The 243,793-nt window shown below is 37.7% G+C and overlaps 5 protein-coding genes and 1 pseudogene across 12 annotated transcripts in view; 2 read left to right on the top strand and 4 right to left on the bottom strand.

The window, feature by feature from the left end:
• Window positions 1-266: 266 nt before the first annotated feature.
• On the bottom strand, window positions 267-7,191 carry ZAR1L (zygote arrest 1 like; the record flags this gene model as incomplete). Its single annotated transcript, XM_082675863.1, has 4 exons — window positions 6,399-7,191; window positions 5,804-5,896; window positions 3,929-4,003; window positions 267-410 (listed from the first exon to the last, which is right to left on the bottom strand). Exons 1-4 carry the CDS (start codon window positions 7,134-7,136, stop codon window positions 267-269), a joined length of 1,050 nt encoding a protein of 349 aa, XP_082531989.1. The 5' UTR covers window positions 7,137-7,191.
• A 2,662-nt stretch (window positions 7,192-9,853) lies between these two features.
• On the top strand, window positions 9,854-62,381 carry BRCA2 (BRCA2 DNA repair associated; the record flags this gene model as incomplete). Its single annotated transcript, XM_082675396.1, has 26 exons — window positions 9,854-9,930; window positions 12,483-12,728; window positions 17,997-18,105; window positions 18,747-18,796; window positions 18,889-18,929; window positions 19,139-19,250; window positions 20,034-20,083; window positions 20,347-20,458; window positions 21,260-22,372; window positions 23,799-28,772; window positions 30,839-30,934; window positions 33,808-33,877; window positions 41,242-41,651; window positions 42,131-42,312; window positions 43,060-43,247; window positions 44,865-45,035; window positions 45,530-45,884; window positions 47,607-47,762; window positions 47,866-48,010; window positions 50,064-50,185; window positions 52,685-52,883; window positions 53,111-53,274; window positions 53,366-53,504; window positions 58,591-58,835; window positions 60,710-60,856; window positions 61,740-62,381. The coding sequence occupies exons 1-26, from the start codon at window positions 9,864-9,866 to the stop codon at window positions 62,379-62,381; spliced, it is 10,305 nt and encodes a 3,434-aa protein (XP_082531522.1). The 5' UTR covers window positions 9,854-9,863.
• Window positions 52,815-87,715, bottom strand: N4BP2L1 (NEDD4 binding protein 2 like 1). Of its 5 annotated transcripts, XR_014298043.1 has the most exons (6): window positions 87,475-87,715; window positions 69,830-69,957; window positions 67,346-67,414; window positions 66,294-66,344; window positions 61,933-62,025; window positions 52,815-52,857 (listed from the first exon to the last, which is right to left on the bottom strand). XR_014298043.1 is itself a non-coding variant. In XM_082675400.1 (5 exons), exons 1-4 carry the CDS (start codon window positions 87,648-87,650, stop codon window positions 66,301-66,303), a joined length of 417 nt encoding a protein of 138 aa, XP_082531526.1. In that variant the 5' UTR covers window positions 87,651-87,715; the 3' UTR covers window positions 61,747-61,885; window positions 66,294-66,300. The 5 variants fall into 5 exon arrangements, 4 of the variants coding, with proteins under 4 accessions (XP_082531526.1, XP_082531523.1, XP_082531524.1 ...); XM_082675400.1 differs by lacking the exons at window positions 52,815-52,857; window positions 61,933-62,025 and adding an exon at window positions 61,747-61,885; XM_082675397.1 differs by lacking the exons at window positions 52,815-52,857; window positions 61,933-62,025; window positions 67,346-67,414 and adding exons at window positions 67,464-67,540; window positions 69,432-69,520 and having other exon boundaries at window positions 63,271-66,344.
• Window positions 87,716-93,048: 5,333 nt separating this feature from the next.
• On the bottom strand, window positions 93,049-154,802 carry N4BP2L2 (NEDD4 binding protein 2 like 2). 3 transcript variants are annotated; one of them, XM_082675807.1, is made up of 11 exons: window positions 154,658-154,802; window positions 151,742-152,997; window positions 145,728-145,852; window positions 141,920-142,008; window positions 141,461-141,537; window positions 138,687-138,830; window positions 136,160-136,261; window positions 99,363-101,122; window positions 96,832-96,917; window positions 95,470-95,515; window positions 93,049-93,223 (listed from the first exon to the last, which is right to left on the bottom strand). In XM_082675807.1, the coding sequence occupies exons 2-10, from the start codon at window positions 152,995-152,997 to the stop codon at window positions 95,492-95,494; spliced, it is 3,663 nt and encodes a 1,220-aa protein (XP_082531933.1). In that variant the 5' UTR covers window positions 154,658-154,802; the 3' UTR covers window positions 93,049-93,223; window positions 95,470-95,491. The 3 variants fall into 3 exon arrangements, with proteins under 3 accessions (XP_082531933.1, XP_082531934.1, XP_082531935.1); XM_082675808.1 differs by lacking the exon at window positions 136,160-136,261; XM_082675809.1 differs by lacking the exon at window positions 136,160-136,261 and having other exon boundaries at window positions 145,778-145,852; window positions 152,883-152,997.
• Window positions 154,803-188,863: 34,061 nt separating this feature from the next.
• The window catches only part of PDS5B (PDS5 cohesin associated factor B), a 194,202-nt gene continuing 139,272 nt past the window's right edge, over window positions 188,864-243,793 (top strand). The window contains exon 1 of the mRNA XM_082675608.1: window positions 188,864-188,976. The gene's annotated coding sequence lies outside the window, so the exon portion shown is untranslated. The remainder of the gene's footprint in view (window positions 188,977-243,793) is intronic.
• Window positions 218,968-219,720, bottom strand: LOC309836175 (small ribosomal subunit protein eS6-like; annotated as a pseudogene). Its single transcript has one exon. The product of its transcript is annotated as a small ribosomal subunit protein eS6-like (transcript).

The raw sequence follows: 243,793 nt of genomic DNA, 5'->3' as shown, positions 1-243,793 counted from the left end.
GTTCCATTCATATTAGTGATAGGATCTACCATTCTCCCAATGTTTTAGTGATGTTTTTACCCCGGATCACCAATTAATGTGTCTTCATGGTCTATTTTACATGCATTTATTTTATTCTATTCACATCGACAATTGTCATACCACCTACAAAAAGTACAAAAGCCTAAACCATTTTCCAATACCAGGTCAGAGCCAAGGTGCAAAAGAGGAACTATACGGTAAATTACAAGAAGAGTTCAGGTGTCCCGTATGAAGCATGCTGCCTGTCACATGATGCATTTAAAGCTGTAAATATTGCCACAGGAGAATCTCTTGTCTTTGCAGCGGCCACACAGCTCCTGCCGATGAGGCCTCCTTAGATCGATGTGTCTTTTCTTTTGAAGACAGGAACAACGAGACTTTGAACAGGTCTTTTGAAAAGAAGCAACAGTTTGGGGACTAAATGATCAAATTAGTTCTTCAAATGTAGTCTTCAAATGAAAATACTTTTCCCCACCAGCCCTATCCCTGATATCTTTCTCCTCCTTTGAATCCTATGAGAAGTCCAAGACCAAGTTGTACAAAACCACTCACAGCCCACTAAATGTCATGCATTTTTCAAAATGAATGATCAGACGATATTTAAGAGAACATTGATGAGCCAGTCCAGAAGATACAAGAGAAAAGGTTTAAAAGTTAGAGTTTTGTAGAGTCTCTTCATTATACAGGTTTCTACATTTGTAGCCAGGTGGGAGTGAGCAGTGGGTATTAAGTGATTTGATTACCTAGACTGGAACATTTAAAAAATACTAGAGCAGTGATTCTCAACCAGTAGTATTTTACCTACCAGCAGACATTTGGAAATACCTGGAGAGATTTTTGCTTGTCACAACTGGAGGGAGGGGTGTTCTAGAGGAAGCTAAATATTTTCCTTCCAGTCATGCCTAATCTCTGCTGGAATTTGAGGAATTTTTAACCATTATCCTATTCTGTCTTCTGATAAATAAAAAACACACCCCATGGAGAGTGGTATACTACCCTGGTCCACCTTCCCAACCCTGCTAATCTTTGAAAATTTATAATCACTGCTCAATTTTCTGCATATGTTCATAGCCAAAAAGAATAAGTAAAGCTTTACCTTTTATATTGTGAAAAAGGCAGTTTTATTTTCCATATGAGTGTCTCAGATATGATTTATCAAATGTTGTACTGCACTTACATCTTCCACTCTCCCGTTGATGAGTATGCATCCTTAAGAAAATTCTAATAGCAATACTCACATGTTGTTTACTCTAGGTACTGCTCCAAGCACTTTATATAAATTCACTTAATCCTCATATCACCTTTATAAGGAAGAAAAGGCTTAATTCAAAACAAATTTTTTTAGTTAAAAAAAAAAATCAGGATTTAGTCTAAAGGTAGGTTTCTGGTTTTAGTAATGGTGGATTAGGTAGTTTTGACCAAATCTCCTACTTAGGACAACAAGAAAAGCTGAGCAGAGAAGAAAATAATTAAAAACAAGAACTACTTGAAGGCACTGGAGAGATACCAAAGTATCAGAGGAGGAAGCCCAGAAATAGAGATGAGCCTGACATTTGGGACTATTTTCTCTCTAAAGGTAATTCTGTAAGAGGTGAAAGACAACAGGAAGCTGAAAATGAGTTTAACAAGTTGATGAGGCTGAGGGATAATCTTAAATATGTCAAAGTAGGAGAGACCTGGTAAACAATTCAGGTTTTGTGCTGGGACCCTGAAGGGCCCTGAAAGGCTACACCCTAAGAATAAGAATGAACCCAAAATTGACCAGCCTTCAACTGCTGAAGCCCAGTTTCAAAACTTGGTGAACTCCTATGATTGGAAAATAGTAATCTGAAATTGCTAGTGTCCCCATCTGCCCAACAGAAGCAGACAAGTCTTCTGTGAAAAACAATACTATCCTAGGCCTCAAATTATCACTATAATTTTTCATATACAATATATAGCACTCAAAAGTAACCAGGTATATAAGGAGACAGAACAACATACTCGAAAACCAAGGAACGTGAAGAGGATAGCAACAGAACCATAGAGGATCAAATTAATGGAGTTTTATGGTACGGATTTTAAGAAAATGATGCTTAATATGTTCAAAGAGACTGATATTTCCAACAAAGAACTGGACGTCACTTAAAAAGACATAAAAATTCTAGTACTGAAAAACACAGTAACTGAAATCTATAACTGAATAGGTAGGTTTGACAGCAGATTGGAAAGAGCAGAAGGAAAAATTAGAGAAATGGAAGATAGTTTAGTAGTTGCTATCCAAATGGAAGCAAAGAGAGACAAAAGCTTAGGAAATACAGAAAAGAGCATAAAAGAGATAAGGGATATGGTGAAAGGTCTAATATGAGTAATTAGAAGAAAGAGAGAATGGAGGTAGAAGTAATATTTTAAAGATAATGGTTGATAATTTTCCAAGAGTGATAAAAGTCTTCAAGCTACAGATTCAAGAAACACTATGAATTGTAAGCAGGATAAATACAAAGAAACTACAATTGGGCATAAATTGTAAAACTGTTGAAAACCAAAGCAGAGAGAAATATCTTAAAAGCAAACAGACTTAAGAAGGTGAGAAAGTGAGATATATTACTTCAAAGGAGCTGCAATAAGACCAATAGCCAACTTTACAGAAACAATGAAGGTCAGCTCCTTAAGGGGCAGAAAGAAACTACTGCCAACCTAAAAATTTTATATTCAGCAAAAATATCCTTTAGAAAAGCTATCTAGACAAAATAAAATGTGTCACCTTCAGATCTGCATTACAGGAAATATTAAAATGTGTTCTTCAGGTATAAGGAAAGTGGTCCCAGATACAAAAAGGACCTGAGAGCAGCAGAAAGGGTAAATATGTAGCTAAAGCTAAATTAATTATGACTATAACAAATAATGTCTTTTAAAGTTTAAAAATAACATACAACAATAGCAGCAAAGAAGTTTGGATGAAGTGATAAGGAATTAGTGTGACCTAAGGTCACTGCATTGTCAAGGAGAGGTGAGATTGACTTATCAACGTCTACATAAGTTGTTAAAGAATCATGCTGTATGATGAACATTAAAGAAGAACATTAAAGAATGAATAACTGCCAAGATAATGGGGGAGGTTTTAAAAAATCAATTCAAGTGAACACAAGAAAAAGGAGTATAATAGTAAGAAAATATATTTAAATCCAAAGTAATTATAGTAAACAGACTAAATGAGAATGTCAGACTAGAAAATCTAAAGATAAATAATTTATAAACGATTAGACTAGTTTTTTAAGTTATTTATTTCTTAGTAGTATAAAAATGTTAAGTAAGTGAAGGATTTAGGATAAAAAAAATTCTTGATTATGAAAATCAACTATGTCACACTTTTCTGAAAAGCTTCAAAAGATACCTCCTGCAAGCTGTTTTATGTAAGAGCTCATCGAATTCTGTGACATCCTAGACCTTGGGGACACCATGGAATCTGATCACAACTCTAATACTATCTGTCCAACCTTGGGCAAGTTATTTTCTTATTGAACTTTAGCTTTCTGGTCTGTATCATGGGAATAACATCTACCTCAAAGGTTAGATTACAGGAGATAATGAAAAGCACTTGGCCTCAAGTTTGGCACATAGTAAAAGCTTAATAAAGGTTACCTGTTAAATTATTACATGCAGACTATACACAGGGTGTTTGAGGAAAAACACACCACATACATAAACACACCACATAAGGCAACTTAAGAGTAAATCTTCCCCTTCCCCCCGCCAAAAACGTAGAATTAATGTTTTTTCTAAAATATTATAAAAATTCAAACATACAGAAAACCTAACACTCCTGTACAGATATCTAAGTCTATCAAATCCTAACATTTTGCCACAGAAGCTTCATGCTTAAGAATAAAAACATTATAGATACGATGGAAATATTCTATTTGCTTACCTGGCATTGGATTGCTTCTACTCGATAAGGGTTGAAACTCTTTTGGCATTTGCAACAGAGTTGTTTGAAATAAACCTAAAGAGAAATTTGTCTTTTATACAAGTTTATAGGTACTCTAGGCTCCCAGATCTTAATTTAAGTAATCCATTCCTTCACCTTGCAGCTTGCTTTTGCCCAACCTCTATGCTGAAGTCTTAAGCTCTTCTAGTGCTATCAGTCACTTTTTCTTATTATTTGAACCTCATTTTCCTTACCTGTAAAATTGAGACAATACCACTTCCTTTTTCTATAATTCTGACAACTACCCAATAATGTACACAAAGTACCACAGTAAAAGTCTTCAGTGAGAAGTAGCTATGATAACTTTATTCATTGTGCAGGCAGAACCCTTGACTTGCTCCTTCTGTCCTGGTCTATTTGCCCCTACTTTTTCATTTTTTTCAGTATTTCTCAATTTGAAATTTAAATTACTTATAGTTACCCACCAACACACGTGGTTTCCAGGCTTTGTGCATTTTCTTGTGCACTTTCTCTCCCTTCCTCACTTGGTGAACTCCTATTTATAAACCTTTAAAATCCTGCTTGGACATCAGGATGCCTTCCCTCTGACAGGGTTAATCGTCCCCCTCCTATATCATTTCTGTACCACTTCCATGCCACGGGTGCCAATGCATATACCACCAAATCTCATTTTGTCTGTGTCATTCCTATCAAATTTCTCCAGGATGAGTTCTATGTCTCGTTCTTTTTTTCCTAGTGTCACCAGTGTTTGAATTAAACCCACTGTTTCTTTTCTGGCAAGAGAAGGAAAGTAATTTTAGTTTAGTTTAAAAATCTATTCGCCTCCAGGTTCTAGTAAATGGCTAGGGTTAAAAACAACAACAACAAAAAAAAAAAACAACCAAGTTTTCATTCAGGTGGTAGCATGCCTCCTTACCCTCTCCCTCTACAGTCCTTAAGAAGGAAAAGCAGTATCTAAAATGCAACAGCACAGGGGCCTCAAACTCAAATGCTTGTAGAGGTGAATGAGAGACACGAGATGCAGACTGCTGTGAAATAAAGGCCACATGCCCAGTGAAAGGAGACAGAAGCTGCTCAAGTCCAGCCTACTGCTCTCAAACTGAGAGCGTTTAATGACCAGAGTCTGATGGTTCAGGAAAATCTGGAAATGCAAAATGTGGAATCTTTCCCAGCCTAAATATGTTGACAACTAATTCAAATTAAGGCGGGGAGCCTAAATAACCAAGTCTCTCAAGGTTAACTTTACAATAAATTATTTCTCTCATTGCCCCACCTTGTGGACAGACAGTGGAAATTTTCTAGAGCTAAGGCCCAAACTTGTTACAATATACCAACTAAAAAATGATTATAGGGCTTCCCTGGTGGCGCAGTGGTTGAGAGTCTGCCTGCCGATGCAGGGGACATGGGTTCGTGCCCCGGTCCGGGAAGATCCCACATGCCGCGGAGTGGCTGGGCCCGTGAACCATGGCCCCTGAGCCTGTGCGTTCGGAGCCTGTACTCCACAACGGGAGAGGTCAGAACAGTGAGAGGCCCGCATACAAAAAAAAAAAAAAAAGATTATAGCAAGTCCCAATGTATACAAGAGCAAGAGTTCATTTAAATAACCTGACATTTTGTCTGGTGCAACTACCAAACCAAATATAACACCAGGGTTCAGGAACTCAAGAGCTCTTGTGGACAGCCCAATTCAGTTCAATCCAAACATTTACTGAACACCTGTTATGTGCCTGGCACAGAGGCTGCCAAGATGACCGAGACAGCATTCTAGTCATGCTCCATTAGGAAACATGTTCTTCCTCCATGCAGCACCTGTGCCCGCCCATGCTCTCCCTTGTCCCACTCACTTTTACTTACCTTATTAGTTCCAGAAATGCACCACACATAAGCACTCTCCCATCTGGTCTTACAATCTTTACAGTGAAAATAGCCATATTTTGGTTCTAAAAACTGCAAATAAGGAGGAAAAGTCCTTTACTATCTTGGGGTGGTGGGGAGGGGGGGTGCGGATAAAAAGCCAGATCCTTCTATCCTTGTGGCTTTGTATAAGAAACAACAAGAAGCCTCCTTAATCTCATTCATAGCTATTCTCAAGGTCACTACGTGAACTCAGCTCTCAAGGATTGATTACTCTGGGACGCTTCTAGCTGCTCTCACGCTTTTCCAATCTATTTTCCCCAAGGCCATTAGCACCACCTGCACAAAATGAAGATCTGATCACAGATTTCACAAACCTGAAACCCTTCTTTGTCTCATTTCCAATAGCTATGGTTCCCAAACTTTGGGCTTTCATAGGCTTAAAGTTGGCACCCCATTTTACCAAAAAATTAAACACACACACATACACATGAGACATGTAAAATATATGTTTGCAGAGAAGATTCTGCTCTCGTTGCACCAGAAATGGAAAAAAAGGAAAGAGAGGGCTGAGGTGAGGGAAAAGAAAGCTCACCTGGAAGCTGGGCTTCCGGAGCGGCTCGCTGGCGTCTCCCTGAGCTTGCTTGCTCTTCCTTTCCCGAGGACTTGAGGCATCTTCCTCCCCCAACTCTTCCTGTTGCCGGAGTTCCTCCCGCTGGTTCTCTTCCGACCTTGGTGTTGGTGGCGGCAGCGGCGGCGGCTGGCTGGCCTCGGGAGGACCCGAAAGCGCCTTCCTCTCCTCGTCTTCCCCATCCTTCTGCAGCCGCACCAGGCCCCTGCGGCCCATCACTGGCGAATAGACTTCCCAGGCTGACAGGGGCGCCTTGTACCCCGTGCTGCCCCAGGGGGAGCGGCTGTGCAAGGTGCGAGGCCCCAGTGAGCATTGCACGGACTTGTCCACCCGGGGGTTCACCTGCACGCCCACCTCCTTGGTGTCGGCCTTGCACAGACGCAGGCTCAGGCTGGGGTTCATCTGGGAGAGAATGGCCTTAAGCTGGGCCCTCTTGCAAGGGTCCACGCAGTAGTCGGAGGCGTTGGAGGGCACCAGCAGCCCCGGCCTGGCCAGGAAAGCGGGGGGACCGTTGTTGTGCCTCCAGTCGGGCTGTTTGTGCTCAGAAAGTCCAGGCTGGCCCAAAGACAGCGTGTTCCCATAGCCCGGGTACAAGCTGTAGGGCACACGGACCAAGCGCTCCATCCGGCCGCAGTGCGCCCAGGCGCAGCGTAATATCCTGGGGCAGTTTGTTTGTGTCCTTGTTTTGCCTTCCACCTTCATCCGCTCCCTCTTTCTCCAGATCAGGTTGGTTCAGGTTCTTCCCAAGCTTCTCCATTTATTTCTGATTCTGATGGGTGCTGCTTCCTATTACCCTAATTGCAGGAGGGAAGGGGATCTCCCTACCTACTGAGGTCTAATTGCCACCTCATCCCTAATTGCTTTTTTCTGTCTCTTCAATTCACTGCTCCTGAATCTTTTTTCAAAGCTGTTTTTCATTTACCTTCTTATTCACACACGTTTTAATTAGCAATTCATTAATTCACTATTCCCACAGTGACTTACCATTTTAGAGACCCTGTTTTAAAAGATACTGTACATCCAATACGAGCAGTAAATTATTTGAGCTGCCACACTATAAGAGTGAGTATAAGGAAGAAAGTATATTATGGCAGAGCTAAAGAACGTAAAAAACCTGGTACTACAGGAGCAAGGAGCATAAAGTTATGGGCAGAGTGTGGGGAGGGGGGGAGGGGGAGGAACAGGGTATATAGTGAAAAAGTATATTTCAGAGGGTTGTATGACATACCAACAGTTCTCAATAGTCTACTCTAGTGGACCCGCCCCCCAAAAAAGGTGAAAAGCAGCAAATTGTTCAGATTTAGAGGTTAAATGCAGACAATCACAGGATAGTTAAGTATCTGAAGTTACACAGATTTGAACTGAAACCTGGGCCTTGTTTATCACTCAACTTACTTAACTAGATAACTCAGATTCCCCATCTGACAATACTAACCAATTTATAGGATTATTGTAAGATTAAACGTGATATCCTTTATAAAGCAGAATAACTCATAGATGTTCATTAAGTGTTAGCTGCTATTGGGTAAGGATCCCAGGCCCATGTTTCTTTGCTATTTAGGCCTAGATGATCATAAGCTTTGGTATCTATCTGTATTGGTAAGGCTTCCTACTACAGCAAAGGATTACGATCAAACTAAAATGACACCTCAGGTACCAAGTAGAGGCCACTCTTTTTCAAATCCACGGTTGCTTCCACTGTTCACTGCTCAAGAGCCTTCGGAAAGCAGCAAGGTCCATGAGCCCCTCTCACCTCCAGAATCCAGCTGAAGGCTTCCTAGGTACTACAATAAACCTGAATAAAGCCTTGTGCTAGGCATATCACAGACCTCGTGAATGATGAGACTGCTGTCTTTCAGGGCAGTTTGGAGGGGAAGTTAGGCACAAAACAGTTGTTTGGTACCCTAGGAACGTCAGGGATACTACGGAAGCCTGCAGAGGGAAGTGCCTAACACTGCAGGAGGCCTGAGGTGGGTTTCACAATTTTTCAAGCAGGGAAACAGGCTCAGAGATTTTGAAATACTGCTGCCTAAGAGCAACACGCGGACTAGACCCAACGTCCTCTGGCTTCAAATCTCGGCCTCTTCCACTCCTTAGGGCGCACTCAGCCGGGAAGGGAGTTATCCACAGCCACGGACCACTCTGGGGTTTTCTAACGTCTGCCCACTTTGGGGGACGCCCGCTTTTAGGACCAAACAGGGACTTTTCACAGACCCCAGGCCGCATTCGAGGGGGACCACCCAAACGTGACATGGAGCGAAGGGGGAGGAGGCGGCGAGTATACATAGGGCGTGGTGCCTCCAAGCAGCGCGGCCTAGTAGTCTGAAGGCTCAGGAGAAGAGAACGGACACCTCAGCTCCCTCTTTAGCGGCTCGGAACTGACTGTCAGGCAGCCAAACAAGTATTCGCTTCGGCCACAACTAGAGGCGGCGGAGACGCGGCCCGAGTCTGACTTCCGGGTGGCGCGCGCGCGCTGCGTGCAGCGTCATGGCGTCATCGCGTGACGTATCCCGTGAGCGGGCTTTTGGAGTGAGAGTCTGAAACCGCTGGGCGGAGGTGGGACTGTTACGGCTCCGCGCCGTGTGTGTTGTCTGGGTCGGTGGGTCGCGGCGAAACGGAACCTGCGGGGTCAGATTTCTGATCTGAGTGCCGGCGCACGTTTTGTCAGCCTACTCTGGACAAAAACAGCTGCACCTCTGAAGGCGGTTAGTATTCGCAAGGGTGGAGACGGGCGGCGGGGAGTGCCTCCGGTGCCCGGGTGGGAGCCGGGCCTCGGGCCCTCACTGGTCCCTGCCCACCCCGCACCGACGGGGAGAAGGGACCCGCTCCTCGGGGCTCGAGGGCGCCCCTTCCCCGGGACTCCATTGCCCAGCTTTGGACGCCGCTTGTCCCAGACGTCTCAAGCTGAAGTTTCCTTAATTGGAATCACGATGAAGTTACTTTCACGGAATATTGCTATCTTGGAAAATGTCCTAGGGCCTGTGGCCCACTGTACCTGCCTCACTTAGTCCCCGGGTAACTGATGTGTTAACGAAGATTTACTGATTGGGAATTGTCAAACGGTGTTGATCTAATAGCCCTCGCTAACTGCGCAGCCACTAGCCACACGTGACTAGTTAATTTAATAAAGAGTAAATAATATTAAACATTCTGTTCTTGAGTCAGACTTGCCACATTTCAAATGCTGAATGTGGCCAATGGCTACTCTATTGGACGGCACAGATATACAATGCTCTTTTCATCGCTGTGAGTTCGATTCTTTTCCCGAGTGGGACCGAGGTAAATAAGCATTGTAACTTTAGGCAGGTTTAGCCGCTTCCGCTTTTACCTCAGAGTCACTTAAGAAAGACTGCATCCCTGTGAAGTGTATTTTGGTGTTCTCTTTTGCAGACTCCGTTACCAAACGTTGGAATAATATTGTAGATAAAAATGCCGATTGGATGCAAAGAGAGGCCAACGTTTTTTGAAATTTTTAAGACGCGATGCAACAAAGCAGGTATTGACAGATTTTATATAAATTGATCGTTTACATTGAGAAAAATGTTTTCAGAAAAATGTGTAATTATGCATGCTTGCTGAAAAAAATTCAGTACTTCATGTTTTTGTTTTCACTATAAACTGTGCTTTATAGAGTCATAAATCAGGAAAATAATCATTTACGGTTAAACAAATGATAAATATAGAACCTGTAGTGGATAAAGAGGAGACTGACCCCTTGATTAGCAGAATTGTTTTTAAAGCAGAGAACTTCTAGCAAATCAGAAGCACTGGTAACGTTATAGCAGAAGTTGTCAAACTTTTTGGTCTCAGTTCTCCTTACACTCTTAAAATGATTGAGGACCAAGAGCCTTTGTTTATGTAGGTTACCACATTAGAGATTAAAACTAAGAACTTAAAAAAATATTAATTTAATTAATAAAAATAAACCCATTGCATATTAACATGAATAACATGTTTATGAAAAATAACTATTTTACAAGAAAAATGTGAGAAGAGTGACATTATTTTAAAATTTTGCAGTTCTCTTTACTATCTGGCTCAATAGAAGATAGCTGGATTCTCATACTCATTTCTGCATTTAATCTGTTACAATATGTTGTTTTGATAGAAGTACATGAAGAAAACCCAACCTCACACAGCAATGTAATTAGAAAAAGAAGTATTTTAGTAGTCTTCACTTAACTGTGGCTATTTTTCTTTGGTACTACTCGAAAACTTAAGACAAGTGGTAGTTTCTTAAAAGTTGCAATGTGGAATCCGAAACCATGTAATGAATTTTTCATACTCTTCTTACATTAAATTCAATTAGTCTTTCTTGTACCTTGAATAAATCTTTTATCCATGTTGTAACATCATGCGTGGATTATTTGAAAAATATTAATGATATTCCATATATTGACACATTGCATTAGACATTATTAAAAAATCACATTGGAGGGCTTCCCTGGTGATGCAGTGGTTAAGAATCCTTCTGGCAATGCAGGGGACACGGGTTTGAGCCCTGGTCCCGGAAGATCCCACATGCTGCAGAGTAACTAAGCCCGTGTGTCACACTACTGAGCCTGTGCTCTAGAGCCCACGACCCCACAGCTACTGAGCGAATGAGCCTCAACTACTGAAGCCCATGCACCTAGAGCCCGGGTTCCGCAACAAGAGAAGCCACCGCAATGAGAAGCCCTTGCACCGCAACGAAGAGTAGCCCCCGCTCGCCGCAACTAGAGAAAGCCCAACGCGCAGCAATGAAGACCCAATGCAGCCAAAAGATAAATAAATAAAATAAAATAAATAAAAATCACATTGGTTACCTCACTGATCTCATCAGAAAAGTCTTTTAAGATTGGGAAGACATCAAGCTCACAGAGGCTGATAGAGTTTTTAACAAAATTCTAATTCTCATTTGAAAGCTCACATATTACCGTTGGCAACAAACTGTTGTTTTCCCTGCAGTAACAGGCCCACTTCATTCATTTTCGAGAAAATGTCTACCAAATCACCCAACTCAGAATAACTTAGTCGTTCTTTCTTGTGAAAATGGCTTTCCATGAAAAGTGCTAATTCAGCTCACAACTCATCACGAGTGCTTTTTCTAAACAACTCTTGTGCTTAAATATGCAGAAATGCTTTATGAATGCTTCCATTTTTGTCACGGAGAATATTAAAAATATGTGCCCAAGGGTTAGGCTTTAATAAAACTAACTTTTGCTGCCTAGTTAAGGACACTTTAAGTTAAACTTGCTTTTTGTTTCTTTGGCCGCACCACGCGGCATGTGGGATCTTAGTTCCCCGACCAGGAATGGAACCCGTGCCCCCGCATTAGGAGCATGGAGTTTTAACCACTGGACCGCCAGGGAAGTCCCGCTTTTTTGTTTGTGTTTTTGTGTTTTTACAAGTGCATGGTGACGAAGAATACAGTGACTCCTAGTGCAGTTTGTGGCCACTGCCTTGACTCAGGCAAAGCTGTCATCAGTTTTACCCACCAGTGGTGTAAATGTCAATGTTGGGAAAAAGGCAAATGATGGCTAATATTATTATGAAAATAGTTTTGACCTTATGGACCTCTTGAAATGGTCTTAGTGACCTTCGCCTCAAGTGGTCCACAGACCACACTTAGAGAACCACTACTTTAAGGATAGATCACAGGAGAAATTTTGTCTTTCTCTTTAACAGAGAATCTATTCCATTCAATTTGTGAGTCTGCATGTCTCTTGTACCTATAGATTTATCACAGCCACTTATGTAGTATTGATAATTACTTTAATTGTATCTGTGGAATGCGTTCTTACTATGGATGATTTTTGTTTCTGAGTCGTGAATATGAAAGAAAACTTTAGAAGAGCTAATATAGGTAATAATCTCCTTGTAAGTTTTGTAAACTTTTGTTATACCTTACTACAGATTGATAAGAGAACAGATTAATGATCCTGTTTAATTAGTATTCCTTAAAAGTAATCCACAGTCAAAATCTCAAGCAATTGTAATCTTTACTGGCTCATGGATTTTATTGTGTCACTGATTAAAACCCAGGTGGGATTTTAATTTTTCTTACAGATTTAGGACCAATAAGCCTTAATTGGTTTGAAGAACTTTCTTCAGAAGCTCCACCCTATAATTCTGAACCTTTGGAAGAATCAGAATATAAAATCAGCAGTTATGAAACAAACCCATTTAAAACACCACAGAGGAAACCTTATCATCAGTTGGCTTCAACTCCAATAATATTCAAAGAGCGAGGTCTAACTCTGCCACTGTACCAATCTCCTTTAAATGAATTAGATAAATTCAGATTAGATTCAGGTAAGTAATATGATGTGGTTGACTAGAAAAAACATGAACTAGTAATTCAGACAAATTACTGTTAAAAATCCCAGCTCTGTTGTTACCTATGTCATGTTGGTCAGCTCAACCTCTGGCCACACTTTCCCCACCTGAAAAGTGGAAATGTGAAAATACTACCAAGGTTTGGATTAAATAAAATAATGTAGGTCCTTGATAAATGTTTCTTTTCCTCCTTCCTTTGATTAATATATCCTGCCCACTGAGATTTGCTAAATTATGTCATTCCTATACAAAAAAACCTAGGGCTTGTTTTGATGTTAAACTAAACTGTATTTCTGCAGGCTATCACAGAGGACAGATTCTTTTTAACAGTTGCTATAAGTGTCTTTTGATTCGGTAGCACTTTCTCAGGCCTGTGTGCCAGATGTTTGCAACTTATCATGTAATAAGATGATATATTCATTTAAATATTTATTACCTGCTTGATTTAAGTAACATACTCTTCCTTTCTTTGGAGTATTACTCTCTAGTAAGAGGAATTAACAGTACACAGATTAAATACAGTTTAGGGTTGAATGTGGTACATGCCAAAAGAACAAAAAGTATAATGAGAGTTAAGAAGAAAGAAAGCATAAATAATACTGAGGGCAATTAGGGAATATTCAGTTGAATTAAACCTTGAAGAATAGATGAGATTCAGAAATTTGAAGATGGAGTAGAGTGAGCGTGTTCTAGGCAGAGGGAAAAACATGAGGAAGAATATGTAGTTTGTGAAGTTAATAGCAAGGAATTCAGCCTGTTTGGAGTGTTGCGTGTTTGAAAGGGACCAATAAACAGCCTAAGGCTAAAAAAAGCAGATTAGAGACAGACATTGAATGCCAGGCTAAAGAAATTGAATTTATTTGATAGGTTGTTGAGCAGAGAAGTCACATGCAAATTTAATCATGCTACTTCCTGCTTCAAACCTTTGATTACCTCCCTTTGCCCTCATGATAAAATCCAGACTCCTTAATATGATTTACAAGGTCCTTTATAATCTGTTCTCTCATTAACTCTTGCCTCATCCTGCCATAATTCCCCTCCCACCCACCCTCAATTTTCCATTCATTTGTACTGAATTTCTTTCTGAAACCACCATGCTCTGTGGCTCTTTACACTGTTACCTCTGCCCAGTACTTACTTACTTCTTATGCTTTGTCTAGCTAACTGACACTCATCTTTCAGATCTTGACTTATTTCTCTGCTTCTGGGAAGTATTGCCTCTTGCACTCCTTTAGCTTCCAGTGAAGGAGACTTAACATAAGCGATTATCCTCTGATTAGTGCTATGAAATAGGAAACTCATGGTATTAGAAAATGCACATATAAAAGGGGATGTAGGTAATGAGCAAAGATTTTCTTAAACATTATTGGATACCTAATGGCATACGTAGTGAGTATTCAGTAAGTATTTGTAGAATAAATTAATGTTTATTTTGCTTAGAAAGCCTAAAAATCTGGCAGCAGTCTTTGGAGATGTGTTTTTCAAAACATGAGGCATGGACCATTAGACTCTCCTGAAGTGCTGATTGAAAAGGAAGATTCCAGGCACTTTTCTGAATCTATTAAATTAGAATCTCTGGGAATGGTGGTCATGAATGTACATTTTAAACTAATTGGGTGATTCTTATAGGAAGAGAAGACTGCAGGCAGGGAGATCAATTAGGAGACACATAGTGGTCCAGGTGATGGGAGCAGGTACCTGAATTAGAGTAATGGTAGTGAAAGTGGATATAGGAGGCAGAAACTACAGGACCCTGCAATAGCCTAGATATGGAAAATTCAAAAGAAAGGATCAAATCACAGGTGTAGGGCAGGACTAAGAATGTAGTGGTGGCATTTGTAGAAATTGTAAGCACTGGGGGAAAAGCAGGTTTGAGAGGGAAAAGGTTTGAAAGGATGAAAAAAAAGTAGGTTGAGGTTTGGATTGCAGTTTGAGAAAGTATTGGGATGTGAAGGTGGAGATGTCCTGAGAGCTTTTGGGAATACAAGACTGAAACTAAAGAAAGAATACAGGTGGGAGAGAAAGCTATAGGAATCAACTATCTGTTTGGAAAGTGAGGAAGTCATCAGATATGGTGAGAAAATTGATTATGATGAGGCCTAGGATAGAACCTTAGGGAATATTTAACAAATGAAACGTAGAAGAGGACACAGAAAAGGGAATCATCCATTCAACAAATATTCCATGCTTGCTTTTTGCCTGGCAGCTTGCTTGGCATTAAGGATACAAACATGAATAAGATGGCTTTTGACTTCTGGAACTCAGTCATTTAGGGGAGAAAATATATAAATATACTGGTTGGTATATGTTATAATAGGAGCATGTATAAAGTATGATGTTATAGATATAGTAAAGGTAACAGCCATCTGTCTTAGTTGGTCAGGAAAAGCTCTGTAAACCAGTTTATACTGAATCTACTGAATCTTGAAAGACATACCTAGAGTTGGCGGTTTATTGTCTAATTGTAACCTGCTGGGATTGGTCTTTCTATAACCAAGGAAGGATAGGAATGAATTAATAAGGTCACTGTGGACTCACGGCAGAGGACTTAGCTTTTTTAAGGTTGCATAAATAATTCTGTTGACTTGAGACCTTTTGAGACCTTTTGCTTTTAAGTTTACTTTAAATTGAGTATTGAAATGTAAGAGTAGGACTTAAACTGTTTTTAAACGTACTTAGTTCAGTTCTAACATCTAATATATTATTTTTAAATTATCCATTAAATTCCATGAGGCAGTGTGCTGTTTCTTCTCAGCAGTCTTTCCTCTTGCATAAGATTCCATGAGTTTATCTTAACCATCGTTCGTCTTATTTATGAGCTCCTCAAGTTATTTGGGAAATATTTATTGGGGTATGAACTTCATTTTGCCTGGTTCATTTATTTATTTACTTTTCATTTCTTACAGTTTCTATTCTTTTGCACTTCTTTTTATTGCTGAGCCAATATCAATACTTTATTATTAACTAAAGTCCTGTGTTTACACTAGGGTTCATTCTTTGTACAGTTCTGTGGATTTTGGCAAACGTGCAATGTCATGTACCCACCATTACAGCATCATACAGAATAGTTTCACTGCCCTGAAAATCCCCTGTGCTCCACCTATTCACCCTTCCTTCCTTCCCCCTAAACCCCTGGCAACCACTGATCTTTTTACTGTCTATAGTTTTGTCTTTTCCAGAATGTCATATAGTTGCTTCCTTCACTTAGCAATGTAAGGCTCCTCCATGTCTTTTCGTGGCTTGATAGCTCATTTCTTTTTATCATTGAATAATGCTCTTTTATGTGGATGTACCAGTTTGTTTATCCATTTACCTATTGAAGGACACCTTGGTTGCTTCCAAGTTTCAGCAATGATGAATAAAGCTGCTATAAACATTCATGTGCAGGATTTTGTGTGGACCTGAGTTTTCAATTCATTTGGGTAAACAGCTAGGAGTACAATTGCTGGATCTCATCCTAGAAGTATGTTTAGTTTTGTAAGAACTGCAAACTGTCCTCCAAAGTGGCCACACCATCTTGCATTCCCATCCACAGTGAATGAGAGCTTCTCTCACTCCACATCCTCATCAGCATTTGGTGTTGTCTGTATTTTAGGTTCTAATCTAAATACACCATTCTAACGGGTGTGTAGTGGTATCTCATTGTTTGCCTTCTTTTTTAAGTCCATGTTTTTGTTTGTTCTGATTAGGACTTTATTTTAAGAAAGATCCTTAATCTTTCTTAAAACAAAGAAAGGGGAAAAGGTGAAATTTCAAAATAGGTTTAGTTACTTTTCAGTATCTTTAACTAAAAGTCTCTTAGAGAAGGAGATTGGATATCTTGTTGAAGAAGGGTTTGCAATTTACACGTACATTTGGCTTATGTGTATTGCCTGTTTCTTGAGAAAGGAGAATATAACACAGTGTTTGGGTAGGCTGCTACAAATAGTTTTCAGCTTGGTCTTTTCTTTGTTTCAGTAACACTAATGCAGCTTATTTTCCCCAAAACTTCTCTAAGTTAGAGATTATAGGAACAATTAAAGCGATTATTTTTGTTTTTTATTATTAATTTTTATTGAGTATAGTTGCTTTACAGTGTTGTGTTAGTTTCTTGCTATAAAGCAATTACTTTTAAAAGCAATTTTTTAAGAGTAATAGTAAGCGCCTCAAGTGCCAAATTTGTGATACAGAAAATAGGAATATTGAAAAACTATAAATTGGATTTGATAGAGCCACATATAGCTTTAGAAACATTATTGTCTTAGAAAGTAGATGTGTTCAGTAGGAACAGACACAAGTATTATGTGTCACTCTCTACAACCCACTTTTCTTATCATTGCTAATTCATTCAGCCAGTATTTGTGGAGTGTCTATAATGTATCAGGCATTATTGTAGTTTCTAAGGATACAGTGATAAGTAAAACAAGTCCTCTACTTCAAGGAGCACACAGTCTAATAGGGGAAACAGGAACAGTGTATGATAAACTACTCTGTGGGGAACACATCAGAGGGGCGGTCAGTCTCACCTTAGGGACCAGTAAAGATTTCTGGAGGAGGAACTTTCAAAATGGAAACCTGAAAGAGAATCTAGGTCAAGAGAAATAAAAAGAGGTAGAAAGAAACAGTTTGTACAAAGGCCTAGAGTGAAAGAGAACATCCTTGCAGAATATGCACATGGATGGACATGGCTAAAATTAGGTTGTGAAAGAATGTCATTGTAAAAATTAAATCAGATTGTGAAAGGCCTTGTTACTAGGGAGTTTTGTTATGGAGTTTGAACTCAATCTTGAAAACAAGATCTTGAGAGGTTTTCAGCAGAAGAGTCATATGGTCAGGCTTTGTACTTTGGTATGTTTTCAGTAAATGTCTTTTCCTTTACTCTCACCTGTCAAGATACCATAGTACTGTGTGTAACTGAATGACAAGTCATGCCACATTTATTTTGTATTCCACTTGTGTACATTTCAAACAGTTTTCCCTACTATACTATGAACTCCCTGTGGTTAAAGCTCTGTCTTGAATTGTATTACTCAAACTGTCTTGGGCTTGTTGTATGCGTCACATGGTTGTTGAATGGGGGCAGACATCCTTTGAGACATCCCTTTTTGAGAGGAGTGAGCAAACTGAGAAACCAGTTCAGACTGAATTCCCCATGTATTCTCCTTCCCAATGTAGATGAGGCTTTCTGTTTTTAAATACTTCCAGAGAATAAAAATTCACAATCTAGAACATACACATCCTCACTGAATTATTGCACTGTTTCAGGAAAGGACATTGCTAGTGGTAAACATAAAAGTTGTTGCACGACGAAGGTGAAAATGAATCAAGTAAATGATGTTACCAGCCCACCTCCAAATTCTTCTCTTAGTGAAAGGTATGATGAAGTCATTATATTAAAATATTTAAATGAAACGTTTTCCTACATGTGATGTTTGTTATATACAGATGCATCTAATTTTCATGGTAATATTTTGCTGTAGAGCCTGGTAGAGGATCTTCTATTTTAAAATAATTTCCTTTTAGATTGAGTCCTTCAATACAATAATTTTTACATTACAAACATTTACTTTGTTTTTCTTATAACATTGAATTCACTATTTTCCTGTGTATCCATGGAATTTTTAAGTAACAAAAATATTATTGATGAAAAGCAATGCCTTTGAAATATCCTGTTTAAAATAATTTATGTACTTTGAATCTTTGGAGAGAATATGATGCTGTTATAGAGTCACTATATAATTTTTAAATTCAAAATATACAATTCCTAACATCTAAAATTTGTGAGTACTTTATACATTACTTTCAATGGGGATTTTAAACATAAGTTAGTGGTTACTTAATTCTTCATGAGATATTTACTTTTTAAAAAGTAATCTAAAAATATTACAAACTAGTATAATTCTAATAATTGATATGACTGAGAGTCTTTTTAAAATACGATTAGTATTTTGTTTCTTTTTGCTATTTTTGTTCTCTTTTGAAATAATCTGAGGGATTTGTTTTGTTTTGTTTTAGTCCTGTTATTCTACGATGTACACATGTAACACCACAAAGAGAAAAGTCAGGTATGATTAAAAACAAGGCTTTTTATTTTTCAAATACTCTAAATTTTAATAAAAATAAAGCTTAGTAATTTTGTCCCTTGTTTTATCCCCAGTGATATGTGGAAGTTTATTTCATACACCAAAGCTCATGAAGGTAAATATTCTGCCTAGTTTATTTTTACTATGTAGTAATTGAGAATTTGAGAGCAGTGTCATAAGTTTGCCCTCAGATTTACAGGTCTGTACTTGAGATTGATTCACATAGGCATTCAGTAAACGAAAAATGAAAAAAATAAGTGAATGAAAAAATATTCTTAATTATCAGTGCACTTCTGTGAAATAAACTATTTTCTTTATTTTCAGGGTCAGACACCAAAACGTATTTCCGAAAGTTTAGGAGCCGAGGTGGATCCTGATATGTCTTGGTCAAGTTCTTTGGCCACACCACCAACACTTAGTTCTACTGTGCTCATAGGTAATACTAGCAAATATGTATTATATAAGATGATGTTGATAAATTATCATCTGTAATGCTTCTGTCCAAAGAAAAATATGAAAAGATGATTAGATAGTAATCAGATTAGATAATACTGTTTTTGATAGGTGTGTTGGTAGTTCAGAATAATTTTATTGTGTTTAGGGTAGATTGAAATAAATCTCAAGTGCATTAAATGATATTTTAGAGGAATCAAATTAATTTATACACAAACCAGGATTTTTTTTTTTATTCTAGGAAAAATACATTCCATGTTGATTCCTCTTTAGCTGGGCATTTAATTTTCTTCTTTTCTTGCTGAGATGAAATAATATAGGTAAAGCATGTTGAAAAGTTAGAAGTGTTTAACGTATGATATGCCTTTCAACTATATTGTTATCTGAAAAAATACTAAAGTCTACAAGCTTTTGCTTTTAAGTCATGACCTGACAGCTTCATCTGATTTTCCAAGCCTTTGTGGACCGTATTACCTTCAAGTATTACCTTGTGGACACTATTACCTTCAAGTCAGGATCAGCAAACCATAGTTTCTTACCACTTTATCAGTGGTACTAAGGAATTGTGAGCACAGCTTACCCACTGTGTTGATTGACCTTTCTATAATTACTATACTTCGATCAATTAATTTTGTTTCAAATGTGTCATTTAATCCAATAGTGCATGTTTCTTTTGATGTCTGACCAAAAAATACATAAGTTTTACATGAACTTTAATGTACGACATATGATACAGTATAGGTAAATTGAACTTTTTTTCTTACAGTCAGAGATGAAGAAGCATCTGCAACTGTATTTCCTAATGATAGTACTGCTGTAAGTAAATATGACAAATTGATTATGCTGTTGCAATTGCATATAATTTCAGAATGCCTTGAAAAATTATTTATCTTCCATTTTTCGTTCTCTAATTTATGATTTATCTAAGCCTTTGAGGAAGTCTCTAAACCTGTTTCTATATGTGATTTTCTTTGACTTACTATGAAACTTTGCTGTCTCTCTGTTTAAGAATAAGTTGAATATACTATATGCATAGTGAGAGTTTTTATACTAGTGATTTAAAAACATAACTTTTGCAGATTTCGAAAAGCTATTCTTCTAACCATGATGAAAGTCTGAAGAAAAATATTACGTTTATCCCTTCTGGGCCAGACAGTGAAAACAAAAATCAAACAGAAGCTAAAACTCATGGTAAGTCCTTCTGTTTAATTGAACTACTGTTTTCAACTGACATCATTGAAATATTGCTCCTATTTTCTTGAAAAGAAAACACATTGCTTCTCCTTTCATGATTACTGAAGGTATTGAGAATAGAAACTAACTTGATTTAGATGAAAATGTTTAAACATCATACTAGGACAATACTATTCAAAGATGCTGTTGTGACACAAAAACAAAAGAAAACCCATAACTCAAAACTCACAGAGATGCAGATTAAGACTTAATGATTAACTAAATGTGAGAACCTTATATTCTAATTAGAAAGTAAGTATGGTTGCAGATATACCTAAAGTTACCTAATCAGGTCATTGGAATATTGCATATTCTTAGTATTTGTGTATATCTGTATAAATGTATAGGATTGTATATCTGTGTGTGTGTGTATGTATGTATAAAATGAGACTTTATTGCCGGTTGTAGGGCCACAAAATTTGGAACTTCTAGTTTGATAAATCTTAGAATATTAAATTGTGTATATATAGTAAAATTGAGTGAGTTTCAGTTGTGTAGAGCTGGTAAAGAAAGGTTATTAGGGATTGAGTATGAATAAAAGGCTTTGAATACACTGGAATCAGTCTTGACCAGAAGAACAGGGCAAGGTTGGTGCCTCCCTACCCAAAAAATACCTAGTACTCAGGACAACCCTTTAAATGCTAAATTATGTGTTATTCAGTGTATACTATTTCTATGAAAAAGGTTTGAGAATAGTATAAATTATATGGTTGTGTTATAAAATGTTATTAATAATGCTTCTGCTTTATATTTTAACAGGATTGGAGAAAATGTTAGAGGATTCATTTGGTAAAGTAAATAGCAGCAAAGACCATTTTGAAAAGTCAATGCCATACGTCCTAGAAGATGAAGTATGTGAAACAGTTGCAGATATCTCTGAAGAAGATAGTTTTCCAGTATGTGTTTCTAAATATAAAACAAATCTCCAAAAAATAAAAACTGGCAAGACTAGGAAAAATATTTTCAATGAAACAAAAACTGATGAATATGAAGAAGCTAAAATACAAATGACAGAAAATAAACATTCGTTTGTACCCGAAATGGAGCCAAATGACAGTGATCCATTAGATTCAAATGTAATAAATCAGAAACCCCCTGGGAATGGAACTGACAAAATCTCCAGGGAAATTGTACCATCTTCAGCCTCTGAATGGTCTCACCTAACCCTCTCGGGTCTAAATGGAACCCAGATGGAGAAAACATCCCTACTGCATATTTCTTCTTCTGACCAAAATAATTCAGAAGACATCATAGGTACAGAGAAAGAACGTACCAACTTCATTACTTTAGAAAATTCTTTGCTGCATATTTCAAGCATATCAAAAACAGCGAAGATATTAAATGAGGAAACAGTGGTAAAAAAGAGAGATGAAGGGCAGTGTCTTGAGTCTCGTGAAGATTCCACTGTTGTGGGAAAGCAAGCACTATCTGATTCTTCTCTAATAGCTTCTCCACTTCAGGGTATCAAGAAGTCTGTATTCAGGATAAGAGAATCACCTGAAAAGACTTTCAGAGCAGATTTCTCAAGCAATATGACCGATGCAAACTTTAAAAAAGAACCAGAAGCCTCTAAAAGTGGATCGGAAGTACAAACTGTTTGCTCACAGAAAGAGGATTCTTTACATACAAGTTCAGTTGATAATGGCAGCTGGCCAGCCACTACCAAACATACTTCTGTAGCTTTGAAGAACGCAGGTTTGATATCCAGTTTGAAAAAGAAAACAAAAAAGTTCATTTATGCTATATGTGATGAAACATCTTATCAAGGACTGAAAATGCAGAAAGACCAAGAATCAGAACTAACTAACTCTTCAGTCCAATTTGAAGCAAAGCCTTTGGAAGCACCACATACATTTACAAATGTTGATTCAGGTACCTCTGTGTGTGTGTGTGTGTGTGTGTGTGTGTGTGTGTGAATAGTGTGTCTAGTTTTATGGATGGTGACAAGTTTCTTATTTGAATATGTGAATCTCTTTCTTCAACCTTTTTAAAAAACACTTTCTGCTTTCATTCTGCAGTTTTTTCTTCTGTAGTGCTTTGGCGTTTTTTTTAAATCTGTATTTTATATTCAGTATCAGGCATTGTTGTTTAGGCCTTTGATTACCAATGTTCAGAATCATTTCATTCAAACTTGTTGGATTAATTTGCATAGTATATATATAATCATAACTCTTGAGACAGAGCATGTGATTCATAAACATCAAGAGCTTGGCTACTTAATTTCTGCTTTAATTTTCAGTATTATATGCAAGTTGGACAATTCTATAAATATGTTGTGCTATTTAATATGTATTTTCTTTAAAGCATGTAAAAAATAGAAAAAAGCTAACTGCCAGCTAAGTTTAATGTAAGGCAGTCATAAAATAGTGACTTTTTTGTTGTTATTACATAGTTTTTTTCAATATTTAGAGATTGCTTAGAGTTATTACTATATCTCTGGGTGTCAGGAATGTGCACAATGAAACTCATTTTTTATTTGAGCAACAGTTTATTTACCAGTAACTATATTGTATGTTAAAAAGGTGATTTTATCTCCCTGTGTGAAGATTTGAGTGGGTGGTAGTATCTCAGTGAACAATAGGTTTGGTGGAACTGGAGTAGAGAACACTTTGAGATTTAGGTTAATTTCCAGAGAAAAATGTTTGATATTGTATATACCAGAGATAAAACCAATGAAACAGCTAATATGTAGTAGTGGTTAGTGATTAAATGAAATGAGATTAACAATTTTGACTTGTTAGTAGGAAATTCAGAGGGTCAATAAAATTAACGAAACAGAGCAGTTTAACCCATTTGCCTGACATTGGGTAGTATTTCAGGCCTTTCATGTGAAGAACCTTTTTTAAAAAGTTCATTTTGGGTTTGTTTTTTTTTTTTTCAATGTGAAAGACTGAATTAACCAAAGGAAATGGTTAGTTTTCTAATTCCTTTTCTTTGCCTTGCTTTTCTAACTCCTATTACATCAATATTAGCAAAGAATTTTTTCTAATTTTATTTTCCAATAAAATTACTTTGAGTTTTACTTATGGCAGCTAGCTGCTTTCTTGAACTACTTACTAATTTTAATTGAGTTGATAAATACTATTAAAAAAACCTAGGTCCTATATATCTTTAGTTGGGAAATGTAATAAATTCAAAATAGAGAATATTTAGAATTCTTTTAAACCTGACATTCACTTCTTGCTTTTCATGTAATTCTTGTTTTAGACACTACCTTTTTAACTTAGTGGAAAATATTTAGTGAATGTGATTGATGGAACTGCAATTTCATCTTGTCACTTTGTGTCTTTATGCTTAGGTTTATTGCATTCTTCTGTTAAAAAAAACTGTTTACAGAATGATTCTGAAGAACCGGCTTTGTCTGTAACCAGCTCTTTTGGGACAATTATGAGAAAATGTTCTAATAATGAAAGCAGTTCTAATAATAATAAAACAATATCTCAGGATCTTGATTATAAAGAAGCAAAAATTAATAAGGAAAAACTGCAGTCATTTATAACCACAGAAACTGGTTATGTGTCATGCTTGCAGGAAAAGCACTGTGAAGATGATCCAAAAAGCCAGAGAGTTTCAGATATAAAGGAAAAAGTATTGCCTGCAGTATTTCAGCCTGCATTGCCACATTCAGAGGAATGTAATGATATTCTCTTCCAATCCCAGGAAAGCTTTTTACATGGCCATGATAATACCACCATTTTAACTCGTAGCTCCAAGGATCTTCTGTCAAATCCAGTTGTGATTTCTAGAGGAAAAGAATCATATAAAATGTCAGAGAAAATAAAATCTGAGAATTGTGAAGCTGGTTTTGAATTAACCAAAAGTATTTCCATGGAAAAGAATCAAGAAACATGTGTTGTAAATGAAAATTCTAAAAAAGCTGAGCTGTTGTCACCTGAAAAATACATAACAGAAGCATCACCTTCTATGAAGGTACAGTTCAACCAAAATACAAATCTCACAGTAATCCAAAAAGACCAAGAAGAAACTACTTTAATTTCAAAAATAACTGTCCCTCCAAACTCTGAAGAACTTTTCCCAGACAAAGAGAATAATTTTGTCTTTCAAACAACTACTGAAAGGAATATTCCTGTTTTAGGAAACATTAAGGAAGTTCATGAGGCAGACCTCAGTTGTTTAAGAGAAGCTGTTCCCGAGAACTCTGCCATAGTAGCATGTACAGACATAGATGACGGACAAGCAGCCAAAGTGTCGATTACAAAAGATTTTGGTTCATCAGATGTAGTCTGTGATCTTGCAGAGAAGAATAGAAATAGTGTAAAGCAACCACCAAAAATGACTCTAGGTCAAGATTCAAAGTCAGATGTCTCGTTGGATATAGATATGAAATCAAACAGAAATAATGATTGCATGGGCAAATGGGCAGGACTCTCAGATTCGATTTCAAGTCACAATTTTGGACGTGGCTTCAGAACAGCTTCTAATAAAGAAATAAAGCTGTCTGAACACAACATTAAGAAAAGTAAAATGCTCTTCAAAGATATTGAAGAACATTATCCTACTAGCTTAGCCTGTGTTGAAATTGTAAATACCGTATCATTAGAAAATCAAAAGAAAGGAAGCAGACCTCATGAACTTGATTCACAGTCAGTTAATACTGTATCTGGGTATGTGCAGAGTAGTGCAGTTGTTTCTGATAGTGGAAATAGTCACACAACTCCTCTAGTTTTATCTTTAAAGGGAGACTTTAACTCAAACCATAATTTAACACCTAGCCAGAAGGCAGAAATTACAGAACTTTCTACTATATTGGAAGAATCAGGAAGTCAGTTTGAATTTACACAGTTTAGAAAACCAAGCCACATGTTACAGAGTAATCCATTTGAAATGCCTGAAAACCAGATAACTGTCTTGAATACCACTTCTGAGGAATGGAAAGATATTGATCTTCATCTCACAATTAATGCCCCATCTCTCAGTCAGGTGGGTAGCAGCAAGAAATGTAAAGGTATAGTTGGAGGTAAGCAAAAGTTGGCTTGCTTCTCAACAACAAACTGTAACAAAAGTGCTTCTGGTTATTTAACAGATAAAAACGAAGTGGAGTTTAGGGGCTTTTATTCTGCTCGTGGTGCAAAACTGAATGTTTCTAGTGAATCATTGCAGAAAGCCATGAAACTGTTCGGTGACATTGAGAATGTTAGTGAGGAAACTCCTGCTGAAGTAGATCCAGGAAGTTTCTCTTCAAGTCAGTGTAATGATTCTGATGTTTCGATGTTTACGGTAGAAAATTACAGCAATGATAAAAATTTAAGTGAGAAAAATAATGAATGCCAACTAACGCTACAAAATAACATTGAAATGACTACTGGCATTTTTGTCAAAGAATATACTGAAGACTACAGGAGAAATACTGAAAATGAAGATAACAAATATACTGGTTTTGTTTGTAACTTAGAATCTGATGGCAATGCTTCAAGTAAAAATGATACAGTTTATATTCGTAAAGATGAAAATGGCTTGCCATGTATTGATCAACAAAACATACATCTAAAATTATCTAGCCAGTTTATGAAGGAGGGAAACATTCAAATTAAAGGTTTGTCAGATTTAACTTGTTTGGAAGTTGTGAAAGCTGAAGAAACATTTAATGTTAATATGTCAAATAAAAAAGAGTCAGCCGCTAACAAGATGAGGCAAAATATAAAAGATTTTGATGTTTTTGATTTGTCCTTTCAGACTGCAAGTGGGAAAAACATCAGAGTCTCTAAAGAGTCTTTAAATAAAGTTGTAAATTTCTTTGATGAAAAATCTGCAGAAGAACTGAATAACTTTTCAGATTCCTCAAATTCTGAATTACTTTCTGGCATAAATATCAACAAAATAGACATTTCAAGTCATGAGGAAACAGATATGGTCAAAAACAAAATATTGAAAGGAGGCGACCCAGTTGGTATTAAAAATCAAGTACTGACTCTCCAGCAGAGACCTGAATGTGAAATCAAAAAGATCATAGAACCAACCATGTTGGGTTTTCATACAGCTAGTGGGAAAAAAGTAAAAATTGCGAAGGAATCTTTGGACAAAGTGAAAAATCTTTTTGATGAAAAAAAGCAAAATAATAGTGAAATCACTAATTTCAGCCATCAAGGGGCAAAGACGCTAAAGGACAGAGAGCTATGTAAAGAAGGGCTTGAATTAGCATGTGAGACAGTTGAAATAACTGCCCCAAAGCATGAAGAAATGCAGTATTCTCTAGAGGAGAAAAGGCTTGTTTCTAAGGAGACAGGCATGCCACCCAGGTTCTTAAGTGATCATTTATACAGACAAAGTGAAAATCTCAAGATATCAAATAGTATCTCTCTGAGAGTTAAAGTACATGAAAATATAGAAGAAGAAACAAGAAAAAGTCCTATAACTTGTTATACAGATCAGTCCACTTGTTCAGCCATTGAAAATTCAGCTTTAGCCTTTTACACAGGACGTGGTAGAAAAATTTCTGTGAGTCAGGCTTCACTATTTGAAGCCAAAAAATGGCTTAGAGAAGGAGAATTGAATAATCAACTAGAAAAAATAAATTCTGCCAAGGTTATATGTTTAAAGGAATATCCTGGAGATTGTGTAGGAAATCCTTCATGTGGAAATAGTTCAAACAGTATCATAACTGAAAATGACAAAAATCTCTCTGAAAAACAAGATTCAACTTCCTTAAGTAACAGCATGTCTAACAGCTATTCATATCATTCTGATTTTTCTCATTCCAATGAGTTATTTAATAAGTCAGAGTATCTCTCAAAAAATAAAAGTCATAATTCTGATATTGAGTCAGTAGTGAGGAATGTCAAAGATAGAAAAAACACTAGTTTTTCTGAAATAATATCCACTGTAAGAGAAGCAAACATAAACCCACAAGCTGTAGACAAAGATAGTTGTGTTCAGAAACTTGTCACAGACTCTTCACCATGCAAAAATACAAACACAGCTGTTGAAGTGGCCATATCTGATTCAAATAATTTTGAGACAGAGCAACCTGCACTCAGTATAGCAAGTGATAAAATAGCCTTTGTTTCTCATGAAACAAAAGTGAGAGAGAGGTTTACAGACAACTGCAGGAAGGTAACTAAGCAAAACACTGAGAGTGAATCAGGCACTGGCCGAACAAAGATTGTGACACATTCTCATAAGGCATTGGGTGATTCAGAGGATATTATTTTTCCTAACTCTCCAGATAGTGAAGAGCATAGTATGCATTCACACGAGGTTTTTCCTGACATTAAAAGTGAACACCTTTTACAACATGACCAAAGTATATCTGGATTGGAGAAAGTTTCTAAAACACCACTTTGTCATATTAATTTGAAAACTTCTGATAAGTGTAAATTTAACATGGGAAAATGTCCCAAGTCAGTCTCTTCTATAAATGTTTGTGGGATTTTTAGCACAGCAAGTGGAAAATCTGTACAAGTATCAGATGCTGCCTTACAAAAGGCAAGACAGGTATTTTCTAAGACAGAAGATAGTGCTAAGCAACTCTTTCCCCAAGTATCATTTAAAAGTAATGAAGAACATTCAAACAAGTTTGCAAGAGAAGAAAATACTGTGATACATACCCCCCAAAATTTACTATCATCTGCTTTCTCTGGATTTAGTACAGCAAGTGGAAAACAGGTTCCAGTTTCTGAGAGTGCCTTTTGCAAAGTTACGGGAATGTTCGAGGAATTTGATTTAATTGGAACTGAATGTAGTCTTCAGCATTCACCTCCATCTAGACAAGATGTATCAAGGATACTTACTCTTTCTTGTATTGATAAGAGAACCTCAGAACACTCTGTAAGCTCCAAAACGGGAAAAGCCTATAATGAAGAGTTTAAATTATCAAACAACTATAACATTGAAAGTGGTTCTTCAGAAAATAATCAAGCTATTAAAGCTTCTCCATATCTCTCTCAGTTTAAGCAAGACAAACAGTTGATGTCAGGAACCAATGTATCACACATTGATAACATTCGTCTTTTGGGTAAAGAACAAACTTTACCTAAAAATATAAAAATGGAAATTGGGAAAACTGAAACTTTTCCTGATTTTCCTATGAAAACAAATACAGAAGTTTGTTCTCCTAACTCCAAAGATCCAGAAAAGTATTTTGAAACAGAAGCAGTAGAGATTGCCAAAGCCTTTATGGAAGATGATGAGCTGACAGATTCTGAACTTCTAAGCCACGCCAAACACTCTCATTTTACATGCCAAAAAAACAAGGAAACGGTTTTGATAAATTCAGGAATTGGAAAAAGAAGAGGAGATGCACTTGTCACAGTTGGTAAGTGTCTGTTATTTCCTGTTGGTTTCCCAATCACTTTTTAAATTAAATCCTTAATAATTCTGATATGCTAGGTTGTAGCAATTAGGATATTATACACTGAATATATTTTCTTCAGACTTTTATGTGTAGTTTGGGAGAATGCGATTTCACTCGTGATATCACTGAGTCTGTGTACCAAGAAGTCATTGGCTGAGTCCTGTTTACATACATACACATAGAGAGGGGGAGAGAGCACAGAGGTTCAGACTCTGGGTCTTAAGAACTTTAAAAGTTAGTTTCTAATTATAGGTGTTGCTTAGCTTTTTTTTTTTTTTTTCATCCAGGAAGTGTTCTAAAATCAGTTACCATTAGCAAATAGTATTCTGGTCTTAATGCCATTTGGAGTATGTTCTAATTTCTCTTTTAAATGTAGTATAACAACTTAGTTCAATTATTAGGTTAATTGGATGTTTGATTTTTTTTTTTTTCTGTTAGTATCTCTGTCTAGGAGTAATCTTAAATAATTGAATCTGTTGATTAGTTACAATTAAAGTAAATAAAAACTAACTCTCCAACTTTTAAGTGGATGATCTTAAATACCTAGCTACTGTTTAAAAACTCTAGACTGGTAGAGTAGTTGAGTTACCACAACTTTTCTTGTCCAGTCCATTCACATTACGGAGAAAGACACTGAAGCCTGTGAGTTCATTCTTCCACTTGGTGCATTTTGCCTTTAAGTCATCCTGGTGGACAAGTCTTATCCAGGTCACATTCTTTACCAAGTTTATGTTATGGGCAAAGTAGTAAGTTTATAATACTTACCTTAAACTGTTGCTGTTCTCTAGTGCAAAATTCTGAGGTGCAGATGCTTAACGATATTCATAATTCTTTCATGGAAAATAATGGCTTTATTTATAGGACCCCGTTTTGTTCATGTGTGTACTAAAGTGGGTTGGCCTTATGCTTAGGAATAAAAACAACTCAGACTTCTACTAAATGTTCTCAACAACATCACTGTTTCATTTCCCTCACTTCTGTTAGATATCAATATATATAGTTTAATCAGCTTCTGGTTACTTGAATAGTACAGGTTCTTGTCAAGCAATTAAGTCACTTTATAATCTAACACTTGATACAGACTTGCATGGACATTTTTGTTTATTAAATCCTTCAAGTTTACTTTCTTTAATAAAACGTCAATTCCTAATAGCCTGTGGCTTTGTGGTTTATCTCCACCTTGACTCTGTATGCAATTCAGGTTTCCAATAAAACTTGATTTATACTTTTAAAAAAGCATCAAAGAGCAAAGTATCTGTTAACACATTATCTCAGGATGACATGGAAATGCATAACAAATTATGGTTTAAGTTTACTCTCAGCCTTTGTAGAGTTTTTAAATAAGAAGTACATATTGGCTTCCCTGGTGGCACAGTGGTTGAGAGTCCGCTTGCTGATGCAAGGGACACGGGTTCGTGCCCTGGTCCGGGAAGATCCCACATGCCGCAGAGTGGCTGGGCCTGTGAGCCATGGCCGCTGAGCCTGGGCCTCTGGAGCCTGTGCTCCGCAACAGGAGAGGCCACAACAGTGAGAGGCCTGTGTATCGCAAAAAATAAATAAATAAATAAAAAAGAAGTACATATTACTTTTGGTAATACTTGAATGTAATTTTGGTAATTTAAAATCTTTTCTCCTACTCACTGACTCTAATTCAAGGACCTATATCATAAATTCCTTCTTGAGTGTAATGCAAAAAAAAAAAAAAAGTTTACTTGAAGAAATTTTGTTTGTCCTTATTGCCAGTAAACCTAGGGTTACTAAGTGGCAGCTTATTAAAAAATAGCTTATCTGTGATATCTGGTAACACCTGTTTATCCCTGGACCCTATTAAATAGTGGTATTTTAAATGGTCAAAAAATAATAGAAATTAAATTGATGTTGAAAATTTTCTCTTTCAAAATAGAATTTTCACTAGTTAGCATATTGTAAGAGTCAGTACTTTAGTTTTTAAAAAATGGACTATAGGCTTTTTAAAAAAAAATTTGATATTATTTGTTTTAAAAACATGTATGGAAATTTCCTTTTAGGAGAACCCCCAATCAAAAGAAACTTGTTGAATGAATTTGACAGGATAATAGAAAATCAAGGAAAATACTTAAAGGCTTCAAAAAGCACTCCAGATGGTAAAATTTGCTTTTTATCCATATCTTTTTCTATAGTTACTATACTTAGTATTCTTTAAGTTATTTTTCTTTGGGTATGCAGGTAATTGGGCATGCCTTTACAGTGTGGTTTGTTAAAGCTTACATCTTGCCTTGTTTTGTTATGTGAGCTTTTCCTTCATAATACCTAGTATAATGTGGAGGTTCTCCATAATTGAGAAATGTGAAATGATAACAAAATAATGACTTTTAAAATAAAAAGCTGTAAGAATTTAGTAAGAACTTAGTAAAATACTTTAAGCTCAGGTTCTAGAATCTAGTTGATTTCATAATATTTACATGAATCAGTTATTTAATTGAAAAACAGTGACTTTCAAATTATGTTATTTCTTATACATTTATTAGATGGGATTCTTCAGCAAGGAAGAGCTTTCCCTTAACAACTGGGGATGAACTCTATAGTTCCTCCTAAAAAGGCAGGGTAAATATTGAATTCTTTCCCTTTACTTACCAATTTTCAGAGTAAAGAGTAGTTGGTGTAGTAATCACTACTAATGGTAGTACGGAATTTTTTTCTTAGTTGAGTAAAACTGATTTCTTAGATTTTTATTTATAATGTATATATAAAGTTTAAAAGAACACATAAGTAATGTATTTCTTTACAAAAGAAAACATTTTTTAATGCTCAAATCATTTCAAATTTGAAAGTGGAAACCTTTTCAAGTATTTCCTAAGAGTTTTTTTTTTTTAATATGCTTTAATTAACCTTTGAACACTTTCTTGCTTTTTATTTTCACAAAAAGATTTCTTAGGGAGTCGTTGTAATTCCCTGCCCCAGTTCTAGAATCCTTAGAATCTACAAAGATCCTTCCAGTGGTTAATATTTTTTAAAAAACAAAATTTGAATGCTAACTATGCTCATAGCTGCTGGTGTATTTTTTATTAATGCTGCATTCTTGGTTTCTAATAACATTAACATATTTACTTATTTGCTTTATCTTCCAGCCATGGTTCTCAAACTTTTTGATCTCAAGATCTCTTTATATTCTTAAAAATGATTGAGGATCCCAAAGAGCATTTGGTTGTGTGGATTATATCTATTTATATTTACCATATTCAACATTAAAACTGAGAAATTTTAATATTTATAAATATTAAATATTGTGCATTGGTCAGTTTGAAAATATTAGCTCAGAGTTATGCAGCTCTTCCAAACGTTGACACATTTTATTACACAATGTTAAACAATTACTTTTGTTAATGTCACCACTGATCTAATCTGAAAATTTAGTATTGGGAAATTGTCAAGCTAACAGCCAGATACAAGCGTTCCAAAATTGTCATTTTGTTTAAAAGCTTGAATTTTACAATTCAGTTTGTTTGGCAGCAAATACTCTCACTTGTTTTTTTGTAGTGATAAGCTCATTTCATTCATTTTTGAAGAAATATCTGCTGCATACCCAAGTCTGAAAGATTGTGATTTGTTGGTTATTCTTTCAAGTAAAAATGGAATTCTTTGGGACAAAAATGATTAGTGCAGTTCACATACAGTGCATTTCCTCAAGACAATTATTGCACTAAAGTATGCAGCAGGACATACCAGCAGTGCTAATGTCAACACAGTGAGAAAGATATATATAACTTCTTCTCCTCCTCCTTCTTTTCCTTTTTCAACTTCTTCTTCTCCTTCTTCTTCTTCTTATTATATGATTATTATTACAATAGTTTGACAGCTTGGATCCCCTTTAAGGGTTGTGGGTTCCTCCCACCCAGGGTTCCATGGATCACTTTGAGAATCACTGTCTTACAGTATATGTATAATAGCTTCAAGTTTACAATACCAGTGTTAATAAATACCAATAATAAAACTACTAAGGGAAATTTAAGAATTCTTTGCAGTTTTTGTCCTAAGAATATATATCATTAAAAATGTGTAGTCAAAGTTCTGTGTTCAAATGCCACTCAAAATAATTATTTTGTTTGCAGTTAACAATTTAATAATTAGGTTAGATTCATTAGTTTTCAGTTTTAGGGTTTGCTTTTTCTTTTTTAATTTTATATTTGAATAAATAGAATGTTTACATAGTTCATTCATCAAAACTACAAAAAGGTTTACTTGGAGAAGCCTGATTTCCATCGCCATCTCCTCTACACTGTTCACCACCTTCCTCACTATCTTGGTAACTATTTTAAATGGTTTTTGGTCTGTCCTTTTAGGGTTTCTTTTTGTGAAAATAAGTAAATATGTGTATATATGTTCTCATTACGTTTCTTTCTTACTCAAAAGGTATCAGTATGCATATGGTTTTGTACCTTCTTTGTTTGTTGTTTACTTTAGAATTTATCTGGAGATCATGCCTTAATAAGTATCAAGAGATCGTCCTCGTTCTTTCTTGTGGTTGTATAGTACTTGATCATGTCGCTGTATCAGTGTATTCTGGTTTATTCAACCAATCCCGTCCCTACTAATGGACTAGTTTTGAAGATTTAAGAAGTACAAGTTACCTGCTGAGAATGAATAATATCTACAGTTTAGCTTGTCAACCTTCATAAAACTTTTAAATATTATATTTGCATTGGCAATTCACTAACACATTTGAGTTATGATTAACATCAGCTGACTAAATTTATACTGATTTCTTATATATGTTTGCACTGTGAGTTATTTGGTATTCATCATTATCAATTTGTGAATCAAATTTTTGATGGTTATTAACTAAGCATTCATTATATGCATTGAAAAATTTTAAATGTATAATTTTCTCACATTTTTGTGTAAATATTTACAATAATGTGTAATGAACATAGGAAATAAAATCTCCCATTAGATTTTCATTAATACATAATGTAAAAGACATTTCATTAATACATAATGTAAAATAATATTTTTCTAGGCACAATGAAAGATAGAAGATTGTTTATGCATCACATTTCTTTAGAGCCAGTTACCTGTGGACCCTCTTGGTAAGACATGTTTAATTTTTTTGTTTTAATTCTACTAATATAGTATAGGAAAAATGTGGGGTTTTTAAATAAATATTTCTAGAAATGCTGGCTCTAACATACAGTACAGACATTAACACTTCCCCTTTTTGAAAGCCTGCATCAGGATTAAATAATTCTGTACTTTGGTAGTACTTTATAGTGCTGTGTATATTATTATGTCATTTTTAATAACTTTGTAAAGTAGAAAAACAGATTTATTGCAATTTTGTGGATAAGGTACTGAGGTTGAGAGAGATTACGGAAATTACTCAAAACCAATTAATAAAGGTGGCCTATATTATATCTCAATTATATTAGTGGAAGTGAAAGAAAAATTAAAGATGGCATATGTTGAAAATATGCTTTTATCTCTCCTCCCTCTCAAAACCCTATTAGTTACTAAGAGGATTTTTTTTAATGTATAAATCTGTAAGTACAGTGTTGTTTCAGAAGAAACAACAAAATTTTAGAAGCTAAAAATCATAAATGATTTAGAAAGACATAGAAAGCTAAAACCTGACATTAGAGCAAGCAGAGAAGCTATTCAGTTTCCCCTAAAGAACCTGAGAAAGACTCAAATTGGCAGCAACATGTAATTCTGAAGGTGAGGTAGAAAATAGGAAGATTAGTTGAAAATCTGTTTAAGAGACATCTACATCCCCTCCCCCACGCAGGCAGGCAATTATCCCTTTTCTGTCAAAAGACCAGAAGGTCATTCTCTGGAGAAGATGAATTGGAGGGATTCTGAATTGGGGATGGGGTTGGGGGAAGATTCTGAAAAGAGAGATAAAGTAAAAATCTGGATGTCGAGTAGTGAGACTCCCTAGCCTCCTTCCCACACTTGGCTCCCAGAGGCTGGCAGCCAGGCCTCTAGGCGGAAGACTAGACGATTGTTTCTGTGGGTAACAGGAATAGAAAAGACTAAAAATACTGACAGTTGTGGTTACTTAAGTTAAACCGCATACCAGATCACCAGACAGTGAAGCCAACAACTGACAAGCCCACCAGCACACAGCTTCCAGTCAGTTCTTCAGTGCTTCACACTTAAATGAGAATAGATAATCAAGGATCACTAGTCATTGGAAGAAAGCCTCTGGGAAAGATAGTATCCAAAGTACAAAAACCAAAGGACAGAAAAGGAACTTAGAGGAAATAGACCATGCAACAAGAAGAAAACTTCAAAAAAAGTACTAATATTTTCAGGAAAGAGAACATATTGCATCTGTAAAATAAGAACAAGTTGCTATAAGAAGAGCTCTTGGAAATTAAAAATATGATGGCACAAATAAATTAACTCAGTAGAAGAAATAGAAGATAAAAGTTATGAAAACTCCCAGAATATAGTGCAAAAAAGAAGAGGAGATGAAAAAAGAATGAAAGGTAATTTTAAGTCAGTCCTGTGGCTCTAACATCTGAAGATTTGGACTTTGAGAAAGAAGTAACAGAGGAGAAATACAAGTTTTCAAAGAAATAATTTAAGATATTTTATCAGTACAGAAGGACATGAGTTTCCTTGATTAAAAGGACCCTCTGAGTAGGCACATGAATAAAAATGACCTGTACTAAAGTATATCCTTGTGAAATTTTAGAAAATCAGGTTTCAAATGAAGTTTCCAGAGTCATAATGGTATGAGTCCTCTCATCATTAACAGTGGAAGCTAGAAGGTTATAGATTACAGAGCAATGCCTTTAAAATTCTGAAAGAAAATGATTTTCAACCTAGAATTCTACCACTGACCAAAATATCAAATAAGTGTGAGGACAGACATTTTTCAGATGTAAAGTATCAAAAGGTTTGTCTCCCACACACTTTTCTCAGGGAGCTAACTAAAGTCCATAAATCAGAAGGAGGAAGATATAGGATTTAAGAAACAGGAATTCAACATAGGAGAAGGTAAAGGGAATCATCAGGATTATACAGAAGGGGGAGATCCCAGAATTACAGCTGTGTGGCTAAACCTAGACAGGTACCCAGACCATTTTGGTAGAATAAAGCCCTGGGAGAGTTTGCCTACCAGAAAAAGATTAAAGCAGAACCTGAAGTATTTTAATGTATTAAGAAACTTCTTGGTAAAGATGGTGAATTGAGCATACTCACCTACTTTAATTGCCTCTCAAATTTTTACCAAAACAACCATGAAGGAATTCATACATACACATATACACACACACGTCCCCTCCCCAAAGACAGGGAGAATGGGAGAGGAGAGACCACAGTGACTACATTGTTCAAAGCATACATACAGGAGAAAACTGATTTGAAAGTGGTAGTGGGGAGAGGAGAGAACCCACCATTTTACACTAAAGAAGCCTCAGAAGCTCAGGAACTGGTGAATCTTCAGAATTGGGTGGTGAGGGACTTCTCTTGTGGCACAGTGGTTAAGAATCTGCCTGCCAGTGCAGGGGACATGGGTTTGAGCCCTGGTCTGGGAAGATCCTACATGGCGTGGAACAGCTATGCCCATGCGCCACAACTACCGAGCTTGCACTCTGGAGCCCGCAAGCTACAACTACTGAAGCCTGCGCTCCTAGAGCCCATGCTCCACAACAATAGAAGTCACTACAATGAGAAGCCTGTGCACTGCAATGAAGAGTAGCCCCTGCTCGCTGCAACTAGAGAAAGCCCGCACACAGCAGCAAAGACCCAACACAGCCAAAAATAAATAAATTAAGAAAAAAAAGAAAGAAAAAATAATTGGGTGGTGGAGAAGGAGCCAAAATAAGGGTATATATGTTGAGAATCTATTTAAGATGCCGTCAAATCCCCTCCTTCACTCCATGAAGCTGGGCACTACCTCTTATGCAGTCTAACAAAAGACTAGAGGTTAACTGTCCAGGGAGGGTACAATACAGGGTTTCTTTATTGAACACACTAGGCACAGTGGAAGGCAGGAGTAATATACTGAAGGCAAGGGGATCAGGTTAATGTGTGCACACTGAATGTTGGGGGGCTCTCCTCCCCAGGTCTTCTTCCCCCACTCAGCTTCCAGAATGCTGGTAGCTAAGTTTTCACTATTAGAAGCTTCCAGTTAATCTACAGTGTTGCTTACAATCAGTAACGGTGTACCAAAGGCTTCCAAACAGCTCTGTGATCCCCGATGCTTAAATATGAACAGACAACCAAAGATTACCGAACATCACAAAAATCAAAAATGAAATAACCAAAAATCAAACTAATGAAAATAACTTAGAAGAAACACTATTCAAGGAGCAGAATGAAAAGAGAATTATATGTATAAAGCTGAGAGTTTGGGTGTGAATGAATGATAGGTACATAGAAAAGCAGCAGAGTTTTAAAAAAATAATAACCCAATGGAAAGCAAAAGTTGTAAAGATAGGAATTACAATGAGAATGTACTACATATTAATACCACATATACTTTTTACTAATATAACACACTCAGCTGTAAAAAGTATTTAGTCATAATATAAATGTAAAATATTGACAGAATCGAATATGTAACTTGGGAAGATGAGGAAAGGAGAGAGAGAAAGAGTGTTTGGTAAAGTCGAAGTGGTCTTGTGGGAGCTAAATCTCCATTCTCCATGGTGGCTCTTCAATATAAAAAAGCCCAGAAGAAGCAGTTACTGAGGTGTCACTTATAGATAATGGATGTGAATATCACAGAAGCATCTCAAATTGTAGACAGCAGTTGTAAAATCTTTTCTAATGGTAAATTTTTAAGCCCAAACATATGGTTTAAATTGCATTAATGTTATCTTTTCAAAAATAACTACTTGTGACGTTGAAAAAGTCATTGACCTGTATTCTGGAATATATTTTTCAGCAGGCTACTAATATACATGTTTTGAATGTAGAAATCCAGGTGATTTTTAAAATTTTCATTTTCAAAAGTAGGTTGTAATATTAAAAATAAAGTAAATGCTTACTTATCTACATATTACCTTAATTTACTCATATGATGGGAAAATAGTTTTATGCATTTAACAAACAGGTATTAAGCACCTTTTCGAAGTATCTAATTTATACTGTGTTGATAGATGAAAAGATATGTAAGTCCAAGTCAGATTGCTTGTCTTGGAGCCAGGCATGAAAAGAATTATTGTGCTATAAATACTAAAATGAATATAATAAAGTGATGTGAGAGCACAGAAAAATTGGCAGCTTAATTATGTGACAAAAGTTTAATAGGAAAAGTACTTTAGATGGAATGTAAAGAATGCTGGTTAAAGAGGGCATTCCAAATCTGGAAACAGTAAGAAGTTGTGTGACTTTCATCATGGGATTTGTCAGGCTGGGGGTGGGCTGAGGACGAGGAAACACAAAGAAATGGAGAGAGTAGGACCAAGAAGGAAGCCTCCTGTATGTCATTTCTGACAAGTCGAAACCTGGATAGGCGATACTTTGTCTTTGGAAGTTTAAGAAGAGACGTGACGTAACCAGATTCGTGTTTTAGAAACAGACCAGAGAGAAAAGGTTGCAAGGAGATTAGTAAGGAACTAAAGGCCTTAGTTTAGTTAGTACATGGTGGTAGAGAGCAGAGAGTGAGTGGAAGACAGATTCAAGATTTGGCAAGAGAGTCATTAACTGAGAGTGGCAAAATATCTCCATGTGGATTCAAATAGAGGTCTTGATCATAACTTGCAAAGCAAACTCCTCATTTTCACAATATTTTTCATATTTAAAAACATTGGAGTGAAAAATCAGTGAAAGTAAGTTTTGGAGTACACAGGTTTATTCATTCCTGTGCACTTGATCTCATCTAGGTCTATTCAAGAAAACCAGTCCAGCCATTGTCCCGTCTCTCTCCTGCATTGATCATTTTTCCACCTTACTGGATTAGTCCCATCAGTGTAGGTAGTTGCTATAAATCTCCCATCTTGAAAAGAAAAGCCTTTCTTGACTCCTCTTATCCCACCAGTCCATTTCTATGCCCCACTTAAAGCACATCTTATGAGAATTGTCTCAACTCACTTTCTCTACTTCATCTCTTCCCTTTCTCTCCTGAGCCCATCCCAGTCTTTCATCACTACCCACTACCCCTCATCAAGATTACCAGTTACCATTTTCTTTACTCTGGCTTCTGGGACATCTGTCTTACGTCTCCTCCTATCCCACTGGCTGTTCTTTCTTACTCTCCTTTGCTAATTCTTCCCCTAACTGCTAAAGGTTAAATACCTGCATGGTTCAGCTCCAGATGGCTTCTCTTCCTGCCCTTCCTCCCTAGTATCTCATCCACTCATGACTCTGTATACCATCTATTTGGTGACAGCTCCAAAATTAATATCTTTAGCCCAGCTTTCTTCCCTGAACAACATATTTATTCATTCAGCTACCTACTTGACATTTTTATTTGGGTGACTTACAGATATCTTAAATGTAACATCTCCAAAGCTGATATTCTTTCCCCTTACTTGTTTTCCTATAAATGTAAAAGTCTAACAACTCTGCTTTCAAAATATATGCCAAATCCAATCACTTCTCACCATTTCCACCCTTAACACCTGGTTCAAGTCACCATAAAACTGTCTACATTATTTCAACAGAACTGGTCTTCCTGCTTCCTACTTTGCCTCCCCCCACCTCCCTATACACAGTGAATTTTCAGCAAAGAAGCCAGAGGGATCCTTTTAAGTATAAGGCAGATTATGTCATTTCTGGACTCAAAAACTGTTCCATGACTTCCCATCTCATAGTACAAGCCAGAAGTCCTTACCATGGTACGCAGGTTCTTTGTGATCTGGCCTTTTTGCTACCTTTCCAGTCTCACCTGCTAACTTTCCCCTTGCCTACTCTGCTCCAGGCACACTTGTGTCTAGCCCAGTACGTGATGTCTACTCTGCCTGTAGCAGTCTTCTCCCAAATCTCTTCATGGCTTTCCCTCTCACTTCCTTTAGGTCTCTGTATAAATGTCACCTTGTCAATAATGTTTTCCTTACCAGCCTATATAAAATATCGTTTATTTATTTCTGCTGGACACACTTCCTGTCCCCCTTACCATGCTTTAATTTTCTCCATAGCATATATAATACCAATTGACATATTTACTTGTTTGTCTGTTTCCCCCCACTAGAATGTAGACTCTATTAATTTGTTTTATTTGTCACTATATCCCCCAGCCAGAACACTGCCTGGAAAGTAGTAGGAACACATTAAATACTTGCTGGATAGATGAATGGATAACTAAATAAGTTGTAGGGTAACTTCAAGTTCCATGGGCTTAGGGTTGGGTAAAAGGAAGTATGGGGTTTTCAACAAAATATCGAGGAAGAACATGTACGCTAGGGAAGGTGGTAAGTTTAGTTTGGGACATGCTTAGTTTGAGATGAGTGTGGAACATCAAGATAGGGATGTCTGGTACTAGATGCAGTTCAAAGTATAAGAATAACACCTGGGGAGTGTCGGGCATAAAGATACAGATTGATATTTTTATTGTTAGATGGTAATTTAAGCAATGTAAATGACTCATATCACCCAGGGGAAGTGTCTAGGGAAGAAATCCAACTTTGGAGGCAGGAAGATTTTTAAGAGAAAGAAGAAAAAAACAGTTAAAAAAGAAAAGGAAAGAAAGAAAAAGAGGGACAATCGTGGTGTAAATATTCGCGGTGAGAATTTTAAAAAGGAACAAGTTGTGAAAACTGTTAGAGGTCAAGCAGAATGAGTTTACACATGAAGCTTTTTTTAATTTTGGTATTGGGAGGTCATTAGCAACTTTATTGAGAAAAGTTTCTGTAGAATAGTGGGGAAAATGAGAGTTCAGAGAGTGGAAAGTGAGGAAGTGAAAATAGCTAGTTTAGATTACCTACGGAGGAAGGTTGGCCATGAGGGGTACGTAACAGTATCCGCTTGAAAGGGAGATAAGGTTGAGAAAAAAGTCAAGAGTGGGCAAGGCTTTCTGAATGAAAAAGGTGTAACAGATGATAGAGAAAGGAAGGAGATGGAATATCATTGCAAGAGTGGGGCTCCCGAGGAGACTGGGATACTAGATGGGGTCAAGAATACAGGTGAAGAGGTTACCATGAGAAGAGGACGGGTAGACAGATGTCTGGCGAAGGAGGTAAGTGAGGAGCTGTGATAGACCTGGAAGAGACAGATGGGGGAATCCAGGTTTGACACATTCTCTTCTCTCATGTTTGTAGGTGGTAAAGTCAAAGGCTGGGAGTCAGTGTGTGAGAGATAGTTACAGACTTGGAGAGTGTGGTATTGTTTTGGAGGGCAACCATGATGAAATGCAGAACGGTTACCAGAATAGGATTGCCATGTAGCAATTGAGGGTCTACGAAAAAAAAATACATATTCCAAAACATTTATATATATATATATATATATATGTACATTTACTGGTAAATAATCAAGCTTAAATATTTTCTCCCCATTGTAGCACAAGTACGGAAAGGCGAGAAATGCAGAATCCAAATTTCACTGCATCTGGTCAAGAATTTCTATCTAAATCTCATTTTTCTGAACACCCAACCTTGGAAAAGTCTTCAAGCAGTTTATCAGTTTCAGGGCAGCCACTTTGTAAGGTTCCTGCCCCAAGAAATGAAAAAAGGAGACACTCGACAACTACAGGCAAACCAATGAAAGTCTTTGTCCCACCTTTTAAAACTAAATCGCATGTTCACAGAGATGAACAGTGTGTTAACAGGAATACTAATTTCGAGGAAAACAAACAAAAACAAAAAAACATAGATGAACATGGCTCTGGTGATCGTGAAAATAATGTTAATGACAGTGAAATTCATCAAACAACAGCTATGCTTTTCACAAAGGGTGAAGAAGAACCTTTAGGTATTGTGTGAAAATTTGTGTTGATGTATTTTTGCCTTTCAGATATATATATTTCTTATGTTAAATAACACCTTGAGGATTTTTGCCCCTTTTATGATGATTACTAATTTCAAAACCTTTTGTATTGCTTTAGATATTTCTGTCCAAAGATTAAGTTTAAATTACTCTAATGTTTTCTTTCAAAGGTAGCTAACTGTAGACATTCTTCTTAAAAAAAAAAAAAAAAGCTATTAGACATGCAGTCTAGGACAGCTATTATTGGATTATGATTTTTATCAGGCTACTAATTTTCTTCCAAATTCGAAATAAAAATAATCTATTTCTGTTCTTTTAGAAACATTTATCAAGTAGAAACTTTTTTTCATCCCTTAAGATTTAAAGTTAGAGCAAATTGATATATATCATTTTATAAAACAAGGGTTGTGCTTTTAAATTTTATATTCAATTTTACTTTTTGTTAATTATTTATTCTTTAATAGATTTAATTACAAATCTTCAGACTGCCAGAGATATACAGGATATGCGAATTAAAAAGAAACAAAGGCAACGTATTTTTCCACAGCCAGGCAGTCTGTATCTTGCAAAAACATCCACTATGCCTAGAATCTCTCTGAAAGTAGCAGTAGAAAGCCGAGTCCCCACTGCATGTTCTCATAAACAGGTATGCTTTTGTCTATAATGCTAATTAATAGCTTTTATAGCAATGTGTAACTTTATTTCATTAACTGGCATCTTCAAATTGTTTAAAGAAAACAAATTGATGCAGAAATGGATGAGTAAAATCATCTTGCTTCCTAATCAGCCTGCAGTGGCAACCTCCTCCTCTGCTGTGTTATCCTAAAGTGATCAGTGCTTCAAAATTACAATTTCTCTTTCGCCTTCAAAATGTATTCATTTTATTACTATAAGTGCTCTCAGCTGGGTGTTAAAGTAGTCTCATTGAATTTAAAGTGTGAATGACTCATAACCCTGAACCTGCTAAGAGCCATTTACATTTTTAAAAGGATTCTTATTAAGCCAGTACTATCTAGTTGGAATTTGGAGCAATGGAGAGGTGAGAGTCTGGGCCTCTTCTGAGTTTTTTAACTTAAGAGGTTTTCTTAAACATTAAATTACTTTTTTATCCCCACAACGACTTCCTATGGCAGATGTAGCAGGAGGCATGTACATAAGGGGAATGGGAAAGGTGCAGCAGACTCTTGAATGTATAGGTCATTTATATTATGTAAAAATTTTTTGACTTCCAGTAAGTAAGTTACATATTTTTATAGTGAATATTTTCATATTTAAATGAAAAACTTTGGGTAGATTCAGTTTGGGTGTGTTATAATTTTTTTTTCTGTGAAACATTCTTTTGTTTGATGTTTCTTACTCATTATCAAGTTTTTCTATCATTTATTTTGTGCAGCTATATAGGTACGGTGTTTCTAAACATTGTGTAAAAATTAACAGCAAAAATGCAGAGTCTTTTCAGTTTCACACTCAGGATTATTTTGGTAAGGAAAGTTTATGGGCTGGAAAGGGAATACAGTTGGCTGATGGTGGATGGCTCATACCCTCCAATGATGGAATGGCTGGAAAAGAAGAATTTTATAGGTACTCTCTGCAAAAAGAAATTTTGTATTAACTAACTTTTGTATGTTCCATCATCTCTCTCTTCCTCACAAGTCCCTTTTTATCTTTCCTTATCTCTCCTGAACTTAAAAATTTGGCTAGAAATCAGAAGTTTATACATTGAATCATTTTAAGTACATGTGGTTCACTTGATATTCTGTTGAAATCTTTTGAAAAGTGAATTTTGGTTTGTCTTAGGATTTAGTGAATTGGTTTTTCTTAAATTAGGACATTATAGCTTTTATAAAATAAAAACTGATAAGAAAGGTTAAGTGTGAGTTGGCCTTATTGTAAACCCACACACATGTGTATACTTGTGTGGATATTCTCTTTCATTGTGTATTTCAGTAAATATAAAATATAAAAAATAAAGTTAAACAGAAATACTTAAATATCAGTAATACCAAGTGACTAGAAAACTCCAGTGCCCTAAAAAATCAACAGTTTAGGAACTATATATCCTCTTAGGATTCTAGTGTTTATACAAACATAATTTTAAATGTTTGCTATCAGGGAGGTATTACCTCATGCCAATGACAAGAGATAGGAAACCTTTCTCCTGTGCCCTTATTTTTGAGATCTCAGTATATCTTTTTAAGTTTATAGTTTTGAGAAAAGTGTTAAAATATTTTTTTCTTAAATTTTTGTTATGTTTTTGGAGTATTTTAAAACACGAATGTTATTTACATCTTGGTACTTGTCCCACATAACAAATATCAGCTGTTGATTCTAGTTGGAAAAGTAACAGCTGTATCACTTAATTGTATTAGGTAAACTGCATAGTGTAGAGGTTGAGTGATTACTCTGTAATCAGGTGGGCATGGTTCAAACTGCATTGTTGAGGCTCAAGCTGTGTTTTTGATCATTCAACAAATATTTATTGAGAACCTACTATGTGTCTGATACTATCTTGGGTACTAGGGATAGCAAAACAAAAAAATCTCTGCCCTAATAAATCATATATTCTAGTTTGGGACAGGGAAAGAAAATTTTAAAAGGGAATAAGTAAATGGTATAATATATTAAAAAGTGATAAATACTTTGAAGATAAAGCTGGAAAAAGGGGGTAAGAGAGAGTTAGGTGAGGAGAGGTATACAATTTTTTAAATAGAGTAAGAAGGCAATGTGTAAGGGTACTGATGCTAGTGGTTGGTAGATAGGAGGGTGGAAGTTTATGGAAGTTCTCTTTTAATTACTTCTGTTTATGTAGTGCTGAGAGTGAGAATGGGAAAGGAGGAGGAGTTGTAGATTTGAGCAGATATCAAGAAGAGAACCAGGACTAGAGAAGGAAGTTCTTAGGTGATTTCTAAAAACAATCTCTTTGATAAGAAATACATAATCTAAAATATAATTATTTTACAGTAAGGATCTCATTTTCCAGTTGAAATAATTGTATTGACTAACATGTTAAGTGAAATTTTTATTAGCATATTTTGATACATGTCATTTTCTAAAATTATAATACTTATTACGTTAACTCATAACAACTTATTGAATGATCTTGTACAATTTAGTTTTTGTGCAAAGAATAGTCGGGGTTATTGAATTCAGTATCATCTTACCTGGTTTTTATTATTTCTTCTACTTTTATTTGTTCAGAGCTCTGTGTGACACCCCAGGTGTGGATCCAAAGCTTATTTCTAGAGTTTGGGTCTATAATCATTATAGATGGATTATATGGAAACTGGCAGCTATGGAATTTGCCTTTCCTAAAGAATTTGCTAATAGATGCCTAAACCCAGAAAGGGTACTTCTTCAACTCAAATACAGGCAAGTTTAAAGCTCTATATTAAGTAATCATATATTGTATGGGTCAGACTTCTGTGCTGTCTGTGACTTGCACATCAGAGCCAGTTGTTGGTGACAGCTGCCATCCCACACTGCTGTTCAGTTGTATAGCGCAGTTCTCTTGTCACCCTCCAGCCCCCACTTAAGAGCAATCACACATTCATACACCCTCTGCTTCCCTCTTCTCCCACCCTCTCCTTAACCTCTTGGCACATGAGAAGAATATGAATTACTAATTTGATCGGCTCTTCAGGGATTGCTAGTAAAGAATTTTTGCATTTTGGGGGTTTTAATATTTAGTTCATATTTTAGCAGTATAAAACTTAATATATTACCAGCTACCAAATTTTAAATTCTCTTCAGTCTCAGTATTCAATAAAGGTATTTAATTTTTATTCTCAATTATTCGGTGACTTTTTTTTACAATGAAATTCTAGACCCACAATTTCTAAAATAATTCTTTTTTTTCCTTTTAGGTATGATATGGAAATTGATAGAAGCAGAAGATCAGCTATAAAAAAGATAATGGAAAGGGATGACACAGCTGCAAAAACACTTATTCTCTGTGTTTCTGAAATAATTTCATTAAGCACAAATATATCTGAAACTTCTAGCAGTAAAATTAATAGTATGGATACCACAAAAGTGGCCGTTGTCGAACTTACAGATGGATGGTATGCTATTAAGGCCCAGGTGGATCCTCCCCTCTTAGCTCTCTTAAAGAACAGTAGACTAACTGTGGGTCAGAAGATCATAATTCACGGAGCAGAGCTGGTGGGCTCTCCTGATGCCTGTACGCCTCTTGAAGCCCCAGAATCTCTTATGTTAAAGGTAAATTAAATTAATGTACACTCTTGGTAAAAATCAGTCACTGATGCAGTTAAATTCTAGAGAAAGTTTACATTTAAATTTTAAAATTTACTTATGCCTATTAAGGATGCTTCGTTTCTTGAAAATGTACTGATACTGTTATTAGTTTAAGTGGCATATTTCTCAGATAGTTAAATATTTGTGTTTTTGGAAAGCCAGAGATATTTACTGAGCTGAAATAATGCAGTTGCAAGTTCAAGAGCAGGAGTAAATTTGCACCGGATGTTTGATTTTGGTACCTGTAGCCCTCATGTTGTTCTCATAGTATTGCTCTGCTTCCACTGTGATTACTTGGCCAAATCTCTGTTCCAGTATGATTAGAACATTAGATTTCAGTGATTCTTGGATATAGAATACTAAAGTACACCTTTCATCTCTATGTAGATTTAAACCTAGATAACAGGACTTTGTTATGTTGAATAGTCTGTAATACTGCTATCAGAAATGACTGCTAATGTTGCACATTCAGATTCACTTTTGAGGTAACCTTGTAAAGAATTTACTTCTGTTGTATTCTGGATCACTGTAATTCAGGAAAGCATTTTAATAAATCAATCATTTTTAAGTTAAAGAGATAATTTGTCATTAACTTGGGTTGCTTTTAGTCAAGCTGAAACAGGCTTTTGTTTTATGTTGCTTAGAATACCAAAGTTGCACTGGCTTTCAATTTTTGTTTTATCAAATCAATATATGTGCATAATTTCAAAACTCAAGTAAAATAAGGTATATAGCCCCACATACACAAAAGCAGTCACTGATGCAACCCTGCCTAACCTCCCTTCATGCTCCCCAAAGGCAGCCACTTCCAATCTCTTTGGCTATTTCTTTTGCTTATACTGTTAGGTCTTCTTTTCACCTTCAGTTTAGACATTAACTGTTAGCTTCCTGCTATGAAAGATGAGGAGTGAAGTCAGTATTCAATGTTTATGTTATAATGACTATGAAAAATATTTTTTGCAACTCAGCATACAGTATACCATGATTACATTTCCTTTCTTTACAACTTACTGCTTTCCCTGGAGTTATTAACTGTCTTGTCTTTTTTGTCTTTCTTAATTTTCTTTATCCTTATTACCAACTCATTCCCACACAGGAGCCATATAAAAATTGTCTCACTATGTTAAAATACCTTTATCAGTTCCATTTCTTTTTCTTGGAGATTCCTTGGATCTCTCCATGTTCCTGCTCAGTTCTGAACTGGTTATCTTCTATGTATGCTGCACAGTTATTCTTGAAATTATTTTCACCTCTTTCTGAGTTAGAAAGCCCTATACTCTGAATTCCATACCTTTCTAGATGTATTCCCTAACTTTAAGGGCACACAACCGCCAGAGGCTTCTTGAGAAAGGAAACATGCAGGGTTTTTTTATCTTATTACAAGATTGGCTGAATATAGAATTTGAGGTTGAAATATTATAATTCTTTCAGAATTTTGAAGACATTTCCTCTATTACCTTCTTCTTCTGGTATAGTTTCTGTTAAGTTCAGTGCTGGTCTTATTCCCAGTCCTTTACTATGTGATCTGTTCCTAAGACGTTTTTAAGATTGTCTCCATCATTCTGAAATTTCACAATGAGGTGATTTGGTGTCAGCCGTAAAAGCAGGAAAATTATCATAAAATCTGAAATAGAATTGAATACAGGTATATATTTAACTTATAAATCAATTTATTAATTTGTCCAGATTTCTGCTAACAGCACTCGGCCTGCTTGCTGGTATGCCAAACTCGGATTCTTTTCCAATCCTAGACCTTTTCCTCTTCCCTTGTCATCACTTTTCAGCGATGGAGGAAATGTTGGTTGTGTTGACATAATTATTCAAAGAGCATACCCTATACAGGTATGATGTATTCTTGAAACTTACTCTGTATTTCTTTCTTTAGAGACAATTAATTTGAATGATTGCTCCCTACCCTGTATTTCTGTTTGACACATTATTACAGTGGATGGAGAAGACATCATCTGGATTATACATATTTCGCAATGAAAGAGAAGAAGAAAAGGAAGCAACAAAATATGCAGAAGCCCAACAAAAGAAACTGGAAGCCCTGTTCACTAAAATTCAAGCAGAATTTGAAGAGCATGAAGGTAAAATGAGTTGTATTTACAAGATCTTTTTTTCAGAGTTTTAGAGGCTTCTAACTGGGTGAATTGTCTTTATTTTGAGTAATAGATTTTTTTTTTCTAATTCTGAATTTTTTCTGATTTGAAAAAAAAAATTACATAGGTAAACAGATAAGCATTGAATTGGCCCCGAAATATCACATCTTTATTCAACATAATGAGCTTTTAGATCCTCACAAATTGTCTTAGGCAATTAAACATTACATACCTACAGCACTTTTCAGAAGTTTTAATTAAACTGGCCCGTAAGCTTTAGTACTAAAGTATTTGTAGCATCAATTTTTGGTATTAGAGTAAGAAAAGCAACAAGGGAAAGAACCATCAAATTATTCTCCCCAAGCTGTTTGTCATTCTCTTTCCTCTGTGTCCTTATCTACATAATAGAACTTGCATTTTTGCTGTTGTAGTTGTTGATCTTTATGTTTTTATACCTGGAACTAGAGCTTATTTTCCCTGTGGCATCAATTTGAAAAATAAAAATTATAGTGTTTTATGCTTAAAGGATATGAAATTTTACTTTTTTTTATCTACCTTTTTTATTGCAGAAAATTTTATGTTCTGCATTTCTTCATGATTTTCTTTATTTTTTTAAAATTTTATTTTATTTTTTATACAGCAGGTCCTTATTAGTCATCAGTTTTATACACATCAGTGTATACATGTTAATCCCAATATCCCGATTCATCACACCACCACCACCACCCCCTGTCGCTTTCCCCCCTTGATGTCCATACGTTTGTTGTCTACATCTGTGTCTCAATTTCTACCCTGCAAACCAGTTCATCTGTACCATTTTTCTAGGTTCCACATATATGCGTTAATATACGATATTTGTTTTTCTCTTTCTGACTTGCTTCACTCTGTATGACAGTCTCTAGATCCATCCACGTCTCTACAAATGACCCAATTTCATTCCTTTTTATGGCTGAGTAATATTCCATTGTATATATGTGCCACATCTTCTTTATCCATTCATCTGTCAATGGGCATTTAGGTTGCTTCCATGACCTGGCTATTGTAAATAGTGCTGCAATGAACATTGGGGTGCATGTGTCTTTTTGAATTATGGTTTTCTCTGGGTATATGCCTAGTAATGGGATTGCTGAGTTGCATGGTAGTTCTATTTTTAGTTTTTTAAGGAACCTCCATACTGTTCTCCATAGTGGCTATATGAGTTTACATTCCCACCAACAGTGCAAGAGGGTTCCCTTTTCTCCACACCCTCTCCAGCATTTGTTGTTTGTAGATTTTCTAATGATGCCCATTCTAACTGGTGTGAGGTGATACCTCATTGTAGTTTTGATTTGCAGCTCTCTAATAATTAGTGATGTTGAGCAGCTTTTCATGTGCTTCTTGGCCATCTGTATGTCTTCTTTGGAGAAATGTCTATTTAGGTCTTCTGCCCATTTTTGGATTGGGTTGCTTGTTTCTTTAATATTGAGCTGCATGAGCTGTTTATATATTTTGGAGATTAATCCTTTGTCCGTTGATTTGCTTGCAAATATTTTCTCCCATTCTGAGGGTTGTCTTTTCGTCTTGATTGTAGTTTCCTTTGCTTTGGAAAAGCTTTTAAGTTTCATTAGGTCCCATTTGTTTATTTTTGTTTTTATTTCCGTTACTCTAGGAGGTGGATCTCATGATTTTCTTCATTGTTTAACTCCATGTTCTAAATAAATTTGCAGGAAAATGGGACTCAATATTTGATTTGCTTAAAATTATCACTAGCTCATAATTAAGTGAATCATGAAATCATTTACTTACATGAAATCACTTTCATGTAAATCATGTAAATTTCATGTAAATCATGAAATTTACAAATTGCTCTAATGAAGTAAACTCTTTGTAGGAGAACTTATTAAACCATGAATACACTAGTTTCAAATTTTCCTGGAGAACTTTTAGCAGATAAGTGGTTTATTTTTAACCTTCCTTCTTTGGGTGTTTTTTTTGTTGAGTTCTCTAGTTTTCAGAGTTCTTAACTTTATAGTTCAGCTAATTAGTGTTGCTTTTTTCCTAGAAAATATAACAGAACGATGTATACCATCACGTGCACTAACAAGACAGCAAGTCCGTGCTCTGCAAGATGGTGCAGAACTTTATGAAGCTGTGAAGGATTCACCAGACCCAAGTTACCTTGAGGTGAGAGAGTAAGCTGGCCTACAGTGAGGCTAATCTTCATCCTTCAAGGTGGAAAGCTATAGTCACTCATCTGGCCACTACAGGAAGCACTGTGTTGAAATGCTGTGTTTCTCCAAGGGATGTGTACCTCAGTGATGGGGTCCTCAGTGATGTACCAAACCAGGGTGCTACATTTCTACTTCTGTACCAAATAGAGGATGAGAGAGTTAAATAATTTATATATTAAATATGGTTTAAAATGCAGGCAAAACTTGCTTATTTTTAAGATAAAACAAGTACCTTCAGAGCACTGTCTCAGTTTCCATGTTCTCAGCTCTTTCTCAGATCCTACGTAGAGTTTATTTCATAATCCTCTACCTTAAGGATACTTAGGTGGAAAACTTTCAGAAGCACAAAAATGTGTTACAAATAGCATAGGCTTTAGATCATGGCTCAACCATTGATTAGCTAAGCAAACTGGATATGAAAGAGCTATAAAATGGGCACAAAAGATGTTTTAGGATCAAATTGGATAATGTATGTAAAGGGTACTGTTAACAAAGTTCTATGTAAATGTTATTATTAGAGTATCATTTCATACATTAAGGTAGGCTACTTCCTAAATTTTTAGACACCTGGGTATCTAATTAATGCAAATTCTAGGATTAGTTTGCAAAATAGGGAGGAGGGGAAATTTTAGGAAAACAGTTTATTGATTAATCTCATTTATTTGATGACAATAAATGTTGTATATAACCTTAACTTTCTTAAATAATGGGACCTCAAAATAAAGAATACTCTGCTCGGAGAGTGAGCAGTGCTGTTCTGAACAGAATTCCCTTATATTCCCAAATGTTACAACTCAGATTCTCCCTGTGGGAAGTGAGTCTGTTTCAAGCCTGTGAGTATACTTGCTACAAGTCTGTAAGGCTTTATTATGCTCTCCTGAGAAATTATTTGCCTCTGTCTCTTTATGTTTGTTGAAGCTTATGAAGATAGTTTTAATTTCATCCATAAAATTTAACAAAATGTTATTCTGGTTTCCTTTTATAAAATTTACTTATAAGGAGAAAGGGGGCAGAATGAGAGTTGGAGGACTAAGTTCTAGACCTGGCTCTGCCCCTGTGTAGCTGGACAGGTGATTTCTCTCTCGGACCTCCTCTCTGCCATCTGCCAGGGGAAAGCCTGAGAGTAGCTTATCTCTAAGGTTCTAAGTTTATGTGATTCTATGAGAGTCACTGAGTCATTCTCAGAGGGAAAAATTGCCATCAATTTCTAAAATACCCTGTTAAGAGGACTTGTTTTCAGTGACAGTGTTTAGTATTGTGGGACTTCTGAAATCACATATTGTTTTTTTAATTCATGTTTAAGCTAAACACTGCCTATTTAGGAAGACCTTTGTAGGGCACAGGGATTTTATAATCTCCCTTCTCAGTATAGATTAGGGTATTAACATGGGTAAGTCAGCAGCAGTCTAGTAGGTTATATGTCAGGATTTCTATTTATTTTATTTTTGGTTGATTTTTTTTTTTGTTAATACTGGGTGAGGTTCCCAGGACGTTCAAACACCAGTTTGCTAAATGATTGGGAGAGAAATGTAGAGGCAGAGCTAAGTGCTTGTAGTACATATTTGTTTTAAATTGTATCTACTGTTCCAGGGTTAATGAAATTATACTATAGGGGGATAAGAATGAGTCCCCTTGAGTCAACCCCTTCCTATATGCCTCTGTAAATTATTTATTCTGTCTGTACCTCAGTTTCATCATCTACCACATGGAAACAGGAATAGTACCTACCTCATAGGATTATTGTAATGATTAAATGAATTAATACATTACCCACACATAGATCTATTTCTCAAATATAATAGGCATTCAGATGTTAACCATTTATAATGTCAGTGTTGATGATTATGATTATCAGAGTATATTTAAAAGTAAGGGTTGTTTTGGCCCTAGGTAAATTTTTCATATTTATTTATTCATTCATTCATTCATTTATGGCTGCGTTGGGTTTTCTTTGCGGTGCGTGGGCTTCTTATTGCGGAGCGTGGGCTCTAGGCCTGAGGGCTTCAGTAGTTGTGGCCCACAGGCTCAGGAGTTGTGGCATACAGGCTCAGTAGTTGTGGCTCATGGGTTCTAGAGCACAGGCTCAGTAGTTGTGGTGCACAGGCTTAGCTGCTCTGTGGCATGTGGGATCTTCCCGGACCAGGGCTTGAACCCATGTCCCCTGCCTTGGCAGGCTAATTCTTAACCACTGTGCCACCAGGGAAGCCCTGCCCTAGGTAAACTTGTCACAAAGATTAGTAAACTGTTTAAGTCACTTGAAAATATTTGTTATGTGATAAGCTGAGTACATTAATCTCAATTTTTATATTGTTACATCCTTAAAGTGAACTAAATTCTGTTGTATTTTGACCCCATTTAAAGAGATTCATTTACAATAGATGAGGTGGTTTGTTTCTATTTTGTTTGCTTTTTATTCCAAAATCATCTGCCTCAATGTACTCAATGGACACAGGGTTATTTTAGTGAAGAGCAGTTAAGAGCCTTGAATAATCACAGACAGACGTTAAATGATAAGAAGCAAGCCCAGATCCATGTGGAACTCAGGAAGGCTATGGAGTCTGCTGAGCAAGGGGAACAGATTTTACCAAGAGATGTTACACCTGTGTGGAAGCTGCGTATCACGAGCTGTAAGAGAAAGGAAAAAGATTCAGGTCAGTATGTAAAGTTTTTGTTTTTATCAATTTTAAGTTTAAAAAATTATTATTAATAAAATTATTTCAAATGGTAGATAAAATGTTAAGAGGAGCAAAAATGGGCTACCAGTACCCACAAAAGATAATATAACCCTTAGACCTTTATTGTCCTCAGTATTTATTTTTAAACAAGAACTCTCAATGATTATCATTTCTTATATTGTGTCTTTTTCCTCTTTCTCTAGTTGTGTTGAGTATCTGGCGTCCATCATCAGATTTATATTCTCTCTTAACAGAGGGAAAGAGATACAGAATCTATCATCTTGCAGCATCAAAATCTAAAAGTAAATCCAAAAGAGCTAACATACAGTTAACAGCAACAAAAAAAACGCAGTATCAACAACTACCGGTATAAATTTTTCATCATGATTTTTCAATTTTGATAGATGTGTATTTGTTTATTGAATCTACATATACTGATATTTTTTTTTTTCTTGTAGGCTTCAGATGAAATTCTATTACAAGTTTATCAGCCAAGGGAGCTGCTTCACTTCAACAAATTATTGGATCCAGACTTCCAGCCACCTTGTTCTGAGGTGGACCTAATAGGATTTGTAGTTTCTGTTGTGAAAAAAATAGGTAATACACAGTGTATTTAATGGTAGCTTTTTATTGATGCTTTTGAAAAACATTATATTTTAAAATTTGTCTTCCTTGTGATTCATTGGAGCTACTAATAGGTAAGTTTGGTAACTAGTGATTTGAAAGTAAGCTTTTTTAACCTCGATTCTTAATGAAAAGCAATTCTACAATATTACAGGGAAACAACTTACATCCCATTCTGTGCTACTTAATTTTAAAGAAATTGCTAGAAAATGTTTTGCATATTAGTCATTACTAGACAAATAATTATAATCTTCTGCAGTTCACTGAGCTATCAAGCCTTCACCTCCTACTTCAGTCTTTACCACTTTCCAACATCTTAGCCAAATTCATTTATATTTTATTCCTTCAGTATGACATTGCTCGTTCCTCCTTCCATACCTTGTTCCATAGATTTTATCTGAAGGCAAGTGTAAAGGCCCAACTATGTCTCATCTTAAGCACGAAAGCCTTCCATTTATTGATTATTTTGTGCCAGGCCCCCTCAGCACTTGGTTTCACCACTCTCACCTCTCAGAACGCTGTCCCTCATCCCCCTTCAGCTGTGTTGACACCTTCCTTGCTATTCTTTTTTTTTTTTAATTTATTTATTTTATTTATTTATTTTTGGGCTGTGTTGGGTTTTCATTGCTCTGCACAGGCTTTCTCTAGTTGCGGTGAGTGGGGGCCACTCTTCGTTGCAGTGCGCGGGCTTCTTATTGCAGTGGCTTCTCTTGTTGCAGAGCACGGGCTCTAGGCACGCCGGCTTCAGTAGTTGTGGCTCACGGGCTCTAGAGCGCAGCCTCAGTAGTTGTGGCACACGGGCTTAGCTGCTCCACGGCATGTGGGATCTTCCCAGACCAGGGCTCAAACCCATGTCCCCTGCATTGGCATACGGATTCTTAACCACTGCACTTCCTTGCTATTCTTGAGCCCACTTTCATCACAGAGCCTTTACACTCACTGCTGCCTCTCCCAGAAACCCTTTTCCCCAGGCGGCCACATAGCTGGCCCCCTTGGCTCCTTAAAGTCTCTGGTCAAATGCAACCTCGTAAGAAGCCTTTCCCTGAGCACCCTTTGTAAAAGAGCTGTACTTTCTCTGCTCCCAGCCTAGCACTTTTACCCCTTTACTCTGCTTTATTTTTCTCCATAGCACCCACCAGCACTAACATATTTATGGGGTTTTTTGTCTCCCTCTTCTGGAATGTTAGCTCTCTAAGGGCAGACACTTTGCTACTGCTGTATCCTCAGCTCTTAAAACAGTGCCTGGTTCAGGGTAGGGTCTCAGGTCAGTGGATTTCTTGTTTATCAACTGCCCTGTCACAGTTTCTCCCTTCCTCAGTTCCTTGGCTAAGGTTTATTGTCAGTGTTTTCTTCACGAAGGTTTCAAATGTGCCATATTCCATGAGTTCCTTATATGTTTGAAATCTGAACCTGTTGCTCTAATTCTGAGACTGTATTTTGGCAGCCATAATAATATGGGTTCTTGCTTCTTTCTTCCCTCAGAACTTTGTAGAAATTGCTCTTTTGACATTGAACAGTCTGGGACTGGCCTAATTTTTCCCCCATTTAGGTGATTGTCTTTTTATGTCTAGTTGTCTGAAGAATAAGTTTTTAAGTCCAAAAGTTTAAGCTATGTCTTAGTATAAGCAGTCTGTATACAGTTCTCCTGGAACACAGATGCCCTTTTAATCTGCAGATTCAGTGCTTTCTTTGTATCAGAGAAATTCTGTAACATCTTTGAATAAATCTATTTCATTTTTGGGATTTCTACTTCAAGGACAGCAGTTAGTCTTATGTTGGATTATGCTTCATTCACCATGATTATATCCAGCCTTTATGTCACTAGTTTTATTCTCTGCAATATATTGGTATGTTTTATTCCTTGCTATTTGTAATGCATGCATTTGTCCCATTATGATAGTATACTGGTGTCCTCAGTTTATTTCTCTGGTCCTGCAGTCTCCTTTTTATCTTGCCGGGCTATTTTTCATCCCATATCCATATGCAAACTTTTATTTCATTGAGTATATGTTCCTATTAAGTTCAACAGCATGAATCAGTTTTGAGGACTTCAGAAATTTTCTTGTTCTTCTAGTTTTCTTTACTTTATGGGATGTGCTCTTTGTTTTTTGCTTTGCTCTTTTCCTCTTTTTATTTAACGTGTTTTTGTTTAGTTGTGTTTTAGTGCTTTGTGGGGTGTTCTTTGACTGTAGTATGTTAATATGCTACATGGTTTTTGTAGCATTTTATTTCATCTTGGTCATACTTGGGTGACTCCACTCGTTACATTATTGTTATAGAGGATGCGTAACTTTTATTCAGTTCATCAGTATTGAATGCCTTTTATGTGCCAGGCACTTTTCTAAATGCTAAGTATATAGCAATGAACAAAACAGACAAGTATCCCTGCCCTCATGGAGCTTACATTATGGTCGAGGAGGGAGATCACAAACAAAATAAATAGCACATATAGTTTTCTTAGTATGGCTAAGGAAAAAAACTAAGTCGGGAGTGACAGGTAGGATCGGGGGAAGGGGAGAGGAATGTAGCTTTAGATAGGGAAGTGAGGAAAGACCTTACCGCAAAGTTACGTGAATGAGAATTGAAGGACTAGAGGAGAGAGGCATGTGGACATCTGGGGAAGGAACATTCCAGGCAGGAGGAATGGCAATTACAAAGGTCATGTTACAGGAGGATCCTCCCTGGTTCCTTTAAGTATTAGTAGAGGCCAGGGAGTGAGCAGTAACAGCTGGGAGGAGGGAGTGAAGGACCAGGTAATGGCGTGGTCCTTGCATATACTCTTAACTTTTTCTCTGAAGGTTTCAAGTAGAGGCGTTGACACCACCTGATGAGGTTTTCACAGGATCACTCAGGCTGCTATACTGAGAATAGACTGTAGGGCGCATGAGACTCCAAACAGGAAAGTCAGCTGGAGGCTATTGTAGAAATTTAGGCAATTGAGAATAGTTTGGGGCAAACAAAAGCAATGGGAGTGTCCAGAAATTGTCAGACTGTGGTTGTATTTTGAAGGTAGAGGGACAGTGTGGATGAAGAGAGGAATCAAGGAGTGAGGGCCGAGGTTTTGGTCTGAGCAGCTGGACAAATGGAGTTGCCATTTCCTGAGGGGGCTGACCACGAGAAAAACAGGTGTGCAGGGAAGGTCAGGAGCTCAGTTTTGGACAGTTAAGTTTTAGCTGCTTAATTTACTTAGAGATTTCTACTTGACAGCTGGATATAGTTCTAAGGGAATGGACTGGGCTGAAGATATAAGTTGGGAAGTCATAAACATACAGGTGATGATTAAAGTCATGAGACTGGATAAGGTCGCTGGGTGTGGGAGTAGATAGAGAAGAGAGCCAGGGCCTGACTCAGGCCCATCAGAAGGTATTTGATAGCAAAGAGAGTGAGGTGAGGCTAAGAAGGGAGGTGTCGGAGGTGGTGTCCAAAGAGGCAATGTGCAAAGCTCTCTGGAGACTGAGTCCGGGGAGTGCAGGATGAACTGGGAGCCTGGGCTTCTTGTGGAGACAGACATGCGATTAGTTCTCATGGTCCCACAGCAGACTGTGGTGTTGAGATGAGGTGCATGGGGGAAACTTGCCAGCATCCCACTGCAGTTCTTGACTTTTTCTCTGCTGTACTCAAGACCAATTTTCCCCCTTAGTTACTGTATGAGGGCTGCGTATTTCAGTTCCTATCCACTATATATTCCATATCCCTGGAAGATATTAACTCTGTTCTAGATCATTTTCCCTAGCTCAGTGAGTAACCTCACCTATTACTTTGCTGAACCATAAACTGGGTGGCTTAAACAACATACTGTCTCACAGTTCTGAAGACTTGAAGTCCAAGACATTGGCAGGTTTGGTTCATTCTGAAAGCTGTGAGAATCTGTCCAGTGCCTCACTCATAGCTTCTGATGGTTTGCTGGCAATCTTTGGCCTTCCGTGGCTTGCAGATGCATCACCCCAGTCTCTGCCTTCATCTTCACATGGCACTCTCCCTGTGTGCGTGTCTGTGTCCAAATTTCCCCTTTCTATAAGGACATTGGATTAGGATGTACTGAAATGACCTCAACTTGATTTTTGTCAGCAAATAAGGTCACATTCACAGGTTAGGACTTCAACATCTTTTACAGGACACAATTCAACCCATAACACAACTGTTATCCTGTCAGTCAACCTTGATCACCTGTTTTACACCATAGCCATTTTCATTATTTCTGATCAGAAGAAGAAAAAGTAAGGATACCCATTCTATTTGCTTTTCTTCAGATTTAAGGATAACAGAATTCTTAAAATGTGTGTCATTTCACCAATATGGGGAAGGAGACTAGAAGCTGAGCCCTCCTGTGTTTGGTTCTGTCCACAACCTTGTTTATTTCCTTCATCACCAACTTTTAAATTTTATATCAGGATATTCCTTATTTGTATGTTTTTGGTGGACATTTCTTCCTCTTTTTATTTTGACATCAAGTATGAGAGAAAGAAATTTCTATCAGAAAGTTTCGAAGTGCCGCCTTAAGCCTGAAATACCAGTTCTCCAATACCTAAATCTAATCATGATGTTTCCTAGCTTAAAACCTTTGGTGGCTCCCTGGCCCTTAGAAAATGAAACCAAAACTCCTTCAGATGCCTGAAAAAACATTCAACCTCCTGCCTTGAACCACCAGCCCACATACCTCAGTTAAACTGTACAGTTTCACATTCTTGATCCACTAAAGCATTTAACATTCCTACCTCTAAAAATTCATTCACTTTGCTTAGAATGGCCTTTTCCTTCCCATCTTGATGAATTTCCCCTATTCATTATTCAGCTTACATGTTGCCTGCTTCCCCATGGCCTCTGTAACAGAATGTGTTGTCATATTGCATTGAAATTTTAGCACCATAAGCAACAGGTTGTTTTGGAAATCCTGAGCTTTCTCTAAATTTAGTTATTTTGATTTGTTTTTACCATTAGCATACCAAAATGAATGGCCATATTTAGAGATTCCTTGTATTTTTAAATTTATCTAACACATACATAAATGAAGTTCGATTTTTTGTTTTCTACTTTTTGGATTTTGTTTTTTCCATTTTAGGTCTTGCTCCTTTGGTCTATTTATCAGATGAATGCCATAATTTATTGGCAATAAAGTTTTGGGTAGATCTTAATGAAGACATTATTAAACCTCACATGTTAATTGCTGCAAGCAACCTCCAGTGGCTACCAGAGTCCAAATCAGGAATTCCTACTTTATTTGCTGGAGATTTTTCCATGTTTTCTGCCAGTCCAAAGGAGGGCCATTTTCGAGAAACGTTCCACAAAATGAAAAATACTATTGAGGTAAAATTAGCTTTGAGCATTATCATGCATGTTGGCATTTTCCTATTTCAAGTCAAATGTCAAGGAAGTGGCAGCTTTTATGAAAATTGGATTGTTGATGTATAATGTAAGTTGAGTTTTCATCATATGTCAATTGTTCATGAACCTGAGGAGATATTGAGTGACAGCTAGCTATCAGGGAGAAAAGAGTGATTTGAAAAGAACTGAATTAGGAAAAGTTGTGAGAAGGATGTTCAGAGATATATAGACCGTGTAGGCAAACTGGAAATTGGTTAACAAGAATTATATGAGTTACCCATGATTTACAGCACTTGGCAGTGTAATTAATTAATAACATTTAGAATCCAAATTTACATTTTAGGGACCTCCCTGACAGTCCAGTGGTTAAGACTCCATGCTTCCACTGCAGGAGGTGCAGGTTCAATCCCTGGTCGGGGAACTTAAGGTCCTGCATGCCATGCAGCACAGCCAGAAAAAAAATTTTGTTTAATTTACATTTTAAACTCTATATCTGATATTTTATACAGTTTATACCTGTTTTTGATTTGAAATAATACCAAATAGGAGAACAAAGTTTATTGAGTGCTTACTGTATGTCTGGCCTCATTCTAAGCCTGTCTCATTTAATTCTCCCACCAACATTATGAAGTAGGGCAGTGGTCCCCAACATTTTTGGCACCAAGGACAGGTTTCATGGAAGATAATGTTTCCACGGACGGGGGCGGGGGAGGAGGGGGCGGGGCGGCCGTGTGTGGGTCAGGCGGTAATGCGAGCGATGGGGAGCAGCAGATCGCTCGCTCGCCTGCCACTCACCACCTGCTGTGCGGCCTGGTCCCTAACAGGTCGCAGACCAGTACCAGTCCGTGGCGGGGGGTTGGGGACCCCTGAAGTAGGGAACTGTTTTCCCATTTCATTGATGAGAAACAGAAGTTAAGTCACACAGCCAAACTGGTAGAACCAGGATTCATACTTAAGCCATCTAAATGCAGAGCCCAAACTATTAACTACTATGCAATGCTGCCTCCCAGTAAAATTTTGGATTTTATAAATTGCTAACTTTTGAAAAATCTACAGAAGATAAGCCTCTTCTTTCTGTAGTTTAATATTTGAAACGTGTGTTAGTCAAAATTCATATAAATAAAATATTTTAAAAGCATTAGAGTAGCTAGCTATATAAAGAAAGTTTGTATGTTTTACCTAGACTTGATGCACATCGTGAAGAATAACACCCTGATTTATCTGGTTTCTAAACTGGGGGTTACATTCGTTATTTGGCTCCCATGCAGAGTACCTATTGCTTACATCCCAGATTTTCTCTGACACCATTCAAGGGCAGTTCAGAGATGACTGAGTGTCATTTATGTATCATTTTAAAGTTTAACAAAATGCTCTTAGAAATTAGGTTAAACCATAACCAAATTGCTGGTATTTGACCATTTGTGACTTCTGAAACAAGTTTCATGTGGTATAACCAAATGTTATTTCAGTTAATTCTTGGAACAGACATGAAGCAGTTCTCATCTTACTCCTAACCTAAGGAGTACTCTGTGAGATGTTAGATGATTTACGGCTGTTAGGTAGTAAATAAAACTGAGACTTGAGTCCCAAATCCAGTATCATACGATAACTTGCTGATTAAACCAGATGGTTGGGAAGCTCTCTTACATTTCTTTATTTCCCTGACACACACACACACCCCTTTCCTTCTCTCCCTCTAACAGTTGACAGTTGCTATCAAATTTGGGGTGTCTCATCCTTTTTTTCTGGTCTGCATTTTTTGCTTCTGATTTTAAAGGTAACCATTTATCTTTTCTGAAAACATGAATGTGTAGGTTTGCATTTTACAAAACAGCTCTTCCAATTTATTTTCTTAGAATATCGATATATTTTGCAATGATGCAGAAAACAAGCTTATTCGTATACTTAATACAAATAATCCCAAGTGGTCCACCCCGACTAAAGACTATACTTCAGCACCACACACTGCTCAAACAGTCCTTGGTACAGGAAATAAGTTTCTGGTAAGTTAATCGAAATTTAAGGAATTTTATAAATATTATATAGAGAGGCAACAACATATTCTGATGTATACCTAGTAAACATGATAAAATGTAATTAAACTTAATTAGAAAGTGTCATTAATTGTTAAGTGCCTCCTGTAGGTATAGGTTATCTGGAAATTTTATCTTGTTTATTGAAGCCAGAGTGTAACACTCTTTGGGGCAAATTTTATAAACAGTTGCTTTGATTTTTAGCATTCCAAGTACATTTGATTGAAGAAACTTTTTTTGCCTGTGTCTTTTTGCTTGGAGGACTATTCTATATAATTAGGGTTGTTTCTAAGTTCAATTTGATTTAACTCTTTAAATCACAATAAAAGCAAATCAAGCTGAAGTCTGTAATATTGGCTAAGGACTAATTCTTTAGCTAACACTTGCTAAGTTATGTATATGAACTCATTTAATCCTCACAACAACCCTCTGAGATAAAAATTATCTCCATTTTACGGATGAGGAAACTATGACATACAGGAGGGGTTAAGCAACTGCCTCCAGTCACAAAACTAGAAAAGTAGGAACATAGGCAGTCTGTATTCTTAAAATGGTTTTTAAATGCTTATCTTTGTTTAACTTGTTAATAACAAAAAGGAAAAGATTAAAGCATAAGTTATGTCCCCTACCTCCTGTTTAGCTTTTAATCTTCATCTTTCTTTTCATGTCATTTTTATATCCTCTTATGCAAAAATATTTCCTTCTGGAATAATAATATGAATGTCTCTTGAAATCATAGCCACTAGGAGAATGAAAGTGTGTGGCATTTAAATATTTTTTAATGAAAAGCTAATTTGATTTTGTTTTATATATTGGGACATAATTATATAGGCTACTTAATTTTTTTTATTAGATGTCTTCTCCCAGTAGTGAGATGGATTATCAAAGTCCGTTATCACTTTGTAAGCTAAAAGGGAAGTCTGTCTCCACACCTGCAGCAGCCCAAATGACTTCAAAGTCTTGTTGCAAAGGAGAGAAAGAGACTGATGACCCAAAAACCTGCAAAAAGAGAAGAGCCTTGGATTTCTTGAGCAGATTGCCCATACCTCCACCTGTTAGTCCCATTTGTACATTTGTTTCTCCAGCTGCACAGAAGGCATTTCAGCCACCACGGAGTTGTGGCACCAAATATGAAACACCTATGAAGAAAAAAGAATTGAATTCTCCTCAGATGACTCCACTTAAAAAATTTAATGACATCTCTCTTTTGGAAGGTGATTCAATAGCTGATGAAGAACTTGCCCTGATAAATACCCAAGCCCTTTTGTCTGGTTCAGCAGGAGAAAATCAACTTAAATCTATCAGTGAGTCCACTAGGACTACTCCCACTGGTCCAAAAGATTATCTCAGACTGAAAAGGCCTTACACTGCATCTGTGGTCAAAGAACAAGGGAATTCCCGAGCCGGGACTGAAGAACAGAAGGCTAATATGCAGGACACAAGTACAATGAAAACTACATCCAAGAGACTGCAAAGGCGACAAAAACCAAAATGATGATAAATTAGGTATTGATACAACCTTTCCAGTTTGTAAAACATATACAATTTCAAACTCTACATCAGAATTTGCATAATGAGAAAAAGGAAAACGTTCAAAATTTATCTCTGTGCTTGTATATCACAGCAATGCTCTTCGCCTGCTTCTACTCTTATTTCAATTATATATCTTAAAACTGTGACTGTATATTAACTAATCAAGAAAAAAATCTCCTTTGAATCTTTATGACTAGATTTGGTCACTATAAATATTATTTTACAAACGAAGTAAACATACCTGTTTCTTTTAGATTGTGTCCTTACAATTAAAAGAAACTAGGTTTCTAAAGTGCAGTTCTTTTGACTCATATAATTCCTCTTAGTTTAGTTCCTATTTTAGGTTTGTTTTTAAGAGGTAACCCACAATGAACCAGTTTTCCTTAATGCACATGTTGGTTCTAATACAGTTTTATCCTGATCAAAAAAGTCAGGATGAGTAAGATGTTACAGTGGTATTTTCTTTTGACCAATTCTTTATCCTTAAGTCAGCGTGACTACAAGAAAAATAGAACCCTCAATGTACTTTCCTTTGATGATTCCAATGTGATCTGTAAAATTAAATTATTTATTAAAAGTTCAAATACTTTAAATCAGAAGCAGATTTCATAGTGTTAATTTGTTTTTGTTTGTTTTTTAACAAAATGATCGTCTGGACTGCAGCTTAAGAGAAAATCTTTTAAATTGGCACTGATTCTCCTTGCTTTATTTTTAGCCCTATCACAGGATTCAGCAGGTAGTCCCTTTTAAACCTAGTTTTCTCTAACCACCAAAACAGAAGAGAACCATTCATTTGTTCCTTTAAGTTTCATAGAGAAGAAAGAGAAAGCAGTTACAACTAGAAGCTAATAGCATGGAGAATCAGGTCTTTTAATATGTCTTAAGTTTATATACAACATCATGTTTTTAAATCTTATTATAAACACATTTTAAAGCCAAGAATAAATCCTTTTAAAAAGCAATTTCCTTTCTTCCATAACTGTGACTGATGATTTTTCTCACTTCTGAAAATTAACATAATAGTCTATTCTACTATTCTTTCTAACTTAAGTGTTCTGCCAGTCTTATTAATGTGATTTTTGTTCATAAAAGTTTGATCTTCACATCCTAATCATTCTCCCAGTGATCCAGTCTAGAACAGGGAATAAAACTTGAGTCTCAGATGAAAAGAAAGAATTAACGAATTTAGCCTTTTTTGTTTTTTTTTTTTTGATTCTTGGAAAAATTTAAGCTATAACCTCCTTCATTCTTCATTACCATTTAGACTACCCATTATGGAGACATCTAATGCACACACTCTTTTTTATAAATTGTAAATAATATAGCCAAGCTATGTAAGCAAAATGTGAAGCTTGAGTATATGTGGATATTATCCCCCCAAAAGTGACAATTTAATGATTACAAAGTCAACAATGTATACTGCGTGATAAATGGTGAAAGCAATTTGTGTTACTTATTCAACAATCAATCACTTAATGAGAGCCTGTTGTGTATACAAAGCACTATGCCAGCTCTGTGAGTGATGCAAATGTTAATACACAAAACAAGTCAGTGTTGAATGTTCAAAAAATTATATAAATCAGGAGCCATGGGCATTGAAAGAAAAAACAGATCACTTCTGGGTGGGATAAATATAGTTGGCGGCATTTAATCAATGATTTTTATGTTCGAATCAGGCAAATATACCGGGAAACTATTCTGAGCTCTTTAGGAGCTCTGGATCTATAACCTGGGACTACTTCTCCAAAGCAGCCCAGCCCAGGTGAACCAGAAACCCTAAGCAGAGAGAAGTAAAACAGGAGGGCTTGAAATCTGATCCTTTAGACTGCTCCTACAGAATCAAGGAAAGGAATTCCCATCTGGGCTCTCCGACACTTATCGCCTCTGCTTTCCTAAATGAGTCAAGCCATCCAGATTGACCTAGTTCTGCAGTGACCACATTGACTAGGATACCCAGCACCACCTGGGCCTGGAAAACAGGGGTACTGTTACGTGGATTATCATTATTATTAAAAGATTATTATGTGTTGATCTTGAATACACAGAATTTAGCCAAAACTATACCTTAGATTCATTCAGATTTACTAAATTTTAGTTTTGTTGACCAAACTTCGCTACTCAAAGGAGACACCAATTTTTAAAATGTTAATGAAGAAAAAATTAGGTACATTGCTGGTAGTCATCAAGATGTTCACTAGATTTCAATGTACTAGAAATGGAATATGAAAGTAATATAGTCTTTCTAATGTGTAGAGATCAAATAATAATAAGTAAAATATAAAGTTGCTTTTGTCTTTACCTTTAATAATGTCTCCTATTCATTAAAGAAGACTGGTAAATAAGGTTATAATATAGAAAAATTCGTTCTCAATACGGTAAAATTCTGTGGAATTTCTGTAATTAAGTTTTTTATGTTCTTAAACCAAAAAAATATTAGATTCAATGACAAATCCATATAAAGCAATACCATATATAATTTTTAATAACCGTAAAAGCACCATTATATAGAACACTTAATACTTCACAAAACATTAGAAAGAAGCTGTTGGCCAACAAGAAATAAAGCATACATCCTACATGGTCTTATCTGTGGTCTCACACCAAATTAATCTGATTCCAACCTTTTAAGATTTAATTTGGATTCATAAATTCACTATTAGTATAAGAGTTGTGGTAGAACTTCGTCTTAATACCACATAAAACACTGAGATTGCTCCTCTTAAGGCGAGCATGACTTTTCCATAACTCCATATAATCTACAGCCTGGGATGCTTCATTCCTTGTACTCCCAAAACTTTGGAGCTGCCAACCGATTAGACATGTTTATAGGCATAATTTTAAAAACTGCTTAATTATTCCTCTTAAAAATTATTGTTTTATAAAGGCAGGCTTGTTTTATTTACACTATTAGCTCAACAGCCAAAAGTTATTCAGGTTTAACCCTGTTCAATAAAGTGGTAGTTAAAACACAAGATATGACTTTAAATAATGATACTGATTTTCCTAAGTGGCTTGTATAGCTATTAAGAAAGATTTTAACAGACACTTCTAACAATGATACATTGCTAAAATAAAGGAATACTTTCCCAAGGTGTCTGCTTTGAAGGACAATATTCCCTTAGGTGTGTACTTTCTGGCATATTCATTTTAAAGGAAAATCAATATCATCATTATAGCCACACATCTCACATTTTTGGATACATGGATGATCAAAGTAGCAATGGCACTAAAATTTTTCCTGCCTCCTACTTCTCCCTCACCTTTCCAACTTTCCTGATGGAGATGAATTTCCTGAAAAAATAGATTACTTCAGAGAAAGTGGTTCTGAAGCTTTATATTATAAACACTTTAGTTCATTAATGAGCCTATGTGGCTGATTATGTTCTTGAGTATGTTCTCAGGTTTCAGTTTTAAAGTAATTCTTTCTCTAGAGAAAGGGACTTTGTTTAATAAAATCGGCAGAATTCTCAGCATCAGACCATGCATATAGGATCACTTTAACAAATGCCTGTTGAAGAGGAATGTAATGACTTCTGCTAAAAAACTTTCAGGTTTGACTATTTACAGTGGAATTAGAGCTCTGACTACAACTGAACGAAGAATAAATACCAAAAATTGAAGTAAAAACTGATTTAGGAAAATTTTGAATGCCTGTAAGAGAGATCTCTAATACCCATGGTGACAACCACCCCTTCTATTAAAGGAGCTCTCATTAGTGAAGCCGCCAAGAGCCCTCGGGTTTGGGAACTCTGCGCAGGTGTTCCAGTACCCTGCACCGTCGGAAGGAGATGCATTGTTCCTGTCCTGGTTTCTGTTCGCTCTGCTTGGTTTTTCGGCATGCAGCACACTGTAAAAGGTAACATCATGTTCATACCGTTCTTTCATTCGGTGTATTTTCTCTCTTGGGACTCCATGAATGTTTCTTCTGCGTGGGGAAAAAAAAAAATGAAACTGGTTAGTTAAGGCAGCATATCAAAATGATATAAATTCTTGTATTTTACAAGTCCTATATTATTACATAGATATGCACTCCCTATTCTCAGGATGGACCTCTGACAAAAGCAAAACATCGTGTTAAGCCGTTATCTTTCAGGCTCAACTCCTGTTTTTCCTGCTGCCCTGCACACTCCCAAACTACCCTGAGGCTAGCAAAGAGCTAAAGCTTCAAAAGTGCTTTGTTTCTGGAAATCTCAATTCTGTGCTTCAAAACATAAAAAAGCACCGTGAGATCTTTTTATTATGTATTTGCCAATTTGTCATGCATATATCTATAATCAATTATATCAGTCCTAGATACTTCCAGATCCTTATAAAAACAATATTCTTCAATTCTAGTGGGCATGAGAATCAATTGGGGATGTAGTTTGAAATGTAATTACCAGAGATTCCATCTATGGAATGGGGTCCATGAACTAGGACTTTAACAACCACTCAGGTGATTCTGATGGGGGTGGTCCACAGATCCCTCTGGAAACACTATCTGCTTATAACCATAAGATGAACTAGACTTATTCCTAAAAAGTAAATTCTGATCTCACTGGTTACTTTAAATCACTGACGTTATCAAATAGCACAGATAATGAATATCAGAACCCATGCATTCAGTCAACAAGTTAGTATTATTTGGACATTTACTGCTTTACAAACTAGAAGCAGCATCTAGACCATAAATGAACCACAGACTGTTCAACATCTAAAGATCTGTTTAGCCTAAGTGCAAAAACATCACTCACAAGTGCAATCCCATGCAGAGGAAAGTGCTTTTAAATGTTCATTAATGAAGCATTTTAGCAGAATGTTAAATGTGTCCTTTTCAAGGACCAAGTCCAAGCCAAGATTTAGCATTTAGCATTATATTAGAAAACTGACCCCAAACTAAAGTCTTTCACATTAATAATTCCAAAGTTATCAATTTCCAAGAATTACCATTTCTGGCCTGAAAACTACCATGTCCATTTCCAGCCTGAAAAGATTCTTTTGTTCGGTCTGATATACCTGAAAATAGCAGGATACACAATGAGGAACTAGAAAAACAAAGAAGTACCTTGCTAACTCTTGAACGTTGAATTTCCAGCGAGTGTCAGGTTCTCGGAATATAACTTCATAGTTATTTTCAAGTGCCTGATTTTTCAAAAGTACATAAAACATTGAAGACATGGTACGTATGTTTGGGAATGTTTATGCTGCCATTTAACATTTACTATAAATCTTTTCTAAAATTCCTTTTGTTTAACCAGTAATCCAATGCCTTAGTTTATGTTAACAAATACAGTTGGTACATTTCCATACATAGCCACTCTCAGATTATATTACGGTTCCCAATGATAAACTGTGAATAATTCTATTTACCATGACGGAAAATTACAAAGGTTCTTTGTTTTGAACATTTCAAAAATAGATAGCTGAACTACTTTTAAATGCCCTGTCCACAGGAATGAGGAATGAACTCCAATGGCTTCTCAAAGTCCCTATGTGACTATCATAGACTCACTGCTGTCAAATGCCTTGGCCTATTCCTCATACCTTGGTTTAGAAAGTGAGAGTGCCATAGGCACAGAGCTTGGGAAACAAAAGTGGTTTCCACAACCTTTACATATTCTTCCCTCCAAAAGTAGCTCTCCCTGCTATGCAATATAGTTTGGCTCAATTCACTGTGCCCCATTTCCTTGAGTTTAGAAAATTATTACCATTTCCATTAGAAACATCAAACATTGTTTACATTCATAAATTGACCACTACTTTTTTTTAAATCTCAAACTGAACTTTCTATTATCACTATTTTTTTATTGTGTTATAAAATACAAAATGAAAAGAACTAAGTAAGCAGCTTTCCTCTGCATTCTTTAAATGGACACTTCTAATTTGGGAAGGATATCAGATATCATAGGTGGAAAATATTTAATTTCTGGGTCCTACTAATAGCTGTGGATGTCTGGAAAAGATTGTGCATGTCTAGAAATTAGAAAATAAAAAGTAAAATGACTTCCCTTAAGCCACTCTCAGTTAACCCGACTCTTGGTTCTGAGTTGTGCCTTAATTAACGTGACTCTTCACGTCCCTATTCATTTCTCTCCCAAGTGGATGCTCGATCCGTGAACTGAAGTAACCACAAAGTTGATGCTAATTTTTCCTACATTCACCAAAGTCCCACAGTCTGGGCCTAAATAAAACTGATGAAAGTACAGTTAGAGAAAAGCATACCTGTATGTAAGCTACTTTGCCCGAAATGTAAAAAGAGGCTTAAAAATAGACTGCCATGAGCCCAGTTATAGAGATATTCACTTTACAATTAGCCAAGTAGGGAGAATACTCAGCTGTCTTCATCCTGCCCCTGTATGTTTCTGGATCTTTTCTGTTTTCTACACTCAGTAAGGAATGAAAACTTATTAGCACAAAAGATGAAATATGTCTTAAAACAGATCAGACATATTTCAAAAATAAAGAAAAATGTGCATATTGCTTTATTCATCTGTTGTTCTGACAGTAGGCAGCTGAGTTGTTACCTTTATTGTGTATTTATATTTGTATTCTAATATCTTAATAGGGTTACAGTATTAATCTGTTTTTAAACTAAAAATTTCATTGCCCTAGAACTTCCATGCAGCAGCACTACATAGTACTGAAGTCCCCAGCGTGGCAAAGACAGAAGTGTGTGCTATGAACATCATCTACAACTCTGCTGGTGGCATCATCTAGTCCAACATTTCTTGGCAGCTTTCAGCAGATGCTCCTATGTATGCCTTCCCTTAGGAAAACAATCAAGACAGAAATGCTGTCAAGAATTCAGACCAAGGACTATTTTAAAAATGTACCCTGAGGTGGTATTAGCATCTCAGTAAATTTCAGCCATTGAACAGCAGAGAAACACTAAAACCTCTTTACCTGCTCCCTGAGAGAACAACTATTAATGAATATGAGATCGTGCAAGATCAGAAAAAGAAGAAAGAACAAATGTTTCAACTTTCTCACAAAATGTCCATAACTGAAAATTCACAATGATACTTCTTCCTACCATGACTGCATAGGGCTTCATTTCCCAGGCGTGGAGGTTGGTATTATCAATAATAATGGGGGATATGCCATTCCTCATTGCTTTTCTTGCTGCAACACAATGTTATATAACAGTGAACAACAAGCAACAATCAGAGAAGGGTGAGCGTACTCCATATTTTGTTATTTTTATTACAGGATGTGCTCATTATACAACTTTAATACCACCTATTTCAGAACCCACTATCAATAATTTTATTTTTCCTGGAATCTAGGGAAGTTACACTCTGGCATTCTGTTTGGGGGAAAAAATGGCAGAACTTTAGATTAAGCTCCTTCCATAAACCTTTTTCATTTTGCAGTATCTACAATCTATGTGCACAACAGGATTTACCAGGGGTGTGGAAAGGAATTTGTCACCTCTTTTCTGGTTCCATTCATGAGCTTCCTCCAGGAAGTCAGGATTGAATTCATAGGCACCATCTTCCCTGAAGAAAAAATCATCCGTGCTGAAAATCAGGGCCCTGGGAAAGTCGTGTTGCAATTGTCTGGAAAGTGGGGAAATAAGAGATTATTTTATGACCATGCATTTTCATAATATAAATCATTTCCTTCCATCTCCAACATTTAGCAGTTTATGAGTCCACCAGGTTTGAGTTGTTGAATATCAAAAACATGAGATGCTTGTTCTCTCTAGAAGGTATCACTCTTTCGTAGGGGGAAGGAGAAGGCTGACGGGACTGTGGGTGGTGCCCAGCTCTTGAAACTAGGAAGTGCTGGTCACCACCACTGACTTTTGCAGCAACCAGGAGTGACTCCAGATGAACCTGTGGAGGCTACGCTGCGGGTGTGACAAGAGTCATTCCTTGTGGGCACAGCCCTTACTGCCATTCCTCTGTGATGCACCACTGCCCACACCCTCATGCTGCAGCCCCTTCCTGCATCCCCTCACCTGTCCTGGGTCCCCTCGCCTTGGAGAGCTGTTCTCCATAAGGACCCATCTGAGATATTGGTTCTTGCTGAGGTATGAAATGTAGATTAAAGTGACGTGATGTGTGTGCTACCTCTATTAGGTAACATTTTAGCAGTGACCTAAACCGAATTTTAAAGCCACAGCAGGAGAAGAAAAGAGGCAGATTCCAACATTCCCCATGCCTTCCTAAACCTCTATCACTCTCTCTAAATATGAAAATATCACAGAAAAAAGAAAAACCATCATGGAGTTCCCCCTTTAAAGCAAAAAAACCCATTAAATTCTGCACAAAAAAAAACTTCACAGGGCTTCCCTGGTGGCGCAGTGGTTGGGAGTCCGCCTGCTGATGCGGGGGACGCAGGTTCATGCCCCGGTCCAGGGGTATCCCACGTGCCGCGGGGCGGTTGGGCCCGTGGGCCATGGCTGCTGGGCCTGCGCGTCCGGAGCCTGTGCTCCGCGACGGGGGAGGCCACAGCGGTGAGAGGCTCGCGTACCGCAAAAAACAAAAACAAAAACAAAAAAAAAACAAAACTTCACAGAGAAGATGTTCCCACTAGAAATCCTTATTCAGACTTTTCTGGGGAGAAGATGGCTATTATGCTAGATAGGTAACTGGGTAAATCTCTGAGCCTCTTTTCTTTATCTGTAAAAACTGTGGATAATGTCACCTATCTCGCTAAGTTAGGATGATGACTTAATAACTTGAGGAAGCGCCTCGCGCAGCACCTGACACAATGAATGTTTATTTCTCTTCTCCCTGCAGCACTCACCAGCATAATTCTAACATCAAACAAATTCACCAGGCAAATAGAGTACATAACAAAATGGCCATGCTCAGAATAAAAAGATATTTAAAAGTTGGAGGAAAAAAATGTTGGAGGGTGACAAGGGCAGGAAATGTAAAGAGAAAACAGAACTATTCAACTGTTCTTCCCCATCAAGAAGAATTCTCTTTAATCAGGAAAGAACGCAAGGCACTGAAACCACAGATAACGAAGCGCTTGGGTTGAAACACTTGGGTTCAATTCTTGACTACTCAGTCATGTGATCTCTCTCTCTAAGCTTCTGTTTTCCTGACGGAAAACTTGTATAATAATCACTACCTATTAAACAGAGCTTCTAGTAAGGCTCAAATGAGATTAGGTATGGGAAAACATTTTCCAAGAGGTAAGGCACTTTACAAATGTGAGGTATGTTATTTTGTTAATAATGAAAACAAATGAAGTCAAATTTTCCAACTAAGACTGTTTACATGCCATCATAGTAAAGTACATTGGAGTGTGTACATAATGGGAGAGGTGGTGAAGAAAATGTGGCCATTTTAAATCTACCACAGATACAGAAACTGACATGAAAGAAAAGTATAAAGATCTGATGAAACAAATTCGCATAGTTTCCTTGTAAATGTCTTTTTGATTTTAAAGACACTCAAACTGAAAAGCCCAAATCATACATCCAAACTTTACCTCCATGAGAACAATTATTATAAAGACACCTTAGAAGAAAATCTAAGGGCAACACTAACTGCATTTTCAGGTGTGTGTATTTTATATTTGTAAATGCTTTACAGTTTTTAAATTATTTTCATCAATATTATCTAGTCTAAATCATGAAAGCTTCATTCAGAGTTTAAATAATACTGTGTAACTTATTTTCCTTATCTTTTGTGTACTATGTTAAGCAACTCTGGATATTAGTTCCAGGACTTTTTTTTTTTGATATTCCTTCTAAATCTGGTTTCATTTGTTTTCCTATTAAGTCTGCCACTTATAGGTTTTGTTTTGCCATCTTCAGAGTTGAGTTTTTCTTTTCATAGACATAGCCGTATCTACTCATGTTTTCCACTGTAGCCTACATGGTCCTCCTAACAAACAGGAAGGCAAAAACATGAGTATTTTTCACCTTTACAACTCGGATGGAATGTGTGGGCAAGGGAGGAAGAAAAAGCGGTCTTCATGATCTTACTGAATGATCATTCCTTCGAAAACTTGTTTTATCTTCACCTGAATGTTAAATTAGCACTGGCAGTCATGGTACATCTTGAATATGCAAGACAATAAAAGCTCTCCTAGCTAAATGAAAAACTGATTAAATAGACAATCCTGAGAGTCTCAAACTTAAGTGGAAGCAATAAATACCATTCCATCAGCTTCAGAAGTGATGAGGATAATGCCCCAGCTCTAGCTTGCTTTATGGTGGTCAGGAGCCTCATGCATTAGGGAAATTGAGAGAATGAAAATAAAAGGGAAAAAAATAGAAAGACAATTACATCCACATAATTTTCACCTCCACAGCTCCCCCCAAATTCACTTGAAAGCACTACTGTGAAGAGAAACTCAAGGCTCTAATCTTGATTTCACAACTTACATCATTCTTTTATTTAATAATAGAGAACCATGGGAATATATTTAGATATCTATTAGTTACTCCCCACTCGCTGACAAAAGTCCAACATTAGTATGTAATTTTGAGTTGTACCCCTAACTTTTTATTATGGAAATTTTCCAACATGCAAAAGTAGGCAGAATAATATAATCATTCCCCACGTACCCATCGTCCAGCTTTAACAATTATCATCATATGGCCAGTTTTGTTCCATCTGCTTCATACTTCATTTCAGCAAATACCGCATCAGCGTTCAGATTTCCCTGATTTTCTCATAAACATATTACTATAATTGGTTTGTGTGAATCAAGAGCTAAACAAGATCCACACTGCTGGGCTGCCACGTCCCTTGTCTCATTTATTCCATACTTGCCCTCTCCTTTTTATTGCCACCTGAACTTCCCCCCCAACCTTTTATATGTAGAAAAGGTTCAAACCTATAGAAATGAGTTGAAGGAATAATACTATGAACTCTCCTTACCCTTCACCTACAGTTGTTAACATTTTGCCTCATTTATTTTACATCTCTCGCATATGTATTTTTGATGTACCATTTAAAAGTAAGTTGCAGACATCATGATACTTTGTTCCTAAATGCTTTGTCAAGTATCTTCTATAAATAAGAACATTCTCCTACATAATTATATCACATCTTAAAAATAACATTAATTTACATTACTTTATTATAATTATAAATTATACCAAATATTATAAATATATACTATAAATAAATTATAAGTGTATTAATTTACATTGTAATTTTACATTATAGCTATTTATAATAGCTAATGTTAATAGATTTTTTTATTTTAAAATTTTAAAATTTCCTTCATGGTACCAATAATATCTTTCATAGGTTCAAGTACTGCATTTGGTTATTATGTCTCTTTGGTGTCTTTTAATCTAGAACTGTCATGCCTTCTTTGGTTTCCCTTTTTGAAAAGTCTAGTCGGTTGGCTTGAGACTGCCCCACATTCTGGGTTTGCATGATTGTTTCCTCATAATTAGATCCAGGTTAAACATTTTTAGAAGGAACGTACAGAGGTGATGTTTGTGTACTTCTGATTGCACATAATGATCATTTCTACCATTGTGCTAAGTTTGACCGCTTGGCTAAAAGGTGCTGTCAGCTAGATCTCTCCACTGTAAAGGTGCACTGCTTCCCTTGTAATACTATGTAATGCTGGTGGGCAGGGGGTGTGAAACACGAGACTCCACGTAACATCCTGTTCCCCAACAACCTTTCCCTCAACGATCTTTACATTCATTGCCGATCACTGCCAAATCAGTTATTACATTGGGAATTGCAAATACTGATTATCCCACGTAATTTCTTCTATATTTACTAGGTGGCATTGTCTAGTAAGGAAGAGCTCTCTTTCCCTGTCCCCTTTTGATAATGCTTACCATCATTATTCTTTATGATGAGCAAATGGCCCCAAATCTGACCAGCAGGTACCCCTTCAAGCTGGTTCCTGTGTCTTTGTCTACACCAACCTTAAAAATACAACTTTTCCTTTCTTATTAGCAAAGTAATATATATTCAAGGCAAAATATTTTGAAAGAGAAAACTGCAAAATACGAGAGGTTCCTATATTGCCCCACTTAAAAATAATTGTTAATATTTTGATCCTTTTTCCAGGGGACAGAATTTTTTTCTTTTTCTCTCATCTGATATTTTGTTATATAAAAACAGAAACATAATGTAGAGAATACCAACTTATTTTCACCAAACTTATTTCCACAGCAATTATTTCCTACCTCATGAAATATGACTTTGTGCCATTATTTTTAATGATTATGACATAGTTATTCATATGGATGTACCATAATTTACTTAACCAATGCTCTGTGGGGTTAGGTATTTAGTTTGGCCCCAACTTCTTTGATTACCAGCAAGTTTAAATACTTTTTCTTATGCGTGCTGGTCATTTAGAGATATTCTTTTGTGAACTGCATTTTCATGTCCTAATAAAACCTCCTTATTGGGAGGTTTATGGCTTTCTTTTTGAATATGTAAAATTCTTAAGTACATCAATTTCTTTTTAATTTTGTTTATAATGAACTCTAACATACAAGTCTCAGTTATTAGAAGTTTTCTTAGTCACATGTATCCATCTTTTATTTTCTACTTTCTGTCTTTGGTAATACATTTACAAGTCTTTCCCAACCCAAGATTATGTAAATATTCATCCATGTTCTATTACATTTTACTACCCAGTCCGTCTAAAATTTTAGTTTAGTATGTGGCAGTGGTTAAGACAGAATGGAAATGGACCCCTATCTTAAACCGCTCACAAAAACTTGAAATGGAGTAAAGACTTAAACATAAGACCCGAACCATAAAACTCCTAGAAGAAAGCATAGGGGAAAATCTCCTTGACATTGGTCTTGGCAATGATTTTTTGGATATTACACCAAAAAGCAAAAGCAATAAAAGCAAAAATTAATAAGACTACATCAAACTGAAAAGCTTCTATACAGCAAAGGAAACAATCAACAAAATAAAAAGGCAATCTACCAAAAGGAAGAAAATATTTCTAAATCATATATCTGATAAGGGATTAATATCCAAAATATATAAATAACTCATATAACTCATTAGCAAAAACCAAACAATCCAATTTAAAAATGGGCAGAGGATCTGAATAGACATTTTTCCAAAGAAGACATACAAATGGCAAACAGGTACGTAAAAAGGTGCTCAACATCATTAACCATCAGGGAAACGCAAATCAAAACCACAATGAGCTGTCACCTCACACCTGTTAGAATGGCTGTCATCAGGAAGACGAGATTAAAAGTGTTGATGAGGACGTGGAGAAAAGGAAAACCTTGTGCACAGTTAGAAGGAATGTAAATTAGTGCAGCCACTGTGGAAAACAGAATGGAGGTTTCTCAAAAAATTAAAAATAGAACTACCATAAAATCCAGTAATCCCACTTTTAGTTATATACCCAAAGAAAATGAAAACAGGATCTTGAAGAGTTATCTGCACTCCCATGTTCACTGAACCATTATTCACAATAGCCAAGATATGAAAACAACCTAAGTGTCTGTCAATGGACAAATGGATAAATGTGGTAAATATATACAATGGAATATTATTCTGCCATGAGAAAGAAGGAAATCCTGCCATTTGTGACAACATGGATGAACCTTAATGGCATTATGTTGTGAAATAAATCAGAGAAAGATAAATACTGTATGATCTCACTTATATGTGGAATCTAAAAAAGTTGAACTCATAGAAAGAGAGTATAGTGGTGGTTACCAGGGGCTGAAGGTGTGGGAAATGGGGAAATGTTGCTCAAAGAGTACAAACTTCCAATTATCAGATGAATAAATTCTGGGGATCGGGAACGTCCCTGGTGGCGCAGTGGTTGAGAGTCCGCCTGCCGATGCAGGGGACACGGGTTCATGCCCGGGTCTGGGAGGATCCCACATGCCGCGGAGCGGCTGGGCCCGTGAGCCATGGCCGCTGAGCCTGCGCGTCCGGAACCTGTGCTCCACAACGGGAGAGGCCACAACAGTGAGAGGCCCGCACACCGCAAAAAAAAAAAAATAATTCTGGGGATCTAATGCACAGCATGGTGGTTATAGTTAATACTGTTATTATACACTTGAAAGTAGCTGAAAGAGTAGATCTTAAATATTCTCATCACAAAAAAAGAATGGTAATTATGTGGCACAATGGAGGCGTTGGCTAACAACAGTGGTAACCATTTTTCTTTTAAAAAAAAATTAATTTATTCATTTATTTTTGGCTGTGTTGGGTCTTCGTTGCTGTGCGCAGGCTTTCTCTAGTTGCTGCGAACGGGGGCTACTCTTCATTGCGGTGGCTTCTCTTGTTGCGGAGCACGGGCTCTAGGTGCACGGGCTTCCACAGTTGTGCCTCGCGGGCTCTAGAGTGCAAGCTCAGTAGCTGCGGTGCACGGGCTTAGTTGCTCTGCGGCACGTGGGATCTTCCCAGACCAGGGCTCGAACCTGTGTCCCCTGTATTGGCAGGTGGATTCTTAACCACTGCGCCACCAGCTAAGTCCGGTAGTAACCACTTTTCAATAAAGAAATGTATCAAATCAACATATTGTACACCTTAAACTTACACAGTGTGTTAATTACACCTCAATAAAGCTGGCGGAAAAAAAAAAAAGACCAGAGAGTGGTACAGCTGGATTAAAACCCAGGCTTCTGGCCTCAGAGCTATACACTAAACCACTGTGATTGAGTGCTATAAAATAAACAAACCACATTTATCCTTTTCTCTAGTGACATTGAGGTTGTTTGCAATTTTCTCTATCATGAACAACTTTTCGTGAACATCACTGTGCCAATCTCCTTGTGCATATGTACAATGTCTCCTGAGGGTATATAGTCCAAGTGGAATAGCTATTAAATCCTTTTTGTTTGTTTTTTGAAAGAACAGAGCAGAGCAGATGTTATTTAAAATTTCCTTCTTTCCTTCAGAAAAAAATTTTTCTGATAGAATATGTTCCATGAAGGCAGGGATTTTTGTTTCTTTTGTTCACCGTTCTATTCTAAGCATCTAGAAGAATGCCAGGTACATGAGAGATAATAAATATTTGGTAACTGTATGAATGGTTCTTGAATGTTAGGCTCTGTTGTCTTAATTATGTAAACTTTGTATAGGGTCCCAAACTGTGTGAGGAGAATTTCTATTTACTCATCTTTACATGTTGAGAATTTTACCCAAACTTCCGATTTACCCCCAAAGAGGACTGGGAGAGAGAATTCTTAGATTCCAGCACTCCCTCTAGATGTTACTGGAATTCTCAAGGACTTTAAGCTGGGAGGCAGGAAACAGATTCAGTGACCCAACAACCTGAGGAGAATGGGGAGGGAGACATGTCTGTAAACATCTCAGGCTAGTCTCCCCTGAAGCCCCGTGTGGCCTGCCCTTCTCGGTGCTGCCAACCACCATGCCAAGGCTGAGCCCTGCCCTTGGAGAGATGGAGCTCAACCATCACCAGCACCATGGATACCGTCAAGCCACAGTGGCTAAGGGGACTCCAGTGAAGAGTTCCCAGGCTGTCCTACGCTCACTCTTGCCCTCACACCTCCAAAGTAGGGCATGTTTTTGAGATCCAAAACCAGACTAACAGTTAGCCCTCATGTGCCAGTGTGGCTCCACTGCAGTTTCTAGGAGAAATTCCTTTCAGTATCTTGAATGCGAACAGCACCCTTCCAGAGAATCCAGCAATGCCACAGGCTATGTTTTATGTTTTCAACTCAGCCATGCTCTGAAGAGGAGAAGGAATCAGAAGCACACCCACCTCAGCACTAACTTGTTTTTAGCTGTGTTTTCCCAAAATGTCATAAAGCAGTTACAGACAACAGAACAGTGGCCAGACAGGAAAACTGTCACTCTGGGCTCTTTTTTGACTGCTGTTTAAATGGGAAAACAGCTGTATCTTTGATACTTTTTTTTTTTTTTTTTTTTTTTGGCGGTACTCAGGCCTCTCACTGTTGTGGCCTCTCCCGTTGAGGAGCACAGGCTCCGGATGCGCAGGCTCAGCGGCCATGGCTCACGGGCCCAGCCACTCCGCGGCATGTGGTATCTTCCCGGACCGGGGCTCGAACCCGTGTCCCCTGTATCGGCAGGCGGACTCCCCACCACTGCGCCACCAGGGAAGCCCGATACTTATTTTTAAATCTCTCTTTAGGATAACTATTGGGTGAAGGAGATGGCACATGAAACATTTTCACATGTAAAACACAGGAATGGGTTTCTTATGAACGGAATTAAAGTTTTTTTTTCTTTTTCTTTATTTTTCCCCCTCTTGTCTATTCTCAACAGCTCGTGCGTTCTTTTACATTTCTCTTTATGTGAATAATCTCCTTTTTGGTTTTGTTGTTTACTCAAGACCCATGCTGATTCTGAGCTACCAACTCTTAGGAAGTTTCTGGAATTAACACATCCATCAAATATTTAGACCTACTATGTGCCAGGCCTTCTTTTAGGGACTGAACAGAATAAAGCCCCTGATCTCATGGAGCTTGCATCACATCTCATGAAGCTTACCTTCTCATAAAAGAAATAGATAATAAACAGGTATGTATATGCCAAGTGGTGCTAAGTTCAAGAAAGAAAAGAAAGTCAAAGTAAGGGGCAAAGAAGGTTGGAGAGGTGCTACCATCCAGAGGGCCTTTCTGGATGGCAGAGAAGGTCCCTTTCAGACCCTTTTCTTCATCATAACCTTAAAAAGTATGGGTAAAGAACACTGAAATATTCTAGTTATACAATACTTCAACAGGACTCCTTAATCGTCAAAAGTGGATGTAGGTGTTTTTGTCCATGAACATCGCTGGTAAGACCACTTTGTGCATTATGAAATCCTGAATCTCAGAATCAAATGCATGATTCTCTGATCCTAACGTCCTCATCTGTAACATAAAAACACTCCATGTTAGGATTATTGTAAAGATCCAGTAAGCTAGCATATATAGTGCCTGCATACAGTCAATACTCAGTAAATGTGGGCTTTCTTTTGTCTCCATTACTGCCATACCCTTTCCCAGGCTCTTACCTTGATCAAAACAGATAGCCTTCTCCCCAAGCCATGCCTGCAATGCGATGGAGAGCATTATGAAGGAACAATCAGACGTGAGACTAGTTTTCCTCTTATCGTACTATTTCCTTAATCTCATAGAACCTAGCTATCTTTAGGTAACTTGGAATGATAATAATTTCATACCGGGTTCCTCTAGAGTCTGAATGGGCCTAGAACGGTTGCCATTATATAGAGAAGAGTTCGTCAAAGTGCCAAGAAGGAACCTGGGCACTAAGTTGGGTTATGTTATAAATATCCTGTCATGTGTGAGTGAATGAGGAAGAAACATGAGATAACCCTGGGAGGTCAGTGTTGGCTATCTCTCCCCAACACATCATAGTCAGGATAATTATGAATACTTATTTAGAAATCCAAATCTCATCTCTCCCCATGGCCCTCAATGGTACCACATTAATAAAGAAAATTGGGGCTTCCCTGGTGGTGCACTGGTTGAGAATCCGCCTGCCAACGCAGGGGACACGGGTTTGAGCCCTGGTCTGGGAAGATCCCACATGCCGCAGAGCAACTAAGCCCATGCACCACAACTACTGAGCCTGTGCTCTAGAGCCTGCCAGCCACAACTACTGAGCCTGTGTGCCACAACTACTGAAGCCCGTGTGCCTAGAGCCCGTGCTCCGCAACAATGAGAAACCCACGCACTGCAATGAAGAGTAGCCCCAGCTCACCACAACTAGAGAAAGCCCACGCGCAGCAATGGAGACTCAAAACACAGCCAAAAATAAATAAAATCAATTCTCGGTAATTTTTTTTGTATTAGAAGAAACATATCACCAATACTGACAAATAATAACATGTGGCTTCCTTACCCTGACAGTTGAAATCCAGGTGATAAACTAAGCCCACTTAATAGGGCCTTTACCTGTTTTTTCATGAACAGTAGATCGAAACCAACCTCATTATACTTTTACCACCTTAGTCCCACTAGTCTCTTCCTTTGGTGCAGAAGAAAAAGCTCTGATTAGAAATAAGAAGAATTCATTGCTATGAACTTGATCAAGATATACAACTTCTTGAAATAATGTCATTTGCAGCAATATGAATACAACTAGAGATTATCATACTAAGCAAAGTAAGTCATAAAGACCAATACCAAGTGATATCACTTATACGTGGAATCTAAAATTCAATACAAATCAACATATCTACAAAACAAAACCAGACTCACAGATATAGAGAACAGACTTGTGGTTGCCAAGGGAGAGGGGGGTAGGGGAGGGAAGGAATGGGACTTTAGGATTAGCAGAGGCAAACTATTATATATAGGATGGATAAACAAAAAGGTCATACTGTATAGCACAGGCAACCATATTCAATATTCTGTGACAAACCATAATGGAAAAGAATCTGAAAAAGAATATATATATATGTGTGTGTATATATATATATATATAAAAAACTGAGTCACTTTGCTGCACAGAAATTACACAACATTGTAAATCAACTATACTTCAATAAAAATTTTTTTTAAAAGTATATAACTTCTCAGAGTTTAGTGTCTTGAGCTTGGACTAGATGAACACTGTGGGAACTTCTTGTTCATTTCCTGAGATTTTCCTATGAAAACATTCTTCCCCTTTCATTTCTTCCTCTATTCCTACTGCTTCTCTAATCATAACCACATCTGCGACACTATATTGCCCAATTCAGCAGGGTCTTCTTCCACTACCCCGACAGCTCCAGGACTATGGTGGTGGGGATTCTCCTGTGTTACCTTTCTAGTAAGTGATTGTGAACACATACTGCAGAGTGTGTTCTTACTCTCTGTGAACATAGGAAGCACATATAGTACTCATTCATCCCAGCCTCCAAAGAGAGGCACTGCAAGGATTCTCAGCGATGGGGAGAAGAGATTCAGGACCCATCTTAGGAAAATTACTAAAAATATAAAAAGTACCTTCTCCAAGTAGACCTAAGTGGCTAAACCTCTGAGACGTCACCTGCCTGATACTCTATTTTCATACACACAGACTTGGAATACTGCCAACTTCCTATTTTGACCTTGCTTTTATTTATGAGAGCCCTATGCTCATAATTAAAAACACCACAGTCCAGGCCTGCTGGCTTAGTGCACTGTGGAGTGAGTACACTTTGGGGTCTAATTACTCACTACTTAGTTAACTAATCCCCTCTTCTCACTGCTTCCCATATTTTTAAAAAAATTGTGTTTGTTTGTAAAGTATACCTTTGTCCCCATCTCTGTCCCATCATTGCATCACATCAGGAAAGCATCCTTTCACCTCTTTGGAAAGCTCTAATGCCAAGAAATAATGAAAAGGTATTTCTTTTGATGGAAAATTCCATGTTGTCCAGAGATAAAAATGAGGAGAAAAGACAGCTGTCAGTGAACATCCTTTGAACCTACCGAATCCATGTTACAAACCGTTTTTGATGGTGCCAAAACAAACTAGCACATTGCAAAGAACATATGTCCTAGAGTGTGGTCCCCAGACTTTGCTTTGATTGATACGTAAAGATTCAAAAACATTCCGGGGACTGACATAAGGTTGACAACTTTTAATTTTTCAAATAACGTCATTAAGAAAAAAAAAAAGACTATACTATTGCCATTTCATTTCATTTCAAAAGGACAATTTAGTGGTATATCCATGCAAGGGAATGCTATTCAGCCACGAAGTAATGAGGTTCTGACGTATGCTACAACATGGATGAAGCCTGAAAACATTAAGCTAAGTGAAATAAGCCAGACACGAAAGGACAAATACTGTATGATTCCACTTACATGAGGTATCTAGAGTAGGCAAATACATGGAGACAGAAAGTAGATCAGAGGTTACCAGGGGCTGAGGCGAGGGCGGGAGGATGAGCAGTTATTGCTTAATGGGTACAGAGTTTCTGTTTGTGGTGATAAAATTTTTTTAAAAAAGGTAGTGGAGATGGTTGCACATCATGTAATTAATACCAGTTAATTGGACACTTAAAAGCAGTTAAAATGTCCACACACGCACAGAAGAAAGCACAGAGGTAAACAGACGTCCACAGATGTTTTCACTGAAGTTGGAGGACAGAACAAGTGCAGATCCAAGTGAGTTTATCAGTTCAGCTGTGGAAAAGGAAATAGTTCTGGATCACGTGCTGAGAGTGAAAGGGTCTTAGGACAGGAATCCTGTTTCTTCTCTCAACCCTGTACTCCTTTATCCAGATTTTAACGTTCTCCGTGATCTGGCCCTGGGTTTACCTAACCAACACACTCACTAATATAAACAACCCACTGCAGTAAAACCATGCTCTTCATGAGCCTAGAACATCCAGCTCTTTCCAATCTCCATCTCCTTATTCATGATAGTAATTCTCTTCCTTTGTGCAGTCACATCCTCCTGGTCTTCAAGGCCAGGTCAAGAATCATCTCCCCATGGAGGAGACTAGCTCTTCCCTAATTATCCTATCTTCCTAACCATACTCAGTGACTCCCCTGGCCTTGAACACCACCAGCAAAGAACAGGCTATTCCCCATGAGACTTTACTTACCCACAGCAGTGTACTGGTTATTGTCTTCCATTTGTTGGTCTTGTGTAGGCTCCTTCTCTTAATCTTATTTTGTATATACCTTACTAAGAAAGTGCTAACAGTCTTATAAGTACTCAGTAAATACTACTATTGTTGACTAGTGAAAAATTAACAATAGTTGGTATTTATATGGCCCACACATTCATCGGTGCTTTCACATTCATAACCATAGGATTCTTGTTGACCACAGTACCTTAAATCCTCACAATAAACTTACTAATGGAATATTAGCTTCATTTTAATGAAGAAGAACCTGAAGTGTTCAATTAAGTGACCTATGCTAGTTCATATGCTAATTAATAAAATATTAAATAATAGCACCAAATAATTAAAATCAGTCTCCTTACAGATTAAAAAAGCTTTCTAGTATGTCCAATCAAGAATAAACCTAGGAAAGTCTTTTTATATAGAAAATGACATATTTACTTGGTTATTTAATAAATGCTTCATCACACAACCTAGGTCTACCGAGCCAAGTTACTGAATAAAACTATTTGCAGCTAACTTAAAAAGTTATTTTCACCTTTAAAAAGTTAACAAGTAATATGTATTTGTTGTAGAAAAAATGAGAAAATAACTCAGGGGCAAAAGTCTATATTCCATCCCACTGCCTAAAAATCAACAACTATTGTAACCTAGCGGGACCCCATGGAGGCATTCCTGGGACAGGCCTTCCCCCATATCCTCTGCTTTGGCTCCTCTCTGAACTATCCAGATAATAGTATTTGACGCACATTTCCTGAGTTGTCTTGCAGATGTAAAAAACTCCCCTCTCCAACAAATGCAAGACGTTAACTACTTGATGACCATAAACACACAGCTCCAGGCCTCCCTGTGATACCACCCTGCTACCTCACCATCAGCCAATCAGAGAACCGTGCACAAGCTGATCACAAACCCTGCGACCCGCCCCCTCCACCTGGCTTTTAAAAGTGCATTGCCGAAGCCCTTCTGGAAGCTCAGGACTTTTTAGGGCATGAGCCACCTCTTTTTGCATGGGCTTCCAATAAACCTTCCTCTGTTCCAAACTCCAACGTTTCAGTTTGTTTGGCCTCACTGTGCGTCCGGCACACTAACTTGCGTTAACACTATGAACAATATCTTTTTACACATTTCTTTGAACAGAAAATGGGATTTTTGTGTATTTATTTGTAGTCAAATGTACATCTATGTTCTCACTAATGACTCATGACTTATAAGCCAATCCTCTATTTTTGTACACTTAAGTCGGCTCACATTTTTTTCTTTTTCATATTTTTTTCTATCACATCAAAAACTCTGCTGAACATCCCTCTATCCTCATGCACTTGTCCAGTTATTGTCTTAGGATGAATTCCTGGAAGCAGGACTTACAGGTCAATGGTAAGAACCTATTTTTGAAACGCTTTTTAAATGAAACAGAGGTGACAAAACACATATAAGGGACAAGCTAAATTTTTAGTACTCTGATGTACTTAAAAATTTTAAACTAGATACAACTCTAACTGCTTTTTTTTAACCTGTCCAAAGAATTTAAATAGATGGTTTCCACATTCCAGTCCCTGCAAACTGAAAACATATAGGTGAAAAGCATAGAAATATAACATTGATTTGGAAGACCAGACATATTCTAATTTCAAAAACATTTTTAATTCTTTAATCAAATGAGAAACAAAAGTTAAGCAGAAAAAAGCTGAACCCGCATTTGTAAAAACGATTTCCAAATTTTATAGAAAAAAAAGTTTTATTTTTCTGATCCAAGAAATACACGTCCATTATGGAAAATTTGGAAAATACATAGAATAATGAAAATATGAATTTCCCAGAATCCAAAAATACATAAGATAGGCTTACAGTTTTACTATTTTCTTACACATGTATTTTTTAATAATTTGCCATTCTCCTTCTCTCCCCAACCTGACCCCCCAACAAAAAAGTGGGGAAGGCAGCTCCTTGAAGGACGTGGCCTGTCACACCCACTACACCTTGCATCCTCCCTGCAGACCTCTCTCCTCGCTGAGCTGTGGACTGTATCCTTGCCTACTTTCCTGATTTCCATGTAAATGCACAACACACCCCAAAGCAGGGCCAAAGTCCTGTGCTCTCAGAACTGCCAATGCCCAGCCTATCAAGAGAACTCACAATGTCAACTCCCAGCTGCCTCCTTCACTTCAGAGCCAGACTTCTCCCTAAGAACACCTTGAAGATTATCTCTGCTGATCAACATCTTCGGCAGTAACTAATGCCTCTTAAAATTTATACAGCACTTTAAAGTTTAACAAGTTCTCTCATACACATTTAATCCTCACAAGAGTCCTCTGAAGTAGACAGAGCAGATAGCCCTATTTAAAAGGGAAGGAAACTGAGGTGCAGAGGAGTTGAGATCATATCGAGTCAATGGCAGAGCTTGGACCTCCCTGGCAGTCCAGTGGTTAAGACTCCGCACTTCCAGTGCAGGGGGTGCGGGTTCAATCCCTGGTTGGGGAACTAAGATCCCACAAGCCGTGGGGCACAGGCAAAGAAAGAAAAACAAAGAAGCCATAAATTGACTCAAAGGTCAGAGCTCCCTACCTAGCCATTATTAACAAAACATTTTTAAGTCTGACAACTAGAAATTAAGAGCTAGAAAGATCTTCAGTAAATCATCTAATTCCTTCTCAGTATTCACATGTAAAGGAAAGTAAAAAGAATTAAAGGCAGGTGATTGCCCAAAGTCACCAACTATTTTGTGATGAAGAGAATCTAAAGGCACAATCTTCAGACTCCCAGGGAAGTGCTCACACCAGTCGTCCCTAGAGAGATGTTCTTTAATAAGCTGGTCTCTCATCCGGTGTCCTCCGCTTAGCCAAATGTCAACCAGGAATTAAAATCCTAAAAGTGTAGAATGTTAGAGCCAGAAGGGGCCTTAAAGACTACCCAGGCCAATCCACTCGCTTTAGAGATGAGGAAAGTGAGGTCCCAAACTCCTGGCTTCTGCTGTTCAATTCTGTGCACCTTCCACTCACCATATTACTTCCCTTCTTTAATTATAAACAAAATCTGGCCAAAGATGTTTACTGCCTTCTCGGACAGTGTGTGATAGGCCACAGACCAGCAAAGCCGAAGTAAAACTGATCGGGATTTGATTTCAGAAGATACCTTGTTGGTAACAGATGTACCCACCATGACTGTATCATAAAATAACCAAGTTCTGCTGGGTTCTAGGCAGGCTCCCCCATTCTCTATCCAGCCAGAGAGAAGGCCTATTGAAATGTGCGTGTTTCTTAGAAAAGGGTACCAATGGCCCTTTGGAAGTCGCCCATCTCTTGAATCTGTGAAAATGTAGCAATATTGTTTTGCTAAAGGCTTCTACTCCACAAATCAACCAGGAATCCTAACTAAAACTGGCAGCACAACACCAGGGCTGTCACAGTTCCCTGACCCTAAAGAACCCAGACCCTCCTCCCACGGTCTTTGTGTACCATTCAAATTCGCTTCTCAATGTGTGCTACGACCTTGATTCTTCTTCATTGGTTCCACAGTTCTATGGCCAGTCCCATGGTTCTACAGCTAGCCTTACCTCTCTGGTGAGATGGAAAGCTCTTTGAGGGCAAGGGACCACTTCTATTGAACACATACTACTGCCAAACATTGTGCTTTGCAGGGTAAGATACGGCCCCTACCTTCAAGAAACTTACAGAAGGATAAACGAAACCATGTGCAAAACCAAGCGCAGCCACAGAGGTGTAAACAGGAAGCGGGGGAGCCCGGAGGGCGAGGATTAATAAGCCTGAGTCGTAAAGGGCTGGTGGAATCAGTAGGGGAGAGGGCGGTAGAAGGCAACCCGGGCAGGCAAACCAGGCACGCGGGGCAGCGCCAGCAAAGGCAAGGAGAGAAACAGTTCAGCGCTGCAGGAACATCAGGCGCAGGACAGAGTGGAGGGAGCTGAGGCTGGAGCGGCGGGCCTAGCAACGTGGCCCCAGCAACGAGGCCGTGCAATTCACGCTGACCCGGTACGGGGGCCGCTGGCGCACCTAGCGAGTAAACCAATTTGGGCTCCCGTTGCGAAGCTGTGTCAATGACGGCCTCCAGCGGCCGCGCAACCCCCTCCCCGGGCACCTGTGCGCCTTCGCAGCCACCAAAGCACACGCAGGGCTGCCTCCCTCCGCCAGATTTTCTACGCGGCCGCGCGCCCGGGTCCCAGCCCCTGCCCCTGGGCCCCCACTTCTCCGCTCAGGTTTAAAACGCCTGTTGCCGCACCGTGGCGGGTGCCTGCGTGCCAGCGGGAGGCCCGGTGGTTTCCTCTGCAGTCGCCATCGGGCTTTCCTGAAGAAGACTGCCCGCGGGCCCCCGACCCCGCGCTGCGAGGCTCCGGGCGAAGGCTACCCGCCCGGCTGGCGCAGGGGCCGTGCGGGGGCCGGTGCCATCTGGGGCTCGCGCCAGGCGCAGTGCTGACAGCCGTCCTCCTGCGAGGGTGCAGCATGGAAACCAACGGGACGGGCCACCCGCGTCTCGAGCCCGCGGCCCGGCTGGCACCGGGCGGCCCGGCTTCCCCCCGTCAGTCTCGGGCCGGGGCCGGGCAAGGGGCTGGCTCGGCTGGGTCCGCGCGCGGCGCCCGGACGCGTCATTACCTGGCCAGCGTAGTTTTCCCCGAGCCCGGGAGGCCTCGCAGGAGGTAGAGGTGTTTCCGAAAGCTGTGGCGGCGCGGAGGTGTCCCACGCGGGGGCGGCGGGGCGGGCGGCCGAGGCGGCTGCTGCTGCTGCCGGAGGCTCAGCCTCCCAAAGGATTCAAGAAAACTCTCCTCCATGGGGTGGGGGCTGGCTGCGAGAACACTGCTTTCCCCTTCCTGAAGTCACGGTCTTGGCCAAAGCTGTTGTTTTTGTGGCTCTCCGGCCATGTGATAGATGGAGGGGCGGGCGCTCGGAGCCCAGCCCCTCCTTCCCACCCGCCCGAACTGCGCTGCGTGGGAGGGGTCGTCCCTACCTGGAAAGCTGGGGACGCTGGGAGACTGACAGCCGGGAAAACCTGGGCAACGCGACCCCCGCCCCGCTCCCCCACTGCCTCCCCGCCCCCCCACGCTTCCGGGTGCCCTTCGCCCTGGGGGGAGAGGCCCACCGGGTGGGACACTGGACACTTCCCCGGGACGCCCGCGTGGAAGGCAGGCCTTAGGCAAAAGCCCTCCTCCACCCCACCTAACACTGGCCTAGACCTTGAAAGTGAAATAATTTTAGTTGACGATAAGAGACCGTGAACAGCATTTTGAACAGTAACAGTAAAGACCATTGTCTCCCCCAATTTGTGAGCACCAATATCTGGCTGGTGTCCCAACGGCTAACACCACTCTCCCAGGGCCTGTATCTTTTCCTTTTTTTAAATACTTCTGTATCAGCCTGCCAAAAATATTCTTAGAAAGCTTTGTTGCCTCTACATAACTTTAGAAATCTCTTCTTCTTCAAAAACAAAGCACCTCTTAAAACTCAGATTGATTTATGAACAGTAGTATAAACTAGGCCTCCTGAGAAGGACGGGCTACTGCCCAGGTTCATGACCTGTTACCACAGGAAAGGGATGGCCTCCCTAGGAGCAGGAGCAGGGAAAGGAGCAGTCTACTGAAACAACAGAAAAGCATCCAGAATTAAGTTCTAAGTTCCAGGAACTGGTGAGCGCCAGTTGGTTGATCACCACAGTACTCTCCACTGTTTCACACTCAGGAGTGTGAAAGAGAGATCCTATTTTCTGAACTAAAATTCAAGATGCATGGACTGAAAGAGACAATATTAAAAATTAACACCATCCTTGAACAATCCGGGATATATGGTGGCTTTGGCTGTAATAACCATTGTAAAGTAAATACATTTTGTTTCTGGCAGCTAAGGTATGAAAATTTTGAAAAGGAATTGTGAAGAAAAGCAATTTCCTTCTAAAACAAAACCCAGAGATTGCACAATAAGCTTCAGTGGAAGGGACTATCCAAGTGCGGGGGTGGGGGGTGGGGGGGGCTCTGTGCTGACAATTTCGCCTTCCTCTTGGGGTTCTGTGGAGGGGGGAGCGGAGGGAGATGAGCTACTCTCTTGAAAATCCCTTCCCAGCATTGGAGGAAGAATTCTTAGCACTTCTGAGAAACACTGAAATTTCAAAAGCTTCTCTAAATATTAGAGGGAAACCATAAGGAATGGAGAATATACATGAATCATAAAAATAGTGTTGCTTATAATGTATGTATCCTATCATACTTCCATGTATCTACAATACTTCTTACAAGACCGTTTTTACCCAGCCGCAAAACTACCTTTTTCATTCTAGACTTGCACGCTCTAACATAGGAGCCAATAACCACATGTGGCTATTAAGCACTTGAAGTACTGGCCCAAACAACAGCTGGTCCAAACTGAGATTAAAGTACACTGAATTTCAAAGCTTCAGTATGAAAAAAAAGAATGTAAAATATCTCAATAATTTTTATATTGATTATGTGTTGAAGTGATAACATGCTGTGTATTGGGTTAATATATTATTAAAACTAATTTCATGTTTCTTTTTTTTTTTAACTTGGCTAGTAAGTCTAAAGTACATATGTGGCTGACATATTTCTGTTGGACAGTGCTGCATGAGACTTCTGTCCATTTCTATTTCCTTCTATAGAGGGTGTCCCAGGCAGTGTGGGAGAGGGCAGCAGGAAGACACACAGCTTTGGGGGCTAGAAGTTTTGGCACACTGAGTCTGCAGTGCCTGTGGCAGCTGAAGCGATGAAGTAGATGCTGGAAAATGTGAATGTGCTGTTAGAAGAGAGGTCTGAGATGGAGACAGAGCTTTGGAAATCCTTCCCCTGTGAGAAGAAGATAGAGAAAAGAGCAGACGGCTGAAGAGGGGGCTCGGGGACAGCATTTAAAGACAGTCTTTGAAGTGGATCTATTGAAGGAGAGTATGAGAGACAGAACTGTAAGATAGTGTGTGGAGCCCCAGGGAGGGAGAGTTCAAGGAGGAGAAAATGGTTGGCAGTATCTGAAGGTGACCCCAGACACTTCTCCTTTCTCTTAGCTCCCAGATTTAACTAGTCAACAAGCTCTGTTTTCCCCAATTTATTCCTCAGAACCACACTGTTTAAAGCTATCTGTTTGTGTATCTGTTTCCTCCCACTAGACTGTAAGTTCAAAGGCAAGAACAGTGTTGCCCTTGTCACCCCAAGAGCTAACACAGCATCTGACATTCAGAGATGCTCAATAGTTGTATATGGACCCAAACTGCTTTCTCAGTAGATGTGTCTGAGCTTGGGATTTACTAAAGATTAACACTGAAAAAAGATAGTGATAACGTCAGCTAAGGACTAATGTAAACAGTCAGTGACCTTATTGGCAGATCTGAGAACCACCCTGCTCCCAGATAGTATCTACGTTCAGATCCTTACTGGCCCTATATAGGTGGCAGCCTCCAGAGAGGAAGGCTACCCCCGAGTCAGAGGATCCCTGTGACAACACTCCTTCATGCCCTCAGTTCACCCAACCAGCTTTTCAGCTCTAAGGTTCTGTTCCATTTCTCTAGAAGGTGATGACCAGCACAATTTCACGTTGCTGCACTACAAACCATTACCATGATAGACATAAAGAAATAATCTTAGGAGTAATTTCTGGCAAATGAAGAAACATTCAAATGTTTCTCTAATTATTACTGTTTAACAAGATGTGGAAAAATAAGAGGGTGCACAGGAAGAGCCACTGGAAACCAGGAATTTAACCCTCGAACCTACAGTTCCAAATACCCCACGATTTGGAATGCTTAATTGTAAGTCAGCCCTGGGTTCCTCTCCTGCAGATGCCAAGATGGCAGAAGTCAGAAACCAAGACGAAGTTTCCAAAGCAGCCTAACCAAAGACCCTGTAACATAGTAGAACCATTTAAAATATAAAGGTAATAGCTTCCCAATTTTCTCTAATCCTATGTCCTTTCTTCATCTACCAAAAGCTTTTATCTGATTTTTTACTCAAAAAAATGCCTTATATACATACTTATTCACCTTGTTACATAAGTGACATGAATGGAAAGGACAGGAAAGCATCCCTCTGTGCCTGCTTAGCTGTTTCTATGGTGGACCCCTCATTGCTACAGCACCTCCAGCTCTCACCTTCCACCACAGTCTACACTATTTGGCCATTCAGAGGTAGTGCCTCTATACTTAAAACTGCTCCCTCCTGGCTCTTCCCTTATCCTTCCCCTAGAAGCTCGATGGAGGATGCAGGAAGCTCGAAGAGGTTAGGGGAAGGGGGACAAGGGGAGAGCAGTCATGCAGAGTATGTCTGCTTGCCTGAATTGACAGGGGAAATGCTCAGGACTCTGGTGGCCTAGGATAAGTCTGCTAATGCAGAAATGTCCTCTGGATAAGACTGATTTTGCTCATTCTAACCTCACACTGCCTCTGCCTCCTATATTCCTTCCCTCTCTCTATTTGGCATCACACTCCTCCCCAAAGGCGATGACCATAATTCTATTTCCACAGCACCTAGTATTTGCCACTGTTCACAGGGACACTTGAGGAGTATAAGTTTTGAGAAGGAAGCCTGGGAGGTGGGGAAAGTAGCCCCAACCCATTTTTCTAAAGCTCCATTCTGGAAATGAGGGCAAGGTAATAAAGGCAGGAGCTGGAGAAAGCTGGGGGCTTTCTGGAACCTAAGTAGAAGCCTAGGTGGGTAGTTAGCTGGTATGCATCAATACAGTACAAAGGAGTCTCAGAACTGGTCACCAGCCCTGCCATACTCATTGTTAAATATTTATGATGTTACCCTTACTTACAGCCATGGTGGTGTGGACTCTAATGTATTCATTAGAAATCCATAATTGTTGCTGTCGAAGTCTCCTAAGAAAGCAAACATTTGCCAGATGCCAGAGTCTCCTCTGCTTCAACCCTAATCCTGATCAGCTCTTCCCTGAAATCATCCCATCCCAGGCCAAAGGTAAGTCCAGTTTCACAATGGCTCTAGGAGCCTGCACAGAGAGCAAGACCTTAGGGAGTTCAACCAAACACTGAAGACCTTGGTCTCTGTCTGTAAGAGACTGACAGTCTAGTAGAAAGATAAACTGAAACTGTACAAAATGAACATAGGAAAAACATTGAGCTATTTTAAATAAAGTGCTCAGTTCCTGATTTAGCAGACAGAACTCAAATACTTAACTTCCACTCCCTCACTGAAACCCCACGAAAATGTAAAGGTTTTTTGGCGGGGTGGGTAATCATTATTATTTTCAAGTATAAACTGTAAGAAAAGAGAGAAGATCACAGCAACAAAATTTCAAAAACTGGAATGCTAAATGCCCAGTGTTAATTAATTTGGAAAAAAAATTAAAAATAAAACTTGAATTACAGAAAGCCAAGAAACAATACTATTTACTCTGCATAACCCCTAAAATTTCAGGAATTGGAAGATTTAGGGCTGGACGTGGGACTCTAAACAGGAAGGTCAGTTGAAAGTCTGTTTAAGAAACAAATGTCCACACAGTCAGGCAGCTGCCCACCCCCTGCAGAAGCCTGGAGGTTTATTCTCTGGAGAAGATAAAACAGGATGAGGAGGAGTAAGAGGCAAGATACGGCAGGCAACACTCCCTTTCTGAAAACAGAGAGATTACATAAATGCCTACATGTTGAATAATGAGAAATCACCCCTTAATTTATACTTTTCAAATACGAATTTTTGTATTTGAAGTTTGTTAAGTACGATTAAACTAAAATAATAGTAATAATAAAAATAATTATTATTGTAGTATAGTGCAAGTCCCACAATCTCTAACCAAAATCCTTGAGGTCAGATATGTTTCAGAATTTAGGAAGTTCTAAGTGGGGTCTAGGGCACCCCTGGTAATTTAACACATTAATATTTCTGCAGTAAAATGTCTGAAGAGTCACGCTAAGTGGGATAAATAAGGAGTAAAATTAACCTGTCTGTTTGGGTCAAGTCTTGCTGCCAACTTAGTTTTCATGCCAAACATTTAAGAAACAAAACAAAATAAAAACAACTTTTGGTTTTCAGAGGCTTTTGGATTTCAGAATTCTAGAAATGGAATCATGGACCCATACTTGGATATAGGGCCTATCCTTCTATTCTGATGCAATTTTAAAAATAAGCTACTCAAGTTTTCTGTGCCTTATTTTCTTCATGAAATAAAGTAGGGTGAGTATCTTCAAAATTAGATAATAAAATGTTCAAGTTGTTACCTCTTTCGTTGAGTTTTTTATTAGTAATCAGGAAACTGATTAAGAATAGTTGAACAGATTATTCAAACCAATTTCGGTATCCACTGAGTGTATCACTCTAAATTATCCTTCAGTTTGGCACTTAGCACTCTTTCTTGATGATGAGGATCTTCAACAGTACCAGGAAGACGGAGACTTCAACTACAAACAAACACAAGCCCAGACAAGTCCAGACAAAATGGTGACATGAATGGAGTTTGCTGTCAGTTTCCCAAACTCCTGACCTATTTATGCCACCCCCTCATATCTAGAACTTCACGCTGTCCCCACAGCCCCGCACCCTGCCTGGTCCTGCCTCATTCAAGAGCCTGTCCTCCTGATTATGCCCAACTTTCTGTCTCTAAATCAAATCCTGGTCTATGTCCCATTTCCTGATGACCCAGCTATTTACATTATAAAGTTAATAATAAATACATTTAACTCATGCAAATGTGTTAACAAGTTTATTGAGTCAATATGTTGCTCTCCTAGATCAGTGGTCCCCAACCTTTTTGGCACCAGGGACCAGTTTCGTGGAAGACAATTTTTACACGGATGGTGGCGGGGTGGGGGAGATATATGATGGTTCAGGTGGTAATGTGAGTGATGGGGAGTGCAGAAGAAGCTTCACTCACTCGTCCGCCACTCACCTCCTGCTGTGCGGCCCAGTTTCTAACAGGCCTCAGACCTGAACCGGTCCAAGGCCCAGGGGTTGGGGACCCCTGTCCTAGATAACACAATTTCTATTATGCCAGGGGCATTTCAAAGACAAAGCTGTAACCAACTAAGGTACTCAGGGGAAGGGAATTAACCCTAACTAAGAGCCTAGTATTTTTCAGGCACTATGGTAAGAACTTTGCACAAGTTATTTCATTTAATCCTCATTTATTATCCCCATGACAGATTGGTATTATGAATGTAATTTTTTTACAGGTGAAGAAATTGAGGCTCTGAGAGGGTAATTTGTTTAAGGTCACATAGCCAGTCAGCAGTAGCTTCAAGATGCAAACGCATCCTCTTTCCAGCACTCTGCCCTACGTCCTTAAAGAAGTGAGGCAATATAAACACCATGGCCACCAGCAAGAAGAGGATTTTGAAATAGGCAGGGATTTGAGGCTCCCAGAGCCAACCACATTCTCCCGCTATTTCCTTCTTTCTAAATTTCTGTTTACCCCGTGACGCCCACTGATCATTAATTATGCCAAACACAAAACTAAGAGGCCCATTCTCATTACAATTATAAAAAACCTGTACATGGCTACAGCACTCATAAAATTCCCCAAAAAGAGAGGACAAATAATTAGGGATGACTGCTCTGTGAGGTTCACAGAGGGCATTTCGTTTAGCATGAATGTAGAAGATGAACATAAAAATCAAAAAAGTATGGTCCATAAAGTGTCCTTGACACAAAATTAGCAGATAGAAAACACTCTGAAATTAGCTACTGCCAAATATACCCATGCTTGTTGCATGCTGCTTATACTGGTGTCACACTGAGGGGAAGCCTCACATAAACTCCATGAGGCCGGGAATGTTTTCACTGCTATATCCTCAGTGTGTAGAACAATGTCTGAACTGAGGCAACTCGATAAACATTTGTTGAACAAATGAATGAATTTCTTCACCTCCTTTCTCTGGAATTCCTCATAGCCTCTTATCTCTTCCCCTCCTATATTTATCCCACATTTTCCAAATCTCTAAACTCTTCTCCCAGATCTTTAGTCCTTCCCCTTCTTCTTTCAGCAGAACCATGTTTAAAACAAACAAAAACATTTTTACTGGGTATATGTGTATTTCTAGTTAGCTGAGAAATGGAAACAATGAAAAGAGAAAACATATGGTAAATGCAGAGTACATTCAATTCTTATCAAATGCAGACAGATACATAATGAAATCATAGCAGCTGTGTTTATTTCATAATTTAGGCATTTGAAAAAAAAGTGCCATGTGTTTATTTTAATGTCACTTGATGTCAAGTTTAAAACATGAGTTTGTCTACATGTTTTACCTCTTTTCCTAGAGAATCTTTTAATATTTAAATATAACCTATATCCCTAATTCCCAGCCATCACCACATTATCAATCTGGGTGGAGGTGAGGGGTGAGGGGGTGGAAATCCCTCATAAACTGTGTGTTGACAGAATGCTCTAAAATATATTCTAACTAATAAAGTTGGAAAATAAATTTGGCAGCAACAATCTAAGCTTTGTTGTATTTCATAAAAAGATCTACATTTAAAGGAAATAAAAACATCACATGTGCAATAGCACACAGAGTTGCTATGGTAACAGACTACATTTTTTATATTTACTCTTCAATTGTAGTACATATGAACTATTACAACCAAATAATGTCAACATCCATTTCCTCCTGATCATATAGAGGTCTCTGGAATAAGTTGTACTTACAGTTCAAAGAATCCTCATTTTTTTAACCAATCTTCTTCTGTCTTTTCTAGAAATCATAATTAAAATACATATAATAATGATTAATATTTGCCATTGGGATTAGGTTTGCACCATCATTTAACTCCCATAGGGACACTCTCCAAATGAGAAAAAACATAATAAACATAAATGTCAGTTTAAACATTTAAATTATTGCTGTGTGCATGTGTGTATGCGTGTGTGTGTGTGTGTGTGTGTGTATGTTTAGGTAGGAAAAAGGTCTCCATGGAAATGAGGAGAAATATGTAGAAAAATGTATTTGGTTTTACTACCTGAGCACACAAACAAATCTACTTTTCCCACAGCTGTGTTTATATGAACAGTTAAGAAATACCTACTATCCTGAACTATATAATTCTATGTTTCACTAAACCTTGATTTTACTATTTATTTCAAAATGTACCTCTGGCATTGCCTTTGGGCACATATAAGTCACTATCAACTAATGTAAACAGAATACCAGCCACCCTCTCCTCATTACATTACACAGAGTACTGGATTTTCCAGAGTTTCTGTTACCTTTCTAACCTTCCCAACCAGTCCTCCTCCAGCTACCTGGAAAATTAACAGCCTGTCAGAACCATCATGGACCACCAGAACATACCAATAATGAGGTGCTTCCAAGTCACGTAAATATGAATCTAATTTGTAGCTGTTACTTTATTATAACAAGATAAGATTGAGGGCTGGACAGGAGAAAAAGATGTAAAGAAGAATAAATGACTCTCCTAAAACAGGGACCTCAGTCACCCACAGTTGGCCCTTATACCAGCCTACACTACAACAAAGTTAGGGAATTAAATGCAACTTTCTGTTTGGGACTAACTGAAAGAAACATGCATAGATTATCCACCCATCCACATACATTCTTTCTCTAATTTAATACAATGGATGTAGCTCTTCATGTTACATTTGATGGAACAGGTTTTCTTTTTTCTTTTTTTTTTTGAAACTAGTTAGAGGGCATTATGCTAAGTGAAATAAGTCAGACAGAGAAAGACAAACATTATATGATATTGCATATGTGAAATCTAAAAATATAACAAACTAGTGAATAAAACAAAAAAGAAGCAGACTCAGATATAGGGAACAAACTAGTGATTATGGGAGGCGGGGGCAATATAGGGGTGGGTAAGTGGGAGGTACAAACTATTGGGTATAAGCTAGGCTTAAGAATGTATTGTACAACACAGGGAATATAACCAATATTTTATAATAACTGTAAATGGAAAGTAACCTTTAAAAATTGTATTAAAAATTTAAAAATCAATAAAAAAAGAAACCAGTTAGAGAAGGTCTGCTTTGAAAGCCATAAAAATATACCTCTACTGACGTCTTCCACTGTAAACAGATCATCTTCAGTGTCTTCCAGTCAAGAGGAACCACACAGTCATCGGGCAACAAAGATTCTGTAAAAAAAAAAAAAAAAACAAATTTCATCTCTAATGTCACACATATTTTTACCCTAAATATGAAGACATACAAACATGATATCTAGACCACCATAATGATAAAAGCCTGGTTTTGAAGATATTTCAGTGATAGCTAAAGCAGGAGTTAGTCTCTCTCAGATCTCTGTTAGTAAACACTATCCAGACTCAATAAAAATGCTTATGTAAAGTGATATGTATCATAGTTCATATTCTCATGTAAGTACAAATATATACACATCAGTAGCTTCAAGTGGTACTGTCACAGGGCATAAAATTTAGGTAGACATCCTTTCCTGTGACATGTATAAAACACTGCAAGTACAGCAAGTTTAGTTTTCTTGCAAATTGCTCCTTCCACGTAAGAGTGTCTGGGAGAAAAAATCTTTACAATTATGATGCTCATAAGCAAGTCCAGACATTGATTTATACCTATCAGCCATACCAAACCACGGAAAATATTTTTCCTATACTCGCACATCCCCAGCAACATGGGTAGTTTGGTTTCTTCAGGCCTATGTATGACTCTACTATATAATCCCACTGTGCCTGCAGAGCCCCTAATAATAGAATTCATTTGAGTTCCCTGTTTTATTTACAAGGTCATAGATACACCAGAGCTTTGCATGTCCAACCTAGGTAAACGAATTACTTTACAGCCTCCACTTCCAGTTTTCTCCTTTCCTTTTTTAAGCATACACCATTTCCAAATGTAAAATTCTTTCCCTGTTTTTCTTTTAAGTCATATTTGTATAAGCACTGCTTATAATTCACTTCCATTTGGAGCCATCCCAGACAAAACCATAACCCCATATTCTCTTCAACAATCCCTTTAGCACAGCTAACCTCACTCATAAAATATTCATAAGCTTCTCATTTATATTTTCTATGTGCAATAATTTTGTTTTGTGTTAGTCTTGTCTCCCCATTTAGAAGGTAAGCTACTTGATGAATGAGGTCTATTTCCTCTAAAAAGCTTTCCAAAGCTTAATTAATGGATGCTGGATCATTATTGTTGATTATGATAGTATTGTGCATTCAAAGGAGGAGGTTTAGAATCTTTTCCCACTAGTGCCTTCATGCTTTCTGGTGCCAATCTAAGGCAGTGATTGTTAATATTTTGGGGTCATGGACATCCCTGAGAAGCTGTTAAAATCTATGGACTTTCTCCCAGAAAAATGGCACAAAATGCCACAAAGAATTTTGCATATGACTTCAGAATATGGACTTTGGACTAATATTCCCGGCTTAAAATGACTTCCATTATCTTTTTAAATTCTCCAAAGCAAATACAGTTTAATTTTTTAAATTGGTATGTTTCTTTGGTGCATCTAGGAGGACAGAAAGTTGCAGCAGTTACGATGTGATTATTCACAAAGTTTGCAAAAATGATAAACATGATGCCAGAACAGGTTGATAGTTGTGACTCCTCTGACTCTGAGACTTAGCTAATCTTGGGTCTGAGCTGAGTGGACCAAGCTTGTCCAGAACAGCAGAAGTTTAGGAGCAAAGTAAAAAACACTGGAAATCAAGCTGTTAGAGAACCCCAGTCTCCCTGGTAAGTACAGAAGAAAAAGAATATCAGGAAGATACAGGATGCAGGGACTGGAGCTTTACTTCTTGGCTCTTACAGCTTCTGTCCCCAAGGAAGGGGACACATGCAATTGCATGAAGTCATTAACACGTGCAATTGACTTACAGATAAGGAAAAGTTGGGATATGTGCCTCATTTCCTCTTTAAGATATTTAGCATCTTGCACAGGCATACTATTTAGCAGAAATTTACTTAGAATTTTACTTACAATATTAAAAAATCATATTTTCATTTTTAATTCACAGGTAGATTTTTCACTTCCAAAAACAACAATCTTAAGAGCCCAAAGGAACTTTTCAAGTCAACCAGTCAGACTCCTTCCTAACCTTCTTTTCAGTACCCTTCTCAGTTCTTAAAAATTAAATTCAACTGATTTCAGATATTTTTTTCATCACTTAATCTTCATTGTCCCCCTTTTACTATTCTCATATCTATGAGCTATAATGTGAATGAGAAAGGAAAGGGCCATGTGCCAAACAAGCGAAATGCAGAAAGCAGAAAGATTTTTCTTAAAGAAAGCAGTACATCTCTATTTGTTACATAATCACTGTTTGCCTGTCTCATTCTTCATTCTTCCCACTGTCTGTTGAAACTGAGAGTCCAAGTATTCAACATGCTCAAAGACATTTCAGACGACTGGCTGTGGAGGTGGGGTATGGGGCACAACTCCACCGAGCACCATTTGCTACGTGTCCTCCACTTCCACCGCCGAAAAGTATCACAACATCAATTAACTGCATGAAATCACTAACATGAGGTAGAAACACTGCAAAAATTACTCACATATGTTAAACTCGACTTTTTATTTGTAGCAAATAAACTCAATTTACCCACTGGAACTCCAGGAGATCCAAAAAGCTTTACTAGTTGAAAGGCAAACTCTTGTGATAATGGTAGCTCAAGGGAATCATAGTAGTCAGTGCTTGTTACATCTTGGTTATCATCTGTTTGTGAGAACTGTAATGGTTTAGGTTCTTCCCATGTCTCTAGCTTTTCACCAAAACTTTCATTTAAAAAGTGAAGATCATTAGTGACCCTAAAAGAGTACAAAGTATCAGGTGGGCTACTTAAAATTTCTGAAGAAGTGAACCTTACATCATTTAGTTTATCATCTACTCTCCTCTGAGAGTTGGAAGTCAAAAACGGTTTCTTGCTTGTAAAAGATATCTTCCAAAAGCTAGATGTATATTGTAGCATAAGAGAAGGAATGGGGCTTTTGTAAAAATACACAGAGTGCCTTAGTCTATTAAATAGCAGGTAATGAGAATAAAATTGTCCACCAACATTTAGAAGAGAATCTTTGACAATGTCAAAGTAAAACCATGATGGATGATGATTGAAGGTCATAATGTTTTGCTTATTCTCTTCTTCATTATTTATTTCTGAAATTACATCTTTTTTTTCTTCCAAAATAATTTTTATTCCATGGCTTTCTGTTAACAATTCACATTCCCCCATTTCTTTTACATTGATATGACTCTGTCCCAGTAAGTTAAAGTTTGGTGCCAAACTGAAAATCCTTTTCTGCCTCCTTTTTTTATTCTTCGTTGAGTGTAAGGCATTCTTTAGGCTATCCAGCTTAAGGAAGTGGCTTCCAAAGATATTTGTCTCTGTTTCTATGATTGAATCTATATTCTCAGTTGGAGGTGACAAATCTTCATTTTCTATCGATAGCTTCTCTTCTATCAATGTTTCAGGACTGTTTCCTGGTCCTGATGCTCCTTCAGAAGGAGAGATCAATTTAATCAATTGTCTCCTGTTGTCAGGATGAGCCAGTTTTTGCCATCTATCTCTCTTTGGTCTCTGTTCACATATAAACTTATTAGGTCCCTCAGGCCAGCTACCAAAATAGGGTTGTCTATCAGAGCCCAACTGTAATTCTTCATCAGAGAAATCATTTGAGAAAAAAGCCCAGTAATTATTTTTAGATGTATTTACTCCTTGTTCCTTTCTTAAAACTTTATCTGAAGTTCTGGATCCATATTGATGGTACAGACTTGTTTCATTCAGGAGACTCTTATCTACCATCTCTTTCTTCTGCATAAATGAGCGTGGGGTTTCAACAAATCGGTCTTGGATGTGTAATGCCATGATATCCCTACTTTCTATATGCTTTTCTATCTTTGTGCCAGGGCAGTCATCACTTGCTACATAGGGGAGATTTTGAGTCACTGTTGAATAAGCAACAGAGCTTTCATTTGGCATCAATGACAAATTTAGAAACAAGTCATCATCTTCCTTGGGGAGGAAATTCTTTGGTGTATTGTCCAACTCAACTACAGACATAACATGTGGCAAACTGTTTTCAAAATTTATGTTTTCCTGTCTCTCATCTTTATGGACATTCACAAAATCTCCTACTTCATTTCTCAGATCACCCGTTAAGGAATACTCTGATTCTCTTTTGGTCTCTTCTAAGTCTTCCTCTTCATTCTGAGATGGGTCCTGATCTTCTGGTGTAAGATAACTTAAGGTTTCAAATGAGTTTTCCTCCATGATTTTACTATGACTGTTCTGCTTTTTGTTTCTTTTTCTGTTTCTCTTCTTGGCTTTGCCGAACCTGTGCCCAGTTTTCTTCAAATCTCTTTCTCTGAAACATAAAAGAATTAAGAAATTCATAACTTAATTACTTATATAACATTATAAACTAAAATATTATACTCAATGTGCAGATATACAAATCATTAGTATAAGAGATTCTAAAGTGTGTGTCCACTTTGAACTATATTTTAAAAATCACCTTTGAAAGAGATATGCTTTAATCCTCTAAATGATTGGGTTGGCCAAAAAGTTTGTTTTCAGGTTTTCCATAACATAGAAAAACCCAAACGAACTTTTTGGCCAACCTGATAAAAGTGAATACACTTTGAGAAACTTACAACTCATTTTCACATACTCATTTCATAAACCAATAACTTTATGAAAGCCTAATATTTTCCCTAAGATACTTTATATATATATATATTACCAATAAACAACTTGGTTATCCCAACATCTTGAATTTTGAAAAGTGAAAAGTGACGGGTATAGTGTAAATGGCACCGCTTTAATGGCTCAAATAGCTAGATTTTCTCTAGACGTAAAAACTTTGGCAATTAAGTTGCTCCATCAAACTGTAAAGAACAGCTGATAATGAGCAGCCAAGTTCAGTATTGGGATGATATGCTTCCAACTGCCTAGTGAGCAGTGGTTCTAAACCAGAGGCTCTACCACTACTTTGTGGGGTGTGTGGAAATGTGTGAAGGCATTTCTGGTGGTCTCAATGACTGGAAATGTGTTACTGGCACTTGGTACTGGGGCGAGGGGTGTTAACCATCCTGCAATGCCAGGGCCAATTCCACAGTGAAAAGTTATCCCACCCAAATGAGCAATAATGCTCTCATCAAGCACACTAAAAGTTCACGGTGCCCCTTAATTGAAGGCAATCTTTGATCCTGAGAGAAAAAGGAGGATTTAGGAAATTTTCTAATTTCGGATATAAAGGTTTAGTTATCTTCTCTTCCACAATGTACAGATGGAAACATAGTAAAATGTAGTAGAGGAAGGACAATAGATACAGCTGAGGAAAAAAATCCAGGGTAGAGGAATAGGAAAATAAACACTTAAACAAACACCGAAGCAGAAAGAGATAACAGAAAAGAGAAGTTGGTCAATTGGCTGGGCATTGGACAAAAGAACTTATTAAAACTGCCCCAGGGCTTCCCTGGTGGCACAGTGGTTGAGAATCTGCCTGCTAATGCAGGGGACACGGGTTCGAGCCCTGGTCTGGGAGGATCCCATATGCCGCGGAGCAACTAGGCCCGTGATCCACAACTACTGAGCCTGCGTGTCTGCAGCCCGTGCTCCGCAACAAGAGAGGCCGCAATAGTGAGAGGCCTGCGCACTGCGATGAAGAGTGGCCCCCACTTGCCACAACTAGAGAAAGCCCTCGCACAGAAACAAAGACCCAACACAGCAAAAATAAATAAATAAATTACTAAACTCCTACCCCCAACATCTTCTTTAAAAAAAGAAAAGAAAATTGCCCCAGCCTCTGGCCTGGTTTATTCCATCCCATGCTGCTGGGCAATTTTCAATAGTCAGGACCCCTGAACACCTTGTTCTTTGTCAACTAATTGCTGCTGCCCTTGTTTATATATCCCTGGATGTTGGTTTAGAAAGAACATTAAGGTTGTAAATCAACTACACTTCAATTAAAAATTAAATTTAAAAATTTTTTTAAAAAGAAGAACATTAAGAAACAGTAAATTACTGAGAAGCAGTTAAGATGGTATCTATAAAAAGGATATCGAGTAAAGAATGTCAACTTTGGCAGTAACTCTCCTTCATGGTCAGTTCTATCTGACTCCAATGAAAGGTCTAGTTGAAGTCTAAAGTGCAGTCACAGTTATAAAATGCATACTGCAGACTAGTCTGTCATCCTAAAAACAAACTCCACTCTCTTCACCCAAACATGAACCATCCTGTTGCAGGGAAAGGAGGAAAAGAATAAGCTGAATTTGTTGTTGCTTTATTTGTTGGCCTAAATGGTAAAATACTAAGGACTTAAGACTCACTCCAGGACTGGTGACTCTGTGGACTTGAATGCACTTAATGTGCAGCCACTGTCCCTTTAAACAGCTCTCTAGTGCACAAGGAAGGAGAACTCTAATCTATGGAAATGGGGTTCCTAGATATGGTTCATCATAAAAGTGTTTATAGCTCCTTATGCCACCAGGAATTACAAGGTTCACAATGCTACTTTGAAAATTGGCTTTAAAAAAAAAAACTATTTAGTGCACACTCACTATATGTTAAGATTATTTAATTGCTTTACATGTACTAACTTACCTAATCTTCACAATAACCATATGTGGTAAGGCAAATGCTAGTTCTACCCCAACTCAAAAAGGCAACTGAAACAAAGAGAAGCTGAAGAATCTTCCCAACTACAGTCACAATATAAAGCAGCATGGAGGTTCTTCAAAAAATTAAAAATAGAACCACCATATGATCTTGCAATTCCACTTCTGGGGATATATGCAAAGGAAATAAAAACACTAACTCAAAAAGGTATCTGTACCCCATGTTCACAGAAGCATTATTTGCAATAGCCAAAACATGGAAACAAGTGCCCATCAATGGATGAATGGATAAAGAAGTTGTGGTATATATATACAATGGACTATTATTCAGCCATATAAAATGAGGAAATTCTACCATTTGTGACAACATGGATGAAACTTTAAGGCATTATGGTATGTGAAATCAGTCAGACAGAGAAAGCCAAATACTGTATGATCTCACTTATATTTGGCATCTAAAACAAAATGAACAAAAAAACTCATAGAAAAAGAGATTATATTTGTGGTTACCCGAGGCGGGGGTTGGGATAAGGGGGAATTGGAGGAATGTGGCCAAAAGGTACAAACTTACAGTTATTAGATAAATAAGTATTAGGGATTTAACGTATAACACAATGACTATAGTTAACACTGCTGTATGGTATTTAGGAAAGTTGTTAAGAGAGTAGATCCTAGGAGTTCTTACCACTGGAGAAAAACGTTTTTCTTTTATTTTTATTGTATCTATATGAATTGATGGATGTTAACTAAACCTATTGTGGTAATCATTTCACAATGTATGTAAATGAAACCATCATAGTGTATAGCTTAAATTTACACAGTGATATATGTCGATGATTTCTCAATAAAACTGGAAAAAAAGAAAAAAGAAGAATTTGCCCAGGGTCACATGGCTACTGGCACAATTCAGACCAAGACTGACTGGCTTTAGAGTCTATACTCTTTAACCATTATACAAAATTGCCTCTCAACTAAAAAGGAGAATTTTACACTTCCCTTCTTTTTCTTCCTCCTCTCATCTTCAAATTCCTCTTCCTCCTCTCATCTTCAAATTCTCACATGTGCACAAACACAGAGATGTTTATGCTGGCAAGAGTTGAGTCCTTTTGAGGGAAGCAGCTCTTGGGCCCTGACTCCTACTATCACTACCCTAATAGTGTCTTGAGACTTTTTTCTTTTTCTCTCTCTCCCTCTGTATGAAAGCAAACAAGGAATAACACCAGAAAGTGAGAGAAGGTAGTGTGGAACAGGACTCATCTCCCTAATTGAACTTTATGTCAAGGTTTTATATGACCAATGGGAAGGCCAGGGTAGGTGGCCTATTAACTTAGGCCAATGGACACAAGGGGCTCCTCCTGAAGTTAACTCATTTGTCAAGGGATAGAGGTAGTGAAGAGTGATCACATTCTGGATATATTTTGAAGGAGAGACAAGCAGGAATTGAAAACAAATTGGTTAGAGTATGAGAAAAAGATAATAATCAAGCATGAGTGCAAAGATTTTGGCCTGAACAATCAGAGGGATGAAGTAGCCATTTGCTGATACACAGAAGCCTGTACAAGGTAGGGGTTTGGAGAGAGCGCTGCTAAATCAATTGCCTCAAAGTTCAGCTCAGAGTCTTAACCAGTAAATTAATCTGTCCCTATAGCAGAATTTAGAAAGTAGAAAAGATGAGGGCTTCTCTAATACTCCTCAAGGGTTCCTATGTTTTTTAAATGGATTACAATCTGATAGCTACTTTGAGAAAGGACCTGCCAGTGATGAAAACTCATGATGCCTGCAGAGAATTTAACATGGATCATGAAAGAACGAGGTGGCTTAAAAAATAACTATTAGAATCTAGGAGATCACGCAATTTATTAAGGCAGTTTGCTAAAAGAGTTAATCAAAGAAGTCTTAAGGCTTGGAATTTCAATTACAAATACAATACAATGCCAAGAAGTATGAAAATCCGAAGACTAACTTTATAAGGAAGTGTGTCAGAGACTTTTTCTAGTTCTGCACCATGGAAGCTCTATATAGTGACCACCCTTGTTCTAGTACTTGGAACAGGACTTCTGGAAAGAAAAAACAAAGCAATAACAGGGACTTGTGAAGCACTTGGGAGATAAGAGAAGTGATGGTGGTGATAACTTCTGTGAGAATGTATACATTGGATGTGCCTAATCAATAGATGTATTTATGTATTTATAAAGTGTGAAAGGCTCATCAAACCTATGTCTCACTCATGCTGATTCACTTAGGGGTGAATGGCACCATTAAAAGAGAAGAAGCATCACTAAATATAAGTTAGTCATGGAGAAGAAATCAGAAGAGATGGACGCATGGGCTGTAGCTTTAGAAAAGAAAGGAAGAAATAAGGAAAGAACAAATGGTAACATATCTCTGATTAATAAGATTTTGCTTTTTAGATAATGGTTTAGAATCCAAGCTCCTGGGTTCAGATGGAGTGCACTTTTTAAGAATTAGAAAGGTAGTGTTGCTAAGAGACAAGCTAACCTGACCAAGTGAACTGTGACCTGAAGACAAAGGTGAGAGAACATCCAGATAAAGCCAAAATTGACTGCTATGGAGAAAAAAAAAAAAAAAAAATATATATATATATATATATAGTTATTGCTTAATGTTCTTCATCAGGAAAATAATTAAGGGAGCCAGAAACGTTATTTCTTATTGCAGAGGCCTATACACTAATTCATGAAGCATGGGCAATACATGAAGTAAAACTCAATTAAAATACACAGATTATAAAAGAGAGGTCTCACAGCTTTATGGAATGACTGTGGTTGAAATAATCCAGGCCTAGGTCCTCTTGGTTCAGTAATAAGCTAGTAGTGGGATCTTGGGCAAATCAGGTCTCCCTTCTGAAATGGAGATAACACTACCTTCTTGCAGAGTTGTAAAGATTAATATAGATGCCCTTAAATGACCTCCACCTAACCAATGACAAATTCTTTCCATCGCCTCTGTAGAATAGAATAACTAATGCCGATGGCATACAAAATGCTTGCAGCTACATGGCTGCTCCCTAGCACAACTACACATTTCTGCTCCCATTATTTAGGGCTGCATATTTACAAGCAGTCAGGTGAGTTTTTCCCAAGTCTGTTTATACTTATCATAATGGTACTATAATTTTATAGTTTGATTAAACATTATGTCAATCAGTAGAATATGAGTACAAGAAAGAAAGTTTCTATAAAAATTAAATTGAAGTAAGTGACTCAATAAAGATAAAGTACTAAAAGACTGTTATCAAATTAGGTTTAGTCAGGATAACCATGAAGTTTACTTAAAAGTCATAAAAACCTATAAGATTTCTTTGGGTTCTCCAATTTTCAACAACAGAAACTAGAAATTCCTTAAACCTACACAGTATGGTCAATTAATCTACGACAAAAGAGGCAAGGATATACAATGGAGAAAAACAACAGTCTCTTCAATAAGTGGTGCTGGGAAAACCAGACAGCCACATGTAAAAGAAAGAAATTAGAACACTCTCTAACACCACATACAAAAATAAATTCCAAATGGATTAAAGACCTAAATGTAAGACTGGAAACCATAAAACTCCTAAAGGAAAACATAGGCAGAACACTCTTTGACATAAATTGTAGCAATATGTTTTTGGATCTGTCTCCTAAAGCAAAGGAAATAAAAGCAAAAAGAAACAAATGGGACCTAATTAAACTTAAAAGCTTTTGCTCAGCAAAGGAAACTGTCGACAAAGCCGAAAGATAATACTCAATGGGAGAAAATATTTGCAAATGATATGACTGATAAGGGGTTAATATCCAACTTATATAAGCAGCTCATACAACTCAATATCAAGAAAAAAAAAAAAACCCAAACAACTCGATTTAAAAATGGGCAGAAGAGTGCTTCCCTGCCGATGCAGGGGACACGGGTTCGTGCCCCGGTCCAGGAAGATCCCACATGCCGCGGAGTGGCTGGGCCCGTGAGCCATGGCCGCTGAGCCTGCGTGTCTGGAGCCTGTGCTCCGCAACAGGAGAAGCCACAACAGTGAGAGGCCCGCAAACCGCAAAAAAAAAAAAAAAAAAATGGGCAGAAGAACTGAATAGACATTTTTTCAAAGAGAACATGCAGATGGCCAACAGGCACCTGAAAAGAGGCTCAACATTGCTAATCATCAGGGAAATGCAAATCAAAACCACAATGATGTATCAACTCACACCTGTCAGAATGGCTACCATCAAAAAGAACACAAATAACCAATGATGGAAAGGATGTGGAAAAAAGGGAACTCCGGTACACTGTTGGTGGGAATGCAAATCGGTACAGCCACCATGGAAAACAGTATGAAGGTTTCTCAAAAAACTAAAACTAGAACTACCACATTATCCAGCAATTCCACTCCTGGGTATATATCCAAAAAAATAAAAACTCTGATTTGAAAAGATACATGCACCCCAATGTTTGTGGCAGCATTATTTACAATTGCCAAGATATGGAAGCAATCTAAATGTCCATCAACAGACGAATGGATAAAGAAAATGTGCCATACACACACACACACACACACACACACACAATGGAATACTACTCAGCCATTAAAAAAATGAAATTTTGCCATTTGTAGCAACATGGATGGATTTGGAGGGTATCATGCTAAGTGAAATAAGTCAGACAGAGAAAGACAAAACTATATGATATCACTTACATGTGGAATCTAAAAAATAAAACAAACTAGTGAATATAACAAAAAGAAGCAGACTCAAGATATAGAGAACCAACTAAAAGTTACCAGTAGGGAGAGGGAAGGGGGAGTGGTTGAGTCCACCTGCCGATGCAGGGGACACGGGTTCGTGCCCCGGTCCGGGAAGATCCCACATGCCGTGGAGCGGCTAGGCCCATGAGCCATGGCCGCTGAGCCTGCACGTCCAGAGCCTGTGCTCCGCAACGGGAGAGGCCACAATAGTGAGAGGCCCGTGTACCGCAAAAAACCAAACAAACAAAAATAAAAAATAAAAAAGACAATATTAACTTAGTAAAAAGGCAACCAACAGAAGAGAAAATATTTGCAAATCATATAACTGATAAAAGATTAATATCCAGAATATACAGAGAATTCCTAAAGCTCAACAACAAAGAAACAAAAAACAATTTGATTTAAAAAAAGAGCAAAGGCGCTATTTAAAATATCCAAGACATGGAAGCAACCAAAATGTCGATCAACAGATGAATGAATAAAGAAGATGTGGGGTGTGTGTGTGTGTGTGTGTGTGTGTGTATACACACAATGGAATATTAGTCATAAAAGAGTGAAACAGTGCCATTTGGAGCAATATGGATGGACCTAGAGATTACCATTATTGAGTCAAGTCAGTCAGAGAAAGACATCATATGATATCACTTATAAGTGGAATCTAAAAATATCATACAAATGAACTTATTTACAAGACAGAAATTGACTCACAGACATAGAAAACAAACTTATGGTTACCAAATGGAAAGGGCAGGGATAAATTAGGAATTTGGGATTAACAGATACATACCACTGTATACAAAATAGGTAAACAACAAGAACCTACTGTATAACACAGGGAGCTATATTTAATATCTTTTTTTTTTTTTTTTTTTTTGCGGTACACAGGCCTCTCACTGCTGTAGCCTCTCCCGTTGCGGAGCACAGGCTCTGGATGCGCAGGCTCAGCAGCCATGGATCACAGGCCTAACCGCTCCGCGGCATGTGGGATCCTCCCGGACCGGGGCACGAACCCGCGTCCCCTGCATCGGCAGGCGGACCCCCAACCACTGTGCCACCAGCGAAGCCCCTGGCTGTGAGATTTTTGACTTTAAAGCAAAATGACCTATTGATTCAATGCAATAAAATGACATTATTTTATTCACAGGTTAACCATTAAAACATTTAATGAAAATATATGGCTTGGGACTCCCCTGGTGGTCCAATGGTTAAGACTCCATGCTTCTACTGCACGGGGCACGGGTTCAATCCCTGGTTGGGGAACTAAGATCCCACATCCAGCATGCCACAATGTGGCCAAAAAAAAAATTAAATTATATTTTAAAAAGAAAATATATGGCTTGCTTTCTTTACTTCCTTTGTTCCTACTTTCATACTGTTTTTATTTTGCTTGTTTGCTTTTGAAAGTGGTAAACACAATTATTATTCTTGTCAAGTAAGATTAAGGTCATTTTTTTTCATCCACAAAAGATGAAGAAAAGTTCTCAAAGTAAAGGAACAACTGCTGGAAAGGAAAGCAAACTAGATTTTAAAAGATGTTCAGAACTTCTCACAAAGAAAAGACCAGGCCCAAACGGCTTCAATGGGCTTCTTTAAATGTTCTATCAACTACATAAGGAAGAAAAAACACCAACTCTTCACAAACTCTTCAAAAAAACAGAAGAAGAAAGAACACAACCCAGCTCATTCTATAAGGCTGGCACCACTCTGATGCCGAAAGCAAATGAAGACATCACAAGATAAGAAAACTACCGACCAATACAACTTATGGATATAGATGCAAAAAACTAAAAACAAAACAAAACATAAACTAACAAACTGAATCCAGCAACATATAAAAAGGATTATACATCATGACGAAGTGGGATGTATCCCAGGAATGCAAGGTTGGTTTAACATCCAAAAATCAACTAGTGTAATACACCGTATCAATAGGATAAAGTACAAAGACCACAGGATCATCTCAATTGATACAGATAAAGCATTTGACAAAATCCAACATTCTTTTGTAACAGAAACACTTAACAATCAGGAACAGAAGGAAACATCCTGAACTTGATATTGGATATCTATGAAAAACCACAGCTAACACCATACTTACTGGTGAAAGACTGAATGTTTCACCCTAAAATCAGAAAAAAGACAGGATGTCTGTTCTCACCATACCTATTTAACATTGTACTAGAGGCACTAGCCAGCACAATCTGGCAAGAAAATGAAATAAAGAGGACACAGATTGGAAAGAAAGAAGTAAAACTATCTCTATTTGCAGATATGATTGTATATATAGAAAATCCTAAGGAATTTAAGGAAAATCCTAAAAAACAAATAAACTACCTCAGCAATGTTTCAAGGTATGAGGTCAATATACAAAAATCAATTGTATTTCTATACATTAGCAGTGTACACTCTGAAAATTAACAAAATTCCATTTACAATATCATCAAAAAGAATTAAATATTTAGGAATAAATTTAACAAAAGCAGCACAAGACTTGTACTCTGAAGACTACAAAACATTACTGAAAGAAATTAAAGAAGACTAAATAAATGGAAATACATCCTATGTTCATGGATCAGAAAATACAGTATTGTTAAGATGGCAATACTCCCCAAACTGATCTACAGATTCAATGCAGTCCTTGTCAAAGTCTCACCAGCCTTTTTTGCAGAAATTGGAAAACTGATCCTAAAATTAATATAGAAATTCCAGGGACCCAGGATAGCCTTAACAATCTTGAAAAAGAACAAAACCGGAGGACTCATACGCCCTAATTTCAAAATCTGCTATAAAGCTATAGCAATCAAGGCTGTGTAGTGTTGGCATAAAGATAAACACAGAGGTCAATGGAACAGAATTGAGGGTTCAGAAATAAACCCTTATATCTATGGCCAATTTATTTTTGATAAGTAGTTCAATGGGGAAAGAGGAGTCTTTTCAACAAATGGTGGACAATTGGATATCCATACACAAAAGAATCAAGTTGCACCTTACCTCACACCATAAACAAAATTTAACTCAAAATAAATCAAAGACCTAAATATAAGAGCTAAAACCATAAAAATTCTATTAGAAAATATAGGTGTAAATCTTCATTATCTTGAACTAAGCAGTGAATTTTTAGAGAACACCAAAATCACAAGCAACCAAATAGAAAAGTATACAAACTGAACTTAATTAAAATTAAAAAGTTTTGTGCTTCAAATGATATCATCAAGAAAGTGAAAAAAAGACAATCCACAGAATGGGAGAAAATATTTGCAAATTATATATCTGATAAGAAATTTGTACCCAGAATACATAAATAACTCTTACAACTCAATAATATAAAGACAAATCCAAATTTTAAAATGGGCACAGGATCAGAATAGACCTTTCTCCAAAGAAGATACGAAAATGACCAATAAGCACATGAAAAGATGCTCAATCTCATTAGACATCAAGGAAATGCAAAATCAAAACCACAGTGAAATACCATTTTACACCCAGTAGGAGGCCTATAATACAAAAAAGGGACAATAACAGGTGTGGGTAATAACGTGGAGAAATTGGAACTCAAGAAAATGTCTAAATTATGTACCCCATCTGCAGTGACAAAAGTATGTTTTAAGGACTTCCCCGGTGGCGCAGCAGTTAAGCATCCACCTGCCAATGCAGGGGACACAGGTTCGAGCCCTGGTCTGGGAAGATCCCACATAACCACGGAGCAACTAACCCCATGCACCACAACTACTGAAACTTGTGCACCTAGAGCCCATGCTCTGCAACAAAGAGAAGCCGCTGCAGTAAGAAGCCCATGCACCACAACAAAGAGTAGCCCCCGCTCGCCGCAACTAGAGAAAGCCTGCACACAGCAACGAAGACCCAACGCAGCCAAAAATAAATAAATTTATTAAAAAATTTGAATATAAACCTTTTTTATATCCAATCAGTAATTACAGTTACAACTAAAGTTAATGTAAGTCATTATTTTAATTAAAAATTTAAAAGTAAAAGATAAAATATTCAGATAATAAATTTGAATTAATACAGTAGGAAATATCATTCAGGAAAATAAGATTGAGGTTGTAAAAATGCTCACAACATATTGAAGTGAAAAAAAAAACAAACCTGAAATAGAAAACAGCAATAATGGCTCATATTTCCTATACACTTGCTATGGGGGCAGATATTTGTTAAGTCATACATATATAAAATCTCATTTAATCCTTACTAAAAACAACTTACGATCTGTTAAATTGTCCCCATTTAATAAATAAAGAAACTGAGGCTTAGAAACTTGCCCAGTTCTCATAATTAAAAATATGTGAAGTTAGACTTAAACTCAAGTTTCTCGGATTCCAAAGCTTATGTTTTCAACCATTATGCTATACAGCTGTCAAAATTGTAAATCTCAGAATAATAGAGGTCTGATGTATTTGTATATTTACATGTTTTAAAATATGCACATATATAGACTTAAAAACACAGGAATATGCAAAATATTAATGGTGGTGAACTATGGGGGTTGATTCCTTTGTGATTTTCTGTGTGTGCAGAATTTCCTACACTGAAGGTGTACTATTTTTTAATAGAAAAATAAATAAATAAATAAAGGCTTTCTTCAGTAAACAAATTAGGCAAAACAAAGAAAAAATACATATAAATGTGTTTTCCCAACATTTAAGCTTCACTCTAGAATAATAAATACACTTATGGATTTACTGAACATTAGCTTTGATTAATGAACATATACTTAACCCCCACACACACACAAAAAAGCCTGTGTGCAAATTCAGTTCTAGCTAGTAAGACTCAGCAATTATTGTTAACACCCACTTTCTAAAAAAAGCTTTTGTATTATCTGGTGACTTCTCTACATTTTCAACAGTCATGAACAAGAATAATTCCAATTCAAACTACAGTATAGCGTATTGCATTAATTTTCCTATTTCTATCATGTGAGCTCTCAAGATTGCACTTTGAAATAATAACGCTTTAAATTTATTACTGCCAATAATAACTGCAAGTTCTCAAAATTAAAATCTAGTTTATTCTTAAGTATATTGATTTCATTATGCCCACCCTTAGTCAAATTTTTTAAAAATGTATAGAGATAAAGCAGCATATATTTTAAGATATATTAGATAAAAATCACCCTTTTCCTGAAAGTTAACTTCCCCAAGGGAGGTAGTTCATTTCCAAATCTTCTAACACGTTTTCAAGTAAATTCTCATTACTGCAAAGAGATTGCTTCAAATACAAAAAAGCCTTTTTATTTTCCCTTGACAAGATCACACTGCTGTGTGCATAAAATCCATGATTAAAAAGGCAAATGAGTTCAATATTCTAACACATTAACTCCAATTCTATCAATTACATTTCTTCTCTCTATTACAAGTCTAATTTAATTGCCGAGATTTGGACAACTCTAATTCTTTTTTTCTTTTTCAATTCTAATTCTTTTTTAAAAATACTTGCAGTTCATTTTCACTGCTAAGAAACAATAATTTACACTAACAGCATTACTTCACAAATACCCACTATTCACTAAGAAAAATATTTGGCTAAATATAATTTGTTTGTTATGTGGTCATATAATTAACACTAAAATACTTTGGCTTGGATTTTATGTTGTTCCAAAATTCTCTTAATAGCTGTTTAAACCAAAATTAGGAAAACTAAGGCGCTTAGATGGCACTTCTCAGGTAAGGCCTATCCTGCCCCCTATATTTAAAATTGCAACCATGCCTCCCTCTGCACCCCCAACACATGCACCCTTACCCTGAGCCAGGCACTCCTTATTCTCTTTCTCTCCTTAGCACTTATCACCAGCTAACATACCGTATGATTGACTTGTCTTTGACTTCTTGTGAAGTTTTGTCCATTTTGCTCCCAGCTTATCCCCCAGTACCTAGAACAGTGCCTGTGACTTAGAGGTGCTGTTGAGTGAGTAATTTTACCACTAGGTTAACGGTGGAAGCTGTTGCTTTTCTCTGAGTCACATATTCGTGACTTAGACAATTTGTGGGAAATGCAATGTTTAATTCTGTAACTAGAGTAAATCCTCATTTTTCACCCTGCTTAGAGCAGGAAAACACTTTCTCCAGTGGCCTCAACTGCGACATATTAATGCTTCCATGGTTGAAGAGAAGCCTGTGTCCCTAAGACAGTGGCTCAGAACCTGAAAATACAAAACAAACCCAGGAAGAGAGAATTATAGGTCTGGAATTTTGCAGGGAAAAGGGTCAGGGTGCTGCTTTTTCTTTTTGATATTCTTTGAGTCTCAAATGACTCTTCTTACTCAGTTATTAATCATAAATCATATCAACATTCTTCCTCATTGTGCTTACTATACATGCTTTACATGTATTACCTTATTTAATCTTCATAACAACCCTATGAGATAGATAATATTAACAACCCCAATTTACAGATAGAGACACTGAGATTTAAGTATTTTCCCCAAACATCTGGTGGGTGGCAGAGGTCTCTAGCATTTAAAGTTTGCATTCTTAAACACTATGCAATACTGCTCCCCCCACTCATCATGACAAATTACATGGTCATGAATTACAAGAATTCATAGATCCCAACATCACTATTATTACCTGACTAATCCTGCTCATGTTATCCTAAGCACAGACCAAATATAAAAAGGGGATACAATTTCTGTGGATATGGAATAATTTCTAGTAATTTGAAATTATTAACAATTTCTCTTGACTGACTAGTCATGTCAAAGTAATTTCAGGCTACAAAGCAGCTAAGCCAATAATCAACAGGGAAAAAGTAAAACTAACAAACAAAACCCCCAGAAGTTAACAACAATAACAACAAAAAAACTGCATAAAGTGTCATTAACCTACTAGAAGTCCTTCCTAATTGAAACGGTCATTCATTATGGAATTTGTATACATGGAAAAAAGAAATATTACTTTGTAAAAGAAGTCTTTTCACATATCCCCCCAAAAGGTCTACCTCTGACAGATTTGAAAAGCAATGAATTAAATACTAAAACAAAATGACTTTCTGAAAACTACAGGAAAAGAGAAATGTATTATGAAGCGTGTTTAATTTTACTTCTTGTCCTAAGCCTGAAATGAGATTTGTGATATCAAGGCACAATCTCATATGTACATTATGCCTACTGCCTTATTTAGCACTTTCAAAAGATGTTACTTTAAACTCCCAAAACACAAAGATAAATTTTCAAAAATTATTTTTCCTACATGTATTCTATAATTGTTTAAGCTCAACATGTCTGTTTTCTTATCAGAAATTAATATGATTAAAGTAAGAACTCATTAGTATACTATGCTCGAAAAGGAAGCTAACACCCTTTCAAATCACAAACTTAGGGGGCTTCCCTGGTGGCACAGTGGTTAAGAATCCGCCTGCCAATGCAGGGGACACGGGTTCGAGCCCTGGTCCAGGAAGATCCCACATGCCGCGGAGCAACTAAACCCACGTGCCACAACTACTGACCCTGTGCTCTAGAGCCCATGAGCCACAACTACTGGGCCCACGTGCCACAACTACTGAAGACCATGTGCCTAGAGCCCATGCTCTGCAACGAGAAGCCACCGCAATGAGAACCCTGCAGGCACCGCAACGAACTGTAGCCCCTGCTTGCCGAAATTAGAGAAAGCCCGAGCGCAGCACTGAAGACCCAATGCAGCCAAAAATAAATAAATTTTTTTTTTAAATCACAAACTTACACCTACTTAGTGAATCCCATTAGTAGCAGGCACTATTAAGAAAGCCCTGGGGCTTCCCTGGTGGCACAGTGGTTGAGAATCTGCCTGCTAATGCAGGGGACACGGCTTCGAGCCCTGGTCTGGGAGGATCCCACATGCCGCGGAGCAACTAGGCCCGTGATCCACAACTACTGAGCCTGCGCGTCTGGAGCCTGTGCTCCGCAACAAGAGAGGCCGCGATAGTGAGAGGCCCGCGCACGGCGATGAAGAGTGGCCCCCGTTTGCCACAACTAGAGAAAGCCCTCGCACAGAAACGAAGACCCAACACAGCAAAAATAAATTAATTAATAAACTCCTACCCCCAACATCTTCTTAAAAAAAAAAAAAAAAAGAGAGCCCTAATCTGCTACAACTTTCCAAGTTAACATGCTTAACACATTTAAAAGTCACAGCTGATGGGAAAGTTTCCATCCTAACTGTGTACATTTCTGTATCATCTGGAATATGCACCACTTAGGTAATTAAAAACTAAATAAAAAATATTTTAAAGGAAAAAAAAAGTTGAATAGGCTCTAGAGATCTGCTGTACAACGTCATGCCTATATATAATACTGTATTGTACACTTGAAAATCTGTTAAGAGGGTAGATCTCCTGTTAAATGTTCTTACCACAATAAAATACTTTAAAAAATAAAAAATAAATTAAAAAGTCACAGCTGTTGTTTTAAAACGAATACAGTAACTACATTCAAAAATCTTTTCAAACATGAAATTAAGAAAAAAGTATCATGCCCTCTAAGAATTAAAAAACTTTCCAAAACGGGTTGGTCTCATAAGTACAAATTTAAAATTTCATACATTTAAAATTGTGGATTTATTTTTAAGCCCATCATTTATGCAAACAGAAAGCACTGACAGAAAGCAACAAAATGTGTGCATTTTTGTAGCCCTAATTTTCTAGCAAAAACCATATACAACTTAGCCATTTGACAGACATCAATAATTCCATTCACTGGAAAATGGTTGATGCCCCTAGATGTTTTTAACAAACTTCTGCCTTCCACATGTTGTCACTGTAAATAAGTTACCATTACTATACTGATCTATAGTTACACCTTAAATGACTTAAAATGTGTAGGAGCTACTCTTTTAAACTACCCCACTGTAGTAAAGCTTTTCAAGTTCTTTTACCTGCACTTTATAGTGTTTCTGTATCCTCAAATGTCTTCAGGCTATCAGATCTATATTACTCTCTCTAGGACTGCCCCAACTTTACTACCACCTGCTACTGCTAAAATATCTGTGGTAGGGAAACAATTAAAATAGCCTCATTTGGGTTTCGTACAAAAAAAAAAAAATGTAAATTGCCTCAGAAACAGACTTTTGAAAGGTACTGCATAAGGACTTGGTGTGTGTCCTTGGTGAGAGCATGTGACATCTACGTTAGCCAATCAGGAAACCCTTTCTTAAATCTTTTGAGATTTTAGCCATGTCCCAACATTCATGAAGAAATGACTACTGAATGAGTGAACTGTTCCTGTATTTGTGTTTGGAGTGAAAAAGCATCTGGCACAAAATCTGGAACACAGTAGAGCCTCAATTAATGTAAATATGTATCATGTGTATGTACGTGTGCATGTGTGTGTTTCACAGACACAAAAGGAGCCGGAAGGATGCATACAAAGCTGTCTAAGTAGATTACGAAGGGCATTAGGAATAAAAAGGACTGTGACTGTTGTTTCACCTCCTGTATGAATTTTAGGTCAGGCTTGAATTATTTAATGTATAATTTATATCCAAGTTTGTGTATCCAAAAAAACAGTGCAAGCACAACAGATCATTTCCACACTGTGTACTTTGGATGACTGTCCTCATTGCATACCTGTCAGTCACATGTGACTGAGTTCTTTCTTACTGAACAGCTCAGAAGGAGCAGCTCCCACCTGTGAAAGCTGTACAGCATACTAACCACTGCTTTTTCCTCCTTCATGTCAATAGCTCAGTAGCATGGTTTCAAGTCATGCTTCAGAGTACACCGATAAATCTTTTACTTTCCTGCCTGCAGTTGTCCCTTGTTTCATGACATACTATCGCTTAAGAGGACCCTGGCATATATGGTGCCAGTGGAGTTGCAGACTGTACAACCTTTGTGATTGGCTGGCTGCATTCCTGTACCTCACCAATGACTTTATTTTTTCCATTTAGTATTATGTTCCAAAGGAGAAACTGTCTAAAAAGTTGAATCTGTAAGTGGGTTCAAGTCTACGGCCATAAAGGTCAGACAATGCCACTCTTCTGTAGACTTCTGGATTTTTTTTAAGAGATGATTGACTTCCAGGCAGCATACAGCTTGACTTCTTTGATTCAGTTTTCACTTCTCTATCCTGTGCATCACTGTGTTGCGCATGTAGGACTGGGTTAACTTTAGGGTGCGTAAAAGTGAGGAAAACCTTACCTATGTACAGTACATTCATGTTTTAAATTGGTACATGACCTGGGTCTTACTTAGGCTTTTATTATCAGCCAATATCCCTACAATCATTCAACAAAATAGTTTACAAAGAACTCAGATGCCAAGCATTGCTGAGTTCGGTAAGTGCCCCATCCCTACCCCCAAATTACAGCAAAGTCTCTTGTCAAGGTTTCTTATTAAAATGTTAAACGTAGTCAAGCAAGTCCTAAAACTGAGCCTATCTTCAATGATGCTTTATGCTGTTTTTGATATATAAATTCAGTAGGAAACCAACTTTCATATAACCGCCTTAGAATCTCTGTGAATTTTTCTGGGTAGCCAATTTGCAACTGCCAAGGATTCACTTACTGATAAACTACTGAAACATTACAAGCTAATATTAGTCACCATAAATACTTACTGGGATGATTTTTGGTAAAGGAAAGAAATGACTGAAAACCAGGAGTGCTGGATGCTAGTTCTAGTTTTTCCACTGAATTTAGGTGGTAAGTTATTTCACCTCCTAGGACCTTAATTTCCTCTTTCATAAAATGTGAGATTTGAGCTAGATGTCCTATAAATCCCTTTTAGCCCTAACAACCCATTTTTTAAAACATGTTAAATATTCTGCCAAAAATATGTATAATTTTGTTATTTTTTGCAGAATCCACAGTATGCCATAAATAGCATCTCATTAATATTCACAGTATTCATGAGAAAACAAAGAGACATTTATCTTTATATGTAATATCTGAGTCATGAACTGGGACAGCAACTTGTAATGGGTCACAAAACTGTAGTATGAGGAACTTCCCTGGTAGTCCAGTGGTTAAGACTCTGTGCTTCCACTGGAGGGTGCGAGGGGGGTTCGATCCTTGGTCGGGGAACTGAGATCCCACGTGCCTTGGGGTTCAGCCAAAACAAAACAAAACTGTAGTATGAAAACAATGATTCTAATTTCTTGATAGTGACTGTAGTATTCTATTCACTACACTATCTTTGTAGCTGTTTTGTTATACTTAGAAGCAATGTGTTTTAACCCTTCTCACACCCAATCAGCCATCTCTAATGTACTCAAACCTACCCTGCTCAATTTCTTACTGCTTGAAGTCTCCACAGCATTCTCCTTCTCCTTTAATCCTACCAGAATAATTATCAGTGATACTTTCTCATCTGTTTCCGACATACATATCTTAGATTTCCAGGTACAGTATTTGTCTCATTTTCTGCATAATTTCTATTAATTTTCTATATAAATGTCAACTACATACAGAAAGATGTGTCACACCATCTCTACATTCATCAATATAAAGGCTTGGAGCTTGTACCTTTATACATATACATACCCAACACTTCAAAGTATTAAGTAGTTGAAAAGGATGCCAGAGATTCTATGTACTGTGTGCTATGATGGTTTTGGAATTTTCCTCTCTCTGTGGCTTTTCTCACATTCCCTTCTAGGACTCCCAAGCTCTTCAGCCTTGGAAACAATGAATGAAATTGGTCTTCCAAGTTCTCCAAAGACGTTGGCTTGAACACTCCTTCTGCATTTTTCCACTCCTGGCTTCCTTGAGAAGAATATCCTGCCTTAGCTGTGGTCTATCACTAACCTGTCTGACCAGAACTTCAACCAAATCTATTTGCTCTCACCTCCCCGCACAAATTTTCAGGCTTGTCCCTAAAATGGGCAGCCACAGAGACACATCTACCACTAATTCAACGTGTACAAGTGAGACGCCACACTCTACTCCTTGTATCCAGGAAAGTAGGGGTGCAAATTCTAGTCTCCAACCAATGCCAGCAAATAGCAGAGCTGAGAAAAGTGCTACTGACCTAATACTTGGTACTCTTGTTTCAGTCTGAGACTTTACCTATCCCAGAGGAGAATTAAAGGAAAACTGGAGAAACCGTACAATTTTCTTATACTTGTAAAGATTGCCATGAGTCTCAGACCTCAAAGGGCTGAAGTAATCAGTCAGTGTGCTTCTGTGGCCACACACAGTTTGTTAAAATACTTAAATTCTTCTGCGTCATTTAGCATATAGTATCCTGAGCTCCCTCCTAATTCATAGTCCAACCCCTTCGCCAGACCCTCCCTGCCACCTCCCACTGACCATCAAGTAACAGGTTAAGGACTTGGCACCCAAAAGGACCCATAGGTTTCCTCTCTAGCATAGTAACCAGTCTCAATTATGACTGGTTGGTGCATATGTAATTAACTCCCCCCAAATCGTGCCTTTTGAACACTGCCATTGGCTCTCTTCAGGGACTCCCAAGGGCTAGCCTGTGCTTTGCCTGCCTTTCCTACCCCTGGGAAACTCAAATGGGTCTTGACAAGGAACAGACCGCCATTAGCCACCTCAGCAATCAGCCAGCCAGCTCCTGTTCCTTCATGTCCCCTCTGCCAGAGCTGGCCTGGAACACAGTGGCAGATGAGCTATCAGTAGTAGTGGCAATGACACCCCAGCAAGCAAACACCTGGTGGGGCCCTTCTGAGCCCTTGACCAAAAGGCTGCGACCACTCACCATCGATTCCCCAGAGTTGCCCTCATCTGGTTACTTGTGGGAACTGCAGCTACCGCAGGGTTTTGACTGAGACAGCTAGGAAGACAGCAAATGTGCCAGCTAGCTGACTGGCCCACCACAACAACCATTACATAATTTGCACATTACCCCTGCAAAAAGGCCTATGCAACCAGGCTACCTCTGCTTTTTGCCCACCCTTCTGGCATATCTGAGACTCAGCCCTGGTGAGCAAGACAAAGACACTTGTTGACTGTGCCAAGGGGTGGGTCTGACATGCCACTAAATTCCTCAAATTCTGACTGCACATTCAAGAGCCGTTCTGCAATGACCTCTCATCTCAGAGTGTATTCCAAGGACAACAACTCTTGAATTTATCAGCTACCTTAAGAATATGGGTTCTAACCTGATAGTGACTTCTCACTCTTCTTGCCCAAGACTTGGACAGGCCAGCCCAACTTAAAGTAGGCAGGGTTAAGTAAGGGTGTGGTGAGGAGTCCATACAAATTGAAGTGGACTTGTGCTTATTACAGACAAACAAGCCCTTTTTTAATCAAGAAAAAAAAAAAGCTTGACTAAATAACATACTTGGTGATCTTACATCCCTGTCAGATGGGTGTATTCACTTCCAGAGTGCAGGTCAGGTCTTCCACAATACAGAAAGAAAAATGCAACATGAGTTTAGGAGAACCCCTATTTTTCCCTGATAAATGCTGGTGCTTTTAGTAGGGGAACAAAAATAAAAACAGCAAAACAAGGAAAACTGGCTCTATCAGAACAAGGGTAGCTTCATGCACTAACGGTGCAGAAGGTCTAACCATTCCACTCATCTTTCATTTTAGTCAATTCAGAGAGGCTCCCTTGATCCAAAGTTTTTAGTTTCTTACAACCTATATATTGGACAGCTAAAACGACCCAGCCGATTCTGTCACATGATCTGGAAAACCAAGCAGTAACAAAGCTCACTCTACCCTGAGAGATGTTCCACCTAATCTTTGTAACCTTCTGGTCACCACTGAAACTAAAACAAATAATCAAATTCTATAAATCAAGAGATGGTTAAACATAAGCTACACTTGACCAACACCAGGGTCACTCCAGACTGACTCCCAAAGAGCAGAATGCTGGGGGGAGAAACGGAGGAGACTACACTAGAGTGGACAGGGGCGCTTACCAGTAGAGTAAGCCCCACCAGTAAGCTTTACGCCTCTGCCTAACTGTTGTCCAGTTAGGCAACCTTAGGTCACTATTCAACAAACACCACAAAATGTTTGATGGCCTTCCAACTAACTGATAAGATGTCCAAAGATGTTTCCTTCTATTACTACTCTCATTGTCAAGACTGTTCCATTCCAAACAATGCTACTCAAAAGTGTTACCCATACTGATTCCAGTCCATGAGTGGTTTGCAACCAGTCTGCAACAGAGTACAGAAACGAAGTAACTTTTATAGGAATCTGAGAATAATTTTTATATCTGTTGAATTAAATTATAAAATATTTGACTTACATTAAACTTTGTCTAGTAATTCACTTTTTTATTATATGTTACTAAAGTATCAGACTGCAGCGCATTGGAAAATTTTTAAAAACTCATCTTTCACCACAAACAGTTTGAAAAACACCTATTAAAACAAATATAACTACGTCATACTTCTGCTAAAATCTCTTCGGGGATCCCCATTCTCTGCAAGATAAAGTCTTAGTTCATTAACATTGTGTTTTCAGAGTCTCCTGGGCCCTTCTCTAGAGTAGAGCTTTCTAACTAGTGTGCTTGGCAACGCCTCGAACAGGTGACAGATTAAGACTACTGAATGGAGCCTGTGGCAGGTGAAGTTCCCGAGCCCCAGGACCAGAAGCCTTGGGAAGAGTAGCCTGGTCCATTTACTCCAGCAAATTCTACAGATTCTGTTTTCTGTGTGTGTCATAATGTGGACAAGATTGAAAAGTGCTGGTGTCTGGAGTTATCTCCCATTACACTATACACCAAATTTTATGCTCCTCCAACAATGAAAAGCCTGCTTTCCCACCCACATCCAAATTTGTATCTCCATCCCAGACCTCTCCCATGAACTCTGAACACACTACATATTCTACATCTCCATTCAGATATCCAGAATGCACCTTTAACTTAACAAGTCCAAAACTAAACACCTGTTTTCCCTTCTAAATGTGCTCCTCCTACATTATATCTTAGTAAACTGTAACTCCATCATCTTTCTCTCTCATACTCATTATTTCATCTATTCAGCAAATCCTGCCAGCTCTAGCTTCAACAATTCTCACTACCTCTACCTTTATCCCCTGGTTGAGGTCACAATCACCTCTCACTTGGATTATTCCAAGAGTCATCTAATTAGTCCCTGCTTCCATTCTTGTCCTCTAAAGTGATTCTCAAGACAGTAGTCAGAACTGACTGTGCATCTTAAAACCCAAGTCAGATCATGTCATCCCTTGCTCAAAACTCTCCAACAGCTTCCCATCTCAAGCAGAGTAAAGGTCTATATTCCTTCAATAATTTACAAGGCCCGTATTATCTGGTTCCTTCTTTCTCTTTGACTCTCTCTTCTCTCTGCCCTTTGCTCACTTAGCTCCAGGCAAATGGACATCCTACTATTCCTTAACCACACCAAGCACAGGATCCTTGGTCTGGAATGCTCCATCCTCACTTCTCTTTGCTAATTCACTCTCTCACTTTCTTCAAGTCTCTGCTCAAATGTTAACCTTATCAGTTAGGCCTTTATTGATCACTTGAAGTAAAGTGGTACCCATTCCACTAAGCCCCACCCTCCCTGCCCCATTTATGCTGCTTAAATTTGTCCATAGCACTTATCACCTGACTAGATACCTGTTTATTGATTTAGTCTGCTTCCCTACCCTGATGCCAGGAGGGCAGAGGTTTTTTGTTTTACACACTGTTCTATCTCTATCACCTAAAACAATGCCTGGCACATAGTAAGCACTCATGAAACACTGCTGAATGAATATATACATGCATGAATAAATCCATTACTGTTTCCTTCCTCTGGGACTTTGACCATTCAGTTACTACTGCCTACAGGCCTTTTCCCCATACTATTTCTCCCCTACTAAATCCCACTTTTCCCTGAACCTCGTCCTCCACATTTCACTTACTGACTACCAATCTAGTAAATGAACTGTGGAAAAGTAACGCCACTGCTACACATTCATGCAGAAAACAGTTTACTGCCCCTTCTCACTACTGGTTCACATTTCTCAACCACATTCCTCCAATCAGAAAACACCATTCCATTCCTAGTAACTACAGCTTACACCTGCTATTTTCTCACTGCACTGAGTACTTCTATTATGTATCTGTGTAGATTGTCCCAAGAGTCAAGATACATCTGATGTCCTTAGGAAGAACATAAATCATTCTGATATACACTAGGCAAGACAATTCAGAGAGAAAGCCCTATTTATTTTCCATGCTTTCCATTTTCTCATGACTGCCAAATGCTAGAAGACTTCTTCATCAATACTATCAAGCCTCAATTCCAATTTATACCCATCAGGTATTTCACACTATTCTTGGCCTCCAAGAACTCCAGTCCTCTACTTTATACTTTGGCCAAGTCCTGACAACCTAAGATAAAGAGCCATAGTAAATTGTGGGAATTTTCCCAAGCCTACTCTCTCCCCTCCCAATCCCGACCTCCCGCCTCCACCTCTACACCTTTCAAGAACAATCAAGATAAAACTTTTGTTCAAGGTATGAAAGGCAAACAGGAAGCTTTTAGTACAATATTGTACCTTAAAATCGGTCCATCCCCCACCAAGAAATGATACAGTGTAACAACCAGTAAAGCAAGCCTCTAGTATTTCCATACCACACATGGCAATGGCCTAGTAACATCCCTGTATGTACCCAACCTTATTTACTCAGTTCCATTTCAGATCCTGGCCCCTGACTCTTTTTGTCTCCCAGTTTACTATGTTTTTCTTTTATATTTGTGGACTGAATATATTGTGTCCTCAGCAGAATCTCTGGTGTTTTCTGAGACTTTTAGTTAAGACCTACTATGGCTCTTTTTAACCGCCCTGGGCAAGATGCTCACCTGAATTTCTGTCCTGGAGACCTACTATGTGCTCTGTGCCTTCAGCAGGTCTAATGCAGCTCCTGTAAGGGGAGAATTCATATGACCAAACACCATTTCTTGAACCTTCCACATTACTTCCACACCACAGCAGTTTATCAACACCTTACTTAGAAAGTCTCAACAGCCAACTATTTAACCAATTAAAACCTGATCAGCTGCTTTTTCTTCTTATTTCCTTTCTCCATTGACTGCTAGCTATACTGCCTCCAGAGAACCTCATTCTTCTATAGTTGTTTTTAAATATAATTTCTTCTACGTCACTGTAAGAGTAAAAAATAATCTAAGAAGTGATTCAAGAAGAATGTTATGTTATTAAAAATTCAGAATACTATCACTTAAAATAATAAACAGGGCTTCCCTGGTGGCGCAGTGGTTATGAATCCGCCTGTCAATGCAGGGTACATGGGTTCGGGCCCTGGTCCAGGAAGATCCCACATGCCCCAGAGCAAATAAGCCCGTGCACCACAACTACTGAGCCTGCGTTCTAGAGCCCGCGAGCCACAACTACTGAAGCCCGTGCACCTAGAGCCTGTGCTCTGCAACGAGAAGCCACCACAATGAGGAGCCCGCGCACCGCAAAGAACAGTAGCCCCTGCTTGCCGCAACTAGAGAAAGCCTGCGCGCAGCAACGAAGACCCAATACAGCCAAAATTAAATAAAAATAAATTTATTAAAATAAAATAATAAACAGATGAGACACTAGTAATTATACTTTAAAATATTACAAACTACTTCTCTGACCCTCCACCATACGCCTTCTTCCCCTTTTTCTACTGAATCTTGTTGATAACTCTGTTACTTCCCTAACTACTATAAAAATAGAAAGCTGACATCCACTTAAACTGATGTTCCCATCTTGAATGACTCATTTCATAGAAGCCTAGGGTGCAATTAACTAACAGTGTCACATAACTACAGGTAAGCTGATATCATACTGTCACGTGAACATTACATAGAAGTCATGATGAAAAACAAGAGGAAAAATGTTTTTGTGAAAACCAAGAGTGGTGGGGAAAGGCTCCTTACTTTTATTACACCTGACGTTAAAACAAAAAAAAATGTTTTTTCTTTTAAAGAAATGGGTTCGTGTGGTCTGCTCTGTGAAACTAATCATACCAAATTTGTCAGTAAAAATGAGAATATCAAATTGACCTGATCATACCAACAGCCCATACCACTCAGGTGAAAAAACAGTGCCAGTATTCATAACAAAAAAGCACATGCATTATCACGAATTGTTTTGAGGTATTACACAGCTTAATTCCTGACTGCTTATGCTAATAAGGAATATGAGTATCTTTGATAAATTTAATAACCAAAAAATCAAGCTTTATCCTTCTAGATCTCTCCTAGCATTTCTAACTAGTATAAAAATCAACCAGTTGGTGTTTCCTTCTCTGCCCATCCCTAGTGTATAAAGAGGTGAAATCATCAAAAGGCAGACAAAATAACAGAATTTCAAGGCCAGCACATGAGTTGCTTCAGCTGAAATTCTAACCTACTCAGCTCACTTAATCCATCCAATAACCCTGTTATAGATTGAGAAGGTATTCTCATTTAATTACAGGGAAAAGTTTCAGAAAATTAAGTGACTTGCCCAAGTTGCAAGAACTACAACTTTTCTTCAAATTCTGGAATTTAAAATTCCGTGCTCTAGGGACTTTCCTGGTGGCGCAGTGGATAAGACTCTGCACTCCAATGCAGGGGGCCCGGGTTTGATCCCTGGTCAGGGAACTAGATCCCACATGCATGCCGTAACTAAGAGTTCGTGTGCCACAACTAAGGAGCCCACCTTCTGGAACCAAGACCTGGCGCAACCCAAAAATAATAATAATAAAAATAAAATAACACTCTGTGCTCTACTAAAAGTGGTTTCTGCTCTTCATGACAATCTGAGGTACCTCAAAGGTATAGTCTGAAACATGGAACTCGGTTGCGCTGTGAACAACTCACAGTGTCAGGCGACCCACTATACATTTCTTAATGAAACACATTCCATTTTCAGAAAGCTTTGAATTAAATTAAAAATTAAGAACCACTGATCCAGTCAAATGCCCTCATTTTACACATAAAGGAACTGCAGAAGAGAGAAGGAAATGGTTCACAAGTCCCTCTCAACTAGCTAGTATAATAGCTGCGTATTAGTTTCCTAGGGCTGTGACAAAGTACAGACGGGGTGGCTTAAACAAGTTTATTTTCTCACAATTCTAGAAGTCTGAAGTCAAGGTGTCTGCAGCGTTGGTTTCTTCTAAGGCATCTCTCCTTGGCTGGTAGATGGTCTTCTTCCGCCAGTGTCTTCATAGGTCTTCCCTTTGTGTATGTCTGTGTCCTAATCTTCTCTTCTTATAAGGACACCAGTCATATTGGATTAGAGCCCATCCATATGATCTTAATTACCTCGTTAAAGGTGTCATCAAATACAGTTACATTCTGAGGTACTGAGGGTTAGGACCTCAACATACAAATTTTGAGGAGACATAATTCAGCCCATTAACACTCCACTCTCCTGCGCCCCCCAATTAATGTCCTTCTTACATGCAAAATACATTCACCCCATTCCAACAGCCTGCAAAGTCTTAACCCATTCTAGCATCAAGTCCAAAAATCTTATCTAAATACCATTTAAACCAGGTATGGGTGAACTTGAGATATGATTCATCCTGAGGCAAAATTCCTCTCCAGCTGTGAACCTGTGACTCTAGACAACTCACCTGCTTTCAAAATATAATGGTGGGATAGCATTCCCATTCCAAAAGGGAAAAATCAGAAAGAAGGGATGATGGGTCCCAAGCAAGTTTACAATAAGGCAAGTTCCATTATATTTTAAGGCTGAAGAATAATCTTTAATAATAAATAATAATCTTTGGCTCCATGCTGTGTTCTCTGGGTCCACTGGGCTAGAGGCCCTGCCTTCCAGGCTGACCAAGGTGGTAGCCTCACTCCCTCAGGCTTGGGGCTCTGATCCCATGGTGGCAATGGCAACCCTGCCAACCTCTGAATTGCCTTCAGGGTCATTCTATTCTTTTCTTGGAGGACAACATATGCTTATGGGAGATCACCACAGATAGCTCTAGTGACTTGTCTTGTAGAATCTCAGAAGTCTGACAGCCTTCCTTCATCATCCTGTCCTGTCTCTTTCAGTCCAAGCTGGCAGTGTTTCTGCTGCCATATCCCCATCTCTGGTCTCGCTGAGTTAGTTTAATGAATCCATAAGTCACATGCCCATACGCCCTTTAGCAAATGGTTGTCTAGCAACTGCCTTGATGTTGTCTCCAGAACATACTTTCTAATTTTTTGCAACATGCATAGGCTGAGAACTGCCAAATCTTCAAGTTTCTGGTTCCATTTTGCTTAACGATTCTTTCTTCAATTATCTCTGTCCTCTTGCATTTTACTATAAGAGCAAGGAGAAACCAGGCCATGCCTTTAACACTTTGCCTAGAAATCTCAGTTAAATATCCAAATTTATCACTTACCAGTTCTATTTTCCACAAACCTCTGAAACACAATTTAGCCAAGTTTTTTGCCACTTTATAACATGACTGCCTTTCCTCCAGTTTCCAATAACATGCTCATTTCCATCTGAGACCTTACCAGAAGCACCCTTTTCATATTTCTACCAAACTCTGTTCATGATCATATAGGTCTATCTCTAAAGTGACAGAAGCCTTATTGACCGCCCCAGAACCCTCACCAGAATCACCTTTAACGTCCATATTTCTACCTACAATCGCTGAAGGCAACCTTGGCTTTTTTATAACATGAAGCTCAAATCTCTTCCAGCCTCTACCATACCCAGTTCTAAAGCCACTTTTTCATTTTTAGGTATTTGTTAGAGTAGCATCCCACTTCCCAGTACCAAAATCTGTGTTTGCCAAAGCTACAAAGTATCACATTCTGGGTGGCTTAAACAACAGAAATTAACTTTCTCACAATTCTGGAGGTTAGAAGTCCAAGATCAAGATGTCAGCAGGGTAGGTTTCTTCAAAAGCCTCTCTCTCTGGCTTGTAGATGGCTGTCTTCATCCAGTGTTGTCACAAGGTCTTCCCTTTTTGTGTGTGTCCTAATCACCTCTTCTTGTAAGGACACCATCATATTGGGTTAGGGTTCAATCACATGACCTCATTTTACCTTAATTACCTCTTTAAAGGTCCTATATCCTAACAATAGTCACATCATAAATACTGGGGGTTAGGATTTCAACAGATGAAATTTTGAGGGAACACAATTCAGCCCAGAATAAGCTGAGACTACCCATATTCACTTGTTGTATGAATACTGAATACTGCTTTTTCATTGTGCTGATGACCATACAATGGTAACAACCTCTGACACATGGTGCTTAAAAATGAAGGGAGGGGAAATAATCATACACTCATACAAATTAATAAAGAAAAAGTACATGAGAGCATATAATATATATTTTGGACCTCACCAAGCCTGCTATGTCCAAAAATTTGGATTTCCTTGAAGAGCTCAAATCTGAAGGATGAGTATGGAAGGGGTGTGTGCACACAGAACTTTCCAGGAAGAAGGAACAAACAGCACATTCAAGGAACTGAGAGGTGGCCAGTAAGGCTGGAAAACAGAAAGTAGGAAGAGTAACAAAACATGAGGTTGGATAGGAAAGCAGGGGCCACATCAACCACATTATGGTTTTTGGTCTTTATTCTAACAGCAATGGGAAGCACCTGAAAGGTTTTATGCATGATCATATTTTCCTTTTACAAAGATCACTTTGGAAAGGAGGGGGCACTGAGGGTTTCTAATTTGCTGGTAATGTTCTACTTCTTGAGCAGGATTCTGGTTACATGGATATGTTCACTTCATGAATATTTGTTGAGGTATATACACTTATAATTTAAGCACTCTTTAATATGTACATTATACTTCAGTTTTGTTAGATTGTGGAGAAAAAGGGCTAGAACAGAGCAAGTACTGATGTGGGGACCCCAGTCTCAGGAAGAGATGATAATTCAAACTAGAAAGATGGCAGTCAAAAATGGAGAGATTCAAGAGGTAATTAAGTGGCAAAATTCAAAGACCCCAGTTGATGGACAATATGAAGGGGGAAAGGAGGGATCAAAGAAGACTTTCAAGTATCTGGTGTGCAAAAATAGATAGATGGTAGATCCATTTGCTATGCAAAAAAAATCCTGGAGTTCCATAGACAAGTGAGAAGATCACAGGTTCAACTTTTCAGGCTTAAAATTAGAAAAGTCAGGTAGGCAGTTAAGTATATAGGCTGGAGAGCAGAGGACAGGTTTAAGAAGAAAACACATTTGGGGAGTAATACTATTAATAGAAGCAATGGGTATAAAATCATTCAGTCCATATTTTTTAGCTCCTACAGTATTACAGGCACTGCTTTAGGTTCTGTGGATAGAGCTAAGAACAAAATAAACAAGTTCTCATGGAACTTATATTCTACTTCAAAAGACTCCCAACAAATCAGTATTAAAAAAGATAACTTCAACTACTAATAGCTACTATGATGAAAACAAAACAGGACAATGTAACAGAGTGACAGGGGTGGGGTTGCTTTATTTTAGATTGGAATAGTCAGGGAAGGTTCTCTATGGAGGTGACATGTGAGGTGAAACCTGAATGTTGAGAACTATGCTAGGCATAGGAAGAACAGAAAAAATACAGAGCAAAAAAAACAGCTAGCACTTAAAGCAAGAATAAGCTTAGCATATCTGAAGAACAGACAAAAAGACCAGTATAGATGAAATGTAGTAAATGAAGAGGAGAGGGGTACAAGACAGGGTCAGGGAAGAAGCCAAGGGCCAGATCATGTATAGTTTAATTAAGCAGGGAGGGATGTAATTTTTTTTTAAATAAATTTATTTATTTTTTGGCTGCGTTGGGTCTTTGTTGCTGTGCGCGGGCTTTCTCTAGTTGCGGCGAGCGGGGTCTGCTCTTAGTTGCAGTGCATGGGCTTCTCATTGCAGTGGCTTCTCTTGTTGCAGAGCATGGGCTCTAGGTGCACGGGCTTCAGTAGTTGTGGCACGTAGGCTCAGCAGTTGTGGCTCGCGGGCTCTAAAGCGCAGGCTCAGTAGTTGTGGCGCACGGGCTTAGCTGCTCCGCAGCATGTGGGATCTTCCCGGACCAGGGCTCGAACCCGTGACTCCTGCATTGGCAGGCGGATTCTTAACCACTGCACCACCAGGGAAGTCCCTGGGAGGGATTTAATTTATGGTAAAAAAAATTTTTTTTAATTATAGTTTTCTCTAGTTATTCTGTGGATAAAATTATAGGGTGGCAAAGATAAAAGTGGGGAGACTACTAAGTCCAAGTGAGAAATGATGAAATCTCATGGGGAAAGTTAAGAGTAAGAATAGAAGTGTTAAAGCAAAAAATAAGAAAATAAGCTCTAAATGACTCTAAGAGAAATAGAAAATCAAAAGTCTCAAGGTTGCTCTACTTACCTGTATTCTAGTATTTAATTTTTTGATCATAAACAACAATTCTAAGGACTACTAGTGAGGTTCAAAAACCTCAAACAAGTCTCTGATGGTGTTAGCTACAACAAGTTAAATGGATAAGCCTTCCTCTCTGCCTGGACACTCTCTCTCCTAGCAAGTATCAAACACAACTAATTCACACTCTATATTTCCATGTTTCCTAAATTACAAACTGCCCTATAAAGTTGCTCTATTTAGATGAATGGGTCCTTAATTTCAAGAGGTTGTTGACTATTCTCAGGAGAAGACTAGGACTAATATTCAACAAATATTTATGGACTCATTAAAGGACAAAGCTCCAAACACAAGACAAGGAAGACCATGCTTTCATGGCCCTTAAGGGTACAAGATAATCTTTCTTAATGTAATACCTGGGCTCTACTAGTCTTTACACAGCAAAGGGAAGATGGGGAGGGAGAAATATCACTTTTGAGACCACTAATCTTCTAGCTTTAACAATTTCTTTCCTATCATTCCCCAGAATTAAAAAAAATTTTTTTTCTACTTTTAAATTAATTCAAAATGTCTAGCCCAGGCCTCCTAACACATTTCCTGTAAATACTTCAATTTACTTATATTCAAAATGAAATATTTAACCACATCTTTGCCAGTGTTACATCATACACTATTCCAATAATCTCAATCCCATGACGTACTGCTTTCCAGTTTTGTGAACCAAAATCTATCTTAATCTACTTATGAAATCAAATCAATGTTATTTCTTCCCCATTCTAACAAAAATTCCACCTCTGATTTCACATTTAGATACAATAATGAAAAAAGCCACAAACTAGGAATTTTAATTTCTCAAGGAATTAAGAAAAACCAAACAAGATCCAGCCCTTCTATTTTTTTAGTTAACTAAAACAAAATAAGGCAAATAGTCAACAGTAAGAATTCTTCATTCTGTACTTAAAGGTTTTCCTTGCAGAATCGAATTAATTCAATATTTTATTTATACAGCAAACTTAAGTAACTGGCTCCTTTACTGTTCTTTAATTTTAGAAAATTAATTTAAACAACATAAAAGAGAAAGGATGCTAATTATTACAAAAGGAAAAAATCCTTAATTCTTCAGAAAATCAGAAAACTGATGTAATTTCCATAACAGCTACTGCTAGCACACTTAAGTAATAAGTGGACATTAAAAGAAAAATACACTAAGACCACTTACAAATAGTGTTGATCTGTTTAGGAAATACTGCCTCAAAATTAATCATCAAAACAAACAGCTTATATAATTTAACTATCCATTCACTGAATACTACACATTTCAAGTGCTAATTAAAATCAGGAGATATTAAAAGGTAAACATTAAAGCACAACAGCATATGTAAAACTTCAATTGAAAAGATGTTGCTGAAATATGATTATCAATTATCAATGTATATTTTATAGAAAACGTTTATACGGTAAATGACATCCTAGCTTTCAATCTTGACTTCAATTAAACATTCTAAATAAATAGCCACTTACAGATTTCTTCACTCAGCTTCACTAGTAAGTCAACATACCTCTAACCCTATAAATTCAAAGGTACCATAAAGATGCACTCAACTCTCCACTGGAATTTCTTTCCTACCTTGAAAAAAAAACCACCCTAAATTAATAATAACTTAACCAAAGATAAAATGTGGTTTAAAAGATAAAATGGGATATGGTGAGGAATATGTCTGAACTATATTTGAATCCCAGTTAACACTGCTCCCTAGAGATATTATGTTCATAGGATAAATTGCTTAAACTGTGTTAGTTTTTGTTTCCTCTTTATAAAAAAGTTGAGACTGTACAGTCGTTATAAAAAAATTAGAAACTGTAATAAATCACATTTAGAATAGGGCCTGGCATTGACAGGCATTAACTAAATGGCAGCTACTTAAATAAGTATTATTAAATTAAGGCTTGTTGCTGTTAAATTCCTATTCCTCATTGTAGCAGCACTGGAGAAATGAAGAATCACTTGTAAAAGCTGAACTCAAATTAGCCATCAGCTTTCCTTCAAAAGCATTCAGTTCTTTAAGAATGGCAGATTAGAGAATCATGACATAACAGTGGATTCCGTAACAGTGAATTTCCAACTACTATTTATCAACTAGTCTATCAGCATGAGGCTTGAGTATTGTAAAAGAATTTTTTCTCAAATACATACATCCAAGTACTACGCCATGTTTATGGGATTCCTAACCAATGAGTAACACTGATAGACTAAAAATCTATATAAATCTTTCCAAGTATTTTCATATCAAAATTCTACCTATACCACAGGGTCAGGAAACTGCAAAGCTGTGACCTATAAGTTTAACATGATTAAATAAGGTTCATAAGGAAACATGAGTTCAGTGGAACACAGGAGGGAAATAAGTTATCACCATTTTTGACAGTAACTTACCATCCCATCATCTTCATTAAAAATGTTATGAAGTTAACATGAGGATAGCTGAACAGAAAATGCACATAAGAAAAAGAAAACATGTACAGGAAAAGACTGATAGAAACAAGAAAGCAACATGATTTCTAATACTATTAAGAAAGAATAAAAAAGAAAGAAGAATAAAAGAAGAGAAAGAACCCACAAACCTCCCCCAAATCAAATTTTCTTTCATTTTGATATACTAAAAAAACTGAAGAGTCCAGAATTACAACTGAAGAGACACTAACAAAGCTGTGTGATTATTGTAATTACTAGTTGTAGGGTACAACTTTAATTTTACATGTCCTATCTGAGAATACAGTTGAAACTGCAAAAAAAAAAAAAAAAAATCCAAATAAAGTGTATTTTAATGGACTGTACTGAACTTGAACACAATTTTAACTATGAATGAACAGATTATTCTTACTTTTTTCCCCTTAGTTACCAATAAAGTTGAGAGGCAAAAAGCGCAATAGGTCATCTCAAAATCTCTCAATCTTCCCATTAATTTACAAACAGTTCAATTTAAAAAACAATATGGGAATATTAACAACTAGACAACACTCCCCGATGACGTCTTCAGTCATTCACCTGCTTGTTAATGTGACTTTGTCTAGTTCTAAGATTAGGGGTCACAGTATGGCTTAACAAAATTTGTTAGGAGGAAAGGAAAGAAAAAGATTATTTCTAATTTAAATGACTAAAATAAACTTCTATTAAAGATACCAAAAAGTCAAAACTCTCCAAACACAGTCCTAGCTTCAAAAATAACTATTTACTCTTGAGGCTCTCTTTTCAGAGTTTTTTTTGCTACTCTTTCCCCTTGTTCCTGTGCATAATTTGACAGCAACAATGTATTAAGAATTTCCATAGGAGATACATTCAAAATTGAGTTTACAAACATGTATATTCTATGACAAAAATTATGCCATTCAGTGCAGTCTACATAAAGATATTGAATGTAAAGTATAACCATTCTATTACAAGTTTTCTGAGTTTAGCTGCAAAAATCATAATTATAAACTTTTCAAGGTTTGCTCTGAAATTTACAAACCATGAAAAATTGAATATTTTTTAGACTTGAGACCTTGGCAATTTGAATCAACTGAATTATTTAAATGCTGCTTAGCAAAGTAAAAAAAAAAGGAATAAAAAAGACACACAAGACAATCACCAAATTACTCCTCTTTCAGAATCTATTTCAATGAACTTAATACTACTTCCTGCAATCCTAAGGATATTTTAAGGAGAAAATCTGGCATACATACAGGGAAACCAATTGTTTTATTAATACCTTAATTCAAAAACTAAAATAAAAATTGGTATGCCAATCTTATTTAAATTGTAAAGAAAGACAACCATCACCAAAGAATATACCCATTAATCCCTCTCCTTTCACAAAAATTACAGCAAACAACTGTAATGAGAAAAAATTATTTATAAATTGTAATCTACAAAATTTAACTCTATAAACAGCTAACTGGATCTGCTGTTCTGCTGCCACCAAATGTTTATTCTGAATGCTCATTGTAACAAAACTAAGTAATACTTTGTTATGATTCCAGACTAAGAGGCATTACTCTATTTATATGGGTTGCAGACAAACACACACAAAAACACTCCAGCCCTAATAACTGAATTCTCAGTTATTGCATTCATGTTACGATACTATGTAAAACTTCAATAAAGGCTAGTAAACCTATCTGGTCAAGGTACTGGGTTGGCCAAAAAGTTCGTTCAGGTTTTTCTGTAAGCTATCCCAGAAAAACCTGAACGAACTTTTTGGCCAACCCAATACTAACATAATACATGAACAAATGCATTTCTTCAGACAACACCACCACTTTTCTTTATAAATACTTAGAAAACCAGGCTCAGAAAACCAGACATTTCTACAATAACAAAAACTCAATTATGGTCAAAATAAATATTTTATATCCTTTGAAATCATGAATTCTTTCAAAACTTACCAATATATAACACTGGAAAATTTCATAACCTATATTAATTAGGCAAGAGATAAGCAAACTTCAAATAGTTAAATCCACCCTATCATACCACCAACAAAATACAACCCAATCTTTTGTAAACAATTTTACTTTAAAACGGACATTAAAATATTAAAAAGCTAACATTTTTTTTCAGAAAGGTGAATACTGAAAGATTATCAATGTAAAAAGCAGTATCAAAAGTTCAACTTAATTACCACACAAATATTTTTATTAGCAGTATTATGACATATAGAAAACTATAAATTTACTTATCAAAAAGAAGTGATTTTTCACTTCTCCTATGAAAAAACAAGGCTATGAAAAAACAAGTTATGAAAGCCTATGAAAAAACAAGTTAATCTTTCTGAACCAAACTAGAAGCTATCAATATATTCTGTTTAACTAAAATGTTCACCTTAGTTGAATATGATGAGTAATGCCCATTTTATTCTTTGTGATGGAGACCAACTCAGAATGGCAGGTAGCAGCTGGGGGAACTATTCCATTAAGAATATACCTAAATTTAAAAAAAGAATATATCTGAATAGAAGAAAAAATTTTGATGAAAAATCCTGACTTGGTAAATTTCATATTTTTTCAGATTTTTAACATCAAGCAATGACTTATAATAGTGATTCTGGTATCTTTTATTGCATATTCATTCCTCTATTCTGTTATTGTTCAAAAAATACAATAAAATTAGCCACAATACTTGGGGGAACTTTTAATTTATTTTGTATTAAAAAAAACATTAGGGACTTCCCTGGTGATCCACTGGTTAAGACTCCATGCTTCCAAGGCAGGGGGCACGGGTTCAATCCCTGATCAGGGAACTGAGATCCCACATGCCACACAGTGCGGCAAAAAAAGAAAAAAAAAAAAGTCTTCCAGAATGTTAATTTCCCTGCCTCAATAAACATTTATAATTTTTAAAAATAATCAGCAATGATTAACAATCTCTGCATGATTATTTACTATTCAGAAGTACTAGGGGATAAGTTGAATCTGTAATAAAATCTGGAAATTTATTTTAGACTTACTATCATGAACATGTTTCCTCATAATCTGTATCTTCCGAAGGCAATTCTCTACATCCTCGAAATAAACTGGCTACTGTTCAAATACTACAGATTTACAGTACTATTATTTCTGAGTAAAGTTTTATAAGGACAAAGGGAAAGGGACACACAGTATATACCTACCTGTCACAAAATTAAATCCTTTACTATTTCAAAATGTCAATTTACATAATAAAATGCTGGGAAAAGCAAGCCCAAATACTAAGAAGTACTACTCTGAAACAAAAAAATATATGAAAATAGTGAATAATGGAAATGTGTGTATGTATTGATATAAATAAATATATATACATTGACACACAAACATGAGTTAGCATATTCCTACTACATCATATTTAGTTAGGATGAACAAATATATACAAACATACATATGTGTTACACAAAATAAAGCATGGTAATACCCATTTAAATGTAAACAGCACTGTTAGTACAAATAAATAGAAATCATATTCTTATCTCACTAAAGGTAATGCAATAAAGACCTTGCTGTGTACTAATATTTAGCTTTGAGTCTTACAACTTAATATCACTTAATAATTTAATATTAGTTAAAAAGTAATATAAAGATGTGAGAGAACATTTACAGCTGAAAAAACACCAAAGGTTTTAAAACAACATTGGAAGAAAGATTATGGGATTCACCACTTTGCTCTACACCTGTAACTAACACATCATTGTTAATCAACTATACTCTGACATAAAATAAAAATTAAAGAAAAAAAAAGAAAGATTATGGGATTAGGAATGGGCTGGTTTAGGAGAAAGAAAACTTAAAGGACAAACTATTATCATGTAAAACATAAAAATTTTTAAAAGTAGTTGTAATTAGCTCCATTTTTTCCTAAAAATGGATAAATCAAAGCAAAGTTAGGATGAACTGCAAGATCTCTGAAATGAATCCCATCTCAATTTAAAAATTTTAAGTGATAGAACACAATCCAACAAAAACTATCCAGTGAGATACACAGTTGTCTCTACAGAAAAACTAAAACCTGGAGAAGTAAAATATCCTATGGGACACGTCTTCCTACAACTAATGCTAAGGAACTGTCTAGAATATTTTTTATATTAGAATTACACTGTGTTAATTTAAATAGAGAAAAGTGATATACTATCAAAACAGCCTGAAGAGCTTTTGCAAACTATATAGTGATTGCCCTGTTTATGCATTCCAGAATCAGGGGTTTGGGGAGATAGGAGATGGCTTAAGAAGAAGGGTGATGAAAACGTATATTACGGAGAAAACACCCCAGGTGACTGATACACTTACTGTGTGGTATTTGATAGAGAATTTTGTTTTAAAGAAGGGATATGCTAGTTATAGCTTAGAAATACTTTTTCACACAGATGAATTTGCAGAAACATAATTTTACCTGTATAATGAATAGAGGAATCAACTAAGGTGCCTATAACTAGTATTTCTTATATATTTAAGATAGTCAAGGAAAAATACTAAAGTTTTATGAAAAGTTGAATTTCGGTATGAACTATAAAACTGTCTGACATTATCTACAAAAGATAAAATTAGTTTAAAATTCAATTATAGAAAAACATTCTGGTTCCTACCCACTCTACTCAGGTATCTTCATAATAAACAAAGGTATTACAACAAAAGATTATAAAAACATTTAAAATACAATTTTATATAATTTTTATTTACACTTTAGAATTTAAACAACTTGCTGGGAACATCTTTTGTGAGGCAAAGTAGTCTTTTTTTAAATTTGAAACTACTTAAACTTCAAGACAGGCTCTCTAATTTTTTTTTCAAGGGCACGCAACAAATGCGTTAGCTGAAAATAACCAACTTAATGATTACTTGTAACACAGACTTCATTATGTGAGCCTAGAGAGCCTCCCCACCTCTGTCTCCCCTGTGAAGGAGGTCTTTGTGTGCTTTTGTGTGGCGGTTCCACTGAATTCATTACAATAGAGATGGACATTTGATATTCATAACGATCCAACATCTGAGCAATCTTCTTTCGAGAAACACCATGTTTATTCCTCCTACCAAAAAAGAAAAGGATTTTAATTCTTTTTTCTTTTAGAATGTACAGGCTTAGAGATTAAACTGTTTTAGAGTAATAGAGTACAGATTTCAAATTACATTTTGCAAATAAATACCAGAAGATACACCTCACATTAAAAAAAAAGGCTCTCTCAGGTTTAAACAATATCTTAAAAAAGCTTAAAGATACCATAAATCACAGCAAAATGTTAACTAATTACACCTTCTTCACACAGAACTAACTACTGATTCACAGAACCACTGAGTTAATCTTCCGCTCTTTTTAAACAAGAGTAAAAAATTATGAGATACTGTTTTGAAAATTATAGAAGAATTGAGTGGGCTTCCAGGACTGACAAAAATAAATATAAAATATATATCACTTTTAAAAGTTATTTTAGCACACTTGCGTTATTAAAAAAAAATTATTATTGATACCAAACTATATTATTACAGATACAATTTGTACATCTCACAAACGTAATGTTGAGTGAAAGAAACTAGATATAATGAATATATACTGTAATTCTATTTATATAAAGTTTGAGAAAAAATTAAACCATGATGCTAAAGCAAAGGATATTTTAAAAAAAAAAAAAGCTTTAAGGAAAAGCAAGTAAGTAATTACCAGGGAATTACGAAATTGTTACTGGGAAAAGGAACTCATAAAACTTCTAAAGTGGGTAATGCTCTCATGACACGGGTAATGGTTAAATGAATATCTGTTTTATAAGATATTTGTTAAGCTACATATTTATATTTTATGTACTTTTCTGTGAGTTTAATTATGATAACAAAAAGTGGTTTAAAAATTATTCTTGACCCTCAAAGAAATTTTTACAATGTATTCTATACTTGTAGTTTTCCGTAACTTGACTTGGACATGGCAAAACACACAGAACATATTTTATATTTAATGTTATAGTTCTAGATTTACTAAAACTAACTCATTTTTCCAGAAAAAAGACATAAAAGAAATGTTTAGATTTCAAAACTACTGATGTTTAGGTTAAACATGAGAAGAGAAAGCAAGAGAGAGAAAAAATAGAAGATTGAAAAATAAAAAAGAGAGAGAAAAAGAGAGATCTGAGGTCAAGGTTGAAACTGGCCAAGCTATAGAAACCCACAAGAAGTCAAAATTGATGATTCAACCAATTCTTTACCAAAAAAATCTGTCAAACTATACTAGATATCAGTTAAACTTACTTTATTTTGTAAAGTTAATTTATATTAAGAATTGTAATACATTTCAAGAGTCTCAAATGTAAATAAAGCCTAACTGTATAACAATTTCAATAATTCATTTATTCAGCATAACCCAAATATCTTTAGTTTTTAAACTCTCTTCTACCTGAGGTGCAATATACGCAGAGGCAGGCAAACAATACCAGATATTAATAATATTTATCAGTTTAACTCTTCATATATTTGATTTGGCATGCAAGTCAGAAAGGGGAAGAAAGGTAACCAAAGGAATAAAAATTCAAAGGTACAAAAGGAATGAAAGGCAAGGGGGAAGAATTAAATTAGTTGAACACCATACACAGAATAACAGTTTTAAGCTAGAAGAGGGCAAACTGAGGTGGGAAGAAAAAATGGTTTTACAAAGAGAGGTGATGGTCATACAACTCTGTGAATACACTGAAAACCACTGAATTGTACACTTTTAATGGGTAAATTGTAAGGTATGTGAATTACATCTTAAAGTTGTTTCCAAAAGGGGGTTGTGTCCGAGTGAAAATGAAGAAAGAAAAACGAGTCATAGTCAGGAAAACTAGGGGAAAGGGATGAAGGTAAAGACAAATGGAAGAGCAGGGTTGAATGTAATACAAGTCCACCATCTCTCACCACAAATCCTGAAATCTAAAATGCTCTGAAAATTCAGTTTTCTGTTGACTCATGTAGCAGCAAAGTCTAACCACACCTGTACTCATTTGGCAGCATGATCTACTCAGAATTAACATTAAACAATGTAGAATCTTTCCTTTCTACTTAGACTGACCATTCGTGATCTGCTGCAGAAATATCAAGATGTCTGATTATATACCATACTGCCCCAAACTCTGCTAGGAGTGTTACAATTAGGTATATGCACTATATACTTCCTTTCTAAAATTTAAAAAAAAAAAAAAATCTGAATTCCAAAACACATTGATTCCCAGAATCTTGGGTATGGGATAATGGATCAGTAGCAGTAAAGATGGGAAAAGGGGAGAGATAAAAGCACCAGGTGAAAGGGTGATGGGATCTAAAATGGGAAGGAGATGAAGTTGGAAAGGCAATGCAGAGAAGTGGCCTAGCTAAAAAGCAGGGGGAAAAGTCCTAACTTTTCTCTCAGTTTTCCGGATCTCCATTAGCATTCAACAAATTGGGAAACAATGCGGAAATTCACGTAAGAAAAATAACAAACACACTTAACAAGAAATATTTAATGAAATTTAACAGTGCAAAGATCCTCAAACACCTTGCATTTAAGTCAATGTTCCTCTTAACAGAAAGTGAGTAGTAGTAGTCCCTATTCACAGGTACCAAAGATATAACAAGCAAAAGCTAGTAAAGAAATTGACCATGTAAAGGAGAAAAAAAAGAAAAAAAAGATAAGGGATTACAAATTTTTTGAGTGCCTTACTTTTCTAATTCTTCAGGATCAAATTTCCACCAAGTTTCAGGTTCATGAAACTCTACTCTGTATCCTTTTCCTATGGCCTACACAAAAGAAAAGAAAACAAAAACCCAGGGAATACGTCTTAAAGTAAAAAGATGGCAGACAGATATAAATTTCACTTAGACAATACTTCTAAATTTGCTCAACCAAGAAAAGTTTTACTTTTAAAATAATACAGTTTATAAATATTTTAAGACCACTTAATGGACAAATTCCAATTACTATCCTCAAGTCCAGGCAAAACTAACAAGATAAACATATTGCTTAATAAGCACCATTCCCAATTTTTAAAAAAACTAAGCAAATGAACACACCTCTTCAGAGAACAAGGACAACTGTTTTAGTAATAAAGATCAATGTAACCAAAATTTCAGAATATGAAAAAATTGATAATATAAAAACTCTCTCATATCTCATATTTACCATTTCCACATATGGTTTCATTTCCCAAGCTTGTGTATTAGTGTTGTCTATTATAACTGGAGATCTCCCCTGATTGATAGCTTGTTTTGCTGAAATAAAAAATAAATTTAAAAAACAAAAGCAAAAAACAGAACTATTAGATAAAAATACACAAAATAAAATTTAAACATTAAGATATTTCCTACATCCCTGTACTTAAAACCAAAACCGTGTAATCTTTTGAGTTAGAGCCATGAAAATAAAAGCACTCTGCTATATTAAATGGAATTAAGAGACATAAACACATGCAATGTATATTCTCCAGACCAGATGCTGGTTTTGACAAACTAGCTGTAAAGGACATTTTAGGGTAAATATTTTGTTGAACTTAACAGCTAATAAAGACTTCAGTCTAGAGCTTTCATTTACAGAAAATGTAGGAACAAGTTACATTTGAATATGGTCTGAGTATGAAAAGAGGAAAACATTTATTGACATGGGAAGATGGAGACTGTTAAAAGAAAACGGCAATTTATAAGATAACATGTAAGTCTGATCTTGGTCAAAATATAAAGATGTGGGAAGAGTTACTAAGACACCAAAAGTTGTCTTCTGTAGGTGTTGGGAATATATGCATTTTATGCTTATCTTTATTTTCCAATGTTCTATAATTACAAATAATGCTTTTGAAGTAAGACAGACTTAAGTTTAAAAAAAAAAAAAGTGCTATGGATTTGTCGTTACTTATATACCAAGTACCTAAATACCACAGTTTAACTGACTGGATATTTCTTAGGACTATGATTCTGAAATTAGGAGTTGAGCTACAATGGAACTGTTCCAAACCATATCTCCCTCTCCCTATGCCATCTCTTCCCACATAAGGTGAGAATTAGTGCCACAGTGAGCCACTCATAATGACAGGAATGTGTGTACCTCTTAAGTGTAAACAGGCAAGATAATTAAGAACCCACTATAAAATTTAAAAGGCTGAGGCAAAATGCAATGATATGTAAGTTTTGCTGGGATTTAGAATTCAAACCACTAAGTTCTACACAATGAAAACACTTACATAGATGTCGAAGGGCAGACAAAATTCTAACCGTTAGTTAAGAAGTAATGACTATGGTGGAATATCTATTTCGGAGAAGATGTCTCTAAATACTACATTTAGAATCTAAGTCATAAATAGGATACCAAGATGCTATCAACTCCCACTGCTCCATCCCCAAACAATGATCAAAACTTTCATTTTTAAAAAAAGTATTAATTTTCCTAATCTCTGACAGGCTTACACCTCCAAGGAGTTATGTTCTACAAGAGGAGCTTATCTACAAGAGGAGCTTATTCACCAAATAAATCTCTGATTTGCAGGAATGGGGAGATTATTCTCTTTCCATGAATAATCAACACCCAATACCACATTCCAGTGCACTCCAGGAGAATAGAGCGTCTAAGTAAACAATGTTTGACTACTCAAATAAAGAGAGTCATTTTCTTAAACAAATTAAACACCATACTCTAAGAAAGAGAAAAATGACACCTTGGAGATATTTTTAACTTATAAGCAGTTAAAGATCAATATAGATCCTTCTAATAAACATGAGGCAGATACATATTCCCTGAATAATGCCTGGCACTTAAAAGTATTCAATAAATATTTGTAGAAAAGAGAAATTTTGCCCTAAATTAAATGTAATGCTCATAATTTTCAAAATGTCTAATGACTGCTAGTTATTATTGCTTTGAAAAAGGTTAAAAATTACCTTGAAAAAGCCCCTATTTATTATACTAATAAAACCAGTAGTTTATCTACACACCAATATGTTCAGCAAGTAGAATTCACATGGCACTAACATTTTAATGAAATATTCTAAACTAGTATTGCAAAAAGAAAAAAATGTTTCACAGAAACAAACTTCCCAGTTCACCAAAGGTATACTGGCTCATTCCACTTAATCACCTACTTCTACTCCCCTTAACTCTGGGCCAATAACTCCAAGCACTTTTTGGAACTGTAACATCATCATTATTGGATTTGGGCAGTAACGCTGCAGCATTTTAAAAATTCAAAAAGAAGTAATATTTTAAAATATTATGCTACTCTCTTTAAATTTATGCTACTCTCTATTTGGAGAAATCCTAGAACCAATAGTAGGAAATAATCTTATAATCAAACTTATCTGACATTTAAACTTTTTACTCAAAAGCATCCTCAATGAAATTCCTTACTCTGAAAATTGACAATTAAAAAAGAAAAGCATTTATTCTGTTTTTCCTGTATATACTGTACTTCAGGGTAACCTTAGTTGCTAGTTCTAGGCAAGAGGAAGTTCTTCATTACAGAAGAATTCTAGCTACTAAACACAGAAAGAATGAAAGTCCTAGAAAATCACCATTTTGCAAACTTTAATGAAATAACTGATTAAGGAAACAATTCATTGTTGAATAAATCAGGGATTAGGCTGTCCCTTTGAAGCTACTGATCTTACCATCACTAAAAATGGGACAACCATTTACTTACAAAAAAAAAAAAGGTTGAACCTAATAAATCCTACAAGTTAAATGATTACCACAAGGAAGCAAACCGACAACCATAGGCTATGGGACACTCTACAGAACCACCAACCAAGTTTCTGCAATAAGTTAATGGTAGGAGAGCAAAAAGAGGGAAAACTGCTATAGATTAACTTAATTAAAAGAATCATAAAGCCAAATGTACTACAAAGACCTTGTTTAGATCCTGATTAAAACAACTGTAAAGAAATATTTAAGACAATAGGGGAAATCTGATTACAGACTATATTACATGATGTCAAGGAATTGGGTTTTGTTTTGTTTTTTAGGTGTGATAATGGCACTGCAATTAAGTAAGAAGATTTACTTGAAATGTGTGAAGTATGATGTCTAGAATTTGCTTTAAAAAAATACTTCAGCAAATTAAAAAAGGAGGGCGGAGTGAAAGCAAAAGGGTTGAAGCAAATATAGCAATATCTTGATAAGTGATAATAATTCTGAGTGATGGGTGTGTGGGCTTCAATATAATCTCTCTATTCTAGGTTTAAATAATGTTTCATCATCAATGCATTTTTAATTTCTTTTAAAAAAGAAATTATAGATTATAGCATAAGCATGTACTTACATAGTTCTAGATCAATAGTTTTCAATCCTGACTGCAACATTAGAATATATGGATAACTTTCAAAAAAATACCGATGTTTAGATCCACTCCAAATCAACTAAACCAGAATCTCTGAGGCTAAGACTCAGGCATAACTTTTTTTAAAAGGTCCCCAAGTGATTCAAATGTGCAGCCAAGGTTAAGAAAGAACTACTATTCCAAAATGAAAATAAAGTGACCCATATACCTCTAAAAAATGTATTAAGTAAATTTTTTGTAGAGTGACATCAATGAAAAAAACTTTTAATATTCACGGGCATTAATATTAAGCCTTAGAAAACATTAGCATTACTCAAGGAAATAACTTTTGGGAATACGTAACAAAAGTATCAAGAGTTTTCTGAATTTTTTCATGAGGTATAAAATAAAGTCTATCAAAATATCCTATACCTCTATTGTAACAGTTTATATACACTATTTACAGTTAAAAAAATATTCTAACCACATTCTCTGATTTTCACAACCTCAATCAAGTAGGGCAAGTATAATTATCACTGCTTCTAATAGATGAAAAACTGGGTCTCAAAGCTCTTTCAATGGCTTGTCAAAGTCATCCAGCTGGTAAAAGTAAAAAGTTGAGAATAAAAATTCAGGTATTCTGACTCCTAGTCAAATATTCTATCCCGGGAGACTTGGCCCAAAACAAACCTCTGTTCTGGTTCCAGTCATGGGCATCACCAAGTTGATTAACATTATACCTGTACCCATCTTGATGGTGGAAATAGTCATCAGTGCTGAACACAATGCCATCACGACTCTGACCAAGCAGAATTCTGTTAATAAAAGAAATCATAAAGGTGCCATTTACAATATAAAATCTATAACCGTCAGAAATAAGCCACAAAGGAAAGGTTATTAAATGAATTTCTGGTACATACTTATAAGTATACTGCAGATAGACTAGCATAGGAGCTGAACCTTAAAAAAGCTTTCAGATTTTCAAACATCACTTCACACTTAAATCTACATAGTAATAGCCAGTAATAAAAACTTTTTAAAGTGGCTTTTGTATTGCAACTTTTAAAAACACTCTTCAATCCCAAAATGATGTCAACTATTATCCATGATTTAACTTTAGTGAATTTGTATTTGGTGTCTAAAATTGTCTAAATTTAGTGCAACAGGTAACCTAAAAGACAAGTAAGCCTAAGCAAGCAATTTACCTGAGGAAAACTATATTTGACTGAAGACAGCTTTGATAAACTCATTCCTATGAAGCACAAACATCTATGACCTGAAAGTGGAACTTGAGGTTTAATGCTGTGAAACAACCTATGATCCTCCAGAGTAAAATCAAATTTAAAAATTTTAAGAGATTAAATTAATAAGTGAAATTAATTACTAAACGCTAAAGAATACACTCTCAGAACAAGTCAGTGGTAATCACGCTTTGTTCTCACAATATGATACCATCTTTAATTTCTAAGCACAGAGAGACTGACAAGTGTTCCCATAACCAGTGACTCATGAAAGAGACTGGAGGTGTGCTGAGAAAAGGGAAAAGACAGTAAGAATAATTTAGATCCAACAATAACAAAAATATTTTGTTATTTATCTCCCCTCCCTCAACCATTAGGCAATTGCATATCATTCTATTGGGGTTGGCCAAAAAGTTCGTTGGGGTTTTTCCATAAGATGTTGTAAGATGTTATGGAAAAAATCCAAACGAACTTTTTGGCCAGCCCAATATAATTTCTTTTTGAGAGGGGGAAGGGAGTAGAAGGTGGTAGAAGGGATGATACTGTCCTGGGATGATCCAAGAATACTTCCTAATAAAAGGTAATAGGAAGGATTTCAACTATTAAGATAACAAACATCTCTCCTTTCCTCAGGTTATAATAAAATTGTATATATTTTATAATAACAATAAAAACACATATGTAAAAGTTTAAAAATTTAATATATATTTTCACTCATAGAATTATAGTTCAAATTACTTCAAACAAACCAAATTAAAGTAAATGGTTTAAATTATGTTTGCTTGTTTGGGAGGCTGGAGTTGGATTTCTTTTTTAAGCAGCCACAATTTTCCCAAAATATACCATCTAACACATTTGGCATCTTATTTGCTTATAAGAGATAACCCAGAATATAAAAATGCCATAATATTAGTATTCCAAACCAAAGCTCAATCACCTGAAAATATCTTGATTATCATCAACCATATGATACCTAGTTACACTCAACAATACCAGAAACCTGATACCATCTTTCCTGAATACCTTATGTTTCTTTTCTTTTTTCTCCTGTTCTATTACCTTTTTAGGTGATCTGTCAGATGTTAATAATAACATACTACAAGAGCACAGGAGCTTTTGTATCCAAGAAATGTTTAACCTTAACCTCTTCCAAATAAAAAAAAAAAAGTGGGGAGGGAAGGGACAGTAAATCAATTTACATCATTAAACCAAGTCAACATCAAACATGAGTAAATCTCAATGAAGAATATCTTAAATATATAAATCATAATTAAAGCAAGTAATTTTAGCTTGGAGAATTTTTTTCCTCCCAGGCTGCTCACACATCTTTTCAAAATTCCCTGAATTATCTCCAAAATACCTGTATCAATCTAGATATATCTGATGTCATACCACCCATTTGAACCAAAAATAAATTATTTAAGAATATTAGTATTTTCAAAATTCTTATAGTCAGATTCTATCAGAACCCTCACAAGTTAAGACAGGTACTAAAATGGATTCTCAGAACATCAAAATTTACAACTTTGAAAAATCAAGTATCTAATAAAAAATTCAGATGTGGTCCCACTGGCCACTTGATTTGTATTTTTTCAAAATCGCTGTCTTTTTTGAGGACCTAGTATGTGCCAAGCATCTTATATATATACATCTATGACTGCATCGAATTCTCACAACAACCTTGCCAATATGGTATTAAACAAATCCAGAAAAGAAAATAATGTCAGAAATCAGGCCACAAGAATTACATAAATAGTGGTGGGAGAGCCAAAACCAATGGCTTACAAGATCCCTGCCTCCTGGAATTCACGCCCTTATATAATCCCCTCTCCTTGCGTGTGGGTTTGAGTCAGCAACTAGCTTCCAACTAACAGGATACGGAATTTCATTTCCAAGATTAGATTATAGGGGGGCAGGAAGTGGCTCACTTTCCCTCTTCACACTGTGAATGGAGAGAGGTCCAAGTAGCAAAGAACTGAAGGGACTCTCCAGCCTACAGACAGCAAGGAACTGAGGCCCTCAATCCAACATCTCACAAGGAACTGAGTCTTGTCAACAAGACTTGCGAGAGGGCTTCCCTGGTGGCGCAGTGATTGAGAATCTGCCTGCCAATGCAGGGGACACGGGTTCGAGCCCTGGTCTGAGAGGGTCCCACATGCTGCGGAGCAACTAGGCCCGTGAGCCACAATTACTGAGCCTGCGCGTCTGGAGCCTGTGCTCCGCAACAAGAGAGGCTGCGAGACCGCGACAGTGAGAGGCCCGCGCACGGCGATGAAGAGTGGCCCCCGTGTGCCACAACTAGAGAAAGCCCTCGCACAGAAATGAAGACCCAACACAGCCAAAAATAAATTAATTAATTAATAAACTCTTACCCCCAACATCTAAAAAAAAAAAAAAAAAAAAACTTGTGAGAGATATTCCATGCAGATCCTCCCCAAGACAAGCTTTCAGTCCAAAACACAGCCCTAGCCAACATCTTGATCATAGCATTGTTAGAGACTTGAACCAGAGGCACCCAGATTCCTGTCCTTCAGAAACTGTGAGACAATAAATGTCTGTTGCTTTAACAACTCAGTTTTAGGGTAATTTGTTACACAGCCATAGAAAACTAATGCACTCTGTGCTTATAACTTTCACTTAAGTAAGAACAAGTGAATTGTATTCTTTAAACCTCATTTTGAGAACCCTATTCCCCCAAATGGTCTACTACAGTTAATTTTCATATTTTATTTTTTTTAATTTCTAAGAACCATATAAATTTTTGTAATATATCATGTACATTTAAAAATAGAAGTGATTGGCTTCCCTGGTGGTGCAGTGGTTAAGAATCTGCCTGCCAATGCAGGAGACACGGGTTCAAGCCCTGATCCGGGAATATCCCACATGCCACGGAGCAGCTAAGCCTGTGCACCACAACTACTGAGCCTGTGCTCTAGAGCCCGCAAGCCAGAACTACTGAGCCTGCGTGCCACAACTACTGAAGCCCGCGTGCCTAGAGCCCATGCTCTGCAACCAGAGAAGCCACGACAATGAGAAGCCCGCACACCGCAACGAAGAGTAGCCCCCACTCGCCGCCAACTAGAGAAAAGCCCACGTGCAACAAAGCCCCAAAGCAGCCAAAAATAAATAAATTAAAAAAAAAAAAAGAAGTGATTTTCCCAAATAATTCTGAGTAAAACTGACACTTCATGAACCCTTTACCTCCTGACGTACTGAGTGGCCTTGCATACCACCCTGGTCCAGCTATCAATAAATAAAAAAATAATGCTGTCTTGTGTAGCTTATGCTACGTGCAAAGAGTGGTAAAGGCAAATCCTACATGAGTTCAGAAGGAGGATAACTGAGGGGTGAGATGAGAAACCAAAACATCAAAAGTGGAGGCATTTAAGAGAACCTCTGAATAAGTAGAATCCTGAGAACAATGAACGGACAAGTATTACGTCTCCTGCAATGGACGGCAGGGTACTAGTCCAAGTGCAGAAGGATATGAAGATAGGTAAGGACTAAATTAAGGAAGAAAGGGACTTAAATACTACCCCAAAAGAATTTGAAATTTATCTAACCCCCTATAACTCATTACCACATAGCAATACTAAACAATGTTATCTTTTAATGCCCCAAATCAGTTCAACTCTGATTCTCCCAATCTTTATTCCTTTTTTCAAAGCTCATTTGGAAAGCTAAATCCTACATGAAACCATTCCTCACTAGAGAATATGTGGCTTTATAACCAATCCCAAACAACCATTTCTACTTCATTCAAAAAAAGTACTGACCTAAAGAGAGACTCCTGCTTCTTTATTCTTTAACCAAGCTACTCAAAGTCAGGAGTCAGGTATACGGCTACACATGTGATAGATATTAAACTGAAGGATTAGATAAGAAACACACTACCATTTACAACCCCAGTTTGATCTCTTAGCAGTTTTTGTAACTTCTCCCAAGTCCTTTAACCTGAACTCATTCTTTTTATTAGCCTGTATTCCTTCTAAAAAATGAAAAGACTATAATTCATCTCACAACACTGTTACATATGGAAGTACTCTCTAAGTTGTAAATGATAACATAAATGGTAGTTGCGACTATAACTTCCATTCTTATTAAACCTAATTCCTCAAATAAAGATACATATTATATATAATCACCTCTGTCATTTTGCACTACAATTATGTCTCCTTGAAATTTTACTGAATTATCACCACACTTCATTCACTTTTAGTTTCAACATACTCCAATATGTTGTTCCGAATCTAATCATTCTTTCTTACATTTATTCTGTACCAGAAGCCCTTGCTAGGAGATCTCTTCATCCGATTTCCAAATTTCAACTTTTCTTTTCTCTGATATTATATTCTAAATCTAGAAGAATGCCCATGCTTGTAAGACAACTTCACTCTTAATTTCTATTCTTTCTAAAGAAGCACTGAAATTTTATTTTCTCTACAAAATCTTCACTGCAAAGGAATCAAAATACATAGACTTAAATTCAAATTCATTTACAAAATCACAGCTTACAATCCAGCTTGAAATGTCTGCATCATAATTTAATCTTCCTCCGATTTCCTGCTTCTGAAGAAGTTTTGTTTAGGTGATTCAGAGTGTCTTACAAATAAATATAAAACATTTACAAAATGGTTCCTTGGACTTTGTTTTTTTTTTTTCCTTTGACTTTTTTATCCTCACCCAAAGACATCAAATAAATTTCCTTTTTCTCCTTATCTAGCATAAAGCTTGAATCATCCTACATAAACTACAAAGAATTTGTATTGTTTTTCTTTGTGCTATTTTTCACAACTGCACAAATGTACTGGAATGCATCAATATTCTGTTTTTAAAATGTAAACAAAAACAGGAATTTTAAACATTTCGGCACATGATAAAACATCATCAGTTCTAATTCCATTAATTCAGGTATTGCTCATTTCAAACTCCTTAAAGAAACCAAAAAAAGTTTCTTTGTCAATAATGGTATGAACACAGCACAGTTCTTAAAACACACTCAAAATTCCCTTCCTTGGGTTATCTCATTTGCTTCTCACAATAATTCCAGAAAAATAAGTATTACTCATTATTAACAGCAAAACCTGTCCAAGGTCACAAAGTGAAATAACTGAGTCAAAGCCCAAGTCTTCAACCTATGAATTCAACTCCTACTGAATAGCTGACTTAAAAGGGAAGGCCAGCACAGTTCTCAAATAGCATTTGCTTTCATCACCGTCCTTTTACATGGTGAAACTATATTTAAAGCTCTTAGCAGAATCTTAACATAAATATATATGCCAATTCTCCTTTCCTCTATCAGAAAACATCTTTTAAAATATTTACCATCAGATGCCATTTTCAAGTATAACAAATTAAAGATTTTTTACTAGAAACATAAAAGCATTTGCCACTGATTACAACTATCATTTATGATTTTTAAGTAATAAATTACCAAGTATTCACTTGGTATCCTTTACTTACCGAGACAATGTTGTTTTCCCAGAACCAGGCAAACCTCTTAAAAGAATAAGTAACTTCTGCAATTTATTTAACTTTTCCTCTTGAAAATGCTGGTTCATAAACCTGTCAGTTCGATTATGCTTGTCCACAGAAGGAGCTTTCCAGCATCCTTCACTGGTTTCACAGAAACCATTATTCGCATATTCATCTTGCACAGTGTAGCCATTTCTAGAGGGATGGTCACTACTGGTAATGTCACTACAGTCAGTATATCCATTGTTCTGATCAAAAGTCAAACAATTCCAGTTAACATGACAACTATTTACATAATATCCATTTTGCATCTGAAAGCCATCTTGGGCATGGAAAATATTTGGTGATGGATTTGGTGGAACGTTGAATCTTTGAATATTTAAGTGATAGTTAAAACTGGAAAGATGAGGGTCTTGTGGTACTAAAAAAGAATGCACTGATTGCCACTCAGGCCTGAAGGAAGCAAATGAACTGTCACAAAAGGTAGGTATTACTTGTCGATTATAAGGATATTTACCTGGCTCATTCCCCACGCACTGCTGATAACCCCAATATGACTGAAGGGCACTGGTAAGATCTCTTCTCTTTTCTTCTTCAGATTTTAACAGATTATTATGGCCCTGATAATACGGAATGAGTTGTTCCTCAGAGGGTTCACGTTCCTTACAACTGCTTTCTGAATCACCTTTTTCATTTTCAAGCTCTTCAATTTCTTTGTAAAACTGGAATAATTCATTGTCAATCTCTGATTTTTTATAATTAAATTTCTGTTTCTCTTTTCGTTCTCCTTTCCCACCTATACCACTGATAGTGTCTGCTCGATTCCTCCTTTCATTACATTTCTTTTTCTCAGGGGGTTTGTAAATGGGTCCTATAAATGCTTTACTTGTGCTATATATCTCATCATCTGTGGATACCAATGGAGGACGTGTATCCTGTAAAACTTGTGAATCAACAGAATTAATAACATCTCGTCTATTACCAAGCATCTCATCATGCACAGGTTTCAGCAAACTTCTAGCTTTGGTTTTGTCCTCCTGAGGATAACTACGTCCTCTGACATCAGTGATGGTCACAGGGACCCAATCATTTCCAGTTTTCTTTTGCTTTCTGTGAAAATTAGCATTACCATGATGGGGGAAAACATATGCCTCTTCAGTAGACTTCAATTTCTTATAGCGTGGTTCACTTATTAGTTCTTCCCCATGTCCCATGGATTTAGCTTCAATTTCACCATAAGGCATCTGAGGAGCAAATAAATCACAGAATTAACAGCTAATATTAAAAAAAATAAACAAAAGTTTCCTCAGAAACAACAGGAAATAAACTTAATTTGATATAAGCATTTAATAACATTTTCCCAAAATGCAAAAATTATAAAATTGTAACTTTATAGCCACTTACTATTGGTATGACATTATGATTTAAAGGAGGGGTCTCATTGAAGGTAAACAAACATCCTTTTTTAAAAAAAGATGTATCTCATCTTTAAATCTAAATGATGTATTTCTGAATTTAGAGGATGTAAGCAAGAATTTAAGCAAGCTCGGAAAGCTGAATCAGTAATATATATTTTGATGATATAGACATACAGCTGTGTATTAAAAGGGAGAGTAAGGACTTCCCTGGTGGCGCAGTGGTTAAGAATCCACCTGCCAATGCAGGGGACACGGGTTCGAACCCTGGTCCGGGAAGATCCCACATGCCGCGGAGTAACGAAGCCCCTGCGCCACAACTACTGAAGCCCGTGCGCCTAGAGCCCGTGCTCCGCGAGCCCGTGCTCCGCAACAAGAGAAGCCACCGCAATGAGAAGCCCGCGCACCCGCGCACCGCAACGAAGAGTAGCCCCCACTCGCCACAACTAGAGAAAGCCCTAGCGCAGCAACAAAGACCCAACGCAGCCAAACATAAATTATTTATAATAAAAAATAAATTCAAAAAATAAAAGGGAGAGTAAGTCTGCCAACCAAAGTGACACATGTCCAAACTGGTTGTGATAAATTGCATCATAAACGTCTTCCTGTTTAAAATCACTAGGTCCTTAGCAAACCTCAGACAACCACATCTCATTAGCAATCAAATGTCAAATTAACTTCAATGTCAGTCTTTATGGGCCCTACTCTTACGAGTAGTGTAAAAGTGGTTTCCAAGTGGGTGTAATACGTTAATTTTAAAGAAAAAAATAATAACTTCAGTTGTACTGCGAATGACGGAAATATGTCATATTATGTTTAAAAACTAAATCTGGCAACTCCCCAAACCAAAGCCCTCATCTTTTCCAGATGGTTTGGCTATCTCGACGATAAATTCTGCTTCCCTTGAAATTTTTGGGGGGACCCTCAAGAGTACAATTCAAAAGCCTCTGTTAGTCAATACTTCATTCCGCCCGCTCTCTGGTCTCCCCTTCTCGAACACGAGAGCAAAAGGAAAGGGCAAAGCGACGAACCAGAACGACACAGGTAGGCCCTAGAGAGGCTGAAAGAAGATACACCTGTAGAGAACGCCGTCCTCCCGGAAACAGCCCCGTCCCAGGCCGCCTCTCACCTTCTCATTTCCTCATTAGAAACGGCAGAAAAGTCCCAAGGAAGAGAAAGGAGGCTGCATTAAGAGAGAGAGGCCTATACACGACCTGAACCCTAAGGCCTCCTGACCTCCAAAGAGGGTAGCCCGGGCAAAAGCGCGTCACCCAATTTCTCTATCTCAACGGAGACACGTTCAGGTTCTGTCTAGGAATTCCAAAGAGCTCCGAGGCCGAAAGGTTTACTCCCGGCTTCTACGTTTACGGCTAAACGAAAAGGTTCAGGCAAGCGTAGGGGAGAACCCAAGTCGCTAATGGAAGAAGGAAGAAACCGGAAAACGTCAACACCACAACCCCACCTCACCGAAAATGGAATGTCTACTCACCTTATAACACAGTTCTGCATTGACCTTTACCTCTCAATAAAGACGGTGAAAGAAGCACGGACACACGGCCCAAAGCAGAGACCGGGAGGGACTGAAAGCCCGAGCCACAAGAGCGGAGCTACAAGTCTGCCCTCCGTACGCAAGATGGCGGCCACCTCCCGGTTGCCCCGGCAGGAATTACGGATTCTCGCCAGGCATTGTGGGAATTGAAGTCCGGCGTTCACACCCGGCCTGGAAACTTCAGCCTCTCCCAGAATCCATTGCTTGACACAAGCGCTAAGGAGCACGAACGTAGACCGGAACTAGTTCTTAGGTTGGCGCCGGGAGGTTGTTTAGAAATAGCAACTTCGGCTAAGAAAGGTGGCGACCTGCTCTTTAGGGCCAACCCTGAAGGAAGAGAGACTGTGAGTGCCTGGCTCCGCAAATAGAGACATAAGCTGCTCTCAGTGCATGTTTTAAAGTCTTTTTAAAGGGCAGTTAACATTTGGTCTCGTCAACTAGGGTTGCCGACGTTTCTATGAAATGCCAGTCAGTAATTGAAGGCTCAGGTTTTTCTATCGAAGAAGAGAATCGCTGCAGCAGAGCCTTGATAACAGAGAAGAGTACTTATGAGAAAAATCACTTCTTGACACAGCTGTCTTTTGTTTAAGGAAGTAAAGACCGTTTACTGAGCTTTCCCATTAAAAAAGTCGATTTGTGAAAAGCGCTTCTATAGAACAGCGATTGGTAAAAATAAGTGCTTTGTAAGTGTTTGTTAAATGACAAATAACTATAAACCGAACAACTGGCAATCTTCAGTTGAGGGTCCCTTCCCTCTTCCCACCTCCTTCCCACTCTCTCTAGACCCGCTCCTTCACATGCGTTCTTTCCTGTCCCTGAAAGGGAAACTGCTAATCTTTTTATACGTATTTAAATAAACCCGTTGCGATAGCGTTTTAATTTATAAATATAATAGTTAAAACCACAGTCTGGAATATTTACATTTGATTACTTAACAGCCTTACGACCAAGAGGGCTCACCAAAAGCAATCCATCCCCTTACAGTGAAAGACTCGTCCTCAAATACAATTTCTCTCATCGACCTTTATTTGATCTTTCCTTGTGATTAGATTCAAATTATGCATCATCGGTGGAAACAACCACATAAGTGAAATTGTGTCCTTCCTCGGGATATTACGTCCGGAGGCACAGGATGTCTGTCTGTCCATTATAAGGTGATATTGATTTTTATCACCGGATCAAGGTGTTGTCCAGTTTCTCTGCTGTTTGTTTTCCCCCTTGCAACTCATAAGCAATCTGTGAAAAGATACTTTGAGACCAAGCTGTCTTGTTCCCAATCAAACTCTAAGGTTTTGCCTCCATTGATGATCCTTACTGCAATTGATCTTTGCAATGATAGTTACAAAATGTTGATTTTCCCCCCTAGCTCCTTCAAGCTCTCCCCATTTATTAGTCCTGATGCTACTATAAAGTAAAGCGCTCCTTACTTATTTACTATCAGTATGAATTTATGAATTCTTTTTTGTTCAAGGCGTTATAATCCATTGCTGTTCTCATTTATTTGTTTATTAATAGACTATTTTTAGGACAGTTTTAGGTTCAGAGAAAAATTGAGTAGATAGTACAGAGTTCCCATATATCCCCCTCACCCCACATACAGTTTCCCCTATTATTAACCTCTTACAGTATTATGGTATATTGTTACAATTAATGAACCAATATTGATGCAGTAATATTATGTACAGTCCATAGTTTTTTAGATTTCCTTACTTTTTGCCTAATGTCCTTTCTGTTCCAGGATTCCATCCAGGATACAATATTATATGGAGTTGTCATTTCTCCTTAGGCTCCTCTTGGCTGTGATAGTTCCTCAGACTCTACTTGGTTTTGATGACTTTGGCAATTTTGAGGAAAACTGGTCAGGTACCATGTGGGATGCTCTTCTGTTGGAATTTATATATGCTTTTCTCATGATTAGACTGGGGTTATGGGTTTTTGAGGGGAAGACCACAGAGGTAAAGTGTCATTTTCATCACATTGTAACAAGTGTACATACTACCAACATAATTTATGATTGTTTATGTTGCATTTGATCATTAAAGTCGTGTTTATCCGGTTTTTCCACTGTAAAGTTACTCTTCCCCCCCCCCCGTCCCCCTTCCATTCTGTACTCCTTGGAAGGAAGTCGCTGTGCCCAGCACACATTTCTGTAGTGCTCTCCCTTCATTAGGGTATTTACATAATTCGTTTGGAATTCTTCTGCATGGGAGATTTGCCTCTTCTCTCCCACCCTTATTTATTTTGATGCTCCAATTATCTGAGATTTGGCTAGCTTCAGGTTGGCTCCTTTTGACCTACACATTGAACACTTCCTTATCTTGTGGCACAACAAGATTTTCCAGGCTTGTCCTGTACATTCATTACTCCTACCCTAGAATCAACAATTTCTCCAAAAGTCTTGGTATCTTTTGTTTTTTTCTTGGAGAATGGTATTTAGAAGCTAAGACCTTGGCACTAAGAGTGCTTATTGATAGTGGGGTATTATTGCTTTCAGGTCACCTCAGTAGACAGAGGTGAGGGAGAGGGGAATAGATTTTTTTTTTCATTTAAGAAATCATGAATGTTGATACTTACAATTCCAATCGAATTCCACAGTGTTCTTTGTTGCCTTCCCCGTTTCATATTTGTGTCTGCCTTCTTCAGCAGTGAGAACCTTGTTTCCTCACAGCACGTTTACTTATTTGCCTAATCCTGCATAAAATAGTTTCAGAATTGCTACATTCACATAATTACCCATAAAACAGTTTCAGAATTTATACATTCACATAATTACATAAGCAAGTCTACTAAAAAGGTAGTTTTTCTTCCCCAGACTGAGGGTTGAAAATCGAAGTACTAGGTGCAAAAATGACTTGGATTACTTCTCTCGCCCTACCCTATCCCTCTTCAGTGGTTTTAAGTTAGTCATTTGAAATACACTTGAGTTCATTTGTTTCTATGTCCAGTTTTAGTTTATTTTTCCTTCCATTATTGATAATTCCATTTTACTTTTGGAATATGTAGAATAATATGCTTGCCAAAGTATAAACCGTACAAAAAGATATATTCAGAGGAATATCACTCTCCTCCCTCTCTTTTTTTTAAATTGATTTATTTTTTATTTATTTATGTTTGGCTGCAGTAGGTCTTCGTTGCAGCGCAGACTTTCTCTAGTTGCGGCGAGCGGGTGCTGCTGTTTGTTGCGGAGCACAGACTCTAGGCGGGCGGGCTCAGTAGTCGTGGCACGCAGGCTCTAGAGCGCAGGCCCAGTAGCTGTGGCCCACAGGCTTAGTTGCTCCGCGGCATGTGGGATCTTCCCAGACCAGGGATCAAACCCGTGTCCCCTGCATTAGAAGGTGGATTCTCAAACACTGCACCACCAGGGAAGTCCCTCTTCCCTATCTCTTGAACACTTTTTCCTGCCACCTTTTTTTATGTATACAATTTTATTGTTTCTGATGTATCCTTCCTATGTTTCTTTTTGCAAAAATAAGTAGATATATATGTTTTTTTACTCCTCTTTTCTTCCTCCAAAGTGAACATACCACATATGCTGTTTTGCATTTTGGTTTTTTCAGTTAACAATATCTTCTGGAGATCACTTTGCATCAACTTATTGAGATCTTCTTCATTCTTTTCTTACAGCTGAATAGTACTCCATGGTGTGGATGTACCATAGTTTATTCACTTAAAATCTGATGCTTGGATGTTTAGGTAGCGACCAATATTATGCAATCATAAATAATGCTACAATAAATAACCTTCTGTTTTTATATTTTAGGAGGTCTATCTTTAAAGATAGGATTGCTAGGTCAAAGGGTAAATCCATATGTACTACATATTGTCAAATTGTCTTCCACAGAGGTTGTATCATTTTGCATTCCCACCAGCAATATATGATAGTGTCAGTTTACCTGAACTGTTGCCAATGTAATGAATGAGAAATGGTATGTCAGTGTAGTTTTAATGTATACTTCTCTTAATTTGAGTGGGGACAATTTTTGTATCTTTTTTGTGGATTGTCTGTCATTGGCCCATGTTCTATTGGAATTTTTAAATCTTTTTTTTTACTCAATTAAAAAATGTCTTTATATATTAGGGATATTAGCCCTATATCTGGCATATTTCTTGCAATATTTTCTCCTGATTTATGTCTTTTTTTTTTTACTATGCTTGGGGTTTTTTTTCCATGTAAAAGTTTTTTATTTTTATGGGGGTAAAACTCATCATTCCTTTATTGCACATGGACTTTAAGTCATAGCCACAAAGCATAACACAGGGTAAAGAGGAATTCATTCAAACTTTCTGCTAGATCTCTGATCAATTTGGAGTTTATACATATATATGGTATAAGAAATTAATTTCCATTTTTTTCTCCAACATGATTTATTAAACAGTCCATCTTTGCTCCAGTGGTTTGCAATATCACTTTTATAGTATTTTAAATGTACACATGAGCCTAGGTTTTCTATTTTATTCAATTGGTCTTTCTGTCTATTCACATACCAGTACTACACTATTTAAATTGTATCTTGCTATGCTTATCCACCCCCTCTCCTATAAATAGCTCTTTTTAGTAATATCCTAGATATTCTTAAGTGTCTGTTTTTTCATGTAAACTTTAGTATCAACTTACCTAGCTCTAAAAAAAACTTTTGGGTATTTTTAAAACTGGGATTGCACTATATTCATAAATTAACTTAAAGGAGAACTGATATATAGGTAATGTTGACACATCATAACTGAGAAAGGATATCTTTCAATTTGTTCAAATCAAGTTTTGTGTCAGGAATATTTTATAGTTTCCTTCACATAGGTTTTGAACATTTATTGTTAAATTTATTTCTAAGTATTTTTATCTTTTTTATTACAATTATCAATGAGATTTTTCTCTTTCATGAGCTCTTCTCACTGGTTATTATTTGTATAAGTTAAGGCTGTTGTTTTGCATATTAATTTAGTATCCTGCTATCTTACTGAATTATTTTGTTATTTTAGTTTTAGCATTGATTGTCTAGAATTTAACAAGTGTACTATCATGTCATTTGCAAAGAGAGGTCATTTTTTTCTTTTTCTTTTTCAACTCTTATACCTTTAATTGATTTCTCTTGCCTAACTGCACTGACTAATACTTTCAGCACAATATAGTTATGCAGATAGTGATAATCCTTGTCTTGTTCCTGACTTTAGTGGAAATGTCTTAGTGTTTCTCCATTAAATAAGATTCTGGCTTTAGAAAATATATATATATATATATATATATATACACACACATACACACACATATGTCCTAATATATATATGCCTTAGATTAATATATATTCTCATATGTATTTTCTAATATATATATAGTCTAATATATATCCATATATTCATATTAGATAAATATATATATATATTCATATTAGATGTTAGTATATATACACACATAGGCATACACTGGAGATATTATGGATGTGGTTCTAGACCACTGCAGTAAAGTGAATATCACAATAAAGCAAGTCACACAAATTTTTTAGTTTCCCACTGCATATAAAAGTTCTGTTTAGGGTTTCCTGGTGGCGCAGTGGTTAAGAATCCACCTGCCAATGCAGGGGACACGGGTTTAAGCCCTGGTCCAGGAAGATCCCACATGCTGTGGAGCAACTAAGCCTGTGCACCACAACTACTGAAGCCCATGTGCCTAGAGCCCACGCTCCGCAACAAAGAGAAGCCCCTGCAATAAGAAGCCCCTGCACCGCAGCGAAGAGTAGCCCATGCTCGCCACAACTACAGAATGCCTGCACACACAACGAAGACCCAACACAGACAAAAATTAATTAATTAATTAATTAAAAGAAAAAAAAAGAATCTGCCTGCCAATGCAGGGGACACGGGTTCGAGCCCTGGTCTGGGAAGATCCCACGTGCCACGGCGCAACTAAGCCTGTGCGCCACAACTACTGAGTCTGTGCTCTAGAGCCCGCGAGCCACAGCTACTGCGCCTGCGTGCCACAACTACTGAAGCCCGAATGCATAGAATCCATGCTCCAAAACAAGAGAAGCCACCACAATGAGAAGCCCGCACACCGCAACGAAGAGTATCCCCCGCTCGCCGCAACTAGAGAAAGCCTGCGCGCGGCAACGAAGACCCAGTACAGCCAAAAATAAATAAATAAAAATAAATAAATTTATTTTTAAAAAGTTATGTTTATACTATAATGCCATCTATTGTGCACAACAGCATATGTTTAAAAACTAATGTACATACCTTATTTTAAAAAATGCTTTATTGCTAAAAAATGCTAACCATCATGTGAGCCTTTAGTGAGTAGTAATCTTTTTACCAGTGGAGTGGATTCTTGTCTCACTGTTGATGGCTGCTGACTGATCAGGTTTATAGTTGCTGAAGGTTGGAGCTGCTGTGGCAATTTCTTAAAGTAAGACAACAATGAAGTTTGCCACAGGGATTGGCCCTTCCTTTCACCAACAATTTTTCTGTAATCATTTGATAGCATTTTACCCATAGTAGAACTTTTTACAAAATTTTTACAATCCTCGCAAACCCTACCACAGCTTTATCAACTAAATTTATGTGAAGATTCAACAATCTTCACGTCTTCACCAGGAGTAGATTCCATCTCAAGAAATCACTTTCTTTGCTCATCCATAAGAAGCAAGTCCTCATCATTTCAAGTTTTATCAAGAGATTGTAGCAATTCAGTCACATCTTCAGGCTCCATTTCTAGTTTTAGTTCCCTTCCTATTTCCACCACATCTGCAGTTCCTTCCTCCACTGAAGTCTTGAAATCATCCATGAGGGGATGGAATCATCTTCCTCCAAACACCTGTTAATGTTATTATTTTGACCTCTTCCAGTGAATCGTGAATGTTATGATACATAGAATGATGAATCTTTTCCAGAAGGTTTTCCATTTACTTTACTCGGATCCATCAGAGTAATCACTGTCTACAGCAGCTGTAGCCTTACAAAATGAATTTTTTAAATAATAAGACTTGAAAGTCAAAATCACTCCTTCATTCACGGGATGCAGAATGGATGTTGTGTTAGCAGGCAAAAACAATCTCGTGTACATCTCCATCAGAGCACTTGGGTGACCAGGTGCATTGTCAATGAGCAGTAATACTTTCAAAGTAACCTTTTTTTCTGAGCAGCAAGTCTCAGCAGTAGGCTTAAAATATTGATTAAACCATGTTGTCAGCAGATGTGTTGTCATTCAGGCTTCTTTTGGTTCCATTTATAGAGCATAGGTAGAGTCGATTTAGCATAATTCTTAAGGGGTAGGATTTTTGGAATGGCAAATGAACATTGGCTTCAATTTAAAGTCACCAAGCTGCATTAGTCCCTAACAAAGTTAGCCTGTCCTTTGAAGCTTTGAAGCCAGGCATTAACTTCTCCTCTCTAGCTGTGAAAGTCCTGGATGGCATCTTCTAGTATAAGGCTGTTTCATCTACATTGAAAATCTGTTGTTTAGATGAATGATCTTAGCTAGATCGTCTAGATAACTTTCTGTAACTTACACATCACCATTTACTGCTTCACCTTGCTCTCTTTTGTTACTGAGACGGCTTCTTTCCTTAAACCTCCTGAACCAACCTCTGCTTGCTTCAAACTTTTCTTCTGCGGCTTCCTCACCTCTCTCAGCCCTCAGAGAATTGAAGAGTTAGGGCCTTGCTCTGGGGTAGGCTTTGGCTTAAGGGAATGCTGTGGCTGGTTTGATCTTCTATCCAGACCACTAAAACTTTCTCGGTATCAGCAATTAAGGATGTTTCACTTTCTTATCATTTGTGTGTTTACTGTAGTAGCACTTTTAATTTCCTTCCATACTTTGCCTGTGCGTTCACAACTTGGCTAACTGTCTCGAGAGGCCTAGCTTTTGGCCTATCCTGGCTTTCTTTCTTTCTTTTTTAAAGATTTATTTATTATTTATTTATTCATTTTTTTAAATTTCGGTTGCATCGGGTCTTAGTTGTGGCAGGTGATATCCTTGTTGAGGCATGCGGGATCTTTCGTTGTGGTGCACAGGCTTTTCTCTAGTTGTGGTGTGCAGGTTTTCTCTTCTCTAGTTGTGGTGCGCAGGCTCCAGGGCACGTGGCCTCTGTAGTTGGTGGCACGTGGGCTCTGTAGTTGGTGGCACGCGGGCTCTGTAGTTGGTGGCACGCGGGCTCTGTAGTTGGTGGCGCGCAGGCTCTCTAGTTGAGGCGCGTGAGCTCAGTACCCGCGTACCCTGCATTGCAAGGCAGATTCTTTACCACTGGACTGCCAGGGAAGTCCCCAGGCTTTCTTTTTTTAATTTTTTAAAAATTAAAAAAGTGTTTTTAAAATTGAAGTATAGTTGATTTACAGTGCTGTGCCACTCTCTGCTGTACAGCAGAGTGACTCAGTTATACACATAGAGACATTCTTTCTGGCCTTCCCAGCTTTCAACATGCCTTCCTCGCTAAGCTTAATCATTTCTAGCTTTAGATTTAAAGTGAGAGACGTGCGACTCTTTCTTTCACTTGAACTCTTAGAGGCCAATGCAGGGTTGTTAACTGGCCTAATTTCAATATTGTTGTGTCTCAGGGAATAGGACGGCCGTAGGAGAGGGGGCAGGTGGAGGAGCAGCCTGTTGGTGGAGCAGTCAGGACAGGCACAACATTTATCGATTAAGTTCGCCATCTTATATGGGTGCAGTTTACCTATTTTGTAAATTCAGTGAAGCCCCAACTTTGTCATTTAAATGTGCCAACACAACTTGCATGAAGAGTTCATTGAAAACAACAATGATAGAGGTGAATTGTTACTTTATAGATGAAAGATAATAGGAATCCTCCTAATTAGTGGCTGAACACAAACTTTTTCAGAATAAAACTTTATACCAGTTCAAAGGATACCCTGCTAATGCAAGGGTGAGGATTGTTTCTATATTTCAACACACCTATCTCTCTCTATATTTACATATACATCTTAAACACCACTAATTTCATCAACAAAAATCCATTTCTAGCATCAAGTATGCTAATTCGCAAAACTCTGGCATTGATCAGAGGTGAATAGAGCTAACGTGGATATAGGAGTCATCTCTAGAATGTAACCATTTTATTAAATTTTAGCTAACCATCTCTAAAATATATATTCCTGAATAGGGTACAGAGCACCCTTATGGTGTAGATTTAAACTAGCACACACACAATGATATCACATTATTTATGCTGAAGTATTTGAAAATAAACTATAGATAATTTACAGCAGGTCACAAGCCAAGCCCCACGTTCATTTATCCTGCCTGTCTGACTTGTACTGCCCTGCTCCCAAAATGATGACACTAGGAGGCATTTTGTAAATAAGAAAATAATATATTTGTTTCTTATGGTGATTAGTGCACTTGTCCCTGAAGGTAGCAGTGAGTAAATCCTAAACAGAGAAGCAAGGGAGAAAGTTTTTCCCTAGCGGGAGTGATAGCAAGGAAGGTGGTAAGGACACAGGTAATGAGGCCAAGGCAGGGGCCAGCTAGTTTCTCCAGTTGGGCCAGGCCTTGGTCTGCCCACCATTACCTCTTCTAACCAGTATGGTCTCCGGCAGTGGTTGTTATTATCCCCACTTTCCGTCAGTCTTCACAGAAAAAACAAAACTTACAATGGATATGGCATTCCAGACTTCACACAAATAAAATGATACTAAAAATTGGAAGAAGAAATAAGCAGTTATTTTCAATGAACCTTAAGGAAGCTTCTCTTAAAATAAAACTATCTTGCTACAAAGCCACATGAGTTTTTATCCTATTCATAAAGAAAATCTGCATTTGGTAATTTATATATCTAGAACAAGAAATTTCAGGGTTTTGGGTGAGAATTAACTTGTGCAGTAAAATACTTTATAGTTTTATTTCATGGAATGTAATTAATTCCCACAATTTTTATTGATTCTCTACATGAAGCCTTTTATGCTAGTAATTGAGTTGCAGAAATAACATCTTTCTTGACTGTTTAGTGCCAGAGTCATTGGAAATTATACCTTGTAGGCAATCTTTCAGAAGAACTAGTCAATATATTTGCTTTTTAAAAAATATGCAGCTTCAATAAAACCTCGTATGTGACTTTTATGGTTTCACTAATTTCCCATCAGTGATATGATCTATTGATTTTTCCATTATAAATGTTTGTAGTTATCATGCAGAAAAACTTATTTTAAAAAACGATGACATTTCATTGCATAAAGATGATTTTTTTTAGAACCTAGAAATGCAGAAGCTGAATTTATTTTTAGCTCAATCATTGTCTAAGATTCTGAGAGGAGAGTGATTGATGGATGTTTCAGTAGTGTTTTTCCTATTTAAAGTTTTTCCATCTTATTAAAGTGATTTTTATCACAAAAATGTGGAAATATAGAAAGGATAGAGAAGTTACATTGCTTGGAGCTACCCATAGACGCCAGCTCTGACTAGATTAAGCAGAAGGGAATTTATGGGAACAATATCAGATATCAGATGACAGTCTACGGGCAATGTCTTTTGCCTGGTTGTGTCAGGACCTGTTTCCACCCTTATGCTTGTGAAGAATCTGGTGCAGTGTTCTAGGAAGCAGCACCAAGCCTACATACTGTTACCTCCTCAGCACATCCACATCTCTGCATCTACCAGAGTCTTCCCCCAGCCCATCCCACAGTGCTGGACCATTTTATAATCCTTTAACACCAAGTGACGTTTTCTTGTGACAGATTTGATTTTCACGTAAAAGTGTTCTTGCTGCCTCCTTTACTCCATGTTTATTATTCATACACTATAACCCGAGAACCTTCCTTTTATAGTAATTTAAACATCCTAGTAAATAGTCAAGCTTTTAGTAAACTTGTTACAGATAGCATATTACCTAAAATTCATAGTGCCTAGCAGTCTTATGTGCATTTGCCCAGATGTATTACTATGGAGATTTTTAGTACTGTGGCAATAAATAATACTTTATTTCAAAACCCTCAGCTTTTGTACAGTGATCTTCATTCATAAATGATAGGTTCTCAACCCAGAGAGCTTAAAAATAACCAACATAGTGCTTACTCTGTACCAGATACTATTCTAAATACATTACTTAATTGATTCATTGAATCTTTTGAGCAGTCCTATGAAGTAGATGCTATTATTTTTACAAACCAAGGAACTGAGCTTCTGAAGGGCTTTGTAGCTATAACTTGCTCAAGGTCATAGAGCTAGTAAGAGGTAGAGCCAGAATTTGAAACTGTGCAACCTGCCTTCAGGGTCCACATAACTATGTTGGCTCTAAACTTAAAGCAGAAGTATGTCTTGTAGATAATATGTAAACTTAACTTTAGGAGGATTTCACTGTGTTCACGTAAAAATTATTATAAAATTTTTGTTTGATCACTATAAAACAATGCTGTAAAATGTTCTTGAGCTTGCAAAAAATGTACATAATATACATTCACTGTAACAGGACAAAAATACAGAGGTATATAAAAGAAAAGCTAATCATTCCCCACCAGCCCTCATTCCACCTGAATCCTCTGAGGTAACCAATGTTAACGTCGTGCGATGTCTCCTTCCACATCATTCATTGTGTTTGTACAAATATATACACACATATATGGGATTTCCTCCTTGCTTCTTCTTTTCTTTCTGCTCCTTTTCACAAAATGGGATTGTCCCGTACACATGCTCTTGCAGCTGGCTTTTTTCCAGTCCTTTGGTGGGAAACATTTCACTTTGGTAGTGTACCAGTTGCTCTCTGGAAATCCCCTCTTCTGATACCTGTGTTGGGCAGAAGGACCTGTGTAGAGAAATGAATCCTGCCCACCTAACAGTCTAGGTCTGCGAGTGGAAATAGGACAGGGCTGAGATAATCCTGTGGCCATTGCAGAAGGGACACTGTAACGGCACACATCGAGGGATGTCACTGTGGCACTGTGTAACTGAAACCTCCGGAGTGGTCCCTTTGGTAATTCTGTTTCCCTTATAATTATTAATAGGAAAATCCATAAAACCAAAGGCACTTTTGTATTTGTCTGGGAGGAAGGGGGAACTGGGGTGTCTCCCTTTCTGATGCTGAGGGATAGAGTGGGACGGTTGGCACTGGCTGACACTACTGTCCTTGGCAGGGCCCAAAGGGAGCCTGGGACAGACCAGTGGCAGCCAAGCAGTCAGAGATTTAACTGCAGAAGCAGAAAGCTCATGGGCAGGACTGGTTACATAGTTTGTGGGGCCCAGTACAAAATGAAAATGCAGGGCCCCTTGTTAAAGAATTATTAAGCATTTCAAGGGGGTGACAACAGAGCATTAAATCAAGTGCCGGCCCTTCTGAGCACAGGTCCCTGTGCTGCTGTGCAGGCCCCATGTCCATGAAGCCAGCCCTGTTTATGGGGTCCAACAGTGAGAGGAAGGAAACTTTCATTAGCTTGCCTTTTGGTCAAATAATAATACTTTATTTTTCATTTTCACTGAAGATTATTTTTTTCTTGCTTTTAAAATTCTCATTCTAATGACACTGAAGGGAAGATGTGAAATTTTTACTCTTAAGTGTAATTTATAACACATGCATGAAGGTAAAGGCCCCTCTGAAGCATTATGTCTTATCGCCGGAAGTTGGAGGGGACTACGCTCTGTGAACATCGTGTACGGTGAAACATCAGAAGAGAGATCGTGCCATTGATTTGAGTACAGTGAAATCCCAAGATTTCCAAGATTGGGCAACCTCCTTGGTTCCCTTATTCAGAAAAGTTAATGGAGGACCAGAACAAATTAGAAGCAGAAAAATGTTATCTATCATCTCTGCTGGCACTTTTACATGAAATTATTTTCAAGTTTAATTCCATTTTTTTCGTCTAATTTCTTTCAAAGAATTTTCTTTCTATCCAAGAACCTGAAAATACCTATTTCTTCTGTTACTAGATCTCCCGGTCACTATCACTTTTTTATTGTGGTAAAATAAAATGGTAATACTGATCATTTTGTCATTTATAAGTACAAGTTAGCTAACCCATCACTTTTTAAGCCTTGGGATCTCTTTCTGGGGGAATAAGTCACAGAATTTTGATTAAGTCTGCCATCCAGGCAATGATAAAATCAATCGTCTGTCTCATGTGGAACAGGTTATGCCTTTGAGAATGGTAAGGCCAAGACAGTCAGGTGAGGCAAAGCAGCTGGTACCATAGAGATGGAGCCTTCTCAAAGCCCTAAAATCCCTACTACTGGGCCCCCCATCCTTCTTTTTATTTTTATTGCGAGCTGACCTGAGCAAATTTAGTAATACCTAACTCTTAGCTTCTTTTTTCATAGGTAACAGTTGTCTTCAATGGTCAGTCGATAAAGGGTTACCTGCTCCCCCATAACCTTGAAAGCAAGTTTCTGTCTCACAGACATTTGCTAACAAATATTTTTGTTTAGACAGTGGTCACAGAAGAATTCATAGAGCTTTTTCTGTAATTTTGTTCTTTGTTCTTTTAGTACTGTGACCACCACCTTGCATGAAAGGTTCCTTTGAAGCAGATACAATAGTGTTTCAGAGGCAAAATTCTGTTGCTCTTTATAGTTGGCATTAGACAGCAAGAAATCCTCGTGACCTATGACTGAATACCGTCCCAGAGGGTGCAGACTCCAGGTCTCACTTTACTCTCATCGCTAGTTCATGTAAATGTGGGGAGTGTTTCCAAGATACTTGTTTGAATATTTTTAATCCTACCAGTAAGAATCCATTTCTAACATCCTTCGTGATATTTACAAGCCACTAACTATGAAAACTCATTTCTCACATTAGTTAGCAAAATAGTATTGATGGAGGTATGAAGAGCCAGCAGGGTGGTGGGAACCACCCTTTTTTTTTTTTTAAATTAATTAATTAATTTATTTTTGGCTGTGTTGGGTCTTTGTTGCTGCGCGTGGGCTTTCTGTAGTTGCAGTGAGCAGGGGCTACTCTTCCTTGCGGTGCATGGACTTCTCACTGTGGTGGCTTCTCTTGTTGTGGAGCACAGGCGCTAGGCACGCGGGCTTCAGTAGTTGTGGCACTTGGGCTCAGTAGTTGTGGCTCGCAGGCTCTAGAGCACTGTCTCAGTAGTTGTGGTGTGTGGGCTCAGTAGCTGTGGTACACGAAACCACCCTTTTTGGTGTAAGGCTATTTGACTCCCTCCCCCTTGTCATATGAATGATCAGATTGCTAGCTGCATCTAGAATGTTACTTGAACACATTTATTTCACAGTGTTTATGTGAACTATTTTAAAGCAAATGACAGGCATCATAACAATCTCATAGCTGTGCTTTAAGAAAACATCCTCACTTCTTACTCACATTGAACGCTGCTGTGATCTGGCTTCCACCTCCCACTGTGCCATGAAAACCTTCTCTAATATCTCCTGTAAGCTCTTCATCCCCAGCTCCATGGATTCTGTTTTGTCTTTCTCTCCCTGTGGCATTTGACATCGTTGACTTCGACCTTATTTTTGATACTTTCCCCTGCTCTCTCTGTTCCTTCTTTGCAGAATCCTCTTCCTTCCCACTTGTCCATTATCAGTGATCTTGAAGATTTTGACCTCAGCCTTTGACTTTTCTTTTAGTCCCCATATTCTCTTTGACTGAGCTCCTCCAAGTCTAATGCTTCCCCTAGTTTTCTTCCTTACTGAAAACCCCCAGTATCTTCATCTCTGCCCCTCTTGTGAATGCAGCCAAATATATCTATTCAACACTACCATTTGGAGATCTTCCAGGCAAATCGTATGTGCCATGTACAAAATTGAATTCACCATGATCTATCCTCCATGACAGGGCCCATTCCTCTTGTTAGTTTTGCTACTCAAATTTAATGACACTATATGTACATATATATATTTCCTATTGAGTTTGTTTCTTTGGAGAACCCTGACAAATACATATGTACTGTGATGGAGGGAGTTTAGAGTGTTATGGAAGCCTGTACATGGGACACTTAACTGAGACTTGAGGGGTTGGAGAAGGCAATATCTCAACCGAGGTTGTCAAATAGACTTCATCTCAAGGGACCACTGGAATTAGTCGGTAGTGGCTGTTTAGTGTGCTGGTCTTTCAAAGGACTCCAAGCCACATCAATCAAGGCTTAGGAGAAAATATGAGGCTGATCTGGTTAGCAGGCACTGGATCATTAAGGATCTTGTAATGATTCTAAGTGGGACTTTATCCTGAAGGCAGTCAGATGTTACTATTGCCAGGCAGTCATTCAGTCAGATTTTCATTTTGGAATTTACTCAATGTAGAGAAAAATGATAAAGTTCTGTTGTGGAAGTTATAAAACATTTCACAAATGAGGAAACATGAAACTCAAAAAGATTGAATGTATTTCCCAAGATCATATAGCTACTAAGCCTGGAGTCCAGTTTCTAACCCAGCTTTGTCTAGTCTGTTGTTCTGCCTATGATTGTTTTTCTAGTACACAAATATTACCACAGTCATCTTTAATATTCCATAGTCATTCACATTCATTCATTTGTGTAATATATATGAAATGCTCTTTGGGTTAACAGTTGAGAATGCGAATATAAATTATGGTTATCTTCAAGGAACTCATGCTCTAGTAATGGATATAAATATATAATTAATAAATAACAAAATACAGGGTAATTAGAGTGAGAATAAAGTTATACTAGGCAGGGATTGTGGAGAGCATAGTTAAAGGACCACCGAACTCTCCCTGGACATTATGATGGGCTTCTCAGAGAAGGGGGGCAGTTGAATTGAGTCTTAAAGAATGTCTGGGAGTTTTTCTAGAGGAGAAAAGCACAAAACATTCAAAGTAGTGAAGGCAAGAGAAAGGACCTTGCATGTAATTCTATATGGCCAGAGCCTCATAGCATAGACCGTGTATTGTATTAGAACAATAAGCCAGGGTAAGAATCACAGAAAACTCGATGAAACATGAAGAGGCGGGCTTCCCTGGTGGTGCAGTGGTTGAGAGTCCGCCTGCCGATGCAGGGGACACGGGTTCGTGCCCCGGTCCGGGAAGATCCCACATGCCGTGGAGTGGCTGGGCCCGTGAGCCACGGCCGCTGAGCCTGCGCGTCCGGAGCCTGTGCTCCGCCATGGGAGAGGCCACAACAGTGAGAGGCCCGCGAGGCCCGCGTACAGCAAAAACAAACAAACAAACAAAAAACATACAGAGGAGTTTGGGCTTTGACCGGTAGGGGAAGGAAGCAGGGAAATGGGCAAAATTAGAATTGCTTTTTTGAACTTTGTGAGGATTTGGTTATAAAGGAGATGGGGCTGGAAAGGGGAGGCTGTTGCATTGATGATGGTAGGAGGTAAAGACATAGAAATGCAGATCTTGGGGAAAATAATTTATATATTTGACTCTCCCCCTGGTGCCTAGCCTCTGACTCACTCTTGTCTCCTTTCCACTGGCAGTCAGTTTATCTTTCTTTTTTCAGCAACTGATAAGCTGCTTGCTGACTTAAACTTAGTCTCCGCATCCCCAGCATCCCCTCTACTTCAAGCTCTGCATTTTCAAAGGAAATGCCTTTGCAATGCTAGCAGTGCCTTCAGCAGCCTGGTGATGCCCCCAAGTCATAAAAAAGAACTGCAGCGTCTTTGCCAAGGAGTTGAATGAATGAAGACTTTCCATACCATCTTTGAAAGGTTACCAACTCCTGTTCTTTGCCATGTTTACAAAATATTGTAAATAGTGATAACAATATGTCAATCTTAGCTTATTTTAAGAGGTTTCTTATAGAACATAAAATTACTTACCTATAGAATTTAATAATATTTTCAATTTATTAGGTGACTACAACACCCCAAAAATAGTATCTGGGGCTTCACATATAATGTATTATCACAACATCTCTGAAAGATGGCTGATAATATTATTTAGATTTTACAGATGATTAAATCGAGTATTTGAAAGGTTAAGTAACTTGCCCAAAGTTCACAATGTGGGGTTGAGATCTAACTTAGGTTCATGGGATATCAAAATCCACTCTCTTTACACAACACTATCATGCCTTTGTATGTAGATGTGTATGTCCTCATATACTTTAAGTAGGTCTTTTCACTTTGATGTGCTAACTCATCTCTTTTTTTTTTTTTTTTTTTGCGGTACGTGGGCCTCTCACTGTTGTGGCCTCTCCCGTTGCAGAGCACAGGCTCCGGATGTGCAGGCTCAGCGGCATGGCTCACGGGCCCGCCGCTCCGCAGCATGTGGGATCTTCCCGGACCGGGGCACGAACCCGTGTCCCCTGCATCGGCAAGCGGACTCTCAACCACTGCGCCACCAGGGAAGCCCTAACTCATCTTTTTCATTAGGCTTCTTTCTAATTTATTTCAGGCTATCTCTAAACATTAGACTTAATTCACTAGCCACTCTTTAATGAAAAGAAATAATATGATCATTTAAAATACTTGTGGGACTTTATAACATTGTACCAAGCAAAAACCCAAACTAACTGATGTATGAATTAAGATACCCAGTGATGTCATTATCTCTAATTTTGTTTTTATAAAATTGCTTTAATACTGGTATGTGTGCGTGTTGATTTACATGACTAGTAAAGTAAAAATTGGAACAATCTTTCTGGAGGGCAGTTTGGCAATATGTATCAAAAAATTTAAATCTATACATTTAAAAACATATTTTTCTAGACTATTTTAAATATATACAAAAGTGGACAGAAGAGCATAATGAAGTATCGTGTTCATCATCCAACTTCAACAATTATCAACTTGGGGTCAATCTTGTTACATATATACTCCATCCACTTTCCCTGTGTCTGTATTATGTTGAAGCAAATTCTAGATATCATATTATTTCTTTTTTCTAAAGAAAATCATTTGATGTCATTGTTATTTATTTGTAGTTATATTTTTTATATTGAAGTGTAATGTACATACACATGGCCGCTCATCAAATTTTTTAATAAAGATTATTTTTAGAGAAGTTTTAGCTTCACAGCAAAATTGAGAGAAGTTATAGAGATTTCCCATATAATTTTTGCCCTTACACATGCATAGCTTCCCCAGTTATCAGCAACCCCCACCAGAGTGGTGCATTGATTACAACTGATGAGCTTACATTGACACTTGATAATCACCCAAAGTCTGTAGTTTACATTAGGGTTCACTCATGGTGTTGTACACTCTGGATTTGGACAAGTGAATGTTGACATATATCCATTCTTACAGTATTGTAAGAGTATTTTCACTGCCCTAAAAATCCTCTGTGCTCCACCTGTTCCTCCTCCCTACTCACCCCAACCACTGGTAACCACTGATCTTTTCACTGTCACCATAGTTCTGCCTTTTCCAGAATGTCATATAGTTGGAATCATATAGTATGTAGCATTTTCAGAATGGCTTCTTTCACTTAGTAATATGCACTTAAGGTTCCACAGTATCTTTTCATGAGTTGATAGATGGTTTCTTTTTAGCATTGGATAATAATCCATCATCTGGATGTACCACAGTTCATTTATCCATTTAGCTACTGATGGACATCTCGATTGCTTCCTAGTTTTGGCAATTATGAATAAAACTGCTATAAATGTTTGTATTCAGGTTTTCACGTGGGCCTAAGTTTTCAGCTCCCTTGGGTAAATCCAAGGAGTGTGATTGCTAGATCATATGGCAAGAATATGTTTAGTCTTGTAAGGGACCTCCAAACTGTCTTCCAAAGTAGTCATACCATTTTTGCATTCCTACCAGCAATGAGTGAGAGTTGCTATTGTTCTGCAACCTCGTCAGCATTTGGTATTGTCAGTATTTTGGCTTTTGGCTTTTGTAATAAGTGTGTAATGGTATCTCATTGTTTTAATTTGCACTTCCTTAATGACGTGTGATGTAGAGCATCTTTTCATATGCTTATTTGCCATCTGTATACCTTATTTGGTGGGGTGACTGTTAAATTCTTTGGCCCATTTTTTAGTCAGGTGCTGCTCACCAAATTTTCACAAATTAAACATACTGGGTAATTAATACGTAGATCAAGAAACAGAATACTTCATATCAGTTAAAAATTTTAACATAACCATTATACCTAAAAATTGAGCAATAATATTAAATATCCAGTGTTCTAATTTCCAAATGTCTCATAAATGTCATAATTTTTTTTATAGTTTATTGTCTTGAATCAGAATGCAAGTTGGTCCACATATTGCAATTGTTTCATTGGTTAACCTGTTTTAGTGTTTAGGTTCCCTTTCCATCTCTCATTTATTCCCCCTTGGAGTTGTTATTTATTTATATATTTATTTATTTATTTATTTATGGCTGTGTTGGGTCTTTGTTGCTGCGCGTGGGCTTTCTCTAGTTGCAGTGAGCAGGGGCTACTCTTCGTTGTGGTGTACGAGCTTCTCATTGCGGTGGCCTCTCTTGTTGCAGAGCACGGGCTCTAGGTGCGCAGGCTTCAGAAGTTGTGGCACACAGGCTTCAGTAGTTGTGGCTCACGGGCTCTAGAGCACAGGCTCAGTAGTTGTGGCGTACGGGCTTAGTTGCTCTGTGCCATGTGGGATCTTTCCGGACCAGGGCTCGAACCCGTGTCCCCTGCATTGGCAGGTGGATTCTTTTTTTTTTTTTTTATTTTTGCGGTACGTGGGCCTCTCACCGTTGTGGCCTCTCCCGTTGTGGAGCACAGGCTCCGGATGCGCAGGCTCAGCAGCCATGGCTCGTGGGCCTAGCCGCTCCGCAGCATGTGGGATCTTCCCAGACCGGGGCACGAACCTGTGTCCCTTGCATCGGCAGGTGGATGCTCAACCACTGCGCCACCAGGGAAGCCCTGGATTCTTTTTTTATACTTGAAAGAAACTTGTTTGTATTAACCTTTTTGGAAACTGCTAAAATTAACATTAAGAAAGATTTAGTTTATATTACACAGAAAGGAAAAAACAAATTTGGAACTGAAAACTGTTTCATCCATTTAACTTATCTTTAAATTAAAAAGTTTACGTGTTATTTTTTAGGTTATATATGAATAAGACAGATGCTACTTTTGAGCTCTGGATGTTCAAAGAAAATGGCTGGTAATCTACTTAGCCGAGGACAATAAGTTTTACTTTATGCTCAGAAAATAATCAGGAAGCATTTTTACCATTTTACCCAAACAGCAGGATAAACTTCAAACTAATCGTTCTCTTTTAGCAAAACCACATATAAAAGTGAATGAATATAAAATCTTAATATAATTCCCTAGATTTGAAGAGCATCTTTCTTCTAGGAGCTTAAAGCAATTTGCTTTATGTTCTTATTCAGTCTAGAAACCCTTCTGTGAAGAAGATATGCATTACATGATACACAAATATGTGTTTTTGCCCTCATTCTATGAATAGGAGAATTAATACTTGCTAGGTTAAGGCTGATTGGCTCAACATTACAAAAGTAAATCCAGATCTCCTGACTTCCTGGCCAAATCTCTTGCCAAAGACTTTTTTTTTTTTTTTCTTTTTTGCGGTACACGGGCCTCTCACTGTCGCGACCTCTGCCATTGCGGAGCACAGGCTCCGGACGCGCAGGCTCAGCAGCCATGGCTCACGGGCCCAGCAGCTCCGCAGCATGTGGGATCTTCCCAGACCAGGGCACGAACCCGTGTCCCCTGGCATCGGCAGGCGGACTCTCAACCACTGCGCCAACAGAGAAGCCCTTTCCAAAGACTTTATTTACACTTTAAGCATTGCAGATATCCCCTTTTCTCCCACTTGATTTCAGTGAATGACGTTGACTCCTTGTCAGGTCAGGCAGATGCCATGCTGTCTTCTAAAAGCTAGATTCTTTCTCGCTTCCATATTTCTATGCATGTGGAATACTCTTTCTCCCTTTGATGTATTCACATCCTTCCTTAAGGTCCCACCTCATCTAAAAATTATCCTCTGACTAAAGAGGCTCAACTTTTGTTGCTTCAACCAAAAGAACGACTACATTTAACCAATGTGTTTAACCAACCATAATCATGATTCTGGTATGGTAACAATATCAGCATATTTCAGAAGAAAGTACACCATTAGGTTATCTTCTTTGAGCACAGGGACCATGTCTTAGTCATTTCTGTTTATTCAGTCCCTACATAGGGCCAGAAATACAGTAGACGGCAGGTGGATTCTTAACCACTGCATCACCAGGGATGTCCGGAATTTATTTTTTTATTTTTATTGAGGTGTAATTGTCATACATCATTATATTAGTTTCAGGTGTACAACATAATGATTCTATATTATATATATTGCAAGATGACCACCACGATAAATTCAGTTAACATCTGTCACCATGCATAGTCACAGAATTTTTTTTTTTCTTGTGATGAGAACTTTTAAAATTTACTCTCAGGGCTTTCCTGGTGGCGCAGTGGTTGAGAGTCCACCTGCCGAAGCAGAGGAGACAGGTTCGTGCCCCGGTGTGGGAAGATCCCGCATGCTGTGGAGCAGCTAGGCCCATGAGCCATGGCCGCTGAGCCTGTGGGTCTGGAGCCTGTGCTCTGCAACGGGAGAGGCCACAACAGTGAGAGGCCCGCGTACCGCAAAAAAAAAACAAAAAAAAGCTTTACTCTCAGCAATTTTCAAATATGCAATACAGTATTACCAACTATACATTACATATGCATGACTTATTTTACAACCGGGAGTTTGTACCCTTTACCCCCTTTACCATTTCACCCACCCCCTCAACCCCTACCACTGGCAGCCACCAATCTGTTCTCTGTGTTTAGGAGCTTGGTTTTTTGTTTGTCTGTTTTGTTTTGTTTTTTTAGATTCCATGTAAAAGTGAGACCATATGGTATTTGTCTTTTTCTCTCTGACTTATTTCACTTAGCATAATGCTCTCAAGGTTCATCTATGTTGTTGCAAGTGGCAAGATTTCATTATTTTTATGGAAGAATAATATTCCATTGTATATATGTGAACCACATCTTGTTTACCCATTCCTCTGTCGATGGGCACTGAGGTTGCTTCCATATCTTGGCTGTTGTAAATAGTGCTGCTGTGAACATTGGGGTGCAGATATCCTTTCAAGTTAGTGGTTTTGTTTTCTTTGGATAAATACTCAGGAATGGAATTGGTGGATCATATGGTAGTTCTGCTTTTAATTTTTTGAGGAAGCTCCCCACTTTTTTCCATAGCAGCTGTACCAATTTACATTCCCACCAACAGTGCAAAAGGATTCCCTTTTCTCCACATCCCTGCCAACATGTTATTTTTAATATTTCTTATATCCATTCTAACGAGTGTGAGGTGATATCTCACTGTGTTTGTTTTTTAAAATTTTATTTATTTATTTATTTTTGGCTGTGTTGGGTCTTCGTTTCTCTGCGAGGGCTTTCTCTAGTTGCGGCAAGCGGGGGCCACTCTCCATCACGGTGCGCGGGCCTCTTACTGTCGCGGCCTCTCTTGTTGTGGAGCACAAGCTCCAGACACGCAGGCTCAGTAGTTGTGGCTCACGGGCCAAGTTGCTCCGCGGCATGTGGGATCTTCCCAGACCAGGGCTCGAACACGTGTCCCCTGCATTGGCAGGCAGATTCTCAAACACTGCACCACCAGGGAAGCCCTCTCATTGTGTTTTTGATTTGCAGTTCCTTGATCATTTGGGATGTTAGGCATCTTCTCATGTACACATTGCCCATCTGTATGTCTTCTTTGGAAAAATGTCTATTCAGAATTTCTACCCATTTTAAAATCAGATTTAAAAATTTTTTACTATTGAGATGTCTGAGTTCTTTACATATTTTGGATATTAATCCCTTATCAGATATATGATTTGCAAATATTTTCTCCCATTCAGTAGGTTGCCTTTTCATTTTGTTAATGGTTTTCTTTGCTGTGCAGAAACTTTTTGGTTTGTTGTAGTCCCATTTGTTTATTTTTGCTTTTGTTTCCTTTGGTTTTGGTGTGACCCTTGGAATTTATTTAAGAAACCATGTCATGTTCCTACATATTTCTTGTAAATTGGTACTTGCATCTAGAGACTTGATCAAATTCAGGTTGGATTATTACGGAAATATTACTGCATAGGTGCTGCTTTGTTCTTCCATCAGGGAGCATCTAATGTTCAGTTGTCTTTCTGTGTAATATTAGCAGGTATTTATGTTCAGTGTCTGGATCTATTATTTTCATTCGGGTTTAAGAAAAAAGATGATATTCTAATTCTATCATTCCTTCTTCATTTATTAGCTGGACTACTTCTGTTCATAGAAAACTATTTGATTATTTACTGCTATAGTTTGTGTAGAACAGGGATGGATTCTTTCTCTTTATTTGCCAGATCTCAAAATAGATCTCTTCAACAGTGACTGTTTTTATTTTAAAAATATATCATTAAAACAACACTGTAAAGCAACTATGCTCCAATAAAAATTAATTTAAAAAATAAATTTAAAAAAATATATGAACGCATGGATTTAAACATATTTTATGTTACGATTCATCATTGAACTGTTCAACAATAGAGGTTCATTAAATAAATTATGGGGGCTTCCCTGGTTGCGCAGTGTTTAAGAATCCACCTGCCAATGCAGGGGACACGAGTTCGAGCCCTGGTCCGGGAAGATCCCACATGCTGCAGAGCAACTAAGCCTGTGTGCCACAACTACTGAGCCTGCGCTCTAGAGCCCGTGCTCTGCAACAAGAGAAGCCACTGTAATGAGAAGCCTGCACACTGCAAGGAAGAGTAGCCCCCGCTCACCACAACTAGAGAAAGCCTGTGCGCAGCAACGAAGACCCAACGCAGCCAAAAATAAATAAATTAAATAAATTAAATAAATAAATAAATAAATAAAATTATGGTATAGCTACATAGGAAATAGTAGTATATAGTCCTAAAAATAATGATATATGTGTATTTATTCACCTGAAAGTTATTCATGATATTTAAGTCATTTTTAATGTTAAATACATAATCATGGTACCAAAGGGAACACAGGGAAATATTTCTCTTCCACCATGGTTCCCAAGCCACTCAGATTCCCTCCTAGAGGTCCCCTAAGTTTGCGTATTCTTGTACAGATCTTCCTCGACTTACAGTGGGGTTACATCCTGATAAACCCATCATAAGTTGAAAAAATCGTAAGTCGAAAATGCATTTAATACACCTAACCTACCCAACATCACAGCTTAGCTTAGTCTACCTTAAATGTGCTCCGAACACCTAACGTTAGCCTACAGTTGAGCAAAATAATGTAACACAAGGCTTATTTGATGACAAAGTGTTGAATATCTCATGTAATTTATTGAATACTGTACTGAAAGTGAAAAACAGAATGGTTGTATGGGTCAAGAATCGCTGTAAGTATATTCGTTATTTACCCACATTATCGTATGGCTCTGGCTTGCTTCCACTGCCCAGCATCCCTAGAGTGTTGTACCTTATATCACTAGCCTGGGAAAAGATGCAAACTCAAAATCATAAGTTGAACAATCTTAAGTCAGGGACTGTCTGTATATTCTTCCAAATATTTTAGAGCTGATAGTTCAGCTGCTGTTCATTGCTGTGGCTGTATCAGTTATTAAAATAATAAAATACTTCTATAAGGTGTTACATGGTCACTTTCCTGACCCCCTGAGTACTCTCCTTCCTTCTTGGGCACTCCAGCCCCTCCCTGTCACCCTGCAGACCTTGCCCACTTTTACCACCACCACTTATTGAAGAGACTGCCTTTTTTCCAATGTATATCCTAGCCTCCTTTGTCATAGATTACTTGACCATAGATGCGTGGGTTTATCTCTGGGCTTTCTATCTTGTTCCATTGATCTATGTTTCAGTTTTTGTGCCAGTACCATATTGTCTTGATTACTGTAACTTTGTAGTATAGTGTGAAGTCAGGGAGGCTGATTCCTCCAGCTCCGTTCTTTTCCCTCAAGACTGCTTTGGCTATTCGGGGTCTTTTGTGTCCCCATACAAATTTTAAGATTTTTTGTTCTAGTTCCGTAAAAAATGCCATCGGTAATTTGATAGGGATTTCATTGAATCTGTAGATTGCTTTGGGTACTATAGTCATTTTCACAATATTGATTCCTTCAATCCAAGAACATGGTATGTCTCTCCATCTGTTGGTATCATCTTTAATTTCTTTCATCAGTGTCTTATAGTTTTCTGCATACAGGTCTTTTGTCTCCCTAGGTATTTTATTCTTCTTGTTGCAATGGTAAATGGGAGTGTTACCATAATTTCTCTTTCAGATTTTTCATCATTAGTTTATAGGAATGCAAGAGATTTCTGTGCATTAATTTTGTATCCTGCAACTTTACCAAATTCATTGATTAGCTCTAGTAGTTTTCTGGTGGTATTTTTAGGATTCTCTATGTATAGTATCATGTCATCTGCAAACAGTGACAGTTTTACTTCTTCTTTTCCAATTTGTATTACTTTTATTTCTTTTTCTTCTCTGATTGCCATGGCTAGGACTTCCAAAACTCTGTTGAATAATAGTGGTGAGAGTGGACATCCTTGTCTTGTTCCTGATCTTAGAGGAAATGCTTTCAGTTTTTCACCATTGAGAATGATGTTTCCTGTGGGTTTGTCGTATATGGCCTTTATTATGTTGAGGTAGGTTCCCTCTATGCCCACTCTCTGTAGAGTTTTTATGATAAATGGGTGTTGAATTTTGTCAAAAGCTTTTTCAGCATCTATTGAGATGATCATATGTTTTTTATTCAATATTTTAACATGGTGTATCACATTGATTGATTTGCATATATTGAAGAATCCTTGCATCCCTGGGATAAATCCCACTTGATCATGGTGTATGATCCTTTTAATGTGTTGTTGGATTCTGTTTGCTAGTATTTTGTTGAGGATTTTTACATCTATATTCATCAGTTATATTGGTCTGTAATTTTCTTTTTTTGTAGTATCTTTGTCTGGTTTTGGTATCAGGGTGATGGTGGCCTCATAGAATGAGTTTGGGAGTGTTTCTTCCTCTGCAACTTTTTGGAAGAGTTTGAGAAGGATGGGTGTTAACTCTTCTCTAAATGTTTGATAGAATTCATCTGTGAAGCCCTCTGGTCCTGGACTTCTGTTTGTTGGAAGATTTTTAATCACAGTTTCAATTTCATTACTTGTGATTGGTCTGTTCATATTTTGTATTTCTTCCTGGTTCAGTCTTGGAAGGTTATACCTTTCTAAGAATTTGTCCATTTCTTCCAGGTTGTCCAATTCATTGGCATAGTGTTGCTTGTAGTAGTCTCTTAGAATGCTTTGTATTTCTGCGGTCTGTTGTAACTTCTCCTTTTTCATTTCTAATTTTATTGATTTGAGTCCTCTCCCTCTTTTTCTTCATGAGTGTGGCTAATGGTTTATCAATTTTGTTTATCTTCTCAAAGAACCAGCTTTTAGTTTTATTGATCTTTGCTATTGTTTTCTTTGTTTCTATTTCATTTATTTCTGCTCTGATCTTTATGATTTCTTTCCTTCTGCTAACTTTGGGTTTTGTTTGTTCTTCTTTCTCTAGTTCCTTTAGGCATAAGGTTAGATTGTTTATTGGAGATTTTTCTTGTTTCTTGAGGTAGGCTTGTATAGCTATAAACTTCCCTCTTAGAACTGCTTTTGCTGCATGCCACAGGTTTTGGATTGTCGTGTTTTCATTGTTATTTGTCTCTAGATATATTTTGATTTCCTCTTTGATTTCTTCAGTGATCTCTTGGTTTTTTGGTAACGTATTGTTTAGCCTCCATGTGTTTGTGTTTTTTTAACAGTTTTTTCCCTGTAATGGATTTGTAGTCTCATAGAGTGTGGTCAGAAGAGATGCTTGATATGATTTCAATTTTCTTAAATTTACTGAGGCTTGATTTGTGACCCAAGATGTGATCTATCCTGGAGAATGTTCCATGCGCCCTTGAGAAGGAAGTGTAATCTGCTGTTTTTGGGTGGAATATCCTATGAATATCAATTAAATCTATCTGGTCTATTGTGTCATTTAAAGCTTCTGTTTCCTTATTTATTTTCATTTTGGATGATCTGTCCATTGGTGTAAGTGAGGTATTAAAGTCCCCCACTATTACTGTGTTACTGTCGATTTCCTCTTTTATAACTGTTAGCAGTTGCCTTATATATTGATGTGCTCCTATGGTGGGTGCATATATATGTATAATTGTTATATCTTCTTCTTGGATTGATACCTTGATCATTATGTAGTGTCCGTTCTTGTCTCTTGTAACATTCTTTATTTTAAAGTCTGTTTTATCTGATATGAGTATTGCTACTCCAGCTTTCTTTTGATTTCTATTTGCATGGAATATCTTTTTCCATTCCCTCACTTTCAGTCTGTATGTGTCCCTAGGTCTGAAGTGGGTCTGTTGTAGACAGCATATCTATGGGTCTTGTTTTTGTATCCATTCAGCAAGCCTGTGTCTTTTGGTTGGAACATTTAATCCATTCATGTTTAAGGTAATTATCAATATGTATGTTCCTATGACCATTTTCTTAAATGTTCTGCATTTGTTTTTGTACGTCCTTTTCTTCTCCTGTGTTTCCCACTTAGAGAAGTTCCTTTAGCATTTGTTGTAGAGCTGGTTTGGTGGTGCTGAATTCTCTTAGCTTTTGCTTGTCTGCAAAGCTTTTGATTTCTCCATCGAATCTGAATGATATCCTTGCTGGGTAGAGTAATCTTGGTTATTGGTTCTTCCCTTACATCAGTTTAAGTATATCATGCCACTCCCTTCTGGCTTGTAGAGTTTCTGATGAGAAATCAGCTGTTAACCTTATGGGAGTTCCCTTGTATGTTATTTGTCGTTTTTCCCTTGCTGCTTTCAATAATTTTTCTTTGTCTTTAATTTTTTTCCAATTTGATTACTATGTGTCTTGGTGTGTTTCTCCTTGGGTTTATCCTGTTTGAGACTCGCTGCGCTTCCTGGACTTGGGTGGCTATTTCCTTTCCCATGTTAGGGAAGTTTTCAACTATAATCTCTTCAAATATTTTCTCTGGTCCTTTCTCTCTCTCTTCTCCTTCTGGGACCCCTATAATGCGAATGTTGTTGCGTTTAATGTTGTCCCAGTGGTCTCTTAGGCTGTCTTCATTTCTTTTCATTCTTTTTTCTTTATTCTGATCCACAGCTGTGAATTCCACCATTCTGTCTTCCAGGTCAGTTATCTGTTCTTCTGCCTCAGTTATTGTGCTGTTGATTCCTTCTAGTGTAGTTTTCATTTCAGTTATTGTATTGTTCATCTCTATTTGTTTGTTCTTTAATTCTTCTAGGTTAAACATTACTTGCATCTTCTCGATCTTTGCCTCCATTCTTTTTCTGAGGTCCTGGATCATCTTCACTATCATTATTCTGAATTCTTTTTTTGGAAGATTGCCTATCTCCACTTCATTTAGTTGTTTTTCTGGGGTTTTATCTTGTTCCTTCATCTGGTACATAGCCCTCTGCCTTTTCATCTTGTCTGCCTTTCTGTGAATGTGGTTTTTGTTCCACAGGCTGCAGGATTGTAGTTCTTCTTGCTTTTGCTGTCTGCCCTGTGGTGGATGAGGCTATCTAAGAGGCTTGTGGAGATTTCTATATAAACAAATACATCTGATGTTTTCAAGGAGAGAAGGCAGATTATAAAACATTATAAATATATATTTAATATATTAAATTTATATTAAAATACATATAAAATTACATTTTTATAATATTTAAGTGTAAATATATGAATAGAATGTATTCTGGACTGATATGTACTAAAGCATTAAAGGTAATTTTCTCTGGTGGCATGATTATAAATGGTTTATTTTCCCTTTTAATCTTAACTGCATTTCCAGATTTCTCTATAATAAACACATTATTTACACTAAAAAAAATATATACTTAAACTGGTTTTATTTCAGTAAATTTTTTTTTTTTCAGTAACGGCAATATTTTTCAATAGCTCCATCTGCTGGCTGCTGAATAAAGTTAATTTTCAAATATTACTGTATTTGTTTTTACTGTAGCCAGGACAAGAAATAGAATTCCTCTATTAAAACAAAGGATGCTTCTTATATATCTATGAAGAGAAGTATCTGCAGTCAAGTTAATTCACCTGATACACATTTGGTTGGATACAGAGTAAGCTATTACCCCATACACAAAAATAGACTGTTTGCCTAGAACAGAAACATTACATTGAAAAATTGGTTTGATGTTTTTGGCTATCTTACATTGGCATGCTGATTTTGTTGATTGTGTAAAATAAAAACATTGATTAGTGGTTGAATATTGATATGTATTAAATATATCATATTGTAGGAATTCATATACTTTTGCATTCATATTCAGAGCTGCAGTCTAAACTGTCCTATGTCATTCTCATTATTTTGAAGTGAAATTGCTCTTGTTTCCATATCTCTTTATTATTTCCTGAAGTTGAATTGATGATAAATGCTTTCCTTAACATGCATTTCTCTTTTTATGGTAACAGGAGGTATTATATTTTGTTTAAAAGTCTCTCAATCATCTAGCTTTGGAACTCTTAAAAAGTAAAATCTGTCATTATGCTGAGTGAAATAAGTCATTCATGAAAAGACAAGTACTGTACGATCCCACTTATATGAGGTGTCTAAAGTAGTCAGATTCATAGAAGCTGAAAGTAGAATGGGAGTTACCATGGGCTGGGGAGAAAAGGAGTTGTTGCTTAATGGGTATAGAGTCTCAGTTTTGCAAGATGAAGAAGTTCTGGAGATCTGTTTCACAACAATGTAAATATGCTTAACACTACTGAACTGGGCACCTAAAAATGTTAGAATGGTAAATTTTATGATTTTTTTTTACCACGATAAAAAAGTAAAGTCTAAAAAATATATATTCTATGTGTGATATTTATATATATATATATTTTATATATTTATATGTATAACAAGTTTGAGAGAACATATTGAAGCATGCACTATACTTTTTTAAAAATATCTTTATTGGAGTATCATTGCTTTACAATGTTGTGTTAGTTTCTGCTGTACAACAAAGTGAATCAGCTGTATGTATACATATATCCCCATATCCCCTCCCTCTTGAGCTTCCCTCCCACACTCCCTATCCCACCCCTCTAGGTCATCACAAAGCATCGAGCTGATCCATTTTTCTGGTCTCCTCATAAGTCAATTAGTATTTCTACAAATTTATCATATTTATTTGTGATTTACATGGGACTTAATTTAAAAAGAGATTCAAACATGATTGTAAGATGAAATGGGATTTTAAAATTACATACTTTCTAAATTAATTGGAAGATGATGAGATTCACTAAAAAATTTCCCCTGACTATGGATCCCTGGACAAATTACTTAGCTATTTGTCTCAGTTTTTTTATGTAAAATGAATTGAAAGAGGTGATCATTTCTATGCTCTATGAACCCTAAAATTCTCAAAATATTTTCATGGCATCTTTTTGACACCCTTTCCTAACCAGCTCTAATGCAATAATATATATATAAGGAAACAGATAATAAAATTTAGAAAGCAACTATCAAGTAGTTAAAGGACTCTTAGGTATATTTTGTATAAGAAATCACACCTAGTTTGATCCTATATAAAGTAAGTCTCCCCGCTACAATGGATAGATGTGATATGAACTTACAAAGAGCAGACTTTTAAAATATGCATATACATATGGAATTAATATAGTATCCATACCCTGCTTGGGGAGCAGTTTGAAATCTTTGGAAAATAATATAGAGTGGGGCTTCCCTGGTGACGCAGTTGTTGAGAGTCTGCCTGCCGATGCAGGGGACACGGGTTTGTGCCCCGGTCCGGGACGATCCCACATGCCGCGGAGCGGCTGGGCCCATGAGCCACGGCCGCTGAGCCTGCATGTCCGGAGCCTGTGCAAAAAAAAAAAAAAAAAAAGAATATAGAGTATTTCCTTTTTTGCCCTTTTAAAAAATAGTGAGGCAAACATTTTCTACAGTTGTAAATAGGCAGTAAGACTATGGAGAGGAAAAGAAAATTAAGATGAAGGGTAAGTCTACAGGCAAAGGAAGTCATGGGCCAAAGCAGCATGGTTGTGGGAAGTGGAGAATTATGGAGTAATGAGAAGTAAATTAAAGTGGCTAAGTTAAGTAAACGAGTCTGGTTGAATAAGTAGGGGTAGGCCGCTGCGTAGCCTCAGACCTACCTAATCAACAGTAGCAGGATCTGCCCTGGATACCAGACAGTTCAGTAAAATCAAAATATAAATAGGCTGTCAGGGAGAGAGTCCTCACTTTTATTCCATTCAGTCATCTGGCCAGATTGTTCTATTACTCATGACTTCTAACACCATATAAAGAAATTTTATTCTAGATGAAACTGTGTTTAAAGAAGCTCATGTATTACTATAAGTATGCTTCTGGTATTAAGTTAAACTGCTTGCTGAGAATTATGGCTCATTCTAATGGCTAATCATAATGCTATTTATTTTAAAATATTTATTTATTTATTTTAAAATATTTATTTATTTGGCTGAACCAGGTCCTAGCTGCGGCGTGCGGGATCCTTAGTTGCAGCATGTGGGATCCTTAGTTGCGATATGCAGGCTTCTAGTTGCGGTGTGCGAACTCTTAGTTGCGGCACGCATGTGGGATCAAGTTCCCTGACCAGGGATCGAACACAGATTGGGAGTGTGGAATCCCAACCACTGGACCACCAGGGAAGTCCCCATAATGCTCTTTAAATCAGTTCTCATTTGCTTTCTTACATATCTGAGCCAATGATATACTTGATATAAATATGAAATTTAGAATAAGTCATTGTTCTATGTCAAAATAAAAACATGAGCATAAAATAACAATATATATACTATACTATATATATAATGCTATATGAGTATATGTATATACATATATATTTGATTTTTGTCATTTTGATTACAATATATGTTGGTGTGTTCCTCCTTGGGTTAATTCTGTATGGGACTCTGTGCTTCCTGGACTTGGGTGACTGTTTCCTTTCACAGGTTAGGGAATTTTTCAGCTATTATTCTTCAAATATATTCTCAGGCCCTTTCTCTGTCTCTTCTCCTTCTGGGACCCATATAATGAGAGTAGTAGTACACTTGATGTTGTCCCAGGGGTCTCAAATTGTCCTAATTTCTTTTCATATATATTTAAATACATGCACTTCAACTGGTACTGGCATAATTCTTAACAAACTTCAACAGTTGCAAAGAAGACACTATGAAACAATGTTGGATATTTATTATAAGTTGTTAAAAAATAGCATTTTGATTCCAGAGTCTACTGGCTGTGCTGTTCACCATAGGAAGCCCCTAGCCACATGTACTTATTGAGCACTTGAAACGTGACTAATGGGAATTGAAATGTGCTTTAAGTGTAAAATTCACAAGATGAACAAAAGAATGTAAATTATGTCATTAATAAAATTTTATATTGATATGTGCAAATGACAATATTTTGGATATACTGTTTAGTAACATAAAATGTTATTAAAATTAATTTCACTGGTTTCTTTTCACTTTTTAAAATTGGAAGATTTTATGTTGCATACCTGGTTCACATCATATTTCTTTTGGACAGTGTGGATTTACAGTGTAACTAAATGCAATTTCCTCCCGTTAACCAAAATCAGGCCCATGGACTGCACACACTGCTGAGTGCTGACCATGGATAAGAGTGAACAGTCTTTGCTTTGGCTGTTCTGCCCAGTGCATTCAGGAATTCTCAGCCAGCAGCTCAGAACCTTAGTCACAATGGTGACCTATGCTATTTGTTATAACTCCAAGGAAACCAAGAAGACTTTAACAAGTCTGTATATTTACCCAAATGATCTTCGATAACACACATACACACAATATCCCCAAAGATCCCAGAGAGTTCTTCAGAATAAAAAAGTTAAGAATTTCAGTCTAGTGTCTGCGTAGAAGATCGAGAGTACCATTAGTTATTAGGTAGGTAAGAAGATGGTCCAAAAACCCTTTAAGGAACTAAATGTGCTTAACAAGACGAGACCTCTAAAACAATGTTTAAAAAGAAAGAAAGTCAGCAGGAAACTGCCTTGGCTTACATTTTCTGGCTCTGGCATTGAGCTGTGTTGTAGGCAAAGGTCATCTCAGAACCCTTACCCTAATTTCCCTTTGTGGCATCCTTTCCCTTCTTGCTATTCTCCCTGTTTGGAAATCCTAGTGCCTCTCTCAACGGAAAGGAAAATAATCTTTTGTTAGTGTAAAGCCAGTAGAAGTGTGGGCTGATGGGTGCCACATACTGCTCCTGATGAATTACAACTTGGTTATTTTTTGGACTTTACTTTTATTAGATCAGCTTTATGTTTACAGCAAAATTGAGAGAGGGGTACAGAGATTTCCCATGTACACCCTGCCCCCACATTTGGTTGTTTTTTAAAGCCCTAAACACAGAAATTTATTTTTCTTTTATTACCAACTTCAGATTCCAGTTTTCCTAGACTGTTGCTTTAAATGAAGGTTTAGATTACTAATTTCTGTAAATCCATTTGCTGTTGCATGAAGCATAGTCTCTTTGGTTAGCAGCTATACTTCACTGAGGCCTTAAAGATTTTTGCCTCTCTCCATCCTAACAGTAATCACCCGATAACTTTTAACATATTCCCTCACAGCTGCAGCAGGGAGGAGTGGCACCTCCTGGAGGTGAAGGGGGTTAGAAAACCCACCTTCTGGAAAGCATCCTTGTGGTCTTTAGATTGTTTCTCCCCCGATAAGGACAACTGTGATAAAACGAATGAATGGAATGCTTTGTTACAGATGGAATTACTACGTCCCCCCACTCGCTACCTAAACAATACCTGAAAACGGGAAAGCTGTGGGATTAAGTAAAGACATTACACACACAGTGCAGAAAAAAGCTATTTGATGGCATTTTGAGGTGACTAGGTCAGAGTTCCCAAGTAAGGAGCAAAGTAAACACCAATTTTATTTACTTCGCACAACATTAGTACTCAATTTCACTGTTTTAAAAAATTCCCAACTTTTATCTGTAAGGCTAGAGATATATAACAATTTATGTGGTTTTCGGCAAACGTCAAGGAAGCGAGAAAGCATTGACAGCTACCGGTCTCGCCGCCACCGCGGCTACAGCGGCGGCGTGCCCGTGTGGCTGCGTGCGCGCGCGACGGGCGGGGCGGGGCGGAGCGGAGGCGGGCACGCGCGCGCGCACGGGGCGGGGCGGAAGGGCCGGCGAGCGCGCGCGCGCGAGGCTGTCCGGTCGGCAGGGGGCGCTGCGCACCCACGCGGCGCTCTGCCTGCCGCCGGGTGCTGTCCGCGGCGGTTCGATTGGAGCAGCCGCCGAATAGCGCTTGGCGCCATTTTGAAGCGGAGAGGAGGAGGAACGGCCGGGCTGGCTGCGGAAGGGGAGGGGGGGGAGGAGGCGATTGGATGCGGCGGCGGCGGCGGATCCCGGAGAGCAGCGGAGAGGAGTAGCGAGTCGGCCACCCGGAGGTAGGAAGCAATTCAGTTAACGGGAAGAAAATGTCTCTTCCCTCTGGTCGCCGCGCTCCATTTTTCAGCGCCCGCCACCGCGGCTGAGTCTGTGGCGGGGCTCAAGCGCCGCCCGCCTGCCAGCCGAGACTCGCCTCCCGGCATCGGGGGCTGCAGCCGCTGGCTGCCTGGCGGCGGCGGGGCCGGGAGGAGTAGGGCGCGGGCCGGGGGCGTGGGCCGGGTTCTGCGGTGGGGGTGGGGAGGGCCCCACGGCCGGCGCGCTCCCTCCACGCCGCGGGCTCAGCCGCAGCCTCTGGAAATTAAACTTGCCGCCCTGGCAGGGCTGGGGCGCCCGCGGCGACGAGGGCGGCGGGCGGCGGGCGGTGACCTTGCGCGCGGCCGGGGGTCCGCGCCGGCTGCCCGCCGCCCCGCCGCCCGCGCCCCGCCGCCCCTCCCCCAGCGCCCGGCAGCCCGGCGGCTGTTTCCCGGGCGGCAGGCGGGCGGCGCGGCGCTCCTGTTGAATCCTCCCGCGGGCGGGTTTTCCCCTTTCCGGGCGAGGGGCGGGGAGCGCGGGTCGGGGCTGACCTCGGGGCGGTGTGCGGGCCTCGGCGCCCTCGCCCCCGCCGCTGGGTCGCCCGCGCCGTGCAGCCTCCACTCCGGGCGACGACAACGGGCCGACCGAGTGACATTTTTATCCTGTTACTTGCCAGTCGCGGGAGATAAAGCGCGCCTATCGCGCCTCTTGGAGCTGGTGCTGGAGGCACCCGATACCTAGTTGAGGAAGAGTCCGGCACGGGCTGGAGTGGCTTCTCCCGGGCCACCACTGAGTTCTAGTTTTCCTTTCGGAAGCCTCGGAGTCGGAGCGACCATGCAAACGGTGTGCAGCTGTACAGTTGACATTTTTGCAGTCTCTTATCTTAGTGACACCTGAAAAGTTTCTAGTCGAGAGGAAACGCTTGTTTGTGGTTTCTTGCTGCTGTTGCCTATTGGTATATACGTTGAAGCTACGTTAAGCCGCGGTACAGTTATTCGAGGGAATGAGTCTGAACCCTGAAACGCTGCACCTCGTCGGCTTCAGAGTTGCCTGTTCCTGCGTTCCTTCGCGGCCGGTGTAAACTCGGGGTAGGGTTTGAAAGAGCAGGTCCCTGCCTACTTGACACGTTTAGGCATCCTAACCAACTCCCGAAAGGGAACCCTTTATTTGATTTTGAAGGACGTGCTTTGAACGCTCTTCTCACACTTCTGTTATGAAATGATGGATGGGCAGTACTGTCCTGAACGACCCTACCCAACCCTGTTTGTTAAACCGTTTGGGAGACTGTGGATGTAGCCTTTACGTTCGAAGGTTGGTCTGTGGTCTTGAGTGAGTTTTGGAGGTCTTCTACTGTCTTCCTAATAACTTCTAAAAGTTCAAGTGTGTTTATATATGAGGCGAGCTGTAAGTCATAATTATTTAAAACTTGAATGGCAGTATAATCATTGTTCTCAACACATGTAGATGAAGTTCCAAGATAGAGCATTTTCTATACTTACGTAAGCAGTAGTCAAGTAAAATAGTTAAAAGCACAAACATGGTATCAAGCAAAATATGGGCTAGAAAGGACACTTATTTATGCAGTACATATGTCGGAGATGTTAGCAATTTTAGACAATAAGATGAGCATTCCTCTGGTGTGTGCAGGTCAGTTTGTGGAACGATTAATCTGCTGTCGTCTGGTGATAGCAGAAAACCTAATTAAAATTTATAGTGATGAATATGTAGGTGACAGTTTCAACATGGAACTTCTTATAGAAAGGTAGATTTATTTTGAAAACCTTAACTGTAAAAAAAAAATTGAGAACATTATTCTTTCAAAAAAAAAAACCTTAAATGAGAACATTATTCTTTCAAAATAAATGTACGAATGTGTATAGAAAAGGTGCACATTAGATATTCTTTGATTACTGAAATAGTGATTTTTTGTGTGTGCTTTTTTGATGGTTTAAAAAATTATACTCTGGGTTTTACTTGAACGTGTGAGTATTTTAAATGACAAGGTAGTGTTTGTATTGGCCTTTATTTTTTCTTAAAGAACTTTTGTGCCCTTTCTTATTTTCTCCTTTTTTGTTGAGGTTGATTCTCCTTGTGTTAACTTTGTTTTTTTACAGTGGCTTTTGACTCTTCCTGTCACTTTCATTCTTGTCTGGTTATGCCTTTTTCCTCACTTTTCCCGAGAATTAGAGGAGATAACGTGGTGAAGATAGTGATCCTTGCTGTCGTGGACTGTTTTGTACTAAGCATATTTGACAAGTAGTTCTACTGAGTTGGCTGTTGGATAAAAGTTTTAATTTCTAAATTTATTTTAAAATGGTTTGCAACTTTAATGGATACAAAGAGTCATGTTTTGAGGACCAGGCTTTGTCAATAATTTGTTAAGCCTAAAATAAAGTGATACGCTGTATTAGACAGGGCTTACCCTGGTGAAGACTGAATGGTACCCAAAACTTTGTGTAGAGGGGAATATTTTGGGAGATTGTGTTCTTTCTGCTTCTCCCTCTTGGAGATTAGGATTGTCCTGTGGCTTCTTCAGTGCTACTTCTTTTGATCATGTGTGCCTAGAACTAACAGGAGAGCTCACTGATTTCGCTTGGATGACAAGTACTGTATATAATCTATGTTAGAAAAGAATAAATTTGTGTTTCCTTTATTAGTGTTAGAGAGCTATAAGGAAATTTAGATGATCTCCAACTCATTATATGCATGAGAAATTAGGTTCAGATTGTAACTTGGTTGATTTATTCAAAGTCACAGTCATATTCTTGTGGAATTGAGGCAGCCCTTACATCTCCTGGAGGCTTAGAAGTATCCACGTGGTCTGTATTGTTTTATTCAGGACTTAAGCAATATTTAAAATTATTGCCAGGTAGCATATTATTCTCTTTCTCCTTTCCCCCCTTTTTTTTCATTCAACCAAGAAAGTTTCGAGGTTAACCATCTGTTTCAGAGTCTGGTTTTAATAATTTCTATCCAGGATGCGGTCCACTTAAATTGTCTCAGAAGATAACCTCTTGCATGTCTCTGTCTCCTGGAGTTGCTTGATCTTTCATTGTGTAACAGTATTTGACAAGGCATTTATTTATTCTTCGTTAAACTTGTAAGCCAGGGTAATTTGGAAGTTAGTGTTGAACTTTATTTTGTTATAAGATGCATGTGTGCATGAATGTGTTTTTTTTTATTTTTTACTCTTTTTTTTTTACTTTTAAACTCAATTTGCTACACAAGTCATTTGCTTCCAGTTACAGTAGGTGTTTGGAGAAAATTGTATTTGGTTTGAGTATTCCTGTTTGGAAATGTTAAAAATTCCAAAAATACTTAGTCTAACAATAAACCCAGTAATTTCTCTGAGAACATATTTACTTTTTTAGTTTATTTAAGAAGTTGCCAAATGGTTCAAAATTGTGCTTCCTTGGAGTGTAGAGGTCAGTTCTTCCTCACACTGTACTGTCATGAACCACCTGATTATAACCATTTTCCCCAATACTTAAAAAGGTTTTATAACTCTTTCTCACTAATTAGTTCAAAATTAAGGATAAGTTTGCTGTAATTGTTTCAGTTGATAGGGATGATCGTGCTCTGTGAGAAAATCGTGAAGATTAAACTCAGATTAGTTAAATTTAGTTGTTTAAATCTTAAAGCCATTACTCTGAGATGTTTAAAAATATCCATGATAGTTATTGTGCTCTAATGATTAGACATCAGTAATAAGCAGTAATTAGAAATACTTGGTTTAGCTGTGTAACACTTATAAGTTAGCCAAGGGGAGTGGAGGAAAGACTGATAAGCAGGAAGCTAATTTGAGGCATCTTTAAAGGACCATGATCTAGAAGTACTCCACTAACTTGCTTCCCTTTGACAGAGATTGCTCTGACCTGATTCAGTTAAAATGAACAAATACTAAGCTTCATATATATACTGTACCATGGATGATGTAATAAACAGGACTGAGACTCTGCCCTATAGAAGTTTCGAGTGGTGGTTTGCCACTTGCACCAAGGTGATGAGAGCTGAGAAAAACCAGAGTAGGATCCCTGCTGTTAAGTGATTCTACCATGGCCAGGCCTTCCTCCCTCTTCAGTGACAGTTGAGGTTGCTCTTTATGTGGGAGAGTGAAGGAGGGGACATTATGACCACAAGCATTGTCTCTCTCTTGGAGAGAATGGTTAGGGGGCCCAAAAGGAAACAAGAGTTTGTGGTTCCCTGGGCAGTGTAGGGATTCTTTTTCCCTTTCATCTCAGAGGTGGTTTTAGAGAAGTAAGGGAAGAGATTTTTAAAGAAAAGTCCCAGATATATATCCAAAGTGTATTTACAGAATGCATCCCTAAGTAGTTGAAATTCCGCCAGGCAATTTCAGTTAACCTTCAGATATTGGGATGGGGGTTGGGGTGTGTATGGAGAGTTGGTAGTGAGAGTTGTTGTTAAGGTTGGCGGGAACAGAGTACTTTAAAGAATTGTATATTTTAAGTTAAAAGTTATACATGTATATGATAAGGAAATTCTTGTGGTACAGAAAATAAAAATAAAAGCTACTTTATCTCTTCCCCCTAAAAGGTAATCCACTGTTAACAGTTTTCAGAAAATTTACTTTTCAAAAAATTTATGCAAATAGTATTATACTTACTGCTTTTTTTTGTTGTTGTTATTAAAAGCTATATTGTTTACTTTTTTCCTGAAATTTACTTTTTTCTGTAGTTGATGTCATGTAGCTCTTCTCATATTGGCACATATAGATCAACATAATTTAAACAATGATTAGAGTATTATATGCATGTGTCACCACAATTTATTCTGACTCCTTTTGAGTGGTATGTAGGTTGTAACTACTTACACAAACCGACAGTATATGACTATGACTGTTACATGTTTGCCAACATTGGGCTTTATTAAACTTTATGCCTTTTGCTGATTTGATATGTGAAGTTTGTATCTTGTTTTGGGTTTGCATTTTGTTGATTATGAGGAGGGGAAAACATTTTTGTATGCTTATTGGGCAGAGGTTACTTGCAGCGCACACTTTAGATTGAGTAGGTTAAGTTATCTGTGCACCCCTCCCCCCCATCTAAAATGGTTTGAGGGAGATGGAACTTTTAGAGAGAAATAAGGTTTCAGAGCCCATGGCACGTTGAGGGGGAGCAGTGCTCTGAATGGAGAGGCTGCAGTGCTAGACTTTGAACAATAACCAGAGGTTAAGTATTGAAAGCCCTTAACTTGGTCTTAATGGAAGATTATATAAAGGCAGGAAGGGAGATTTGAGAGTCAGGGCAAGTAATTTCATATAGGGTAAGCTCTATCTCCTACTGTCTACTTGTCCTGTCTCACCACTCCCCCCTTGTGCCCCAAGTGTCATTTCATTTTTATTTATACTGTCATTTGACTTGCTCCTCTTCCCTGGTGGGGTGGCAGCCTTGACTTTGATATTTCAGTTCTTCCAGAGATGAGGAACACTTAGTTTTTATTATAAGGGAAACTGATTTTTCTTCAAACCAAAGGGAGCAGTTCTCATTTCTAATGTTCTTTAGATCTATTTTTTGATCTTTAGTAGTCCCTCTTTATAGTTGATATTCTGCTAGTGTCAGGGACCTTACATGCTGACCTGTGCAGAAGTTGGCATGACTACATGAGCTTTGTTCCTATTTAATCCCTACATGCTGCCCCCACCCCAGCTTCACATTTTTTTTTTAATGAAATAAGTTTTTTTTCTTAGTAGGTTTGGGAGGCAATTGATTTAAAAGGCTCTTGTCTGTTACCCCCTATCCCAACCCCCCCCAAATGGTAAGTATGTAGAGATGTGTTAATTAGCTTGATTGTGGTGATCTTTTCACAGTGCATACATATATCAAAAGACAAGCTGTATACCTTAAATATCTACATTTTTATGTGTCAAAGAATCTCAGTAAAGCTGGTTAAAAAAAAGTTTTTGTCTCCAGTTATTATATACACGAGTTAATATCAAATGGCTGGCCCTTTTTCAACTTTACCTTTAGTCTAGGCCAGCGGCTCTCAAATGGGGGTGATTTTGAACACCGCTTCCTTCCCCAGCTCCTCGCCCAAGGACCTTTGGCAATGCCTGGAGACATTTTGGTTGTCACAACTGGGGGTGGGGGGAGGGGGGCGGGAAGAGTGGTGCTACTGGTATCTAGTGAGTAGAGGTAGGGATGCTGCTAAACATCCTACAATGTGTAGGGCAGCCCTCCACAACAAAAAATTATCTGGCCTAAAATGTCTCTTTTGCCAAGAAACCCTGGATTCAGCAGACCTAGTCCAGGAAGCTCCCAGCTCAGGTGAATTAGGCCTGCCCACCAACTTTGATGATAGCAGTCAAGCAGTAGTAATGTTTCATGTAGTCTTATGCTCAGAATGGAAAGCTTTGAAATATAGATCTTGAGTACATTTTTTTCCTCCTCTGTCTCTTTGGTCCCTTTCTTTTCAGCGTTTTGCTTTCCTTCTCCTCTACCTTCATGGTGTAACATAATTAGGTCAAGGCTTTGCAGTCCTACGTGGAGTTTGGAAGGTCACTAGCATTGAAGACTTGAACAGCAGTAGGAACATATTTAGGCATTTAATATGATGCTTGATAAGTGAAGTCCTTTGCTGAGGAAAGCAGAAGAGCATGGCGGTTAAGCATATAGACATAGAGTCAAGACTGCTTGGGTTTTTATCCTCCCTCCATCACTAGCTAGTTGTGTCACCGTGGATAAATTACCTAATTGCCAAGCCTCAGTTTCTTAAATCTGTGAAGTGGGGAATAATAGCAGGTATCTCATTTTTAAAATCAGCTTTATTGAGATATAATTCACATTCCATACAGTTCACCTATTGAAACTGTGCAACTCATCAACTTCTAGTACATTCGCAGGTGTGTGCAACCATCACCACAATCTGCTCTTAGAATATTTTTGTCTCTTATAAAAGAAACCCTAAACCCATTAGCGGTCACTTCCAGTCACCCCTTAAATTAGTTTTTGATATAAGGCAGGCCAGATGCTTCCCTTGGTGACAAGTATGTAAGTACTTAATAGAAAACTATAACTTGGGGCAGGGAGACTCTATTTGTGGCAGGTCCATTCACAACACTTTAGAGAAGGCAAAGACGGATATTTGTTGAATGGATATTTGCATGCTATACTATGTAAGGAAATTGTGCTCAGAGATATAAAGATGAAAGATACACCTTTATTTAAGAGATCTATATTCAAGTGGGAAGGAGACTGGTATCACAAAATACCAGTTATAATTGTAAAATAATTATAAAACGAGGCAGAATAAAGTGCTTTCAGGAAGGTGTAAACAACATACTTGAAATTGGAAATTTGTTAAAGGGAGATTAATTACTTAGGTTAAGAGTGTAGGAACCATGAAAAACTTCTTAAAGGAGGGACCATTTTGGCCAAGTCTTAGATGATAAAATATGGTACTCTGGCTCTGTGAAGAGCACTTGAAGAATGCTGTGCTTTTTTGAGGTATTGGTGGTATTCTCATCTTTTTTTTTTTGCTGCCTCATGCTGCTGCCAAATGGTTGCCTCTGGTAGCTCCACCTGCACCCTTTTTAAAAAAAAATTATTTATTTACTTTTTGCCACACCTCGAGGCTTGAGGGACCTTAGTTCCTGGACCAGGGATCCAACCCGGGCCCTCGGCAGTGAAAGCACCAAGTCCTAACCACTGGACAGCTGGGGAATTCTCACCCGCACCCTTTTTTGATGTTTCTAATCTGTTGTGAACTTGGGAAGTTATCTAAATGTAACAAATAAATAAGCTTTTAGTGAGAGCCTGGTGTCTGTGAGAAAAGGGTACGATTGTGTGGCCTTATGCTGTCACTTTGAGTTAGTTGCCTTTTTAGTTTTATTTTCTGGGTTAATTGGGTTTACAGAATAAATAATTCCTAGGTAAATTAGGCTCATATAAAATGTTTTCCCTTTTTTTCCTCCAAGGCTTCTATTAACAGCCATATCCCTAACGTTTCTTCTCAATTTCCTATCTTTTTCTCATATGCCATCAGACACAACACTTCCAGTACATGTCCAAAACTGAGCTGCCTTCCTTTATCCTTTAACATCTGCATTGGTTAATACAATTTTTTTTTTAAGTTGAATGGCTGGGTTTGTCATCAAGTCAGCAACTTGGGTGTCATCTTGATCTCTCTGTCTCCTTTACTTCTCAAATCAAATGAGTTAACAAAGCCTGTTGATTCTGATACAGTAGTTCAAAGTTGTTTTTTTTTTTAACACTATCTGCACAGTAATACTTCAAAAGTAAAAAACCAAAAAGAGAAAAAAGTCTCTTTTCCATACCCTTCCTCATCTGTAAAGTTCCCAGACTCCTCTACAATAGCTTACTAGTATTATTGGGTTTTTTATATATCCTTCTGGGGGTTTAAAAAATACAACGCTGTACAAGTATATGTATCCCACCCCATGCCTCCCCTCACCCCAACACATGTTTTACACTAATGTTGGAAATGTTGCCTTTTATTTATTTATTTATGTCACTTAACAGTATACCCTGGAGATCTTTCTGTATTAGTATATAAAGTTCTAGTATGTGTGCTCTCTTTCTCAACAGCTGCAGAGTGTTCATTTATGGACCGTAATTTAACTAGCCCACTGATGGACAGTTAAATTGTTTCCAGTTCTTGCTATTATAAAAATACTGCATGAACAACCTTGTACATATATCATCTTGTACACATGCAAGTGTGTCTGTAGATTAACTTCCTAGAAGTGGAATTGTTGGGTCAAAGAATAAAGCGGATACAATTTTGATAGATACTGTTAAGTTGTCCTTCATGAGGGTTGTAGGATATAATTTTGATAGATATAGTTCCGTTGTCCTTTGTGAGGGTTGTCACAGTAATGTATACATGAGAGTAGTTGTTTTCCTATAGCCTTGCCGCAACAGCATACAATGATACTTTTTGGATTTTTGCCAATATGATAGGTGAAAAATGGTACCTCAGTGTAGTTTTAATTTACATTTCTCTCTTTTTTTTTAAAACATCTTTATTGGAGTATAATTGCTTTACAATGGTGTGTTTTTGCTGTTTATCAAAGTGAATCAGCTATACATATACATATATCCCCATATCCCCTCCCTCTTGCGTCTCCCTCTCACTCTCCCTATCCCACCCCTCTAGGTGGTCACAGAGCACGGAGCTGATCTCCCTGTGCGACTGCTTCCCACTAGCTATCTATTTTACATTTGGTTGTGTATATATGTCAGTGCCACTCTCTCACTTCTTCCCAGCTTACCCTTCCCCCTCCCCGTGTCCTCAAGTCCATTCTCTACATCTGCGTCATTATTCCTGTCCTGTCCCTAGGTTCTTCATAACCATTTTTTTTTTTAGATTCCATATATATGTTAGCATATGGTATTTGTTTTTCTCTTTCTGACTTACTTCACTCTGTATGACAGGACAGACTCTAGGTCCATCCACCTCAATACAAATAACTCAATTTCATTTCTTTTTATGGTTGAGTAATATTCCATTGTATATATGGGCCACAGCTTCTTTGTCCATTTGTCTGTCAGTGGACACTTAGGTTGCTTCCATGTCCTGGCTATTGTAAATAGTGCTTCAGTGAACATGGTGGTACATGACTCTTTGAATTATGGTTTTCTCAGGTTATATGGCCAGGAGTGGGATTGCTGGATCATATGGTAGTTTTATTTTTAGTTTATTAAGGAACCTCCATACTGTTCTCCATAGTGGCTGTATCAGTTTACATTCCCACCAACAGTGCTAGAGGGTTCCCTTTTCTCCACACCCTCTCCAGCATTTACTGTTTGTAGACATTTTGATGATGGCCATTCTGACCGGTGTGTGGTGATACCTCATTGTAGTTTTGATTTGCATTTCTCTAATGATTAGTGATATTGAGCATCCTTTCATGTGTTTGTTGGCAATCTGTATACCTTCTTTGGAGAAATGTCTATTTAAGTCTTCTGCCCATTTTTGGATTGGGTTGTTTGTTTTTTTGACATTGAGCTGCATGAGCTGCTTGTAAATTTTGGCGATTAGTCCTTTGTCAGTTGCTTCATTTGCAAATATTTTCTCCCATTCTGTGGATTGTCTTTTCATCTTGTTTATGGTTTCCTTGGCTGTGCAAAAGCTTTTAAGTTTCATTAGGTCCCATTTGTTTATTTTTGCTTTTATTCCATTTCTCTAGGAGGTGGGTCAGAAAGGATCTTGCTGTGATTTATGTCATTACATTTCTCTTATGAGTGAAGATGAGTATCCTTTGTTTGGGCCATTTTGATCATTCTTTTTTTTTCTGTGAACACTCTGATTTTAATTTTCACTCATTTTCCTGTCCATTTTGGGGGTTCTTGAATTTCTCTTCAGTCCATGTGCGGCGATTGGTTTACTAAAAGGAAACATGACTTGCTTGTTGCAGGTGCCTTCTTACAGGTAGCTCTGCTTCCATTTTTCACTCTCTTTTAGGCTTTTTCTCACAGTGTTAGCAGAGTGATACTTGTAGTTGCAGATTTGTATGTGTCCTTCCCTTGCTTAAAGCTGTTCAGTGGCTCTTCACTGCCTCTATAATGCAAATGCCTTAACATTAGAATGGTACCTACCTACCTTGCTGGCATTTCCCTTTTTTCCATAGGTTCTCCAAACTCCAAAAACACTGAACTGCTCCTAGCTCCCTGTTGTTTTAGACTCTTTGCCTCTGTGTCTTTGCACGTGGTATTTCTCTGCTTATAATGATCCATTCCTGCTTGTCTGCATGTCAGAAGTCCTGCTTTTCATCCTTCACCTAACGAAAAGGCTTTTCTGTTACCTAACTCTTCTTTCAGGCAGTGTATGGTGCCCTTTTCTCCTTCTCACAAGTCCCTGTGTATATCTTTTTTTTTAAATTAATTAATTTTTATTTTTGGCTGTGTTGGGTCTTCATTGGGGTGCATGGGCTTCTCACTGTGGTGGCTTCTCTTTGTTGCGGAGCATGGGCTCTAGGCACGGGCTCAGTAATTGTGGCTCGAGGGCTCTAGAGCACAGGTTCAGTAGTTGTGGCTCGAGGGCTTAGTTGCTCCATGACATGTGGGATCTTCTCGGACCAAGGCTCGAACCTGTGTCCCCTGCATTGGCAGGAGGATTCTTAACCACTGCGCCACCAGGGAAGTCCTCCCTGTGTATATCTTTATAATGTAAACCCTCACATTGTGTATTGTTATCGTGTATTTCCTTGCTTTAGATTGTTATCCTCTTGAGGCATGAACTTAACAGTTATTTTGTAAACAAGCATCATGTTTGGCACATAGTAGATGAGTAACAATTACGGATAACCCATAAATGTGTGTGTATATATATATATACACTAAGTATATATGTGGACAACCCAAGACAAAGAAAAAATGGAAAATTAATACTATGAGCTCAAATTTATTTTTAAAATTTGTTTTAATTTATTTATATTGAGATGTAAATTAAATACAATAAAATGTACAGATTTTAGCTGTTCACTTTTAGTTGTGACAGTTATACCCGTGTAACTGATAACCAAAAGATGATAAAGAACATTCTCATCACCCCAGAAAGTTTAATGGTTGCCCTTTCCATTCCGTTCTCCTCTCTCCCAAGCACTGTGATTTCTAACAATGTAGATTATTTTGTTTGGTCATCATACAGTGTGTGCTTTTTTGCATCTAGCTTCTTCTGCTTAACATATATTTCCAGATGCATCTATGAGGTTGGATGTGTCAGAGTTCTTTTTATTGCTGAGTAGTATTTTGTTAGATGAATATACCAGAGTTTATCTTTTCTTCTGTTGATGGATATTTGAGTTGTTTCCAGTTTCTTGTTGTTAAGAATAAGGCCTGCAGGGATCTTCTTGCAAACATGTGTTTTCATTTCTCTTGAGTAAATGCCTAGGATTGAAATTGCTGGTTCACAGGCAGATGTGTGTTTTACTATATAAAAAACTGCTGTGTAGTTTTTTAGTTTTCTCTTACATACTCTCACTGTGACTCTGTGTTAGTTCTAGTTGCTCTACATCCTTGCCAGCATTTGGATAATCATTTGTTAAATTTTAGCTATTTAGTGGAAGTGAAATGGTATCTTGTGTTATTTTGGATTTCCTTGCGACCTAATGATGTTTCATATGGTTATTGACAATTGTCAATAATTAGTGTATTTTCTTTTGTGGAATATCCCTGTTTTTTGCACATTAAAAAAAATTGGTTATCTTTTTATTATTGATGTGTAAGAATTCTTAATATAGTCTGGATATGTTTTTTGTCACATCAATGCATTGAGAGTATTTTCTCCCAGTTTATAAGTTTTTGTTTTCCTTAACAGTGTATTTCGATAAGCGAAAGTTTTTAATTTTGACGAAGTTCAATTAATCAATTTTTTTCTTTAATAGATTTGAGTTTTAAGAAGCTTTTGCCTACTCCCAAGTCTTGAAATAATTTCCCTTGTTTTCTTTTACAAGTTTCATAGGTATTGAGGTTCATTTTTACAAATGCATTTATCCAGTCCCAACACCATTGTTTGAAAAATTTTGTTTTCTTTTCTGCACTGGACTGCCTTTGTGTTTTTGTCCAGGAATGCTTTTATTTATTTGTTTATTTATTTATTTTTGGCTGTGTTGGGTCTTCGTTTCTGTGTGTGGGCTTTCTCTAGTTGCGGCGAACGGGGGCCACTCTTCATCACGGTGCGTGGGCCTCTCACTGTCGCGGCCTCTCATTGCGGAGCACAAGCTCCAGACACCCAGGCTCAGTAGTTGTGGCTCACAGGCTTAGTTGCTCCGCGGCATGTGGGTTCTTCCCAGACCAGGGCTCGAACCCGTGTCCCCTGCATTGGCAGGCAGATTCTCAACCACTGTGCCACTAGGGAAGCCCTGTCCAGGAATGTTTGAACACATATATGTATGGATCTGTTTCTGGACTTTCTTGTTTCTTTGATCTAATTGTTTCTGCTATGCTAGTATCATACTGTCTCTATCACCTTAAGTCTTGGAATCAAATAGTGTGAAACCTCTAATATTGTTTGTCCAGTCTAGTTCCTTTGTGTTTCCATATAAATTTTAAAATCAGTTTGTCAGTTTCTACAGAAAAAAAAAGAACCTTTTGGGATTTTGATGGGGATTGTGTTTCTCTATAAAATATTTAGGGAGAACTGACCTATAACAATATGGAATTTGGTAGTCAGCCTTTAACATGCTTCCCATTGATCTCTGCCTGGTTGTATTTGTATCCTTTTGTAGTCACCTTGCACATTATATTAGGGTTGGTCTGTGTAACCAATATAATATAGTTGAAGTCACTTCTGAAATTAGGTTGTAAAAGGCACAGTGGCTTGTGTATTAGTCTTTCTCTCTCTCATCAGTCACTCTAGGAGAAAACAGCTGCCATGTTGTAGAGAGGCCCATTGTCAAGCCTGTGAAGGAGCTGAGATTTTACCCTACTTGCAAGCTAACAAATTAGGCTACTGCAGTTTCATGGATGCTGATAGAAGACATGAGACTCTTGGGTCTGCGTCGAAAGACAGGTTATTGTCACAGCTATAGTAGTAGCCAGGGTACTTTCAGCATTTTTGCACCAGTTCCTCAAGCTCCAAATCACACTTGATATGAAGAGGGTCAGCTGACAACTGCACATGCAGTGCTTGCATTACAAGAGAGGAATTCCGAACATAGGGAACCTGGATATTTTTTTAATGGGCGGTAAGCATACCTGTTCTTTGCTCTGGAGGAGACTTTATCTTCCACAACTGTTCACTTTATAAACACCTTTGGGAAGTTAATCTGGAACAAAGGGCAGTGAGATCCTCAGTTGCAAGATGTGCAGAAAGAAATGCAAGAGACCAGTGGAATATTGTCTCCAGACATCCACATGACAAAGAATTGAGGCCTTCTGCTAGTAGCCTTGAGTGGATCCTCAGGCCTTCAGTTGAGTGTAGACCTCACTACAGTTTGCAACCTCATGAGAGACCCTTGAGCCAGACACACCAGCTAAGCTGCTCCTGGATTCCTGACCCTTAGAAACTGTGTGAGAAAATGAATGTTATTTTCAACTGCTGAAGTTTTGGAGTAGTTTATTACACAGCAGTAGATTATTAGTACAGTTGTTCACCTCTCCTTTTATTTAGGTCATCTTTTTTTTGATACGTACTATAAACAAATTTATATTTATGTATCTATGTATCTGTGCAAGATCTTTACGCCAGCTCAACGAAGTAGGTTTTTCCGTATTAATGTTATGTTACTATGTCAATTATGTAATATGATTTTGTTAACATATTAACATATATACATACAATGTAAAGTAACATTTTAATGTTCTCCGTAGAGATCTTGCAGTTAATTTATTCCTAAAGATTTTTCTTTTTGATGCTATTTTCTAAATTTTATTTTTTTATTTTTTTCTGATAATATATCCAGATACAGTAGTTGTCTTAAAAATTGTGTGTGTATTCTTTGACTTTGCTGAAATTCATTTAGTTCCAATAGTTTTTTTGTAGATTTAGGATTTTCTCTACAAAAACAATCATATCTGTGAATAAGACAGTTTTGTTCTTTTTTCTCCCATCTTTATAAGCTTTTTATTTCTTTGTGTTACTTTATTGCACTGTCTAGCATTTTCAATTTAATGTTGAAGAGATGGTGGGAATGGATATTCTTGTTTTATTCCACATCTTAAGGGGAAAACATTGTGTTTTAACGTTAAGTAGAATGTCAGCAGTGATTTTTTTGTAGATTAAAAGAAATCAGATGGAGCGTGTTCCCTTCTATTCCCAGTTTAGTGAGATTTTAATTTTTAAATTATGGATGGGTGTTGAATTTTGCCAGATGTCCCCCCCTTTTTGTATTTATTGAGACGACTATGGATTTTATGCTTTATTCTGTTATTATGGTGAATTATATTTATTGATTTTTGTAAGTTAAACCAATTTTGCAATCTTGGGTTAATCTCATTTGGTCATGATGTATTGTCCTTTTATCTGTTTCTGAATTTGGTCAGCTGATATTTTGTTGAGGATTTAAGTGTCTGTGTTCAGGGGGAATATTGGTCTATGATTGCCATTTCTTGTAATGCCTTCTAATAGCATGGTTAGACTAGCCTTCTGAAACCAAGAAATGTTTCCTCTTCTGTTTTCAGAAATAGTTTGTATATGATTGATATAATTTCTTTAACGTTTGGTAACCATCTAGGCATGGAGGTTTTTTTGTGCGTGCGGGAAGATTTTTGGTAACAGGTTTTGTTTCTTTGGTAAATATATGGTTATATGGATTTTCTGTTTTGTCTTTCTCCCCCCAAGCAGTATATCTGTCTCATTTAAGTTATCAAGCCTTTTGGCAGAAACAGTGTAATTTTCCCTTGTGATCCTTTTTATGTCTGTAGGATCTGTAGTGACCCCTCTTTACACTCTTCTTTCCTTGGTCATTCTTGCTACAGGTTTAGCAGTTTTCTTTCCACAGCTTTTGGTTTCAATAATTTAATTGACTTTTGTGCTTATCTTGATAATTTCCTTCACTCTTATTTTCAATTGGTTTAATTTGTTCTTTTTATTCCCTGGCTTCTTAAGCTGGAAATTTAGGTATTTAATTAGGGAATTTCGATATTTAAATTTAAGACTTTGTTTTTAAATATAAGCACTTAAATTTATAATTTCCCCCACATTTTTATATGTTGTATTTTCATTTTCAGTTCAAAATATTTTCTAATTTCCTTTGTGATTTCTTCTTTGACTCATGGATTTTTTTAGAAGTGTGTTGCTTAATTTTCAAATATTTTGGGTTTTCCTGGATAGCTTATTGAAATTGATTTTTTATGTAATTCTTTTGTAGTCACAGAACATACTCTGTAAGATTTCTGTCTTTTGAAATGTGAGACATATTGTATGGTGTAGTATATAGTCTCATACAATTAAGTTGGTTAGTAGTGTTCTTTAAATCACCTATATCTGAGGTCAGAAAATGTCCTGCAAAGGGCTGTATAGACAATAGTTCAGGTTTTGTGAATTATACTGTTTCTGTTTTAACTACTTTGCCCTTGTAGTGCAAAAAGCAGCCGTGGCAATATGTAAATGAATGGGCATGGCAGTGTTATAATAAAACTTCATTTACAAAGATGGGCAGAGGTCCTGCAGTTTGCTGACCCCTGATTTATATGCCTGTGGATTGTTTTTTATCCATTTCAGTTGCTGAGAGAGGGGTATTAAAGTTTCCAAATATACCTGTGCATTTGTTCATTTCTTCCTGTAACTTTTTCAGCTTTTGCTTCATGTATTTCCTCCATGTAGTTTTCCCCTCAAGCTCTGATATTAGATACATTCCCATTTAGGATTGTTATGCCTTCTGGATGAGTTGACCTTTTTACCTTTGATAATTCTCTTACTGAAGATAATTTTTTCTGACTTTAGTTTACTTATACCAGTTCCCTTATGTTTACTATTTATATTTATGGTGTATAATTTTTTATTATATGTTTAATGTGATTGTGTCTTTGTTTTTAAAGTGTGTCTCTTATAGACAGCATGTATTTAATGGGTTTCCTTCTCTCCTTCTTCCCTTCCTTCTGCCCTTCCTTCTCCCCTTCCTTCCTCCCTCCCTTCTTTTAATAGTAAATATATCTAATAAACTGTGTCTCTGAGTGGAGGACTTGTTAACTTTACATTTAATGTTATTTATACGGGTAAGTTTAATTCTCCCATTTTGCTCTGTGTTTTGTCAGTTTGTCTCCTCTCTTCCTTCTCTTATTGCCTTCTTTTATGTTGGTCAAATTTTGAAAAATATTTTAGATCTTTAATGGGCTTTTTAAACTGTACTGCTTTGTATAAGTGGCTGCTCTAGGGATTACAGTATTCATGATTAACTTTTAAAGTTCATTTAGCATTAACATTATGCCACCTGATGTAAAATGAAAGAACCTTAAAAAGCATAATTACATTTAATCTTTTTGCTATTGGTGTGTTAATTTTTGCTTCAACACAATGCTGTTTTTGCTTTAAATAGTCAGTTGCCTTTTAAAGAATTTAAGGAGAGAAACAAGAGAGTGTTTTGTATATAACTACATAGTTGTTTCGGATTTTCTTTATTTGTGTAGATCTAAGTTTCGCCTGATGTCATTTCCCTTCAGCTTGAGTTTCCTTTAACATTGCGTAATGTCCCGGTCTAGTGATTAAAGTTTTCAGCTTACGTGTGTACATGTACACACACACACACACACACACACACATACACACACACACCCAGATAGAGTAAGTGTATGTATTTTATATATATATATATATATATATATATATATATATATATATATGCTTACTCTTATTTTTCAAGAATATTTTTGTTGGACATAGATTCTGGTTGACTTAAAGGTTCTTCTTAATTGTCTTCTGGTCTCCTTTGCGTCTTTAATTTTCAGCACTTTGATGTGTTCTTTTTTCTTCTTTTTTTTTTTTTTGTTATTCTGCTTAGAGTTGAGCTCATTGGATTTGCAGATTGGTTTTTTCACCAATTTTTAGCCATTTTTCAAAATGCTTTTTCTGCTCCATTCTCTCTTCTCCTTCTGAGATTCTTGTTCTTTTGCTTAAAAATGTAATATAGGTCTGTGAGTTTGTTATTTTTAATTTTTTTCCTCAATCTTTTGCCCTCAGTTCTTCAGATTGAATAATTTCTACTGATTTGTCTTCAAGGTCACTGATTCTTTTTTATTTTGCTTCTAATATGCTGTCAAGCCCATTCCCCACCCCCCATTTATTTATTTACTTATTTTCCAGTTTCATTGAGATATAATTGATAAGCAACATTGTATAAGTTTAAGGTGTATAGTGTGATGATCTGATACATGTATGTACTGTTAAATGATTACTGCAATAAGGTGGGGTAACACATCTGTCATCTCACACAGTTAACATTACTTTGTGTGTGTGGTGAGAATATTTAAGATTTACTCTCTTAGCAGCTTTTAAGTACACAATACAGTATTGTTAACTATAGTTACCATGCTGTACACTAGAGTCCCAGAACTTAATTTATCTTATAACTGAAAGTTTATGCTCTTTAACAAAAATCTCCCCATTCCCCCCACCCCCCTCAGCCCTTGTCCACTCTCTGTTTATATGAGTTCACCTTTTTAGATTCCATATATAAGTGAGATCATACAGCATTTATCTTTCTCTGATTTATTTCACTTAGCATAATGTCCTCAAGGTTCATCCATGTTGTTGCAAATGACAGTATCTCCTTTATTGTGGTGAATATTCTCTTGAATATTATATCTTGTTTATTCATTCATCCATTGATGGATATTTAGGTTGTTTCCATGTCTTGGCTGTTGTGAGTAATGTTGCAGTGAACATGGTGGTGCAGATATCTCTAAGCCCACTTTGAAATAACATACTCTTCAGTTCTAGTATTTCATTTTTTAACTATTTCCAATTATCTGCTGAGATTCCCCATTGTGACCATGTTTCCCATTAAGTCCTTGAACAAATTTATAGTAGCTTCTTTAAAGTCTTTGCTTGTTAATTTCTTCCTTTGAATTATTTCATTGTTTTTTTCCATTTATTGTTTTATTTTCATTCTTGACAGTAGGTCACACTTCCCTGCTGCTTTTCATGTCTAGAAAATTTTAATTGTAGAGGGGACGTTGTGGGTGATATATCTCTAAATTCTCTTTATCTTCTGATGAGTATAGTTAAATAACTGGTTGATCACCTTGAACTTGTGGAGGCTTGGTCTTTAAGATGGGTCTGTAGAAAGCCTGAGGTGTTTTTTAAGCCCTTGTAACTTGGACAGGCTCATGTCTCCTCTCCAGTGGGCAGCAGCTGAGATCGCTGATGAGTTCTTGTAGATTTCCAGTTGTTTTCCATTGAGCTCCTTGAAATCTTCCCTGAGCATACTCACCTCAGGGCTCAGTGAAGAATTTGAAGTTTATATTAGTTTTTGAGGCTTCTGCTGCTGTGACTCACTCCTTTCCTGAATTTGTCCTCTATTTCTAGCCACTTTGTGGCCATGAACTTAATAAAACTGCAACTTTCTGCTTGAGTTCTAGTAGCCCATGCTATTGCAGACTAGGAATGCCCTCAGGGGAAAAGCTGTGTAAATTTGAACCTTTTCCAGTGTACTTCCCTTCTTTCACTGGTCAAATTTCCAATTTCTTCCCGCTGTTGATGGTTTGTTCTGCCTTCAAGTCATTCTTAAAAGTGTTTTATCCACAGCTTTTATTTGTTTTTTATAATTGCTATCTGTGGAAGCATTAATTTAATGAGTTGACAAAAACTACTCCACCATTATTAGAACTCTTCAGGCTGATTTTCATTCATTTCAAACTGGCCCTTTAAGTACAATTGCTAACTTAACACACACCTTGTGTCAGGCTTACACATTTTTAGAATAAGACAGAACTCTATATTTTCTTTTTTAAAATTTTTGAATTTTATTTATTTTTTATACAGCAGTTTCGTTAGCTGTCAGTTTTGCGGTATGCGGGCTTCTCACTGTTGTGGCCTCTCCCATTGTGGAGCACAGGCTCCGGACGCGGGGGCTCAGCGGCCATGGCTCATGGGCCCAGCTGCTCCGTGGCATGTGGAATCTTCCCGGACCGGGGCACGAACCCGTGTCCCCTGCAACGGCAGGTGGACTCTCAACCACTGCGCCACCAGGGAAGCCCTAGACATCAATTTTGTACACATCAATGTATACAGGTCAATCCCAATCTCCCAATTCATCACACCACCACCACCCCCGCCACCCCCCCACGGCTTTCCCCCCTTGGTGTCCATACGTTTGTTCTCTACATCTGTGTCTCAATTTCTGCCCTGCAAACTGGTTCATCTGTACCATTTTTCTAGGTTTCACATATATGCGTTAATATACGATATTTGTTTTTCTCTTTCTGACTTAACTTCACTCTGTATGGCAGTCTGTAAATCCATCCACTCTCAACAAATGACCCAATTTCGTTCCTTTTTATGGCTGAGTAATATTCCATTGTATATATGTACTACAACTTCTTTATCCATTCATCTGTCGATGGGCGTTTAGGTTGCTTCCATGACCTGGCTATTGTAAATAGTGCTGCAGTGCACATTGGGGTGCATGTGTCTTTTTGAATTATGGTTTTCTCTGGTTATATGCACAGTAATAAGATTGCTGGATCATATGGTAATTCTATTTTTAGTTTTTTAAGGGATTTCCATACTGTTCTCCATAGTGGTTGTATCAATTTACATTCCCACAAACAGTGCAAGAGGGTTCCCTTTTCTCCACACTCTCTCCAGCATTTGTTGTTTGTAGATTTTCTGATGATGGCCATTCTAACTGGTGTGCAGTGATACCTCATTGTAGTTTTGATTTGCATTTCTCTAATAATTAGTGATGTTGAGCAACTTTTCATGTGCTTCTTGGCCATCTGTATGTCTTCTTTGGAGAAATGTCTATTTAGATCTTCTGCCCATTTTTGGATTGGGTTGTTTATTTTTTAATATTGAGCTGCATGAGCTGTTTATATATTTTGGAGATTAATCCTTTGTCTGTTGATTCATTTGCAAATATTTTCTCCCATTCTGAGGGTTGTCTTTTCGTCTTGATTATGGTTTCCTTTGCTGTGCAAAAGCTTTGAAGTTTTATTAGGTCCCATTTGTTTATTTTTGTTTTTGTTTCCATTACTCTAGGAGGTGGATCTAAAAAGATCTTGCTGTGATGTATGTCAAAGAGTGTTCTTCCTATGTTTTCCTCTAAGAGTTTTACAGTGTCCAGTCTTACATTTATGTCTCGAATCCATATTGAGTTTATTTCTGTGTATGGTATTAGGGAGTGTTCTAATTTCATTCTTTTACATGTAGCTGTCCAGTTTTCCCAGCACCACTTATTGAAGAGACTGTCTTTTCTTCATTGTATATCCTTGCCTTCTTTGTCATAGATTAGTTGACCTTAGGTTTGTGGGTTTATCTCTGGGATTTCTATCTTGTTCCATTGATCTGTGTTTCTGTTTTTGTGCCAGTACCATATTGTCTTGATTTCTGTAGCTTTGTAGTATAGTCTGAAGTCAGGGAGTATGATTCCTCCAGCTCCGTTTTTTTCCCTCAAGACTGCTTGGGCTATTCGGGGTCTTCTGTGTCTCCATACAAATTTTGAGATTTTTTGTTCTAGTTCTGTAAAAAATACCATTGGTAATTTGATAGGGATTGCATTGAATCTGTAGATTGCTTTGGGTAGTATAGTCATTTTCACAATATTGATTTTTCCGATCCAAGAACATGGTATATCTCTCCATCTGTTGGTATCATCTTTAATTTCTTTCATCAGTGTCTTATAGTTTTCTGCATACAGGTCTTTTGTCTCCTTGGTTAGGTTTATTCCTAGGTATTTTATTTTTCTTGTTGCAGTGGTAAATGGGAATGTTTCCTTAGTTTCTCTTTCAGAGTTTTCATCATTAGTGTATAGGAATGCAAGAGATTTCTGTGCATTAGTTTTGTATCCTGCAACTTTACCAAATTCATTGATTAACTCTAGTAGTTTTCTGATGGCTTGTTTAGGATTCTCTATGTGTAGTATCGTGTCATCTGCAAACAGTGACAGTTTCACTTCTTCCAGTTTGTATTACTTTTATTTCTTTTTCTTCTCTGATTGCCATGGCTAAGACTTCCAAAACTCTGTTGAATAATAGTGGTGAGAGTGGACATCCTTGTCTTGTTCCTGATCTTAGAGGAAATGCTTTCAGTTTTTCACCATTGAGAATGATGTTTCCTGTGGGTTTGTCGTATATGGCCTTTATTATGTTGAGGTAGGTTCCCTCTATGCCCACTCTCTGTAGAGTTTTTATGATAAATGGGTGTTGAATTTTGTCAAAAGCTTTTTCTGCATCTGTTGAGGTCATATGGTTTTTATTCAGTTTGTTAATATGGTGTGTCACATTGATTTATTTGCACATATTGAAGAATCCTTGCATCCCTGGGATAAATCCTACTTGATCATGGTGTATGATCCTTTTAATGTGTTGCTGGATTCTGTTAGCTAGTATTTTGTTGAGGATTTTTGCATCTATGTTCATCAGTGATATTGGTCTGTAATTTTCTTTTTTTGTAGTATTTTTGTCTGGTTTTGGTATCAGGGTGATGGTGGCCTCATAGAATGAGTATGGGAGTGTTCCTTCCTCCACAGTTTTTTGAAAGAATTTGAGAAAGATGGGTGTTAGCTCTTCTCTAAATGTTTGATAGAATTCACCTCTGATGCCATCTGGTCGTGGACTTCTGTTTGTTGGAAGATTTTTAATCACAGTTTCAATTTCATTACTTGTGGTTGGTCTGTTCATATTTTCTATTTCTTCCTGGTTCAGTCTTGGAAGGTTATACCTTTCTATGAATTTGTCCATTTCTTCCAGGTTGTCTATTTTATTGGCATAGAGTTGCTTGTAGTAGTCTCTTATGATGCTTTGTATTTCTGTGGTGTCTGTTGTAACTTCTCCTTTTTCATTTCTAATTTTATTGGTTTGAGTCCTCTTTCCTGATGAGTCTGACTAATGGTTTATCAATTTTGTTTATCTTTTCAAAGAACCAGCTTTTAGTTTTATTGATCTTTGCTACTGTTTTCTTTGTTTCTATTTCATTTATTTCTGCCCTGGTCTTTATGATTTCTTTCCTTCTGCTAACTTTGGGTTTTGTTTGTTCTTCTTTCTCTAGTTCCTTTAGGTGTAAGGTTAGATTATTTATTGGAGATTTTTCTTGTTTCTTGAGGTGGGCTTGCATAGCTATAAACTTCCCTTTTAGAACTGCTTTGCTGCATCCCATAGGTTTTGGATCGTCATATTTTCATTGTCATTTGTTCCAGGTATTTTTTGATTTCCTCTTTGATTTGTTTACTGATCTCTTGGCTCTTTAGTAACATATTGTTTAGCCTCCATCTGTTTGTGTTTTTTGCGTTTTTTCCCATGTAATTCATTTCTAGTCTCATAGCATTGTGGTCAGAAAAGATGCTTGATATGATTTCAATTTTCTTAAATTTACTGAGGCTTGATTTGTGACCCAAGATGTGATCTGTCTTGGAGAACGTTCCGTGCGCCCTTGAGAAGGAAGTGTAATCTGCTGTTTTGGGGTGGAATGTCCTATGAATATCAGTTAAATCTATTTGGTCTATTGTGTCATTTAAAGCTTCTGTTTCCTTATTTATTTTCATTTTGGATGATCTGTCCATTGGTGTAAGTGAGGTAGTAAAGTCCCCCACTATTATTGTGTTGCTCTCGATTTCCTCTCTTATAGCTGTTAGCAGGTGCCTTATGTACTGAGGTGCTCCTATGTTGGTTGCATATATATTTATAATTGTTATATCTTCTTCTTGATTTGATCCCTTGTTCATTATGTAGTGTCCTTCCTTGCCTCTTGTAACATTCTTTGTTTTAAAGATTATTTTATCTAATGTTTGTATTGCTACTCCAGCTTTCTTTTGATTTCCATTTGCATGGAATATCTTTTTCCATTCCCTCACTTTCAGTCTGTATGTGTCCTTAGGTCTGAAGTGGGTCTGTTGTAGACAGCATATCTATGGGTCTTGTTTTTGTATCCATTCAGCAAGCCTGTGTCTTTTGGTTGGAACATTTAATCCATTCACGTTTAAGGTAGTTATCGATATGTATGTTCCTGTGACCATTTTCTTAAATGTTTTGCATTTGTTTTTGTAGGTCCTTTTCTTTTCTTGTGTTTCCCACTTAGAGAAGTTCCTTTAGCATTTGCTGTAGAGCTGGTTTGGTGGTGCTGAATTCTCTTAGCTTTTGCTTGTCCATAAAGCTTGTCTGTAAAGCTTTTGATTTCTCCATCGGACCTGGTAGGTAGAGCTGACTGTTGCTCTTGTGGACAGAGCTCAGTAAACTTTAATCTGATTGACTGATGATGGGTGGGGCTGGGTTCCCTCCCTGTCAGTTGTTTTGCCTGAGGCAGCCCAACACTGGAGTCTACCTGGGCTGTTTGGTGGGGCTAATGGCAGACTCTGGGAGGGCTCACACCAAGGAGTACTTCCCAGAACTTCTGCTGCCAGTGTCCTTGTCCCCATGGTGAGCCACAGCCACCACCCGCCTCTGCAGGAGACCCTCCAACACTAGCAGGTACGTCTGGTTCAGTCTCCCCTGGGGTCACTGCTCCTTCCCCTGGGTCCCGATGTGCACACTACTTTGTGTGTGCCCTCCAAGAGTGGAGTCTCTGTTTTCCCCAGTTCTGTCGAAGTCCTGCAATCACATCCCTCTAGCCTTCAAAGTCTGATTCACTAGGAATTCCTCCTCCCGTTGCTGGACCTCCAGGTTGGGAAGCCTGACGTGGGGCTCAGAACCTTCAGTCCAGTGGGTGGACTTCTGTGGTATAAGTGTTCTCCAGTCTGTGAGTCACCCACCCACCAGTTATGGGATTTGATTTTGCTGTGATTGCGCCCCCCCTACCATCTCATTGTGGCTTCTCCTTTGTCTTTGGATGTGAGGTATCTTTTCTGATGAGTTCCAGTGTCTTCCTGTTGATGATTGTCCAGCAGGTAGTTGTGATTCTGGTGTTCTCACAAGAGGGAGTGAGAGCACGTCCTTCTACTCCGCCATCTTTGTTCAGGGCCCCAGAAACTCCCTATTAATTCAATTACATGTATTTGATTTAAGTAGGTAATTATTTAGTGAAAAGCCTAGAGTTAAAGAATGCTTATAAAGATTGGTGAAAGGGATAGCCATATTTCTACTGCCGTTTCTTTTCCCCTTTATTAGCGCCAGCCTCTGATAGATAGTGAGACACATGCGACCAGATAATACTGGAAGAAAATGTTGTTTTTCACCTGTCTTTGACTTTTACTTTTCTTGGTATTTCTACTCTATGGAAAAAAGTAGTAAAATGTAAATGTTTGTCTCAGCTGCTTCTGTCTCAAAATTCATTTTCATGATAGGCCTGTTGGACATCTGTTTATGTTTAAATCGTTATCTAGGACGAGCTCTGGTCCTCTAGGACTAGCTCTGGTCCGGGGGGCCTTTTAGAATCATTCTACAAAAATTGGACTTTATGGCTCTGACTTTTAAGCAAAATATATTTAAAAAGAAAGTGTGTCCAAGAGGGAACTGGATGCGTTGATTGTAAAGATGGCACATACATCTAATAAATTGATTGTCTTGTGCGCTTAGCATAAGTCTAAGGTTAACATTAATATAGTCTAATATAGTCTATATTTTAAGATGTGTTGATTTTTAATTGTTTTCTTGAAATTGAACAAGGTTATTTTGTTGTTTTAATGTAAATATAATTTAGTAAGAGACAGATTTTAAAATTTGTACTGGCTTCTGTAGAAAGTAAGTGCCGGGCTTCCCTGGGGGCGCAGTGGTTCAGAATCCGCCTGCCAATGCAGGGGACATGGGTTTGAGCCCTGGTCCGGAAAGATCCCACATGCCGCGGAGCAACTAAGCCCGTGTGCCACACTACTGAGCCTGTGCTCTACAGCCTGCGAGCCACAACTACTTAGCCCACATGCCACAAGTATTGAAGTCTTTGCGCCTAGAGCCCGTGCTCTGCAACAAGAGAAGCCACTGCAATGAGAAGCCTGCACACTGCAACGTAGCCCCCACTCACAACAACCAGAGAAAGCCCGGGCACAGCAACGAAGACCCAACGCAGCCGAAAACAAATCAATAAAAATAAATAAATTTAGAAAGTAAGTGTGTTCAAACCTAACATACTTCAGGTAAATTCTTAAATATTTTTGCTGATGGAAGGTAAATGAGGTATATTATAACCCGAATATGTGCTATTTGACTTTTTTTTTCTTGTATAAACGTATTTATTTTTGGCTGCATTGGGTCTTCGTTGCTGTGTGCAGGCTTTCTCTAGTTGCGGCGAGTGGGGGCTACTTTTCATTGCAGTGTGCAGACTTCTCATTGCAGTGGCTTCTCTTGTTGCGGAACCCAGGCTCTAGGCGCATGGGCTTCAGTAGCTGTGGCTCGAAGCCTCTAGAACGCAGGCTCAGTAGTTGTGGCATATGGACTTAGTTGCTCCGCAGCATGTGGGATCTTCCCGGACCAGGGCTCAAACCCATGTCTACTGCATTGGCAGGAGGATTCTTAACCACTGCGCCCCCAGGGAAGCCCCTGAGTTTTTATCTTTAATTTAGTGTTATAAGAAGTAGATAAGAGGCATGTGGATACCTTTAGCTCTTTCTACAGTAGTCAAACTCTCAATAACATTTCTGTCTTTGTCAGTTAGCGTTTGATTAGAGAAGTAAGATTATTGTTGTGATTGGTTTTTACCAATTGTAGGAACTAGTTATACACACCTGAATCTGCTGCTAGGCTTGAAGTTAGCAGGGCTAGTAGTTGGAAAGGGAACATGGACATGAAGCAGGGGGAGGAAGGTTAGACTGGAACCTGCAAAGAACTTTTAGCAATAAGTTAGAACCTATGAGCCCAAACTTGAACTTTCATGGCTCTCACTGCTTCCACACCTGCAACCTTGATGATGTAGGTAACCTTCAACCTTGATGATGTAGGTAATCTGCAGTAGGTGTGGCACACCTCACCATGGAGCTGCACACAAACCTGCCCCAGTATTATTTGGAAAAGCAAAGGTGGAGCTCTGACAGGAGCTGAATGAGCTGTAGACTCAATTGCTGCCCCATGCCAATGAGCCCAAAGTTCCATGACACTGTGTGATTACTGCAGTAACACCTGACTTTAGGTTTACATTCTGAACCTGGTGGCTGCCTTACGTTTGTCTTCTAATCTCATGGGAATTTTTTTTTTTTTTTCTTTTTGAGGCCAACCCTAACCCACAACCATGCAGGGAACGAATCGTGTTTGGGAAAGTGTAGTTGCAACCCGGCTAAGGTAAAAAGCCATCACAGACCATCACTTGTCACCACGGCAGCAGTGCACACCTCTTTTTATCATATTTACCTTATAAATAAAGACAATTACAAAAGTATACTTTTGGTGAACATAATGCAGCTATCCTTTGTTCACCTGATAACATACAAATGCCCTCCTTAAGAGAGGATACAAAATCCCTTTATCCATAGGTGGGTTAATTTTTTTTCTACCTGTGTCTAGGTACCAATTTTTTTCTACCTGTGTCACATTTTCTACTTAATATCCTGTAACTTAAATATGGAGATATGAGATTAGCTACTATCAGATGGTTGTAGAAAGGGAGATAAGAAATAAGTTTGTTAATATATATACAAATTTTTTATATCATAAAAAGAAAAACTACTCATTAGAATATTTATTTCTGCAACTAGTCATGTGGTTGTAGTTGCTGTCTATAATTATCTTCTGCTGTCATTCCACAGTCCCTCTGTTCTTGGCAATACCTCAGCTGGTTGTGGTTTCTTGCCTGATGGGGTGACCTAAATCTTCATTCCTTAAGGGTCTGGGTCATTAGCAGTCCTGCCTGGATTGTTTCCACTGACTTTAATCACAGTACATGGAAATACTAAGTGGCCTCCTAGGGGAACTTCTGCATTCCAGACATACTTTCTGTTAGCCCCTCTTGTGTGGTAGCAACCTGACTTCCCCTTGATTGTGAGATGAGAACCCTAGTTGGTTCTGTAACCCCCTTCTTTGTCTGTTGATTCATTGGCACGAATAACCCAAAGTGGCTGGGTGGCAGTCTGAATTTCCAGTTTAATGGAATCATTTCTGCATCCCTTGGTGGAAACTAAGGTCTTCCAAAGGGACTATATGGGCATAGATGGATATAGGTGGGTAAGTGATGTGGTGTGTTGTATGTGTCAGTGAATTGGGAAGCAAAGTAAATCTGTTTAGAGTGAGAATGAGTTAATACAAATTAATATAGTACATTTCACGATACTTGTGGAGTTAGTAGGGATACCCTATATGAAATATTTACTTTGAAAGAAGTGTAAATATATTCAGAACGTGCATATAGTTTTTTCGTTTTTATTATCCCATATTTAATAATGGGCAGGTGGTTGGTAGCAGTTGAGTTTGAATCTGTGTGTTTTTTTGTTTGTTTTTTTGGCCACACGGCATGTGGGATCTTAGTTCCCTGACCAGGGATCGAACCTACGCCCCCTGCATTGGAAGCGTGGAGTCTTAACCACTGGACCGCCAGTAAAGTCCCAAGTTTTGAATTTAGATCTGATATACTTCTTGGATTTTTTGTTTACCTAAAGGAGGAAATAAGAATTACATTTACTATTTTGAGTTTTTATAAGTTAATTTTAAAGAATATAGAAGAGTGAACATAAATGACTTCATTTTCACAAATGAAAATACTACAGTAACGTTGCTTGTCATATCTACTCTGAAACTAGAAGGAGGAGGGTGAGCCTGGAGTCAGACCACCTGGCTTTAAATTCCAGCTCTTCTGCTTACCGTGATTTCTGTTAACTATGGCTTTGTAACAACAGCCCCTCCCCCACCGTCCCCGCAATTTCAGTGGCTTCAAATGAGTGTGTGTTATTACTCATGAATCTGTAGATCACGTGGATGGTTCTGATCACTTGGGCTAGATTTGGCAGATTTCATCTAGGATAACTCATAACATCGGTGGTCACCTGGCGGATTGTCGGGAAGCTGGCTAGTCTATGGTGGCTTCTCACATTTCTGGCTGTTGGCTGACTCTCTGCTGGATGATGGAGGGTGACCGAGGCTCTCATCATTTATCAGGCAAGTCTGGACTTCTTCACATGGTGGTGGCAGGATTCTTAGAGAGGTAGTAGAAACAAGCAAGGTCTCTTGAGGTCTGCATTTGGAACTGGCACAACATCACTTCTGCCACGTTCTGTTGGTTCAAGGCAAGTCATGAGGCCAGACAAGATTCAAGATGTGGGGAAATGAGCTCTACCTCTTGATGGGAGGAGCTGCAGTGTCACATTGCTAGGGGTGTGGGTACTAGGAGGGATGGAGAATTGGGGCCATTGTATAAGCATTTTACCATACAACATGATGATGCACAAGTCTCTTCATCCCTTTGAATCTGTTCCCTAACCTGTAAAAATGGCTAGGAGAGTAACGATTCTTTTTGAGACAATTTTGAAGATTAGGTAAAGTAAACTGTGTAAAGTGTCTCTGGTAGTGCCTTAATATATGCCAATATGTGCTCAGTAAATGTTTATTATTATTACTTGTAATGATTAGGTGTTCTATATTCATGACTAAAATACTCATAATAATCCTGTGATGCTGTCCAGATTTCCTTCTTATAGCTGAGGAGACAGACTGAATTGCTTAAGTTACCAGTATGCCAAGGTTGGTGGTAGACCCAACGTTGAGCCAAGGTTTTTTGTTTTTGCTTTGAAAACCTAATACTGGCCTTTGAGAGCCAGTACAGTGGTAAAACATGGGGGCTCTGGAACTGTTAGAGTCCTTGTCCCAGACCTTACTAGGCTTTCAGCCTTGGACGCATTACTTAACCTCTTTGTGCCTCACTTTTTAGGAAAGGAGATTGCTTACGTCCCACCATTGTTGGTGAGGATTAAATGAATTAATATACATTGTTTAGAACTACAAGCACAGGCTAGGTAGGTACTCTATATGTTATTCCTTTTCTTCTTCTTATTACACTATGCTGCCTTTAGTCCAAACCTTTAAAAGCCTTTCTTATTGAAAATATTAAATGAGGCTGAAGTTATCACCCTTTTCTTTTTAGAGCCATCTAATTTTTTCATGAAGTAGTATTAATCTTTACGGTTAGTTTCCTAATAGAGTAATTATGGATTTTACTGATGTGATCTGGTTATATGGGGACATTTCAATTTGAGGAAAAACTATTCCATGGTACTTTGTTTTTTTTCTCCTTTTCTGAGCTTTTCTTGCACAATGTCATTCATTTCTGTGGCTTCTGTTTAATGTTGGTTACTCTCAAATCAACATCTGAAGTTTGACCTCACTCCTAAGTTTCATTACTTAATTGGTTTTTCATTTTTCTCTCTCCAGTTATTAAATTTACTATTTCTGTTATCTCTCACACTCTTTTCCTTTATGCTTATTGCTTTTGGTTTAGTGCAAATTCTTCTCTTTTTTTTTTATCTGACCTTATTTATTTGTTACTCTTAGAACATCTTATTTTTGACTGGACTCAGAGGTAGAAGCTTTCAGAGAGGACAGCCTCCCTTTCTTGGTAGTCTCTTCCTGGCATTTTTCTTTGGCCTCCTTCATTCTCTTGGCCAAAGGTTTAGCATATTCTGCAGCCTTTCTTTATTTTTCTTGGTACACTGTTCCTTCAGAGCAATATGCTGATGTTTGTGTTGCAGAACACGTGGAATAACAAACACTGAATCTTGTGTGCCTTGGTCTTAGGTTACTTACCCTCTTTGTTTAGGGGCTTTCTCACAACACACTGGTGGACATGATCTTCTCTAGAGAGATTGAAAAGTTTGTGAATTTTAGCGATTTTGGTCCCAAGTCGGCGAGGCGCAGTAGTATCAGTGACTTCAGGAATATCCTTCTCTCCCTTTTTTTTTTTTTTTTTTTTTTTAAATAATGACCAAGTTGAAAGCACTTAGACTGGTGTCCACAATGCAACCCTGAACAGATTTGCACTTTCTTTCTCCAGTCTTCCTTGGTCTGTAACAGGACTGCCCCTTAGTAGCAGATGGACACAGCCATGGGTGAAGACACCCTGATTCATGGGAAACCTTGTTTGTCATTCCCACCAATGATTCTGACCGCATAACACTTCCATTCTTTACCCAGAGCATTAGCAGCAACTTCTGTGGCCATACGCTTCTCATAAAAGGTACAAAGTTTGCATTCATCGTCCACTTCAGTGAGTTTCTGGCATCTAGTGGCTGGGAAAGAGATGTTCAGTTTCATCCTGAAGCAGCTGACCAGCTCTGAGGTTCTGCAAAAAAAGAGCTCATCATTTTTTTCTTAAATTAGTTTAGAAGCCTCCTAATCAGTCTCTTAACTCCGTTCTTACCTTTTCCCAATCCATTCTCCAGGGACTGTCAAGATAGTTTATGTAAAAAACATTTGATGATTTTATTCGTTTGGTTAAAATGTTAACTTCACATTGCTTGCAAGAAAAACTAAAGTTGAACGTTCAGGGCTCTTGATGAATCTGTGTCTGCTTCCCTCTCCAGCAGAATTTTTAGTTACTTTGCAACAGAATTTCTGACTTCTGCTGTGTGAAATCATCCAGGACTGTTACATTCTCTTACATGTCTGTGCATCTGCGTGTGCTTTTAATTTCACGTGAAATCCTCTGCGTATGTTTGTTCTGTTGGCACATTTTGCACATCTTTTTAAAGATTTAGCTCGTGTGATTTTTCAGGGAAGGTTTCCTTATCCCTACTACATACTTTCAGACTCCTGATTCTTCCCTGGATTGGTATATGATTTATTATAGCTTTTATCCCATTGGTGTTTTTTTTTTTTTTTTTTTTCTTTTTGCGGTACGCGGGTCTCTCACTGCTGTGGCCTCTCCCGCTGCGGAGCACAGGCTCCGGACGCGCAGGCTCAGCGGCCATGGCTTACGGGCCCAGCCGCTCCGCGGCACGTGGGATCCTCCCGGACCGGGGCACGAACCCGTGTCCCCTGCATCGGCAGGCGGACTCTCAACCCCTGCGCCACCAGGGAAGCCCCCCATTGGTGTTTCTAAACATCCTTTTTTGGATATAATTCACATACAATACAGTTCACTACTTTAGTGTACAGCTCAGTGGTTTAGTATATTTAGAGTCGTGCATCTGTTACCACAGTCAATTTTAGAATATTTCATTATCCCGCAAAGAAACCCACACCTTTTAGCCAACACCCCCTAACGTCTCATCTCCCTTCCCCTCCCCTCTGCAACCACTAATCTGCTTTCTGTCTCTATAGATCTGCCTATTCTGTACATTTCATATTAGTGGAATCATTTAATATTTGGTCCCTTGTAATTGGTGTCTTTAACTTAATGTTGCCAAAGTTCATCTGTGTTGCGGTATATGTCAGTACTTCATTTCTTGTTATTGCCAAATATTCCATTATATGGCTAGACTATATTTTATCCATTCATTAGTTGATGGGTATTTGGGTTGTTTTCACTTTAGCTATTATGAGTAATACTATAATGAGCATTCGTGTAAAAGTTTATGTGCAGACATGTTTTTATTTCTGCTGGATCATATGTTAACTTGGTTTAACTGTTTGAGGAAAAGCCAAAGCTACAGCACCATTTTACATTCCTGCCATCAGTGTATGAAGGTTTTAATTTCTCTACATCTTTGCCCACACTTGTTATTGTCTGTCTTTTTGATTATAGCCATCCTAGTGGGTGTGAGCTGGTATCTCATTGTGGTTTTGATTTGCATTTCCTGATGGTTAATGATGTTGAGCAACTTTTCATGTATGTATTAACCACTTGTGTATCTTTGGAAAACTATTCAGATCCTTTGCCATTTTAAAATTGAGTTGTGATAGTTCTTTGTATACTCTAGATACAAGCCCCTTAGCAGATATGTATATGATTTACATAAATTTTCTCTCATTCTGTTGGTAGCTGTTACACTTTCTTGATGTTACCCTTTGAAGCGCGAACGTTTTTTGTTTTTGTTATATAAATCCCCACTTATCCTTGTTGTATTCACAGTTGAGCCCAGTCTCTCTCCTCTGTTGCTATAGTCTTGACACTTGAAGGGGTCCAGAATAAGCTATCATGGCATAAAAATTATTTTGAGAAGAAGGCATTTGAGTTCCTGAAATCTCTTATCTGCCTAAAAGCATAGCTTCCCCAAAGAACTCAATTGTCATAAATACCCTTCCTGGAGCAGCCATGGAAGACTGACTCTTATCACTGGAGATGAGAAGTCTCCACACCACACCTAAACAGACATTGTCACAAAACTTCCCTGTCTCCCATTTGTTCTTGTCAGGGCCCACTTATCTTTTCAAAAAGTCATTTGTTTTCCTATCAATGCCCATCTCCTATTAAGATGCCATATAAGCCTCAGATTTTAAATGTCTCCTTGAGTCACAGTTTTCTGTGAACTCCTATACATACATACGTGAATAAAAATCTGACTTTTACTAATTTCTTGTATAGGAGGAAAAAATCTGTTTCCTCTATCCATCCTAAATTCATTGGCTGGGACCCTACAAATTAGACTGACAAAAGAGCAATGCATTTTTAGAGAACTGACAAGATGAAGGAAAAGGACATTGAGTTTCAAAGGGTGGCAAACTGTGGAAAGTTAAATATATGGGGAATTAATGGATGATAAGGGCTACTTAGTAAAGTTAAAATGTTTAAAAAATTGAGACTTCCCTGGCGGTCCAGTGGTTGGGACTTTGCCTTACAGGGCAGGGGGTGCAGGTCCAATCCCTGGTCAGGGAGCTAGGATCCCACATACCTTGTCGCCAAAAGAACAAAACATAAAACAGAAGCAATATTGTAACAAATTCAATAAAGACTTTAAAAATGGTCCACATTAAAAAAATCTTTAAAAAAATGTTTAAAAAATTGAGATATGATTGATATATACCATATTAGTTTCAGGTGTACAGCATAATGATTTGGTATTTGTATATATTGTGAAATGATCACCACAATAAGTCTAGTTATAGTTAACATCTATCACCACACCTACACATTTTTTTTTTTATGGAAAAAACTTTTTTTTTTTTTTTTTTTTGTGGTACGCGGGTCTCTCACTGTTGTGGCCTCTCCCGTTGCGGAGCACAGGCTCCGGACACGCAGCCTCAGCGGCCATGGCTCACGGGCCCAGCTGCTCGCGGCATGTGGGATCTTCCTGGACCAGGGCATGAGCCCGTGTCCCCTGCATCGGCAGGTGGACTCTCAACTACTGCGCCACCAGGGAAGCCCTGGAAAGAACTTTTTAAGATTTACTCTCTTAGCAAATTTCAAATATACAATGCAGTATTATTAATTATAGTCACCATGCTGCACTTACATCCCCATGACTTATCTTATAACTGGAAGTTTGTACTTTTTGACCACGTTCACCCATTTTGCCCACCTCACCCTCCAGCTCTGGCAGCCACCAATGTAATTTGTTCTCTCTATCTGTGAATTCAGTTTTTTGTTTTGTTTAGATTCCACATATAAGTGAGATCATATAGTATTTGTCTTTCTCTCTCTGACTTATTTCACTTAGCATAATGCCCTCCAGTTCCATCTGTGTTGTTGCAAATGGCAGGATTTCCTTCTTTCATTTAATGGCAGAATAATATTCTATTGGAATTAAATTTGGAATTGAATTCCAGCTTTGTCAGTTACAAGAGTTATGACCTGTGGGCTATGGACATGTTGCTTCTATTAATCCTTTATAAGCATGAACCTCATATATTTCAGGGTTGCTAGAAAGATGAGTAACACCAAGTATTGAATACGTAAAAGTAATTTATGTAGTTCCTGGCAAATAGATGCTCAATGAATGTTAGTTTTATTCTTTCATTTACTATGTAGTAAATACAATAATTTGGCAATCTAAAAGTAGCCTTTTGTTTTCAAAATACTATTGTCGTAATGTACTTGCCTGCAGCCAAAGACTTCCTTAGTAGTTACATCTTGAGTTCTAGAAATATTTCAAAGTGCTAAGCTAGAACTGGCAATTACTTTTTTTATTTAAAATTTATATTTGAAAAATACAAATGGAGGTCATGCTATATGTATTGTTTTGCCTTTTCAATTTAATGATGTATTTTGGACTTTGATCTGGGTCAGCACATAAATTGCATCATCACGTTTAGTTTTGTATGTTTATACCAAAAATTGCTTAACTTTACTGTTGTAGGGCATGTAATTTTACATACTTTTCTGTCACACTCGTCTCTGCATGTAAATATATTAAAAAAAAATGTAGCCCATGTTGCCATTGCCTGGTATCTTGGGGTTCAAACTGGCATGTGGAGAAGACAGAGTCAAGGACATGGGATAGAATTAGAGTCAAAAGCAGTAATGGAACCATACCGAAAGCCTTCTCTACTTTGGGATTACTGTTTATTTCCCCAAGACAATAAACTCTTTTTTGATGTTGAATGTAGTTGGACTAGGAAATTTGGTTCCTTGACACTTCACGAATCCAAATGGATACTGTGAGCACTCTTTTTTTTTTTTTTTAAATTAATTAATTAATTTAATTTTGGCTGCGTTGGGTCTTTGTTACTTCGCGCAGGCTTTCTCTAGTTGCGGCGAGTGGGGGCTACTCTTCGTTGCGGTGTACGGGCTTCTCATTGTGGTGGCTTCTCGTTGCGGAGCACGGGCTCTAGGCACGCGGGCTTCAGTGGTTGTGGCGCGAGGGCTCATTAGTAGTGGCGCCCGAGGGCTTAGTTGCTCTGCAGCATGTGGGATCTTCCCGGACCAGGGCATTGGCAGACGGATTCTTAACCACTGCACCACTAGGGAAGTCCCTGTGAGCACTCTTATCTTGCACTTGTCTAAGTGGAAATGCTCTCGTGTTTTGTAACTAAGTTTAATTATTTGCTCTTTACTTCTGAAAGGTACTGTTCATTATATTAAAGAATCTCTCCTCTTTTCCTGATTTGTTCTAAGAGAGATTTATATAAATCAGGAATAGGGAGTAGTTTAATTTAGATGGTCTTGTGCTTTTTTTTTCTTTTGCCTGTCAATATAATTCATTCATTAATAGATTCTCTGATGTTGACAGTCTTTGCAGAGAGAACTCATTTGCAAGAGAGAGATTGTACATTAGTGAGAAGTGAAATCATGTGGATTTTTTTTTTTTCGCGGTACGCGGGCCTCTCACTGCTGTGGCCTCTCCCGTTGCGGAGCACAGGCTCCGGACGCGCAGGCTCAGCGGCCATGGCTTATGGGCCTAGCCGCTCCGCGGCATGTGGGATCTTCCCGGACCGGGGCACGAACCCACGTCCCCTGCATCATTGGCAGGCGGACTCTCAACCACTGCGCCACCAGGGAATCCCTCATGTGCATATTTATTATTTGTCTCAGCTAAAACAAATTCCTGATCTATGGTTGAACCACCTGTGTATCAGTACCTCTGGCTTGGAGAATTGGCATATCCCCATCAGCTTAAATCTGTTTTACTGTAAACCATGTATTTACTCTTTAGGGAGATGGAGTTATTCTGATTATCTAGGGCAGTTAGGGCCTATTTAATGGAGTTAGATATTAATGCGACCCTAAATTCATTGCAGCTACATTATCAAAGAGGGGTGTAATGGTTGTAGGGGAGGCAGGCACATACCCACATTGTTTTGGGTATCTTGACTGTGAAAATATGAGATAAGTAAGAGATACAAATATCTGAAAGGAAGGGACCAATGTGGCAAACAGTGTGGTTAGCTTCTTTCTTGCAAATGGAGCTCAGGTTTGTTACGTGTGCTTGGGAGGAGGGTGGTCCCTAGTGAACCACAAGGGTTAAATAAGAGTAGTTTAAACCAACTGTGGCAGTTTCATTTCCGTTGCTAGCATCTGGTTTAATAATGGTGTTATTACCTGTTTCAATTTTTGCTAATTCATTGTGTGAAAATTCTTCCTTATTGTGGTCTTAATTTTTATTTTTCTCATTACAAAGGAGAGAGGGGACAACTTGTCAAACGTTTAATGGATATTTATTCGTCTTTTGTAATGCACCTGATAGTGACACTTTTTTTCTGTTTGGTTGTGTGTTTCTTCCCTATTTGTACGTGTGTATATTCTGGTTACTAACTTTAAAAAAAAGTTGAGTTGTAAATACCTTCTCCCATATTGAGATATTAATTTTAATGTAGTAAAGGTTATTAATCTTTTATTTCATGGTTTATTTTTTTATTTATATTTAGTTTGGTTTAAGAAATCTTTCCAGACTTGGGTAATAAAAAATGTCTCTTGTTTTAAACCTTTGTCTTTCATTTCATTTCACTGGGTATGCTTTTGTTTTTTTTCATCAGTAGTGGGGTAGGGATTGAAATCCATTTTTTCCTTTATGAATATTCAGATTCCTTTGTTAAAGAATCCATCTTTTCTGCATTGATCTGCAAAACTAACTCTATCACAATCAAGTTACCATATGTGTGTAGGTCTATTTTTAGACTCATTTCTGTTCCATGATCTATGTCTGTCCTCACTGTAATAACTTATGCTTTCTGTTAGGGCAAATTCCTCCCCACTTCATTTTTCATGTGTGTTTTAGCTTTTTGCACATCTGAATAATTTTAAAATCTGGTGCTAAGGTCTTTCAGGTGCTCTGTTGACTTATTTATCTATAAGATACTTCGGGGGAGAATTGCTGTCTTTATGATATAAACATAGTATATCTTCGTAAGCATTTAGATTTTATATAATGTTTTTTAGTAAGGTGTTACAGTTTTTCATCATATAGGTCTTAAACATGTTTGGTTAGAGCTTTAAAATGTACCTTGAAATTTTTTTTTAATTTTACATTTTCAGTTGCTTTGGCTGGTGTATGGAAATGCAGTAGATTTTTGCATACTAATCTGCCTACCTTATTAAGCTTTTTGTTTCCCAATATTTTGCTGTTTATGAGTTTCTACATAGCAAATTATATCACCTGCAAATAATGAGACTGTAGTTTCTTTCTAATCCTTATACACTGATTTCCTTTTCTTAGTGTACTAGCTAGAATCTTCTGGTAAATATTAAAGAGCAGTAGTGATAGTGGAATTATTATTATTTTTTGGCTTTAGAGGGAATACTTGATACGTTTCACCATTAAGAATGATGTTCGTTGTTGGTTTTTGGTAGATAACCTTTATTTAGGTAAGCGTATTTTCTTTTCTTGTATATTTAGCAAATGGGCATTGATTTCTGCATGTGTTGAGATAGTTTTCTTTCTTCCTTCAGTGTGTTGGTGTGGTAGGTGATGTTGATAGATTTTTCTGGTTATAAACCAACCTTGCATTATTAGGATAAACCCAAGTTGGTCATAAGATAGCTACACTGTCCAATATAGAAGCCACTAGCCCCATGTGGCAGTTTAATTTTAATGAGAATTAAGCAAAATTAAAATCCAGTTTCTTAGGCATACCAACCACATTTCAAGTGTTAATTGTAGCTAGCAGCTATGATATTGGACAGTGCAAATTATAGAGCGTTTCCATTGCAGGAAGTTCTGTTGAGCAGTGCTGTGATATAGCTGTCTTTTAAGATACGTTGCTGGAGTTATGTGGTTAATCCATGTATGTATGTTTGCTTATGAGTCTTTGTAGTATTTTTTGATTTTCATGTCAGAGTTTTATTAGTTTCACAGAAAGATGGAAAATATTCTCTCTGTGTCTGTTTTCTGGAAGCTTTTGTATAAGATGGAACCATTCTGTTCTTTGAAAATTTGAAACAGCTCATTAAGCCTGATGTTTCGTTTGTGGGAAGATTTCAGTTTTCAGTTTCTTTAATGATTACTGGTATATTTAGATTTTTAAATTTCTTCTAGAATAAGGTTTTGTTATTTATGTTGTTTTTCTAGGAAATTATATCACCTGAGTTGCCAGATTTATTGGCATAAAGCAGGGGTCAGCAAACTATTGCCCATGGGCTGCCTGCCTCTTTTTGTAAATAAAGTTTTATTGGAATACAGCCACACGCATTCATATTGTCTGTGATTGCTTTAGTGATGTAAGTGCAGTTAGGAAATAAGGTATGAGCCATAAGCCAAAAGCATTTATTGTCTAGTCTTTTAAGAAAAACTTTGCCAATCCTTGGCTTAAAGTATTCTTTATCATGCTTTTAATACCCATAGTAATGTCTGTAGTTACATTCTTTTTTTATTCCTAATGTTAATTTTAAAAGTTTCTATTCTTGATCAGCCTTATCAGAAATTTGCCAATTTTTGGCTGTTTAGATGTATTCTCCTAATTAATTTCTGCTCTTTATTATTTTTTTCCTCTATTCTTTGGGTTCATTTTTGTTTTATTCTTATTTTCTTTTCCTGGCTCCTTAGGTTTCATGCTTAACTTCTTTATTTTAACCGTTTTTTTCTTTTCAGTATAAACATAAAAGGCTCTCAATTTTCCTTTCTATACTACTTTCCCTAATTACTACAAGTTTTGTATCTATTTTTTCTTACATCTCTGTTATAATTATTATTTGTGTGTTTTTACATTTCCTAACACATGGACATATTTATCTTTTTGTTTTCTACTGATTGATGACATTTTAGTCAGAATGATGTGGTCGGTGAGATTTGGATTCTTTTGAATTTGTTGTATGCCAGATCGTGCTTAATTTTTCTAAGTGTTATATATTGTGCTTGAGAAGAATGTGTAAGGGTGCAGGGTTCTATAAATGACCAACAAGTCAAGCTTGTTAATTATCTTAAGTTTTCTATATCTTTGTTAATTTTTCTAGTGTATGTCAGTAGTGGAAAAGGTGTTAAAACTCTTTGTACTCTGTTCATGGATATATATACGTTTATCCCTGTGGTTTTATCAATTTTTGCTGTATTTTAATGTCATTTAATAGTTCATATAAATTTAAAATTACCTTCCTGGTGATTACACGATTTTAATTATTTTGTGATGACTTCTTTATGATGATGTCTTATAACTCTTTATGTTTTAAAATCTGTTTGGTCTGATAATAATGTAGGTACCCACTTTTCTTTTTCTTGTAGTTTCCATTTTCTGTTTGCCCAACCTTTCCCTTTTCTTTGCTTGCTTTTATTTCTTTTTAAAGATTTATTTTTATTTTACCACAATCCATTTCTTTTTCTTCCTTTTTTATTAAAGTTTCTTTTAATTGAATAAACTTGATATGTAACATTGTGTAAGTCTGAGGTGTACAGCATATTACTTTGATACATTCATATACTGTAATATGATTGCTGAAGTAGTGGTACAAATCACATTGCATAATTATAGTACAACATTATTGTCTATATTATTCTGTGCATAGATCTATATGGCTTATTTACTACTTGTTACAAGTTTGTACCCCTGAACACCATTAGTCTTATCCCCCATTCTTTCTACCCCATGCATCCCCTGGCAACCACCATGTTACTGTGTTTTTTATATGTTTAACTTTTTGGATTCCACTTATAAGCGATAACATGTCTTTCCCTGATTTACCTCACTTAGCGTAATGTGCTCGAGTTCCATCCATGTTTTCGCAATGGCGGGATAACCTCCTTTCTCATGGTTGAATAATATTCCTTTGTGTATATATACCACCTCTGTTTTATCCATTTATCCATTGATGGCCTTTGGGGTTTTTCAATATCCTGGTTATTGTGAATAATACTGTGATAAACATGAAAGTGCATGAATTTCGTCAAAATCCTGTTTTTATTTCCTTTGAGTATATACTTAGAAGTGTAATTGCTGGATTGTATGGTAGATCTATTTTTATTTTTTTTGAGGAACAGCCATGTTGTTTTTATTGAACAATCATGTTGTTTTCCATAGTGCTTGGACCAATTTACATTCCCACCAACAATTTATAAGAGTTCCCTTTTCACCACATCTTTGCCAGCACTTGTTGTCTCATGTCTTCTTGGTGATGGCCATGCTAACATGTGTGAGGGGATATATCATTGTGGTGTTGATTTGTATTTCCCTGATGATTAGTGTGATGTCAAGCATCTCTTCATATGCCTGTTGGCCATTTTGATGTTCTTTTTGGGAAAATGTCTATTTCTTCTGCCCATTTTTTAATTGGATTTTTTGTTGTTAAGTTCTTTATATTTTGTATATTAACTCATTATCCAATATATGGTTTGGGTAAATTTTCTCTCTGTACGTTTTTTGATTTTGCTGTTTCTTTTGCTGTGCAGAAGCTTTTGAGTTTGATGTAGTCCCATTTGTTGATTTTTGCTTTTGCTGTTTTTGGTGAAGTCTAAAAATTCATTGCCAAAACCAGGTGAGCTTCATCCCTACATTTTCTTCTAGAAGTTAAATGGTATCAGGTCTTGTGTTTGTCTTTGATCCACTTTGAGTTAATTTTTGTGAGTGGTGTTAGATTGAGGTCCAGTTTCTTTGTTCTGCATGTATTTCTCCAGTTTTCCCACCATCATTTGTTGAAGAGACTGTTCTTTCCCTGTTGGGTATTTTCAGCTCCCTTGGTGAATATCTGTTGACCTTATGTGCTGGGATTTAATTCTGGGCTCCTTATTCATTGGCTGATGTGTCTATTTTTGTGCTTGTATCATACTGTCTTTATTACTATGGCTTGTGGTATAGTTTGAAATCTGGAAGTGTGATATCTCTGGCTTTGTTCTTTTTTTCTCAGAATTGCTTTGGCTGTTTGGGATCTTTTGTGGGTCCCATAAATTTTAGAATTATTTCCTCTATTCCTATGAAGAATGGCCTTTTATTTGATGGGGATTGTGTTGAAACTGTAGATAGCTTTGGTTAGTGTGGCCATTTTAACGATGTTCTTTTGTTTCATGAGTGTGGGATATCTTTCCATTTATCTATGACTTTAATTTCTTTTAGCAGTCTTGCGGTTTTCATTATACAGACCTTTCACTTCCTTGGTTTAATTCATTTGTAAATATTTTATTATTTTTGATGCTATGGTAACCTAGATAGTTTTCTTTCTTTTTCAAATGCTCCATCATTAGTGTAAAGGACTGCAACTGATTTCTGTATGTTGATTTTGTATTCTGCACTTTACTGAAATTGTTGACTAATTCCAGCAGTTTTTTTGTTTTTGTTTTTTTTTTTTTGGGATTCCATGTGTAAGATCATATCAGCAAATAGCAGCAGTTTTACTTTGTTTCTAATTTGGATGCCTTTTATTTGTTGGTGTTGTGCAACTGTTTTAGCTGGTACTTCTGGTAATATACTGATTAGGAGTGGTGAGAGTGGACATCCTTGTCTTGTTCTGGATCTTATGGGAAACACTTTCAATTTCTCTCCATTGACTATATGGCCTTTATATTGAGATATAGTCCTTCCATACCCAGTATGTTGGGGGGTTTCCTCATGAAAGAATTTTGCATTTTGTCAGTAATTTTTCTGCAAATATTGAGATGATCATGTGATTTTTGCCCTTTATTTTATTGATGTGATGTATTACACTTATTGATGTAAATACATTAAATCATTCTTTGCATACCAGGGATAAATCCCACTTGCTCATGGTGTAATACGCCTTTGCATGTATTCTTGAATTTGGTTGCTAATATATTGTTGAGAATTTTTGCATCTCTATATTGATCAGGAATATTGGTCTATATATTTTTTTCCTGTGGTATCCTTATCTGGTTTTGGTATCAAGGTAATGCTGGCTTCATAGAATGAGTTAGGACATTTTCCCTCCTCAATATTTTGGAAGAGTTTGAGGAGGATTGGTGTTAATTCTTCAGTGAAGATGTCTGGTTCTGGAGTTTTCTGTATTGGGAGATTTTTTTTTTTTTTTTTTTTTCCGTACGCGGGCCTCTCACTGTTGTGGCCTCTCCTGTTGCAAAGCACAGGCTCCGGACGCGCAGGCTCAGCGGCCATGGCTCATGGGCCCAGCCGCTCCACGGAATGTGGGATCTTCCTGGACCGGGGCATGAACCCGTGTCCCCTGCATCGGCAGGCGGACTCTCAACCACTGCGCCACCAGGGAAGCCCTGGGTCTTGTTTTTTTATCCATCCAGCTATTATGTGTCTTTTGGTTGGTGAGGTCAGTTCATTTACGTTTAGGGTGATTATTGATATGTAAAGATTTACTATCTCCATTTTATGTTTTGCCTTCTGGTAATTTTGTCCTTCCATTTTCTTTCTGTTTTTGTCTACCTTTGTACGTAGTGGTTTTCCATGGCGATTTGCTCAGTCACCCCCCGCCCTTCTTTTATGTTTTGTGTCTCTGTTCTAGATTTTTGCTTGGTGGTTACCATAAGGTTTACGTAACCCATTTCATAAGTAAATAGTCCTTTTTCTGTGGATAGCAACTTATTTTCACTCATCTATAAAGGTTTCAGCCTTTTACTCTTCCTTCTTTATAATTTTGATGTCACAAATTATCTTTTCATACTGTGATTTCATTACCAAGTTGTAGTAGCTATAGTTATTTTCAGTGTTCTTTTCCTTTAACCTTGATGTTATAATCAAGAGTTTTATATATTTTTGTAAAAAAAGTAAAAATTTTCTAATTCTATTTATCACCTTAGAGTTTTGTGTACTTTTGTCTTTTTGTTTCAGTTTAAATTGCTCATCCCAACATTTCTCGTAAGGCAGGTCTGGTGGTGGTGAACTCACTTTTGTTTGTCTGGGAAAGCTTTTATGTCTTCTTCATATCTGAAAGGTAATTTTGCTGGATAGAGTATTCTTAGCTGGCAGTTTTAATGTTTCAATACTTTGTCATTCCATTCTCTCCTGGCCTGTGTAGTTTCTGTTGAAAAATCTGCTGATAGTTTAATTGGGGTCAGAGAGGGGGTTCCCGTCTTTTTTTTTCCCCTGGCTGCCCTTAAAGTTTTTTATCATTGACTTGAGAATTTTAACATAATGTGTCTGGAGAAGGTCTTTTTGCATTTAGATAATAAGGTGTATTAGCTTCATGGACTTCTTTTATCCGGTTCTTTCCCCAGGCTTTGGAAGTTCTTAGCTATTATTTCTTCAAACATAATTTCTATTACCTTCTCCTTCTGTTTTTCTGGTATACCCGTTAATCTTACATTGCTTCTCCTAATCGAGTCTGATAGTTCTCCTAGGGTTTCTTCAGTTTTTAAAAATCTTAGTTCCTTCTCCTCTTCACCTGAATTCTCTGTTCCTATCCTCAGTGTCACTTATTCTCTCTTCATCTGATCTGCTTTATTTCCATTGCTTTCTAATGCATTCTTCATCTCATTTATTGAGCTCCAGAAGTTGTTTGGTTCTTTTTTTAGAATTTCAGTCTTTTTTGGTAATGTACTCCTGTTCATCAATTTTATTCATCAAGTTGTTATATTGCTTTTTTTTTGCGTTTTCTTACAGCTTGTCAAATTTCTCCATAATAGCTGTTTTGAATTCTTTATCAGTCAGATCACACTATTCCATGTATTTGTATTTGTTGCTGGAAGATTGTCATTCTTTTTGTGATACAGTGTTCCTTTGTTTTTTTCATAGTGTTTGATGACAAGTGTTTCTGTCGTTGCATTTGAAGTGGTGAACACCTTATTTAGGCAAGGCTTTGTTTATTTTTAGTCTAACAGTTCAGTAGGTTGGTAATTAGGAGTCTTTTGTTTTCTAGGTGGCGCTATATAGCACAAGTTTTTGTTTTTTCTTACCATCACTGACTCTTGGCTAAGGTTGGGAGCCTGTGCATAAAAAAAGCTGGCGGAGGAAAAGGAGTGGCAGCAGAGTGGGAAGAGGTGTGTGCTCAGCACTTGGGGCTTTGAGGGTGCCCACAGCCCAGTAGGGTGATCCTGGAGTTGGGGTAGCAGGGGTTGGTGCGTGCTCAGAGGTCCATGGGTCCAAATATCTTGCCAGAATTTCAGGGCAGATAGCAGGATACACTTTCCCTCAGTTTTCTTTGCCACCTTCCCTTTTGTGTCCCTACCCCCAGTCACTATGGTCTCCCCTCAGAACAATGGGTTCCTCCAGCTGCAGAGGCTGGGCAGACCTTTACTTTCTCTGCCAGAAAGGTCTTGCTGACCTTCTGCTGGACCTGCCACCACTGCCCTTGCTTCCCAGCCTCCTGCAAGGTCCACTCACTGTTGGGTGAACAGATGTTTGGATCTCTTGGGTGTCCTGCTGTGCTGCGCAGAGGTACTTTTTTGGGTTATGGATGTTCTGATTAGTTGTAAATAGAAGGGGAGTGATAAGAGGAATGACTCATGCCTCCACGATGCTGATGTCACCCTCCGTTTCTTATTTCTTTTTCATATGGAAGTCACTTTTTATAAAAAATTGGTACCCTGGAAATTCTGTTTTGCATACTTAAAGTTAATTTTAAGATGAATACCTTAGCCTTTTTCAAAGATGACACAAAAAGTCTCTTTTACTCTGATCAATACCCCCCCAACTTTCATGATAATGTTGCCCAGCATTTTAGTCAAATGAGACTTGTTACTGTGTACAGTGCTTGTTTGTATTCTGCTTTCATGTTTATAGTTTCTTCTTCCTTTTTCTTTTTTGTTAAAGGTGATTTTAAGCTTCTGTTTATTTGTTTAGGCCGTGCCGCACGGCTTGTGGGATCTTAGTTCCCCAGCCAGGGATTGAACCTGTGCCCCCTGCATTGGAAGCTCAGAGTCCTAACCACTGGACTGCCAGGGAATTCCCCTACAGTTTCTTTTTTTTTAAAAAATTTCTCCTACCAGGATTTTACAGTTCTCTTTGTATCTTTCAGTATCTCTTAATTTCCTTTTAAATTTCTTTTCTCTTTGTCTCTTAGCCCTGCATTTTAGATAGTTTCTTCAAATTGCTAATTTTTATGACTCTGTCCATCTTTAATCTGTTTAAGTGGTCCAGTGAGATTTTGAAATCAGCCATACTTTTCATTACAGTTTTTTGTTTTTTCTGCCCCCCCCCCCCCCGGTCTTTCTGGTTATTCTCAGCAGCCTCTTCCTGCTAGCATATTTTGTAATTTCATTTTTAAAAACTTCTTCAATATTTTATCCATGTCTTACCTTTTGGTGATTAAATTTTAATATCTGAATTCAGTGGTGCATGCATCTCACATGTGGTGTTCATTTGCTTATGTGTTTGGTGATCCTTGAGTAGGGCTCAAGTTTTGTTGAGCTTATTTAATACTTGGGAAATTTGGGAGACTACATTGAGAAGGTTTTTTTTAAGCCCACAGAGGATTTGCTTTTGTATCTGCTAAGATACAGGATTTGTTATATTCTGGGAACTTTATAGGGTTCATGCTTCAAGGATGACTCTCAGGTTCAGCTTTCCTCCTTATAACTGGCACAGTGCTGACATGGACGTTTACCCTCTTGCATCTCCATGTGCGTACTGCCTACTGCCCAAGTTTCAACTCATTCTATTTTTATGGGGATGGAGAAGTGGGGAGCATGGAAGTGCTGGAGCATGGAAATGTCCTTGTATATTTTTCTTTGTATGAGTTCAGCAATATGATAACAGTTTTCTACTGGATCAGTTGGGTCCTTCATAATATATAGACTCTATTGATACGGATGTTCAATTTTTTCAGTTGTGCTTGTTGGGCTCTTCACTGCTTCTGGTGATATTTAGTTCTCTCTCCCCTCATCCCTTCCAGTTTGGTCTATCATGCTCTCAAGTCACTAGAATTCTCTTGTTTTACTGTTGCTACTTTTCATACAAGCTTACTTCGTTTATTATACATACGTATCCACGTTTCATTGACAGTACTAACTAAAAATTTAAAATGTATTTCTGTTGTGTATTTATATTAACTTTGGCCTTTTTGCTCTGCTTCTCATTTTGTGTACCTGTTTTGTACTCTGAGTCTCCTGATGTGCTTGTTGATTTTTCTTTATGCAGTTATATTTGTAAATGGAATTCTAAATTAGTCATTATTGGTAGCAGGTGTGGGCTTCTTTAGCAGTTGTACAAATTAGGATTATTTTGTCTGTATGGGTCCTTCCAAGGGAATGGGTAGCCATAGTTCTTTCTCTGTGGGTTATCCCTAGTATTGTAAATTAACTGAGACAGGCTTTAAAAATAGGGTTATTTTTAGGGTATGTGGGTGGGGAGCACATTGATAGGGCTTGTGTCTCCTGTGAATAAGACAGATGGCTGTGAGAGCATTTGGGTCACAAAATCCCAACTTGATTTATCTTGCAGTCTATGCCAAGTCAGGAAAAGCTCAGGTGCCAAGTCTTTACCTATCTTAATTCTGTTTTGGTGTCTGATGGACTTTCAAAATCCTATCGTTTGGGACTTCCCTGGTGGCGCAGTGGTTAAGAATCCACCTGCCAACGCAGGGGGCACGGGTTCGAGCCCTGGTCTGGGAAGATCCCACATGCCGCAGAGCAACTAAGCCCGTGTGCCACAACGACTGAGCCTGCGCTCTAGAGCCCATGAGCCACAACTACTGAAGCCTGCGTGCCACAACTACTGAAGCCCGCACACCTAGAGCCTGTGCTCCGCGACAAGAGAAGCCACTGCGATGAGAAGCTCACGCACTGCAATGAAGAGTAGCCCCTGCTCGCTGCAACTAGAGAAAGCCCGTGCTCAGCAACGAAGACCCAACGCAGCCAAAGATAATATATAAATAAATAAATAAATTTACTTAAAAATCCTATTGTTTTCTGTGTTCTTTGAGCTGAGGTTATTAACAGGAATTAGGAAAGGAGTTGCTGTAGAGGTAAGAGTATACTATTGGAAGATTCTGTTTGCTTGTTTGTTAATTACGGTCGCCCAAATGTAGGGAACTTTATCTTCTTGTCTTCATTGAGTCCCCCACCCCCTAATTCTGAGTTGGGGTGGTTTACTGAGTCCTGGTTTTGCTTGTGTTGACTATCAGTGTTGTCAGTGATCTTCTGATTTCTAACACTGCTGTCATTTTTTCACCTTAGTTTTCTTTTCTTTGGCCATTTTAATGGATTCGGGGAAGAGGAGAGAGAAATGTTATTATGAAGTTGACCACTGTAAAATCAGAAACTACTGAAAAATATTTAAAGGTTTACTCTTATTTTCAGGTTGAAAAGTTCCTTCTTAACTAGAGATAAGATTTTGATGATTTTACTTTTTTACATTCAGCACTTATTCATGCAGATTCACTCCTTCCTATTTCCTCCTTTCTCCCCTTGTCTTTTGTTGTTTTTGTTGGGTTTTCAGCATGCACTGTGAGGTGGAAATCTTAATGGGTTTTGTTTGTTTGTTGTATTATTTCCGAGTAAGAAATTTGTTCTTTCCTTTCTCCTTCTCTCTTAACTCACTTTAAAATATCTATCTATTTATTTATTGCAGGTTGAGAAGTCACTGAGGTGATTTCTTAGGTCAGAGTTTTGTAAACCAAGTTTCAGTTTGTATAGAAAATCTCAGAATGAATCACACACAAGAATATTATTTAATGAGATTTTTTTTTTAAAAAGTGTATTTATGTACTGGGTTGTATTGCAAATAAAAAAAATTTTGAAAGACATTGTCTTAGCTTTAGGCTATGAATTGTACCCCGTGCATCCTTGAATCCATTATTTAAATGAGATCTTCAGTAAAGCGATTGAAGGTCAGGAAAGGCCTCTTCCTCTTCCCTGCAGCAACCTAAAACTATTTGTTGAAGCCTAGTGGTTCCAGTGAATACTGTTACAGGTGTGGAGGAGGTAGGCCAGACTGTGGTCCTAGGCTACTCATCAGCTACAAACAGAGACTTATGCTTTTTAGATATTTTGTAACTTAGAAAATACAGTGGGAGATTTTGTTTGAAAATAGAGCTCATCTGCTAAAGAGTGTTTGAAAACCATTGTTAGATAACCAAGGTTTTGAAACTAAATTAGCCCTTGTCTTTAAATAAACCAACATAATACAGGCAACATTTGGATATTTTTTTCTTATTAATCATTGTATTCAACCTTTAGTTTTGTCTCCTGCTTTTCTAGAATGAAATGTGACACTGAGCAGCCTGTCATCATCCTACTCTTTTTTGCTGTGTTTTCAATCTTCACAGTTTATTTTCTTCACCCTGACACCAGTGAAGATAGGATAAAGATATTGCACCATGGTGCAACTTACAAATGTCTGTGAAAATCCCTTGTAAACATACAGTGAGAGGTTCCCAGAAGTTCTTGGTTCACGGTGCCCTTAGCATTTCATTATTTTTTCATAGAGGCAAAAAATAATATCTAATAGGTACAGATAGTTTAATAAGTATTTATGGTCTAAGAATTACATTTTCATTGAAAGAAAAAACATTCCTTTTTATTATTAAATAACGACAGTTACCTATTGATGGATTATGTGTGTCTGTTGGGCATGTGCAAGTTCTGAAGTCTTAGAATTAGATTAGACACTGCCACCTGCATTTTCTATTTTACATTGATTTCCATGCAGTACTTTTTATCACATCCACTGCCCTAAACCCAGTTTCTCAAAGATATGGTAACCATCAAAATGCATTTAGAATGATCTCACGTTGAAATGGAACTCCTTCGAGCTAGTAGTTCACATGGTGTCTGACAGCTATTGAGAAGAGCTGTGTTTTCCTTGGTAATTAAAAATATCCTACAGTACCTGTGAGTTTGCTATGAAGTCTAGGGTGTTTGAGATGTCTTGGTGCACAGTTTGGTAATTGTAGGTGTAGTGCTTTACAGTTTATATACTGTTTAAGCAAATAGTTACTATCTACATTTTCTAGAAGAGAAAATGGAGCCATCTTTGTAGGATAAGCTATAGATATTTTGCACAAGGCTAATATACTGAGCTGTCTGTTTGCATCTAAGAAGAAAGTCTGTAGTTCAAAGTTTATTTCTGATTGGTATTTTAAAAATGTAGTTCATTTTCTGTGAGTTTTTATCCTTTTAGTGGAAGAAAATTGGTTTGCCAGGGGATTGGAAAGAAATATCTTCTTTCAAAGTGAAAGATAAAACCATTTTCTGTATTGACATTTTTTCTGTTGCAAGCTTGTTTTCCTGAGAAAATTTAAAAGAAAGATCAAAAATCAATTTTAAGCAAGTAAGTGAGTAACTGCATTAATGGATCTGTGAACAGGTCATATTTAACTGATATTGTTGGAGAGCTGAATAGTAAGAATTGCAGATAACTAGGAGTATATGATACAGTAGGATAATAGAATTGTAGAGTTTTAGATCAGAAGAGAGGTGTAATGAGGATGGAGATGAGAATTGGGTCATCTAATGGAATTCATTGCATCATCTAATTGAATTGAATTCAGTTCACTTCCTTTTAGGATCTTGCGGTGGGAGGCGGAGGGAGATTGGTTGGGAGCAAGGGAGGAAGGAAGAGGAATGCTTTGTGAGAGAGAGATTGTGATTTTCTTCTTGTTACAGGCAGAGGTGTCTTTGACAGTTAAGAATGTTTGCATTCTTGACTCTTGCCACAGTATAAAACCTTGAATATCTTTGCCTACTCTTCATTTGAAAGTTCAGTTATTTTTTTTCTTGTTTGTTTGTTTTGTTTTTTTTTTTTTGCGGGCCATTCACTGTTGTGGCCTCTCCTGTTGTGGAGCACAGGCTCCAGACGCGCAGGCTCAGCAGCCATGGCTCACGGGCCCAGCCGCTCCGCGGCATGTGGGATCTTCCCAGACCGGGGCACAAACCCTTGTCCCCTGCATTGGCAGGCGGACTCTCAACCACTGCGCCAACAGGGAAGCCCGAAAGTTCAGTTTTAAGAAAAAAATGTTAATTAAGAAGAGCTGGAAGGATAGGCAGTTCATAATACCTATAGATAATTGGTTTGTTTTCTTTCTTTAAGGATTGGTTTTTAAAACTATTACCAGTACTTTGAAATAACACATCTGTAAGAGTACTGTCTTCAATCCCAAGTTCAAATCATGTCTATATTTCATCTTTATGTACAGTAGGAATAATTTTGAATTCTCTTATTTCCCATTAATTTAGATCTGTACATATATTTCTATTTTATTTCACTTCTTCCCAGAGGTGCTTTTAATTTTGGTGTATGTTGTAGTGGTGCTTGTTTTACAAAAGTGTCATTATTATACCCATATCTGCATGCACATACACATTTGAGAATAATGCTTTTCTCACTCCTCAGTGTTAGTATAGATGAGTTGATACAACTTGTTCTATGTAATGACTGCATAATATTCCATAGTAAAGGTTTACTACATTTCTTTTAGCTGTTTCTTTGTCGATTTCATTAGGTTTTTCCCCATGTTTTTTCACTATAAACAGCACTGAATTAAAATTCTTACACATTTATATCACATTTTCATTCAACTGTGTGTGGGATAGAGTTGGAAGAGAGGTATTGCTGGGTTGAAGGGAATATGTCATTAAAATTTAATAGATATAATTATTACATTTCTTTTCAGACAGGCTGTAATAATTCACATTTCCAACAGCATCTGACAAATCAGTCGTTTTCAGATTGTTCCCTGGGGACTTTCTTGACAAGAAGAGTCAAGGGCATTGGGGTACCCGTCCCCCAAATTCAACCAGAGCAGTTTTCTTTTAATCTGTTCAATATATTGGACATTGTTATAAAATATTGGTTAGAAGAATGAGTTTCGTTATTAAAATAAGCCTGAAGAATCATTGCTCTGTGTAGTTAGATTTTTTTCCTAGATCAAATTAGATATTGAGATCACTGATTTTTTGGGTGCCTTATATTTTGGCTCCCCATTCCTGTAGAGTGTTTTTACTGAATCATACTTTAAGTAGTTTGAATTGTACTTTGGCTTGCATTGAGGGATAAAAATAAGTAACTAAAACTCACTTTTGTGCTTATTCTAGGTAACATTACTGGGTTATCCTTTATATCACTCATTGACCTAGTGAGGGTTCAGTGAAGACTCAGAAAATGGTTCATTTCCTCTTGAGCAACTCTTGGACGTTGCTCATCTTATAGTTGATATTTCTGTTTGTTTTATTCATCTGATGTTCTTCGAAGATAGTTTGTTAGTGGTTATTTGTTATGTACCATAATTACAGTGCTGTATATTTTAGTCTTAAGTAAAACCAAGAAGTTAGCTGTGCTCCTGTGACTGTTTCCAGTCACATAACCATGTAAGCAGCTGTGGTGTAGCTCCGATTATGTCATTCAGGAGCTTTCTGATCCTGGGCAGATAAATGAACTTCTATTGACATTGGTTTCTTCATTCATTAAATAGGGATGATAATAGATGGGAGTTGATGATTTCTTCAAAACATTTTCTAGTAAATTCAGTGACTGGTTTTATAGGCTTTTAATGGGTTTCTTGATGGAAGCCTCAAAAAAGAAGAAGCCAAAATGCAACCCACCAAAGGCGAATATGTGGGGCTAAGACAAATGTGGCTCAGAATTGGAGCTTCAGATGTTGTTTAACCCACTTGAAATATCCCTCCCTTCTTTCCTTCCTTCCTTCCTGTGCGTGGGCTTTCTCTAGTTGGGGCCAACGGGGGCTTCTCTTTGTTGTGGTGTACGGTCTTCTCATTGTGGTGGCTTCTCTTGTTGTGGAGCACAGGCTCTAGGCGTGCGGGCTTCAGTAGTTGTGGTACGCGAGCTCAGTAGTTGTGGTGCACGGGCTTCAGTAGTTGTGGCACGCTGACTCAGTAGTTGTGGTGCACGGGCTTAGTTACCCTGCGGCATGTGGGATCTTCCCGGACCAGGGCTTGAGCCTGTGTCCCCTGCATTGGCAGGCGGGTTCTTTTTTTTTGCGGTACGCGGGCATCTCATGAACCTTTTTAGGAATTAAAACCTCTGAACCTTCACCTCAGGAAATTTCACATTTTCACACGTATGCAAACTTCATGTACTGTTTCAGATGAGTAGATGCTTCATAGACCTCTTGAGGCCTGTTTATGGGTTTCCTACATGGAACTTCAGTAGAATTGGTCTGGAGTAGTGGTTCTCAATCTGGGGTGATTTTTGTCCTGCAGGGACATTTGGCAATGTCTGGAGAAATTTTTGGTTGTCACGCTAGGGGTGGTGGTGGCATCATGTGTGTGCTTACTGGCGTCTAATGGGCAGAGGTCAGGGATGCTGCTAAACATCTTGCATAGGAATACCCCTATTCCCACAACAAAGACTTCTGAGCAAAAACGTCAATAATGGTGAGGTTGAGAAACCCTGATCAGAGGAAGAGATGAATTGGATCTCTTTCAAAAATGTAACTCTCCTTTGGGTTTCTTTGTTGATGGTTGGGTAGTAGATAGTTCAAGGTTGTAGTCTCTGGGCCTCACGTTGTATTGAATATTCTCCCCTCAGGTGTTTGCATAGTTTATTCTCTTACTCTTTTTTTTTTTTTTTGCGGTACGTGGGCCTCTCACTGCTGGGGCCCCTCCCGTCGCGGAGCACAGGCTCTGGACGCGCAGGCTCAGCGGCCATGGCTCACGGGCCCAGCTGCTCCGCGGCACATGGGATCCTCCCAGACCGGGGCATGAACCCATGTCCCCTGCATCGGCAGGCGGACTCCCAACCACTGCGCCACCAGGGAAGCCCTATTCTCTCTTTTCCAGGTTTCTGCTCAAATTGTCACCTCCCACTTACCCTTTATTTCTTAACAATTCACATTGCCTAACACACACACATACTTAGTTGTTGTTTGTCTCCCTCCAACTTTAAGTAAGTTTCATGAGCGCAAGAATCTTTGTTTTTCTTTACTTTTGTATCACCAGTGGCTAGAACAGTGCTGGGGTATGATAACATGCTCAGATGTTTGTTGCTGAAAGAGCGAATGGCATGAGCCTGTGTTGTGGCAAGTTTGTGTTTATTTTGGTAAAGCCCTATGTTTCAGAGATCAGATGTGCAGATGGTAGAGTTGACCACCTCTTGTGAAAATTAAGGCTTTTACCTAAGTCCTTACCTGGATGGTAGCATAAGCTAAGAGTGTATCTGATGGCTAAGCCAGGATTAAAAAAATAAATTTGTTTTTTAGCCTCTCTAGAATATGAGTCAAGTACCTGAAGTTGTATTCTGTATTGCTCTCCAGACTTGTTTGACCATGGCAGTTACCTAAGATGCTCCTTAAAAGTGTAGAATCTGAAGTTCCTCCCCAAACCTACTGACTCAAAATTTCTAGAGGATAGATCAGGATATCTTTATTAGAAACAAGTAAACAATGGAATATTACAAGATACAATGGAATATTACTCGGCCATAAAAAAGAACAAAACAGTGCCATTTGCAGCAACATGAATGGGCCTAGAGATTACCCTACTAAGTGAAGTAAGTCAGACAGAGAAACGCAAATATCATTTTATCACTTGTATGTGGAATCTATAGAAATGATACAAATGAACGTATTTACAAAACAGAAACAGACTCATAGACATAGAAAACAAATTTATGGTTACAAAAGGAGAAAGCATGGGGGAGGGGGGATAAATTAGGAGTTTGGGGTTAACAGATATACACTACTATATATAAAATAGATAAACAACAAGGACCTTCTGTATAGCACAGGGAACTCTATTCAGTATGTTGTAGTAATCTATAGAAAAGAATCTGAAAAAGAATGTGTGTGTGTGTATGGATATATATCTGAATCATTTGCTGTACACCTGAAACTAATACAACATTGTAAATCAAGTATACTTCAATTAAAAAAAAAACACCAGATAAACAGGAAAAGGATAGTCTTCAACAGATGATACTGGAGCAACTGGATTTCCACATGTAAAAGAATGAAGTTGGACCCCATCTCAAACAACATGTAAAAATTAGCTCAAAGTGGATCAATGACCTAAGCAGCTAAAAACATAAATGCTTAGAAGCAAATACAGGGGTAAAATTTCATGACTTTGGAGGTGTGATAATAGATTTTTAGAAATGGTAACAGCAGCATGAGCAGTAAAAGAAAAAATGGATAAATTTGACTACATAAAAATTAAAAAGTTTTATGCCTCAAAGGACATCATCAAGAAAGTGAAAGACAGCGTACAGAATGGGAGAAAAATTTGCAGGTGATATCTGATTAGGACTTAATATCGAGAATATTTAAAGAACTCTTGCAGCTCAACAATAAAAGAACAAACAACCTAATTAAAAAACAGGAAAAGGGGCTTCCCTGGTGGTGCAGTGGTTGAGAGTCCGCCTGCCGATGCAGGGGGCACGGGTTCGTGCCCCAGTCTGGGAAGATCCCACATGCCGCGGAGCGGCTGGGCCCGTGAGCCATGGCCGCTGGGCCTGCGCATCCGGAGCCTGTGCTCCGCAACGGGAGAGGCCACAACAGTGAGAGGCCCGCGTACCGCAAACAAAACAAAACAAAACAAAACAAAACAAAAAACAGGAAAAGGACTTGAACAGACATTTCTCTAGAATCTATGGATTGTAAAGTATCTATAAGATCCTAAGTATATACCAAAAAGAATTGAAACCAGGGTCTTGAAGAGATATTTGTACACCCTGTTCATAGCAATGTTATTCACAATAGCTGCAAGTGGAAACAACCCAAGTGTCTATCAACAGATGAATGAATAAACAAAATGTGGTATATACATACAGTGGAATA

Source organism: Grampus griseus (assembly GCF_964374135.1).
Source record: "Grampus griseus genome assembly, chromosome: 18".
NCBI lineage: Eukaryota > Metazoa > Chordata > Mammalia > Artiodactyla > Delphinidae > Grampus > Grampus griseus.
The sequence above is the reverse complement of the archived record's forward strand: the minus strand, read 5'-3'. Positions and strand labels throughout refer to the sequence as shown.

Excerpts from the sequence above, each read along its gene's own strand:
- N4BP2L1 (XM_082675397.1), bottom strand. The coding sequence starts at position 87,650 with ATGGAGGAGAGTTTTCTTGAATCCTTTGGGAGGCTGAGCCTCCGGCAG. Across the intron at positions 69,521-69,829 it reads TGAATGGAACCAGAAAAGAG|CAAGAAAAGCAATGAGGAAT; the intron begins GTGACAAATTCC and ends ATTGTGTTGCAG. Across the intron at positions 66,345-67,463 it reads AACGTTCAAGAGTTAGCAAG|AAGAAACATTCATGGAGTCC; the intron begins GTACTTCTTTGT and ends TTCCCCACGCAG.
- N4BP2L2 (XM_082675807.1), bottom strand. The coding sequence starts at position 152,997 with ATGCCTTATGGTGAAATTGAAGCTAAATCCATGGGACATGGGGAAGAA. Across the intron at positions 96,918-99,362 it reads ATCTCCTGGAGTTCCAGTGG|AATCTTTGTTGCCCGATGAC; the intron begins GTAAATTGAGTT and ends TTTTTTTTACAG. Across the intron at positions 95,516-96,831 it reads AGTGGAAGACGTCAGTAGAG|AAAAGACAGAAGAAGATTGG; the intron begins GTATATTTTTAT and ends TATGATTTCTAG.